The sequence below is a fragment of the Phoxinus phoxinus genome (assembly GCF_949152265.1).
Source record: "Phoxinus phoxinus genome assembly, chromosome: 22".
NCBI lineage: Eukaryota > Metazoa > Chordata > Actinopteri > Cypriniformes > Leuciscidae > Phoxinus > Phoxinus phoxinus.
This window is the reverse complement of record NC_136897.1, coordinates 6,100,745-6,389,102: the sequence shown is the minus strand read 5'-3', so window position 1 is coordinate 6,389,102 and position 288,358 is coordinate 6,100,745. Positions and strand designations below refer to the sequence as shown.

The window sequence follows — 288,358 nt, the reverse complement described above, 5'->3', positions numbered from 1 at the left end:
AGGGCAAAAGCTCATTCCCTGACCGGGAATCGAACCCGGGCCGCGGCGGTGAGAGCGCCGAATCCTAACCACTAGACCACCAGGGAAGGTCTGTTGACCCCTTCCCCTCAAGCCCATCTGTGGGCCTCTACCAGATTTTGCAGCAAGACCACTAAGGCTTGTATTTTCCTCCGGGAGAGGAGACGTCTCTGACCCTGGATCCCAGTTCTTCCGCTGAGAAACTGTCACAGGCTCTGTTGGAATATCCGAACGACACCGCCACTTGCCATGAAAACAAAGCAACCGAGATCCCCAATATGTGAGGCCTCCATCTCGAAGGTTTTTTATAGCAGGCCCCACATCGGACCCCTTCCTGACGTTGGCTCCAGGCCTGTTAATGGCATGAGAAAAAGTAGATGTCATGACAGGCCTCTGCCCAGTCGAACACCAACAGGTCCCGTGTAAGCTCAAGGACGCTCTGATCGGTGGGCCAGTGGCGCAATGGATAACGCGTCTGACTACGGATCAGAAGATTCTAGGTTCGACTCCTGGCTGGCTCGCTCTGCCTCTTTTGCTTCGCTGTCAGCCCATAGCCGGTATTTATTATTCCGTTTTATTAGGCCATCGTTTTTGTTTGTATAAAAAAATTGACAGTCCAACAATAGGCTGCTTTGTCAGTGGGATAACGGCTACCATACAATACCATGCGTCTTTTCAATTGTATTGCATGAGTACAGTCAAAAGGACCTTGCTTTACGACCAGTTTATAGTGTCTTATTATGCCATCGCAGGAATGGGAGGAAACTGAACCCCCTGGGCGTGGCAAATGAGAGCTCCCTCCGGTGAGCCTGATGAAATTGAATTCAGTAGACAATCCCTTCGGATCATTCCCATGATCTTAAAGGGGGCTGTCACACACTAAAAGCCAAAGGGCCTGTTCCAGGCGGGAGGAAGATCCCATATGGTCTAGCGGTCAGGATTCCTGGTTTTCACCCAGGCGGCCCGGGTTCGACTCCCGGTATGGGAAGTTGGCGTTTTCTTTGCTTCACTTGTCGAAACAGCCAGCACGTCTGTCCGTGCCAGTAGCCCTTTTAGCCAGCGGCGGAGCTTCAGCAACCTGATAGGTTGAGGTTCTGTCACCAACCAGTGTGCCTTCGATAGCTCAGCTGGTAGAGCGGAGGACTGTAGGTGACAAGTTGGCAATCCTTAGGTCGCTGGTTCGACTCCGGCTCGAAGGAGGTCTTTTTCACACGCAAACATTTCCTAGGGTCGCTCGAGTTCGATGTCCGCCATTTTGCAATCACGACCGCCTTTGGAGGGCAAAAGCTCATTCCCTGACTGGGAATCGAACCCGGGCCGCGGCGGTGAGAGCGCCGAATCCTAACCACTAGACCACCAGGGAAGGTCTGTTGACACCTTCCCCTCAAGCCCGTCTGTGGGCCTCTACCAGATTTTGCAGCAAGACCACCAAGGCTTGTATTTTCCTCCGGGAGAGGAGACGTCTCTGACCCTGGATCCCAGTTCTTCCGCTGAGAAACTGTCACAGGCTCTGTTGGAATATCCGAACGACACCGCCACTTGCCATGAAAACAAAGCAACCGAGATCCCCAATATGTGAGGCCTCCATCTCGAAGGTTTTTTATAGCAGGCCCCACATCGGACCCCTTCCTGACGTTGGCTCCAGGCCTGTTAATGGCATGAGAAAAAGTAGATGTCATGACAGGCCTCTGCCCAGTCGAACACCAACAGGTCCCGTGTAAGCTCAAGGACGCTCTGATCGGTGGGCCAGTGGCGCAATGGATAACGCGTCTGACTACGGATCAGAAGATTCTAGGTTCGACTCCTGGCTGGCTCGCTCTGCCTCTTTTGCTTCGCTGTCAGCCCATAGCCGGTATTTATTATTCCGTTTTATTAGGCCATCGTTTTTGTTTGTATAAAAAAATTGACAGTCCAACAATAGGCTGCTTTGTCAGTGGGATAACGGCTACCATACAATACCATGCGTCTTTTCAATTGTATTGCATGAGTACAGTCAAAAGGACCTTGCTTTACGACCAGTTTATAGTGTCTATTATGCCTGAACTGTCTATTATGCCTAACTGAACCCACTGGGCGTGGCAAATGAGAGCTCCCTCCGGTGAGCCTGATGAAATTGAATTCAGTAGACAATCCCTTCGGATCATTCCCATGATCTTAAAGGGGGCTGTCACACACTAAAAGCCAAAGGGCCTGTTCCAGGGGGGAGGAAGATCCCATATGGTCTAGCGGTCAGGATTCCTGGTTTTCACCCAGGCGGCCCGGGTTCGACTCCCGGTATGGGAAGTTGGCGTTTTCTTTGCTTCACTTATCGAAACAGCCAGCACGTCTGTCCGTGCCAGTAGCCCTTTTAGCCAGCGTCGGAGCTTCAGCAACCTGATAGGTTGAGGTTCTGTCACCAACCAGTTGCCTTCGATAGCTCAGCTGGTAGAGCGGAGGACTGTAGGTGACAAGTTGGCAATCCTTAGGTCGCTGGTTCGACTCCGGCTCGAAGGAGGTCTTTTTCACACTTTTTCTGTGGGCCTCTACCAGATTTTGCAGCAAGACCACTAAGGCTTGTATTTTCCTCCGGGAGAGGAGACGTCTCTGACCCTGGATCCCAGTTCTTCCGCTGAGAAACTGTCACAGGCTCTGTTGGAATATCCGAACGACACCGCCACTTGCCATGAAAACAAAGCAACCGAGATCCCCAATATGTGAGGCCTCCATCTCGAAGGTTTTTTATAGCAGGCCCCACATCGGACCCCTTCCTGACGTTGGCTCCAGGCCTGTTAATGGCATGAGAAAAAGTAGATGTCATGACAGGCCTCTGCCCAGTCGAACACCAACAGGTCCCGTGTAAGCTCAAGGACGCTCTGATCGGTGGGCCAGTGGCGCAATGGATAACGCGTCTGACTACGGATCAGAAGATTCTAGGTTCGACTCCTGGCTGGCTCGGCCTCTTTTGCTTCGCTGTCAGCCCATAGCCGGTATTTATTATTCCGTTTTATTAGGCCATCGTTTTTGTTTGTATAAAAAAAGGGATAGGCTGCTTTGTCAGTGGGATAACGGCTACCATACAATACCATGCGTCTTTTCAATTGTATTGCATGAGTACAGTCAAAAGGACCTTGCTTTACGACCAGTTTATAGTGTCTATTATGCCATCGCAGGAATGGGAGGAAACTGAACCCCCTGGGCGTGGCAAATGAGAGCTCCCTCCGGTGAGCCTGATGAAATTGAATTCAGTAGACAATCCCTTCGGATCATTCCCATGATCTTAAAGGGGGCTGTCACACACTAAAAGCCAAAGGGCCTGTTCCAGGCGGGAGGAAGATCCCATATGGTCTAGCGGTCAGGATTCCTGGTTTTCACCCAGGCGGCCCGGGTTCGACTCCCGTTATGGGAAGTTGGCGTTTTCTTTGCTTCACTTGTCGAAACAGCCAGCACGTCTGTCCGTGCCAGTAGCCCTTTTAGCCAGCGGCGGAGCTTCAGCAACCTGATAGGTTGAGGTTCTGTCACCAACCAGTGTGCCTTCGATAGCTCAGCTGGTAGAGCGGAGGACTGTAGGTGGCAAGTTGGCAATCCTTAGGTCGCTGGTTCGACTCCGGCTCGAAGGAGCTCTTTTTCACTTGCAAACATTTCCTAGGGTCGCTCGAGTTCGAAGTCCACCATTTTGCAATCACGACCGCCTTTGGAGGGCAAAAGCTCATTCCCTGACCGGGAATCGAACCCGGGCCGCGGCGGTGAGAGCGCCGAATCCTAACCACTAGACCACCAGGGAAGGTCTGTTGACACCTTCCCCTCAAGCCCATCTGTGGCCCTCTACCAGATTTTGCAGCAAGACCACCAAGGCTTGTATTTTCCTCCGGGAGAGGAGACGTCTCTGACCCTGGATCCCAGTTCTTCCGCTGAGAAACTGTCACAGGCTCTGTTGGAATATCCGAACGACACCGCCACTTGCCATGAAAACAAAGCAACCGAGATCCCCAATATGTGAGGCCTCCATCTCGAAGGTTTTTTATAGCAGGCCCCACATCGGACCCCTTCCTGACGTTGGCTCCAGGCCTGTTAATGGCATGAGAAAAAGTAGATGTCATGACAGGCCTCTGCCCAGTCGAACACCAACAGGTCCCGTGTAAGCTCAAGGACGCTCTGATCGGTGGGCCAGTGGCGCAATGGATAACGCGTCTGACTACGGATCAGAAGATTCTAGGTTCGACTCCTGGCTGGCTCGCTCTGACTCTTTTGCTTCGCTGTCAGCCCATAGCCGGTATTTATTATTCCGTTTTATTAGGCCATCGTTTTTGTTTGTATAAAAAAATTGACAGTCCAACAATAGGCTGCTTTGTCAGTGGGATAACGGCTACCATACAATACCATGCGTCTTTTCAATTGTATTGCATGAGTACAGTCAAAAGGACCTTGCTTTACGACCAGTTTATAGTGTCTATTATGCCTGAACTGTCTATTATGCCTAACTGAACCCCCTGGGCGTGGCAAATGAGAGCTCCCTCCGGTGAGCCTGATGAAATTGAATTCAGTAGACAATCCCTTCGGATCATTCCCATGATCTTAAAGGGGGCTGTCACACACTAAAAGCCAAAGGGCCTGTTCCAGGCGGGAGGAAGATCCCATATGGTCTAGCGGTCAGGATTCCTGGTTTTCACCCAGGCGGCCCGGGTTCGACTCCCGGTATGGGAAGTTGGCGTTTTCTTTGCTTCACTTGTCGAAACAGCCAGCACGTCTGTCCGTGCCAGTAGCCCTTTTAGCCAGCGGCGGAGCTTCAGCAACCTGATAGGTTGAGGTTCTGTCACCAACCAGTGTGCCTTCGATAGCTCAGCTGGTAGAGCGGAGGACTGTAGGTGGCAAGTTGGCAATCCTTAGGTCGCTGGTTCGACTCCGGCTCGAAGGAGGTCTTTTTCACACTCAAACATTTCCTAGGGTCGCTCGAGTTCGTAGTCGGCCATTTTGCAATCACGACCGCCTTTGGAGGGCAAAAGCTCATTCCCTGACCGGGAATCGAACCCGGGCCGCGGCGGTGAGAGCGCCGAATCCTAACCACTAGACCACCAGGGAAGGTCTGTTGACCCCTTCCCCTCAAGCCCGTCTGTGGGCCTCTACCAGATTTTGCAGCAAGACCACTAAGGCTTGTATTTTCCTCCGGGAGAGGAGACGTCTCTGACCCTGGATCCCAGTTCTTCCGCTGAGAAACTGTCACAGGCTCTGTTGGAATATCCGAACGACACCGCCACTTGCCATGAAAACAAAGCAACCGAGATCCCCAATATGTGAGGCCTCCATCTCGAAGGTTTTTTATAGCAGGCCCCACATCGGACCCCTTCCTGACGTTGGCTCCAGGCCTGTTAATGGCATGAGAAAAAGTAGATGTCATGACAGGCCTCTGCCCAGTCGAACACCAACAGGTCCCGTGTAAGCTCAAGGACGCTCTGATCGGTGGGCCAGTGGCTCAATGGATAACGCGTCTGACTACGGATCAGAAGATTCTAGGTTCGACTCCTGGCTGGCTCGGCCTCTTTTGCTTCGCTGTCAGCCCATAGCCGGTATTTATTATTCCGTTTTATTAGGCCATCGTTTTTGTTTGTATAAAAAAATTGACAGTCCAACAATAGGCTGCTTTGTCAGTGGGATAACGGCTACCATACAATACCATGCGTCTTTTCAATTGTATTGCATGAGTACAGTCAAAAGGACCTTGCTTTACGACCAGTTTATAGTGTCTATTATGCCATCGCAGGAATGGGAGGAAACTGAACCCCCTGGGCGTGGCAAATGAGAGCTCCCTCCGGTGAGCCTGATGAAATTGAATTCAGTAGACAATCCCTTCGGATCATTCCCATGATCTTAAAGGGGGCTGTCACACACTAAAAGCCAAAGGGCCTGTTCCAGGCGGGAGGAAGATCCCATATGGTCTAGCGGTCAGGATTCCTGGTTTTCACCCAGGCGGCCCGGGTTCGACTCCCGGTATGGGAAGTTGGCGTTTTCTTTGCTTCACTTGTCGAAACAGCCAGCACGTCTGTCCGTGCCAGTAGCCCTTTTAGCCAGCGGCGGAGCTTCAGCAACCTGATAGGTTGAGGTTCTGTCACCAACCAGTGTGCCTTCGATAGCTCAGCTGGTAGAGCGGAGGACTGTAGGTGGCAAGTTGGCAATCCTTAGGTCGCTGGTTCGACTCCGGCTCGAAGGAGCTCTTTTTCACTTGCAAACATTTCCTAGGGTCGCTCGAGTTCGAAGTCCGCCATTTTGCAATCACGACCGCCTTTGGAGGGCAAAAGCTCATTCCCTGACCGGGAATCGAACCCGGGCCGCGGCGGTGAGAGCGCCGAATCCTAACCACTAGACCACCAGGGAAGGTCTGTTGACACCTTCCCCTCAAGCCCGTCTGTGGGCCTCTACCAGATTTTGCAGCAAGACCACTAAGGCTTGTATTTTCCTCCGGGAGAGGAGACGTCTCTGACCCTGGATCCCAGTTCTTCCGCTGAGAAACTGTCACAGGCTCTGTTGGAATATCCGAACGACACCGCCACTTGCCATGAAAACAAAGCAACCGAGATCCCCAATATGTGAGGCCTCCATCTCGAAGGTTTTTTATAGCAGGCCCCACATCGGACCCCTTCCTGACGTTGGCTCCAGGCCTGTTAATGGCATGAGAAAAAGTAGATGTCATGACAGGCCTCTGCCCAGTCGAACACCAACAGGTCCCGTGTAAGCTCAAGGACGCTCTGATCGGTGGGCCAGTGGCGCAATGGATAACGCGTCTGACTACGGATCAGAAGATTCTAGGTTCGACTCCTGGCTGGCTCGCCCTGCCTCTTTTGCTTCGCTGTCAGCCCATAGCCGGTATTTATTATTCCGTTTGATTAGGCCATCGTTTTTGTTTGTATAAAAAAATTGACAGTCCAACAATAGGCTGCTTTGTCAGTGGGATAACGGCTACCATACAATACCATGCGTCTTTTCAATTGTATTGCATGAGTACAGTCAAAAGGACCTTGCTTTACGACCAGTTTATAGTGTCTATTATGCCATCGCAGGAATGGGAGGAAACTGAACCCCCTGGGCGTGGCAAATGAGAGCTCCCTCTGGTGAGCCTGATGAAATTGAATTCAGTAGACAATCCCTTCGGATCATTCCCATGATCTTAAAGGGGGCTGTCACACACTGAAAGCCAAAGGGCCTGTTCCAGGCGGGAGGAAGATCCCATATGGTCTAGCGGTCAGGATTCCTGGTTTTCACCCAGGCGGCCCGGGTTCGACTCCCGGTATGGGAAGTTGGCGTTTTCTTTGCTTCACTTATCGAAACAGCCAGCACGTCTGTCCGTGCCAGTAGCCCTTTTAGCCAGCGGCGGAGCTTCAGCAACCTGATAGGTTGAGGTTCTGTCACCAACCAGTGTGCCTTCGATAGCTCAGCTGGTAGAGCGGAGGACTGTAGGTGGCAAGTTGGCAATCCTTAGGTCGCTGGTTCGACTCCGGCTCGAAGGAGGTCTTTTTCACACTCAAACATTTCCTAGGGTCGCTCGAGTTCGTATTCGGCCATTTTGCAATCACGACCGCCTTTGGAGGGCAAAAGCTCATTCCCTGACCGGGAATCGAACCCGGGCCGCGGCGGTGAGAGCGCCGAATCCTAACCACTAGACCACCAGGGAAGGTCTGTTGACCCCTTCCCCTCAAGCCCGTCTGTGGGCCTCTACCAGATTTTGCAGCAAGACCACTAAGGCTTGTATTTTCCTCCGGGAGAGGAGACGTCTCTGACCCTGGATCCCAGTTCTTCCGCTGAGAAACTGTCACAGGCTCTGTTGGAATATCCGAACGACACCGCCACTTGCCATGAAAACAAAGCAACCGAGATCCCCAATATGTGAGGCCTCCATCTCGAAGGTTTTTTATAGCAGGCCCCACATCGGACCCCTTCCTGACGTTGGCTCCAGGCCTGTTAATGGCATGAGAAAAAGTAGATGTCATGACAGGCCTCTGCCCAGTCGAACACCAACAGGTCCCGTGTAAGCTCAAGGACGCTCTGATTGGTGGGCCAGTGGCGCAATGGATAACGCGTCTGACTACGGATCAGAAGATTCTAGGTTCGACTCCTGGCTGGCTCGCTCTGCCTCTTTTGCTTCGCTGTCAGCCCATAGCCGGTATTTATTATTCCGTTTGATTAGGCCATCGTTTTTGTTTGTATAAAAAAATTGACAGTCCAACAATAGGCTGCTTTGTCAGTGGGATAACGGCTACCATACAATACCATGCGTCTTTTCAATTGTATTGCATGAGTACAGTCAAAAGGACCTTGCTTTACGACCAGTTTATAGTGTCTATTATGCCATCGCAGGAATGGGAGGAAACTGAACCCCCTGGGCGTGGCAAATGAGAGCTCCCTCCGGTGAGCCTGATGAAATTGAATTCAGTAGACAATCCCTTCGGATCATTCCCATGATCTTAAAGGGGGCTGTCACACACTAAAAGCCAAAGGGCCTGTTCCAGGCGGGAGGAAGATCCCATATGGTCTAGCGGTCAGGATTCCTGGTTTTCACCCAGGCGGCCCGGGTTCGACTCCCGGTATGGGAAGTTGGCGTTTTCTTTGCTTCACTTGTCGAAACAGCCAGCACGTCTGTCCGTGCCAGTAGCCCTTTTAGCCAGCGGCGGAGCTTCAGCAACCTGATAGGTTGAGGTTCTGTCACCAACCAGTGTGCCTTCGATAGCTCAGCTGGTAGAGCGGAGGACTGTAGGTGGCAAGTTGGCAATCCTTAGGTCGCTGGTTCGACTCCGGCTCGAAGGAGGTCTTTTTCACACTCAAACATTTCCTAGGGTCGCTCGAGTTCGTAGTCGGCCATTTTGCAATCACGACCGCCTTTGGAGGGCAAAAGCTCATTCCCTGACCGGGAATCGAACCCGGGCCGCGGCGGTGAGAGCGCCGAATCCTAACCACTAGACCACCAGGGAAGGTCTGTTGACCCCTTCCCCTCAAGCCCATCTGTGGGCCTCTACCAGATTTTGCAGCAAGACCACTAAGGCTTGTATTTTCCTCCGGGAGAGGAGACGTCTCTGACCCTGGATCCCAGTTCTTCCGCTGAGAAACTGTCACAGGCTCTGTTGGAATATCCGAACGACACCGCCACTTGCCATGAAAACAAAGCAACCGAGATCCCCAATATGTGAGGCCTCCATCTCGAAGGTTTTTTATAGCAGGCCCCACATCGGACCCCTTCCTGACGTTGGCTCCAGGCCTGTTAATGGCATGAGAAAAAGTAGATGTCATGACAGGCCTCTGCCCAGTCGAACACCAACAGGTCCCGTGTAAGCTCAAGGACGCTCTGATCGGTGGGCCAGTGGCGCAATGGATAACGCGTCTGACTACGGATCAGAAGATTCTAGGTTCGACTCCTGGCTGGCTCGCTCTGCCTCTTTTGCTTCGCTGTCAGCCCATAGCCGGTATTTATTATTCCGTTTTATTAGGCCATCGTTTTTGTTTGTATAAAAAAATTGACAGTCCAACAATAGGCTGCTTTGTCAGTGGGATAACGGCTACCATACAATACCATGCGTCTTTTCAATTGTATTGCATGAGTACAGTCAAAAGGACCTTGCTTTACGACCAGTTTATAGTGTCTTATTATGCCATCGCAGGAATGGGAGGAAACTGAACCCCCTGGGCGTGGCAAATGAGAGCTCCCTCCGGTGAGCCTGATGAAATTGAATTCAGTAGACAATCCCTTCGGATCATTCCCATGATCTTAAAGGGGGCTGTCACACACTAAAAGCCAAAGGGCCTGTTCCAGGCGGGAGGAAGATCCCATATGGTCTAGCGGTCAGGATTCCTGGTTTTCACCCAGGCGGCCCGGGTTCGACTCCCGGTATGGGAAGTTGGCGTTTTCTTTGCTTCACTTGTCGAAACAGCCAGCACGTCTGTCCGTGCCAGTAGCCCTTTTAGCCAGCGGCGGAGCTTCAGCAACCTGATAGGTTGAGGTTCTGTCACCAACCAGTGTGCCTTCGATAGCTCAGCTGGTAGAGCGGAGGACTGTAGGTGACAAGTTGGCAATCCTTAGGTCGCTGGTTCGACTCCGGCTCGAAGGAGGTCTTTTTCACACGCAAACATTTCCTAGGGTCGCTCGAGTTCGATGTCCGCCATTTTGCAATCACGACCGCCTTTGGAGGGCAAAAGCTCATTCTCTGACTGGGAATCGAACCCGGGCCGCGGCGGTGAGAGCGCCGAATCCTAACCACTAGACCACCAGGGAAGGTCTGTTGACACCTTCCCCTCAAGCCCGTCTGTGGGCCTCTACCAGATTTTGCAGCAAGACCACCAAGGCTTGTATTTTCCTCCGGGAGAGGAGACGTCTCTGACCCTGGATCCCAGTTCTTCCGCTGAGAAACTGTCACAGGCTCTGTTGGAATATCCGAACGACACCGCCACTTGCCATGAAAACAAAGCAACCGAGATCCCCAATATGTGAGGCCTCCATCTCGAAGGTTTTTTATAGCAGGCCCCACATCGGACCCCTTCCTGACGTTGGCTCCAGGCCTGTTAATGGCATGAGAAAAAGTAGATGTCATGACAGGCCTCTGCCCAGTCGAACACCAACAGGTCCCGTGTAAGCTCAAGGACGCTCTGATCGGTGGGCCAGTGGCGCAATGGATAACGCGTCTGACTACGGATCAGAAGATTCTAGGTTCGACTCCTGGCTGGCTCGCTCTGCCTCTTTTGCTTCGCTGTCAGCCCATAGCCGGTATTTATTATTCCGTTTTATTAGGCCATCGTTTTTGTTTGTATAAAAAAATTGACAGTCCAACAATAGGCTGCTTTGTCAGTGGGATAACGGCTACCATACAATACCATGCGTCTTTTCAATTGTATTGCATGAGTACAGTCAAAAGGACCTTGCTTTACGACCAGTTTATAGTGTCTATTATGCCTGAACTGTCTATTATGCCTAACTGAACCCACTGGGCGTGGCAAATGAGAGCTCCCTCCGGTGAGCCTGATGAAATTGAATTCAGTAGACAATCCCTTCGGATCATTCCCATGATCTTAAAGGGGGCTGTCACACACTAAAAGCCAAAGGGCCTGTTCCAGGGGGGAGGAAGATCCCATATGGTCTAGCGGTCAGGATTCCTGGTTTTCACCCAGGCGGCCCGGGTTCGACTCCCGGTATGGGAAGTTGGCGTTTTCTTTGCTTCACTTATCGAAACAGCCAGCACGTCTGTCCGTGCCAGTAGCCCTTTTAGCCAGCGTCGGAGCTTCAGCAACCTGATAGGTTGAGGTTCTGTCACCAACCAGTTGCCTTCGATAGCTCAGCTGGTAGAGCGGAGGACTGTAGGTGACAAGTTGGCAATCCTTAGGTCGCTGGTTCGACTCCGGCTCGAAGGAGGTCTTTTTCACACTTTTTCTGTGGGCCTCTACCAGATTTTGCAGCAAGACCACTAAGGCTTGTATTTTCCTCCGGGAGAGGAGACGTCTCTGACCCTGGATCCCAGTTCTTCCGCTGAGAAACTGTCACAGGCTCTGTTGGAATATCCGAACGACACCGCCACTTGCCATGAAAACAAAGCAACCGAGATCCCCAATATGTGAGGCCTCCATCTCGAAGGTTTTTTATAGCAGGCCCCACATCGGACCCCTTCCTGACGTTGGCTCCAGGCCTGTTAATGGCATGAGAAAAAGTAGATGTCATGACAGGCCTCTGCCCAGTCGAACACCAACAGGTCCCGTGTAAGCTCAAGGACGCTCTGATCGGTGGGCCAGTGGCGCAATGGATAACGCGTCTGACTACGGATCAGAAGATTCTAGGTTCGACTCCTGGCTGGCTCGGCCTCTTTTGCTTCGCTGTCAGCCCATAGCCGGTATTTATTATTCCGTTTTATTAGGCCATCGTTTTTGTTTGTATAAAAAAAGGGATAGGCTGCTTTGTCAGTGGGATAACGGCTACCATACAATACCATGCGTCTTTTCAATTGTATTGCATGAGTACAGTCAAAAGGACCTTGCTTTACGACCAGTTTATAGTGTCTATTATGCCATCGCAGGAATGGGAGGAAACTGAACCCCCTGGGCGTGGCAAATGAGAGCTCCCTCCGGTGAGCCTGATGAAATTGAATTCAGTAGACAATCCCTTCGGATCATTCCCATGATCTTAAAGGGGGCTGTCACACACTAAAAGCCAAAGGGCCTGTTCCAGGGGGGAGGAAGATCCCATATGGTCTAGCGGTCAGGATTCCTGGTTTTCACCCAGGCGGCCCGGGTTCGACTCCCGTTATGGGAAGTTGGCGTTTTCTTTGCTTCACTTGTCGAAACAGCCAGCACGTCTGTCCGTGCCAGTAGCCCTTTTAGCCAGCGGCGGAGCTTCAGCAACCTGATAGGTTGAGGTTCTGTCACCAACCAGTGTGCCTTCGATAGCTCAGCTGGTAGAGCGGAGGACTGTAGGTGGCAAGTTGGCAATCCTTAGGTCGCTGGTTCGACTCCGGCTCGAAGGAGCTCTTTTTCACTTGCAAACATTTCCTAGGGTCGCTCGAGTTCGAAGTCCACCATTTTGCAATCACGACCGCCTTTGGAGGGCAAAAGCTCATTCCCTGACCGGGAATCGAACCCGGGCCGCGGCGGTGAGAGCGCCGAATCCTAACCACTAGACCACCAGGGAAGGTCTGTTGACACCTTCCCCTCAAGCCCATCTGTGGCCCTCTACCAGATTTTGCAGCAAGACCACCAAGGCTTGTATTTTCCTCCGGGAGAGGAGACGTCTCTGACCCTGGATCCCAGTTCTTCCGCTGAGAAACTGTCACAGGCTCTGTTGGAATATCCGAACGACACCGCCACTTGCCATGAAAACAAAGCAACCGAGATCCCCAATATGTGAGGCCTCCATCTCGAAGGTTTTTTATAGCAGGCCCCACATCGGACCCCTTCCTGACGTTGGCTCCAGGCCTGTTAATGGCATGAGAAAAAGTAGATGTCATGACAGGCCTCTGCCCAGTCGAACACCAACAGGTCCCGTGTAAGCTCAAGGACGCTCTGATCGGTGGGCCAGTGGCGCAATGGATAACGCGTCTGACTACGGATCAGAAGATTCTAGGTTCGACTCCTGGCTGGCTCGCTCTGCCTCTTTTGCTTCGCTGTCAGCCCATAGCCGGTATTTATTATTCCGTTTTATTAGGCCATCGTTTTTGTTTGTATAAAAAAATTGACAGTCCAACAATAGGCTGCTTTGTCAGTGGGATAACGGCTACCATACAATACCATGCGTCTTTTCAATTGTATTGCATGAGTACAGTCAAAAGGACCTTGCTTTACGACCAGTTTATAGTGTCTATTATGCCTGAACTGTCTATTATGCCTAACTGAACCCCCTGGGCGTGGCAAATGAGAGCTCCCTCCGGTGAGCCTGATGAAATTGAATTCAGTAGACAATCCCTTCGGATCATTCCCATGATCTTAAAGGGGGCTGTCACACACTAAAAGCCAAAGGGCCTGTTCCAGGCGGGAGGAAGATCCCATATGGTCTAGCGGTCAGGATTCCTGGTTTTCACCCAGGCGGCCCGGGTTCGACTCCCGGTATGGGAAGTTGGCGTTTTCTTTGCTTCACTTGTCGAAACAGCCAGCACGTCTGTCCGTGCCAGTAGCCCTTTTAGCCAGCGGCGGAGCTTCAGCAACCTGATAGGTTGAGGTTCTGTCACCAACCAGTGTGCCTTCGATAGCTCAGCTGGTAGAGCGGAGGACTGTAGGTGGCAAGTTGGCAATCCTTAGGTCGCTGGTTCGACTCCGGCTCGAAGGAGGTCTTTTTCACACTCAAACATTTCCTAGGGTCGCTCGAGTTCGTAGTCGGCCATTTTGCAATCACGACCGCCTTTGGAGGGCAAAAGCTCATTCCCTGACCGGGAATCGAACCCGGGCCGCGGCGGTGAGAGCGCCGAATCCTAACCACTAGACCACCAGGGAAGGTCTGTTGACCCCTTCCCCTCAAGCCCGTCTGTGGGCCTCTACCAGATTTTGCAGCAAGACCACTAAGGCTTGTATTTTCCTCCGGGAGAGGAGACGTCTCTGACCCTGGATCCCAGTTCTTCCGCTGAGAAACTGTCACAGGCTCTGTTGGAATATCCGAACGACACCGCCACTTGCCATGAAAACAAAGCAACCGAGATCCCCAATATGTGAGGCCTCCATCTCGAAGGTTTTTTATAGCAGGCCCCACATCGGACCCCTTCCTGACGTTGGCTCCAGGCCTGTTAATGGCATGAGAAAAAGTAGATGTCATGACAGGCCTCTGCCCAGTCGAACACCAACAGGTCCCGTGTAAGCTCAAGGACGCTCTGATCGGTGGGCCAGTGGCTCAATGGATAACGCGTCTGACTACGGATCAGAAGATTCTAGGTTCGACTCCTGGCTGGCTCGGCCTCTTTTGCTTCGCTGTCAGCCCATAGCCGGTATTTATTATTCCGTTTTATTAGGCCATCGTTTTTGTTTGTATAAAAAAATTGACAGTCCAACAATAGGCTGCTTTGTCAGTGGGATAACGGCTACCATACAATACCATGCGTCTTTTCAATTGTATTGCATGAGTACAGTCAAAAGGACCTTGCTTTACGACCAGTTTATAGTGTCTATTATGCCATCGCAGGAATGGGAGGAAACTGAACCCCCTGGGCGTGGCAAATGAGAGCTCCCTCCGGTGAGCCTGATGAAATTGAATTCAGTAGACAATCCCTTCGGATCATTCCCATGATCTTAAAGGGGGCTGTCACACACTAAAAGCCAAAGGGCCTGTTCCAGGCGGGAGGAAGATCCCATATGGTCTAGCGGTCAGGATTCCTGGTTTTCACCCAGGCGGCCCGGGTTCGACTCCCGGTATGGGAAGTTGGCGTTTTCTTTGCTTCACTTGTCGAAACAGCCAGCACGTCTGTCCGTGCCAGTAGCCCTTTTAGCCAGCGGCGGAGCTTCAGCAACCTGATAGGTTGAGGTTCTGTCACCAACCAGTGTGCCTTCGATAGCTCAGCTGGTAGAGCGGAGGACTGTAGGTGGCAAGTTGGCAATCCTTAGGTCGCTGGTTCGACTCCGGCTCGAAGGAGCTCTTTTTCACTTGCAAACATTTCCTAGGGTCGCTCGAGTTCGAAGTCCGCCATTTTGCAATCACGACCGCCTTTGGAGGGCAAAAGCTCATTCCCTGACCGGGAATCGAACCCGGGCCGCGGCGGTGAGAGCGCCGAATCCTAACCACTAGACCACCAGGGAAGGTCTGTTGACACCTTCCCCTCAAGCCCGTCTGTGGGCCTCTACCAGATTTTGCAGCAAGACCACTAAGGCTTGTATTTTCCTCCGGGAGAGGAGACGTCTCTGACCCTGGATCCCAGTTCTTCCGCTGAGAAACTGTCACAGGCTCTGTTGGAATATCCGAACGACACCGCCACTTGCCATGAAAACAAAGCAACCGAGATCCCCAATATGTGAGGCCTCCATCTCGAAGGTTTTTTATAGCAGGCCCCACATCGGACCCCTTCCTGACGTTGGCTCCAGGCCTGTTAATGGCATGAGAAAAAGTAGATGTCATGACAGGCCTCTGCCCAGTCGAACACCAACAGGTCCCGTGTAAGCTCAAGGACGCTCTGATCGGTGGGCCAGTGGCGCAATGGATAACGCGTCTGACTACGGATCAGAAGATTCTAGGTTCGACTCCTGGCTGGCTCGCCCTGCCTCTTTTGCTTCGCTGTCAGCCCATAGCCGGTATTTATTATTCCGTTTGATTAGGCCATCGTTTTTGTTTGTATAAAAAAATTGACAGTCCAACAATAGGCTGCTTTGTCAGTGGGATAACGGCTACCATACAATACCATGCGTCTTTTCAATTGTATTGCATGAGTACAGTCAAAAGGACCTTGCTTTACGACCAGTTTATAGTGTCTATTATGCCATCGCAGGAATGGGAGGAAACTGAACCCCCTGGGCGTGGCAAATGAGAGCTCCCTCTGGTGAGCCTGATGAAATTGAATTCAGTAGACAATCCCTTCGGATCATTCCCATGATCTTAAAGGGGGCTGTCACACACTGAAAGCCAAAGGGCCTGTTCCAGGCGGGAGGAAGATCCCATATGGTCTAGCGGTCAGGATTCCTGGTTTTCACCCAGGCGGCCCGGGTTCGACTCCCGGTATGGGAAGTTGGCGTTTTCTTTGCTTCACTTATCGAAACAGCCAGCACGTCTGTCCGTGCCAGTAGCCCTTTTAGCCAGCGGCGGAGCTTCAGCAACCTGATAGGTTGAGGTTCTGTCACCAACCAGTGTGCCTTCGATAGCTCAGCTGGTAGAGCGGAGGACTGTAGGTGGCAAGTTGGCAATCCTTAGGTCGCTGGTTCGACTCCGGCTCGAAGGAGGTCTTTTTCACACTCAAACATTTCCTAGGGTCGCTCGAGTTCGTAGTCGGCCATTTTGCAATCACGACCGCCTTTGGAGGGCAAAAGCTCATTCCCTGACCGGGAATCGAACCCGGGCCGCGGCGGTGAGAGCGCCGAATCCTAACCACTAGACCACCAGGGAAGGTCTGTTGACCCCTTCCCCTCAAGCCCGTCTGTGGGCCTCTACCAGATTTTGCAGCAAGACCACTAAGGCTTGTATTTTCCTCCGGGAGAGGAGACGTCTCTGACCCTGGATCCCAGTTCTTCCGCTGAGAAACTGTCACAGGCTCTGTTGGAATATCCGAACGACACCGCCACTTGCCATGAAAACAAAGCAACCGAGATCCCCAATATGTGAGGCCTCCATCTCGAAGGTTTTTTATAGCAGGCCCCACATCGGACCCCTTCCTGACGTTGGCTCCAGGCCTGTTAATGGCATGAGAAAAAGTAGATGTCATGACAGGCCTCTGCCCAGTCGAACACCAACAGGTCCCGTGTAAGCTCAAGGACGCTCTGATCGGTGGGCCAGTGGCGCAATGGATAACGCGTCTGACTACGGATCAGAAGATTCTAGGTTCGACTCCTGGCTGGCTCGGCCTCTTTTGCTTCGCTGTCAGCCCATAGCCGGTATTTATTATTCCGTTTTATTAGGCCATCGTTTTTGTTTGTATAAAAAAAGGGATAGGCTGCTTTGTCAGTGGGATAACGGCTACCATACAATACCATGCGTCTTTTCAATTGTATTGCATGAGTACAGTCAAAAGGACCTTGCTTTACGACCAGTTTATAGTGTCTATTATGCCATCGCAGGAATGGGAGGAAACTGAACCCCCTGGGCGTGGCAAATGAGAGCTCCCTCCGGTGAGCCTGATGAAATTGAATTCAGTAGACAATCCCTTCGGATCATTCCCATGATCTTAAAGGGGGCTGTCACACACTAAAAGCCAAAGGGCCTGTTCCAGGCGGGAGGAAGATCCCATATGGTCTAGCGGTCAGGATTCCTGGTTTTCACCCAGGCGGCCCGGGTTCGACTCCCGGTATGGGAAGTTGGCGTTTTCTTTGCTTCACTTATCGAAACAGCCAGCACGTCTGTCCGTGCCAGAAGCCCTTTTAGCCAGCGGCGGAGCTTCAGCAACCTGATAGGTTGAGGTTCTGTCACCAACCAGTGTGCCTTCGATAGCTCAGCTGGTAGAGCGGAGGACTGTAGGTGGCAAGTTGGCAATCCTTAGGTCGCTGGTTCGACTCCGGCTCGAAGGAGGTCTTTTTCACACTCAAACATTTCCTAGGGTCGCTCGAGTTCGTATTCGGCCATTTTGCAATCACGACCGCCTTTGGAGGGCAAAAGCTCATTCCCTGACCGGGAATCGAACCCGGGCCGCGGCGGTGAGAGCGCCGAATACTAACCACTAGACCACCAGGGAAGGTCTGTTGACCCCTTCCCCTCAAGCCCGTCTGTGGGCCTCTACCAGATTTTGCAGCAAGACCACTAAGGCTTGTATTTTCCTCCGGGAGAGGAGACGTCTCTGACCCTGGATCCCAGTTCTTCCGCTGAGAAACTGTCACAGGCTCTGTTGGAATATCCGAACGACACCGCCACTTGCCATGAAAACAAAGCAACCGAGATCCCCAATATGTGAGGCCTCCATCTCGAAGGTTTTTTATAGCAGGCCCCACATCGGACCCCTTCCTGACGTTGGCTCCAGGCCTGTTAATGGCATGAGAAAAAGTAGATGTCATGACAGGCCTCTGCCCAGTCGAACACCAACAGGTCCCGTGTAAGCTCAAGGACGCTCTGATTGGTGGGCCAGTGGCGCAATGGATAACGCGTCTGACTACGGATCAGAAGATTCTAGGTTCGACTCCTGGCTGGCTCGCTCTGCCTCTTTTGCTTCGCTGTCAGCCCATAGCCGGTATTTATTATTCCGTTTGATTAGGCCATCGTTTTTGTTTGTATAAAAAAATTGACAGTCCAACAATAGGCTGCTTTGTCAGTGGGATAACGGCTACCATACAATACCATGCGTCTTTTCAATTGTATTGCATGAGTACAGTCAAAAGGACCTTGCTTTACGACCAGTTTATAGTGTCTATTATGCCATCGCAGGAATGGGAGGAAACTGAACCCCCTGGGCGTGGCAAATGAGAGCTCCCTCCGGTGAGCCTGATGAAATTGAATTCAGTAGACAATCCCTTCGGATCATTCCCATGATCTTAAAGGGGGCTGTCACACACTAAAAGCCAAAGGGCCTGTTCCAGGCGGGAGGAAGATCCCATATGGTCTAGCGGTCAGGATTCCTGGTTTTCACCCAGGCGGCCCGGGTTCGACTCCCGGTATGGGAAGTTGGCGTTTTCTTTGCTTCACTTGTCGAAACAGCCAGCACGTCTGTCCGTGCCAGTAGCCCTTTTAGCCAGCGGCGGAGCTTCAGCAACCTGATAGGTTGAGGTTCTGTCACCAACCAGTGTGCCTTCGATAGCTCAGCTGGTAGAGCGGAGGACTGTAGGTGGCAAGTTGGCAATCCTTAGGTCGCTGGTTCGACTCCGGCTCGAAGGAGGTCTTTTTCACACTCAAACATTTCCTAGGGTCGCTCGAGTTCGTAGTCGGCCATTTTGCAATCACGACCGCCTTTGGAGGGCAAAAGCTCATTCCCTGACCGGGAATCGAACCCGGGCCGCGGCGGTGAGAGCGCCGAATCCTAACCACTAGACCACCAGGGAAGGTCTGTTGACCCCTTCCCCTCAAGCCCATCTGTGGGCCTCTACCAGATTTTGCAGCAAGACCACTAAGGCTTGTATTTTCCTCCGGGAGAGGAGACGTCTCTGACCCTGGATCCCAGTTCTTCCGCTGAGAAACTGTCACAGGCTCTGTTGGAATATCCGAACGACACCGCCACTTGCCATGAAAACAAAGCAACCGAGATCCCCAATATGTGAGGCCTCCATCTCGAAGGTTTTTTATAGCAGGCCCCACATCGGACCCCTTCCTGACGTTGGCTCCAGGCCTGTTAATGGCATGAGAAAAAGTAGATGTCATGACAGGCCTCTGCCCAGTCGAACACCAACAGGTCCCGTGTAAGCTCAAGGACACTCTGATCGGTGGGCCAGTGGCGCAATGGATAACGCGTCTGACTACGGATCAGAAGATTCTAGGTTCGACTCCTGGCTGGCTCGCTCTGCCTCTTTTGCTTCGCTGTCAGCCCATAGCCGGTATTTATTATTCCGTTTTATTAGGCCATCGTTTTTGTTTGTATAAAAAAATTGACAGTCCAACAATAGGCTGCTTTGTCAGTGGGATAACGGCTACCATACAATACCATGCGTCTTTTCAATTGTATTGCATGAGTACAGTCAAAAGGACCTTGCTTTACGACCAGTTTATAGTGTCTATTATGCCATCGCAGGAATGGGAGGAAACTGAACCCCCTGGGCGTGGCAAATGAGAGCTCCCTCCGGTGAGCCTGATGAAATTGAATTCAGTAGACAATCCCTTCGGATCATTCCCATGATCTTAAAGGGGGCTGTCACACACTAAAAGCCAAAGGGCCTGTTCCAGGCGGGAGGAAGATCCCATATGGTCTAGCGGTCAGGATTCCTGGTTTTCACCCAGGCGGCCCGGGTTCGACTCCCGGTATGGGAAGTTGGCGTTTTCTTTGCTTCACTTGTCGAAACAGCCAGCACGTCTGTCCGTGCCAGTAGCCCTTTTAGCCAGCGGCGGAGCTTCAGCAACCTGATAGGTTGAGGTTCTGTCACCAACCAGTGTGCCTTCGATAGCTCAGCTGGTAGAGCGGAGGACTGTAGGTGGCAAGTTGGCAATCCTTAGGTCGCTGGTTCGACTCCGGCTCGAAGGAGCTCTTTTTCACTTGCAAACATTTCCTAGGGTCGCTCGAGTTCGAAGTCCGCCATTTTGCAATCACGACCGCCTTTGGAGGGCAAAAGCTCATTCCCTGACCGGGAATCGAACCCGGGCCGCGGCGGTGAGAGCGCCGAATCCTAACCACTAGACCACCAGGGAAGGTCTGTTGACACCTTCCCCTCAAGCCCGTCTGTGGGCCTCTACCAGATTTTGCAGCAAGACCACTAAGGCTTGTATTTTCCTCCGGGAGAGGAGACGTCTCTGACCCTGGATCCCAGTTCTTCCGCTGAGAAACTGTCACAGGCTCTGTTGGAATATCCGAACGACACCGCCACTTGCCATGAAAACAAAGCAACCGAGATCCCCAATATGTGAGGCCTCCATCTCGAAGGTTTTTTATAGCAGGCCCCACATCGGACCCCTTCCTGACGTTGGCTCCAGGCCTGTTAATGGCATGAGAAAAAGTAGATGTCATGACAGGCCTCTGCCCAGTCGAACACCAACAGGTCCCGTGTAAGCTCAAGGACGCTCTGATCGGTGGGCCAGTGGCGCAATGGATAACGCGTCTGACTACGGATCAGAAGATTCTAGGTTCGACTCCTGGCTGGCTCGCCCTGCCTCTTTTGCTTCGCTGTCAGCCCATAGCCGGTATTTATTATTCCGTTTGATTAGGCCATCGTTTTTGTTTGTATAAAAAAATTGACAGTCCAACAATAGGCTGCTTTGTCAGTGGGATAACGGCTACCATACAATACCATGCGTCTTTTCAATTGTATTGCATGAGTACAGTCAAAAGGACCTTGCTTTACGACCAGTTTATAGTGTCTATTATGCCATCGCAGGAATGGGAGGAAACTGAACCCCCTGGGCGTGGCAAATGAGAGCTCCCTCTGGTGAGCCTGATGAAATTGAATTCAGTAGACAATCCCTTCGGATCATTCCCATGATCTTAAAGGGGGCTGTCACACACTGAAAGCCAAAGGGCCTGTTCCAGGCGGGAGGAAGATCCCATATGGTCTAGCGGTCAGGATTCCTGGTTTTCACCCAGGCGGCCCGGGTTCGACTCCCGGTATGGGAAGTTGGCGTTTTCTTTGCTTCACTTATCGAAACAGCCAGCACGTCTGTCCGTGCCAGTAGCCCTTTTAGCCAGCGGCGGAGCTTCAGCAACCTGATAGGTTGAGGTTCTGTCACCAACCAGTGTGCCTTCGATAGCTCAGCTGGTAGAGCGGAGGACTGTAGGTGGCAAGTTGGCAATCCTTAGGTCGCTGGTTCGACTCCGGCTCGAAGGAGGTCTTTTTCACACTCAAACATTTCCTAGGGTCGCTCGAGTTCGTAGTCGGCCATTTTGCAATCACGACCGCCTTTGGAGGGCAAAAGCTCATTCCCTGACCGGGAATCGAACCCGGGCCGCGGCGGTGAGAGCGCCGAATCCTAACCACTAGACCACCAGGGAAGGTCTGTTGACCCCTTCCCCTCAAGCCCGTCTGTGGGCCTCTACCAGATTTTGCAGCAAGACCACTAAGGCTTGTATTTTCCTCCGGGAGAGGAGACGTCTCTGACCCTGGATCCCAGTTCTTCCGCTGAGAAACTGTCACAGGCTCTGTTGGAATATCCGAACGACACCGCCACTTGCCATGAAAACAAAGCAACCGAGATCCCCAATATGTGAGGCCTCCATCTCGAAGGTTTTTTATAGCAGGCCCCACATCGGACCCCTTCCTGACGTTGGCTCCAGGCCTGTTAATGGCATGAGAAAAAGTAGATGTCATGACAGGCCTCTGCCCAGTCGAACACCAACAGGTCCCGTGTAAGCTCAAGGACGCTCTGATCGGTGGGCCAGTGGCGCAATGGATAACGCGTCTGACTACGGATCAGAAGATTCTAGGTTCGACTCCTGGCTGGCTCGGCCTCTTTTGCTTCGCTGTCAGCCCATAGCCGGTATTTATTATTCCGTTTTATTAGGCCATCGTTTTTGTTTGTATAAAAAAAGGGATAGGCTGCTTTGTCAGTGGGATAACGGCTACCATACAATACCATGCGTCTTTTCAATTGTATTGCATGAGTACAGTCAAAAGGACCTTGCTTTACGACCAGTTTATAGTGTCTATTATGCCATCGCAGGAATGGGAGGAAACTGAACCCCCTGGGCGTGGCAAATGAGAGCTCCCTCCGGTGAGCCTGATGAAATTGAATTCAGTAGACAATCCCTTCGGATCATTCCCATGATCTTAAAGGGGGCTGTCACACACTAAAAGCCAAAGGGCCTGTTCCAGGCGGGAGGAAGATCCCATATGGTCTAGCGGTCAGGATTCCTGGTTTTCACCCAGGCGGCCCGGGTTCGACTCCCGGTATGGGAAGTTGGCGTTTTCTTTGCTTCACTTATCGAAACAGCCAGCACGTCTGTCCGTGCCAGAAGCCCTTTTAGCCAGCGGCGGAGCTTCAGCAACCTGATAGGTTGAGGTTCTGTCACCAACCAGTGTGCCTTCGATAGCTCAGCTGGTAGAGCGGAGGACTGTAGGTGGCAAGTTGGCAATCCTTAGGTCGCTGGTTCGACTCCGGCTCGAAGGAGGTCTTTTTCACACTCAAACATTTCCTAGGGTCGCTCGAGTTCGTATTCGGCCATTTTGCAATCACGACCGCCTTTGGAGGGCAAAAGCTCATTCCCTGACCGGGAATCGAACCCGGGCCGCGGCGGTGAGAGCGCCGAATCCTAACCACTAGACCACCAGGGAAGGTCTGTTGACCCCTTCCCCTCAAGCCCGTCTGTGGGCCTCTACCAGATTTTGCAGCAAGACCACTAAGGCTTGTATTTTCCTCCGGGAGAGGAGACGTCTCTGACCCTGGATCCCAGTTCTTCCGCTGAGAAACTGTCACAGGCTCTGTTGGAATATCCGAACGACACCGCCACTTGCCATGAAAACAAAGCAACCGAGATCCCCAATATGTGAGGCCTCCATCTCGAAGGTTTTTTATAGCAGGCCCCACATCGGACCCCTTCCTGACGTTGGCTCCAGGCCTGTTAATGGCATGAGAAAAAGTAGATGTCATGACAGGCCTCTGCCCAGTCGAACACCAACAGGTCCCGTGTAAGCTCAAGGACGCTCTGATTGGTGGGCCAGTGGCGCAATGGATAACGCGTCTGACTACGGATCAGAAGATTCTAGGTTCGACTCCTGGCTGGCTCGCTCTGCCTCTTTTGCTTCGCTGTCAGCCCATAGCCGGTATTTATTATTCCGTTTGATTAGGCCATCGTTTTTGTTTGTATAAAAAAATTGACAGTCCAACAATAGGCTGCTTTGTCAGTGGGATAACGGCTACCATACAATACCATGCGTCTTTTCAATTGTATTGCATGAGTACAGTCAAAAGGACCTTGCTTTACGACCAGTTTATAGTGTCTATTATGCCATCGCAGGAATGGGAGGAAACTGAACCCCCTGGGCGTGGCAAATGAGAGCTCCCTCCGGTGAGCCTGATGAAATTGAATTCAGTAGACAATCCCTTCGGATCATTCCCATGATCTTAAAGGGGGCTGTCACACACTAAAAGCCAAAGGGCCTGTTCCAGGCGGGAGGAAGATCCCATATGGTCTAGCGGTCAGGATTCCTGGTTTTCACCCAGGCGGCCCGGGTTCGACTCCCGGTATGGGAAGTTGGCGTTTTCTTTGCTTCACTTGTCGAAACAGCCAGCACGTCTGTCCGTGCCAGTAGCCCTTTTAGCCAGCGGCGGAGCTTCAGCAACCTGATAGGTTGAGGTTCTGTCACCAACCAGTGTGCCTTCGATAGCTCAGCTGGTAGAGCGGAGGACTGTAGGTGGCAAGTTGGCAATCCTTAGGTCGCTGGTTCGACTCCGGCTCGAAGGAGGTCTTTTTCACACTCAAACATTTCCTAGGGTCGCTCGAGTTCGTAGTCGGCCATTTTGCAATCACGACCGCCTTTGGAGGGCAAAAGCTCATTCCCTGACCGGGAATCGAACCCGGGCCGCGGCGGTGAGAGCGCCGAATCCTAACCACTAGACCACCAGGGAAGGTCTGTTGACCCCTTCCCCTCAAGCCCATCTGTGGGCCTCTACCAGATTTTGCAGCAAGACCACTAAGGCTTGTATTTTCCTCCGGGAGAGGAGACGTCTCTGACCCTGGATCCCAGTTCTTCCGCTGAGAAACTGTCACAGGCTCTGTTGGAATATCCGAACGACACCGCCACTTGCCATGAAAACAAAGCAACCGAGATCCCCAATATGTGAGGCCTCCATCTCGAAGGTTTTTTATAGCAGGCCCCACATCGGACCCCTTCCTGACGTTGGCTCCAGGCCTGTTAATGGCATGAGAAAAAGTAGATGTCATGACAGGCCTCTGCCCAGTCGAACACCAACAGGTCCCGTGTAAGCTCAAGGACACTCTGATCGGTGGGCCAGTGGCGCAATGGATAACGCGTCTGACTACGGATCAGAAGATTCTAGGTTCGACTCCTGGCTGGCTCGCTCTGCCTCTTTTGCTTCGCTGTCAGCCCATAGCCGGTATTTATTATTCCGTTTTATTAGGCCATCGTTTTTGTTTGTATAAAAAAATTGACAGTCCAACAATAGGCTGCTTTGTCAGTGGGATAACGGCTACCATACAATACCATGCGTCTTTTCAATTGTATTGCATGAGTACAGTCAAAAGGACCTTGCTTTACGACCAGTTTATAGTGTCTTATTATGCCATCGCAGGAATGGGAGGAAACTGAACCCCCTGGGCGTGGCAAATGAGAGCTCCCTCCGGTGAGCCTGATGAAATTGAATTCAGTAGACAATCCCTTCGGATCATTCCCATGATCTTAAAGGGGGCTGTCACACACTAAAAGCCAAAGGGCCTGTTCCAGGCGGGAGGAAGATCCCATATGGTCTAGCGGTCAGGATTCCTGGTTTTCACCCAGGCGGCCCGGGTTCGACTCCCGGTATGGGAAGTTGGCGTTTTCTTTGCTTCACTTGTCGAAACAGCCAGCACGTCTGTCCGTGCCAGTAGCCCTTTTAGCCAGCGGCGGAGCTTCAGCAACCTGATAGGTTGAGGTTCTGTCACCAACCAGTGTGCCTTCGATAGCTCAGCTGGTAGAGCGGAGGACTGTAGGTGGCAAGTTGGCAATCCTTAGGTCGCTGGTTCGACTCCGGCTCGAAGGAGGTCTTTTTCACACGCAAACATTTCCTAGGGTCGCTCGAGTTCGATGTCCGCCATTTTGCAATCACGACCGCCTTTGGAGGGCAAAAGCTCATTCCCTGACTGGGAATCGAACCCGGGCCGCGGCGGTGAGAGCGCCGAATCCTAACCACTAGACCACCAGGGAAGGTCTGTTGACACCTTCCCCTCAAGCCCGTCTGTGGGCCTCTACCAGATTTTGCAGCAAGACCACCAAGGCTTGTATTTTCCTCCGGGAGAGGAGACGTCTCTGACCCTGGATCCCAGTTCTTCCGCTGAGAAACTGTCACAGGCTCTGTTGGAATATCCGAACGACACCGCCACTTGCCATGAAAACAAAGCAACCGAGATCCCCAATATGTGAGGCCTCCATCTCGAAGGTTTTTTATAGCAGGCCCCAAATCGGACCCCTTCCTGACGTTGGCTCCAGGCCTGTTAATGGCATGAGAAAAAGTAGATGTCATGACAGGCCTCTGCCCAGTCGAACACCAACAGGTCCCGTGTAAGCTCAAGGACGCTCTGATCGGTGGGCCAGTGGCGCAATGGATAACGCGTCTGACTACGGATCAGAAGATTCTAGGTTCGACTCCTGGCTGGCTCGCTCTGCCTCTTTTGCTTCGCTGTCAGCCCATAGCCGGTATTTATTATTCCGTTTTATTAGGCCATCGTTTTTGTTTGTATAAAAAAATTGACAGTCCAACAATAGGCTGCTTTGTCAGTGGGATAACGGCTACCATACAATACCATGCGTCTTTTCAATTGTATTGCATGAGTACAGTCAAAAGGACCTTGCTTTACGACCAGTTTATAGTGTCTATTATGCCATCGCAGGAATGGGAGGAAACTGAACCCCCTGGGCGTGGCAAATGAGAGCTCCCTCCGGTGAGCCTGATGAAATTGAATTCAGTAGACAATCCCTTCGGATCATTCCCATGATCTTAAAGGGGGCTGTCACACACTAAAAGCCAAAGGGCCTGTTCCAGGCGGGAGGAAGATCCCATATGGTCTAGCGGTCAGGATTCCTGGTTTTCACCCAGGCGGCCCGGGTTCGACTCCCGGTATGGGAAGTTGGCGTTTTCTTTGCTTCACTTGTCGAAACAGCCAGCACGTCTGTCCGTGCCAGTAGCCCTTTTAGCCAGCGGCGGAGCTTCAGCAACCTGATAGGTTGAGGTTCTGTCACCAACCAGTGTGCCTTCGATAGCTCAGCTGGTAGAGCGAAGGACTGTAGGTGGCAAGTTGGCAATCCTTAGGTCGCTGGTTCGACTCCGGCTCGAAGGAGCTCTTTTTCACTTGCAAACATTTCCTAGGGTCGCTCGAGTTCGTAGTCCGCCATTTTGCAATCACGACCGCCTGTGGAGGGCAAAAGCTCATTCCCTGACCGGGAATCGAACCCGGGCCGCGGCGGTGAGAGCGCCGAATCCTAACCACTAGACCACCAGGGAAGGTCTGTTGACACCTTCCCCTCAAGCCCGTCTGTGGGCCTCTACCAGATTTTGCAGCAAGACCACCAAGGCTTGTATTTTCCTCCGGGAGAGGAGACGTCTCTGACCCTGGATCCCAGTTCTTCCGCTGAGAAACTGTCACAGGCTCTGTTGGAATATCCGAACGACACCGCCACTTGCCATGAAAACAAAGCAACCGAGATCCCCAATATGTGAGGCCTCCATCTCGAAGGTTTTTTATAGCAGGCCCCACATCGGACCCCTTCCTGACGTTGGCTCCAGGCCTGTTAATGGCATGAGAAAAAGTAGATGTCATGACAGGCCTCTGCCCAGTCGAACACCAACAGGTCCCGTGTAAGCTCAAGGACGCTCTGATTGGTGGGCCAGTGGCGCAATGGATAACGCGTCTGACTACGGATCAGAAGATTCTAGGTTCGACTCCTGGCTGGCTCGCTCTGCCTCTTTTGCTTCGCTGTCAGCCCATAGCCGGTATTTATTATTCCGTTTGATTAGGCCATCGTTTTTGTTTGTATAAAAAAATTGACAGTCCAACAATAGGCTGCTTTGTCAGTGGGATAACGGCTACCATACAATACCATGCGTCTTTTCAATTGTATTGCATGAGTACAGTCAAAAGGACCTTGCTTTACGACCAGTTTATAGTGTCTATTATGCCATCGCAGGAATGGGAGGAAACTGAACCCCCTGGGCGTGGCAAATGAGAGCTCCCTCCGGTGAGCCTGATGAAATTGAATTCAGTAGACAATCCCTTCGGATCATTCCCATGATCTTAAAGGGGGCTGTCACACACTAAAAGCCAAAGGGCCTGTTCCAGGCGGGAGGAAGATCCCATATGGTCTAGCGGTCAGGATTCCTGGTTTTCACCCAGGCGGCCCGGGTTCGACTCCCGGTATGGGAAGTTGGCGTTTTCTTTGCTTCACTTGTCGAAACAGCCAGCACGTCTGTCCGTGCCAGTAGCCCTTTTAGCCAGCGGCGGAGCTTCAGCAACCTGATAGGTTGAGGTTCTGTCACCAACCAGTGTGCCTTCGATAGCTCAGCTGGTAGAGCGGAGGACTGTAGGTGGCAAGTTGGCAATCCTTAGGTCGCTGGTTCGACTCCGGCTCGAAGGAGGTCTTTTTCACACTCAAACATTTCCTAGGGTCGCTCGAGTTCTTAGTCGGCCATTTTGCAATCACGACCGCCTTTGGAGGGCAAAAGCTCATTCCCTGACCGGGAATCGAACCCGGGCCGCGGCGGTGAGAGCGCCGAATCCTAACCACTAGACCACCAGGGAAGGTCTGTTGACCCCTTCCCCTCAAGCCCGTCTGTGGGCCTCTACCAGATTTTGCAGCAAGACCACTAAGGCTTGTATTTTCCTCCGGGAGAGGAGACGTCTCTGACCCTGGATCCCAGTTCTTCCGCTGAGAAACTGTCACAGGCTCTGTTGGAATATCCGAACGACACCGCCACTTGCCATGAAAACAAAGCAACCGAGATCCCCAATATGTGAGGCCTCCATCTCGAAGGTTTTTTATAGCAGGCCCCACATCGGACCCCTTCCTGACGTTGGCTCCAGGCCTGTTAATGGCATGAGAAAAAGTAGATGTCATGACAGGCCTCTGCCCAGTCGAACACCAACAGGTCCCGTGTAAGCTCAAGGACGCTCTGATCGGTGGGCCAGTGGCGCAATGGATAACGCGTCTGACTACGGATCAGAAGATTCTAGGTTCGACTCCTGGCTGGCTCGGCCTCTTTTGCTTCGCTGTCAGCCCATAGCCGGTATTTATTATTCCGTTTTATTAGGCCATCGTTTTTGTTTGTATAAAAAAATTGACAGTCCAACAATAGGCTGCTTTGTCAGTGGGATAACGGCTACCATACAATACCATGCGTCTTTTCAATTGTATTGCATGAGTACAGTCAAAAGGACCTTGCTTTACGACCAGTTTATAGTGTCTATTATGCCATCGCAGGAATGGGAGGAAACTGAACCCCCTGGGCGTGGCAAATGAGAGCTCCCTCCGGTGAGCCTGATGAAATTGAATTCAGTAGACAATCCCTTCGGATCATTCCCATGATCTTAAAGGGGGCTGTCACACACTAAAAGCCAAAGGGCCTGTTCCAGGCGGGAGGAAGATCCCATATGGTCTAGCGGTCAGGATTCCTGGTTTTCGCCCGGGTTCGACTCCCGGTATGGGAAGTTGGCGTTTTCTTTGCTTCACTTGTCGAAACAGCCAGCACGTCTGTCCGTGCCAGTAGCCCTTTTAGCCAGCGGCGGAGCTTCAGCAACCTGATAGGTTGAGGTTCTGTCACCAACCAGTGTGCCTTCGATAGCTCAGCTGGTAGAGCGGAGGACTGTAGGTGGCAAGTTGGCAATCCTTAGGTCGCTGGTTCGACTCCGGCTCGAAGGAGCTCTTTTTCACTTGCAAACATTTCCTAGGGTCGCTCGAGTTCGAAGTCCGCCATTTTGCAATCACGACCGCCTTTGGAGGGCAAAAGCTCATTCCCTGACCGGGAATCGAACCCGGGCCGCGGCGGTGAGAGCGCCGAATCCTAACCACTAGACCACCAGGGAAGGTCTGTTGACACCTTCCCCTCAAGCCCGTCTGTGGGCCTCTACCAGATTTTGCAGCAAGACCACCAAGGCTTGTATTTTCCTCCGGGAGAGGAGACGTCTCTGACCCTGGATCCCAGTTCTTCCGCTGAGAAACTGTCACAGGCTCTGTTGGAATATCCGAACGACACCGCCACTTGCCATGAAAACAAAGCAACCGAGATCCCCAATATGTGAGGCCTCCATCTCGAAGGTTTTTTATAGCAGGCCCCACATCGGACCCCTTCCTGACGTTGGCTCCAGGCCTGTTAATGGCATGAGAAAAAGTAGATGTCATGACAGGCCTCTGCCCAGTCGAACACCAACAGGTCCCGTGTAAGCTCAAGGACGCTCTGATCGGTGGGCCAGTGGCGCAATGGATAACGCGTCTGACTACGGATCAGAAAATTCTAGGTTCGACTCCTGGCTGGCTCGGCCTCTTTTGCTTCGCTGTCAGCCCATAGCCGGTATTTATTATTCCGTTTTATTAGGCCATCGTTTTTGTTTGTATAAAAAAATTGACAGTCCAACAATAGGCTGCTTTGTCAGTGGGATAACGGCTACCATACAATACCATGCGTCTTTTCAATTGTATTGCATGAGTACAGTCAAAAGGACCTTGCTTTACGACCAGTTTATAGTGTCTATTATGCCATCGCAGGAATGGGAGGAAACTGAACCCCCTGGGCGTGGCAAATGAGAGCTCCCTCCGGTGAGCCTGATGAAATTGAATTCAGTAGACAATCCCTTCGGATCATTCCCATGATCTTAAAGGGGGCTGTCACACACTAAAAGCCAAAGGGCCTGTTCCAGGCGGGAGGAAGATCCCATATGGTCTAGCGGTCAGGATTCCTGGTTTTCACCCAGGCGGCCCGGGTTCGACTCCCGGTATGGGAAGTTGGCGTTTTCTTTGCTTCACTTGTCGAAACAGCCAGCACGTCTGTCCGTGCCAGTAGCCCTTTTAGCCAGCGGCGGAGTTTCAGCAACCTGATAGGTTGAGGTTCTGTCACCAACCAGTGTGCCTTCGATAGCTCAGCTGGTAGAGCGGAGGACTGTAGGTGGCAAGTTGGCAATCCTTAGGTCGCTGGTTCGACTCCGGCTCGAAGGAGCTCTTTTTCACTTGCAAACATTTCCTAGGGTCGCTCGAGTTCGAAGTCCGCCATTTTGCAATCACGACCGCCTTTGGAGGGCAAAAGCTCATTCCCTGACCGGGAATCGAACCCGGGCCGCGGCGGTGAGAGCGCCGAATCCTAACCACTAGACCACCAGGGAAGGTCTGTTGACACCTTCCCCTCAAGCCCGTCTGTGGGCCTCTACCAGATTTTGCAGCAAGACCACCAAGGCTTGTATTTTCCTCCGGGAGAGGAGACGTCTCTGACCCTGGATCCCAGTTCCTCCGCTGAGAAACTGTCACAGGCTCTGTTGGAATATCCGAACGACACCGCCACTTGCCATGAAAACAAAGCAACCGAGATCCCCAATATGTGAGGCCTCCATCTCGAAGGTTTTTTATAGCAGGCCCCACATCGGACCCCTTCCTGACGTTGGCTCCAGGCCTGTTAATGGCATGAGAAAAAGTAGATGTCATGACAGGCCTCTGCCCAGTCGAACACCAACAGGTCCCGTGTAAGCTCAAGGACGCTCTGATTGGTGGGCCAGTGGCGCAATGGATAACGCGTCTGACTACGGATCAGAAGATTCTAGGTTCGACTCCTGGCTGGCTCGCTCTGCCTCTTTTGCTTCGCTGTCAGCCCATAGCCGGTATTTATTATTCCGTTTGATTAGGCCATCGTTTTTGTTTGTATAAAAAAATTGACAGTCCAACAATAGGCTGCTTTGTCAGTGGGATAACGGCTACCATACAATACCATGCGTCTTTTCAATTGTATTGCATGAGTACAGTCAAAAGGACCTTGCTTTACGACCAGTTTATAGTGTCTATTATGCCATCGCAGGAATGGGAGGAAACTGAACCCCCTGGGCGTGGCAAATGAGAGCTCCCTCCGGTGAGCCTGATGAAATTGAATTCAGTAGACAATCCCTTCGGATCATTCCCATGATCTTAAAGGGGGCTGTCACACACTAAAAGCCAAAGGGCCTGTTCCAGGGGGGAGGAAGATCCCATATGGTCTAGCGGTCAGGATTCCTGGTTTTCACCCAGGCGGCCCAGGTTCGACTCCCGGTATGGGAAGTTGGCGTTTTCTTTGCTTCACTTGTCGAAACAGCCAGCACGTCTGTCCGTGCCAGTAGCCCTTTTAGCCAGCGGCGGAGCTTCAGCAACCTGATAGGTTGAGGTTCTGTCACCAACCAGTGTGCCTTCGATAGCTCAGCTGGTAGAGCGGAGGACTGTAGGTGACAAGTTGGCAATCCTTAGGTCGCTGGTTCGACTCCGGCTCGAAGGAGGTCTTTTTCACACGCAAACATTTCCTAGGGTCGCTCGAGTTCGATGTCCGCCATTTTGCAATCACGACCGCCTTTGGAGGGCAAAAGCTCATTCCCTGACCGGGAATCGAACCCGGGCCGCGGCGGTGAGAGCGCCGAATCCTAACCACTAGACCACCAGGGAAGGTCTGTTGACACCTTCCCCTCAAGCCCGTCTGTGGGCCTCTACCAGATTTTGCAGCAAGACCACCAAGGCTTGTATTTTCCTCCGGGAGAGGAGACGTCTCTGACCCTGGATCCCAGTTCTTCCGCTGAGAAACTGTCACAGGCTCTGTTGGAATATCCGAACGACACCGCCACTTGCCATGAAAACAAAGCAACCGAGATCCCCAATATGTGAGGCCTCCATCTCGAAGGTTTTTTATAGCAGGCCCCACATCGGACCCCTTCCTGACGTTGGCTCCAGGCCTGTTAATGGCATGAGAAAAAGTAGATGTCATGACAGGCCTCTGCCCAGTCGAACACCAACAGGTCCCGTGTAAGCTCAAGGACGCTCTGATCGGTGGGCCAGTGGCGCAATGGATAACGCGTCTGACTACGGATCAGAAGATTCTAGGTTCGACTCCTGGCTGGCTCGGCCTCTTTTGCTTCGCTGTCAGCCCATAGCCGGTATTTATTATTCCGTTTTATTAGGCCATCGTTTTTGTTTGTATAAAAAAATTGACAGTCCAACAATAGGCTGCTTTGTCAGTGGGATAACGGCTACCATACAATACCATGCGTCTTTTCAATTGTATTGCATGAGTACAGTCAAAAGGACCTTGCTTTACGACCAGTTTATAGTGTCTATTATGCCATCGCAGGAATGGGAGGAAACTGAACCCCCTGGGCGTGGCAAATGAGAGCTCCCTCCGGTGAGCCTGATGAAATTGAATTCAGTAGACAATCCCTTCGGATCATTCCCATGATCTTAAAGGGGGCTGTCACACACTAAAAGCCAAAGGGCCTGTTCCAGGCGGGAGGAAGATCCCATATGGTCTAGCGGTCAGGATTCCTGGTTTTCACCCAGGCGGCCCGGGTTCGACTCCCGGTATGGGAAGTTGGCGTTTTCTTTGCTTCACTTATCGAAACAGCCAGCACGTCTGTCCGTGCCAGAAGCCCTTTTAGCCAGCAGCGGAGCTTCAGCAACCTGATAGGTTGAGGTTCTGTCACCAACCAGTGTGCCTTCGATAGCTCAGCTGGTAGAGCGGAGGACTGTAGGTGGCAAGTTGGCAATCCTTAGGTCGCTGGTTCGACTCCGGCTCGAAGGAGGTCTTTTTCACACTCAAACATTTCCTAGGGTCGCTCGAGTTCGTAGTCGGCCATTTTGCAATCACGACCGCCTTTGGAGGGCAAAAGCTCATTCCCTGACCGGGAATCGAACCCGGGCCGCGGCGGTGAGAGCGCCGAATCCTAACCACTAGACCACCAGGGAAGGTCTGTTGACCCCTTCCCCTCAAGCCCGTCTGTGGGCCTCTACCAGATTTTGCAGCAAGACCACTAAGGCTTGTATTTTCCTCCGGGAGAGGAGACGTCTCTGACCCTGGATCCCAGTTCTTCCGCTGAGAAACTGTCACAGGCTCTGTTGGAATATCCGAACGACACCGCCACTTGCCATGAAAACAAAGCAACCGAGATCCCCAATATGTGAGGCCTCCATCTCGAAGGTTTTTTATAGCAGGCCCCACATCGGACCCCTTCCTGACGTTGGCTCCAGGCCTGTTAATGGCATGAGAAAAAGTAGATGTCATGACAGGCCTCTGCCCAGTCGAACACCAACAGGTCCCGTGTAAGCTCAAGGACGCTCTGATTGGTGGGCCAGTGGCGCAATGGATAACGCGTCTGACTACGGATCAGAAGATTCTAGGTTCGACTCCTGGCTGGCTCGATCTGCCTCTTTTGCTTCGCTGTCAGCCCATAGCCGGTATTTATTATTCCGTTTGATTAGGCCATCGTTTTTGTTTGTATAAAAAAATTGACAGTCCAACAATAGGCTGCTTTGTCAGTGGGATAACGGCTACCATACAATACCATGCGTCTTTTCAATTGTATTGCATGAGTACAGTCAAAAGGACCTTGCTTTACGACCAGTTTATAGTGTCTATTATGCCATCGCAGGAATGGGAGGAAACTGAACCCCCTGGGCGTGGCAAATGAGAGCTCCCTCCGGTGAGCCTGATGAAATTGAATTCAGTAGACAATCCCTTCGGATCATTCCCATGATCTTAAAGGGGGCTGTCACACACTAAAAGCCAAAGGGCCTGTTCCAGGCGGGAGGAAGATCCCATATGGTCTAGCGGTCAGGATTCCTGGTTTTCACCCAGGCGGCACGGGTTCGACTCCCGGTATGGGAAGTTGGCGTTTTCTTTGCTTCACTTGTCGAAACAGCCAGCACGTCTGTCCGTGCCAGTAGCCCTTTTAGCCAGCGGCGGAGCTTCAGCAACCTGATAGGTTGAGGTTCTGTCACCAACCAGTGTGCCTTCGATAGCTCAGCTGGTAGAGCGGAGGACTGTAGGTGGCAAGTTGGCAATCCTTAGGTCGCTGGTTCGACTCCGGCTCGAAGGAGGTCTTTTTCACACTCAAACATTTCCTAGGGTCGCTCGAGTTCGTAGTCGGCCATTTTGCAATCACGACCGCCTTTGGAGGGCAAAAGCTCATTCCCTGACCGGGAATCGAACCCGGGCCGCGGCGGTGAGAGCGCCGAATCCTAACCACTAGACCACCAGGGTCTAGTTTGTAGGTTCTAGTTTGTCTGTTGACCCCTTCCCCTCAAGCCCGTCTGTGGGCCTCTACCAGATTTTGCAGCAAGACCACTAAGGCTTGTATTTTCCTCCGGGAGAGGAGACGTCTCTGACCCTGGATCCCAGTTCTTCCGCTGAGAAACTGTCACAGGCTCTGTTGGAATATCCGAACGACACCGCCACTTGCCATGAAAACAAAGCAACCGAGATCCCCAATATGTGAGGCCTCCATCTCGAAGGTTTTTTATAGCAGGCCCCACATCGGACCCCTTCCTGACGTTGGCTCCAGGCCTGTTAATGGCATGAGAAAAAGTAGATGTCATGACAGGCCTCTGCCCAGTCGAACACCAACAGGTCCCGTGTAAGCTCAAGGACGCTCTGATCGGTGGGCCAGTGGCGCAATGGATAACGCGTCTGACTACGGATCAGAAGATTCTAGGTTCGACTCCTGCCTGGCTCGCTCTGCCTCTTTTGCTTCGCTGTCAGCCCATAGCCGGTATTTATTATTCCGTTTTATTAGGCCATCGTTTTTGTTTGTATAAAAAAATTGACAGTCCAACAATAGGCTGCTTTGTCAGTGGGATAACGGCTACCATACAATACCATGCGTCTATTCAATTGTATTGCATGAGTACAGTCAAAAGGACCTTGCTTTACGACCAGTTTATAGTGTCTTATTATGCCATCGCAGGAATGGGAGGAAACTGAACCCCCTGGGCGTGGCAAATGAGAGCTCCCTCCGGTGAGCCTGATGAAATTGAATTCAGTAGACAATCCCTTCGGATCATTCCCATGATCTTAAAGGGGGCTGTCACACACTAAAAGCCAAAGGGCCTGTTCCAGGGGGGAGGAAGATCCCATATGGTCTAGCGGTCAGGATTCCTGGTTTTCACCCAGGCGGCCCAGGTTCGACTCCCGGTATGGGAAGTTGGCGTTTTCTTTGCTTCACTTGTCGAAACAGCCAGCACGTCTGTCCGTGCCAGTAGCCCTTTTAGCCAGCGGCGGAGCTTCAGCAACCTGATAGGTTGAGGTTCTGTCACCAACCAGTGTGCCTTCGATAGCTCAGCTGGTAGAGCGGAGGACTGTAGGTGACAAGTTGGCAATCCTTAGGTCGCTGGTTCGACTCCGGCTCGAAGGAGGTCTTTTTCACACGCAAACATTTCCTAGGGTCGCTCGAGTTCGATGTCCGCCATTTTGCAATCACGACCGCCTTTGGAGGGCAAAAGCTCATTCCCTGACCGGGAATCGAACCCGGGCCGCGGCGGTGAGAGCGCCGAATCCTAACCACTAGACCACCAGGGAAGGTCTGTTGACACCTTCCCCTCAAGCCCGTCTGTGGGCCTCTACCAGATTTTGCAGCAAGACCACCAAGGCTTGTATTTTCCTCCGGGAGAGGAGACGTCTCTGACCCTGGATCCCAGTTCTTCCGCTGAGAAACTGTCACAGGCTCTGTTGGAATATCCGAACGACACCGCCACTTGCCATGAAAACAAAGCAACCGAGATCCCCAATATGTGAGGCCTCAATCTCGAAGGTTTTTTATAGCAGGCCCCACATCGGACCCCTTCCTGACGTTGGCTCCAGGCCTGTTAATGGCATGAGAAAAAGTAGATGTCATGAGAGGCCTCTGCCCAGTCGAACACCAACAGGTCCCGTGTAAGCTCAAGGACGCTCTGATCGGTGGGCCAGTGGCGCAATGGTTAACGCGTCTGACTACGGATCAGAAGATTCTAGGTTCGACTCCTGGCTGGCTCGCTCTGCCTCTTTTGCTTCGCTGTCAGCCCATAGCCGGTATTTATTATTCCGTTTTATTAGGCCATCGTTTTTGTTTGTATAAAAAAATTGACAGTCCAACAATAGGCTGCTTTGTCAGTGGGATAACGGCTACCATACAATACCATGCGTCTTTTCAATTGTATTGCATGAGTACAGTCAAAAGGACCTTGCTTTACGACCAGTTTATAGTGTCTATTATGCCTGAACTGTCTATTATGCCTAACTGAACCCCCTGGGCGTGGCAAATGAGAGCTCCCTCCGGTGAGCCTGATGAAATTGAATTCAGTAGACAATCCCTTCGGATCATTCCCATGATCTTAAAGGGGGCTGTCACACACTAAAAGCCAAAGGGCCTGTTCCAGGCGGGAGGAAGATCCCATATGGTCTAGCGGTCAGGATTCCTGGTTTTCACCCAGGCGGCCCGGGTTCGACTCCCGGTATGGGAAGTTGGCGTTTTCTTTGCTTCACTTGTCGAAACAGCCAGCACGTCTGTCCGTGCCAGTAGCCCTTTTAGCCAGCGGCGGAGCTTCAGCAACCTGATAGGTTGAGGTTCTGTCACCAACCAGTGTGCCTTCGATAGCTCAGCTGGTAGAGCGGAGGACTGTAGGTGGCAAGTTGGCAATCCTTAGGTCGCTGGTTCGACTCCGGCTCGAAGGAGCTCTTTTTCACTTGCAAACATTTCCTAGGGTCGCTCGAGTTCGAAGTCCGCCATTTTGCAATCACGACCGCCTTTGGAGGGCAAAAGCTCATTCCCTGACCGGGAATCGAACCCGGGCCGCGGCGGTGAGAGCGCCGAATCCTAACCACTAGACCACCAGGGAAGGTCTGTTGACACCTTCCCCTCAAGCCCGTCTGTGGGCCTCTACCAGATTTTGCAGCAAGACCACCAAGGCTTGTATTTTCCTCCGGGAGAGGAGACGTCTCTGACCCTGGATCCCAGTTCTTCCGCTGAGAAACTGTCACAGGCTCTGTTGGAATATCCGAACGACACCGCCACTTGCCATGAAAACAAAGCAACCGAGATCCCCAATATGTGAGGCCTCCATCTCGAAGGTTTTTTATAGCAGGCCCCACATCGGACCCCTTCCTGACGTTGGCTCCAGGCCTGTTAATGGCATGAGAAAAAGTAGATGTCATGACAGGCCTCTGCCCAGTCGAACACCAACAGGTCCCGTGTAAGCTCAAGGACGCTCTGATCGGTGGGCCAGTGGCGCAATGGATAACGCGTCTGACTACGGATCAGAAGATTCTAGGTTCGACTCCTGGCTGGCTCGCTCTGCCTCTTTTGCTTCGCTGTCAGCCCATAGCCGGTATTTATTATTCCGTTTTATTAGGCCATCGTTTTTGTTTGTATAAAAAAATTGACAGTCCAACAATAGGCTGCTTTGTCAGTGGGATAACGGCTACCATACAATACCATGCGTCTTTTCAATTGTATTGCATGAGTACAGTCAAAAGGACCTTGCTTTACGACCAGTTTATAGTGTCTATTATGCCTGAACTGTCTATTATGCCTAACTGAACCCCCTGGGCGTGGCAAATGAGAGCTCCCTCCGGTGAGCCTGATGAAATTGAATTCAGTAGACAATCCCTTCGGATCATTCCCATGATCTTAAAGGGGGCTGTCACACACTAAAAGCCAAAGGGCCTGTTCCAGGGGGGAGGAAGATCCCATATGGTCTAGCGGTCAGGATTCCTGGTTTTCACCCAGGCGGCCCGGGTTCGACTCCCGGTATGGGAAGTTGCCGTTTTCTTTGCTTCACTTGTCGAAACAGCCAGCACGTCTGTCCGTGCCAGTAGCCCTTTTAGCCAGCGGCGGAGCTTCAGCAACCTGATAGGTTGAGGTTCTGTCACCAACCAGTGTGCCTTCGATAGCTCAGCTGGTAGAGCGGAGGACTGTAGGTGACAAGTTGGCAATCCTTAGGTCGCTGGTTCGACTCCGGCTCGAAGGAGGTCTTTTTCACACGCAAACATTTCCTAGGGTCGCTCGAGTTCGATGTCCGCCATTTTGCAATCACGACCGCCTTTGGAGGGCAAAAGCTCATTCCCTGACCGGGAATCGAACCCGGGCCGCGGCGGTGAGAGCGCCGAATCCTAACCACTAGACCACCAGGGAAGGTCTGTTGACACCTTCCCCTCAAGCCCGTCTGTGGGCCTCTACCAGATTTTGCAGCAAGACCACTAAGGCTTGTATTTTCCTCCGGGAGAGGAGACGTCTCTGACCCTGGATCCCAGTTCTTCCGCTGAGAAACTGTCACAGGCTCTGTTGGAATATCCGAACGACACCGCCACTTGCCATGAAAACAAAGCAACCGAGATCCCCAATATGTGAGGCCTCCATCTCGAAGGTTTTTTATAGCAGGCCCCACATCGGACCCCTTCCTGACGTTGGCTCCAGGCCTGTTAATGGCATGAGAAAAAGTAGATGTCATGACAGGCCTCTGCCCAGTCGAACACCAACAGGTCCCGTGTAAGCTCAAGGACGCTCTGATTGGTGGGCCAGTGGCGCAATGGATAACGCGTCTGACTACGGATCAGAAGATTCTAGGTTCGACTCCTGGCTGGCTCGATCTGCCTCTTTTGCTTCGCTGTCAGCCCATAGCCGGTATTTATTATTCCGTTTGATTAGGCCATCGTTTTTGTTTGTATAAAAAAATTGACAGTCCAACAATAGGCTGCTTTGTCAGTGGGATAACGGCTACCATACAATACCATGCGTCTTTTCAATTGTATTGCATGAGTACAGTCAAAAGGACCTTGCTTTACGACCAGTTTATAGTGTCTATTATGCCATCGCAGGAATGGGAGGAAACTGAACCCCCTGGGCGTGGCAAATGAGAGCTCCCTCCGGTGAGCCTGATGAAATTGAATTCAGTAGACAATCCCTTCGGATCATTCCCATGATCTTAAAGGGGGCTGTCACACACTAAAAGCCAAAGGGCCTGTTCCAGGGGGGAGGAAGATCCCATATGGTCTAGCGGTCAGGATTCCTGGTTTTCACCCAGGCGGCCCAGGTTCGACTCCCGGTATGGGAAGTTGGCGTTTTCTTTGCTTCACTTGTCGAAACAGCCAGCACGTCTGTCCGTGCCAGTAGCCCTTTTAGCCAGCGGCGGAGCTTCAGCAACCTGATAGGTTGAGGTTCTGTCACCAACCAGTGTGCCTTCGATAGCTCAGCTGGTAGAGCGGAGGACTGTAGGTGACAAGTTGGCAATCCTTAGGTCGCTGGTTCGACTCCGGCTCGAAGGAGGTCTTTTTCACACGCAAACATTTCCTAGGGTCGCTCGAGTTCGATGTCCGCCATTTTGCAATCACGACCGCCTTTGGAGGGCAAAAGCTCATTCCCTGACCGGGAATCGAACCCGGGCCGCGGCGGTGAGAGCGCCGAATCCTAACCACTAGACCACCAGGGAAGGTCTGTTGACACCTTCCCCTCAAGCCCGTCTGTGGGCCTCTACCAGATTTTGCAGCAAGACCACCAAGGCTTGTATTTTCCTCCGGGAGAGGAGACGTCTCTGACCCTGGATCCCAGTTCTTCCGCTGAGAAACTGTCACAGGCTCTGTTGGAATATCCGAACGACACCGCCACTTGCCATGAAAACAAAGCAACCGAGATCCCCAATATGTGAGGCCTCAATCTCGAAGGTTTTTTATAGCAGGCCCCACATCGGACCCCTTCCTGACGTTGGCTCCAGGCCTGTTAATGGCATGAGAAAAAGTAGATGTCATGAGAGGCCTCTGCCCAGTCGAACACCAACAGGTCCCGTGTAAGCTCAAGGACGCTCTGATCGGTGGGCCAGTGGCGCAATGGATAACGCGTCTGACTACGGATCAGAAGATTCTAGGTTCGACTCCTGGCTGGCTCGCTCTGCCTCTTTTGCTTCGCTGTCAGCCCATAGCCGGTATTTATTATTCCGTTTTATTAGGCCATCGTTTTTGTTTGTATAAAAAAATTGACAGTCCAACAATAGGCTGCTTTGTCAGTGGGATAACGGCTACCATACAATACCATGCGTCTTTTCAATTGTATTGCATGAGTACAGTCAAAAGGACCTTGCTTTACGACCAGTTTATAGTGTCTATTATGCCTGAACTGTCTATTATGCCTAACTGAACCCCCTGGGCGTGGCAAATGAGAGCTCCCTCCGGTGAGCCTGATGAAATTGAATTCAGTAGACAATCCCTTCGGATCATTCCCATGATCTTAAAGGGGGCTGTCACACACTAAAAGCCAAAGGGCCTGTTCCAGGCGGGAGGAAGATCCCATATGGTCTAGCGGTCAGGATTCCTGGTTTTCACCCAGGCGGCCCGGGTTCGACTCCCGGTATGGGAAGTTGGCGTTTTCTTTGCTTCACTTATCGAAACAGCCAGCACGTCTGTCCGTGCCAGTAGCCCTTTTAGCCAGCGGCGGAGCTTCAGCAACCTGATAGGTTGAGGTTCTGTCACCAACCAGTGTGCCTTCGATAGCTCAGCTGGTAGAGCGGAGGACTGTAGGTGGCAAGTTGGCAATCCTTAGGTCGCTGGTTCGACTCCGGCTCGAAGGAGGTCTTTTTCACACTCAAACATTTCCTAGGGTCGCTCGAGTTCGTAGTCGGCCATTTTGCAATCACGACCGCCTTTGGAGGGCAAAAGCTCATTCCCTGACCGGGAATCGAACCCGGGCCGCGGCGGTGAGAGCGCCGAATCCTAACCACTAGACCACCAGGGAAGGTCTGTTGACCCCTTCCCCTCAAGCCCGTCTGTGGGCCTCTACCAGATTTTGCAGCAAGACCACTAAGGCTTGTATTTTCCTCCGGGAGAGGAGACGTCTCTGACCCTGGATCCCAGTTCTTCCGCTGAGAAACTGTCACAGGCTCTGTTGGAATATCCGAACGACACCGCCACTTGCCATGAAAACAAAGCAACCGAGATCCCCAATATGTGAGGCCTCCATCTCGAAGGTTTTTTATAGCAGGCCCCACATCGGACCCCTTCCTGACGTTGGCTCCAGGCCTGTTAATGGCATGAGTAAAAGTAGATGTCATGACAGGCCTCTGCCCAGTCGAACACCAACAGGTCCCGTGTAAGCTCAAGGACGCTCTGATCGGTGGGCCAGTGGCGCAATGGATAACGCGTCTGACTACGGATCAGAAGATTCTAGGTTCGACTCCTGGCTGGCTCGGCCTCTTTTGCTTCGCTGTCAGCCCATAGCCGGTATTTATTATTCCGTTTTATTAGGCCATCGTTTTTGTTTGTATAAAAAAATTGACAGTCCAACAATAGGCTGCTTTGTCAGTGGGATAACGGCTACCATACAATACCATGCGTCTTTTCAATTGTATTGCATGAGTACAGTCAAAAGGACCTTGCTTTACGACCAGTTTATAGTGTCTATTATGCCATCGCAGGAATGGGAGGAAACTGAACCCCCTGGGCGTGGCAAATGAGAGCTCCCTCCGGTGAGCCTGATGAAATTGAATTCAGTAGACAATCCCTTCGGATCATTCCCATGATCTTAAAGGGGGCTGTCACACACTAAAAGCCAAAGGGCCTGTTCCAGGCGGGAGGAAGATCCCATATGGTCTAGCGGTCAGGATTCCTGGTTTTCACCCAGGCGGCCCGGGTTCGACTCCCGGTATGGGAAGTTGGCGTTTTCTTTGCTTCACTTGTCGAAACAGCCAGCACGTCTGTCCGTGCCAGTAGCCCTTTTAGCCAGCGGCGGAGCTTCAGCAACCTGATAGGTTGAGGTTCTGTCACCAACCAGTGTGCCTTCGATAGCTCAGCTGGTAGAGCGGAGGACTGTAGGTGGCAAGTTGGCAATCCTTAGGTCGCTGGTTCGACTCCGGCTCGAAGGAGGTCTTTTTCACACTCAAACATTTCCTAGGGTCGCTCGAGTTCGTAGTCGGCCATTTTGCAATCACGACCGCCTTTGGAGGGCAAAAGCTCATTCCCTGACCGGGAATCGAACCCGGGCCGCGGCGGTGAGAGCGCCGAATCCTAACCACCAGACCACCAGGGAAGGTCTGTTGACACCTTCCCCTCAAGCCCGTCTGTGGGCCTCTACCAGATTTTGCAGCAAGACCACTAAGGCTTGTATTTTCCTCCGGGAGAGGAGACGTCTCTGACCCTGGATCCCAGTTCTTCCGCTGAGAAACTGTCACAGGCTCTGTTGGAATATCCGAACGACACCGCCACTTGCCATGAAAACAAAGCAACCGAGATCCCCAATATGTGAGGCCTCCATCTCGAAGGTTTTTTATAGCAGGCCCCACATCGGACCCCTTCCTGACGTTGGCTCCAGGCCTGTTAATGGCATGAGAAAAAGTAGATGTCATGACAGGCCTCTGCCCAGTCGAACACCAACAGGTCCCGTGTAAGCTCAAGGACGCTCTGATCGGTGGGCCAGTGGCGCAATGGATAACGCGTCTGACTACGGATCAGAAGATTCTAGGTTCGACTCCTGGCTGGCTCGCTCTGCCTCTTTTGCTTCGCTGTCAGCCCATAGCCGGTATTTATTATTCCGTTTTATTAGGCCATCGTTTTTGTTTGTATAAAAAAATTGACAGTCCAACCATAGGCTGCTTTGTCAGTGGGATAACGGCTACCATACAATACCATGCGTCTTTTCAATTGTATTGCATGAGTACAGTCAAAAGGACCTTGCTTTACGACCAGTTTATAGTGTCTATTATGCCATCGCAGGAATGGGAGGAAACTGAACCCCCTGGGCGTGGCAAATGAGAGCTCCCTCTGGTGAGCCTGATGAAATTGAATTCAGTAGACAATCCCTTCGGATCATTCCCATGATCTTAAAGGGGGCTGTCACAAACTGAAAGCCAAAGGGCCTGTTCCAGGCGGGAGGAAGATCCCATATGGTCTAGCGGTCAGTATTCTTGGTTTTCACCCAGGCGGCCCGGGTTCGACTCCCGGTATGGAAAGTTGGCGTTTTCTTTGCTTCACTTATCGAAACAGCCAGCACGTCTGTCCGTGCCAGTAGCCCTTTTAGCCAGCGGCGGAGCTTCAGCAACCTGATAGGTTGAGGTTCTGTCACCAACCAGTGTGCCTTCGATAGCTCAGCTGGTAGAGCGGCGGACTGTAGGTGGCAAGTTGGCAATCCTTAGGTCGCTGGTTCGACTCCGGCTCGAAGGAGGTCTTTTTCACACGCAAACATTTCCTAGGGTCGCTCGAGTTCGTAGTCCGCCATTTTGCAATCACGACCGCCTTTGGAGGGCAAAAGCTCATTCCCTGACCGGGAATCGAACCCGGGCCGCGGCGGTGAGAGCGCCGAATCCTAACCACTAGACCACCAGGGAAGGTCTGTTGACCCCTTCCCCTCAAGCCCATCTGTGGGCCTCTACCAGATTTTGCAGCAAGACCACTAAGGCTTGTATTTTCCTCCGGGAGAGGAGACGTCTCTGACCCTGGATCCCAGTTCTTCCGCTGAGAAACTGTCACAGGCTCTGTTGGAATATCCGAACGACACCGCCACTTGCCATGAAAACAAAGCAACCGAGATCCCCAATATGTGAGGCCTCCATCTCGAAGGTTTTTTATAGCAGGCCCCACATCGGACCCCTTCCTGACGTTGGCTCCAGGCCTGTTAATGGCATGAGAAAAAGTAGATGTCATGACAGGCCTCTGCCCAGTCGAACACCAACAGGTCCCTTGTAAGCTCAAGGACGCTCTGATCGGTGGGCCAGTGGCGCAATGGATAACGCGTCTGACTACGAATCAGAAGATTCTAGGTTCGACTCCTGGCTGGCTCGCTCTGCCTCTTTTGCTTCGCTGTCAGCCCATACCCGGTATTTATTATTCCGTTTTATTAGGCCATCGTTTTTGTTTGTATAAAAAAATTGACAGTCCAACAAAAGGCTGCTTTGTCAGTGGGATAACGGCTACCATACAATACCATGCGTCTTTTCAATTGTATTGCATGAGTACAGTCAAAAGGACCTTGCTTTACGACCAGTTTATAGTGTCTATTATGCCATCGCAGGAATGGGAGGAAACTGAACCCCCTGGGCGTGGAAAATGAGAGCTCCCTCCGGTGAGCCTGATGAAATTGAATTCAGTAGACAATCCCTTCAGATCATTCCCATGATCTTAAAGGGGGCTGTCACACACTAAAAGCCAAAGGGCCTGTTCCAGGGGGGAGGAAGATCCCATATGGTCTAGCGGTCAGGATTCCTGGTTTTCACCCAGGCGGCCCGGGTTCGACTCCCGGTATGGGAAGTTGGCGTTTTCTTTGCTTCACTTGTCGAAACAGCCAGCACGTCTGTCCGTGCCAGTAGCCCTTTTAGCCAGCGGCGGAGCTTCAGCAACCTGATAGGTTGAGGTTCGGTCACCAACCAGTGTGCCTTCGATAGCTCAGCTGGTAGAGCGGAGGACTGTAGGTGGCAAGTTGGCAATCCTTAGGTCGCTGGTTCGACTCCGGCTCGAAGGAGCTCTTTTTCACTTGCAAACATTTCCTAGGGTCGCTCGAGTTCGAAATCCGCCATTTTGCAATCACGACCGCCTTTGGAGGGCAAAAGAGCTTACACGGGCTTAGTGCAAAAGAGCTTAGTGTGCCTTCGATAGCTCAGCTGGTAGAGCGGAGGACTGTAGGTGGCAAGTTGGCAATCCTTAGGTCGCTGGTTCGACTCCGGCTCGAAGGAGCTCTTTTTCACTTGCAAACATTTCCTAGGGTCGCTCGAGTTCGAAATCCGCCATTTTGCAATCACGACCGCCTTTGGAGGGCAAAAGAGCGCCGAATCCTAACCACTAGACCACCAGGGAAGGTCTTTTGACACCTTCCCCTCAAGCCCGTCTGTGGGCCTCTACCAGATTTTGCAGCAAGACCACTAAGGCTTGTATTTTCCTCCGGGAGAGGAGACGTCTCTGACCCTGGATCCCAGTTCTTCCGCTGAGAAACTGTCACAGGCTCTGTTGGAATATCCGAACGACACCGCCACTTGCCATGAAAACAAAGCAACCGAGATCCCCAATATGTGAGGCCTCCATCTCGAAGGTTTTTTATAGCAGGCCCCACATCGGACCCCTTCCTGACGTTGGCTCCAGGCCTGTTAATGGCATGAGAAAAAGTAGATGTCATGACAGGCCTCTGCCCAGTCGAACACCAACAGGTCCCGTGTAAGCTCAAGGACGCTCTGATCGGTGGGCCAGTGGCGCAATGGATAACGCGTCTGACTACGGATCAGAAGATTCTAGGTTCGACTCCTGGCTGGCTGGCTCGCTCTGCCTCTTTTGCTTCGCTGTCAGCCCATAGCCGATATTTATTATTCCGTTTTATTAGGCCATCGTTTTTGTTTGTATAAAAAAATTGACAGTCCAACAAGAGGCTGCTTTGTCAGTGGGATAACGGCTACCATACAATACCATGCGTCTTTTCAATTGTATTGCATGAGTACAGTCAAAAGGACCTTGCTTTACGACCAGTTTATAGTGTCTATTATGCCATCGCAGGAATGGGAGGAAACTGAACCCCCTGGGCGTGGCAAATGAGAGCTCCCTCCGGTGAGCCTGATGAGATTGAATTCAGTAGACAATCCCTTCGGATCATTCCCATGATCTTAAAGGGGGCTGTCAAACACTAAAAGCCAAAGGGCCTGTTCCAGGCGGGAGGAAGATCGCATTTGGTCTAGTGGTCAGGATTCCTGGTTTTCACCCAGGCGGCCCGGGTTCGACTCCCGGTATGGGAAGTTGGCGTTTTCTTTGCTTCACTTGTTGAAACAGCAGGCACGTCTGTCCGTGCCAGTAGCCCTTTTAGCCAGCGGCGGAGCTTCAGCAACCTGATAGGTTGAGGTTCTGTCACCAACCAGTGTGCCTTCGATAGCTCAGCTGGTAGAGCGGAGGACTGTAGGTGGCAAGTTGGCAATCCTTAGGTCGCTGGTTCGACTCTGGCTCGAAGGAGGTCTTTTTCACTTGCAAACATTTCCTAGGGTCGCTCGAGTTCGAAGTCCGCCATTTTGCAATCACGACCACCTTTGGAGGGCAAATGCTCATTCCCTGACCGGGAATCGAACCCGGGCCGCGGCGGTGAGAGCGCCGAATCCTAACCACTAGACCACCAGGGAAGGTCTGTTGACACCTTCCCCTCAAGCCCGTCTGTGGGCCTCTACCAGATTTTGCAGCAAGACAGCTAAAGCTTGTATTTTCCTCCGGGAGAGGAGACGTCTCTGACCCTGGATCCCAGTTCTTCCGCTGAGAAACTGTCACAGGCTCTGTTGGAATATCCGAACGACACCGCCACTTGCCATGAAAACAAAGCAACCGAGATCCCCAATATGTGAGGCCTCCATCTCGAAGGTTTTTTATAGCAAGCCCCACATCGGACCCCTTCCTGACGTTGGCTCCAGGCCTGTTAATGGCATGAGAAAAAGTAGATGTCATGACAGGCCTCTGCCCAGTCGAACACCAACAGGTCCCGTGTAAGCTCAAGGACGCTCTGATCGGTGGGCCAGTGGCGCAATGGATAACGCGTCTGACTACGGATCAGAAGATTCTAGGTTCGACTCCTGGCTGGCTCGCTCTGCCTCTTTTGCTTCGCTGTCAGCCCATAGCCGGTATTTATTATTCCGTTTTATTAGGCCATCGTTTTTGTTTGTATAAAAAAATTGACAGTCCAACAATAGGCTGCTTTGTCAGTGGGATAACGGCTACCATACAATACCATGCGTCTTTTCAATTGTATTGCATGAGTACAGTCAAAAGGATCTTGCTTTACGACCAGTTTATAGTGTCTATTATGCCATCGCAGGAATGGGAGGAAACTGAACCCCCTGGGCGTGGCAAATGAGAGCTCCCTCCAGTGAGCCTGATGAAATTGAATTCAGTAGACAATCCCTTCGGATCATTCCCATGATCTTAAAGGGGGCTGTCACACACTGAAAGCCAAAGGGCCTGTTCCAGGGGGGAGGAAGATCCCATATGGTCTAGCGGTCAGGATTCCTGGTTTTCACCCAGGCGGCCCGGGTTCGACTCCCGGTATGGGAAGTTGGCGTTTTCTTTGCTTCACTTGTTGAAACAGCCAGCACGTCTGTCCGTGCCAGTAGCCCTTTTAGCCAGCGGCGGAGCTTCAGCAACCTGATAGGTTGAGGTTCTGTCACCAACCAGTGTGCCTTCGATAGCTCAGCTTGTAGAGCGGAGGACTGTAGGTTGCAAGTTGGCAATCCTTAGGTCGCTGGTTCGACTCCGGCTCGAAGGAGGTCTTTTTCACACGCAAACATTTCCTAGGGTCGCTCGAGTTTGAAGTCCGCCATTTTGCAATCACAACCGCCTTTGGAGGGCAAAAGCTCATTCCCTGACCGGGAATCGAACCCCGGCCGCGGCGGTGAGAGCGCCGAATCCTAACCACTAGACCACCAGGGAAGGTCTGTTGACACCTTCCCCTCAAGCCCGTCTGTGGGCCTCTACCAGATTTTGCAGCAAGACCACTAAGGCTTGTATTTTCCTCCGGGAGAGGAGACGTCTCTGACCCTGGATCCCAGTTCTTCCGCTGAGAAACTGTCACAGGCTCTGTTGGAATATCCGAACGACACCGCCACTTGTATGGGAAGTTGGCGTTTTCTTTGCTTCACTTGTCGAAACAGCCAGCACGTCTGTCCGTGCCAGTAGCCCTTTTAGCCAGCGGCGGAGCTTCAGCAACCTGATAGGTTGAGGTTCTGTCACCAACCAGTGTGCCTTCGATAGCTCAGCTTGTAGAGCGGAGGACTGTAGGTTGCAAGTTGGCAATCCTTAGGTCGCTGGTTCGACTCCGGCTCGAAGGAGGTCTTTTTCACACGCAAACATTTCCTAGGGTCGCTCGAGTTTGAAGTCCGCCATTTTGCAATCACAACCGCCTTTGGAGGGCAAAAGCTCATTCCCTGACCGGGAATCGAACCCCGGCCGCGGCGGTGAGAGCGCCGAATCCTAACCACTAGACCACCAGGGAAGGTCTGTTGACACCTTCCCCTCAAGCCCGTCTGTGGGCCTCTACCAGATTTTGCAGCAAGACCACTAAGGCTTGTATTTTCCTCCGGGAGAGGAGACGTCTCTGACCCTGGATCCCAGTTCTTCCGCTGAGAAACTGTCACAGGCTCTGTTGGAATATCCGAACGACACCGCCACTTGTATGGGAAGTTGGCGTTTTCTTTGCTTCACTTGTCGAAACAGCCAGCACGTCTGTCCGTGCCAGTAGCCCTTTTAGCCAGCGGCGGAGCTTCAGCAACCTGATAGGTTGAGGTTCTGTCACCAACCAGTGTGCCTTCGATAGCTCAGCTGGTAGAGCGGAGGACTGTAGGTGGCAAGTTGGCAATCCTTAGGTCGCTGGTTCGACTCCGGCTCGAAGGAGGTCTTTTTCACACGCAAACATTTCCTAGGGTCGCTCGAGTTTGAAGTCCGCCATTTTGCAATCACGACCGCCTTTGGAGGGCAAAAGCTCATTCCCTGACCGGGAATCGAACCCGGGCCGCGGCGGTGAGAGCGCCGAATCCTAACCACTAGACCACCAGGGAAGGTCTGTTGACACCTTCCCCTCAAGCCTGTCTGTGGGCCTCTACCAGATTTTGCAGCAAGACCACTAAGGCTTGTATTTTCCTCCGGGAGAGGAGACGTCTCTGACCCTGGATCCCAGTTCTTCCGCTGAGAAACTGTCACAGGCTCTGTTGGAATATCCGAATGACACCGCCACTTGCCATGAAAACAAAGCAACCGAGATCCCCAATATGTGAGGCCTCCATCTCGAAGGTTTTTTATAGCAGGCCCCACATCGGACCCCTTCCTGACGTTGGCTCCAGGCCTGTTAATGGCATGAGAAAAAGTAGATGTCATGACAGGCCTCTGCCCAGTCGAACACCAACAGGTCCCGTGTAAGCTCAAGGACGCTCTGATCGGTGGGCCGGTGGCGCAATGGATAACGCGTCTGACTACGGATCAGAAGATTCTAGTTTCGACTCCTGGCTGGCTCGCTCTGCCTCTTTTGCTTCGCTGTCAGCCCATAGCCGGTATTTATTATTCCGTTTTATTAGGCCATCGTTTTTGTTTGTATAAAAAAATTGACAGTCCAACAATAGGCTGCTTTGTCAGTGGGATAACGGCTACCATACAATACCATGCGTCTTTTCAATTGTATTGCATTAGTACAGTCAAAAGGACCTTGCTTTACGACCAGTTTATAGTGTCTATTATGCCATCGCAGGAATGGGAGGAAACTGAACCCCCTGGGCGTGGCAAATGAGAGCTCCCTCCGGTGAGCCTGATGAAATTGAATTCAGTAGACAATCCCTTCGGATCATTCCCATGATTTTAAAGGGGGGCGTCACACACTAAAAGCCAAAGGGCCTGTTCCAGGTGGGAGGAAGATCCCATATGGTCTAGCGGTCAGGATTCCTGGTTTTCACCAAGGCGGCCCGGGTTCTACTCCCGGTATGGGAAGTTGGCGTTTTCTTTGCTTCACGTATCGAAACAGCCAGCACGTCTGTCCGTGCCAGTAGCCCTTTTAGCCAGCGGCGGAGCTGCAGCAACCTGATAGGTTGAGTTTCTGTCACCAACCAGTGTGCCTTCGATAGCTCAGCTGGTAGAGCGGAGGACTGTAGGTGGCAAGTTGGCAATCCTTAAGTCGCTGGTTCGACTCCGGCTCGAAGGAGGTCTTTTTCACACTCAAACATTTCCTAGGGTCGCTCGAGTTCGTAGTCGGCCATTTTGCAATCACGACCGCCTTTGGAGGGCAAAAGCTCATTCCCTGACCGGGAATCGAACCCGGGCCGCGGCGGTGAGAGCGCCGAATCCTAACCACTAGACCACCAGGGAAGGTCTGTTGACCCCTTCCCCTCAAGCCCGTCTGTGGGCCTCTACCAGATTTTGCAGCAAGACCACTAAGGCTTGTATTTTCCTCCGGGAGAGGAGACGTCTCTGACCCTGGATCCCAGTTCTTCCGCTGAGAAACTGTCACAGGCTCTGTTGGAATATCCGAACGACACCGCCACTTGCCATGAAAACAAAGCAACCGAGATCCCCAATATGTGAGGCCTCCATCTCGAAGGTTTTTTATAGCAGGCCCCACATCGGACCCCTTCCTGACGTTGGCTCCAGGCCTGTTAATGGCATGAGTAAAAGTAGATGTCATGACAGGCCTCTGCCCAGTCGAACACCAACAGGTCCCGTGTAAGCTCAAGGACGCTCTGATCGGTGGGCCAGTGGCGCAATGGATAACGCGTCTGACTACGGATCAGAAGATTCTAGGTTCGACTCCTGGCTGGCTCGGCCTCTTTTGCTTCGCTGTCAGCCCATAGCCGGTATTTATTATTCCGTTTTATTAGGCCATCGTTTTTGTTTGTATAAAAAAATTGACAGTCCAACAATAGGCTGCTTTGTCAGTGGGATAACGGCTACCATACAATACCATGCGTCTTTTCAATTGTATTGCATGAGTACAGTCAAAAGGACCTTGCTTTACGACCAGTTTATAGTGTCTATTATGCCATCGCAGGAATGGGAGGAAACTGAACCCCCTGGGCGTGGCAAATGAGAGCTCCCTCCGGTGAGCCTGATGAAATTGAATTCAGTAGACAATCCCTTCGGATCATTCCCATGATCTTAAAGGGGGCTGTCACACACTAAAAGCCAAAGGGCCTGTTCCAGGCGGGAGGAAGATCCCATATGGTCTAGCGGTCAGGATTCCTGGTTTTCACCCAGGCGGCCCGGGTTCGACTCCCGGTATGGGAAGTTGGCGTTTTCTTTGCTTCACTTGTCGAAACAGCCAGCACGTCTGTCCGTGCCAGTAGCCCTTTTAGCCAGCGGCGGAGCTTCAGCAACCTGATAGGTTGAGGTTCTGTCACCAACCAGTGTGCCTTCGATAGCTCAGCTGGTAGAGCGGAGGACTGTAGGTGGCAAGTTGGCAATCCTTAGGTCGCTGGTTCGACTCCGGCTCGAAGGAGGTCTTTTTCACACTCAAACATTTCCTAGGGTCGCTCGAGTTCGTAGTCGGCCATTTTGCAATCACGACCGCCTTTGGAGGGCAAAAGCTCATTCCCTGACCGGGAATCGAACCCGGGCCGCGGCGGTGAGAGCGCCGAATCCTAACCACTAGACCACCAGGGAAGGTCTGTTGACCCCTTCCCCTCAAGCCCGTCTGTGGGCCTCTACCAGATTTTGCAGCAAGACCACTAAGGCTTGTATTTTCCTCCGGGAGAGGAGACGTCTCTGACCCTGGATCCCAGTTCTTCCGCTGAGAAACTGTCACAGGCTCTGTTGGAATATCCGAACGACACCGCCACTTGCCATGAAAACAAAGCAACCGAGATCCCCAATATGTGAGGCCTCCATCTCGAAGGTTTTTTATAGCAGGCCCCACATCGGACCCCTTCCTGACGTTGGCTCCAGGCCTGTTAATGGCATGAGAAAAAGTAGATGTCATGACAGGCCTCTGCCCAGTCGAACACCAACAGGTCCCGTGTAAGCTCAAGGACGCTCTGATTGGTGGGCCAGTGGCGCAATGGATAACGCGTCTGACTACGGATCAGAAGATTCTAGGTTCGACTCCTGGCTGGCTCGCTCTGCCTCTTTTGCTTCGCTGTCAGCCCATAGCCGGTATTTATTATTCCGTTTGATTAGGCCATCGTTTTTGTTTGTATAAAAAAATTGACAGTCCAACAATAGGCTGCTTTGTCAGTGGGATAACGGCTACCATACAATACCATGCGTCTTTTCAATTGTATTGCATGAGTACAGTCAAAAGGACCTTGCTTTACGACCAGTTTATAGTGTCTATTATGCCATCGCAGGAATGGGAGGAAACTGAACCCCCTGGGCGTGGCAAATGAGAGCTCCCTCCGGTGAGCCTGATGAAATTGAATTCAGTAGACAATCCCTTCGGATCATTCCCATGATCTTAAAGGGGGCTGTCACACACTAAAAGCCAAAGGGCCTGTTCCAGGCGGGAGGAAGATCCCATATGGTCTAGCGGTCAGGATTCCTGGTTTTCACCCAGGCGGCCCGGGTTCGACTCCCGGTATGGGAAGTTGGCGTTTTCTTTGCTTCACTTGTCGAAACAGCCAGCACGTCTGTCCGTGCCAGTAGCCCTTTTAGCCAGCGGCGGAGCTTCAGCAACCTGATAGGTTGAGGTTCTGTCACCAACCAGTGTGCCTTCGATAGCTCAGCTGGTAGAGCGGAGGACTGTAGGTGGCAAGTTGGCAATCCTTAGGTCGCTGGTTCGACTCCGGCTCGAAGGAGGTCTTTTTCACTTGCAAACATTTCCTAGGGTCGCTCGAGTTCGTAGTCGGCCATTTTGCAATCACGACCGCCTTTGGAGGGCAAAAGCTCATTCCCTGACCGGGAATCGAACCCGGGCCGCGGCGGTGAGAGCGCCGAATCCTAACCACCAGACCACCAGGGAAGGTCTGTTGACACCTTCCCCTCAAGCCCGTCTGTGGGCCTCTACCAGATTTTGCAGCAAGACCACTAAGGCTTGTATTTTCCTCCGGGAGAGGAGACGTCTCTGACCCTGGATCCCAGTTCTTCCGCTGAGAAACTGTCACAGGCTCTGTTGGAATATCCGAACGACACCGCCACTTGCCATGAAAACAAAGCAACCGAGATCCCCAATATGTGAGGCCTCCATCTCGAAGGTTTTTTATAGCAGGCCCCACATCGGACCCCTTCCTGACGTTGGCTCCAGGCCTGTTAATGGCATGAGAAAAAGTAGATGTCATGACAGGCCTCTGCCCAGTCGAACACCAACAGGTCCCGTGTAAGCTCAAGGACGCTCTGATCGGTGGGCCAGTGGCGCAATGGATAACGCGTCTGACTACGGATCAGAAGATTCTAGGTTCGACTCCTGGCTGGCTCGCTCTGCCTCTTTTGCTTCGCTGTCAGCCCATAGCCGGTATTTATTATTCCGTTTTATTAGGCCATCGTTTTTGTTTGTATAAAAAAATTGACAGTCCAACAATAGGCTGCTTTGTCAGTGGGATAACGGCTACCATACAATACCATGCGTCTTTTCAATTGTATTGCATGAGTACAGTCAAAAGGATCTTGCTTTACGACCAGTTTATAGTGTCTATTATGCCATCGCAGGAATGGGAGGAAACTGAACCCCCTGGGCGTGGCAAATGAGAGCTCCCTCCAGTGAGCCTGATGAAATTGAATTCAGTAGACAATCCCTTCGGATCATTCCCATGATCTTAAAGGGGGCTGTCACACACTGAAAGCCAAAGGGCCTGTTCCAGGGGGGAGGAAGATCCCATATGGTCTAGCGGTCAGGATTCCTGGTTTTCACCCAGGCGGCCCGGGTTCGACTCCCGGTATGGGAAGTTGGCGTTTTCTTTGCTTCACTTGTTGAAACAGCCAGCACGTCTGTCCGTGCCAGTAGCCCTTTTAGCCAGCGGCGGAGCTTCAGCAACCTGATAGGTTGAGGTTCTGTCACCAACCAGTGTGCCTTCGATAGCTCAGCTTGTAGAGCGGAGGACTGTAGGTGGCAAGTTGGCAATCCTTAGGTCGCTGGTTCGACTCCGGCTCGAAGGAGGTCTTTTTCACACTCAAACATTTCCTAGGGTCGCTCGAGTTCGTAGTCGGCCATTTTGCAATCACGACCGCCTTTGGAGGGCAAAAGCTCATTCCCTGACCGGGAATCGAACCCGGGCCGCGGCGGTGAGAGCGCCGAATCCTAACCACTAGACCACCAGGGAAGGTCTGTTGACACCTTCCCCTCAAGCCCGTCTGTGGGCCTCTACCAGATTTTGCAGCAAGACCACTAAGGCTTGTATTTTCCTCCGGGAGAGGAGACGTCTCTGACCCTGGATCCCAGTTCTTCCGCTGAGAAACTGTCACAGGCTCTGTTGGAATATCCGAACGACACCGCCACTTGTATGGGAAGTTGGCGTTTTCTTTGCTTCACTTGTCGAAACAGCCAGCACGTCTGTCCGTGCCAGTAGCCCTTTTAGCCAGCGGCGGAGCTTCAGCAACCTGATAGGTTGAGGTTCTGTCACCAACCAGTTTGCCTTCGATAGCTCAGCTGGTAGAGCGGAGGACTGTAGGTGGCAAGTTGGCAATCCTTAGGTCGCTGGTTCGACTCCGGCTCGAAGGAGGTCTTTTTCACACGCAAACATTTCCTAGGGTCGCTCGAGTTTGAAGTCCGCCATTTTGCAATCACGACCGCCTTTGGAGGGCAAAAGCTCATTCCCTGACCGGGAATCGAACCCGGGCCGCGGCGGTGAGAGCGCCGAATCCTAACCACTAGACCACCAGGGAAGGTCTGTTGACACCTTCCCCTCAAGCCCGTCTGTGGGCCTCTACCAGATTTTGCAGCAAGACCACTAAGGCTTGTATTTTCCTCCGGGAGAGGAGACGTCTCTGACCCTGGATCCCAGTTCTTCCGCTGAGAAACTGTCACAGGCTCTGTTGGAATATCCGAACGACACCGCCACTTGTATGGGAAGTTGGCGTTTTCTTTGCTTCACTTGTCGAAACAGCCAGCACGTCTGTCCGTGCCAGTAGCCCTTTTAGCCAGCGGCGGAGCTTCAGCAACCTGATAGGTTGAGGTTCTGTCACCAACCAGTGTGCCTTCGATAGCTCAGCTGGTAGAGCGGAGGACTGTAGGTGGCAAGTTGGCAATCCTTAAGTCGCTGGTTCGACTCCGGCTCGAAGGAGGTCTTTTTCACACTCAAACATTTCCTAGGGTCGCTCGAGTTCGTAGTCGGCCATTTTGCAATCACGACCGCCTTTGGAGGGCAAAAGCTCATTCCCTGACCGGGAATCGAACCCGGGCCGCGGCGGTGAGAGCGCCGAATCCTAACCACTAGACCACCAGGGAAGGTCTGTTGACCCCTTCCCCTCAAGCCCGTCTGTGGGCCTCTACCAGATTTTGCAGCAAGACCACTAAGGCTTGTATTTTCCTCCGGGAGAGGAGACGTCTCTGACCCTGGATCCCAGTTCTTCCGCTGAGAAACTGTCACAGGCTCTGTTGGAATATCCGAACGACACCGCCACTTGCCATGAAAACAAAGCAACCGAGATCCCCAATATGTGAGGCCTCCATCTCGAAGGTTTTTTATAGCAGGCCCCACATCGGACCCCTTCCTGACGTTGGCTCCAGGCCTGTTAATGGCATGAGTAAAAGTAGATGTCATGACAGGCCTCTGCCCAGTCGAACACCAACAGGTCCCGTGTAAGCTCAAGGACGCTCTGATCGGTGGGCCAGTGGCGCAATGGATAACGCGTCTGACTACGGATCAGAAGATTCTAGGTTCGACTCCTGGCTGGCTCGGCCTCTTTTGCTTCGCTGTCAGCCCATAGCCGGTATTTATTATTCCGTTTTATTAGGCCATCGTTTTTGTTTGTATAAAAAAATTGACAGTCCAACAATAGGCTGCTTTGTCAGTGGGATAACGGCTACCATACAATACCATGCGTCTTTTCAATTGTATTGCATGAGTACAGTCAAAAGGACCTTGCTTTACGACCAGTTTATAGTGTCTATTATGCCATCGCAGGAATGGGAGGAAACTGAACCCCCTGGGCGTGGCAAATGAGAGCTCCCTCCGGTGAGCCTGATGAAATTGAATTCAGTAGACAATCCCTTCGGATCATTCCCATGATCTTAAAGGGGGCTGTCACACACTAAAAGCCAAAGGGCCTGTTCCAGGCGGGAGGAAGATCCCATATGGTCTAGCGGTCAGGATTCCTGGTTTTCACCCAGGCGGCCCGGGTTCGACTCCCGGTATGGGAAGTTGGCGTTTTCTTTGCTTCACTTGTCGAAACAGCCAGCACGTCTGTCCGTGCCAGTAGCCCTTTTAGCCAGCGGCGGAGCTTCAGCAACCTGATAGGTTGAGGTTCTGTCACCAACCAGTGTGCCTTCGATAGCTCAGCTGGTAGAGCGGAGGACTGTAGGTGGCAAGTTGGCAATCCTTAGGTCGCTGGTTCGACTCCGGCTCGAAGGAGGTCTTTTTCACACTCAAACATTTCCTAGGGTCGCTCGAGTTCGTAGTCGGCCATTTTGCAATCACGACCGCCTTTGGAGGGCAAAAGCTCATTCCCTGACCGGGAATCGAACCCGGGCCGCGGCGGTGAGAGCGCCTAATCCTAACCACTAGACCACCAGGGAAGGTCTGTTGACCCCTTCCCCTCAAGCCCGTCTGTGGGCCTCTACCAGATTTTGCAGCAAGACCACTAAGGCTTGTATTTTCCTCCGGGAGAGGAGACGTCTCTGACCCTGGATCCCAGTTCTTCCGCTGAGAAACTGTCACAGGCTCTGTTGGAATATCGGAACGACACCGCCACTTGCCATGAAAACAAAGCAACCGAGATCCCCAATATGTGAGGCCTCCATCTCGAAGGTTTTTTATAGCAGGCCCCACATCGGACCCCTTCCTGACGTTGGCTCCAGGCCTGTTAATGGCATGAGAAAAAGTAGATGTCATGACAGGCCTCTGCCCAGTCGAACACCAACAGGTCCCGTGTAAGCTCAAGGACGCTCTGATCGGTGGGCCAGTGGCGCTCACAGCAACCTGTCAGACGACCTTATTTCTGGTAGTGACATCCAGAAATGAGCCAATCACTGTTTGCAGCGCTTCGAGAATTCTTCGAAGAATTGACCAATGAGAAAAAAGCTGGTGAGACCTCACTGGCCAATCAAGTGTATGACTGTCGCTAAGGCCCACAGTGACGCGTTGGCCAATCAGTGAATGACTCATGCCTAGATATTGACCAATCAGGTTCTCGGCGGGTGTTATAACAAGATTTAATCCTCATCATCGCTACTGTAACAGTAAATATTTTACCCTTGTAAATACATAATTCTTTTCGACCGGAACCTTTGCATTAACGGTAATCTTCAGCGGCTGCTATAATAAGTTTGTCGCCTGTTTGCTGATTCTGTTATTACAGTAAATACAGTTATTTATGACCGACACATTTGTCGACGCCGGAAGAAACTGAGGTAAGTGTAACTTTACATTTATATTTCATTAACGTTATACGCATGGCTTGCATTGTTTTTTCGCCATAAATTTGTTTGTTGTATATTTTTTGTTCTCTGGGGTGTTTGTTTGCTTTAAATACAGTACTTCGCTATTATTCGTATTTTACAGTGTAAGGTGTTGGTGATTTTGGTCTTTCAATCATTATTTTTTTAACCACTAAAAGTGGTACTTGAGGCCCACTTAGTGAAACCATTCACTACCTAATCTTCAGACTAACCGTGCTTTACACCCAGTATGCAATTGTAAACTAATTTTTTTTTTCAACCTAAAAAAACCCCAGTTATTTACTGTAGATACATCATTCAAAACTGGTACTTAATCTGGTAATTACTGCAATTTAAATGTCTCACTCATTTACTGATTACCTACACCCCATTATGTGCTAAAACACTTCACGTATTCAGTTAGAAATCAAAACTCAAAGTCACCTTTATTTATGTATTCCTTTATACAATATAAATGTTGTTTTAAAGCTTAACAATAGGAACACATTCATATTCTGTTGTAACAGCTCTAACAAGACAATAGTGTCAATAAACAGCTCATGTCATTTCTATAACAGTGTAAAGTTCATCAATTGTGCATACATACTATATATATATATATATACAGTGCTATGCATAAGTTTAGACACCCATGCTAAAGTTGCCTAAAAAGAGGAATAAAAAATCATCTTTTGGAAATTTATCTTAATGCCTTAATTTAAAAAATGAGGAAAACTCCAACCTTTAAGGACACCAATTTTATTTGTGAATGAATAATGTATCGTAAAAAAATAAATGTTCTTCCTTAAAATACAGGGTGCATAAGTTTGGACACCCCTATGTTAAATTCCCATAGAGGCAGGCAGATTTTTATTTTTAAAGGCCAGTTATTTCCTGGATCCAGGATACTCTGCATCCTGATAAAGTTCCCTTGGCCTCTGGAATTAAAATAGCCCCACATCATCACACACCCTTCACCATACCTAGAGATTGACATGGTTTAATTTCAGTTAGCCTAAAAGCTGGTTTAATTTGCATTGAGATATGATCTTACGGAAAGTACTCCATGCCAATCTCCAGGTATGGTGAAGGGTGTGTGATGATGTGGGGATATTTTAATTCCAAAGGCCAAGGGAACTTTATCAGGATGCAGAGTATCCTGGATCCAGGAAATAACTGGCCTTTAAAAATAAAAATCTGCCGGCCTCTATGGGAATTTAACATAGGGGTGTCCAAACTTATGCACCCTGTATTTTAAGGAAGAACATTTATTTTTTTACAATACATTATTCATTCACAAAGAAAATTGGTGTCCTTAAAGGTTGGAGTTTTCCTCATTTTTTAAATTAAGGCATTAAGATAAATTTCCAAAAGATGATTTTTTATTCCTCTTTTTAGGCAACTTTAGCATGGGTGTCTAAACTTATGCATAGCACTGTATATGTATACTATATACAGTGTATTTTTTGTGCTCAAACAACATGCAGTCACACCATTTTTAAAATAGTTTTGAATGAAGTGTTTGTTTTTGCAAGAGATGTGTGAAGTTTTGTGTGTAATGTGTGTTTTTTATGTGTTTATTTTATAGAATGGACCCTAAATTCAGGAGGAAACCTGAAGGGAGTCTTAATATGTGTGACTCTTTGGTCGCTCTAAGGGTGAAGGAAGAGAACAAAAAGAAACCCTGGTCTCGGGCTCTCTCCCCAGAAAAGGTTTTGGAAACTGCAAGGCGAGCTGTAGTGCACCAAGGTGAAGACCCAAGTAGAAAATCGCACGTTCTTGGCCAACATGTGATGCAGTTTGGGATCTTCAAAGGTCAGACCTTTAAGTGGGTTGCCGAAAATGCTCTAGGATATGCTGGGTATCTTGTTGCAAGCATGAGGAGGGAATCAACTGAAGTGAAAGACTCCAAAAACAACCATGCTAATAAAGCAGCCTTTGCGGACTACATTGGGCTTTTCCCAGAGGGTAGTGAGGCCATCCGTATTAAGGCAGCAAACATGGATTCCACAGGCTCCCGGCAGAAGTCTTCCAGTGCCCCACAGTCCTTATCCACAGGCTCCCGGCAGAAGTCTTCCAGTGCCCCACAGTCCTTATCCACAGGCTCCCGGCAGAAGTCTTCCAGTGCCCCACAGTCCATACCTTCAGTCTCATCTGTCCGCTCCCTTCTGATTGGCAAATCACGCAATCCACAAAGCCTTGACAAAGCCGTCAAAAAAATGTTAACATCACCTGTAGCCCAACCAGGTAAGCAGTCTTTAGAAATATGATTTTTCTTCCCCTTAATCTGTCAGTGCATACAGTGTTTATTACTAGTATAGTGCATTCAAATTTGCATAGTTTTATGAATGATTTTAATGTTATACCAAAGAAGTCACTTATATTCTGCAAGCTAGCATTTACTTGGTTTAAAATGCAAAATAACTGTTCCTATTACTATAAATGTATTAATATTTCAAATGACAGTGATTACTAGTACAGAGTAAAGTGCAGCAAAGTTGTGTAGTATGTGTAATTTGTTGTATTTGTATTCTTCAGCTTTAATTGGAAGATCTACAAAGAGATCTCAACCAACTGTGCCAGTGCCTGTAGAATCTACAAGTGTTGCCTCATTTGCATTATCTGAGCAGGATGACCATGAGCTGGTTGAACATGCAGACTTGTTGGAATCGCAAGTGTCCAGTAAGTCCCTGAACATCTGAAAGGTATTTTTTATTTTATTTTTTAAGGTCACGTATTAAAAGTTTATCGGGGTTTTTTTTCTGTTCATTTTGCAAAGGTAAACAAATGTGCCTCCCAGTGGGCTGGACTCACACATTGCCACCTGCTGATCAGCTGTGGATATCAAAAGGCTTTGTTTAAGTTTTCATCCCACAACCAACCTGAAATGGACTTCGCCAGAGTGGACAGGATGTGGTGGTACCCTCCACAACAGCACTTTGCAGTTACTGGAGTACCAGGGACAGAGCGCTACTTTGGCCACCCCTTCTTTCTTTGGATGCCAAGAAAGCTTTGGAGAGTTCGACTAACATGTCCACATTCAGACTGTGTTAAGGAGGAGCTCACTTCAGCAGGACTGCACCAGAAAATCCGACAGGTAGTCGATGTTAAAACGTCCTACTTTATGGCATCCGAGTACCTGGCTTGTAGGAAATGCAAGAGGAAAGTGATCAGCTGGAGCTTTGACATCATATCACAGCTTGATATCAGTCATAGGCTTCACTTTCCCTGCATTCTTACCTCAAAGTTGGCATGCGACATGGCAGTGGTCCGCCTTCTGCGTCAGAGCTCAACTGACGTAGTTTCAGCTCAACGCAGTTATCATTTTCTCGTCCTGTGCCACGTTGTTTAAATAGCAGATCCGTTTGCTCTCTGGAGAAGCGTTCAGTCTTTCCGCTTGCAAACTGCGCCATGTAAATAGAGATAAGACTCTGATTGGTTTATTGCACGTCACACCCAAAACACACCCATTACTCATTAAGAGAATAGGGACGATCCTTTTAGACCATGCGCTGGGACCATTTTTACCTTCGTCGAGTTGCTGACTAGCAAAAGTGGATTCGGACACACCCTAAGTGCACTTGCGCCGTGTGTTTCAGACCATGTGCTTAGATCGTTACAATAGGGCCCTTAATCAAAAAAATTATTGTCAACTGTACAGGGTTCCTACACAGTTTGGGAAATTATGGAATTTTGGAATGGAAAATGTGTAGGAACTTTTTGCTCTTCTTGTTGTGTTTTAGGTGAACTGCTTGGAGTAGAGTATCTATACCAGCAGACTGGCGAGGTTCCCAAGGTCTACAAGTCTGCAATTCAGGAATTGGAGACTGCTGATGTGTCTATTGTAGAAGATGAGGGCTATGTGGAACCTGTGGACTTTGATGATTTGACCCTCTCTGCCTTGGATGAAGAGCAGCCTCCTTGTGTGTTACCCTCTACAGCACGTGCAGTCCCATCAGAGCATCCACACACGTTGCCCTCTACACCATCCAGACCAACCTCAGAGCATCCATACACGTTGCCCTTTACACCATCCACAACAACCTCAGAGGATCCACACACATTGCCCTCTACACCATCAACAACAACCTCAGAGGATCCACACATGTTGCCCGCTACACCGTATGCATGCAGTCACATCACCTTCTTTTGGTCCCTTGCCAACTCCACCTGTCACACAGTCTGCACCGGCTCTACAATGGACACACAGAAACCTGTCCAGTGAGGTGTCTTCCTGTGCAATGCCATCTGCTTTTCCTGATGTAAGAATCCAGACTTTTCATACATTTTATGTACTTGTTGTTTAAACAAAGGTATAATTGAAGACTTCAGATGCAAAAGCCTCCCAAGTCCGTCTGACGTGTTTTGTCTAAAATTAGCATTTTATCAGACTGTTTATGTTCAGTTATTTCACTTTAATGGTAATGAAAAGGCCTTATTCTAATTATTATATTATATTCTTATTACCTATTGTCTTTTACCTATAATGTTTATTTATGCATTCAATCGATTCATTTGCCTTGCCTTGCCTTGCCTATATATATATGCGCTAGTGGTCAAAAGATTTATGTTTTTGAAAGAAGCCTGCATTTAATTTCTCAAAAATACAGTAAAAATAAAAAAGTTATTTTAAAATTGTAACTATTTATTATTCCTGTGATGACAAAACTGGATTTTCAACTGCCACTTTTTACTTTTTTTTTTGTAGGATTCGGTTGGACCTGACAACATCAAAGGTTTTGGTGCAGTCCAGAACTTAGCAGAGATATTGGTTGAACTCAGAGAACACAGTCTTGCCTTGACAAGTGAAGAATCTGCACAAATTATTAGTTTGTGGCAAGGACTAGCAGATTATGACAAAGAAAAGACTGTGTACTCTCCACGCCATCAATCTTCCCTGAAGACAGGCCGGTTTAGGGCAACCAAAAAAATTGTGGCACCAGGGGTAGAGAGTACCAGGAGGTAAGATCTTTTTCATCATGTCTGGCTGTTCTTTGAATAGAATGACTACATACAGTATCAACCAGTTTGAATTCTCTCTCCACATTTTCAAATGTTTTGTTGGAGCAAACAGTCCTGCACAGTGGCCTGACTGCAACAGAATTGTCGAGGCAGTTTTTGTGAAACTGTGCGCTCTCTATCCCAACCCTGTGCGTAAAGAAGGAGTTAAAATCTCACGATTTAACTTGATTGCACGTGCCTACAAGCACATCAGAGAGTGCATCTTGAGCAATGCGGAAGTGATGCAGCAGACCACCCTCCAGTTACCTGAGGTCAATGCAGCTACACTTACACAGTGGTGAGTATAGACACTTATGTTTTGTAATCAATGCATTGAGAAAACGAGTGAATAGTTACACCTTTATTTAACACTAATTTATTTCATTAATCATACCCAACACATGCATGCCTCCATACTTGATACAAGACCAGTACAGTATTTTCATATGGGTTTGTGTACAGTTTCTTATCAAAATGACATATGGTACCATTTGTCATTTCTAGGTACAGCAGACGTACTAGAAATAATGAGAGGGGCATTTTGACTCAGGGACTCCATGCACCAGATGCCCCAATGACAGCACCAGATAGGCTTCCACCAGCACTACAGAAAGAACAGAATCTGCAGCGTGGGAATAATGACAAGCCTCATATTTTCAACTTGCCTCCAAACACAGCTGGGACGGCCAAAATCAGATCTGGGCCACCAATACCTCAAATGATACTGCCACCACCACTTGCATCAACCTCACTTGGGCAGCCAGCTAGACCACTCCCAGGTATCCTTCCTACTCCTGTTTCCTTCCAACCTATAATGCTCATTGTAGCACCACCTGGGCAAACTATGCCAGCAGCAGTAGCAGCAGCACAGCCCTTTGTACCATACACCACTGAGTACTACAGGAAGAAAAAGCAGGAAAGGGAGCAGATGGGCATGAAGTCAAGAAAATATGTCCGGAAAACAGAAGTAATCATTTGCAAGAAGTGTAGCAAGGAGAGAAAACCACCATCTCATCTCCAGTATTTTGGCAATTGGTACTGTGAGGAGACAGCCACTAATTCATTCACCGACTGGAGGGCAGCACTGCAGACACGAGGATATGGCAAAAAGAGACCAAGAAGTGAGGAGAAGTGAAAGGTGGAACTTTCGACAATATGGAATTTGGAACATTCTACTGTGGAAGACAGGGCTAAACTGCACTACACTATTTGCACTAATTGATTGATATTGTATGTATGTATGTATGTATGTATATTATTATAATTTATTTGACTATTGATATTAATAGTATATACTCCTCTATTCTGTGTTTTATATATATATTATGTATATTAGATATTTTGTATCTGTTATTTATGATTATTTTCAAAAAGTTAACTCAATATTTTAGTTGCCCTGTCAAAATTGCACTGCAGTAAATGTTTGTTTTGGTTTGCTATTTACTATTTTAGATTGATGTGTCAAAATTGCACTGCTGTTTTAAATGTTTTTTATTGACTTCTATGCTACAAAAATCTATGCAAATAAAAAGGGTTGTTCATCTTTGCCCTCACATTACTGTCATTCTGCCTATTTGTATTCTCACAATATTTGTACCTGTAAACACTTTTCTATCTAATCTAAATACTTAAAATGACAACATTTCAAAGAGGGTGGGGGTAATTGCTAACTGTAAAAAAAAAAAAAGTATTCCAGTATTACATGACTAAATCACACAATACAAAAACCCTAATATTATATTTCTAAAGAAAATAATGGGAATATTAATATTATTAATACTTAATATTAATATATATATATATATATATATATATATATATATATATATATATATATATATATATATATATATATGGCAATTTGTCATCATAGAATAAGGCAGAAAATATATTTTAAAGTTTCTATACTGTAACAATTTGCACTGCATTACTCAAATACTTTGTAATGCCTTTGTCCATATAAGGGATTTCCTGGAGCGTCATAAGTAGGTACTTCTACGAGACAAGTCAGTTTTGGACTTTCTGCTAGAGGGCGTCCAGTATGAATGAAACATACATAACGTGAGAGTGTAAGTGCACGAATTAAAGTGCGGGGGACAAATTTACATTTTAGTAAAGTGCGGGAGACCATGATAATTACACACGTTTACATCAGCGACACACTCGTAGCGTTATACGGACACATTCCACGAATTCCATCGCTCGTCGGACCGGGCCGCGAACCTACGGTTCTATGCATGTTCTGGTAACTCAACCACGTCTAATAGGCGCCGGCTTACTCCACTGACATCCAAAGAGGAGTTGAGACGGTTCACAATCCAGGATTGACTCGCAGTTTACTCGAATACCATAGGATGGATCGCACTCAGACGAACGTTCCAGCATTCACATTGAAATAAAACACATGAAAGAAAAAAAAAACCTGGCCTTGAAACACAAGACCAAAATATCAATTAGCATCTTGTTTCATTAAATCACTTTTAGTTTTACACCACTTCTTATAAACACATCAACAATGTTCGTTTATGAAACTACAATAATACATTTTCTTGCACACTTGCTTGTGATATGTTATTTAACACAAAATCACTCTTCATTCATTTAATTTCACCTAAATGACCTACTTTCAGTGTTCAATTTACACTTAATTGTATCTTTTACTAATACTGCATTAAATAACCAATGCTTTAATGTAACACACTTAATATGACCTTGAATATAAAACCACACGGAATAGAAAAAAATAAAATAAATGCACTATATTGACTCACCAAGGAACTCGCACACAATGTGCATCTGGAGAACAGGAAAATTCAGATGACAATGTTCCAAAATGTCAATCTCACATACACGGCTTCTCTCTGAATCCTTCGTTAGAAATATATATAGGCAGGGTGCGATTTGTGAAAAAAACAGAGGGGGGGATGTTTTGAAACATTTTTATTCATAAAAATAAATCATGAGAACATGAACTTCATCACTGCATTTGCAGGAATTGTAAAAAATCTTTCTTCTTATCAACTCATGAAATAGCCTAACGCAATATTTTTATTCTAATAGCTTATCTTTCCCCACATATGAACTGTGATCATGCACAACGAAAAAACATGCAAGAATTAAATCTTATTTAACACAAAACACTTATTTTTGAATGGCAAAATTAAATGGCACAACGTAGTGTCAACTTGAACATAAATAGGCTATAGTGTAGTCAATTACAGGCCGATCTCTAATCTGCCATTTCTGTAAAAGATATTAGAAAAAGCAGTATCCTCACAACTGTGTTCTTTTCTTGAAAGAAATTATATCTGCGAGGATTTTCAGTCCGGATTTAGACCGTACCATAGTACCGAGACAGCTCTCGTTAGTCACAAATGATTTGCTCTTATCATCCGATCGTGGTTGTATCTCTCTATTAGTATTACTTGATCTTAGTGCTGCATTTGACACCATTGACCACAACATCCTTTTAAATAGACTCGAACATTATGTTGGCATTAGTGGAATTGCACTAGCATGGTTTAAATCATACTTCTCTGACCATTATCAGTTTGTAGCAGTAAATGAAGAGATGTCTTATCAATCACAAGTTCAGTATGGTGTACCACAAGGCTCAGTACTAGGACCGCTGCTGTTCACTCTGTATATGCTACCATTAGGAGATATCATTAGGAAACATGGAATTAGCTTTCACTGTTATGCCGACGATACTCAGCTGTATATTTCTTCAAAACCTAACGAAACCTACCAATTCACAAAATTAACGGAATGCATAGCTGATATAAAAAATTGGATGACTAGTAATTTCCTACTACTAAATTCAGAAAAAACAGAGATTCTAATTATTGGACAAAAAACTTCCACACGTAATAACCTAGAGTACTGTCTAACACTTGATGGCTGCTCTGTTAAGTCTTCGTCGTCAGTTAGGAACCTGGGTGTGCTCTTTGATACCAATCTTTCATTTGAAAGTCATGTGTCTAGTATCTGTAAAACCGCTTTCTTCCATCTTAAAAATATATCTAAATTACGTCATATGCTCTCAATGAATAATGCAGAACAATTAGTTCATGCGTTTATGACCTCAAGGCTAGATTATTGTAATGCTCTACTGGGTGGTTGCCCTGCACGCATAAACAAACTACAGCTGGTCCAAAACGCAGCAGCTCGAGTTCTTACCAGAACCAGGAAGTATGACCATATTAGCCCGTTCTGTCAACACTGCATTGGCTGCCTATTAAACATCGTATAAATTTTAAAATATTGCTGATCACTTACAAAGCACTAAATGGTTTAGCTCCACAGTACTTGAGCGAGCTCTTAACACATTATAGTCCTTCACGTCTACTGTGATCTTAAAATTCTGGCCAGTTAATAATACCTAGAATATCAAAATCGACTGCTGGCGGTAGATCCTTTTCCTATTTAGCACCAAAACTTTGGAACAGTCTTCCTAACATTGTCCGGGAATCAGACACACTCTGTCAGTTCAAATCTAGACTAAAAACACATCTCTTCGGCCTAGCATACACATAACACATTATAGACTTCTATAATTCAATGTTAGGTTGCATAGTTTAGAACAGCCGGGACCGGGAACACTTCCTGTAAATCCTGATGTACTTGGTACATCATAAGAAGGATGGCGTCTACGCTAATATTAGTCTCTCTGTCTATCCCGAGGTTTACCGCTGTACACCGGAACCAGGCCGGATCCAGATCTGATGAAGGACCAGCGCCAGGACACGACGACGGCGCTGACCTGAAGTGTCAACCAGTCCCTCCTCCTCTCCACTCCGACTTCAACCAACCGGAACTGGACAAATACTCTGATTCATTCTGAACTTCTGACCTGTAATGCTCCTGAATCATAATCATACACTGTTCACTCATTGGCCAGAGGAGAACTGGCCCCCGACTGAGCCTGGGTTCTCCCAAGGTTTTTTTCTCCATTCTGTTAACTGATGGAGTTTTGGTTCCTTGCCGCTGTTGCCTTACCTTCTGGCTTGCTTAGTTGGGGACATTTAATATTCAACAATATTATAGATCTGCCTTAAAGGTGGATGATGATGAAATTGTTTTTTGTATTATTTTCATGTTATCACTGTGAAGCTGCTTTGATACAATCTGTATTGTAAAAAGCACTACATAAATAAAGGTGACTTGACTTGACTATGCATCATACTAGGAAAACAGTCTGCCTTGATGACGGACTTCCGTCGTCTTTTTCTGCTTTCCTGTGGGAGCGTCATCTGCGGCATGTCGTCCCTCTTTTACCCACATTTCTGCGAATCTCCGGGCAGGGAAGTAGGCAACCCCTGGCTCATTTAAGGAGATGAACAGTAGGTTGTTCAGTGTGGAGACGTTTATCCGGTTTCTTTCGTCTGTGAGAATACGGTTCATGGCGCTGAATCCCCTTTCACACTCAGCTGTTGACACTGGGAGTGTGGAGACAGTGATGAGCACTTTGCGCAGATTGTCTCCTGTGATGCCATGCCACTTGAATTGGTGGAATTCCTTGAGGAGTATGGTACTGGTTGCAGCCTCAACAGCGAGAGTCTTCTGAATGGTGAGAAGTTTGTTGTCTCCATATAGGATGCGCTCGTCTTCATCAGATGGCCAATTTGACGGATTTAGAGCGGTTGCATCAGAAATAATTCCGTTGTCATCCAGTCTGCGCTCAATGTTGTCGGCCAGGGAAACGAACAGTCTTTCACGAAAGACCTCTGCCTTCCGATGATTACTGTCACTTGGCTGAGAAACATTTACTCCCTTGAAAGAGTGAAAACTTTCTAATTCCTCCTTCAGGCCTCTTGCATTCACACCATCTGCTTGCCGCATAGACCTCAGTGTTCTCAGTGCAACATCCACCTCAGCACTGGCACTGACAGCTGTGGCATCTCTCCTCTGCAGAAACAGGGACAAGGCTTGCAGGGTTTCCAGCGCATCTTTTATCAACGCCATCTCCACCAAAAAAAGCCACTGTGTCGTTTTACCATGAATGCCCCGACATTTGGCTCTTTCCACGGAAGATCTGGATTTGTCTTCCATCAACACTCCAAAGAGTTTGACCAAGGCTGGATAGCTTTGCCAGAGAGCCGTCACAGATGTGCAGGACGAGGACAGCCAGCGCACATCAAATACTCTTCCTATCCTGCGAGCGTGCATGCCCAGCCGGAAGCTGCAGACTCTAACTCTCTCATATGTTTTGGGCTTTGAGAGAAAAAAGAATAAAGAGAGTCAATGAACATCTGAAAATGGCTCGCCTCTGTAATGTGTTTCACAGCATCATGGACCGCAAGTTCTAACTTGTGGCTCATACAGTGAATGACGGTCAGGTTAGGGTTGATCTTCTCACGTAGGAGTGTGGCTGCTCCCTTGTATCGGCCCATCATAGCAGCGGCCCCATCTGTTGCAAAGCCAATAAGGCGGGTGCGCAACATAACTTCAGAGATGCCCTGTGTATAAAGGCTTTGGAGCAGGATGTCACAGATGGCCGATCCAGTGCACGACTGCAGCTCAACAAGTTGAAGGAAGAAGTTGCAGACCTCACCTTCATAGGGAATCCTAATGTAGATAATTAGGCATGGTTTGTTTGACACCGTTGTGCTCTCATCAATGAGAATACTGAACTTATCAGATGAGTTTTTGATAAAGTCCACAAGCTGAGTTCTCATTTTTTCTCCGATAAACATGAGCATATTACGATAAGCCTTGTCAGAATGCAGCATACATCCCAGGTTTACGCCATTCAGTTGTTGCAGTTCCACCAGCTGTGGCTGGATTTTGAATGAGAGGTTGTTTTGGCAGATAATATAGGCTGTACGTATGCAATTCTCAGTTACTTTTAAAGTCTTCTCATTGTGTTTTCTCCACAGAGCTGCACTGTTATCTACTGCCTTTTCAATTGCTGTCTCGCGTCTTCTCTGCAAAATTTCTATGCATTTGATGTGGGACTGACACTTTCCATGTCTGCTTATTTTGTCATTTAATTTTTTTGCAGACTTTGCTTTTATGCCATTAATAAATGCAGAGTCGATGTGAAGCCTCTCTTGTGTATATGGGCCTAAATCTCTAATGTCAGAGCAAGCTGTACACTGAACTGATCCGTCTGTGGTGACAGCAAGCCACTCTCGACCCTCTCTCCATTTAGCAAAGCGTCCCGGCTCAATGCAACCTCCAACAATAGCCTCAGAAACCGAATCATTAGCTTGTAAGTCTGGGTTGTATGGTCCTTGTTCATTTGAGTCATCCTGGGACAGTGAGTTCTGCTGACGCTGAAAGTTGCCGTCCATCCTACCTGTAGTAACATTCTCATTTGCAGTTTTAGGATTTTTTTGCGACGGTCCTGTAAAATATGATGATATGCTGCTCTGGACCCTTTTCATTGTTCCCAGCTAGCTAGCTAACGTTAGAGTTTTCGCACTGAAATATTACTTAAATATTTGTACTTGGTGACAATCCTGAAAAGCCGTACATGGATCAAAGCTAATGGACAGGATGAGATAAATTAGCCGCAATGTCATCTATTGTCTCAGAAGGCTAGTGCTGACAGTGGGTGGTCCATTTCGGATTTTATTGTTCTATCGCACTGACAGTTCACATTACACTACTTCTATCAGCCTCTGCTGAACCACGGATTGATTGTAAAGTTAAACCATCACAGTAGAAACAGTTTTACTGCTGCTGTTAAAGTAATAACGTTAACTTTACATCGCGATGCTGAGCTACAGTGAAATGATAGAAAAGACAGATGCATTCTCTGTGTTAGCAATTCGCCTCATTCGCACGAACTGGACGCGCGAATGAGGCTAATTCTCAGTGGTGTGACTGGGACAATAACTCTGCTTGTCATCATAGAAACAGATAATCAGATTGATATGTTTATTCCCACTTCAGTAATACTGAATATGCTGCCTTCCTTTTGACACACAGCTCCACTGCCCAGTGGACCTGCAACCGTCTCGCAAGTGTTGATAGGCTATTACTCGTGAGGTGTAATCAGATAGCACCATGGGTGGGACATTGAGCAAGTCTGCAGAGTGGCGATCACAGAGAGGCTGCGGCAGCTATATCAGAGCCAGACAAAGTAGCGCATTTTAAAATAAAATTGACTTTAATCAAACCACAGATCCGTGATAAGTTTTGTGATCCGTCTCGCCACTAGTGTAGTAGCACTATCACTTTGAGGGGGGGATAAATTTATCCCCACCGGGGATAAAAATAATTAAGCAGAGGCAGGGATACATTGACCAAAAAGGGGGAAATCCCACGCATCCCCCCGGCAAATCGCACCCTGTATATAGGCACATGGAATATTAGCATTTAGCTAACCCTTATTGCATCATTAACACGCGGTCGAACACACTATGAGCATAATCACATCTCTTACTACATTTAACCGTCACTTAACTCAATATTATCATCATATGACTGATTTATAGACAAATTAAACAACTCACATCAATTTTCGCTGGATTTAGAGCTTAAAGTCTCCCAGAGCAGCAACAACCATCTGCTCTCGTCAGATTCACGGAGGAAAAGGAAAATCTAGTACGCACTACTTTCCAAAGTCCCGCGATAGCGGAAGCTCACATGACGTCACTCAAAGCGCGATCTAATTGGAGGCCTTCCAAAGGAAGGTAATACTCATTGAACAATTTTATAATATTCATATTTATGTTTTTTTCACTTCTATATCATTAATAAATCCTTTTACAACGTATATGTGCTGTGTCAAAATCTTTCATTTAACTTGAAGTTTATTCTGTCCCTGCTAACACTTATTGGTAACCTGGGTTACACTTTCCCCCTCTAAATTCAGGCACGTCCTCGGGCCTGCTGGAGGTTGACATGTCACCACAGTGGGGAAAACTTCAGACATATTCAGGGACTGATCACTAATGGACGTGGATTCCTCCAAGGAAATGGTAAATGCAGAACTCAACCCTTGCAATAATGACTGAATAACTAGGGTCAAGGGATTTCCTAACTTGGGATACTGCAGCTTGTTAGGAGGCCGACAATGCCTTTTCGAACGTCTAGGGTCAGTAGCTCCTAAGTTCTCATCTGGCTCAGGGTACTCACTTGCAACATCTTGAGCAGATGAACTCATGTCGTTGAGCTGTTTTCCTTCAGTTACAGTGTCAAATAGATCTGATGACTCCAACACATCCTCACTAATGGGTGGTAACACCTCTGGGACTTCAATTTCCTTAGCACATTCCTTTCTGCAAGTCTCCACTTCAACTGTGTCTTCTTCTTGAACAGCGTCAGCCTCCACAGGATTGATTTCAGGTAAGTGATCTCCCACGTCATCATCTGGCTGAGTATCTGTGGTGTTTCCTTTTAATTTGATGTCAGGTAAGGTCTCTTTTCCCAGGTAAGTTTCATTCACAGGCTCCACCACGGAAGAATGTGACTCATGAGAATCCATTCCAGGTAAGTTCCTACAAGCTTAGGATGTTCTGGAGGAGGGGTAATGATCTTTGTACTGAACTCCAATCGACACATTGAATTTCCAACATAATTAGAGTCATCTTCTGATCCTGACTGACTGCTCTGATGCTCTTGATGAACCGCTTAATTTACAGAGTCGGATCTGGTTCTAGGCCTGCGATGAGGTTTCAAATTTGTTTCCTCAAGTTCATTCTCAGGTAAGAATCCACAAGGCAATAACAGATCGCGGTGTAACGTGCGGGTTGGTCCATCTTTCCCTTCTGGGCAAACTGTATAAACTGGCATGTCTCCTGCTTTCCTGACTACCACATAGATTTCAGATGCCCATCTGTCTGACAGCTTATGTTTCCCTCTCAATTTGACATTTCGCACAAGGACTCGATCACCTGGTTCAAGTGTAGAGGCAACTACATTTCTGTCAAAGCGCCTTTTGTTCTTTTCGGCCACTTTTGATGCATTGTGAGAAGCAATTCTGTAGCTTTCCTCTAATCGACTCCTTAGAGCTTTCACATAATGCGAATGAGAGTGTAAATGGGAGTTGGTATGAAGTCCAAAAGCAAGGTCGATTGGCAATCGAGGCTGCCTCCCAAACATTAACTCATATGGCGAGTATCCAGTTACATCGCTCCTGGTATAGTGGAATGCATGCACCAATGGTCTGACGTGATCTTTCCAATGAGCTTTGCTTTTGTTTTCTAGAGTGCCTAACATCTGCAAGAGAGTTCGATTAAAACGCTCCACCGGGTTCCCTCTAGGAGGGTACGGGGTGGTTCGTACTGTTCTTGGATAGTACGGGATTCAAAGTCTGGCCCCTGATCACTGAGCAGTTTCTCAGGAAACCCATAATGAACAAATAAATTATCCCACAGGCATCTAGCAACTGTCTGTGCTTTCTGGTTACGGGTAGGAATAGCAACAGCGTACTTGGTGAAGGAACTGTAAAGTAATGGAAATGGTTCAGGTAGAGTGAGAGTGTGGTGAGCAAACAGTGTCTCGGTCAGAAGACGTCAGGTAGTATGGAGTGATAGATGAAGCAGGGAGAAGGCAAGGTTTGTTGCAACACCAGTAGCATTTATTTATATTTCTGGTCGATGTTAATTCAATGCATTGTTTGTGTGCTGCAGAAGGGGGTAACAAAGATATAATACAATTAGTGACTGGGGTTAATCAACACAAATTTAACAATTATACAAATGAACAACAGAGATGTGAGTTTACTAAGTACAACTGAACAGACTTTAAAACAATTCAAACAAACTTCCCACATGGCTCATGGCACATAGCTGGCAAACAAAGAAATCAATCAACAGTGCACCTGTTAACAGAGTGACAGTAAATCATAAAGAAAAAGCATAAAAAAGAGACAAATCCAAATTGATTGACTCACGTTAATTCAGAAAGACGCACACAGCATACATCAGAGTGTTGGTAGGGAGTGCAAAGGAATGATCCAAAGGGTTCACAATCAATTTATAGGCAACAGGTGAGGCGGGCGTGGTCAGGTGGCAAAAATATCCTCAAAAGAGCGAAATGGAGTAGAAAAGGAATGGAATGGCAGGAGTCTTTTCACTTGGTAAAATGGTCCGTGATAACCAAAATATCCTTAGTGTTACTGCTGTCTGGTTCCAGCGACAGGAAATCCATGAAATCCACACCGGAGGTGTTTTCCGACAAACACAGCGCTCGCACCCTTTGATCTTTTTGTCAACGTCGGCTGCCATCTTTGGCCAATAAAACCTGGAGCATAGAAGATCGAGAGTTCGCTCCAAACCCAGGTGGCCCATGTCATCATGAAGACTGGTAAGTACAAGGTCTCGAAGATCTTCAGGTAAAGCCAGTTGGTTCAGCACTTTGTCTCCATCCATCCTCTTCCGATATAACAACCGCTTCTTCAGCTCAAGCTTATTCCACTGTCTCATCCACAAGGTTACTTCAGGAGAGTGCAATTTCATGTTTGAAGGCTTGTTGTTAGACTCCAAGTAATCAATTACCTCTTTAATTTCAGGGTCAGCTTGCTGCTTCCTGATCAGATCCTCCTCAGACAGGTAGGGTATCTCTGGAAGACCATGACCATCTTCTTTCTGGATTTATGGAGGTAAGGCCTTTGCATTCATGCTCAAGGATTCTACCAATGTCAGCGGGAAAGACAGAAAATCACGAGACTGATTGTTTTGGTGTTTCCCACAGATAGCCTCCACTAATTCAGGTAAGATTGTCTTAGTGTTGCCTTCAAGATCTTCAAGATGATGTAGAGTAAACTGTCTGATTCGTTCTTGCTCTTTTTTAGATTCGTTTGATGGTTCACCATGGGGACGACGGGACAATCCATCCGCATCTTGATTTTGTGCTCCAGCTCTGTATTGGATCTTAAAGTTGTACGTTGAGAGGCTGGATAACCATCTGTAACTAGTAGCATCCAGTTTAGTTGATGTTAACACATACGTGAGGGGATTACTATCAGTTACCACGGTGAAGTCTGCTCCATACAGATAGTCGTGGAATTTTGTGGTTACTGCCCATTTGAGGGCCAGAAATTCCAATTTGTGGGCAGGATATTTGGCCTCACATCTTGTTAATCCACGGCTGGCAAAAGCTATCACCCTCATGTGTCCTTGCTGTTCTTGGTACAGAGCTGCCCCTAGACCCGTAGCACAAGCATCTGTATGCAACAGGTAGGGCAGACACGGATTTGCATATCCCAACACAGGAGCCGATGTTAGCCTGTCCACGAGACCTTCAAATGCCTGTTGACATTCAGTTGTCCATCTGTCACCCAGAGAGTCTTTTGGATTGAAGTAAGTTTGATCTTTATCCTTCTTTTTCCCCTTTCGCACCGGAGGATAGCCAACTGTAAGGTTAAGCGGATTTGCAATCTTGGAGAAATCTTTAACAAACCTTCGGTAATATCCTGTAAATCCTAAGAAGGATTTTAGTTCTCGAAGGTTCTGGGGCCTTGGCCAGGTTTTAATAGCCTCAATCTTTGATGGATCCGTTTCGACACCGTTCTGAGAAACAATGTGGCCCAAATAGCGCACGGATGTCTGGAAGAATTTGCATTTCTCGGGTGAGAGCTTCAATCCGTACTCTTTCAGGTGATTCAAGACTTGTGTCAGTCGACGTTCATGCTCCTCAAGGGTTTCAGAGAAAATGATAAGATCGTCAATGAAAACTAAGACTTCTCGTCTGTTCAAGTCACCCATGCAATGCTCCATGAGCCGCTGAAATGTGCTGGGCGCGTTTGTGATCCCTTGCGGCATACGGTTGAACTCCCAGAACCCAAGAGGACATACAAACGTGGTCTTCTGCTTGTCTGCTTTATCCATTTCAATCTGGTAGTACCTAGACTTAGGGTCGAGAACAGAAAACCACTTGGAACCGGTTAGCATGGTGAACACTTCCTCAAGGTTTGGGAGGGCGTATGCATCTCGTATGGTTTGAGAGTTTAGCTTCCTAAAGTCAATACATAGCCGCACTGAGTTGTCTTTTTTCCGGACGACTACGATGAGGGATGCAAATGGGGACTCAGACTCTCGTATAATACCCGCTACTAGCAACTCCTGTAGGTGTTTCCTGACAGCTTCAATGTCTTGTGGGTGAATGGGATGAGCTCTATGTTTGAAAGGAGTTTCGGCACTCATTTTAATTCGGTGCTTCACTTTATCAGTGTGCCCATAATCCATGTCTGACAAAGCAAACACTTCAGGCATAGAGTTCAGCAAGCCGGATATCCGTTCTTTCCATTCGGGGGGCAATGGAGGGTTTCCAAAATCGACAGTTATCTGAGAACTTCCAGTCCTTCCTTTCGTTTAACCATTGTCACTGGTTAATGGTTTGTTCACCACTTTCTGGACAGCATGCATTTCCGCAATTACTGACCTGGGAGGGATTACTATGTCAGTCTGGGCTTCATTCTTGACTACCACAGGCAAAGAGAAGAACCGTTTACCAGGTAAGGTGTGCAACACACTAGCGACTAATAAACCACCAGGCAGCGACGATATTATGACTTAGAACCGTCAGTTTCTCTGATGGAAGATAACTCAGGTAAACCGCTCCATCAAGAACGGCAGTGCTTCCTGCTGACACGGTTTCGGGGACCGTCCCTTTCAACGTCACACATCCCAGGGTTCCGGCACATGACTGTTGATGTCTCACATCAAGTGTCTTCAATACAGCTGCATACCCGTTGGAAGTTGCATTGGGGCTGACAGTCTCTTCCTGCACATAACTGGAGTAAAGTGCATCCAAGGTGTTTTTACTGACAAGAAATTGTGGCACGTTTACCAAATCCGGAACCACCAGAGCTAGAGTGGTAACCTCGGCGTCTGTTCCTAGGAACTCTTTGGGAAACATTAAAGTTAACTCCACATACCCAAGGTACGGCACTGATTGCCCATTGGCTTCCTCCAGCAAAGATTCCAGAGGTTTCAAGGGGTGATGCGACAAGTTATTCTTGTAAAACGACAATGGAATTTTAGTCACCTGGGAACTAAAAGGCAGTTCACTTCGATTGTGTCGACATAGATTTGTGCAGTACATTTCATTCCAATTAGTCCTCTCTGCAGTTTGGTTTTAGGGCAATGATGTTTCGTCTCAGCCTCCATATGCCCTGCTACAGAGACTGTCTGGTGTTTAACTGAGCAGTGGTGGCTTGGTTCTTTAACCCTCTGGGGTCTAAGGTGTTTTGGGGTCCTTGAGATGTTTTGACATGCCCTGATATTTGTATTTTTTTCAGTTGCTTATAAACATATTAATGGCAAAGGTGTAATTACACTCTATTTAGCACGAACATGGCTATCATATGTGAGCAACCTGTATGTACATGTTTGCATTTTTAAGAGAATATTATTTATGCGTGGTTATTCAAAAAACTCAAACAAAAATTTTCTGATATAAGACCACAAACGACCAACTTCACATATTCCCACAATACTTTTGACTAATGGATGTTGTCGGCTAGAGTTTTTACTTCAAAATGATCTGAAAATCATCCGGGCTAATTGTTCACATTAAACAATAGATTGATTTAAATTTTGTAAGACACTTTTTGTTTGGAAAGGCAATATGCAGGTGGGTGTGAATGATCCAACAAGGTCATGAATAATGTCCTAATTCACACCTGAGAGAAGACAAAGACCTGCTAATGCTGCATATTAATGAGCCTTTCATTCGGGTGTCACTGAGCCACAAGAAAGAATGCAAAGACAACACACACACACATATATACATACACACACACACATATATATATATATATATATTACTACAGAATTGGTTCAGAGTTGGAAACATTTTGAAAAAAAAGTGTATTTTTCCACAAACTTTGTATGCTTGCAAATTGTATAATATCCAAGGTAAACATTTCTAGTAATTGTGCAGTTAATTCTCATTCGTATTTTCAGAAAGTTTTGGAATATGTAGGCTATCCTCTCCCCAAATTTGTCACTAATAAAACACAAAAATGATTTAAAGAGAAGGCTAATATTGACCTTTTAAGATTTTGTTTGCATCTTGTAAATTAGGTTTTGATGTGGCAGTAAAAACGTTATAATCTATCCAAAACGAAATGTTGTCTTTCATATTTCGTCTGTAACATATCGTCTTTTATAATATATATTAGGGCGTAAATGTTAATTTGGAGTTTAATATGTTGCTTATACAAAGACATTTTATTTCAACGTATTCAGTCGATTTTTACTCATCTCAGTAGGCAATATAGATAGTTTGCTAAAAGCTAATTTCATTTACACACAGACACGCGTGATCTGTAGTAAACAACAGCATGCATCTGTGCTGTTCATTCATTCAAACACAGAATTGCGATTCAAATTTATACAGTCTTTTGCGGTCTGCAGACACCATCGCGATTAGAACAAAGCCCTTACTGATCTGCAGCTGGATCCGTTGTTAGGCTACTCCAGCACGTTTGAGGTAAAATTTCCAGGATTATCACGATATTATTATTCCTCGCTACAGTGTCTTATCCAGCTGTTGTGGGCGTTGACTGGTTTGCATGTGTTGCTTCAGATCATCTGTGTTTGAATAGCGCGCGCTCTCCATGGGCGTGTCACATTAGCAGAGTAATGAGCTGCCAGAACGATAATGAGAACGGCTGATCTCTCGCTCTTTTTATATAGATTACATAAACAGAGAATATTTATTTTAGTTTTGAATTAGATCATTTAAAACTACACACTTAAATGATTATAGAGATATATATCTCATGTCTGAGTGAATAGTATTCGCTGAGTTTTGTTTGAGTTTACAGACGTGCACTAGAAAAAAAGTTCACGAAGACGGAGAGGCATAAAGCACTCCCTGTTTACTTTCTTTATTTTACAAAAGCACAATGTTTTATTTCGATTGTAAGTGGACACATAAAAAAGTAGACATTTAACAGCTTATTTTTTCATATTTCTTAAGGCTGTATGACCAAAACTGACTTTTGAGTTATTAGTATTTTAGGTCTATTTTGCTGCTATGTAAAAAAAAAACGAGCAAAACGCGCCCGCGCGTTTGCCGACTCCAGAGGGTTAAGTCCCACTGAACTTGCTTGTCTCTCAACTGGCGCTTCTTCTCACATTCCGAATTCAGAAAGATAGTGAAACGATGCGCCTATGGCAGTGAGGTCTGCACGGGCTGAAAACTTGCTGTATTTTATGATTGCTTGCAACTATAATTAAAAAATAGGCTACATGTACAAACACCGTTTCACTACGGCACTGCGGCCCCCTCATCAGTCAGCAAACAAGAGAAAAAAGAGAAAAAGCACGGACTTACTAATTACGAAACTTTGATGTGGTTGAACAGGAACACAGTCACAAATTCCTCTGGAACTCAAACATTAAACTTCAAAACAAAGTTTGCGCAGTTGCACAACTATTTACACACATATATCCTTCTCAGTATAGGCTACGAGTTATGAATGAAGAGAACAGCATCGAGAGTGGATTGTTTCAGCGCGTCCTCTGATTGCAGTGTTGTGACTGAAATAGCACGCGCGGGAGCACATGCGCAAAACAGTTTTGTAAAATGATATATGATCAAATAAAAATGATTGATATATAATTTTACAAAACTGTTTTGTGCATGTGCTTCCTAGTGCGCTATTCTGTGTATACTTTCTGTCGTGCCCTGGAGGATATGTCTGCTGCATTACTCCAAAACCAATCACTTAATGTATGGATCTCAACCCAGCCATGTGTCTGGTTCTCAATTGTTTGACGGGCGTAGTAACAATAACTAAGGGGCGTGGCTTTTGCGAACGGTCAATTGATGGCGAGGTGTCCATCCTCCCCACATCTGAAGCAGTATCCAGGACGAGGGCGAGTGACTGTCACTGAACCGCTTCTGAATTGGTTGTTCTCATCTCTCCCGGTTTGCCTATACTGAAACCTTGCTGTCATCCCCGACCGATGTTGTGCTGTTTCAGGAGTTGACAACTGAGCCTTTAACTCTGCCACTTGCTTCCTCAGTCCTGCTATTTCCTTAGCTGCTGGGGTTTCTTTCATCACTTTACCAGAGATGGCTGTTCTCATAGCCTCTAACTTCTGCTTGCAGTTCTATTAGTTCTTTCTTCAGCTGGATCAACTCAGGATTTTTGGAATGGTCCGGCTGGCACTTCTGGTAATTGGAGGTTTGCATAGCAGCAGCCTGAGCATTGGCTTCAGACATCTGAGACTGCATAGTGTCCATTCCTTGAACTGTTTCACCAACTGCATGAGGAGTGCGGGAGTATGTTGACATTTGATGAGTGGCAGTTCTCATTTTGGGGGCATTACCGGGTTTGTTGAATCCGAAATAGTTCCTCATTCGGTCTTCCTTTGAGGCTTGCCGGTCTTCTTCCGTGCAAATTTGTACCTCCATTTCTGCAAAAGAAGGTGGGTTGATCTTTTTCTTCTCTAGCTGTAAACTGGAGATTAACTCATTATCCCAGCATCCACAGCAGAATTGTTTTATCAGACAGCGGTTTTGCTCACTCTCCGCAATGCCGCCTCTCCTTACAGTGGTGCTCAACATAACCTGCAACCGGTGCAAATAACTGGAAGGGTTTTCCCCTTGATTCTGTAGCATGGTCATGAATTTTGCTAACAGCTTATCGCCATCCTCCACAGATCCATAAACAGACTCTAGCAACTCCAAGTAAACTGAAGGTAAAGACTGGGGACTCACATGTTTAATGACATCAGCTGCAGGAGGAAGCAGACTATCAAGTATCCTCCTCGTGCGGGACAAATCCGAAATGGGAGGATCGTCTAAAAGGAATTGAACACTTGCCCGCCACGTGTCGAAATCTGGTTCGTTTGCTGGCCTTGGAACTGTTGTGGCAAAAATTCATCAAACAAACATCACTGCGTAAGAGACACTCAAAGTCAAATGATAAAAATAGAAGTATCTATTCTTGCAAGAATAGGAGCAGTCTAATACACAGATGTTACCCTGTGCAGAAGAGTGACACCCCCCCCCAGACAGACTGAACCACCTTTTTATCCTAGCTCTTCCAAGGTCTTCTTCCCCCAGAGCTTCCCCCCAGTAGATTTCCATCCAGTAGTTTTCCATAGACAAGGAAGCCATAACATTAGTTTAGATTCGTCACTAGTTGGCCCACTAAGCCCCCCTGCACCAAATGGCCTTCTGACATCTAGGTCAGAGGTCCTTGTTCGTCTGTTCTCTGGAGTGTCTTTCCCTTCTGCCTCCCCAGGTACATAAACAGAATCTTCTCTCACTACAAGTGAGAGACACACATGTGACATTCTTTGAATCCTCTATATTTGACTAAAGATCAATGAATATCATAAAACTTCCACCACAGAACTTTCCCAGAGAACGACCTGAGACGGAAAAAGGTAGGTTGCAATGTAGCAGTGTCGTTAGTTCTGACAATGTGTTCAACTACTACCTTTTGCACGCTGGGCGGATCAATCATGTCCATGGTAAGTACTGCAGGGGGTAAAACTGTAGGGGCAGGATAGCTAGTTTGATGGCTGGATCTTTCCTTGGACAGGTTTTGTGATGTTTCAGATTAAATTGAGGGAGGGGCTACTTGTTCGGTTGTCACTTTCTGTAATTTGGCTGGGGACGACTGTCCATCCAGTGAACTGGTGGTGCTACGGTCATGAGTTTGGGAGTCTGCAACATGTGGATACTCCACTCTCTCATCTGGAGCAGATATGGGCTCAGCAACTGAACAGCCAGCTTTCATCTTCTGTAACTCCTTCTGGAGCACCTCTTCAATTGACTTCCCACTAGCGCTAGCAATAGTTTGTAGCTCTTCCAAATACAGCTTAGTGGCACTGTCACTGGCTACATGGGGGTACACAGAGCCTACGGTACGCACTAAGTAAGTGGTATCAGGGTTGGATGTGCTGACAATTGATACAGGCAGTAGGGGCATTAGCGTTTTCATAGCAGAGCTATAAGTGAATTCCATAATGGCATGCTGATGGAATTCGGAGTTTGGGTCGTCGATAAGAAGGTTGCGGTAAATGTTAAACCTCTGACTATCATGGCGTTTGAAACATCTACGTTCTCTCTCTTTACAATATCCATGTCGTCAAAGTTCTATTAGAATGCAAGTGTAAAATATATATATGTATAGTTATATTGTCTCTTTCCGTTTTTTTTTTTTTTTAGTTTGGACTCAAAATTGAATCACTATTGCTGCAATCAATCTTCTCCTGGCTGGCTCGCCAAATTATGTGACCCGTACCCGCACCCAATGACAAGTTCACTAGATCAAACTCACTAATGGACCAGTGGCTCAGAAGATTTAGATTCGCTCTAGGAGAGAGATGATGCAGCAGCAGTGAACACTCAGACCAACAGGTAAGTTAACAAATTGTAATTTCGTGTGAACCAACATAACAACGAGATTTAATACATGAAAATTTAAATGAATTCAAAATTGTTGATCTTATCCCTTCTTCTTCTTTAGAATTAACTCTGTTCCAATTCCTAGAACTACGAATCACTAATAAAAATAATTAGTGAAATCAATTTCCATTAAACCCTCTAATTCACTTTTCTTCCTTCACTATAAATCTTTACCATAGGATTTTTACCCAGATTCAAATGAAATAAAATAACATAACAAAACACACAATTATTCTCACTTCACATAAGACACTTCAAATTGTCCCAAATCAAATTTCTCTGCAATGAACCTAATCAGTTCATTAATTCAGTTCAACCAGTCCGTGAACTGTTCAGTTCAGTTCTGAAATCATCTTCCTGATGAAACGATTAGAAAAAAAAGCACAGTTCTGTCCTACCATTCAAAGGTGAACAATTCAGTTTCGGTTTCTCTTTTCATAGGAAAACAAGATTTCGTTCTTGGGTGACTCGCCAGTCCAACTCCACTGTAAGACATCCAAAGAGGAGTTGAGACGGTTCACAATCCAGGATTGACTCGCAGTTCACTCGAATACCATAGGATGGATCGCACTCAGACGAACGTTCCAGCATTCACATGGAAATAAAACACATCAAAGAAAAAAAAACCTGGCCTTGAAACACAAGACCAAAATATCAATTAGCATCTTGTTTCATTAAATCACTTTTAGTTTTACACCACTTCTTATAAACACATCAACAATGTTCATTTATGAAACTACAATAATACATTGTCTTGCACACTTGCTTGTGATATTTTATTTAACACAAAATCACTCTTCATTCATTTAATTTCACCTAAATGACCTACTTTCAGTGTTCAATTTACACTCAATTGTATCTTTTACTAATACTGCATTAAATAACCAATGCAGTATTACGATCTCAATTTAGAGAGAAAAACCTAAAATATATAAAATGACCAAATAAAGGCCTAATTTACAAGTGCAAACAGAAGTGTAAAGAGAAACGAGGCAATAATAAATAAATGTAAAAGAGAAACGAGGCAATAATACACTATGTTCTGCATGTGACAGTAACAATGAAATCACACTCACTCTCTACATAACATATAAGCAAATGAAATGGTCATCACTGATTTGCATATATGCTAACGACCCCCTAACAGCTTCAAAGGAGATCAGTACAATAAACACAGTCTCTCAAAGTTAAGCAGACAACAAAATAAAACCGATACCTTGTGCCCTTCATCAGCCAGGAGCTAAGGGATAGAAATAAACCCTTTTTAAAGCTATATTTTCATAGTTGGAGCCAAAAAACTCATCTCACTTCACTGGTAGCGTCAATCAGAATGACGCTTCTCATCATAGAAAGTGCGCCAACATACACACAACGCGGCGCTGCACTTCCTTTCACGAACTTCAAAATAAAAGCATGTGAGGTAAGTAACAGACACTCTTGTAAAACAAAAATAAGAATACAATGTCCACATTAATTAATCAGCGAGAAACATTAATCAACCAAAACATAAACAAATTATTAACAAACAGTTTTATTAGGAACATTTGGCTCAGGTTTAGTAAGAGTCCCTTTTTCTGGAGATCTCTTTTTCAGGTAGTCCATAACAACACCGCCCTCTATGGCTGGAGGTAAAGGTGTCGGCCCACTTCAGAGATTGGGAGATTAAATGGTCTTTTACACACTCCCACCAAATCATGAGTGATTTGTATGACATTAAGAAGTATAAATTACAAATGATTTTCAAATAAAAAATTTACCTTTAACTCAGAAACGGACGTAGTGTCCATACAATGGTGAATGAATATTAGAATTTAAGCAATATGATGAAAAGGATACACTTGGTTGTTCCCGGAAGCAGCTAGATGGTCTCTAGCAACAGGATCAGCTTCTGAACTGGGCGTTCAATGACAGACAGCTTGTGGAGTCGACGACCATCCTTTTCCAGATTCCGGTCACCAAGGCATACCTTGACTCTTCTCTTCTCACAAGCCCATCTTTATCTGTAGTAGTCTCTGAAACTCTGGCCAGCCGCCACTCATTTCTGGGCAGATCATCAGCCCTTTCCATGACAATATCTCCTACTCTGAGGTTTATCTTTGCTGTGTGCCAGCGCTGCCTGGTGGCAATGTTGGATAGATACTCCTTACATCAACGACTCCAAAACTGCTCCGCTAGGTACTGAACATGACGCCACCTTTTTCTTGCATAGATGTCTTCTCTGACGAATCTGCCTGGTGGTGGTAATGCTGGAACGGATTTCATAGTAAGCAGGTTATTGGGGGTGAGAGGTGCAAGGCTGTTGGGGTCGTTTAGGTTGTCAACTGAGAGTGGTCTACTGTTAACGATCGCCATAGCTTCATAAAAGAATGTCCGCAGCGATGCATCGTCAAGTCTATCAGAAGAGTGTGAGAGAGTTGAGCGAAGGACATTTCTCACTGTTCTGATTTGTCTCTCCCATACCCCACCTGCATGACTTGAATCAGGAGCATTTAGAACAAAGTCGCACTGCTTCTCAGCTAAGAACACTTTCAGACGATCGGTGTCAATTTCCTTTAGAGCATTTTTCAGTTCATTCTTGGCTCCTACAAAGTTGGTGCCTTGGTCACATTTGATTTGGCGCACTGCTCCCCGTAATGCAATGAAATAGCGCAGGCCATTGATGAAGGCATCTGTAGACATGTCATTTAGCATTTCTATATGAATAGCTCTGGAGCTGAAACATGTGAAGAGGAGGCCGTACCTTTTATGTTCCTTCCGACCCTGCTTAGTAATAAAGGGACCAAAGCAGTCCCTGCCGCAGTATGTGAATGGTGGGGATGGATTTGTACGCTCTGACGGGAGGTCTGCCATTCTTTGTTCTTCTGTGGGTCTCCTGAGCTTACTCTTCCCATTGAATACTCCGACCTCGTCAAGGCTTTTAGCAAGACCAAGGCTATGGAACTTCCTCCTCACCACTCAAGCAACTGTTCCATCGAACTATTACCAGGTACAACACCACCTAAGGGTCGAATTTTCCCCCTATCACAACCCGAATCAGAAACCATGAAGAACTACATTGAGGAGGAACTTTCGAAGGGGTTCATCAGAGCATCTACGTCACCTGCAGCCTCTGGCTTCTTCTTTGTTAAAAAGAAAGACAGTGGTCTACGGTTCGTTAAGTTTCGATACCCCTTACCTCTGGTACCAGCTGCCCTAGAACAACTCCGCAATGCCAAGTATTTTTCCAAACTAGACCTCCGCAGCACCTACAATCTCATTTGCATCCGGGACGGTGATGAATGGAAGACAGCTTTTTCTACTAGCACTGGGCACTATGAATATTTGGTTATGCCTTTCGGGCTGTCCAACAATCCTTCTGTATTTCAATCGTTCATCAATGATGTATTTCGGGACATGCTTGATCGTTGCGTGATTGTTTACAACGATGACATTCTCATCTACTCCAACAGCTATGAGGAACACGTGCAACACGTAAGAACAGTATTACAACGACTCATTGATCACCAGTTATACGCCAAAGCAGAGAAGTGCGAATTTCACCAGTCTACCACGTCATTTTTGGGCTACATCATCAGTCAGGAGGGAGTCGCCATGGACGAGAAGAAGGTCAAAGCCGTTCTAGACTGGCCACTACCAGTAACCTTAAAGGAATTACAACGCTTCTTGGGATTTGCTAATTTCTACCGACGCTTCATCAGAAATTTCAGCTCGGTAGCCTCTCCCTTAACCTCTATGACTAAGAGAAAGTCATCACACCTGACCTGGTCAACTACAGCACAGGAGGCTTTCGCAGAACTCAAGTCACGTTTCACTTCTGCCCCCATCCTCCATCACCCTGATCCAGAACTCCCGTTTATAGTTGAGGTGGACGCTTCAAATGCGGGCATTGGAGCCATCCTATCACAGCGGCACGGAACCCCACTCAAGCTCTGTCCTTGCGCCTATTATTCCCGCAAACTTAATCCAGCCGAAAAGAACTATGACGTCGGAAACCGGGAATTGTTGGCCATGAAAGCAGCTATGGAGGAGTGGCGTCATTGGCTAAAGGGGTCTAAACATCCGTTTGTGATTCCAACTGACCACAAGAATTTGGAATACATGCGATCTGCCAAAAGACTGAATCCCAGACAAGCGAGGTGGGCTCTGTCAGGTTTGGTGCAGGATGCCGAAGACGAGGACACGGGTACTTGAATGCAGTTAGTTTATTAATTAAATAAACTTTCAGGAACAAAGGAAAACACTCCAGGACTTCAAAGCACACTACCATACGACGACGACGACCAACAAACACTGAGGGAAAACACAGGGCTTAAAAGAACTGGGGTAAATGGGAAAATGAACAAGACACAGGTGTCGGGAATTTCTAATTAAACAGACAGGGAAAAACTAACAGGACTAAACCAAAATCACAAAGACAGGGGGAAACAAGATCACAACACAGAACAGAACACATTAACAATGTGACAGAAACCCCCCCAACCCCTCTGTTTTCAAGAGAAACAGAGCCAATCAGCATAACACTCTATTGTATTGCTAATCCAATCATCCTGACTTGATTGCTCAAACCTTAACATTATCATAGAGACAAAGGCACCGCTGTATATTGAGCGTAATGGTCAGGAAGTGCATAAAGACAAAAGCTAATGTCAGACAGCTGAATTGCTTGACTTAATCTTCATCTATGCCTCAAATGCTAAAATCAGTATTCTTCACCGTGATGTTTATGTAAGGAAGCATATCTGAAATAGATTCTTAAAATTTGTTATTCTTCAGTAAACAGTGAGAGATCGTGTGGCTGGTAGTGGCTGGCACGACGCTTAATATAGACACGAGCGCGTTCCCATACGGGTAAAAAGAGCGAATAAAAAATCAGATGAGAAAAAGGTAAATAAGATCTGTATTGCACTGTCTGTGTGCTCTTGTGTATCAATAGGAGTGTCTGAAAGATGTAAATAGTGAGAGATTGTGTGGCGTATATCACATATACGTGACTGGTCGAGTGGCCGGTGCATATAGGCTATCCATGACTGGTCGAGTGGCCGGCGCATATATATCCGTGACTGGTCGAGTGGCAGGCACATATAACGCAGTGGCCGGCGCATATATCCGTGACTGGTCGAGTGGCAGCTCCCCCTGCCACGCAAAGATTTTACCTCTACACAACTATCTTCAAGTCTTTGATTAGCATATTCTGTCAGGATAATCTATAAAATCGCTTGTGTGGGAACTGTTGTAAGATGCCTATCGAGTGACATGCTATTGCATTTGTGTTGATGACTGTATTGCAATAAATGTGAAGACGGATGCAACAGCTTGAGCAGACTCCCAAATGTGCTCTACTACAACAACTTTTCCTCTTCTCAACATGGACTACGTGTTCTCAGGGGTGGGGTTTATGTACATTTGAGGAGAAAGCTTGTGTAGTCCCTACCAGCCGTTTATTGTAGTCCTTAAAAAACTTGTACTTGTACTTAAAAAACTTGCCTATTTTTTCTTTAAAAGCAAATTATCTCCCTTTGCTTTCAACTTTGAGCGTTGTAACTTTGCAGATGTTGATTATGCTCAAACAGCAACATTACACACTAACTAAAATTAAAAAGTGAAATCATAATCAACCACCCCTTTAACAAATGATTAGGATATATAGAAAAAATTAAGAGACAGGAAGTAGGATATAAGGAAAGAAATGTGGTCCCAATCTCTTTCAAAGATGGTAATTCGCAACAAATGAAACAAAATGTTTAAAAGAACCACTTCACAACTATTCTCAAAAGCAAGGAAGTGACCACTGAGTGGAACCAAGATTAGTTTTAATATTGAATATTGACTCGCTTGTGGTCTTAAATGACCTTGAGTTTTTTATTATTAAATAAAAATTAACATAAATCTTAAAAAAGAAAAGAAAAATAAGTTTTATATAAATGATTTCAAATCATTCTCCCAAACATTTTAATTAATTAAGTTCACTTCAGCAAGTAAGTCATACAGGTTTGGATCAAAAGTGAGTAAATGATTACAATTATTTGTTTTTGTGGTGAAACTAGAGACAGAATGGGAACTTGAACAGGGCATTGGTGTTCTTTCACTAAGCATCTAAACCTCATTTGTTAATTAATGTTTTACATCAACGTGAATACAGGAAGCCAAGCTTAAACAGAACTCTTTTTTATTTTCATGGTTAAGTCCACATGATTTGCATTTGATTCATGAAATAATCACACAATATGATCTCAGTTAAAAGCTTGATATCATTTTAACAGGTACTTGCCACAGACAAAAACTAAATACAGTGAAGTGCTCTATGGTGTGTATTCGTGTTCTGCCACCATGATATAATTAGCATTTTAATCAAATATTGGCACAAAATTGTAAATATTATTCTAAAAGACAAACTCTTGGTAAAAGGTTTCAACACACCTGGTTTTTAGGTGACTGAAAGTAATGTACAAGTCCACATTCATGAAGGTTGATGCCTGAGAATCAGCACTACACACACACACACACACACTTTGGTTATAAACACCAATGCACCAATGAAGAACTGCTCAAGTGTCTCAGGACCCTTGATGGTTTAAAACATCAAAATATTTCCCCTGTATGTAAACCATAACAACCTTGATGTAAAGCTTAATATATACGAAAATGCAAAACAAATATGGCGCACAGGTAAGGCATAGTTGTTAAGTGCATGTTGGCAGAAAAAGAAAAAGTGTGTGACACCTGATAACAGCAGATGAACAAGACAAGTACGGTTTCACTCAAAATTCAAGTTATAGAATGCTGGATATAAAAATACTACTGATCCCTCTTGTCAGGCAGGACTGGCTGAAGTAAATTAGCAGAATTACAAGTCTGCACAAATCAAATGCATGTCAATTGTAAAATGTTGTGCAGTATGTGTGCAGTAAAAATAAACATGTTGAACGGGTATACACATACAATAACTGCATAACCATCATGAGATTTGTGCTGATTTTGTAGGAGCCTGAGTTTTAGTTTTTTTTTAACTATATGTGGCTATTCATGTAAAGATCATGAACACTTCAATAACAAAAATGATTAATTATCAATCAGATTCTGCTTCTTCTAGAGTTCATACACAATTATGTTTCTACTTCTATACAAAGATGTCATGACAGTATAATTCTGTCAAGAACATGAAAAAAGAATCAGATCATGTAACAACATCTACTAATACATGCTCCAAAACATCAGAAAAAGTAAATGAAAGAGATAGTGACACTTGAGGACAGTGATCATCACTTTAGTTAGCGCAGTCTCTCCTAAAGGGCAAGGCTTGCAGGTCAGGTCCTATGACATAATGCCACACGCACAGTTCATGTTGGCCAGGTCAGAGGCAGTGTTGCCGGTTCTGGCTGGATGAACAGCAATGGTACTGGTTGTGGCCAGGATTCATAGCAGCTTAGCTAAACTGCTCCAGGTAGGCAGAGAGCAGAGACTGCGGAGGCAGGAACTCTTCCAGTTTGTTGACTACCTCAGTCTGTCGAGCACCATTACAGTCAGAGCCTGCAGAAAATCACACACTTTAGTTTTTCCTTAGGTCATGTGCAAGAGATAATGATAAAACTGATTTTCTACATTTAGTTGTAAAAATACATTAAAATATAAACAATTTTGAGGGTCAATTTCATATTGCCAGTGGTGTTAACCTGCCATCCCTGCTATGGTTGTTAAAAACCAAACTACAGTTTACAGTACACACTACGGGTTGAACAGATTAGTCGACTTTAATGGACTGGAAAAGTTCTAGCATATTTCTTAGTAACTCAAACCCACAGCTTCACTATTAGTAGAAAGACGCTGCCAGGTACAATTCACACGCAGTCGCTCACACTAATGCATTCATATAAATGTAATCTTTACTGTGCTACTTTTTCTTCCTAATAATCTTCCTAATCAGTTTCATCACCTCAGCATCCCGGATAGCTTAGAAGAACTTGATATTGCAACAGAAACTTTGAACTCTCTCTTTTCCAGCACTTTAGACACAGTTGCTCCGTTGCGCTTAAAGAAGATTAAAGGAAATAGTCCAACGCTGTGGTACAACGAGCACACTCCCTTAAGAGAGCAGCCAGAAAAATGGAGCACAACTGGAAGAAAACAAAACTAGAGGTATTTCACGTTTCATGGAAGGAGCTGCTAGACTTGCTTATTTTTCAACCCTATTAGAAGAAAATAAACATAATCCTAGGCAGTGATGGAGTACTCGAGTCCTGGACTCGGACTCGAGTCCGACTCGAGTCCTTATTCTCTGGACTCGAGTCCGACTCGAGACTCCATTCTCTGGACTCGTGACTCGACTTGGACTCGCGGACTGATGACTCGTACTTGGACTCGGACTCGAGCCGATATATAAAATCGGGCTTGAGCATTCATCAAATGAATGACGTTGTTTCTGAATAAATAGGTTATAAAAATTTTATATAAGATGTTACACTTTATCTGTTTCGGGCTCCAAGACCGGCCGTGATCTATTTTTTCCTCACAGACACTGCTACCGCTCGCTCTCCTTGCTTGACAACACACTCACTGACGTCACTCACTTTACGCTGCATTCTCGTGCATTATTCATTTAACAGTAGATAAGTTCCTCTACATCTCATCAGCAATTTCGATTTTGGCACGCTTTGCAGCAGCTGAGCTGACCACTAAGGAGCGAATGTACAGTGACGTGACATAACTGGCAAATTCAAACTGTGCTTTTGTGCTATGGCTGGCGCTGAGCCAAAGACGGACGCGCTCAGCACTTAAAGGAGAACTCCGGTCAATTTTAACATTGAGCTCATTTTTTTGTAAATTCTCTTTTAATCCCGCTTATCATACCTGTAAGGAAGAGGCAGCGGCGTGGAGATCCATGTGCAGTATTTATTGAATAGCAATAAACCGTAGAACAAACAGGCAGGGGTCAAACACCAGCAAGAGAGTTATCCAAGGCTAAACAAAAACGTAGTCAAAAGGCAGGCAGAGTTTCAGGGCAGGCAGCAGACAGAGTAAAGAATATCCAGGCAAACAAAGCAGGGTCACAAAGGCAAGAAGCAAAGGGTCGATACGATGAAAACTGTCCAGGGTCAACAACGAGGAAACAAGGAATCCAGGGAAAACGCTCAGAAATGTTAGCCAGGGCAGAACAAGACTTCGCACTGAAGCAGTGGAGAAAGGCTGTATAAATAGCCCGGATGATGAGTGGCAGGTGTGCAGATAATCAGTCTGGATGATAAGTGGCAGGTGTGCAGATAATCAGTAACAGGCACGGGGTCATGGGAAATGGAGTTTAAATGGATAATGTCAATATTCTGGAGAGGGCGCCCTCTGGTGGTGAGTAGGAGGAACCACAGAGGCTTGATTCGTGACAGAGCCCCCCCCCCTGCGAGCGGCTCCTGACGCGAGGAGGCAACTGACGCCGGGGTCTTCCTCGAGCTCGAGGGGCTGGTTTTTCCGGATGGGTCCTATGAAACTCAGAAGAAAGAGAAGGGTCGAGAATGTCCTCAGAATTGACCCAGGACCTCTCCTCCGGGCCATACCCCTCCCAATCCACGAGGTACTGTAGAGCTCCTCCCCGGCGTCGGGAATCCAGGAGTTCTTGCACCTGATAGGCCTCCTCGCCGTCTATGATGATGGGTGGGGGCCTCTGGTCACGGACTTCCTCTTCCACCTCCCCTCTCGGACCACCAGCGGGCTTGAGCAAGGAGACATGAAAAGTGGGTGAGATACGGTAACTGGATGGTAAAGCCAATCGATAAGAAACAGGAGTAATTTGTCTGACTATTCTGAAAGGACCCACGTACCTGGGACTAAGTTTTCTGCATGGCAGCCGAAGGCGAAGATCACGTGAAGAGAGCCAGACCCATTGACCAGGAAGGTATGTCGGATTGGGACGACGGCGACGATCCGCCTGTTCCTTCTGTCTCCTAATAGCTCGTTGCAGATGAACATGGGCCTCATTCCAGGTAGTCTCGCTTCTCTGTAACCAGTCGTTGATTGCTGGGAGTTCAGTGGGTTCTCCTGACCATGGGAATAATGGGGGTTGAAAGCCGAGGACACACTGAAAGGGAGTCATACCAGTAGAGGACTTACGGAGGGAGTTTTGAGCATACTCAGCCCATAATAAGTAGCGACTCCAGTCTGATTGATTCTGGTGGCAGTACGACCTTAGAAATCGAGTGAGTTCTTGATTAAGACGTTCAGTTTGGCCATTGGATTGTGGATGGTAACCAGATGTGAGACTGACATTGATATTGAGCTGTCGAAAGAATGCCGACCATAAGCGGGAGGTGAATTGGGGTCCTCGGTCCGAGATTATGTCTTCAGGTAAACCATAGAATCGAAACACATAATTACACAGGTGCTCGGCAGTTTCAAAGGCCGTGGGTAGCTTAGGTAATGGGATGAGTCGACAGGCTTTGGAAAATCGATCTATCACTGTGAGTATGGTGGTGTGGCCCTGTGAGTTGGGGAGGTCGGTGACAAAGTCTATGGCAATGTGAGACCAAGGACGTTGAGGGATGGGTAATGGTTGTAGTAGACCGGCTGGTAGTTGTTTGGAGGATTTGGAGACACTGCATGTTGGACAGTTTTGAATGAAGGAGATGGTATCTTTCTGTATGGAAGGCCACCAAAAGCGATTTGTGAGTAGTTGAAGAGTGGCGGTGATGCCAGGGTGGCCGGAACTGGGTGATGAATGGACGTATTGGGTGATTCTTTTGCGGAAGGATGGTGGTACGTATGTTCTGTCGGATGGGCAGTCTGGTGGAGGTGGATCTGATTTTTGAGCCTCTGTTAACTCTGTCATAATATCCCATTGCACTGGAGCAAGAATGAGTGTGGGTGAGATGATGGATTCGCCGGATGGTGGTTGATGAGAGGATTCATGTTGCCGGGAGAGAGCGTCTGCCTTAATGTTCTTTGACCCAGGTCGGTAAGTGACTGTGAAATTGAACCGTGTAAAGAATAGTGCCCATCTTGCTTGCCTTGGGTTGAGTCTTTTAGCGGATCGTAGATATTCCAGATTTCTGTGGTCAGTTAGTACCAGGAAAGGATGTTTGGCCCCCTCCAACCAATGTCGCCATTCCTCAAAGGCTGCCTTCATGGCTAAAAGTTCACGGTTCCCGACATCATAGTTCTGCTCTGTTGTGGTGAGCTTACGTGAGAAATAAGCACACGGGAACATTTTGGGGGGAGTGCCCTGACGTTGAGAGAGAATAGCACCGATGCCAGTGTTGGATGCATCCACCTCTATGATGAATTCGTGCTCTGGATCAGGATGGTGTAATATAGGAGCACTGGTAAAACGGTTCTTCAGGTCGTGAAAAGATTGTAAGGCTGCTGGTGACCAGAGTAGTCTTTGTCCTCCTCTCTTGGTCAAGGATGTCAAAGGAGCTGCAATTGTACTGAAGCCTCTAATAAAGCGTCTGTAAAAGTTAGCAAACCCCAGAAATCGTTGCAGCTCCTTGATTGTGTTGGGTTGTGGCCATTTCAACACTGCCTGCACCTTCTTGTCATTCATGGCAACTCCTTCTGGGCTGATTTCGTAACCAAGAAACGACACGGAAGTTTGGTGAAACTCACATTTCTCTGCCTTGGCATATAATTGCTGAGTGATTAAGCGTTGTAGGACCATACGAACGTGTTTGACGTGATCTTTGAGGGAGTCTGAGTAGATGAGAATGTCATCAATGTATACGATAACCCATCTGTTTAGCATGTCTCGGAAGGTATCGTTAATGAATGCCTGGAATACAGAGGGACTATTGGCCAGCCCGAAAGGCATAACCAGGTATTCATAGTGCCCTGTAGCAGTAGAGAAAGCAGTCTTCCATTCGTCCCCCTCTCGAATTCGAATGAGATTGTAGGCATTTCGGAGATCAAGTTTGGTGAAATATTTAGCTGTACGAAGTTGTTCGAGGGCTGCTGGGACTAGAGGTAAAGGGTAGCGATATTTGACAGTGATGTCATTAAGCCCTCTGTAGTCGATGCATGGGCGAAGCCCTCCATCCTTCTTACTGACAAAGAAGAAGCCGGCAGAGGTTGGGGAGGTGGACGGTCGAATAAATCCCTTAGCCAATTCCTCCTCGATGTATGTCTTCATGGCTTCTGATTCAGGTTGTGATAGGGGGAAGATGCGACCTTTAGGGAGCGTAGAATCTGGGATTAGTTCGATACTACAATCACTGGAACGATGAGGTGGAAGTTGAGATGCCTTGATCTTGCTGAAGGCCTCCTTAAGATCGATATATTCTGGTGGAAGATGTGGAGCAGAATGGGGTTCTAGAAGCACAGTAGCAGCTTGAACGGGCATGGGAGCAGCAGATTGTAGACAATTTTGTTGACAGTTGTCGGACCACTGGGTGATTTCTTTATCGATCCAGGAAATTTGCGGATTGTGTTCTTGTAGCCAGGGAAGTCCAAGAATTATGGGATGGTTGGGTGACTGGATAAGGAATAACTGAATGGTTTCTGTGTGTAAGGAACCGGTTTGCAGTGTTACATATCCGGTGGTGTAATGGACGTGGCCTGCACCCAGGGGACGTCCGTCTAGCGCCGCCACTGCCAACAAAGATTCACAGGGTATTAATGGAATAAGATTAGACTGGGCAAAATCACTGTCAATAAAATTACCCGCTGCTCCTGAATCAATCATGGCCGTGGTTATCACGGATTTGCCAGAGAACATTAACGTAGCTGAGAATTCTACACATGATAAAGAGCGAGAGATAGGTCTTGAAGGACTTACAGTGGTAGTGTTGCGAAGAGGGGGTCGCCTGGGGCAGGATGCCCTTAGGTGTCCTGGTTGACCACAATACAAACAAAGATTCTGTTGAATGCGTCGTTCTCTCTCCTCTGAAGTGATACGGGTTACTCCGATCTGCATGGGTTCAGGATTGTTCGTGTCAGGAGATGTGGTAGTGTGGTAAGCTAGATTTCTAGTGGGTCTGCGTGCTCGTATCAAATTATCAACGCGGATAGCCAGATTAATGAATTGGTCCAAAGTTGCTCCTTCATCGCGACATGCAAGTTCAGATTGAAGTTCCAGATTGAGACCTTTGCGAAACAGCAACTTCAAAGTGGTTTCAACCCAGTCAGTTTGTGCTGCCAACGTACGAAAGGTGAGTGCAAACTCAGCAGCTGTGTTTCTTCCTTGCTGGAGAGCTAAGAGCTGAACACCGGGATCCTTACCCTCCTCCGGGTGATCAAACACTTCACGAAATCGTTGTAGGAAGCCAGAAAACGAAGAAAATGGGGACTGACCATCGGTCCATACTGCAGTTGCCCATTCCAGAGCTCGACCAGTTAATAAAGTACCCACAAAGGCTATACGACTGGTGTCAGTGGGGTATAACGTGGGTTGTTGGTCAACGAACAGGGAACATTGAAGAAGAAATCCCTTACACTTGGCGGGTGACCCATCAAATTTCTCCGGGAAAGCAAGACGAGGATTTGCGGTGGAGGAATTAGATACGGGCATACTGGGTGCTGGGCTCGCAGGTGGGTTGGGGTTTTGTGGGGGTAAACTGAGTTGTTGTAGCGTGGTGACTAATTGCTCAGTCAAGGCTGTTAGACGCTCTAGTTGTTGTTGGTGTGTAACAAGGACGTTAGCTTGGGCAGAGACCTCGGTGGATAACTGGATGATCGTTGCTGGATCTGTGTCTGGCGAAGTCTTCTGTAAGGAAGAGGCAGCGGCGTGGAGATCCATGTGCAGTATTTATTGAATAGCAATAAACCGTAGAACAAACAGGCAGGGGTCAAACACCAGCAAGAGAGTTATCCAAGGCTAAACAAAAACGTAGTCAAAAGGCAGGCAGAGTTTCAGGGCAGGCAGCAGACAGAGTAAAGAATATCCAGGCAAACAAAGCAGGGTCACAAAGGCAAGAAGCAAAGGGTCGATACGATGAAAACTGTCCAGGGTCAACAACGAGGAAACAAGGAATCCAGGGAAAACGCTCAGAAATGTTAGCCAGGGCAGAACAAGACTTCGCACTGAAGCAGTGGAGAAAGGCTGTATAAATAGCCCGGATGATGAGTGGCAGGTGTGCAGATAATCAGTCTGGATGATAAGTGGCAGGTGTGCAGATAATCAGTAACAGGCACGGGGTCATGGGAAATGGAGTTTAAATGGATAATGTCAATATTCTGGAGAGGGCGCCCTCTGGTGGTGAGTAGGAGGAACCACAGAGGCTTGATTCGTGACAATACCATAACACAATTATGTTTATTTTAGATTTCAGATATTTAAATACATACAATTTATAGCAAAACAATACATTTATAGTTTGTAAAATACAATGGTGTCTATGGAAGTAGCAATAAACAATCCTTTCAAATATATTTTCTGAGATATTTAATTCATATCAGATATACACAGTGTAAGTAAGTCAACCATAAAGTTTATTCTTCTCCCAGTTCACCGACCTCTTACTTTCATTAATTTCGGGAGAAACGGATTAATTCAGGAAGAAACCAAGCCTAGAAGAAGCTTGTCGTTTTATTGTTAACTGTTAAATTACTTTACATCGTCAATCTTTTTTCTCTTGATTTTTCCTCACAGCCACACATACTCAGTTGGACACCGCAACATTGTTTAATCCATTTACAATGAAAATCTCTAAACTTATTAAAATTTTTACAAAAGTATCTTTAAAATATAGTCTCGAACTCAGGACTCGAGACTCGACTCGGACTCGAACTCAGGTAATGGTGACTCGACTTGGACTCGACTCGGACTCTTCTTTGGTGACTCGGACTTGGACTCGGACTCGAACACTGGGACTCGAGACTCGACTCGGACTCGACAGTTGGTGACTCGACTACAACACTGATCCTAGGTATTTATTTGAAACAGTGGCTAAACTAACGAAAAAGAAAGCTTCAAACCCAGAAGTTTCCAAGCAACACAGCAGTAATGACTTTATGAACTTCACTTATGAGATTGATAATATTAGGGACAAAATTATAACTATGCAACCGTCTACTACACTACAGTATCGCATCAGGGAGTGCATTGTAGTCTCCCTGAGGAATTTTTTTATACATTTATTGCTATAGGAGAGAAAGAATTTTCTAAACTCGTTAATTCATCTAAATCGACAACATGTACGTTAGACCATATACCGACTAAACTACTGAAAGAGATGCTTCCAGATGTCATAGATCCTCTTCTTAATATAATTAATTTGTCTTTGTCTCTAGGATACGTACCAAAAACCTTTAAGCTGGCTATGGAATCTGCCTTTTCTGTCAAAGATGCTAGAAAAAGCAGTATCCTCACAACTGTGTTTCTTTTCTAGAAAGAAAGATATCTGCGAGGATTTTCAGTCCGGATTTAGACCGTACCATAGTACCGAGACAGCTCTCGTTAGAGTCAAAAATGATTTGCTCTTCCGATCGTGGTTGTATCTCTTTATTAGTGTTACTCGATCTTAGTGCTGCATTTGACACCATTGACCACAACATCTTTTAAATAGACTCGAACATTATGTTGGCATTAGTGGAATTTCACTAGCATGGTTTAAAGGGGTGGTTTACTGCTTTTTTTCTTTGCATGATTGTATTTATGGGGTGCAATATAACATGTCTTCGTTTTTTTTTTTTTTTTTTAAGCCTTATTTTTCATAAATTTGACCTTTATTGTAAGCCGCTTTCTCCTCTGTCATTTGAACGACCGGTTGACTTCCTGATTCTATGAAACCACTCCCCCAGAAACAGGCATGGGCTCAGATTGGTTAGTTGGGCCGGTGTGTTGTAATTGGCTAAACTGCGCAGTGCACGTTGTCCGGAAACTTCATGCCCATCACCTTTACGGGCGAAAGTTGCATGTGCTCTGGTCAAATGTAAATAATGGTTTCAATACTGCCGTACAGTTTGAGCTAGAATCAGACCCAGAAAGCGGCAATGAAGAGAGTCAAGCAGAACCTCCCCAAACACGGCTCTTACAAAACGTTTCTGAATGGTACATTTTTTTTATTATTATTATTATATTCTACTATTATTATATAATAATTTCGATACGCTGTTACTTGAAAATGCCACTGCTGACACTTGTTAGCTTTTGAGATACGGTTTTCTCCTGATTAAACATTTAATATAACTGAATGAATGACTGAGTAATACCGCAGCTGAAGTTTGCTGTTGCGATTACATATATATATTTTTTTACTTTACACGTTTGTCTTATACACAAAATAGCATCGAACTGACTGGCTACTATAAACAAACAGCTTTGGCATTCGTTTACGTTCTTGATCAAATTGAAAAATTACTTCATAAAGTATACATGGAAAAAACATTTACAAAATTAGTACATAATTACAAATTGCAGGTTCAAAATGTTTGTACGCGTTTGTCATAGACACACGAAATAGCATAATTAAGTGGCTATAACGCGAGCGCTGGCATTTGTTTACGTCCCTGATAAAACTAAAACATCACGTTTGAAATTATACATGCAAACATTTAAAATTATTAAGTCTTACTTACAGGTTGTGGCCCAACAACGGCTGCCTCTGCGTTTAAAGTTGGAACTGCTTCATGTTTTAGTCACAGTTTCTCGTTTAATCCGGCATTGAATTCGTGGAGATTCTGGAAGCTGTCTTCCGTAAAATGCGCAGCACAGAGAGCTACGATTGTAATTTTCAGGAACATAATGAAACAGAAATTGTAGCCATTGTTGACGAACTACAGCGTCCATAGGAAGCCCGAACACCGAAGACATGACAGCTGGGTGAAAATAACACACTTTCGACGGCATGGCTACAGCTCTCCACTATAATTCTTCCTCTTCCACAACGCCGCAGAAATATGGCCACGCCCCATTTTTTGCATATTCCGGAGGGAGGGTTGATGTAAATGTATGGGTTAGCTACGTATAAAACCCGGGAAGTATCTCGTTGTAGTCCCATTCGAGTCGTTTTTGTAGGCATTAAACTTCCTGATTTTTAAAAGACAATATATCTGCTTACGTTGAACTTTCAGCACAGCAACTTTGCAGATACTGTTCATGCACCAACAGCAACATTGCACACTATTTAAAATGAAAAAAGTGAAATCGCAATCAACCACCCCTTTAAATCATACTTATCTGACAGTTATCAGTTTGTAGCAGTAAATGAAGAGATGTCTTATCAATCAAAAGTTCAGTATGGCGTACCACAAAGCTCAGTACTAGGACCGCTGCTGTTCACTCTGTACATGCTACCATTAGGAGATATCATTAGGAAACATGGAATTAGCTTTCACTGTTATGCCGATAATACTCAGCTGTATATTTCTTCGAAACCTAACGAAACCTACCAATTCACAAAATTAACAGAATGCATAGCTGATATAAAAAATTGGATGACTAGTAATTTCCTACTACTAAATTCTGAAAAACAGAGATCTAATTATTGGAAAAACTTCCTCACATAATAACCTAGAATACTGTCTAACACTTGATGGCTGCTCTGTTAAGTCTTCGTCGTCAGTTAGGAACCTGGGTGTGCTCTTTGATACCAATCTTTCATTTGAAAGTCACGTGTCTAGTATCTGTAAAACCGCATTTTTCCATCTTAAAAATATATCTAAATTACGCCATATGCTCTCATTGACAAATGCGGAACAATTAGTTCATGCGTTCATGACCTCAGGGCTAGATTATTGTAATGCTCTACTGGGTGGTTGCCCTGCACGCTTAATAAACAAACTACAGCTGGTTCAAAACGCAGCGGCTCGAGTTCTTACCAGAAACAGGAAGTATGACCATATTAGCCCGGTTCTGTCAACACTGCATTGGCTCCCTATTAAACATCGTATACATTTTAAAATATTGCTGATTACTTACAAAGCACTAAATGGTTTAGCTCCACAGTACTTGAGCGAGCTCTTAACGCATTATAGTCCTTCACGTCTATTGCGATCTCAAAATTCCGGCCAGTTGATAATACCTAGAATATCAAAATCGACTGCTGGCGGTAGATCCTTTTCCTATTTAGCACCAAAACTTTGGAACAGTCTTCCGACCATTGTCCGGGAAGCAGACACACAATTACACACCTGCGCACATATATTCAAATGCGCATTACTACAGAATTAATTCTTAATGCGCATGTGAGCGCCATCAGCGTTTCTCACAAGTTCGCATTTAAAGTCTGTGTAGAGAGAACGGTGTCATCTTAGCGGTCTCTAATTTAATAACTAATGATCGTTGCGACGGAAGTGAATCAATCAAAACTAACTTTAGCTGGAAAATATATTTATTCAAGAACCGCTATAAAGCCAAAACAATCGCTGTTACCTTAAATTATCCGTTTATCACTGTAAAGCTGCTTTGAAACAATTTACATTGTTAAAAGCGCTATATAAATGAAGATGACTTGACTTGACTTTTCTGTATCTGATTAAAAACGACCCAAAGACAAAAGAACTGATAAAAAATGATCTGTTATGTAGGAGCGCAGTGTCATATACCATAGCTGTGCACAAGGCAACCCATGTTCGAGTGTCAGCTCAAGGCTCAGGCTTATTTGTTCATCAATGACGTCATCAGCGACTAGTCGACTCGACTTTCATCACATAGGCCTAAATGTCGACTTTAAATAATCTGAAGAAGTTCAACCACTAGTGTACACACCACACACACAGACACACACACATATATATATATATGTGTGTGTGTAAGCAATAAGGTACGAGAGGCTGTGCTGTATTGTGAATAAGTCACGGCTGAAGGGCGTTGTTAGCATGACGTGAAGCGGAGTGCCTGCAACCCCTTCAGCCATGACTTATCGGATCATTTTTGAGTTCCTTCTTCTATGTGAAATAATTATGAATACCAGTTTATGCGGTTTGATTATGGCCTCTAAGATAGCCCCGGCTGGCCTGTTTATAGCCCTTGTGCGTACTGGCCCGACAGTGGAAATGTGGCTAATAATTTCTGAATGGCATATAACCGTACAAATCAAAAAACCAAACGGGTAAAGTGAAATTAGGTGAATACAACATCAGATGAACAACAACACAATGACATATTACACCTGGTCTTTATTTATTTAACAAAAACTAGACCAAAATGGAGAAGCCATGGTTGACAACTAAGTACACCCTTACTGCTTTCATAGGAATTAAGAGGGTAAGTAGTAGTCAGGTGCTGCCAATCAAATGTCTTTGATTAATTGATCATCAGCCAGTGTGATCAACTCTATAAAAGCAGAAGTTTGGGCAGTTTGCTGGTCTGGAGCATTCAGGTGTGTCTTAACACAATGCCAAGGAGCACAATTCCAAATTATTCACAAGTAAAACATTCAAAACAGTTGTCAATCTTCCCACGAGTGGATGTCCAGCAAATTCACCCATGGGCAGACCATGCAATGCTGAGAAAAATAGCAAAAAAAAACAAGAACTACACCTCTTTACAGGCCTCAGTTAACTTTAATGTTAAAGTTCATGACAGTACAATTATAAAAAGACTGGAAAAGTATGGCATGTTTGGAAGGGTTGCCAGGTGAAAGCCTCTTCTTTCTAAAAAAAAGAACATGGCAGCACGGCTTAGGTTTGCAAAGTTGCATCTGAACAAACTACAAGACTTCTGGAACAATGTCCTCTGGACAGATGAGATGTTTGGCCATAATGCACAGTGCCACGTTTGGTGAAAACCAAACACAAGCACCTCATAACAATGGTCAAGCACGGAGGTGGAAGGGTGATGATTTGGGCTTGTTTTGCAGCCACCGGACCTAGGCATATTGCAGTCTATGAGTCGACCATGAACTTGCTATACCAAAGTATTCAAGAGTCAGATGTGGCCATCTATCCGACAGCTAAAGCTTGGCCGAAATTGGCTCATGCTACAGGACAATTGTCACAGGTCGGGGTGGACTTCCCTCCCCTTCAGCAACGTACCACCTCGAGGAGTTACCCAGAGACACCAAGCGACAGACAAAGTAATGATCAAAACGTTTATTTTTATTTACTTAAAACAAGTCAAATCTCCTTTTTCTATCCAGCAGGTGGCGTGGGTAGTTCACTCTTCAGTCCCTCTCGACCAGAAGTACGTGATGAATCTATCGCTGTTGGAGCTTCGCACAGTGGTTCCTCTTCGGCTGGAGGTAAGCAATGGAGAGTAAGTAATGGCTCAGGCACGGGCGGTGGTCTGCACAGCAGCTCCTCCTCGGCTGGAGGTAAGTAATGGAAGGTAAGCAATGGAAGGTAAGAAATGGCTCAGGCACTGGCGGGGGTTTACACAGCAACTCCTCTTCGACTGGAGGTGAGTAGCGGAAGGTAAGTAATGGCTCAGGCACTGGCAGGGGTTTGCACAGCAACTCCTCTTCGACTGGAGGCAGGTAATGGAAGGTAAGTAATGACTCAGGCACGGACGGGGGTCTGCACAGCAGCTCCTCTTCGGCTGTAGGTAAGTAATGGAAGGTAAGCAATGAAAGGTAAGTAATGGCTCAGGCACTGGCGGGGGTTTGCACAGCAACTCCTCTTCGACTGGAGGCAGGTAATGGAAGGTAAGTAATGACTCAGGCACGGACGGGGGTCTGCACAGCAGCTCCTCTTCGGCTGGAGGTAAGTAATGGAAGGTAAGCAGTGAAAGGTAAGTAATGGCTCAGGCACTGGCGGGGGTTTGCACAGCAACTCCTCTTCGGCTGGAGGTGAGTAGTGGAAGGTAAGTAGTGGCTCAGGCACGGACGGGGGTTTGCACAGCAACTCCTCTTCGGCTGGAGGTGAGTAGTGGAAGGTAAGTAGTGGCTCAGGCACGGACGGGGGTCTGCACAGCAGCTCCTCTTCGGCTGGAGGTAAGTAATGGAAGGTAAGCAATGAAAGGTAAGTAATGGCTCAGGCACCGGCGGGGGTTTGCGCAGCAGCTCCTCTTCGGCTGGAGGTAAGTAATGGACGGTGAGCAATAACTCAGACACTAGCTGGGGTTTGCACGGCAACTCCTCTTCGACGGGAGGCAGGTAATGGAAGGTAAGTAATGACTCAGGCACGGACGGGGGTCTGCACAGCAGCTCCTCTTCGGCTGGGGGTGATAGGTTCTCTATGTGCACAGAATGATGATAGTGAATCAAAGACTTAACATTCAGCCACTGTATCTTCTTACCACAGGACAGTGAGGGCGGGAACTCGAGGGCAGCGAGCAGACTCTCTGTGTTCACACAGCCCCAAAGTGTGTATCAGCTTCAGTCGTCCACCATTGGACTCCCTCTCCACAGGATGGCAACAACAGCATTTAATAGCAACGGGCAGTTTTCTCTGGGTTCACAAATCAACTGTGACGAACAACAGACTGAACATCCAGCATCCGAATCCTCTTACCACAGAACAGCGCCAACAACATTCGATGGCAGAGAACAATTCCTCCCAAAGCAACGAGGGCAGTATTCAAGGGCAGAGGACAGTCTCTCGGTATTCACAGAGCCCCAGCAGTGTATACAGGTTCCGATCGTCAACAGCTGGGCTATCTCTCCACAGGACAGCAATAACAGCATTTAATAGCCACGGGCAGTTTCCCTATGTTCACAGAGCAAACATGATGCATAACAAACTGAACATCCAGCAACTGAATCTTCTTACCACAGAGCAGCGATGACAGCATTCGATGGCCAAGGACAAGTGCTCGCAGAGCAACAATGGCAGTGTTCGCGGGCAGAGGACAATTTCTCTGTATTCACAGAACAAACGTGATGAATAGCAGACTGAACATCCAGCATCTGAATCTTCTTACCGCAGAGCAGCGATGACAGCATTCGATGGCAGAGAACAATTTCTCACAGAGCAACGATGGCAGTGTTCGCGGGCAGAAGACAATGTCTCTATGTTCACAGGACCCAAGAAGCGTATACGGGTTTCGGTCGTCAACAGCGGGGCTTTCACTCCACAGGGCAGCAACAACAGCATTCCATAGCAACAGGCAGTTTTCTACATTCACAGAGCAGACGTGATGAATAACAGACTAAACATCCAACAGCTGAATCTTCTTACCGCAGTACAGCGCTGTCAGCATTCCACGGCAGCGAGCAGTTTCTCACAAATCCTCTTCCACTTGGACAGGACGAAGTTGCATTCCTACACAGCGTATACTCAATACACAACAGTTAGCACATTCCAGTTCGGCCTTCAGAGCCTACGACGAGACGACTGAGAACAGGCAGACGTAAAACTTCAATTTCCACACTAGTGCATGATTCAGTCACTTCAAATGATCACACGTGTTCACTTTCACAATAAGCACTGCAACTCACATCAACTCACAGTGAATAAGGTCTCTTATCGTAGCCCCCAGTCGACTCGCTCCGCTCCACTGGCAAACTGTGCATCCAACCGGTGTATATGGCTGGCGTTAGAGTCTCCACTGGCATTAAACAGTTCAGAACAGGACTCACCGGACGGTTTTACCACATCATAGCGTTTTCTTCCTAGTAGGGAGTTCTTTCCCGATCTGTCCTCTGATCGTCCGATACAACCAGTAGCTCAACCGCAACGTATTGCCTCCAACCTGAGTTCGTCCAAAAGTCCTCTTGCCCCAACCTCCAGCACAAAGCGCAGACTTCGCGGTCACGTTTCACAAAAAGAGCACACCCATCTGCCCATCAACCGGATCCTTTTATAATCCCCCTCATGGCTCAATCTCTGCTTCTCGCCCAGCTGTCACTCGTTTCCCTAATCAGCAAGCTCCGTCGGGTTGTTTACACCGGAAGAAACCGGAACTGTTCCGGTGTTCCATCGAACTCGCTCCCTCTAGGAACAAAACTAGAGCGGGGCAGTTCCACTTGGTCGTCACCCCGTGACACAATGATCAAAATAAACCAGCAAATCTAAAACAGAATGGCTGAAAAAGAAAAGAATCGAGGTGTTGCAGTGGCCCAGTCAAAGTTCAGACTCAACCCGATTGAAATGCTGTGGCGGGACCTTCAGAGCATAAACAAATGCCTACAAACCTCAATGAACTGAAGCAACCTTATAAGAAGAGCAAGCCAAAATTCCTCCAGAACGATGTGAGAGACTGATAAAGACATACAGAAAATTATTACTTTAAGTAATTGCTGCTAAAAGTGTCTACAACAAGCAACTAAATCAAAGGGTGTACTTAGTTTTTCCAATAAATTATTTGTCCAATATTGTCCAATTATTTTTGTTCAATAAATAATGACACAGTGTAATATGGTATTGTGTTGTTGTTCATGTGAGGTCGTAATTACCTAATTTTAAAGCCAGATGATATTTTATATATATATATATTATTTTTTATAATGTTCTCCTGATACGTAAAACCATAGAATTCAAAAATATTTTCTTGACTATATACAATGAGTTTGTGAAAGTGTTCGACCTTAAGAAACTAGAATTCACACCAGCCTCACAAGAAAATAGCCATAAATTGCCAACGTCTAAAGAAGTAATAAAGTTCACTCACTAGCAGAGGTCAGATCCATGTACTGGCAGATGGCATGAAGGAGCAGTCGCTCATAACTGAAGAAACACAGACACATCTGAATCAAAACATGGTATTCAACTGATATACTAACATTACTGCTTTTGATGTCTCAAGCAACATGCATGTTTAATAGTTAGTGGTGGTCTGAATTAGTCTGTGGAGGTGAGAGATGCATTAACTGTTGTAATTTGTGCACCTGCTGCTGAGTTTGGTAATGTAAATTGAGTGTGGATGTGCCATGAAGAATCCCAGCAGGTCGGACTCCAGACTCTCCAACACTCCCTTAAACAAAAGAAAATGGATGAACAGATATCAGACAGAAAAAAGGGAATGATAGGACAAGAGAAATGGATATAGGGGGAATACTTGTTAAAAGTCAAAAGACATTGATCAAGTAAATAACAAAGAGTGTAACCATGGGAATCTGTTTGCGTCTCAGCGTCACACGCAGCCTTCGATCAATCCTCTGGAAACATTCCTGAGCCCTGACAGCAGGATTTACTGCTCAAAGGATAGGAGAATGATCTTCACAAATATGTCAATCACTGAATTAATAAAGATTAAGAGTGTAATTTTTCATGTTAGAATACTTCAAATCTCTAGATTAACGGCAGAGACACCCATAAGTAAATCATGCATTAGTTCACCTATACAGAGTGCAAATACTGTGGCACTATCGTAACATTGCTCTGTTTGTTTGAATGTTCCGACACATCCCGACTTCTGGCTCAACCAGTGCCTGCGTTTAGGGCAGAGTGGGGTGGGGGGGGGGGGGGGGGATTAGGAGTATTACGCAAACAAAAGTGATGTTTTCCCGAATATCAGCACGAATGCAAATGTAAGATTCATTTTAAAACTATTTTAATTAATTTTAAACACAGTATTGTCCATTTTGACAGTTTGATCTCTATTTCATGAACAGAAATAGTTCAGAACAAAGGGGAACAGTTGCATCTCTCTGCAACATACAGAGAGATGTTTTGTTCATGAATGAATCAGCCAGTTTGAATGAATCAGTGAATAAAATTATTCTTTGACTCACTTATTAAGACTTGCTGCCACCTACTGGGGGTTTCAGTTTCATATAAAAGTATCATATACAGAAAAGTATCATTTGATTTTTTCACTTCATATTTTTCAGTAAGTAATTAACTTTTTAATGTAATTGTTATAGTAGGCTAATTATGAGGCTAATTATGAGAGTGATTTTTTTTATTAGCTTGAGCACCTGCTCCCCAAAATGTCTGTGCACGGCCCTGATCTTAAGTCTCTAAATTGCGAACTGTACAAAACGTAATGCTCGAGTGCAGTTTAGAGCCATAGGTTAAGGGGGCTAAGGGCAACAGAGAGCATGTGAAGTACAAATGCCTCTCTGGCGTGCGAAGTAGTGGTCTACACTAAAGTGAATACGTCACGCATAAACAAATCTTAAGATGTGTGTGGTATAATAAACTGATGTGCAACCCTCTCTCGTGAGAGAGAGAAAGTGAGTTTGTGTGATTAAATTATGTCAGACCCTCTCTTTGGTCTTTATGGCTCTTAGAGTGGGTCCTCTGAGCCTCCTCCTCCAGCAGAGCCAAGAGTCGCTCTTGCTCCTCCCCAGAACGATTCATAAAATCACTCCAGTACTGAGAGACATGAGAGAAAGATTTAAAGAATTCAAAATATCCCTTAACTGAGAGCAGTTAAAGAAACATGCTTTACCTCCACATAGTTTCCATTAGAGCAGGCTTCAGTGAAGATGGTGGGCGAGGCTGTTTCATGCCCTTCACCATCCTCTTTAGAGCATTCGTCCCGTTCCAAAAGATTGTCCAGAAAACGAGCTACACAGAAGCAGAGTTTGCAAAATATTACAAAATCATGACTAAACCTTTTTCTCTCCATTTTTTCTATCCATTAACTGTAAAAATCCAGAGAGATTTTTTTATGTACATGAAGTCTTAAAACAGCCTGTATGCTCCACATGGAGAACTGATCTCACCATCATCGAGTCTGTCTGTGATTACATGAAGAAACAGAAAAAACTAACATAGACTAAACGTCTCCAAGACACTTGAAGAAACCTACCTGCAAATCTACCTAAAAAACTATGAGCAAATGTAACTAGGACAAAAACGGTTTTAAACGCAAAGGGTTAAAAGCGCATTATTTATTACCATATATTTACTTTAAGTGCCTAAAACTTTTCACAATATTGTAGCTTTGCAGGTTGGTTGCTTCAAGTGTCTTGGAGACATTGCCACAGTTCTTCTGTATTTAGTCTGTCTCAGTTTTTTGTTTCTTGTATTCCCAGATGGACTCGATGATGGTGAGATCGATGCTGCGTTCCAGTCCAAAATTGTCATGCCCTTCACTCGCTAACTTCCCTCCGTCTCGTTCACTCGGATGTACGTCATTGCTTACGTTGCACGAGTGCCCACTACTGGCGGAAACTGTGATGGGCTGAATTGGAACGTCCTCCTAAGCCCTTGATCACTTGGAATCAGCTATGGAGTTGATGTATTATTATTTGTTCAAATCCCTTTAAGAATTTGTTTAATGCAGCATCCAAATCTATATTGGTGTGTTTGGGTTGTTTTAAATAAAAAATATATAATTAATATATCATAGAGTTGTTTGTTGTGGGGGTGATTAGACGAGATCTGTGGTGACGTCACAATCGTACTGCATGGTGGGACATATAGGTGCCTGAAGTGTAGGCCTACATATGAAGTAGACTTGCTCCCTTGGTCAAAATCGAGGGTACAAGGGTCTATCCATATACACTTCACGAAGTGGAACGCACTTCAAAATGGCGGCAGGGATTCCCCCGAGGGGAAGTGCTTAGGGAAGTTCGCAACTGCGTGTCTAAAAGTGGACTGGAACGCAGCACAGATCTCCAGATCTCTGTCAATTGGCATTGCATTATAAATATACATTATTATTATGAAAATACCTGGGATGGCTTTAAGAAAACAGATAAACCATAACACTGTCGCAATGGTGTGTTAATTCTCCATGTTTAATCAGTCAAAATCTGCGTTTTATTCAGCTACAGTGATCGCTGGATGTCTTTGTCCATAGGGATTTCCTGGAACTCATTACTCTTGAGTCTCACTTGTGGACTTTCTGCACGAGGGTGCCCTCCGGCATCGAGTATGAATGAAACATAAATTACATGTGAGTTTAGCACTCAATAATGCTCACATCGTCCTATTTTGTGTAAAAATAGAAAATATTTGACTGCTCTCTAAAGATATTTGAAGTATAGTTTTTATCCAAATGAGCACACTTTTGGACTACAGTGATGTAAAAAATAATAAAACACTGAAAGGCATCAGCAGTTAAAAGGTTAATGTAATATTTCCCTTTCAGGATTAGCAAAATAATGGCAACTTAATCTCTGTACAGCGGCCAAATCTGCAAGATTACCCAGGCGGTGATGAGTGAAGAGGTTGGTGGGTTTGCCCCATTTCCACAACTTCCACACTGGTGAGCGAACTGGGAGTGCGGAGTGCACCTACTGAAATATTGAAATATTACGGTTATCGCCATTATATCCTCAGTATATTGCGACACCCCTAATTAACACGATAACGATATTTCATTTTTTGAATATCACGGTTATCGTCAATTACGATATATCCCGACACCCCTAGTATCATGATTCCAATCAAAATAATCGTTGTTTTAACGCCCCACACATTGGTGTATATCACCTCCTTATAGCATGTATCGTATACTTGTTATATTAATCAGAGCATAAAGGGACACAAACTGCGTTCACTCTGATCATGCAAATGAGTCAGCTTACAAACAAGCCAAACTCAAGAGGTGTGACCTCCACAGAAGTTAAAGGGCACTGTCATAGTGACCCTCCCTCTCTTCTTTCTTCTTCTGGTTGCTGTTCGTGTGAACTGTCTGACCACGGGACCTTTCCCCCGGTGCCCAGCCAGAGGTGCCTCAAGGTACAATCAGCCCAACTGTAACTTTCTCGACCATAACCGAGTCAGACTAACACGGCAAGTTCATCTCTTTATTCAACCTGGAAGAATTTGATTGCAACTTCACCACCATCAAACTACTGAACCGTCAATACTTTTCCCTGAGACTGCTTCTGGACGCTCGTTCAATGGCTAAGGCATTGCAAGAATATTGTACATTTAACTAAATAAACAGGTTTAGTATAAGCTGCAGACTGATGGTTCTGTTCAGGTGGAACTGACTGTTTGTGTGGTTACGTTCCCATAGATTAATTTCATAGTTTAATTCACTTTCATTTTCTATAATACCCATGTATGCATGATTGGGTGTACGTGTATGTTTAGACTTGTGTATTCGTGATTTAGTTAAATAAAACTTTTGTGCACATTAACATGAGTATTGATTCTGTGATCCCTGCTTGCAAATCAAAGTGTCTTTAAAGATTCGATTACAGCTACATGTTTTTGAATAGCACTGTACCCAGTAAGAAAGAGTTATTTTTCTGTGGCTATGAAAAATATCCTTTCTGAGAGTTGATAGACGATTAATACTGTTGGCTGGATGAACAGGTTAATTGATTGTAATATGAATTATAATTAAATATTTATATTTCCCTTTCGAGCTAATTTGCTACAATATATATATATATACATACACACACACACGCACTCACCGGCCACTTTATTAGGTACACCCCTATCAAGTGCATGTTAATGCAAACATCTATGCAGGATGAAAGAAGAGCAGAAGAGCATCTGACAGTTCATCGAACTGAAGATGGGACGATGGGCACAGCAGCAGAAGACACACCAGGTGCCACTGCTGTCAGCTAAGAACAGGAAACTGAGCCTGCAATTCGCATGGGCTCATCAAAATTGGTCTTTTGAGTCTCAACTTCTGCTGCGACATTCAGATGGTAAAATCAGAATTTGACGTTTAACAACATGAAAGCATGGACCCATCCTGCCTTGTATCAACGGTTCAGGCTGGTGCTGGTGTAATGGTGTGGGGGATATTTTCTTAGCAAAATGTGGGCCCCTTAGTACCAATTGAGCACTGTTTAAACACCACAGTCTACATAAGTAATACCTTACTGACCATGTGGATCCCTTTATTATGACCACAGTGTACCCATCTTTTGATGGCTGCTTCTAGCAGAATCACGTGCCATGTCATAAAGCTCAAATAATTTCAAACTGTTTTCTTGATCCTGACAATGATGTCACACTATACTCAAATGGCGGCCAGTCACCAGGGGCCTCATTTATAACCGTTGCGTACGCACAAAACAGGCCCAGAAAGAAGCGTACGCCACTTCTGACGCATAAGTTCTTAGATCTCAATCCAATAGAGCACATTTGGGATGTGGTGGAATATGGTCAATATGGACCAAAATCCCTGAGGAATGTTTCTAGCACCTAGCTGAATCTATGCCATGAAGAACTGAGGCAGTTCTGAAGGCAAAAGGGGGTCCAATCCGGTACTAGCAAGGTGTACCTAATACAGTGGCTGGTGAGTGTTTATATCAGTTCATGCATTCCCTGGGAATCGAACCCATGCCTTTGGAGCTGCTCAACTGATTGAGCTACAATAAAAGTGTAGTTACATTGTTTAGCAAAATTTCACAAGGCAAATTTCAGTCTGTTCAATAGGAATCCATGCATTGTGGAGTTTCGTGTGAGGGCGAATTTTCAGTTCAAAGCAAATTCGCAGCACTGACCAACAGACAGCTACTTGGTTTGAAAAGTGCTTCATACACTAATGTGACCACACCTTTATTCTAAAAATGTTTGAATTATGAGTGCCATGTTACAGTCATAAACCATCATATAGACTTTTGTACTATATTTTTCACTATAATGGAAAAGAGCAGCGTGAACATTGTGCAAAACTTCTAATGTGTTCCACAGAAAAAAAAGTGGGTTTGAAATGGCATTAGGGTGAGTAAATGATGAAAGAAATGTTTTTTACATTTCCGGTGCAGTATGTAATAAATAGAAAAGTAAATAAAATAAACATAAATAATGAAGAATCCAAACATCACAGCAAGACTCACTGTTTTCCTGTCGTTGAAGACTCTTCCTGCCCTTGGCTCTGGGAGTGAGGTCAGAGTTCCGGATGGCCTGGTTAATAAAGAACTGCTTCTTTTTAGCTGGAGAAACTCGTTTTGCAGGAGAGTTGGGTAGAGATGAGCAGCGCCGCTCATTTAGGCTGAAAGACAAACAGGAATCAGATTTGACTTGATTCACTAAACTATTCTCACAAAGGGTTTACTCCATATTTCACTAACATGACAGTCACACATTTTACTTTAAGTTGGTCACAATGTTTTAGTGGATTTTAAGATAGTTTTCCACATTGCACTGCTGTAGTGAATCTACAGACCCTTCTATGGAGACCCACTGTTGTGCTTTTATTTATAGCTCTAGCCACAGGCCAGATGATTTATGGAAGTAGGTCACAGCTTATCTCTGGAAAAACATATGCAAACTTTAGTTGTCTATTTTACTATTATTATTTTATGTTTATTTGTTGTGAAGAAGCTGCCCAGGATAACTTACAGAGAACCCAGTAAATAGGACATTATACATTTAACTGTTACTAAATAACCTACAGACACGAAATTAGATCAGATGCGATATACGGTTTTTATTCTAGCAGCTTATTTAAAATTTCGGTTATTTCCCACTTAGTTTACTTTCCTTAGTTGAATTGTAACCTTACATTTTTGTGTGTATATAATGGCCTTTCATTTAGCGGAGGAGCTCAACAACATTCATTTATATGACATTAACAATCATTACATTGCTACCAGTTTTAAACAAGTAACGTTACATCACTTATTATTAGTTAATTCATGTAAAACATTAGATGCAACGAAGACTTGAGAGACGTATCTGACGTTTGTTTTTAATGAGCTTGGCCGGCTAACAAAAACAATTGACGTGTAGCTGCTAACGTTATGTGCTGAGACAAATAGGAGCATTAGCTACAGACTACAAGCTAAAAAATACACTTACATTACATCCTGTTCCTCATTGTTATTGCTATTTAACACAACCATCTCAAAGTCTTCTCACAAAGAAACACGACAGAGACACAAACAAATAATTTTATAAGGAGAAAAGGTCCAGAACAGCTGGCTTGGCTTTAGCCGCGATGGCTAAAATAAAAGCTAGTGAAGTAGTGAGTGATAGAGAGATTGGGCGGGGCTTGGGAAATCCTGCAGCCATGCCAACATTTTCAGCCAATAAATATCTTCCTTCAATAAATAACGCTTCCTTCGACCTGACAGAAGTTTAAAATAATTTATAATTTAATATAATTTTAGGTTAACATTTATATGGCCGTTCAAGGAAAAGTGTATATCATAGATTATGTGATTGGTGTATGTTCAGTTAAAGTTTTTCACAATTTTTACTTTTTTAAAATAAATAGACATGAAGTGTGACGAGTTAAATACAAATTTTGAATATAATGTTTCAACGAGGTCAAAATGCTGCATGCATAATTATAAAAGAATAATCAATTTATACTAATATATGTAGCCTATTGTATGACATACTGTAGCCTACTGTCAAGGTATTAGGCCTATAACTTTATATCAATATCTGAATGGAAATTATTTTATTAATTCTAACAATGTTATATAAAACGAATATTTAGCAATAGTTTAAAGTTAAACAATCAATGAGAACTAAATATCTGTGCAAAAATTTAATATTATTCAGATTTAGATAAAAAAATTTTTTTCCAACAAATCAATCAATCAATCAATCAATCAATCAATCAATCAATCAATCAATCAATCAATCAATCCATCAATCCTTTATTTATAGAGCACATTTAAGACACAACCGAGGTTGACCATTACAAAGAATAAAAGACACACGTTTAAGCATGCATTTATAAATACAAACAAAAATAAGTAATCAAAGTAAAAATAAATATAAATAGCAGAGGGTAGCTATATAGTGTTAAAAGCCAAAGAGAATAAATAAGTCTTAAGCTAAGTTTTAAAAGTGCAGATAGATGGGGCATGCCTGATAGACAGAGGAAGGCTTCGGTCCAGCGGCGGCAAAAGCGCGATCACCACGTTTTTTAAGCTTTACTTTAGGGACTGTTAGAAGGCCATGGTCACTGGATCTCAGGTTTCTAGATGGGGTATATGGAACCAAGAGATCAGTTAAGATTGTGGTGCCAGATTGTTAACAGCTTTGTAGACAAATAATACAATTTTAAACTCAATCCTATACTTAACCCTTTAAGTGTCACCCCCCTTTTTTTGAATATACATGATAATGCACTTTCCGAACTTAAATGTTTGTAACTCAAGAATGCTTTGGAATATGGATGTAAGATTGGTCTTGTTTTAAAGAAGAAAATTTGCAGATTTTTGTAGAAGTGAAATAAAATAAGAAAGTGTAACAGAAAATAAGTTATAGAAGTTTGAGTTTATGAAAATAAAAATAATAAAAAATTAATTATTCATATTTTATATAAAATATATTTTTTCAAAACCCTGGTGACTCTAAAACTGCACAAAAATCAAAGACAAAAATCTGAACAAGTTGTGTTTTAAATTTTAGCTTGATATCTCAAAAAATGAGCTTTCAGTAAGATTTTGTTTGAGCGCAGTACCACACTTTTTCACTAGTTGACATAACTGCCCATATAAGGGCGCCTGTATTTCCATATATGGTTTTTCTTTATTTCTAAAACATTTTCAGACCTTTTTTTCTAAAATAATTGAACAAATGCTATCTTTTGAACTCTTGGTATGAAAACAAACTGAGGTTTCTACCATTTTTTTCATGATTTTTCATGTTCATCACTATTTCAAAATAAAGGACTGAACACCTTAGGAGTATGAAAATATTAATGTTGCAAATTGATAAATTACGGCTCCTCTGTAATATATTTTGAAAATCAGTCACCAAATATGAAAACTAGAGATTGTAAGCTTTCAAGTGATATATAGTTTGTCAATATTAGTTTAGGTTTAGTATAGGATATTACTATTTTAAATATGTAATGAATTTGGGCCCACCGGTGGGCCGGTGACACTTAAGGAGTTAACCGGAAGCCAGTGTAGGGACAAGATCGGTGTTATGTGATCGAACTTACGCTTCCCTTCAAGCAATCTAGCAGCTGCGTTTTGAACCAACTGCAGACGGGAGATAGATGCCTGAGAAATGCCATAATACAAAGAATTACAATAGTCAAGTAACAAACGCATGAATTGCTATTTCTAAATTACTTCTTGATAAAATGGATTTTACTTTACTGAGAAGGTATAGTTGATAAAAGCATGACTTAACAACAGCAGCAATCTGTTTATCAAATTTTAAACTGGAGTCAAATAGGAAGCCCAGATTCCTGGCACACTTAAGTGTTGTACGGGGTGAGAGGGCCAAGATCAAAGTCAAAAACACAGTTTTCCTTGGGACCGAACTAAATAAACTCAGATTTGATTTCATTTAAGTGTAGAAAATAAGACTTAAGATCATTCAGGCAGTCTAACAGCGGCTGAAGATCAGATTCGTTATTGCGTTGCAAGGAAAGGTAAAGTTGGGTATCATCAGCATAAAAATGAAAAGAAACACAATGTTTTTTAAAAATAGCAGCCAGAGGGAGCAAATATAAAGAAAATAACACAGGCCCAAGGATTGATCCCTGAGGGACACCACAACCAAGCGGTTTGTTAGAGGATGAATATTGTCCTAACTGAACAGTAAAACATCTATCTGACAGATAAGAGTGAAACCACTGTAAAACAGACCCACGAAGTCCTACACAAGACTCCAGACGTGACAGAAGAATGTTATGGTCTACTAAGTCAAAAGCAGCACTTAGATCTAAGAGGACCAGAGCCAATGGTTTGCCAGAATCAGTGATAAGATATATATATAATTTAGGACTCTTAAAAGAGCAGATTCGGTGCTATGTAAAACTTTAAAACCAGATTGAAAAACTTCATTGATTGAATTGTTTGACAGGAAAGTTTTTAATTGAGCCAATAGAGCTTTTTCCATGATCTTTGAGATGAAAGGAAGATTTGAAATGGGTCGAAAACTGGAGAGAGATGAGGGATCTAGATTGGGTTTTTTTAATATATGGTGTTATCACAGCCTGTTTAAGGCAAACAGGAACAGTGCCAGTATATACACACTATTAATGACTGACAACAGACCTGAACCAATTGCACCCATATTTTGTTTGAAAAAATGTGAGGAAACAGTATCGTGTTGGGATGATGTAGGCTTAAGACGATCCACAATTTCCTTACAGGCGTGGAAGCAGAGTGGCTCAAACACAGACCATGTGGCGGAGTATACAGGAATCTCTGACAAAGTATATTCAGTCTGAGACATTTTAGATCTAGTAGCCAATACCTTATTTGTGAAAAAGTTTCCAAAACTTTCACAGAGTAAGACAGAAGGCTTAGAGAAAATATTAACAGGTGGATTTAGCAATAGTGGAGAAAAGGACACAAGGGTTGTTTCTATTTTGCGTGAATCAAATCAAAGAAAGATTAAAAATAATAAATTTAGCTTTAACAGTAAGTTGTAAAGTCTCTGTCAGAGACCATGATGATGGTGGAGGAAACTGTTGAGTGACTGCAGTAAAAGACAGCCGTCATTTACCAGAGCCACTTTTATCCCCATTTCCGGTGCCAGACAGTAATCATCCATTAAGAATATCCTTCACAAACATAATTTCCCCTGACGTGTAGCTTTTAAGAAACAAGACAAGGTCACTCATGTGTAATAAAAAGCATTCTTCAATCTTCTACTGCCAGATTGGTTTATGGTTTATGACAAAAAGATACACTATATGCAACCTTGAAAAGAGTTACTATGTTGAGTGAATATAAAAAGGACACAAATCCATTTTTCACCCTATATAGTCTTTTTTTTATAAAACAGTGGAAAGTTAGGGCACACCAAACTTCAGTAACCAGATTTATATATTTGCATATAAATATCCCAGCATTTTAACAATTTAGCTTTTTATCCAGCATCATACACAGAAGTAAGATTGCAAACATAACAATTTCATACATAATATCTCTGGTATGAACATACAATAAATACTACATAAAAAAGCTACATATCAAGCATTATGACAATCTTTGCAGTGAAGAGATACAGTGATAATCCAGACTACAATATTAGAATTGTTTTAGGCTAAAGTGCATCACAGAAAAAAGATAAATAAATCTAAAACAGTACAAAAAAAAATCTGCAAATAAATAAATATATTGAGCACATGAAGGCAGTATGAGTTTGATACCATACACTGAACATTTGACCTTTACATACATGTAGAAAAAAAGAGGTCTGTTGTAATGTAACATATTCAGCAAAAATCATATCAATACCGGGTTGCACAAAGAAAATACTATACAGAGATGCAACTCACATCATGACAATAATATGCATAATTTATGCGTTAAAGAGGTCTGGGAAAGAATTCCTGCCAATGATGCCATGCGTCATTTTCAAGTTTAAGAATAAGAACTAGATTTTCAATCAATGAGGAATTGCAGAGTTATCAGGACAGTCAAATAGATTGAATAATTGATTGGTTTTAAAGTAACTAAATAAAAATGTTTGAAAATGATATGTGAAGAAGGCACCAAAGATCACCAGAGATCCGCATCATGACTGTTTGGTTCTGAATGTCTTCGTTTTTTTCACACTTTGCTTTCCTGTGTTTTGGTACTGACGATAAATAACGTGGATGGGTCTTTTCTCGCAGGAGTCTGGTCTTCAGGAGGTTTTGATCCATTAGCTGCCTCGCCAACAGGTTCCATCCGGATCTGCTGTTGCTGTCCTGAGACTGACGGACTGGTTGATTTATTCTTTTTGGTCTTTAAACCAGTAGATGGAGGCTCAGGGGTTTGTTCTGAGCGAGCACCTTGATCTGTAGAGGGTGTTGAAGGAGAGTGTGGTGTGGAAGACCTGTTGCATTTCTCGAGTTTGAGGTCTGTGGGCCGCTGAAGTCTGTTGGTTTGAATCGCCACGGATCCACCGTTTACTGTGACTTCCCTGAGCTGATCATCATCTGTCTGGTCTTTAGCAAAGTTAACAAACACCTGTAGGAGGAAAACACTAGTTGTGAGAAACAATCCCTGTTCCAAAACCTAGTGAGATGCCTCCTGACACAAGGCTGTTCTAATATATCTTCAACTGGTCAGATTCCAAAAGCGTGGTCACATTAGCAAAATTTCACAGGGTCCACTGTCAATAGTGTAACGATGTATGAAGCACAGCTCACACATGGAAGTCACTTTCAAAACCAAGCAAGCTGTCTTTTGCTCAATGTTTATATCTATGTGACCAAATTTGTGTGATATTCATCACGCGAAATTCCAGAGTGCGTGAATTCCTATTGAATTTACTGGATTTCGTCATTGAAAATTCTCCAAACAAAAGTAAATGTGATCGCACCTGCATATATCCTTTGTGGAGAGGGCAATCCCATAATTCACTCCATCAAACTCAGTGAAAAATGCTAAATTATTATAAATATTAATGTTTCTGAAAAGAATCAATAAAAAGTAGTTAATAAATTTAAAATTGACTACTTTACATGTGCTATTAGGGCTTCACGATTAATCATATTTTAATCATGATTTCTGCTTCTCTCGATTCATTAAAAATAATTGTTGTGATATTTGCCCCGCTGATTTGTCCTGAAAGCATATTATTTTTATTTAGACATTTCTGTTATCTCACTTAGGTTCGTCAGGGTTCAGTTCTTGGACCCCTACTCTTCTCCATATACACTATCACTGGGACCCATCATACAGGCACATGGTTTCTCCTACAATAGCTATTCTGATGACACGCAGCTCTACCTTTAATTTCAACCAGATAATCCCACAGTAGCTGCACGAATCTCAAGATGCCTGGCGGACATCTGAGCATGGATGAAAAAACATCACCTGCAGCTCAACTTGGCAAAGACTGAGTTTCTCGTCTTCCCTGCCAATCCGACTCTACAGCATGATTTCACCATCCAGCTAGGTTCATCATTTATTACCCCATCAAGGTCAGTCAGAAATCTTGGAATAACCTTGGATTACCAGCTGACCTTCAAAGACTACATTGTCAAGACAGCTCGGTCATGCAGGTTTGCACTACACAACATCAGGAAGATCAGGCCTTTTCTAACTGAGCATGCAACACAGATTCTCATCCAGGCCCTGGTCATTTCTAGTGTCTCTTCTGGCTGGACTTCCATCGTGTGCAACCTCAAACCTCTACAAATGATTCAGAACGCTGCAGCATGCCTTGTTTTCACCGAGCCCAAAAGGGCCCACGTCACACCTCTCTTCATCTCTCTGCACTGGCTACCACTCGCTGCTCGCATCAAGTTCAAGGCATTGATATGGTAGATCTTGCTTACAGATCTACCATAGGCTCCGCGCCCTCCTACTTCCACTCGCTCTTACGAGTCTACATCCCAACCAGAAGCCTACGATCAGCAAATGAGTGACGGCGCGTGGTCCCATCACAGAGAGGCACAAAATCACTCTCCAGAACATTTTCGTTCACTGTTCCTTGCTGATGGAACGATCTCCCCCTATCTTCATCTGGAATGCAGAATCCCTGACAACATTCAAAAGACAGCTGAAAACTCATCTCTTCCATGAGCACTTAACCTCATCATTAAAAATAATAAAAAAATCTATGCTTTCACTTTCATTTAATCTATGATAGCTTTTGCTACTTTAAAGCCACTTTCACACATCGCGTTGATCCCGTGAAATTGCCAGAGTGCCTTCTGTGTGAACACAAACACGTTCCGGGATTGATGCCGGGATCGATCCCGGGTTGGGGACCTAGTTAACATTGCCGGTATCAGTCCCGGAATGTGCTCTGTGTGAACAAAAGCCATAATCAATGCCGTAAGGTGTGTGTCGTAGTGATGACGCTGAAGCTGGGATCGTTCGCCAGCTAGTGAAACAGTACGTAATGCGCTAGTTTATGATTGAATCAGAAAAAAAAAAATGCCCTAGCGAGAGAGAAATCGCAGCTCATAAGCAAACTTAAGACGCTGGAGACATTACATTTTACATCGATGAACGCACAGATTCCGGAAAATTACTGGCAGTGTGAATGAACCAAAATCAAACAATCCCGGGACAAATCCCGGGTCACATTATCCGCGTATTCTCCGGAATCTCTCTGTGAAAGGAGCTTAAGCAATGTCTGAAACTTTGTATTTTCACTATGAATTGTTTGCTGCTGTATTCCTAATTTGTAAGTTGCGTTGGATAAAAGCGTCTTCAAACGGAATAAATGTAATGCATTGATAAAAAGCCTCCACTATCTTTCCTGCTTGGGGTTGTCAAGAGAATAAATCTTATCTGAGGATATATTTTCTGATCATTTAACTTAATTTTCTCAATTTGGCAACCATGTGCACATGCTCTCTCTGCGCTGCAAAAAAGCGCTGATGATCTGACAACACCGACAAAGTTTAGCAATGTTCGTTGTGAAATTCTGCTTGAATGAAAGTGTCATACAGCCATCTGTGTCCCATCATGAGGCTGCGTGTGTGATTTGCTGCCACTAAATCTGCGTGTGAAACTTGAACTGTAAGAAATTCAAACATGATCAACCTCTGTTCTACAATACAAAGTAAAAATGTAACAATTTGGAATTATTGGAATTAATATTAGGAACTTCACTGTTTCACGTTTTAGCTTTTGAGAGAAGCTTCTTAAGGTTTTACCAGTTTACCAGTAAAGCAGTTTAAAACTACATAGCTGCCATCTGTTTGTTAGTGTTTAGCCAGTTCAAAGCTGAAAATGGTTAAAAGAACAAAACAACGATGAGTATTATTCTTTGCAGTCTGTCTATACAAATTAGGATTTGTGGAGCGGCCTGAATCTGTGGTTTGTCTCATTTGCAACTGAATTGCTTCTTGCAAAAACATGCATTACCAGAAGTCGTATTAATGGTAAGTATGGTTTAATTTAGTCTTATCAATACAATTGTAAATCAATCCAAAAATGTATTGACTTCCCATGTGATGAAGCTATCATAATCACAATTATAATTTTTGAGCAAAATAATCACGATTATCAGTTTAACCATTATTTTGCAGCCCTATGTGCGGATTTCATTAAAGTATTATTAGTTTAGCAACACGCTAATGCACATTTCTATTGAAATCAAGTCTCAATACAATAGTCAAGTCTATTGAGTAGAGCTATTTGTCTGATGAGTTGCCTATTCCATGACATTTAGTATGCTGTCTTAGAAGGTAGCAGCCTATGCAGGCAATAGACAGCAAGGGAGCTCACCAGGATTTGGAGTGGAGTCTCAGTACTGTACTCTTACCTGATCCAGTGTAGTCTGTGACACTGAGTAGTCAGCTATCCCCAGCTCCTCATTATTATTTGACAGGACCTCAAAGACGCGAGCGAGTGAACAGGTTTGTGATGGTAGCTGGTAATGGAGAACATTCTGATGTCTCTCCTTCAGCTGGATCCCAAGGAAGGAGTTCTTGATATAGGTGTCCACTGGGCATGGTTCTGTAGACGGGGTGGACAAACGAAGGATTATTGTGTAGCCATCTCCAAACCTAGTAGGAAAGACAAAGAGGGCAGACATGAAAACATGTTAATTGTCACATTGCTAAAAGACACTTACTATTCATTAATATTATTGATTTGACTGCACTGACATTATCCGATGAGAACAAAACTTGAACTGAATTGAGCCGAATGATAACACTATTGCTTTCTGTAGAGATGTATGAAATTTGTTTAATTATTGACGAATTTCGCAATATCGACTTCACTGAATCATTGAACTGACTCAAGCTATATAACGACACTATTGCCTTGTGTAGAACTGCTTATAGCTCAATTGAACTTGTTTCATAATTGATGAACTTTTACAGTTAATTGAACTGAACTGAATAAACACTGAACTGAACTGAACTGACTGGCTTTGAATTAGTCTTATATTTGAAATTTACATCACTGATTCTGTTATTTCCCTGTTTATTACTGTGAAGACAAAAATTAGGCACATTTTTGAAACTGCATGCAGTGCATAGTGAGCTGCATGTATTAAGCTAATGTTTTATTCAGAACTGTTACCTGTTCTTCAGGTGCTGAACTGAGCCCAGACACTGGAACCTGCCGTTTACCATGATGGCCATTCGGGTGCACAGAGCCTCACACTCTTCCATGCTGCAAAACAGCAGAACCATAAATGTGAAGTTAATCTGAAATCAGAATATCTTTCAGAGAGTTGATTTCTCTAAGATGGCAGACCTAAAGTCAAAATATAAAGTACAGACATAGAGGCATCTTTATACTTTATATTTGGACTTTAAGTTTCACATAAAAACAAAAACTGTCGTTGGATGTATTACATATCAATCAGATGATCTTCTGGTCTAAGTGGGCACTTCTGCATTTGTGTACATAAATATGGCAATGTTCTTTACAGTTTCTCATGGCTTGGTTTTGTTTATAGGTTATTGACTGGATTTTGAGATGTAGCCATTGCACTCAAAAATTGAGGCAGATAAACATGAGTTTGCAGTTGGCATACAACACCAGAGAGAACTTTAATTTCACCGGATTCACTCAAAAAAAAAAAATAAACAAACGTATACATAGATTAATCATTCACAATAATATCTATAACATGTGTTTCGAAATTATATCTTAATTTCCATTCATTGAGGCAACCTATATGAAACTTTAATAGTGTCTTCTACCTGTGAGAGGTGAGAACAACAGATCTTCCCTCTTTGATCACACTGAGAATGCAGTTCCAGAGGAAGCGCTTGGCCTTCGGGTCCATCCCAGTCGTGGGCTCATCCTGAGAATCACAGATGAGGGTGAAAAATGCCATTTACAGCTACATCATACAAAAGTGTGATGGTAACAAACATACCAAGAAGATGACAGGTGCAGCTCCAATAAGGGAAATGGCGGTGGAGAGTTTGCGCTTATTTCCTCCACTGTATTTCCCAGCCTCTCGCTCAGCATACTGACTCAGACCAAGCTTTTGCACTCCCCACTGCGCCACCTACAGAACAGGCATGAAAAAGGACTGTAAGCTAGCTACAGTGCTTATGGAACAATCACATCAAACCAGCATCAGAGAACTATGAAAAAAGTTGGCACACCGCAAAGTCTACGTTCAACTAGCATACGTTCTGCATCTACATGAGAGCAGGTGGCAGTAGTCAGCCTTCTGTAGTCTTTATTCGGCATTCAAAAAAGGAAAATCAGATGAGCAAGAACTGAGGAAATACAAACTATAACAAAGCAGTCCTTGCTGGCCATTTTTATACCAATCTCAAATCACCACAGATGGATTAGATGAAAACCATCACAAATGAGATGAAGATGAAAATGAAAAGCTCCTTCTGTTTGCGCCCGCTTGACTTGGTCATTTGCTTGCTTTTGTTTTCATCTCGTTAAAAAAACGACTTTTCAGAATGTTTTACAAACAATAGGCACCACCAAGATACTTCCGGGTGGCAGAACGCGAGCGGCTTCTACTGACTAACTTAAGAGATCCAGCCGGCTACTGGAACAGTTACATAGTTAAAAAGATTGTTGTTGATCAAAGTTGAAACTATGATTAAAACGTGTTGTGTTTGGGGTTGCGCTGCCAGATATACAGCAAAAGGTGTAGGGTTTTATGGATTTCCTGTGGAGGTTATAGCCATACTGTCTATGGTTATAGCGAGTGGACGTCGTGTCGTGTCGTGTCGTGTCATGTCGTCAAAAGTAGTGCTGCTAAAAGTAGGAAATCTTAATGATCCCCTAAATTATATGATTCATCCAACGTTTACCTTTCTGCTGCCAACCCTGCTTGCCCTTCAACTCTGCTTCGTGTAACGTTATTCTCAAAACGGTCCATCTACAAAATCCTAGCAGAGCATTTATCTTCAGCCGGGGAAATTCGAGACTAATATTAGTAAACTTTTCTCTTTTGAAGATCAGACTAATTGCGTGAAGTAAAAGAGGGCTGCCAACTCTCACGCATTGACCGGAGACTCAAGCAATTGTCACTTTTCACACGCTCTCACGCCACACATTTACATTTACATTTATGCATTTGGCAGACGCTTTTATCCAAAGCGACTTACATTGCATTCAAGGTAGGCATTTTAAATTTTGTCAGTTCTTGCTTTCCCTGGGAATCGAACCCATGACCTTGGCGTTGCTAGCGCCAACGCTCTACTGTTTGAGCTACAGGAAAGCCCATTTTCCATACGTCCATTTTCTCACGCAACTTACCGAAATGTATATTCCTCATACATAATATCATAAGAGGTCAATATAGCAGCTGGATAACAATTGTCACATAACATTTACCTCAGGAAAGCCATTTAATGACCATGATATATAGCACGTTATATTGGCTAGAAAAAAAGAGTTATAGAAAGTATTTAGCTAATTATGTGTAGGCCTACTATATTACATATTTATTATATTTTTTTACTTATATCATTCAATACAGTTGTTGTTATGATAAAAACGCATTATATTTACTTACATTTTTTATTTCTATTACATTTTTACTGCCGACGGTGGGTCTCCCTTCCAAGCAATTTACTAGTGTTGCCATAGGAACCCTTCGGCTTTTGCCACCCAGAAGAACGTCTATTACTGTTGTGACGTCATGGTGAATTGTCGTATTGGCCAATAACTAACCATCAGCTTGGCGTGTCACAGCCTTTAGAAAAGGGGTCTCCAAACCCCTACTTGCCAGAAGATGTGAAGCCAACCATATACAAATATATTATGACTATAGGGACCATTTGAAACAAGCTTGGAATCACTGAGGCCCTTAGCTCTATTAACCCTGATAACTAGATTTATGTTCTGAGATTGCACTTTTAGAATAATAATGATTTTGGGGCATGCTGCACCTTTGCAACATGAGCTTCTGGCACTCCTCTGAGGCGAGCGTAGAACTCCAGGTGCTCACGTCCTGTCAGCAGGTCACTGATGGCATCAAACTGAGGACAGTAGCCCATCAGCTGATGAACTTTCTCCATTTCTGTAAGAACGCTAAATAAAACAAATGCATGTATGTTAGGGGATTGTGTGGGTAGTTGCCAGGGTAAAGTAAAGTGCGAAACTCTAATAGCAGTTATACTGTGGGAATAATGACCATGTAATTATTGTGAAAATATTGCTATAATGTTCATCACATGTCAATGGTCTAACCTGTGGTTGCTAAGAAATGCTTCTCCATAAGTAATGCGGGTGTCTCCTGTTAGCATGCGGAAGGTTGAGGTTTTCCCAGCCCCATTAACACCAAGAAGCCCAAAACACTGCCATGGGAAAAGAAGACACTTGCAGCAGTTTAAACCATAACAACAGAAAAAACAAGGTTCTAGTATACGTGTTTTCCAGGAGAGTTCTGGTATACGAAACTCTAACGTTACTTACCTCTCCCCGAGGAATGCCCAAGCAAAGCCGATTCACTGCTGGCTTCCTGCCTGCCTTATAAACCTGCAGAGACACAAAAAGTCCGTATTCTACCATTGAATAGAGTAGACCAAACTACATCTATTACAGCTGTTTGTGTGGTTTTGTACCTTGCTAAGGTCTGTGAGGGTGAGAATGTCTCCCAGAGCTCTACCGTTCTTCACACGGTCTCTCTCTCTCGCCACATCCTCATCCTCCGTGCCCAGGGGGGGCAGCACAAAGCCCGACCATCGGCTGAAGGGAAAATATTTATTTATCAGGAACAACTACACAGCTGTATGTATGTGTTGATTTATTCAATATCATGATATTTCAACATACAAATGTACCTAAAATTAACAAAGAATTTATACTGCAGGAGAACAGTGAAGATGAAGAACACAATTCCTTCCATCGCCATTGCAAACAGATTTTTTCCGACAAAATCCCAGGATAAAGGGTCCAGATCCTGTTTGGTGCCTGTTGAAATCAACAAAATGAATTCATCTTCAAAACTTACGTTCATACTTAGGTTCAAACTTACTCAAAACTTAGGTTCATGCCTATTGCAGAAATATTTGTTTATGAGTGAGAGAGCTCTTTGTAAAAATACCCAGCCGCTGAAATGCGTCTGCCATAGCCTGGTTCTTGGCCATGTCAATGAGACCTCGACCCAGACAGAAGTGAGGGAAGATCAGGAAGACCTTCTTCAGGATCCTGTTGACCTCATTCAAATGCTGAGTACAACATGCAAATAAAATAAAGAAGAAAAATGACATTTTTCATTTTTTGCTTCCATTTCATTTTTTTTTTATTCATGATTTTTAATGAATGTTTGTTGTGATTTTATTATATTAAACATATTTCATTACTATTATTACTATAATAACAATAAAGAGATGAAGAAATAAATAACAAGTTGCATTAGTAGAAGTATATATATAACCATAATGCTTTTTTTTAAAGACATTAAAGTCGACATGAAATCAGAATTGACCCTATTTACTTTGTTAGCCATTGATGATGAAACTACGGATGTTGACCCAAGAACATGTTGTACATGGGTTAATCAGGTTAACCAGTCAGTATCTGTTTGGTCTATGTCCCTCACCTCATCAATAAATAGCTCCAAGACGAAGGTGGCGACACTGCCATTGATGCCAATGAAGAGGTTGATGGAGGTGAGGACCACGTAGGCAGTGCTGGGGACGGAGAAGATGAAGGACGCTGGGTACATGAGTGGAGTGATAGACCAACTGCAGCAGAAACAAACAAACAAACAACACACTACTTAGTTATGCTGGTTAGAGCTGGACAAGGTGGTGGACCAGTATGGTTGACCAAGGAAGTTTAACTGATTAAACTGCTAAAACAGGCTGTGGGGAAACCAGCACCCCAGATCCCATGCTGGAGACCACCAAAACAAAACATGATATATTTGTCAGCAGTTTAGTAAGTGTACTAATGTGCTAATTGAACCAGTAAATGCCCAGTGATTTAATAATTTCTCACCCATAGAGCAAAAGAAGGAGCACCAGTGCAGGCAGATTCTTCTCAGATACATATGATTCCTGCTGGAAGCTGATGAAGATGAAGACCACCATAGCGGCTGGTACTGTATAGTTCAGCTGAAACACAAGAACAAAACAAATGTGAAATCAATTTGGATAACCATTTTAAGACATTTCACAGCCACATCAAACTTGCAGAACTGACCATGTCCCAAACGTAATTGGTAGTCCAGTACAGGATTGGCTTCACTCCACTGACAAACTGCAGATGTTTTGCTTTACTGACTCGTTCCTCAATAAGGAACAGCACAAAACTGGCAGGAACAAATGACATGGCGAAAATAACACATATGGACACCAGAACGTCCACTGAGGTAGTCATTCTGCAAAGATCAGAAAGAAAAAAGCATTGACAAATTTCTAGCTTTACTAGAATTACACCTTTTCCTAGGACAGTGTCATGAAAACTTACGTACGATTTTGCTAAACAGTTGCGCTGGTTCAATTAATTCACACTACTTCTATTTTTTTAGCTGTTTGTATCATTACCTCATTTGAATAGTTTATTTAGTCAATTGAATGCTAAATTGATGCAGACAGTGCATGCAAGCAAGGCTATAAAAGGGTGGAATAATTTGTAATCCAAATTTGTGCATTTGCATACGACTGTCGCATTTTATCCGCTAGTGGCATTAAAATAAATAGTGTTTAAAGAATTTTTGTGTAAAAATATTGGTAATTCTCACTAATCTAATAGTTTTGATTAGATTACATCACATCCGGTATACAGTCTAGTACAAAACTTCAAATATTGAATGACTTCCTGTCTGTCGTTTGTCTTAGATAATGAAAAGGCCGCTTTAGTAAATTCCCCCTCAGCCCTCTCAACAAACTAAGATAACATACAGGGCCATCTCTGTCAGCTGCTCCTTGGTGAGGTTGAGTGGGTGATTGTAGGCTGTTATTCCATATTTGCGTCTTTCCATGTCAGGTGGCAAGTTGGCACGAAGGAGACCATTGTTCATAATATTCACAAATGATGCCATGGCATGCCATCCTTTATTATTAAACCAGACCTGAGAGAGAACACATCACAGCTGAATGAAGAGATCAGGAGACATTTGAGCTTGAGAGGTCTCTCACAGGTGTCTTACTCACCTTCACATTGTTTTGGCTGGTGAGTCCTATAAGGACATCTGGTAGTCTGTGAAGGAGCTGATCTAAAGAGCCATTCTGTAAAAGAACAAAAAGTGCAAAACTGACAGTAATGATGCTAGGGTACTTTGGGTGTTTGACAGAGTGTTGCTAAGATGTTCTGAATGTTTTTAGCTCTACTACTACGTAGTTGCCAGGGTGTTTTGGGTGATTCTTTTCTGTCCCAAGTAAAAAGAGCCCAGCCCTCTAGTCTCTATGACATTCTGTTTGCAAAACATGGCTCATTCAGTAGAAGCATTCGGATTTTTTGCCCCTTTTAACAACCAATAGGTGTGTGCAATATACAGGACATCATCTTCTACAATAATACTGTCACTCACTTTACAAAAAGATGTAGCCAGTTAGAATGCTTTTAAAATTCAGGATATGGGGGCAGAAAATTATAACATAGAACATATATAGTTAAGCAATATTACATGTCATATTCATTTTATAGAACAAAGTAACAGCAGAACTGTTGTGTGTCTTCGAGCTTCTTGTGTTCACAGTGGTGGTGTTTGATTTCTGAATGAATGAAGTGAATGATTCAATGACCTATTCAAAAAGACAGTCACTTGCTTTGTTCCTGAATGACTGTTTCAATGAACTAGTTGAATGCCTCGACTCACTCATTGAGACAGCAACTTGCGGCCATCTACTGGCAATTTTTGTTTAATATTTTTAAATATCATTTAAAATAAAATTTAAATAATTAATATTCAAATATAAAAAAAAAACAAAAACATCTCATACTATTACCATATGTATACATTTGTAACTGCAGCGTAAATGCATTCATGCCACCTCTTAGCTGCAATAAACATTGTGTAAACACACTTAAAGGGTAACTAAACCCTAAAACAACTTTTTTTAGTTAATGATCTGTAAGACTGGGGCTTTATTAATGCTGTTCATTGATTCAAGTAATTTTTTTGACATTTGGGTATAAAGTGTTTTAATTCTACAATATATGGTGTAAAAACGTCTGAGTGGTTCAGGTTCAACGGTGGCTACTGCAGTTGAATTTTCCTATTGGCAGTTGTGGTACCCTGTGATGTAAGAGGGTACCAGCTAACCACACCCTAGCCTACAGAGAGACACGTCCCAGGTGCACGCCCCCTCTCCACTGGGCTCTGCCCACTTTTCCAGCATTTTTCAAATATTGCCAGTGGGTGGAGTCAGGCTCTGACCAGGGGTTTAGTTACCCTTTAAATGCCACTTCAGATGCAGCTTCTCGCTTCTCCTCTGCAGAGCAAATACTGCTTTCATTTGATTGGTAACAGTCCTGTAGGGTCTTATTTTAACTGAATCTATTGATTAAATGTACAAATTTGGCAAATATTGCCCTTATAAAGGTAGAAATGCCCCTGAAAATAAATGTAATGGGGCAAATATTGTCATTTAGTAAAAAACTTAATTTATCTCACTGCTGTGAACTAATCACCACTCAGAAAAACTTTAGGAGTCAGCTCTCCATGACGGGTTTAAACCAGCCAAGGTACCAGGCTCAGCACATAAACACACTCAACAAAATATTGTTTAATCACCCAAAAACTTAGATGGCACACCTCTGCAATGTTGTAGCGTCTTCTAATAGCCAAAACAGACTCCTCTAGGTGATGTGGCTCATCCACAGCTTGAGAGCTTTTAGCCCCCAGAGAGAAACCTCCGTATCTGCGACGGGTGAGCAGAGAGTAAACCAACATTAAATCAAACTGAAATTAAATGGTGAATGTTTGGATCTTGGATGGTAGTCAACTCACCTAAATTCATTTACCCATTTTTTCGTCTTCAAACTGTATGTGAGAGACAACAATTACACATATGTGCTGTCAAAACAATATTATAGAGTATTTTAAAAAACAATAAATGAAAATCAAACCTTTTCTTCAAAATTTGGGGATATGTTTTGATGAGGTAGTCAGAAATGTTGCGACCTGTCAAATTTTGCAGGATATCACCAGTCATTTGTTTAATCTACATGAGGAAACGGTGGAGGTGTTAGTACAACAACAACAACAAAACAAGTAAAAAAGTAAAATAATATAAAAAAAAGCTGTTTTTGACAAGTGTTCTAATTACTTGTTTATGTTCAAATATTCTACTTATTGCTTTTTGCTTATTTATATTAAACACCTTTATTAGCAATGACAGATTATTTCTGGGAACATGCTAACTGTAAAAAAATAGAAAACAATTGTAAATTGTAGTAATATTTCACAATATTACTGTTTTACTGTATTGTTCATCAAACAAATGCATCCTTGGTAAGCATAAGAGATTTTAAAAAACATTTTAAAAAATCTTCCCGACCCCGAACTTTGGAACAGTAGTGTATTTTACTGACCTGAGGGGGGGGGATTCCTCCTGCTCCCTGCGGGCATTCTGGCAGCATTCTGCGGGTATTTTCAGTGCTGCACTCACAGTCAGGGGACGGCTTTTCTACAGTCCAGTTGCCTTTGTGAAAGAGCTGCCACATGCTGTAAGGAATCTGGGGCCGGACAAACTTTGTTTCAGCTTCCTCTAAACACTCTATGTCACTGAGAAAGCATAAAACAAAGCATCACGTTACATTAATTAAGCAGTATAGCCTATTTAATGTTGTTGTATTCCTAATGACAGGGATCGTACCTGCTCGGATCCATACATTTAGTACCAAACCCGGGTGGATCTAGCAGGGCATCCAGGAGGTTCTGTATGGCTGGGTCCTGTGGGGCATCATTGCTTTATGGGAAAAAGACAATAGGTAAGAGATCTGCAGGTGACAATAGACTTTTCCTTGAAACTCTCCATCTCTGAATGAGTACCTGAAGAAGGTGAACTGTTCCCCGTAAATCCACGGCTGGAGCTCCAGGGATGGATATTTCCCAAAGGGTGGGACAATGAGACTGAAGAGTAGAGCGATAAGGACAAAAACAGCAGGAAGAACAATCTGCAAAACATAAATCAACTGTTGTTACACAATATGCATATACATATGTGAAACAAAGAGGTCTCATTTAACTACTGTACATTTATAAAGATTTTTTGGAAAGAAAATAAAGAAATACAGTAACACTAAAATTGTGAAATATTAAGATAACTGTTTTCTATTTTATTAAAATGTAATTTATTCCTGTGATGGCAAAGCTGAATTTTCAGCATCATTACTCCAGTCTTCAGTGTCACATGATACTTCAGAAATAATTATAATATGCTGATTTGATTCTCAAGAAACATTTCTGATTATTATCAATGTTGAAAACAGTTGCTCAATAATTTTGTGGAAACCATAATTTAAAAAATCAGGATTCTTTGATGAAAAGAAAGTTAAAAAGAGCCGTGTAAAAATAGCATCATATTATAAAATATAAAGAACAGATTTTTATTTAATTCTAAAATATTCTATTTTATTCTAAAATACATAGATTGACAATAGTCCATTTTGTTGAATAAATAAAATACATAAAAAATAAAATAAATAATTTGTCTTGCTAAATAAAAGTTTTTTTTTATTTTTTTTATCTTACTCACCACAAAAGTTTGAACGGTAGTGCCATAAATTAATTTAGACTTATTCATGTTTTTAAAGATAAACTTTAAGTGAGTGTTGGATGGCAGAAAAGGTATAATAATATCCAACATCAGTCTGATATGACAACTGATATGACATTGACAAGGCTGTTGGTAGACTTTGGATCAGTCAAATGTGAATAATTATTAGTCGATAATTTAAAAAAGGATTGTATTCACAACTGTGTACCTGTGCAAAAATGCCTCTGCGACTCCGAAGAGTGTACTTCAGTCTTTTGGTGAAAAGCGCTCGAAGCTGCTGACATGTCAGGAAGAAGCCTGTGAGAGGAGCACCGCCACCCTGACCATCCCCACTCAGCGGCTCTGTCTCCTGGGCCTCTGTGTGCCAGAGAAAGACCTTCTGGTTAATGACGTCTCATTACAGCTGTTCTGACCTGCGCTACTGCCGTCAACACTAATCACAGCCTGTTTTCTTTTCTTTTGTACCTTTCCTGATTGGCTGTTTCCGTACTGCCAGCGAAGCAGAGGGAAGAACAAAACAAAACAAACAAAAATATCTGTAAAACACATGACACAACCAGATCTAATCCTCAAATGTATACTTATGTTATATGCTTATAGTATGCCCAATTAGATGCAAGCTATCATCTTAGTATGTTTTGTATCTACTGGCCCAGATTTGTAGCCCCAGCAAAATTGTCACTGGTCCCACAGAAAAAAATAGTATATATACTGTAAAATATACAGTAAAATATACTAATATTTCTCATTTAAAAAATAAAACAAACACTTTTATTTATATAAATCTTTTATTTATTATTTAATGCCATACCAGCATCAAAGGCTATATTCATTCAAACTCAAGAGTAATAATTTACAATATTCATTATACAAATAATATTTTTAGTTAATTGTATACAATCATTTAACAATATTATCTCAAGAAACAAATAAAACAAAAATTAAAAATAACAACCACAATAAAGTATTATTTATATACTATTATAACATGTATTCATATTTTGAATTACTTTTTATATCAGTTTTAGTATTTTTGTTCTTACATTTGTTCAGTTTTAGTTTCAGTAACATTAACTCTTGACCTTCAACTTTTTTTCTGTTGGTTGCGAAGTTAATATTTTAAATTTTTGTTTACATTTTTAAATGTAATTTTTTTTTTCATCAACCATTTTGATTTTATTTCAATTAACGATAACGTTAAGTGTGTTATTTAACAATAACATCACTGATACAAACAATTACAACAGAAAATAATTAAAACAGACTATAATTAAACTCCATGACAGCTATAAAACCATCAATTAAATTTTGCTGGAAATATACTTTAGCATATTATGGAATATGGTGATTTGCTTATGATTTTAACCCATTTTAATTATTAACAAATCACCTATCACAGAACCCTTGCAAATGTGTCATGTTTTCCAGCTAGATAACTGTATTTTGATGACATATTTAAGTCAGTAAAATTTGCAACAATGTTCATACAATACATCTAACATTTACATCAACGAAAATCAACAGTATAAATTTGCAAGACATAAAATACTGTACATGTACATGAACTATGACATAAGATAGACAAGTGACAGTTCTGTTAAAAAGTCCTGCTTGTCAATAAACTCAGTTTAGCAAATATTTGCAGAGAGAGATAGATACCGATATGTAAAACAATGTAAATTATCTTTTTTTGATGAACATACACATGCACAACAGATGCTAGCATTGCATAGCATTGTCTAATGTATAGAAATTATGCAACGGAACACCTGCAAAGCTGTTAGTTGCAATTTAGTTTATTTATTCATCAACCCACATTCGACTTTGAATGGAATACAGCATTAGTATGCAAAATGGGGCCAGTTGCATAAGCATAGTCACTATGTTAAGACTATTGCTGAATTACGAACCGCATACTAGCATACTGGTATGTGGTTCTGAATTCAGCATATGTCTTAAGAACTAGTCTGACCAACTAGCAGTTAGTTAAGGGGTAATCAGACTTACTTTTAGGATTCAAATCTACTTTTTTTTCTGTAACCGACAAAAAATTAGATGACTAACTTGTAAGATTAGTCTAAACCGTTTATGCAACCGACCACAGATTTTATCTGTTTGGCTCAGCATGTATGGAATGTATTCTCATTTACCTGTGTCTCGGTCCTCAGATGGCTCCCCCTGGTGGCCTGGAGATGCTGGAGGCTCCTCAGGGTCCGCATCCACACCTGTCTCCTCTGCCACACGCAGAAAGATCTAAAATATACAGGCAGAGCTAAATATTAAAGTCTGGCAAAGCCCCTTCTGCCTCCAAATGGCAGGAAGACGTATTCGATTACAAAAGCAGCCATGAGGATAAACACTCTCTACTTAATCGCTGTTTATTTTTAACTAATGTTAGAACCCACCAAGGTTTAAGAGGGATTTGCCTCTATCGCAGTCTGAATGGGATAATGACTGGCCTTTGACGGACACGTATACCACAACCTTGAACTTTAGTGAGGGCTAAATCCTTTTACAGAGAGAATGTATCAGTGGGGAAAAACAAACTGGTGCTTCAGAACTGTCTCACCTCTTCTAACGTGGTGTCTGACAACCCGTAACTGACCACACCGAACTCGCCCTGCCGTTTGTCCAGTTCGTTCAGGAAGAGGGCAAGACTGCCGTCCTCTGAGGCAGCATGTGGCAAGTTGATAACCGCCTCTCTGCCAATGTCCTCCACCAGCTGAGCATCAGAGACGTACTGCTGTGCAAGAGCCATTAGGGCAGCAACATCTAAGACAGGAAGGTATCAGAGACCTTAGATAATGCTGAGGCCTGGATTTAAAAAGCATGGCAACACTGAAAATAGACACAGCAGGGCAGATTAGACAATATGTTAAGACATGATGTAAACAACTCCTGTAAGGCAAAGCTGTACCCACCGAATCCATTCTCTTCACTGCCCAGTCCTGTGTCATCACTTAATGAGGATTCGCTGTCCTGAAACACAGAGAACTGGTGAATATATGCAGGAGATCATTGTATAACTCAGATTTTTCAGATGTTTTCTATGTGAAAATATAGTAAAGTGTAATTTATTGTGTTTAATGTAATTTCATGTAAATTCCTGTGATCAAAGCTGAATTTTTCAGCATCATTACTCCAGTCTTCAGTGTCACATGATCCTTCAGAAATCATTCTAATATGATGATTTGATGCTCAAGAAACATTTATGATTATTATCAATGTTGAAAACAGTTTTTTAAATTTTATTTCAGGATTCTTTGATGAATAGAAAGTTAAAAAGAACAGCATTTATCTGAAATAGAAAGCGTTTGTAACATTAAACACTACCCTTCAAAAGTTTGGGGTCAGTAAGAATTTTTATTTATTTGTTTTGGGGAAAGAAATAAAAGAAGTCAATACTTTTATTCATCAAGGATGACATCAAGTTATAATGTTACAAAAGATTATATTTCACATAAATGCTGTTCTTTTGAACTTTCCATTAATCAAAGAATCGTGAAAATGTTTTATACATAACTGTTTTCAACATTGATAATAATAATGAATGTTTTTTGAGCATCAAATCATGATTTCTGAAGGATCATGTGAAACTGAAGACTGGAGTAATGATGCTGAAAACGCATGTGGGACATCTCACCTTGCTTGCTGCATTTGAAGGGAGTTTGCCAGTGCTGATGCTGCTCGGTGTCCTATGCATCTCTCTCTTGACCAGCGTAAGGTAGTATCCTGTACCAAGACGTGCCTTGAGGAAGAGTGGCGTTCCACAGCAGCACAGCTTTCCCTGGGAAATGATTGCAATGCGGTCACCGAGGAGATCAGCCTCGTCCATGTAATGTGTGGACAGAATGATGGTGCGGCCTGAAATTCAAAGGGTGTTAAGTCTGGTAGCTGACAGACCAGTACATTATTTGCAGTCTTCAAAAGGCAAAGCTTTAAAAGACCTTCACGGTATTTGAGCAGAAGGTCCCAAATCCCGCGGCGGGAGTAGGGGTCCACACCAGCTGTGGGTTCATCCAAGACCACAACCTTTGACCCACCTATGAAAGCGATTGCAACAGACAGTTTCCTTTGCATGCCACCTGTCAAGAAAGACAAAATAGGCCCAAATAAAGGGTAGAGGTCACAGTTTAGAGAACAACATAACAGATATTGAACAAGTGAATTTGAAATGAATATATTTGTTAACCTACCCGAAAGGTTTTTAGTCTGCTCATGTCGTTTGTGTTGTAAGCCCACATCCTCCAGAAGTGAATTTATCTCTTTCTCCACCTCCTCCATGCTAATGCCCTTCATTCGACCATAGAACCACACATGCTCCTCCACTGTCAGGCTTCAATGACATACAAGAGAACACCAATAATGTTAAAAAAAATACAGTATAGAAAGTTTGAGCTCGTCTCATGTGGCAACACAAATGTTTTGCATTATGATAACAAAGAGAGTACTATGGTGGTACCATGTTAATAAAGTTGATATTATACTATATTATATATAAAATAGTCAGTTAAAAACAAATAAATTAACAAAAATAACCAGTATAGGTATCAACTATAAAACAACAACAACAACAAAAAACTCTCAGAGTAGAATTAACAAAGCACAAGTAAAATTATCACAGTATCACTTTTTTATTGTTTTTTTTTGTTGACTGGTGCCCTACATGTCAAAGAGGACGTTGTGCTGGGGACAAACTCCCAGAGTACTGCGGATTATGTCCATATCTGTGCGAATGTCCATTCCCTTCACGTATATCGTACCAGCAGTGGGAGGAAACAGTCCTGTTAGAATGGACCTGTGGGTCAAAACATCATGAAGTAATGAGTTGCAGTAATAAGTACATCATAAGTTGCAGTAATAAGCTAATCAATTAGTTTGAGCTTGATAAAGTAAATTTAGTAAGATTTCAATTTAGTTTAAAGAACATGTTAAATGTTACATATTTGTAAAGACTAATTTTTTAAGCTCTCACATGGTGGTTGTCTTGCCAGCTCCATTGTGACCCAGAAAAGAGGTTATTTGGCCCTCATAGAACTTCATGTTAAGGTGATTGACAGCAAGCTTGGACCCTTTTTTATAAATCTTTACTAAGTTCCTTATGGAAACTCCTAGAATCAGACTTGGCGGCTCAGCTTCAATCCGATCTGTAATAAACATTGTAATTAAGAAATATTGGTCACATTTTATTTTACAGTGTCATCATTGTTACATATGTTACATACAGTTACTATAAATAACTATAAATTGTAAATAATTTCATGCAACTAACCCTGAACCAAATCAAGAGAATTAATCCAAATATGTTGTCCTAAAACAAATACTTAAAACTTCTGTATTACAAACACCCACTTGTAGTTTGATGCTCTTACCATCTGTTTCCTCTCTAGGTGCTGTAGGAATGGGCAACCCCACCTCTAATGGAACCCCACCCCAGTAATTCAGCTGAAAGATAAAATACCACGGTCTGGGGATCCCATACTGCCCTGTGAAACATACAATTATTGACATTTTTTCACACAGACTAATTCAACACAATGAGTGTGTTTTCACATATAGTCATACGTCATATGCTTATACTATATCATATACTTGTCATATATTATGTTTAATCAGCTGAGAAGTTATAAAACAACTTCTGTTTGACATGTCCTAACACAGTAGCTACCATGTTATTATGATTGACCTAGATATTTACCCTATTTTCCGAGATTTTTACCCCACTTTGCTTTTTTACTATTGTTCACATGGCTGTGAAACAGGAATGTCTGGGGATTAAATGCAATAGGTTAAATATATTTTTCTTGCATTGTCTATTAATTGAAATATAAGGTTTTTTTTAATAATGAGATTTTTTTTGATAAATATGAGACTTGTGATGTACACTAATGTTTAGATTTTATTCTGCAAGGATGCATTAAATTGCATTAAAAATACTTTTATAATGTTAAAAAAGATTTCAAATAATATAATAATTGAAAATTCAATAATTATTTTTTTATTATCAGTAATATAAATAATTTCAAATAAATGCTATTCTTTTGTACTTTGTATTCATTCAAGAATTCTTGGGGAATATAACAGTATCCACAAAAATGGATCATGTGACACTGAAAGAGGAGTAATGGCTGCTACAAATTCAGCTTTGCCATCACAGGAATAAATTACACTTATTTATATCAATTAATGTATTGTCACAATATTACTGTTTTACTGTATTTTTGATCAAATAAATGCAGCATTAGTGAGCATAAGTGACTTCTTTCAAAAACATAAAAAATCTCACCAACCCAAACCTTAAAGCGTACATCTAAACACACTCACTGATGAATCCACAAACTCATGTTAATATAAAGGAAGACATCGCTAGAACTGCGTGTATGTCATTATGCGTTTGCTCACAGAAAGATGCTTTACCTGGAAAAACAGCTTCAATGTACCAAGTGGCCAGTGCATAGATGACAGCATCTACATACAGCATCACAATGGAGGTGGTAAAGTTGTAGCTGTCTCCCTCCATGGGGCTGGATCTCAAGTTAAACCACTGGATCCCCACACCCTGCTCTTCATACTGAGAGAAATACTCACAGCCAAAACCAAAGGCCACTGGAGACAGGAAGCTCTGCAGGGAAACAAGTCATTGCTTCAGACGTCTGAATTGCAGGGTTTGTTAGAAACAGACAGTTTAACTTTAAGCTGTCATTTTCTAATAATCTTCTCATTTGCAGCTTTCAAATATCATTCTCGTATATATAATTATATGAATTATATGTGTTGTGTGAAGACGTGTAACGGCAGCAGCTCTCACCGCTAAGATCCTGTGTGTGCTGGTCAGATATTCCCTCCAGGCCACACACAGCACATATGGCAGGTAAAGGGTGAAGTAAATGAGTCCTCCACACGCTGCTGCCAGGTTGGCACGTGAGAAGAATGTGCTGATGAGGAAGCAAAGCATGATGGTGGCTGTAGCAAATGCAGTCAGGAAGAAGAAAACAACAGCCGGGTCACTGTAGGGTAAGATATCTCCCCACTGCAGGAGAGAGAAGAGAGACAGAGAGATCAAACAGGGCACTCTTTTGACAGATGAGAGAAAATAAGCTTTAAATAAAGGGCCGTCATCAAAGCGCACTTTGGGCTCAGGAGAGCGGTCACTTTGTTCACCTTAAGGGCGGCGATAAGGAGTCCAGCGCTGAACAGGAAGGGCAGGTAACTGCTGATGAACCAGCTGAGCCACAGCATCCCAGAGCTCAGGCCCATGATACGCATTGTCTCCTTCAGACGAGCTTCTTTCTCATAGACCACACCCTTTATGATCATAGCCACAGAATAGATCCACGCCAATGTCATAAACAGAGGCAAAGAACGATTCAGGACACGTATGAAACTAAAAGAAGAGAAAAAAGGTAATTGACAAGTTTCAAAAATTGAATGATTTTGGAACTGTATGACTCAATATCAAGTAAAAAGTAATAGCATTTTTTCTTTCACCTTGAATACAAATATTACCATACCGCTGGGGTCAGTAAGAGTTTTTAATGTTTTTGAAAGAAGGTCACCAAGGGTGTATTTTTTTATAGAAAACAGCAAAAACAGCAATACTGTGAAATATTATTACAATTTAATATAATTGTTTTCTATTTTTATATAGTTTAAAATTTCATTTATTCCCGTAATGCAAAGCTGATTTTTTTGCACCATTACTCCAGTCTTCAGTGTCACACGATCCTTTATAAATCATTATAATATGCTGATATGATGCTCGAAAATAATTATTATTATTATCAATATTAAAAACAGTTGTGCTGCTTAGTATTTTTGTGGAAACCATCATTTTTTCATGATTCTTTCATGAATAGAAAGTTGGAACAGCATTTGAAGTAGAAATTTTTAATAACATTATAAATGACTATACTGTCACTTTTTATCAATTTAATGCATCCTTGCTAAATAAACGTATTCATTTTCTTTTCTTTTTAAACTCTTACTAGCCCCAAACTTTTGAATGGTAATGTACAGTTGATTATCTTAATCATTATATTCTATATGTTTTAAAAATGGATTTTTAAACAAATATTAATTATTAATTCATGAAAAATATGACATTTTACAGCCTCAACCAAACTTGGTTCATATGTCATAAAAAGTTAATAATAATAATTATAAAATAATATTTATTAACATGAATAAAAAAAAGAATGTTTAATAATACACATACAAAAAAACGAGTGATGGATTTAGTGCAGAGTTATTGGTGTAAATTGTGGAATAACGTGTGGTGTGAAACAGAAGAGTGAAACTCACACATCATCAACAAAGCAGGGGTAAGGCATCTGTTGCACGTATATGCCCGTGTTTGGCTCTTTACCAGTGAGCAAATGTGTCACGGCTCTCTCAACTAAATCCTGTACGTAAATAAAACCGCCCCAGACATAGCGAAGGTCACTGAATGGTTCAGCAGCCGGGCCTGGATCCCAAAATCTGTCAAATGATAAAGATTATGATATCAGCTTTATTAAACAGTTGACCGTGGAAGCACTACATAACCACATTTCTCTGTAAACTTAAGTGTGTGTGGACATTTCAATATACTTGTCTTTGATCTTGTTTGTGCGGGTTACATCGTCTATATCCATGCGGATCTTGTACTTGACATGAGGAGGCAAAGAGGATGATGAAGGGTCTGGGAGGAGGAAGACTATTCCGGCCCAAAACTGACGATCTTCCAGCAGTTCCAGGGCTCGTTCGACTAGCTCACCCTCCGTGGCCAAACCCTCAATTTTATTCAAAGAGAAGCACTGGAACAATACAGGGTATAGATAGACAACGATCAATATTAATGCTGTGGACTGTCTCAAATGCAAGTTATTGGCAATATATGACAATAATATCTATGAGTATAAATTGGCTTTTATAAAGGGTAATAGGTAATGTAGTAGTCTTTATAGATAGCACTTTTATTTCAATGAACAGTTTTTCAACCTAAAGTCTATGTACCATTTGTGACATAATTTTGTTTATACACCTATATTAATTATTCATTAAAGTTGTTGTCTATATTTCAAAGTGGAGTAACGTCTGGTTATTTATTACTGGACAATTTATGAGGTTGAAGTCAGCATTCAGTCATAATTCGTTGCATGCCAAATATCCACAAGCCAATTAGTCTCCTGAACAACATATGAAACACTAACTCCCTAACATCCTCCTCACTGACTGTTACCTTGATTTAATGAATTTAATTTATGCATATTTTAGTATATTTAGTTTGTGTATATTGTATATTTTTGTGTAAGGGATACTTCCAAAGAAAGAATTTCATTGTGTGGTCTAACCTTGGTGTTTTTACTGTGCACATGACAATAAATATCTTGCATCTTGAATCTATAAGAATAGCAAATAGTATAGATGGTGTACTGTAGGCAACTATTTGTAGTGGATTTTTGATTATCTGTTCTAATGTTCAGCTTCTAAAAATGGGATGAATTAGTGTGCAAGGATACGTATATAAACCTAAAAAAATTATGAAATTATGCGTTTCACATGGACTCTTCCTCATTGACTTTCATTACTATCCTAATAGTAATTATTCACTTTAATCAAAATTACTTCCCCTCCCTCTTGCAGCAACATCTCTTGTCTTCTCTGATGCCGTGTTTACTGGTGCGAGGGCGGGAAAACACATCACTTAACCATTCCCACCAAAATCCCACCCTATATCTTTTCTTGTTCAGAAAGCCATTTCACTCAATGTACTGTACGTCACAATAGGGAAGAAAAGACTATTAAAACTTCCATTTCATGCCGACTTTAACCCTTGTATGGTGTTCAGGGTTTTTTTATCAAAAGAAAAATGATACGATTAATAATTTTTTCAAACTTAATTTAAAACATTTTCTGTGAAGAATATATATCAAAACACATTTTCAATGACCACACACTGTACACCCACCCTACATGTGTGTGTGTGTGTGTGTGTGTGTGTGTGTGTGTGTGTGTGTGTGTGTGTGTGTGTGTGCGTGTGTGTGTGTGCATGCGTGCGTGAGAGAGAGAGAGATTGTGTGTAAGTGTGAGAGAGTGTAAGTGCAAGAGTGAGTTTTGTGTTTCTACCCCTGCCATTCCCGCACAAGGTTGCAATTCTTAAATGTGATCTAACAAAAGTAAATAGAAAATACTAATCATATATGCTGTTTATATTGCTTGTAATAGGGATGAAGTAAAAATCTGTTGAGTATTTTAACATAAAATTCTTTGATTATGTTGAATTAAAAACCCCAAAATGCAGCGGGTCCACCTGACCCACGAACACTGGCTGAAAAACAAAAATATGAACACCACACAAGTACATACAGCACACCCTTTTCACATCCATTACTAGTGTCCTTGAACAGATACCAAGCAAAATCAGGTTTACTGGTTTAACTGGTCATAACATAAGCTGCAGATTTCCTGCTAGGCTTAGCAGGCAAGTACCTTAGTGAGTTCTGACAGAGTGCTGAAGGTGTTGTTTAAATCCTGGTATAGATCCAACCATGTGGTTGGCGCTCCATTCCTACGGGGTGTATCTGGGCCAGGCGTTGAGAGGAACCGGGAAATACGAGAGGCCGTCCAAGACGTGTTTTCCAGACGTAGGTTCACAACTACCGCCACCTCAGGCCTTCTCAGAAGATCCTGCAGAAGCCGAATTTCTACACTGCTCTCCATGAAGGTTTTGATTCTGGGACCCACTTCCAGCCACGCATCCTGCAGATCATTTAGAATCTGGAAGTCCTGAAACGTTTTGTTTACCTGGAGGAACAAGAATTTCAGGTTAGCATCATAGACATTGTATTTGTAAACAACAGACATATTGCACACAGGATGAGGGAGCGGTACCTGTGACATGATTGTACGGGTGACTGGTGTGTCTGGTGTGTATAGCAGCTTTCCAATGAACAGTGGTTTAATGCCTCGCCACACAATCCGTGAGAGAGGGTTCGACTCTAGACTTCGAATCAAGTTTTCACAGAACGGAGCTACAAGTGAAAAGAAAATCAGACAGGATGTGTCTCTCTACAAGGCTTGTCATTTTTTTTTTTTTTTGAGTTACCCCTGATGCCCAAACAGGAATGTGAATCTTTGGGTCGACAGCGAATACATTTGATTCATGATTCATAAGTTTCTAAATTCAATTAAAATTCCAGGGTTTCATTACTGTTTCCATTCCATTTACTGACCCTGAGTCAGTAAACCAATCCAAATATTTCAATATTATCTGATAAAGTCAGTTTCTTCAAGGTCTCATGCAAATAAATAAAATAAAAATCAGCTATATCCTCAGACCCCTTAAATGTTTTGTGCTTGCCCATAAACAATGTAAAACTGCACTATTTTTTCATATAAAAAAAATGGTGAGGTTTTCACACAATAACAGCACTTTATTTCAGTAGCAGTGGCCACACAAGGAGTTGGCAACTTTATGTGTGTTTGAGAATATAGCGCTATTGTGAGAGAGTTGTCAACTGCTCATATTGACACCCTGAGGAGAGATCAAACATGAGGAGCTCAGAAATCTGCTTATAAAAGTGTCAATAAGGCTTACTGATGGAACAGAGAGTAAGCGCAATCCAGTGAACGGTAGTAAAGAGCGCAGCATGTGTATGTGTGAGGACACAAATGATGCCACACTACATCTCAATTAATTAATACAAGTAACTAATTTAATGTTTATATACTTTAAAATCAATTAAATCAATTCTTGATTCACGATTCAAAAATCCATGTTTCAAGATCGATGCATATGCATCGTTACACCCCTATAAATGAGTCAAACATCTTACTGGTGCTGTTGTTATTTTCAAGGTCTGTCTCCTCTGACACATTTCTGCCCAGGAAAGATTTGATGTCCTGATCTTCATACCAGTTGAATGAAGGGATTCTCTCTCCCCCTGCCTCTGGGTGTCCACACATGATTCTGGAGAAGGCACGAAAGCTCTCGCGTGGCAGTGCTAAACGGTTTTCAGGTGTCAGAAGCCTCATCTCTGAATTCAGCTCTGAGAAACTGGACAGAGAAGAGATCTGAGGGAGAAGAGAGAAACAGATTCATTGCTGTGATGTAAAAATGGATATCTAGAATATTTGCATTAAAAATTTATTATTCAACTATCATGAACAAAACCGGTCAAATGTTTTATGATAATTAAATCATTACGTTTTTCAATAGTTTTGAAATTGGTTTCTTATACTTTAGTTGATCAATATTACAGTAAAAAATTATAACAATTTAACCACTTAAAATAAATGTTTTCTAATTTAATTTATTTAAAAATGTAATTTATTCCTGTGATGCCACATTGTATTTTCAGCATCTTACTCAAGTCTTCAATGTCACATGATCTTTGAGAAATCATTCAAATTTGGGGCTCAATTATTGGTGCTGAATTATTAATAATGGATATTATTATTATTATCAATACTGAAAATGTTGCTATTTTTGTGACAAAAACAAAAAAACTTTTGTTTGAGTATTCCAAAGACCAGCATGAATTTGAAATAGATCTTATCTATTGTAACATCATAAATGTCTTTACTGTCACTTTTGATCATTTTAATGCAACTTTGCAGAATAAAAGTAATTATTTCTTCTTAATTACCAAACTTTAGAATGGTAGTTTATCATGGTTTCCACAAAATATTAAGCACAAACATTTTCAATATTAATAAGAAGAAATGTTTATTGAGCAGCAAATCAGCATATTGGAATGATTTCTAAAGGATCATGTGACACTGAATCTGGAGTAATGCATCTGAAAATTCATCTTTGCATCAAAATAAATTACATTTGAGAATATATTACAATAGAAAATAGTAATCCTAACTATTCCAACTTTTGATCTGTAGTGATTGTCACGCAGTTTCACGGAGAAAGGAAAAGGCAAGATTATTGTTTCATTAGTACAGTAATTGTGAAACTTTGGCATTAATATATCCGAAAAGGACTCACATCATCCATAACTGATGCTAGTTCCTGAGTTACAGAGGAAACAGACCGACTGATGAGCCGGAGATCAGCCGCGTTTCCCTGCAGTCTGTCTCTCTGAAAGGAATTAATATAAAAATAAAAATAAACAGTTCAAATATGAAACAGAGATTTCAGATGGCATTGAAACAAATAGGAAACAGCTGTTCAGGAAAACAGCCCAAAATACTAATGACTAATAATAATAATAATTAATTTTGTCCAATCAAATCAAATTCTCTCTAGAATGAGAATGTCCCTCTTCCTGACACCACCTATCAGTGGTTCGGACTCGTAGTGCATATAAAGCCCCTCAAGTCACATGATTTCAGAAAATGAGGCTTCGTTACATCGTATTGTTTCGCACCTTGGTATTTAAACATTAATACATTTTGATGGTTTGCTGCTAGAGGGCATTGATCTGGTGATCCCATGAACCAATATCCAATATATTTCTAGTTCAATCATGAAACTATAGATGGCACTGAGAGGCCACTCGCAATCTGTAAGCATTCACATAATTTACTACACAGCACAAGCTGATTGGCCAGTATAAGAGGAACGACACAACGTCACTACGGTGTTCAAAAACCTCTTCTCGCTTCTCACCAGAAGCCTACAAAATTTGGATAAATCATCAACAAACTTCTGGAAGAACTACTGGCCACCACGCCACTATCCCCCTGGCTCCTTAAATGTGCATTCCAGCTGATTGCAAGGATTATTCAGTGAGCAATGTAGACTATCCCGGCTAATGTGGGAGATTCTGTGCAACTTTGTTCATGCGGGAACAAAATTTCATGCAAGGACACAAACCATATCACTTGAAGAGCCTTCGTCCGCAGGCTAGCACACCAAGCTAGCCTGTTGGGCCAGGATCCCCATTTCACCTAGCCCCACTCCACACTCTGCCCAGAGTGTTTAGCATGGACGAGGAAGAGGACTCGCTTGATTTCGGGGAAGAGGGATATTCACACTTTATTCTCTCTGAAGAAGAGGAAGATTTAGAGGACTTCCCTTTCCTCCCCCCTGCGCACCTGGCACAACTCCTTGCTGCGGCGGGGTCCACAGAGGAGTCGGGAGGGGGCACCATCCTCTCCGCTTCTCAGTATTGATCTGCAAGATGTGTGCAAACGTGCTGCAGAAAAACTAAACATTTTGTGGCCGGCCGTGGTAGCAGAGACCGCAGGACAAACCATTTACTAGCAAGATGCCCATGCAGTGAGGGTCCGCTCTCGATGTAGAGGGGATGGATAAGGAAGGACTTTACAAAATTCCCCCGCATGGAGCCATTAGTTGCCCCACACCCAAAATGCACGGCGGCTGCAAATACAACGTTGTCATCTAATGCGAACAATCTCAGTCAAGCATGACAGAATACACTTATAAAGCAGTCGCTCTCTCTGTCAGGGCACTGAACGCAATCTCTATGCTGACCGCATATCAAGCATCTTCAGATATGCGCAGTTCAAGCCGCAGAGCAAAACCATGACCACGATGGTAATTCACGAGAAAGGACGATGGCTTAACTTGTCTAATCTGTCTGACAGGGAAAAAGAAGCCATCCTAGATGCACCGGTTGTCACAGAGGGCATTTTTGGCTCAGATCTGACACCGATGCAAAACAGATTTCAGGCTTTGCAACTCTCTGTATGCCTAGAAAGACACAGACTGAACCCCCTCCACCACCGATTATGGCGTGCCAACCCCCCAGCTTTCGCATTCCTAGATGGCAGAGACAGAACGTGAATGCAGCGGAGTACTGGAACAGAGAACTGCCTGGCCTAGGAAGAACTATCCATCTGCAACAGCTCAGCTCCAGCCAGCTCCTTATCCTCATCTTCAGGGAGCGAGGAAGAATGAGGCAGTTTGATGGGGTCTTCTCCAGGGAAAGGAGCCAACAGCTATCTCCTGACCCTCAGTCATTCTGTGTTCAACAAGGGACGAGTTTTGTTTCCAGATGTTCTGTGTGGAAAACAGAGCCCGGTTGGGCCAGGGGAAGCAGAGCAGTGAAAAGCACAAGAGGCTGTGCAGTGCTCCACACCCACCCACTAGTCACAAGCACTTTCCATTTTCAAGACTTAATCAAGTTTTCACTGTATACACCCAAAAATAAACATATTAACATAACACAGTATAACATCACCTCGGGGTGTTATCGCTCCCTTAGAGGTGGTGAGCCACTTAGACTCTGTCCAATCACTAACTGCATGCGCAGTACAGACCACAAACTCGCTCACGATTCAGCCATACGATGGCACCAGAACACTGCAAATAAACAGTTGGCGAGTACACAGTCCCGTTGGGTAATGAGGACAATACAATTCGGGTACAGAATGCACCCTCCCCAGAATGTTATAAAAAATAACATTTTGATTATTGCGGGTGGATCATTACTACATTCTCTAAAATGTGAACATTTCTAAGCAACATTTTTCGTCAGGCACTAATTTGCAGACTCTCATTAAGCTACGCAGTTGGTGGCCCCACTTGTTTCAGCATTTTGTAATATGTAAAGGCTGTGAAGTGCCATGATTATGACACAAGACTCATACATTAGCCTATGTCCAGCCTTTGCTTGGGACCCAATTTTTTTTTACAGTTTTGGTGTGCATGTTCGGGAAGTTGCAGTGACGGAAATAGTGACCATTTTAGTTTGAAGGGAGTAAAGCCTGGGTTTAGGCTATTAAGGAAATTAAAATTTTCCAAAGAAGAACTTTTGTTATAAATAAATGTTAATTTAAAAGCAGCCTCCTTCGGTGTAATATGTTACCATATCATTACTCAACACTGAGAATTAGAATAATTGTAATGTGATGATCGGGTGGGAGTCGGATGCGGATATTTAAATCTGAGAAAATTATATGTTTGGGTGGCTGGCATCTCTCAGTGCATCTCTAGTTTTTAAAAGTTCTAAAAAAAAAGAAGCTTTGTTTCTCCCATCCTTTAACAGAATAAATGCAGAAAGCATAAGCCCACAAACCGTGAGGATCTTGCTGAAGTCCAGCTGTGAGAGGAAGATCTGCTCTGCCTTCTGCATTACATCTGAGGGCACAGAACACAACGCCCCCTGGAGTTCAGGGAAAGAATCTCCTTCCTCAGTGGTGAGGTAAAGACCCAAGAGTGAAGCATTGCAGACGATATCAGACAGACGCATTCCTCCACCTGCTAATGCAACCTTGTGGACAAAAGAGGTAAAACAAGATGTCCATGTATCAATTTACTATAAAAATACTATGCTATGAAAGTGTTAAAGTTGTATTGTGACATAGATCCAAGAGCAATTGGATGTATTGATCATGGGAAAAAAATTAGGGCAGGGACCTGATTCTGTTCATTGGTTGTTGATTGGACTTAAGTGGACTAAATGATTGGAGAAGTCCTGCATACATCACCAGAGAAAAGTCTGTCGTTTCTCCAGAAGACATTATGATATTTTTATTAAAAATTAAGAGATAAAAAAAAACGATAAAATTCACAGCACTCGTTTAGAAAAAGATGGGACAAATTTTTATTTCATGCCGACTTTAAAGTCATGATGAAAGGAAAGTAGCGACAGACCCTTTTTTTCATGTGACATGCATCCGAGTGAAACGGATTATAAAAATAAAAAAAATGTGTGTGTGGGGGTGGGGGTGGGGCTGCTTGGTTCTATCTACTTGTTGATTGGATGTAGGTAGATGGAATGCGAGCTTGCAGTCAATTGTAAGAAAGGGGCAGCGTTTAAGCAGACTAAGTGATTGACATCATCAGGGAGTATGTCGTTTCACCAGATTGAGCTATGAAATTTGATTAAGAATTATGTGATCAACATTTTTTGAAAAAACAAATGAATTGTGATCAATAACATGCATTTAGAAAATAGATGGGTGTATTTTAATTTCATGCTGACCTTTAAACATGAAAAATCTGTTCCTCTGAAGAAATTGTAGAAATCTAGCTTAGGTAATTCAATTATTGGTTAGCTCTAACTAATGATGTAATTGGGCAGGGGGCAACATTGTGGTTGCAAATATAAGCTGCTAGTTTTATTTTTCAGATTTTCTCTTTGTATCAGGACAATAAATATCTGTATAAAATATAGAGATTATCCAATCACATATTTCGGGTAAATGCAAAAACAAATAAAAAACAATGCTTGCACTGTCAGGTCATTAGGCCAGCTCAGAATCTAGGTTTCCAGAGGAGGATTAGAAGCACTTTAGAAAGTAGAAAAAAGGTTCTTTCTTACCACTTGGAGGTTCAGTCGTGCCCTCAGTAACTGATCAACAGATGCTGAGGAGATGCTGGTGTTTGTCCGCAGGAAGGAGGAGAAGCTTTCATTGGCCTTGAGATACTCTCCAACTGGAAGATCTACAAAGATCAAAGTCCAGTGAGCTTATATTAAAAGTTTGATTTTATTAATAATACATTAAGGAAAATAGTTTAACCTACTGGCAACATTTTGTTCAGGATTTGCATTATATGTGCAAGGCACAGAATGTGTACTTGCTGTTCTCATTAAAAAAAGAAGATTATGGTAGTTTTTTTTTAAACATAAACAAAAGCCTTATTTCCTCTCAGCGGGATCTGCCAGAAAAGCTTTCTCAGTTTGGTATCTGAGCACAATCTGAGACATTGTTGAGATCTCTAGCTGAGAGTCATTACTGGGGTCTTTAAACAAGTCTCCATTCTCTCTCCGTTTCAGGTCTTTGAGAATATTGAATGGGATATTGAACATCTTCTACAATGAGACATTTGATCAACATGTCGTACTTGGCCAGGCATCTGGTCTTTCCCCGAGTCTCTGGATTGCCTGCGACAGGTCCTGTAGGCCGGAGAGGGCCGTACGGTTACCACTGATTGTCAGGACAGTCCTGATATCGACCAAAAGTCGAGAGAGTCTGAAAACGAGAGAATAAACCTCCATTAAAGGCCAAACCCAAAGAAAAATCATGATACAGTGTCTGAGATACTGTACAGAAAAGCATCTCACATGGAGTTGTCGAAGTTGCTCACTCGACCGGGTGTCTCTCCTGAAGTGGGGTGATGAAAACAGGGATTGTTGACATTGCAGATGATGCCCTGAACCCATGGCAGTGTGCCTGCTGAAGGAAGGGCCTTGTTGGGAAAGTGACCTGATATGGAAAAAAAGATCAGAAACATTTAATGTGAATGTGAAACATTCAAAACATAAAGACATTTAAATGAACTAAAATAAACAAAACATTTTTTTTACATAAAATAAAAAGTACATTTTCTAATGATGTACACTTTTAGGCGCTACTTGCATTTAAAATCATGAGACGCATGATGTAAAAATGTAAGACAAAAAAAATAGACACGTTTTTTTTAAAGAGTGCTACATGTTTAGAATGCTGTGTCACGCACAAGATACAGAAAATCTGGTGCACATTTACATAGAAAAACAATGTAAAAGCAGCACAACAGAATACAAAAATATGTTCTTTGTAAAGGGCCTCCTACCACATGTGTACTGTACACTCAGATGATATGATTTTATTGGACACCTTTATTTGCATAACGAATAAATAATGGATGACAAAAATAGCTGTAAATAGGGTGTGGTTGGTACAATGGTATAAATATTCTCAAACTTTTGTTTTTGTGTGATGCTGCACCCACACCACTAGGTTTCAGTATATAGTTTAATAAAGTCTTTATAAAGTTTAAAGTTGGTAATTGTGATCCTATTTTTTTGCGACTTCTCGATTGAGAAAATTTTTAGAGAAGGACTTGGTTTTGGTTGATTGGATCATCGTATAATTGCTAATTGCTACGATCGAAAATTTAGCACATAGCTTCAGCAGGCATGTATCATACTAAGCGGGGCAGCCGGTCTCGGAGCCCTTCCCAGCTCTACAGCGCCACACAAAATTCCAATGTAAATAAGTGGTGAAAAATGGAACTGCAGCTCGCTCTAATTGAGAGCCATTGAAGCAGATTTCTGGGTGCCCCGCTTGCATTACGTAAACCTCACTCCAGAACAAGATGATATCAGTCTGCTTCAGCTATATGCATTAGTCTGTATCAGGTCAGTAACTAGTTGGCATGTCTGTTCTTCCTATGTGGAGTAGCGTATCAAATGAAAGTATCCTTTAGTTTAAACATGCTCATCTGAATAGCCTTTATATACAGACGTGCTGTTATAGACATGACGGGTTTCTTCACTGGAATTCCTCCACAACTTGCAATATTCATAAACAACATTCCGAGGCAATAAATACTACATTAAGGCATTTTTAAGATGGCATTCTATGCGTTTGTCGTGGATACTAAAGGCTGCCGAGCGCCATCCTCAGGCTGAATGACGCAAGGACATTTGAATTCTGCCAAAAGTGTGTCTGGCGTGTTCAGTGATAAGAATATAAAACGTACAAAATGTTTTTTCATAAACTAGCGCTAAGACCCAGAATCTGCCCTAACTAAATTTACGGCCAGGAGCAGCTGCTGATGCTAACTATAAGAGATACACAGTTGCATATACCTTCTTCTTTTTTTACTCTGAAGTGGAAACAGGCTTCGATAGGATGGACAGGACATTTAAAGGCGAAGAATATAACATAAACCTGGTTGGGATGCTTAAGAAGAGCAATGTTAAATAAATAAACCCATGACTTCCATCACCTATAATATCTACCCTTATTAGAGAAATGTGCAACATTCATTTCATTTATTTAAAATAATTCATCACGTCATTGGGACTAAATTTTCTTCAGATGAGCCGTTAGAAAGGTCATGCTTATTATATATAAACAATGTCACAAGGGCTCAACAATGTCCTGATTTTCAGTGTAGCTAATCAGCTTTGCTTCCCTGCCACCTGCCAAAAGAGGAGGGCAACACTCTCGCTCACAGGGCGTCACTTACACTGGCTCTGTTTATATGGCGGGTGTGATTGCCGGACAGCAATGAGGATGAGGAAGAGGAAGAGCGGCCACAGAAGTTCAATAATCAGTTGGACCTGTAAGGAAAGATAAAGAGACATCATGTAGAAAATCATGTTTAATGACATTCCTCACTCTATTCCAACTGTGGAGTGTTTGACAGAGAGTGTAAGTGTTTTGCGGAGGAGGAGTAAAGACACGTCACCTTGTTTCTCCTGCGGTACGTGAAGTTTTTCCACAGCAGCAGATAGAGCTGCGTTCCAATGGCCATGATGGACGGCACAGAACTACGCAACCATGGTGACCGAGGAAACCTACAACAAAAAAATGGTTCTATTCTTCCACCATGCAAATACAATGATGACGCATACTTGGCGTAACTTTACACTCAAAGCAAAGAAGCCTTTCAATTCAGTAAAGAGACTTCTTCTATGGAAGACAAAAGGAGATGATATGCAAGTTTTCACTCCATACAATTAAAGTTAATGGTTACCAGGGGCTGTCAATCTAAAAAAAACAGCATCGTAAAAGCATCATATTCCACGTCTTCTGAATCAAAACAATCATTTTACTATGAAAAATTGTAATTGTAGCTCTCAAATATCATTGTTTGATTTGAATATGCACATATTCAAATTGGAGCTTCTTGGTTACAACAAAATGTTAATTTGGAGGTGAACAAACCCCTTTAAATGAATGGATGAGTTGTTGAAAGTTAAAAGACATGATCTCTTCGGCTTTGACTGTAAATTCCTTTTCTTGAAATCCTCATTATACTAATTGGCTTAACAGAGCCAAGACAAACAAATCTCCTCTAAAATGGGAACAGAAAAATACAGCTTGTGTAAGACAAAGATAATGTTAATGTAATGACTGAAATTATTATGGGCTGCTTTGTTTGAACAAAACATTAAACAATTATTTACACTGCTGATTTCAAATCCTTAAACATCTACAGAACTATAGATTGTTTATTGTAACTGACATAATTATCATCACACTGTTTATGGATAGAGTAAACAAAATATTTGTTTAAATATATAGGCCTATTTAAAAAATAAGGCCTCATTTGAGAAGTATATTCAACATATTTTCATTAGAAATCGTTTATTTAGTTTTCCCTTGTATTCTATAATGCAAGATATACTTTAGGATACAATAATTTGTCATTAATATTTAATGAACTGTTCATTGCAGGTCATATCATTTCGAATCATTCACAGTACCGTAGCTTTAACTTTCGCTATTGATGTCTATAAACAACACAATAATCACGGGTAGAATGCTGTTACCTTTCGTTTTATCCAAAACTTCATTTGCCTCATGAATTAGCTGGTCTGCTGCAGTCTTTCTGCAGTCCGTGGCCGTGCGCGCTGCCGGTGTTACGAGATCACTTTGAGGAAGCACCAACATGGGCGTGGCTTCCATTCAAAACATTGAAACCACATTGAGCTTGTAACCAATAGAGAGCGCTACATTCAGGATATGTAGCCAATCATTTGCTTTGTGTTCATTTAGCACCCGCCCATTTAGACTTTACATAAGCCCTGCGCCATTTCCGGCACCTGTACAGTGAGCCTGTCTGGAAATGTAATTATCGTTATATTTTTTTTATATCTTATAATTCCGCATATATCCTGTGAGGATTGTCGATATCTTGAAAAATAATCATTGTCGATATCTTGAAAAACAAAGATATTATATAATAAAGTAGTAAAACCAAACAATATAGAAAATAAGATAGGACTCAGAATGAGAAATTCTTCTACAGCATTTATTAATCTTAGTTAATGTTAATTTCAACATTTACTAAAACATTAAAATAAAAAAGATGTAATTGTTAACATTATTATTATTATATGTTAATACACTGTGAGCTAACATGAACACACAATGGACAGTTGGATTTTTATTAACTAATGTTAACAAAGATGAATTAATACTGAAACAAATGTATTGCTCGTTGTTAGTTAATACATGAACTAATGTTAACAAATGAGAACTTATTGTTAAGTCAAGTGTTACCAAAATATAAGATATACCTTAGAATTGTACTATCCTTTTTTCTCTCTTTAAACAATTAAACACACAAATCAAGAAAGATTGTCTTGATGTATCTTTAATAAACATCCAATACAGCAGTTATTAAAATATACCTCTCTCTATATAGCTAAAAACAACCCTGGCATAATCAAGGTCCGTTCATTTTTACAGGCACTAAGTCTTGAGCTCTGTGAAAAGCATGTAAACCACTGAATATCAAATCCATAATGAGGTATTGCAGAAGTGCTGGAAGCTTGAGATGGAAGGCTCAAGATTATTTAAGATTAATTTTAAATGTGTGGATTCTAATGCATAGTCATTAAAAAACAAGGCTTGTCTTCAGGCACATTGGCTTAGCAGCAAGAGCAAAAACAAATGTACACATAATAACCAGCAGTTAAATAATCAGCTCTAAAACAGCTTTAAAATATAGGTCCATGATCTTTGTAACATTTTACACTGCTCAGTTTTAATGTATCTGCTAAAAGACAGAGTTTAAATTAAATAACTTCTCTACACCTCAGTAAAGTGTTCAGTGGTAAATTTGCATGTGACAGAAAACCTGAGGGGATCCGCCTCCTAAAGGAACACGGGCTGATCTAGGCCAGTCAGGAGACGGTAGGTTGATGTTGGCATAGTCTTCAGATGAATCTGTTACAAATTAGATAAAAGTTTATTACAAATGAAAATTCATCCAGTCTATTTTTAAAATGCAAGTTATAGCTCTTATTGTGAAGGATTCATCAACGTAATCAAAGTCAAAACTGGATGTTCTGGGTGAAACTGTCTGGTGTCATATGCAGAACTTCTCCAATCATTTAGTCAGCTAAAACCCTGCTCATGTTCATCTGTCTCCATTTTTGTGTGTCCACATCTCAAAATCGAATAAATAACAGATCCATTTAACCAAGTTCATGCCCTACATTTATTTTTCGATAATCTGTTAGACTTGGATGTACGTCACAACCATTTAATTGTGAAATAGTAAATTGCAAAAAAAAATAGAAATTAATAACCAGAAAAAGAAAGCTATACTGGTGAACGTTTTTGACTAAATTGTTGTTTTATGTACCGGTAGTCTGAACAGCAATAAAACACACTTAACCAGATCCAAACCACATCCATATTTAAAATTCGATTTAAGACTATTCGATTTAAATCTGAACAATCATATCCTGATTTCTAGAAGTTTTTGAATCATTCTTGCTGTAGTAAAAAGGGCGCAATATTATTTAAAGTGAAATACGCTCATCCTACCTCTCCTACAGCACTGGACAGGATGTGGATGATCTTCTCGTGAGGTGTAGCAACGACACTCTGTCCATTGATCTCAATGATTCGATGACCGACTCGAATGCCACCCCGCTCAGCGATTCCTCCTCGCATTAAACTGCAAATCTATTGCAGAAGTCATGTTAACAGAAACAGAATGTCATATACTCAACACAGCTTCACCAACATAGTGGTTGTAAACAGTTGCTTACAATCCCGTCCTCCACGCTGAAGCCCAGCTGATACTTGGGGTCTGGACGCTTAATGATCGCCATTGTGACAGGTGGACAGTGAACGATGCTGAGCTTTATCATCGACAGGTTCTTTAAATCCTGGCGTAAACGAAAAAACAATATTTTGGCACGAGATGCAGAGTGTTTTAATTGTTGTGGAATGCTTAATTTCTGGTTGGTCTTACTCGTATGATACTTTGGCAGGTGGCGATGGGGAGGCCCACCAGACTGGTGCCATTAACGGACATGATGCGATCCCCGATGCTCAGCTCGCCGGACCGTTCTGCAGGGCCGCCGTGAAGCAGGTTGGCTACCACCACTGTCGGCAAGATAGAGCCCCAGCCAGACTCCACAATTGCAACACCTAATATCTCTCCTGCCTTTTTTGATATGCACACCTAAAAATAAAAAGAGGGGAATGGGTTGTATTCATGCTATCTAGCTTTGTGTGTGCAATATGACCAAAATCTTTCATTATGATACGAGTAATTTTATTTCATGGTAACGATATATATCCCGTTTTTTTTATTTTATGAAATTTCATAATTTTTGTCACCAATTTCAATTCCCCCCCCCAAAAAAACTAATACCAACCTAACTAACATAAGTAAAAAATAACTTAAAAAAACATACTCCCCATCTTTCATGAAGATACTCACAAAGATAAGCATTTTGAAAAATAAGTGTGTGAATTTGCCCATTCAAGCACAATAAGATGGAAAAAGATAAGATAAATTTTCAGGCTTAAAAACGCATTCAAATAAAACGATACAAAGTGAAAAATAAAATAAAAAAAGTGTTCAAAGCAACAGCTTTCGGCACAGATCCACATAGAGGGCAAGACATCCTCACCTCTCTGATGTTTTCAGAGCGAGAAAAGTGAACCAGGTCTCCGTTATAAAGTTCCTGAGTGCCGAGGTAATCGCTGTACTCGCCTGGCCTCAGATCACTAGCTTTAATTCCATTAGTGTACAGAAACTGCTGGTATGCAACGCCAAAAGCCTGACCAATGGCCTGTGCAATTGTCTGAGCCTAAAGAAGACACACATAAGGAGTAAGGAATTATGAAAGTTAGATCAAATTAAAATCTCAAAAGACAACTTTACACGTAAATGCATAATGAAAACCCTATAATAAAGACAATACAACATTTTTACCAACTCTTTGTCCAGGTGGACATCACACAAAAATATGTCAACATTTAAGAGTGACTTCCAACATGTGCAATCAAACCTCTTCAAATGATTCGAAACGCAGCAGCAGGTCTTGTCTTCAATGAGCCCAAGAGAGCCCATGTGTCTCCTCTGTTTATCTCTCAGCACTGGCTTCCGGTTGCGGCTCGCATTAAGTTCAAGACATTGGTGTTTGCCTACAGAACAGCCACGGGCTCTGGACTAAATATTTGACTCACATCATCTGAAGAAAAGACGTGGCAAATCATCCAGCACTTCTTCGGTGGTGCTGCAGAGGTTGCCGCGGAGTCCGCTGATTTGCGATTGGCTGGCTTCCTGCGGGCCATCAAAACTACAATGTTCCCAATATCTGCGATGTATGAAATCATCTGCAGGGCATGGTCCATCATGGCCTCCTGGAAGCAAGAGAGAAACCAGCCTCACATCAGAGAACACATCACTCACAGAACATAAGATGGACTGTCAAGTATGTCTTTTGTCTAACCTGTGTGTCAGCACTCAGTACTTTGATTCTCTGTGTGGAAATGAACAGATCCACCTCCGTCATAGGCTGAGACTCTCCTTCAGGTGCCTAGATATTATAAATGCACATGTATGTTGTATTAGCCATGTTAATAGCCAAACTAAGAAAGCAAAGAAAGCGTGAGTAGTGATTGCCTGTGTAAAACCCCAATGAAAGGTGTTGTGGGCGGTTCCTTATTGGTCCAACTTAAACTGCCAATAATACAGATGAAACTCGAAAAATTTAAGTATCGTGCAAAAGTTCATTTTATTTCAGTAATTCAACTTTAAAGGTGAAACTAATATATTATATAGACTCATTACATGCAAAGTGTGATATTTCAAGCCTCTATTTGTTATCATTTTGATGATTATGGTGTACAGCTTATGAAAACCCCAAATTCAAAATTAGTATATTGTGAAAAGGTTTTCATAAGCCATAATCATCAAAATTATAACAAATAAAGGCTTGAAATATCTCACTTGGCATGTAATGAAAAAGTAATGTTATGTAGTAAAGTGTAAGTAATGTTATGTAAGTAAAGTAATGTTATGTTATGTAAGTAAAGTAATGTTATGTTATGTAAGTAAAGTAATGTTATGTTATGTAAGTAAAGTAATGTTATGTAAGTAAAGTAATGTTATGTTATGTAAGTAAAGTAATGTTATGTAAGTAAAGTAATGTTATGTTATGTAAGTAAAGTAATGGTATGTAAGTAAAGTAATGGTATGTAAGTAAAGTAATGGTATGTAAGTAAAGTAATGGTATGTAAGTAAAGTAATGGTATGTAAGTAATGGTATGTAAGTAAAGTAATGTTATGCAAGTAAAGTAATGTTATGTAAGTAATGGTATGTAAGTAAAGTAATGTTATGCAAGTAAAGTAATGGTATGTAAGTAAAGTAATGGTATGTAAGTAAAGTAATGGTATGTAAGTAAAGTAATGGTATGTAAGTAAAGTAATGTTATGCAAGTAAAGTAATGTTATGTAAGTAATGGTATGTAAGTAAAGTAATGTTATGCAAGTAAAGTAATGTTATGTAAGTAATGGTATGTAAGTAAAGTAATGTTATGTAAGTAATGGTATGTAAGTAAAGTAATGTTATGCAAGTAAAGTAATGTTATGTAAGTAATGGTATGTAAGTAAAGTAATGTTATGTAAGTAAAGTAATGTTATGTAAGTAATGGTATGTAAGTAAAGTAATGTTATGCAAGTAAAGTAATGTTATGTAAGTAATGGTATGTAAGTAAAGTAATGTTATGCAAGTAAAGTAATGGTATGTAAGTAAAGTAATGGTATGTAAGTAAAGTAATGGTATGTAAGTAAAGTAATGTTATGCAAGTAAAGTAATGGTATGTAAGTAAAGTAATGTTATGCAAGTAAAGTAATGTTATGTAAGTAATGGTATGTAAGTAAAGTAATGTTATGCAAGTAAAGTAATGTTATGTAAGTAAAGTAATGTTATGTAAGTAATGTTATGTAAGTAAAGTAATGGTATGTAAGTAAAGTAATGGTATGTAAGTAAAGTAATGGTATGTAAGTAAAGTAATGGTATGTAAGTAAAGTAATGTTATGTAAGTAATGGTATGTAAGTAAAGTAATGTTATGCAAGTAATGTTATGTAAGTAATGGTATGTAAGTAAAGTAATGTTATGCAAGTAAAGTAATGTTATGTAAGTAAAGTAATGTTATGTAAGTAATGGTGTGTAAGTAAAGTAATGTTATGTAAGTAAAGTAATGTTATGTAAGTAAAGTACAGTAATGTTGTGCAATGTCTTGTATGCCATCCTTTCCAAGCATAAGTGTTTAAGTTTTTACTGCCGTCTTGAAGTTCCCATTTAATTATAATAACTAATATAATAACTGTATAAATTTCAGCTATTATTGCAGAATTTCCTTTTATAGAAAAGTTAGCATTTGATGAAAAAATGTGTGTAAAATTGATAAATAATAAAATTTAAACATTATTTTAAAATAAATAATAAATAGTAGATGCAAAATTATTTTAGTAAATGAATAAATTCATAATTTTAAATTCATATCAGTGGCCTGCAGATCTTTATCGTTGAGTCCTCTTGTGATACTTGCCTTAGCAAACAGAACTTGAACATTAAAGTTAAAATTGCTTTTTTTAAATAAATTATATTCTTTAACCTTGATACGATCCATAGCTTCCTGTGCTTGGACCATCCGGGCGTTAGTGGAGGGATTTTTCTCAGACTGTAGTTGCGTAGATCCAAGATATTTAGATCCAAAGATCACACCATCCAGGAGGTCTTCAGGGTCACATGGTCCAGGCACTTAGAACAACAGCAAAAGGACATTATTTACCATCTACATCACAAGAGCTCTGAAAATAAATACAATAGGTAAATACTTTATATTGAATTTCATACCATTCTTATAAGCTGGCTGTGTCTCAGCTTCCTGTTAAAAGACAAAAGAAAATCAAATAAGCATCTAAACTCTGATGATTCCAATGCTGTGTTCCATTCAACTAAGAAAGTCAGAAAATTTTACTTTGCATTAAAAATACCACCAAAAGCTCAATTTCCAACTTATGTGGAAATCCAAAACTCAAACCAAAGATATGGGTATATGATGTCATACCTGACATTGAAGTTCTTAGATTACATGCCTAAGCATATGAAGGTAAATGCACAAAGGTAACTGGCCTTTGTAAAAGGTAATTATTATTTTTTTATATTAAACAATTTTGACTTGCTTGCAATGGCGAGTTTAATGTTATAGAATTGCGAGTTCATTCACAAATGACACTGACATATCTTAAAACAGCTCAAACATGCATTTTAGTCTGGGACTAAAATTAAGTGGTATAAACTTAAAACTGCAAGAAAAGTGCTATAAATAAAGTTTGAATTATGAGATCTTAATTTAAAATAGCCAGATAAACACGGAATTGCTATAAACAAAGTCAAAAATATATAGTCGCAATTACCTTAATTTTTTATTCTATGGCAGAAACTGACTTCTATAGAAACAGCCGTGTAAAATACTTTAAATGAGCTTTTCTGTCAAGAAATGGAACACCTTTATGGTCAAAAGTCTGAGATTTTAAAGGGATAGTTCACTCACAAGTGAAAATGACTTAAGTCCCCCTCAAGGTGTTCCAAACTTGTATGAGTTTTTTTCCCTCTATTGAACACAAAAGACGATATTTTAAAGAATGTTGGTAACCAGACAGTTGACGGTGGCCATTGACTTCCATAGTAGGAAAAAGATACTATGGAAGTCAATAGGTCTCAATACCAACAGTTTTTTATTTTTTTTTATCTTCTTTTGTGTTCAACAGAAGACAGAATCTCATACAGGGTTGAAACAACATGAGGGTGAGTAAATGATGACAAAATTGTACGTTTTGGGTGAACTATCCCTTCAAGTAAGACTATCCCACATCTAATGGAACACAGCCTAACTAAATGCAATTAAAGAGAACTAAAAAGTCACCATATCATTGTTTGGGGAGACGGACTGATCCACGGTCCGGTCTTCAGACGCCGCCCACTGATCCTCCTCTGTGATTCTTGAGACCAACAGCTCATCCTGCAGGTGTCTATGCCAAGCATCCTCGCTGTGAGATATGGAGATCATCTCATCTGCATCACTGCTCTGCCTTCTGAGACCTGACTGATGTTCAGGGGTCACCAGGGGTGTGTGAACGAACAGCGGGCCACTTCTGGGTTCCTCAGGCTCTGGGTCCTCTAGCAGCTGCAGCAGATCTTTCTGATACTCATGGGAAAAGAGCAAAGCTTCAGGGATGTTCCTGTCAGCATCGGCACATGCTGATCGGACAGTAAACTCAAGCACTTGGGAGGAAGCAGCTGCCTCCGCTGAAGTAAGCGAGTTATGCAGAGCGCCGTGATTGGCCGAGTCATCAGCGGTGCAGTGGGTGGGACTATCGGAAGGAGTTGATGGATGAAAAAGATGCAGTTGAGTGAGAAGACTTTGAATGTGTGAGTGTTCAATATCGTGTTTCATACTTTTTTCTTCGTTTGTCCCTTTCCTCATATCTTGATTACACAATCTATCTCTATCCTCTGCATAATTCTCTTTTCTTTCCCGTTGCTCATCCTGTTTTTGAAAAACACTTATTTCAGGCTTGTTCTCACACATTTCTTGAAACAAAAGCTCTTCGGTTCTTTCAGGAGCTTCGCTGAAGTCTTGAGCTCCGCAATAACTTGCTGCAGACATTGTGTCTTCATTCAACTCTGTGTCGAAAAATCCAGGAGCCTCAAAATCTCCTATTGAACAGCTTTCTACAACCAAACCGGCCTCACTGGAGGAGTCAGACCTCCAGTCCAATGGTGGGGGCTCGATTGGGTTATAGGAATCCAGATCCTCCAACTCAGGGCTCTGTAGATTTCCACTAAGCAAATTTGTGGATTCAGGAGGGTTAGTTGAGCAATCAGAAGCATCATGAGCCCAATATGTATCCGGTGCTGAAGCTTCAGTTTGAGACTTGGAGGAATCAGAAGAAGCAAGTTGGGAACTCTGTTCCAACTCCAAATCTCCATTGTAAAGAAAACCATCTGCCATTGCTACTACTAGTAACTCTTAGCCTTAGTAAGGTAATAACCCTTAAAAATCATAAAAAAAAATCCAGAAGAGCCTTGATCCATGTAAAACAACCTAGAAAACAGATAAAGCGCCAGATTAAAACTGGTGAGTTTAAAACATACCCAAACTGTACCAGTCAAGGTATCATACATACTTCCACATTGTATAATAATAAAGGTTCGTCATCAAAAGCATGAAAAAAAACAAATGGAAGAGGTATTCTATAGTGCCCAAGTATCAAGGTCACTGCATCATTGTACAATCACAGTACTTTTTGGTAAGGTAAATCACAGCGTTGTCTAAAGATAAAGTGCATTGTGTAATAACCATAGACTGAAATAACATAACACACACACACACACACACACACACACATCAGCTGGGTTGACTTTGTGTACGTGGATAGATCAAAGTGCATGACACTATTTATACAAAGCATGCAAATCTGATTTCTGATAATATAAACACACATATGAGAATTATCTGTAAATTAACTTTAGTGTTATTCAATAACGACTTACCTTTCATCTAGATCCCCAACAATAATCACTAAACATCACGCAAATCCTGTCCAGTCGCTTAAATGGCTGGTGCTTGGAGCCGGTCAAAAGGATGTCGTGTTTCAGTAACACATCCTTACAAACTGACGGGACTCATTTTGTTTACGAAAAACTTTTATTCGGTTAACACTGTTATTGTGCAGCTTCTCAAAAACTTAACGTAGTTGAGAACATTTCCACTGTGCATGCGCATGCGCATCCGAACAAGACACGACTAATCAATCCATCGTGTCATCAAATGAGGTACAGAATTTTCCATTCAAAACTTTTAAGACTTTTAAAAATGTAACTGTTAAATTAAAGGAATCTTCACATTTTACAGAGTCATTGAAAAAATAGTCATTTAGCATTTTCACATTTTTTTGTATATTTTTTTTTTTACAAATACATTCATCCATCTACAATTGAATATAACATTTTTTAACTAGTATTCACTAGAGTAGAAGTTAACGGAATTTCAAAATACAGACTCATCAGTGAGTCTGTATAAATTGCACATTGTTAAACATAATTATGAATTATTAAATAATACATTACAAATAATACCAGACATATGTGTGTGTGTGTGTGTGTGTGTGTGTGTGTGTGTGTGTGTGTGTGTGTAATGCTTTAGGTACATGCTCCTTGATCACTGGAGCTCATCTGTAGACCTATCAGAGACGAGGCCGTTCCCATCAGTCCCACCAACCATGGAGGAAACCGTCCAGCCCACAGAAATCCAGGCGACATCCAATGAACGGCATTGCTGAGATCTGCCAAACTGCTCAGGATACTGAACACTTCCCTTCTGATCTGCCTCCGGAGCGCAGCTTTCTGAGAAAGTGCTTCCTCCCTGGTGGTAATCAGACACAATGAGCCATTCTGTGTTTAATGGGGACATTAACATGCAGAGCTCAACTTTAACACCAACCTGCTGTCAGCTGAACCTGACCATTGACACTTCTGCACTTTTCTCTTCAGAATCTGGATGGATCTAATGGATCTAAAAACAAAGATTTTTGCTATTTACCAAAGACAAAAGCATATTAATGTAAAGTCTGTAACCACTAGTGAAAATGTGTGGTTTGCATTTAAAGAAAAACAATACAACACTTCCTCACTAAATCAATTTCTGTAATGTTTTTGAAAGAAGTCTCTGTTACACCTTATTTTAAGGTGTCCTTGATACAGAGTAATATTCAAATTTAAGTACAGAGTAATATTAATTAACAACATGTACTTACTATAGAGTTATGGTTAGTAGGTTTTGGTTAAGGGTTAGTTGCTTGTAATTATCCATAATTTACTCGTATTACTCTTATTACATTTTCATATCAGTTTATTCTTATTACTGATATGAACATGTAACAAGGACACTGTAAAATAAAGTGTTACCTAAGTCTTTTCTCTTCTGCTCTCTAAGAATGCATGAATTGATCAAAACTATAGTAAAAATCATATTTTTGATTCAATCATATAGGCCTACTGTAAAATATTATTACTATATTTTTTTTCATATATTTTTTATATATATATAATTGTTTAAATTGTAAATCATTTTATTTCAAAAACGAAAAATAAATAAATAACCATCAGTTAACTTATTTACAAACTGCTGTTCTGAGGGCAGAAATATACTAATATGTGGGCGGAGCATGAGCATTATGACATCATAGTGCTCAGAAAATCCAAACGTCCTGATTATTGAGAGTTTAGACTTTTTTTAAAAGGAATGAATGGATTTTTTTCATTGTATGGTGGTTGTGTTCACACACTGCAAAGACACATTATATGCAAACACATATAAAAATTAATTTTGCATCCGATGAGCCCTTTAAGTGTCGCCTGTAGACTGGAGACGCCCCAGGTAAACTGAAGTCAGGTGAGTAGGGGAAAATCTGATACAGGATCTTTCTGTTTTCTTGAAAAAAAATAAAAAAAACACTTGTTTTCACGGATCCCTGCACCCTGAGTCCATAGAGCGCAGTGATTTCATCCTTTCAGATCTTCTCAGGTTTAAATGAAAAAAAAATGTTCAATATGTTCTCAGACTTCTGTACCCTACACACTTTACCTGAGTATGTTGAGGATGAGTGAAATGCCCCAGAGGCCCGTGCTCAGCACCCACCACTTGTCAGATTTGGTTTTGATGAGCTCTGCATCTGCGGCCCAGGCGATGTGCTCACATGGGTAATACAACTGATCAGCTATATTATTCAGAATTGACATCCAGCGCACCAAAGCGTCCTCCTCCTGAGAAAAAAAAGGCCATTAAGTCAGACTTTCCTTCAAAACTCCAATGATTCAATTAAACAGAGCCACCCTGTGTCCTCCTCACCGAGGCTCCTAACCCATAGCTTGTGGAGTACGCCAGCATGGACAGGTCATCAAAGAGCCTCAGTGTGGTTCTGCAGTGACTCAACTGAGCGGAGAACAGCAGGAAACTCTTTCCCAGGGAAGACTGGGAGTTCTTTCCAGCTAGAACCCCACCTACCAGCTGAGAGCCATAGCAGAGGGTCCTTATCTAGACCCAGAGGAAATAAATGATATTACAATTGCAATGCAAATCCTGCACTGATACCATCACATATGATGTCACCAATCAGCATGTATGGATAACTGGGAATGAGTAATGTGCCTGGTTACTTAATTCCTTGTATATAGTGCATTTCTAACAAGATTTACTAAGAGTAAGAATGCACTGTAAATTCATCCAACACAAACCGACAAGATTCTTTAACCAGCTTTGCCCCTATAAAATATCTTGAACAATAATGATAAGAATAAAAAATAAAAATATATGTAAAAAATTATGATAACGTTACAGCTTTCAGTTTATAATTTTATATTTCTTATTCGTTTGTTTTTTTAATCTGTCGTTATTTATAGAAAAATAAATGGGATTAATATCGTATTTTACAGTTTAATTTAGCATTTTATTTTTGTATTATTTATGTTAAGTTTGTTTGTTTTTAATATAGTGGCAACTTTTATTTTGACTACATAATAAAAGGGGTGAAGTTTATAGGCAATTAACATTATAATACTTTTTGTCTATTATAAAGTGGGGTTCTTGTGAAGCGTGTAAATATAAACTTACCACTTTATCTCTTCCTCTGTATGACTCTAACACATTTATGAAGGACTCGACTGAACTCTGCATGATTCGTCTGTTTAATTCTCATCTGCAGACAACCAATCATTCGGAGACACTTTGTAAATTTCTCAGACGAAAGATGTGATGTGGATCATGTGGTACATCCATTAATAACTTTTCAGAATGTAAGAAATATAAAGCACATTAAGGAGGGGTTGCTTTTTAAACTAATTTAAAATTCAACCTTTTAGCAGCAGTCTTGCACTAGGTTAGTGGACTTCGTACAGTCAGGAAATTATTTATGTTCAGTGTTGTTCACGTCACGTCAGGCCAAAGCAATCAAGAGCCGATTAGACTTGTGTCGGGGAATTACGTCATGACCCTTTTTTTATACAGTGGAAAACGTTCAAAATATTTGTATATTTAAGAATATGTGAAATATTTTTTTTTAAACAATAACAAAAAGTCAACATTTAGTACAGTTATTGTCTATATGTATATACATAAATGATGTGCCTTTACATACATTTGAAAAATCCTTAGAATTATAACTGTTTTTATGAGTTTCTTGTTTTGTGTTTTCATATTTGAAAGGGTTTCAAAGTACACTGTGTGATCAGAATTTTGTTCTTCAGAAAAATAAAAAATAAAGAATGTGCTGATGTGTTGGCGAAGAAAACATTGCATTGGAAAAAGAAGAAGAAAGACTAGCATCATTATTGTAATAGTTACACAGTGACACAGTACAGTTACACGTTTACAAGTGAATAATGAACCATCAATAAATAAGTAAATAAATATCAAAAAGTAATATAAAACTTTATTTCTTTTATTTTTTTAACAGTGCTGGAATGTCAATACCACAAAAGAGAAAGATCTAACAGTAGTAGGTATCAAATCTAACAAATATTAAATCTTCCCTATGATAATTACAAGTAAAAATCTTTACAAAATATATTTTTTCAATAATAATAATTCTTATTATTATTATAATGTTTGATAATTATTTCTACAATATACAAAACTTTGAGCTTTAGTTTCCTGAAGCAAATAGGTTCAAACAATTTCATTTGTTTGTTACAGGGAACCGATGAGGTTCAGTCTCTTTTTACTTTCTCAGGTAAAAACACTTTTATATGGAGGATCCCCATCATCTTCAAACAGGTCAGCTGTCATCATTGTCATATATATCTGCAATTAAACAAACAAATACACAATTAATAAATCAAATCATGTTAATGTTTTTATAATCATTTGCTAATATAATTACAAATATAATAAATGTAAAAAAAAAAAAAAAAAAATCTACAACAGCTAGCATTAAAAAGTAAAACATTTAATTTAGGAGAGAAAAAAAAGATGTACCTGAAGCAGTGTCAATGTCATCATAAACATCATTCTCCCTGAAAATTGTATCAGAGAATAACATAAAAAAAACGTGTCTGTGGTTTCACAGACAAGGCTTAGATTAAGCCAGGATTCGTTTAATTAGGACATTAAAGTAGCTTTTATAAATGTGCCTTAGAGAAGAAACATTACTGCTGTGCATCTTGAAAAAACAACGGCACTGACGTATTTTAAGATATGCCAGAGCAAGTTGCTTTCAGTTAAAACATCTCAAACTGCTTATGCCTTGTGTATGAATGAAACCGGGGGATTGTGTATTATATAAATAAATGAATACATACTCATGCAGGAGGTAATCCAAGGGCACATATCCATCTGTGCAAAGAGAAAGAGTATAAAATAATTGAATCACGGTAAATGATTGTATTCAAAATAAAAGCTGATCTTTATATCACTGTGTTCTTGGTTTGAATAGAACTGAAGAAAAAAGGCAAAGCTTCAATAGCATATATTTCCCAGCAGGAGGTGTCTGACTCACATTTCCCTTCGTTATTACGGCACAGAACTCGCTTCTTGCTGGTCTCCTGTATAACCTCGAGAACCTCTCCACGGATCACCGGAAGCTCTTTGTTCCCAACCTTCTTCAAACTGGCATTAGGGTCCACCATCATGCTGTACAGAACTCGGATGGGCCCTTCAAACTGTTAAATAGTTTGATATCTTTTATATTTTACGATTTAAGACACCTTCTCATGGCAATGATCAACAAGAATTGAAGCTATAAAACCGTGAAAAAAAATGGACAAAAGTAAGACAGATTTACCTTGAATTTCTTTCTAAACTCTTTCTCTTGCTGCTTGGCCTTTTTCGGATCATGGCTAAACAAAAACATATGGTATTAATATTAACTCTCATATGCATGATGTTCACTAGTGCACAGAACATAACAAATAAAAAAATAATTTAAAAAACAACTACCCATTCAGGGTGTGATGTTATTATTTTGAAAGAAAAAGAGATTTGATTTGTTCTGAAGTCAAAAGAAACATTAAGCTTTTTAAAAATAATAATTAATGAATATAAATTGTGATCATTATATGATTCAAATATTGATCATTATATGATTCAAATATTGATCATTATATGATTCAAATATTGATCATTATATGATTAATAATCAATACAAATCTGATGTACTCCTTTGGCCATTTGCATAAACTGCTTAGACTAATCGTCATCTATAATCTTTTTTCGTCAAGTCTATTTTTTACTGTATGTAGGAAACAAATATGAGATGGGAGGAAAAATAACTTTCTAATAACTTTTTTAATAACTAAAGTTTCTTGTGGGAATGCAAAAACATTTGCGAGAGAACGCAAAAGTATTCCCGAATAAGTCTTCCTCCCATCTCATATTTTTCTTCTTCACCATGTCCCTTTAGGGCCTCCGTAGGTTATAACTTTTTTAAGGCAGTAAAATAAAAGGGAATCCGAAAAGTAAGACTGATTAACCCTAACTAATTGCTAGTTGGTCAGTCTTAACTCAGCGGCTATGTTTAAGCCACTGGCCTCAGGTTAGGGAAGCTAAAACAAAAGCTCTCTTTATCCTCTGTGGTAGTTTACACTTTAGTTAACCATTAACATACAATTCAAATGGGATTTGGAAAGTTTTGTTTAAAGCGCATCAAGCTGAAGAGAGACACTTCAGCAGCTTTCATACATACAATATGACACAAAAAGAGCAAATAAAACAATAGGTGCTATTGCTTGTTTTGTAATGGAACACAACAGACATATATGCCTCAAGGTGCGGTCACATCACTGACATTTTGGCAAATTTTGCAGGCAAAAGCTGGTCCATTGTCTGTTGTCAAAAGTGTAGCCATGTACAGGCCTAAAGCACACATAACACAGAACTCACAAATCTATGTGACCAACTTGAACTCAATGTGAAATCTGCATGGGGAAATCTTTCACCCTCATGCCAAATTCCAAATTGCATGGATTTTCTATTGAAATTACTGGATTTCGTCTGCGACAATTCCCCCAAACAACTTGTGGCCGCACCTTTAGTAAATGAAAATGAGTCTGTGATGTTCTACTAAGTCACAACAAAAATATTGGCAACCTAGGTTTTTTAAATGATTATTATTTTCAGTCGTATTTTGTAGTTCTATCAGCCGAGTGATCGACACTAAGGCACACATCAGTAGAACGCACTAAACAGACGAAAAAAAGGGAGTTCTATATAGAACCCGGGGGTTCTTGACTCGATTTTAAAAATCCCTTTATGCTGAAAAAATTATATACAAGAAGAAATGTCTTAAATTTTTGCATAATGTTTAATGGGTTATTGTTTAGTTTTTTGTGGTTAATAAGTATGTTTACGAGCTGTTTGATTCACAAACTTTATTAAAAATAAACTATGTTTATATAATTTAAATTAAATCCATAAAATGATCCCATGATAGAAACCGATAAATGAAGCACCCTTAAAGCCCCACTGAAGTGCCTTGTTTAGTGTTGACCTATTTCCACTGAAACAGGAATACAGTTAATGACATATCGAACAGCTCCTCCCCTTTTTTTAAATAGCCAATAGCGTTTGGTTTATATCAAAGCTCGGCCAGAACCATTTAGCCTGGTAAAGCCCCAGTTTCCTCCAAATCTCTAACCGTTTCTCCTCATAATCTACTCCATATCGCTTTAAAATACAGCATTATATGCAGAATTCAAATGGATGCGGTATGTTTTATGGTCTACACCGACTTGCACATCTTTCACGCTCTGTGTATCGTGTCAATGTAATGTTCAATTCACCATGTAGAAAATAGTATATGAGTAGGTTTTAGCCACAGCTTCAGCATCTATTTTTAATGTAGGGGGCGGGACACAAATTTTGTCATAGTTTTAGAGCACACTAGCTTATAGATAACATTCTAACATATTCAAACTAAAAGACAAAAAACTTCAATTTTGATTTCATGGGGACTTTAAAGGTTCCATATAGAAACGTTTCTTCTAATCTGTTCTCTCAAAGCCTCATTTTCATTTGTGTCAAATTAAATATTGGGGACTATGGTCCATTTGTTAAAACGAAAGAAAGAAAGACAATAGACACCTGATCTCTGGGGGAGGAGGAGGAAACTCATGGTCCACATCATCATAAACATCTGAGAATAGCAGAACCCAAACATATCAATCCAATGCAGAAAAATCTCTGAAAAAAGACTTTTCAAACCAATGCATAAAAGATGAGTCTGTGTACGTTAACTCACCATCACTGTGAAAACTGCTGCAAAGAGAAGAAAAAACACACACAATATGAGCTCAAACTTTTGAGTCATATAAGAAACATCCTCTGTCTTCCCTCAACATGAGGCTTGGGGTCTCACCTGTCCAGTTGGTCGCTGGAGCCGATATCATCATAAAATTCTGGGTCGATGGCCCGGCCTACAGAAGGGTGGAAGGACGGGGTGGCTTGACCACGGATTTTACGCTTCACTTCCTCATAATCCACATCCACACAGGAGTTACTGATGTAGCCAACTGCAATGGTAAACACATATTCATAACTTTCTGAATATTTTACTGTCTTTTTCTTTGGTTATTAAGAAAATGTCAAGCCAAGTTGATAGCTAGATAGACTTTAAAATAAGATTTTGGGTTAAAATGTAGTTAAGTATATAAGTATAAAAGGTGTGACGAAATGAAAGTAGAAACAGATTTTTTTCATATTGTGACATGTCCGAGTGAATGGGATAATCGAAAAAGAAAAAATGTAGGGTGGGGATTTGGTTCAATACAACGATTTTACTTCCATTGAATGGAGGAAGATCTGAATGTGAGATTGATTTTTTTAATTTTTTTATTTAACCTTTATTTATCCAGGTAAACTGTTTGAGAACATCTTTTCATTTACAAACATGACCTGGCGATTGTAAAAAATTGATTGTAAAAAAAAAGGCTGTATTAAGGCATACTAAATGATTGAAGAAATTAATGATTACATGATCAGTCATTGTGATTTTACCAAGTAAGACATATTTACAACTGTAAACTTGTCCCTCATATCTGATTGGTTGATTGGAATGTTTATCCAGGAACATGTTGTACTTGGTGAAATCACGTTCACATTCACGAATACATCACCAGAGAGAAGTCTGTTGTTTTACTGCAACATTGAGTTATGTCATGTCAAGTCATTTGTTTGTTTTTTAAATCTTCTTTACACTCATTTGTAAAAAAAAATATATATATATGTTTAAAGTAATGCACTTAAAATGGAAGTCTATGGGGAAAAGACATTGAAATAAACACCTTTTTATAACTGCAGTCCCACAGCCAAAAGGATAATTATACAATGTTTACAGTTCAAATATACCATGGTCTGTCTGAATACTCGATTCTGGTTGGCTGGAAGGTGTGCATTAAAACTGTTATCGTTGGAATCACTTTCAGAACGATTTTATCCAGCCGATGAACAATAAAAACAATGACACCAATCATAATCCATCCTGCTGAAATGAGCTTGAGCATTTAAAGTAACAGACAACACGCTTACAATAAATAGGATGATATAATCCGCTGGACAAAATGTTATAATTCATAAATAATAAATGTGACCCTACTGCACTACTTTATCTCTGTGTCTGATTTAAAGCGGAGTGGGATTCCACTGTAAGTGCTTTGCTGTAAACATGATTTTCACATGATCATGTCACAGTTAGAACTTAAGCTTATTTGACTTACAGCTGCCCCTCATGTTTCGTGCCAGCCATTTCCCTTCAGGGTTGTTGTTCACACGGATGATCTCCACGTTCTCCCCCTGTCGCACCTTTAGGTCATTCTTTCCTCCCTGCCAGTCCTCTCGCACACGAGCCATGTGGATCACCTCAATAGGCCCATTCAGCTGTGTGATCAAACACGAGTATGAACATGCTAATGTCTGCAGAAAGCATGCGAAAACACACATAAACGCTTCAACACTGACAAAATTGTTACCTTAAATCTTTTTCTATACTCGTTTTCCCGCTTCTGCGTTTCCTTCAGTTCTTTCTTGTCCAGCTCTACCTTTTTATTCTCTTTTGAGACTCTCCTCTCAGCAGGAAGAGGTCTGCAACATATAGAAATATGCTTCAAATTAAAGGAACAGTTCAAACCAAATTCACTTTCTGTCTTCAGTGGAACACAAAAGGAGAAATTCTGAAGAATGTTCATGCTAGTCTTTTAAGAGCTTGACAGTCAACGGTCTCTGTTTGTTTTCATTTTGTTGGAAAGAGTAATTTCACGAGGGTGAGTGAATTAAGTTACCGGTAGAGTAAAGAATAATGTTAATTTTATGGTGAACATTTATTTTAAAGGTTATAATTTAAGTGATTGTTCTGCAGTCTGAGGCTGTAAGAACATATAGATGTAATATAACAACATTTTTATTTATAGATTATAGATTTCTGGTACTAAAAGTTTTGCGAGTAAAGTGTCACATGATCCTTCAGAAATTATTCAAATATGCTGATTTCTTGTTATTATAAAACATTTCTTGTTATTATCAATTTTGAAAAAAAGAAATTCTGCTTATTTTTTTATTGGTGGAAACCCGAAACTGATAAAAAAAATTCAGGATTCTTTGAAGAATAGAAAGTTCAAAAGAACAGCATTCATTTGGAACAGTTTATTGTCACTTTGGATTATTTAATGCACCATTGCTGAATAAAAGTATTCATTTATTTACTGACACCCAAAACTTAAACTCAAATTAAAAATAAAACACTAGCAAATTCATTACAAATAATACAACACTACAGTTAGCACCATATTATAATGTACAGTACAAAAATGGGTATTCATTTAGACTTTAACATTTTTAATAAATTATAAAGAGTTTGAAACACTTAGGTGACAGCAAATGTTGTTTAAATGGGGGAAACTAACATGCAATTAAATATTAAAGGGGTGGGAAAATGCCATTTTCACAAGATGTAAAATAAATCTCTGATGTCCCCAGAGTGTGTGTGTGTGTGTGTGTGTGAAGTTTTAGCACAAAATACCCCACAGATATTTGGGGCATGAAATTATATAGCATGTTAAAGTTGTCACTTTTTGAGGGTTAATAACCCTCTTATAAAGCAACTTTTCCTCTTCTCAACATGGACTGCGTGTTCCCGGAGCGGGGTTTATGTACATTTTAGGGTTGCTGATGTCACTAACCCCGGAGGAATGTCGTGTAGTCTCTACCAGCCGTTTGTTGTAGTCCTTTTCTTTAAAAGCAAATATCTTCCTTTGCTTTGAACTTTGAGAGTTGTAACTTTGCAGATGTTGTTTTTGCTCAAACAGCAACATTACACACTAACTAAAGTTAGAAAAGTGAAATCATACTTTACCACCCCTTTAAATATCCAATATCGACCGGTATCAATAAAACTTTTCTAATTTTGACCAATATCAGATAAGGTATCAATATATCATGAATTCAAGCGGTGAAATTTACATTTAATAATTTCGCAGATGCTTTTATCCAAAGTGACTTACAAATGATGAGAGCGATAGAAGCAATCAAACCACAAATAGGTCAACAATATGCAAGTGCTGTGACCAGTCCCAGTTAGTCCAGCACAGTACATGTAGGATTTTCTTAAATGGCTCAGCAGCTCGGGTTGAGTTAGGCAGGTCATTCCACCAGCAGGGAACAGTTAAGGTAAAGAGATTTTGTGCCTCTTCGGGATGGCACCACAAGGCGCTGTTCACTTGCAGAACGCGAGCTTCTAGAGGGCACTTACGTCTGAAGTAGTGAGTTTAGGGGGTGCATGTGTTCATGTTTGTGGCATCATCATTATGAACGTTTGTGAACAAGCTGTTTTTGTAGTTCAGTTTCAGTAATGGTCTGGGTGGGATCTTTGTATCGTAAATGTTTTGTAAATGCATGACTTGTAAATGTATGACTTACAAGTCTGGGTCTTCATAGATATCTTGATCGCTGTCCTACAATACACAAAAATAGCATATTAGAGCACATACTAGACTGCACTACAGCACTGAAACCACAGCACATGGAGACCCTTAAACATACATCCTCACTTTCACTCGTTCTGACACACACACGCGCAAAAATAACCCACCTCGTGCTGAGAAGGGTAACTGTCAGTCCATGAGTCTGCAACATGAGGAGACATATATGCTGGATTGGTGAATGTATTTTTTTATAGAAATAATTCTGTAATTATCTGCTTCACATAGTAAAGAATAAAAAACACACACACACACAACACATTTGAGACACATGCAAGATTATATTTTGCCCACCACAGTTCTGAATGTCACCAGGGCACTGCGTTGTGGTTTTTTAGCCCATTGCTTTGTGGTGTCTAGGTGGTTTCTTACTGGCATGAGTTTAAAGAGCCCACCCTCGAGTCTCTATGATAATCTGATCTCCAGATATAGCTTGGGTCGCTCAATGTAAACCTATGAAATTCTTTCTTCTGCTTTATCGCCCACCAAGCAAAATTCATAAGAATTTCATAAGAACAAAATTCATGTTTACCTCTTGGCTTGGGAGGTGGGGGAGGAGGTGGTGGGAGTGCGCTGATGTCATCATACGTTTCCTGCTCCAGGGGCACATCTCTGATCCAGAGTGAAAACACATGCAAATGAAAGTTAGATCAGATACTTACCCAATCAGACTCATTGACAACGAACATACTTAACTCACTAATGACAATACAGTGGGATAAAAACAACCGATAAACATAATGCAACACAAACACAATACATGCTTTTCTGAGCTGGTTTCATAAGAATCTACATAAAGAGTCAGGAAATGCCAGAGCGTGCTTTACACCCACATACTTCCAGGATGAAAGATTGCACTGTAAGTTGCATGCATAAAGCGACACAATAGAATTGAAGGTGTTGTGTTGTGCAATTCAGAATTATTGTCTCTTTATACTTCAGAGATACAATACTGATATGGAAAACTTTACACCTCAGAGATATAATCTACATTTTCCCTTGTCTTCCAAACTGTCAATCTACACAACTACGTATTGAACAACCAGATATTACTCACAATTCTGGAAACGATGGTGTCCACTGGCTGGGTTTATTTGGGGGTCTTGCTGGTCCTTTTCAAACACAAATATATCAAGTAAAACAGCTTTTCTGTTCAAACATATTCAACACAAAGTCTTGCTTAACATGTCTATGAACAATAAAATTCCTGTACTAGATCATAGGTAAAATGACCAATAAATGCAAATATTTATTGATGAGTGATGCGTTTTTATTACTGATTTGTATGTGTATGCAATACAAGTTTGAAAAGGCATTTGTTTTCCATTCAAAATGGCTCTTACCTTTCAAACATTGTGATTCCATTGGTCTTTTGGGAAGAACAACAGGGTTTTTTTTCCGAAAATGATCCAGATTTACAGACGGAGGCCGTTTTGGTTTCGACGGTCGTGGCCCGACATTGGGAAGCGGCTTCCTTAGCGGTACAACCTCCGATATGCTCCTTTGGCATGGCAGTGGCGGTTTGAAAGTAGAAGGCAGTTTCATGTCGCTTTGCTGTTTTAGTATCTTGCTCTGAAGAAGTTCTCCTGTCAGTTTGACTCTGCTCGGCACATTGACCTCCGCAGGGGCCATTTTAGGACTCTCCTGGGCTCCTAAACGACGAGCGGGAGGAGGTCTTGGAAACACTCCTTGAGGGCCCGAGTGAAACATCTTTGGTTCACTTAAAGAGTTCAGAGGAACGATTGCTCTTGGAGGCACAACTGAAGTCTTGTTTCGGAGCACTCCATTGGTTAAAGACTCTGGCAGCACACCAACCGTGTGAGGTTTGATGGCGGATACACCTCCGGAACCTGCCATTTCTAACTGAGCGTGAAATTTGGCCCGGAGGGCCTTGACATCCACATTTTCCTCCTATAAAATAAACATTTTAAATAAAATTAATTCTCATTTGAGCTCTAAAACAATTCAAGTTCCCTTTTGACGTGTGCATTTCACAGGTAAAAACCTGTTAACTTGTTACTAGTATGTTCCCTTACTTTATATGGTGATAAATGTAATAGATCTAATGAGACATTTCATGCAATTTTACAATAAAATACTGCTAAATGTAGTTAATCATAATTTACATGGAAAAAAAACATAAATTGACATTTTCCTGAATATTCTGTGCTCACATTTGATGATTTTTCATTAAAATAGATTTTTAAATGTACATTAGAGTTTCTTATTACATATTGCTAAATTAATGTTTATTGCATTATTTTAGTGTCATATAGCCTATGTGACCATGATGGTGTTTTGCATTCTTCGATCTATCCATCTATGACTGTGCAACTTCAATACATTAACGTCTTCTGTACCGTAACTTGTAGAGAAGTTTCATGTGATGAACTCTTGTATTTTTGTCACTGTCAGTGTATTATAAAGGTAAAAGTGTTACTTTATGAAACAAGTAAAAAGTGTGCACTTATGAAAATCAAAAGAAATATATCCTGTTCAATCTGTTATTAAATAAGTAGCAGATCAAGTTAATCATTTGACTGAAATGTTGTGTTTCAGCCGAGAGGAACTAGGACAACCAGTACATGACACGGTTATAGCACTGATGGCTTCTGTCATATAAACATCCATATAAACAGCATCTGACCTTGTGGCTGCTTTACCACACAATATCAACAAGTGTGAGATGGAAAAAACTGTTTGCATGTAGGCAAAAGAACAGGTGTGAATTTTCACACAAAAAAATCGATGATGAATGGTGATGAATTGTGACGAATGGATGGAGAATGTTCTCCGTCTCACTTCAAAAAGTTAAAGGAATGTTTTAGGTTTAAAATACATTAGGCTTTTTGGACTAGAGAAAATGATTTTAACTCGAAATAATTCACTGTAATAAGTCATCAACTGACGTTTATTACGTTTATTACCAAAATCTAGTTTTAAGAATCAGTCATTGAAAATCTCAATCAAACTGACTATTAGAAGTCTATGGGGCAAGGCATTGTACTTCTTGGTTTTGTTTATCTTCAAAATTTCAGAATATCAAAAATGACATTCATTCACATATTCCTTTTACTTCTCAGTCTCCCCCATCCAACCATCTGGCTCCGTTCTAGTACTGTATGTAATGCCCACTTTACAAGAACCAATACATTCTCAACTGATAAACTCAAACCTCATACTGTACTTGATCACATTTAACGTTGCTCAGCGAAATCCAGTAAAGGTAAAACATTTCATAATAAAGATTTTACATCAGGTTTTTTATGCAAATTTTCCGAATGCTTCTTGGTTTGAACTGGAAATTTTGCTGCAATTTCGCTAATGTGACCAAGCCTTGATTCGAATATTTGAAAGTTTCACTCAGATTACTGAAGAAAAATAATGTTCCAAACAGCATTTACCTTTGTTAACACCATGTTTAACCAAAAATAAGAAGACTTCCATTGTAAGCGCATTAATACAATCACGTTCTTTGATTTGCATCTTTGTTTGTCCTAATAAACTGAGGGACAAGTTGAAATTATTTTCTGTGGTAATCGACAGTAGGCCACAGATGCTATCAATAGTTTAACTTGTAATGAACCCGAAACCTTAAGCTCAGAGGACTTTATTTCAATAGAATGCATTGTTGTTTGTTAGTTGAAAAATAGGCATTGATCAAAATCAGTAGGGGAAGGCAGAAGTTTTAGCAGAAGTATGCCATCTCTGTGGTGTTAGCAGAATGGACTACAATAGACCTCAGTCAGACCACACAGTGTCATCTTATGCACTCATTAGGACTGGGCAGTGAATGTTTCTGATTTGTCCTTATAACATTCTTTAAATAGTGAGTACATAGTTGATGCATCTGCTAACCTGCTGAATCCTGTGTTATGCAACTTCACGACATCAAGCATTGTGGGGAAGATAATGAACTGTCATGAAGTGAACAGCAGATTCAGAACAATAGTGAGGCACAGGAAGTGTCTTCAACCACACACCTTTGCACAGCACATCACTCAACAGTGGTTGCTATAGAAACGGCCGCCAATAGTGAGCCTTCAGCTGCATGCTTTGCTAAAAATGCAACGCGTGTCAATGGCAAAGAAAAAACGAAAGCTTAGTCTAGGCCTAATCTGTTCTAGCCACATTCCATTATCATTCACTCACCCTTTCAAATCACATTATAATATTCTTAATATTCACACTATTATATTATAGGGGAAAGGAAGCACAAGTAATTTTTTTTTTGTCATAAGTTATCACCTGAGGCATGAGTTTATTACCAAAATCTAGTTTCACGAATCAGTCTAATTGAAAACCCCATACGAACTGACCACTAATCCGAATATCTCTAGTCTATGGTGGTTGCCCAGCGTTCGATTAACTACATCGATTCACATTTGAGTACTTATGTATTACAGTCCAAAGTTCAATAATTCAATATATGTGCGTGTGTGTGTGTGTGTGAGAGAGGTGTGAGGGGTGGGGGGTGGGGTGGATTTGTGTCACTGTGGGAACCTAAATTGAGGACCCCATGAGGAAACAAGCTTATAAATCATACAGAATTAGTTTTTTTTAATGTAAAAATGTTTTCTGTTTTCTGTGATGAGTAGGTTAAGGGGTAGAGTTAGTGTAAGAGGAGAGTATATAGTTTGTACAGCATAAAAACACAAAGTCCCCACAAAGATAGTGATCCAGACGTGTGTGTGTTTATCTATTATATTATCTATTATAATAGGCCTAAATTATAATCATATGAAAGTGATAAAGTGCAGAGTGTGAAATTTAAGGATATGGAAAAGTTTTCCAGGTACATTTAACAGCGTCTCATCATTTTGAAAGGACATTGAAAAGTTGCTAAAGGTATAGGCTACAGTGTGAAAAAAGAATGAACAACATGTAATACAACGCTGAATTACATAACCCCAGGGTTAAAAATGATCTTATGGTATAAAAAAAAAACATGATTAGAGTATCCTCACTCTCTCTTCTCAGAGCAAACAGAACTCTGAATAACTCAACCACACGCATATAGTATTTAGAGGTCTCGGCTGCTGATGATGACCAAAAATACTGGAGTACAGATCACTATGTGACACAGCCTTTGTACAATGGTCTGCTTTTTATTTTTTATTTAAATAATAAAAATAAAAATAACTTATAACATGAGCAGTGACTGTTTAGATTTTAGGTTTGTCAACTTCATGATAGGCTATCAGTATCCTAATCAACTAAACATTTCATCAATAATGATTATATGGAGCATAGAAAATGCTTATTTATGATAGTTTCACTAGAAAGAAGATCAAGGTGTCCTTACCATGTGTTTTATCTCCAAAGTTTCATGTCATGTGAGTACGGCTGAACTGAGAAGCAGACTGCAGCAGTTTCCTGAAGCGCAGATGACAGATCAAACACACTTGGTACAGCAGGAAGTCAAATAGAAATGAATGAAGACAAATCCATTGGGCATTTACATACGCCTATCTACAGGTTATACGAGGCTGAGGTGCATTTAAATAAAAACCATGTCTTTCCATTTACAAATAAAAACATGAGAAATATTGTCACCATTCCAAAAAAAATAAGTATACTTTAAGTATGCTTAAGTAAAGTTGAAATATGTTTTAATGTATACTTTATGTAGTAATTACACTAATATCAATGTAATAGAAGTCAACTTGTAAGTCTACTGTCTCAATACTACTTGGGACTAAATTGGCTCACTTTGTATAAAAGTATACTTTAAGTGTGTGACAGTAGTAAACTCTGAGTACACAACTAGTTTACAACTATGTTTTTTCATTTGTACTGCAACTACACTACAAGTGAGCTTATAGGCTGATAGTTTAATAGTCAAATAGCCTACTTGTTTTATAGTTTATTAAAGTACAGCTTGAAGCATACTCAGTAAACTACTAGTTTGGTAGTTTTATACTGCAAATGTACTTTTGTTTTTTCTTTAAGTGAATATAACATCATACTTATAGTTTACTATATTCCTATTGATTTTTATACTTGAAATATACCTTTTTCCATTTTAAAACCATTGTATTCGTTAATCCTTCTATACCAACACGCGTATGTGGGTAAGTTTCATTTTTTTTAAAGCAACATTTTAAACAAAAAGCTAAGAAAATCGCATTTTCGTTAGACTTCGTCCGGATCGGATTCAGAACAATCAAAGCACAGATGTTGATCGAGTCCATCAACACCATAAACGATTTACAGTCGTTTTCTCTTCTTGGGTCCAACAACATTTCATTCGGTAACGTTAGGCAGTTTTGAACTTAGACTATTTATGTTTGATGAGCGATCGCGTTATTTTACATTTGCGTAAGCAGTCACTTGTTTCTGCTACTTCACCTGTGTTTTGATCAGGAGATTCTGTACTCTTTCAGAAGATTTGTCATAGCGCCCCCTACCGTATAACAGCGAAATCACGGATAGCCGGAACAATTCCTACTCTACCAGTGGACTATAATAGCCTACCCTACACATAAATTCAGATACTCAGAGGAATACATATTTTTATATATAAATCAATATTTTCAAACAAAATAAGTTTATAAGACAGTATGTAAAACTATGTGAAACGTATTTAATAGGCTACTCAATCATAAGAGTAAACTACAAGCATAGGCTACTTGATTCTAGATCAAAAGTAGGCTATTTCTAAGTAGGCTATACGTGCAATTTTAAATATATTTTGGAGAAGTAGCTACATAAAGTAGCTTATATTTCTGAGAAGTACAGAAAAAGTAGAGTTATTTTTAGTTTTAAAGAAGTGTACAAATAGCACACTTGAATGGCACTTGGCTATGGTTTATTTTAATCTAAATATTTTAATATACATTTTTAAATATAAATAAAGGAAAACAAATATTGCCTTCTACTCGCATCGATTTTATTGAATTAAAGAAATCCTAACGTATTACAGACAGTGAAGTTCTCCATCGAAACTGATGTTGAGCCAGACAGAGCTTTATCTCCCTCTGTCGGTCAGATAGGTGAAATAACCCAATAGTGGATTTGATCAACACTATCTTTTTATTCTTTCAAATCTAACAAAAATCAAGAATCGTTTGGAATCAGATCGTGAGGTGCCTACAGATTCCCACCCCTAATATATATATATATATATACATCCATACACACATTTTACGGAAGGATTTGGCTTATATCCTGAGACATAAACATAAATGTGGCCAATAACAAACAAACAGACAAACAAACACACACACGTCAAATTAAGGATTTTTTACATGAGATGATGAAATTCTATGAAATTTACATGAGAAATGAGAATTCTAACTTAAACCCCAGAATATGTAATGCTTTGTATGATATTTTTAACATAGTGTAGCTAATATGCCATTCAATACAAACAAAAAGGGGCAATGCTATTTTTGTGTTTGTACAATTCTCTGCCTACAGTGGCGTTCACACGTCCAAATCCACATTGAAAATGTAAAAGTTCAAAATGTAATCGACTTTTAGGATTCTGCTGTACAAAGCACTAAACAAATATGACAGCGAGACTTTATCAATTAATCTTCTTTATTTTCACATTTAAAAATAAGTCATCTTATAACCTTTAAGTTTTCAAGAAAAAAATGCAACATTAACCGTACCAAGGCATCTTAAAATCAAATCATATAAACACTGGCTGAAGGCAAAACTATCTCAACACAGAAAGTGTGACAATGCATTTCCACACCATAGAGAAACAAATGGAAAAAAACACACAAACAATTATATGTGACTCAACATAACTGTCAGATTATAGTGACACATATGAATCTCCCAGGGAAAAGGTCTAAGAGCTTAAATATTCTGAAGCTGACTGGAAACGTATCAAATACTACAGTAGTGCATTATATTCTGAATGGGAAGGTAAAGTCACTGTGATATTGGTTCTGTTGAGCTGAATATTTCCACGGTTTAGGCTCAGTTTACAATTATTTACTGTATAATACAACACAAAAATCAAAAAAGTTATGTAGACTTATTTAAAATCTCAGTTTGAGACATTGAGATTCCAGTGCTAACTCACAACTGTGTTGTGTTAGCCCAGTATTTCTTGTACATTTACAACCAATCACCTACAAGCGATAAGTAGGAAAATCGGCAGAGAAGAAATTTGCACACCTCTAGTGATGTCACAATGAAAGAGCAAAATGAGTGGACCAATAAAAAAATAGACAGAATGAAGAGCCTTTGATCTTGGGCTGCTGAAGTTACAGAATCAATGAATGAAGCACTTCATCTGCCTGAACGATCCTCGAAATCCACAATATATGAAGAGACAAAGACAGAATGTCACGTGAACCTTGTCCTTGTGAAAAATATCATGATGCCAATTAAAATATACAACACTTAAAATATATATTTTAAAAATAACTCCCCAAGTTCTTTTCTCTTTGCAGTTATGCAATAATGTGCATGCTTTTAGCCAAAAATGTGTCAAACTTCCCAGCAGCAAGACACAGCATAGAAATTGAGAAATAGAGAGAAATAAAACAGCTAGCTTACAAATATTCAACAAAAAAAACCACACATTTTGCTAAAATTGGTATAACTTTGGGAACAAAGACGATAACGGGTCAGTTATACCCAAAAAGCAGGCCAACAAGAAATCTCAAAATCAGTTTTTAATGAAATAACCCACCTTTTTTTTTTTTTTTGAAGAAATATTCTAGCTAGTTATTAATGCTTTCAGCTACTGATAAAGGTGTAGTACTCTCAGCTCTAACACATTTGACCATATTTAACCCAAAAGTTGGTCCAGTTTCCGTCAACTTCAGGTTTTACACCCTTAAAGGGCCTGAAAGACCTGCAATATTGCAGCTTTTAACAAGAGCATTCTCGTGAATTTCACTGTCGCGGGATCAGCAGTTTTTAGAAACCGTCCTCAGACTGCAGTTTGAGGAACTAAGATTTTAAACTAATTGAAATTTAAAGAACATCAACTTCCACAAAATATTAAGTTGTTTTATGAACCTTCCTATTCAAAATGTATTATACTGACCCATAAGTTATGGCCATTGTATTGAAGAAGTCCCGTCAGCACTTCAGTACAAAAAAAAATAGATACAAAAAAATAATAATCATGCATATGAATGTACACCATGATTCAAGTGATCGTGTACAGTGACCTCTGTATGATTTAAACACCCCAGGAGAAAAAAGAAAAAGAAAAAAAGACTCCTTCACAGATATTAGACATTCAAAAATCCAAAGGGGTGTTTTCAGCCCATGATATGGTCAACCAATGCACCTATAAAAATAAATAAAATATTTACAAATAAAACGCAAAATCCGAACATTAACTAATACCCTGACGCAGTTGTATTTGCAGTGACCCAGTGTACGTTATGTGACTGTTTGACTGTCTGTCGGTCCTTCACTCGCAGTAACATGATGGCGATGAACACGCTACATTCTGAAATGCATTGAAATGCATCCTGTGCAAAAATAATAAAATTAAAAAAATCCCAGCACCTTTCTATAATCTACACATGCCACGTGAACTTCCTCATAAAATAAAGGTGAAAACACAACCAAAGGTTTGTAATGAAATAAATAAAAGAAAGAAAAGCAGTAGGATTTAGTGAGTAAACATTCCATTTCCAGTCATTTCGACACTTCCTTGTCCGTTTGAAAGATGCATCCTGTGAAGCACGGGGGTCTGACACGAGTCTTTAGAGTCCTTCGAAGTGCTCGACTCACACCACATACTGACTGGAGTTGTAATTCGTCGTGTAGGCCTGTCGGCTGTACTGAAAGTGGTCGGTGAGTACTGTGCTCCGACCGTGCTGAAAGTCTGAGCTGTGTGTGAAGGGCCCGGTCCCGTTGGACTGGGGCTTGTCGAATGACACCAAATCCTGTGTTGAAACTGGCAGCGGTGTCTTTTTGGCCTCCCGGCTGGTGTCATATTTCGCCTGGTGTGGAAAACAAGTTGAGTTCATTTGACATCAGTTTTTGCATTGCAATTGTACATCATTTGTGTAACGATGTGCCTTATGCTGCATTCACACAAAACGCGAATAGAGCGTCTGGCGCAAGTGTTCAATGTTAAGTCAATGTAAAGGCGCGTTTACACACGTCTAGTGGTCCTGTGGCGCGAATGAGGCGTTTAGCGCGGCAGACGCGAATTCGCGCGAATTGAGCGTCTGGCGCGGTATGCTATTAAAAAAACGATTATTTTATTTGGTGCTTTTGTGCGTTCACGTGTTTGACACTCGAGTTGAAAAATCTGAACTTTGGCGCCAATTCGCGCCGCGTTAAACAATCAGGAACCTGCTTGCTGCTGTCACGTGGTAAACAAGTGACGTGATAAACGGGGGCAGGCCCGCTTTTCAGTGTTATTTTATATTTTTGGCCTCAATAACTTATTTTATACGTTTGGCCTCATTAAATTACTTTGTAATTTGACTAAATGCCTGGTGTGGTTCTAATGTACAACAAAGCAAATCTTTTATCACATAAAAACTTGATTTCAATTAGGGGTGCACCGATACTGAGCTCATGTACCCGTACTTGTAAAAATGCCCCGATACCAACAACCGATACCAGGCAGCGTGTGTACAGTGTTTGTGTCCAGACAAAGAAACACTGACAAAAGGAATTATAATGGGGATAAAAAAGAAGGCTGTTTATGAAGTAAATATATCTTATTATTGAAATATTAAACAGAATATAGTAACGCCTATATAGCTGTGGTGCGCGAGCTGATAAGAGAAAAACGCACAGTGGGTTGTGCGCGCCCCGGCACAGACACGCAAGCGCATCAGACGTCAGTGGAAACTAAAGTTTGTAGTTCAGTCGCATGTCAATGGCAAAGAAAGTAAAACGGGGCATGTAGCTTAACTATTATTCTTTCTAACTGACAAGAAAGAAAGAAAGAAAGAAAGAAAGGAGACTTCTGTTAAATGCTCTTGATTGCCAATTGTTCACTCAGCACGTGTTATTTGGATTAAAACTAAATTGTATATGTAAGTAAAACATGAACTGTTACCTTATTTATGATTAACGAGGGGTTGCCTGCATTATTACAGGACATTTGCAGGTCAAGAAGTTCCATGAACTTCAAACATCCAAAGCGCACGCCCCGAAAACCAGCGTCTCAGCGCGCGAATACTGAATTGAAGTCTTTCACGTCTTGCGCTTGTACGGATGAATTCACACAAAACTATGTAAAAACGCCCGTCTTGGCGAGTATCCTAATAAACAAAGTCTGTTATATCTCAAGTGAACGTAGACGGTATATTCAAATGGGTTCAGTTTAGTTAATCTGCTGCTGTGTTTAAATGTTTATCAAATAAAGGACAAATAAATTACTTACTGCTCTTGACTAAATAGGCTACCTTTTTTAACTTTACAAAAAGATCCATCTATATTTCATTTATACAGTGATGAATATGAAGTGCATTAAATATATATTTGATGAACAAATAAAGTTATTCATTCTAATTATTCTCAACTAATATGATTGATATTCTTTTGGTTTCTCTACCAATACATTTAAAAATTACAAATGCATGAATTAAAAATTAATTGAAAATTAAAAATACAGGTATCGGTTACGGTATCGGTATCGGCGAGTACCAAAAATGAAAGTATCGGTATCGGACTCGGTCTGGAAAAAGTGGTATCGGGACATCCCTAATTTCAATTTATGAGACATTAATTTGGTATTGAATGCTACGTATTCCATATCTAAATCTAGATTATATGAAACATTAATATTCTAATGTAAAGACAACCAACACTTTAGTGTATAACAGTTTGTGTCTGGACAGTGTTGTTACACTAATTACTTTGAGGCTGGCTCCATTTATCATCCAAACAAAAATAAATCACAGATTAGGTGGGTGAGGGTGATCCTCGCTCCGATGCGAGACAACAGGTCATCAAACTGAAAGCGGCCATCATCCAGGCGCAGCTCCTAGCACAGACAGACAACCGCCTAGCACTTGCCCCTCCCACAAGAAGCGGATTTCGCATAGGACGCGCGAATGGATTCAAAATGTTCAAGCGCCAAACTAGATGAACTGGATGATAGGCGCGAATTTGACGCTCTATTCACGTTTGGTGTGAACGCAGCATTAAAAAAAAAAGAAGGAAATTACCTTATTATAAAGGAAGACACCTAGTATTGCTGTCATCATGCCGATAATGTTGGTGGTGCTGACGGGGTTCCTGAGCATCAGTAGGGATATACTGATGACCATAATCCTCTTTGTTGCATTGGCTACGGCGTAACTGAGTGGGCTGACCAGGTTCAGAACGCTAAAAGCAATCATGTTTTGTGCAAAGTTGCAGATACCACTGATGAAGAGCAGCACAATTGTTCCTGTCCAGTTGGAAATCTCCGACTGTAGAAGAGAACAGAGAAAAAATGAGCGTGGGCGTGAGTTAAGAGAATCACAGCGATTCACCTGCACTCCTGCAGGACGTGTGGTTTGATGGTTGAGTGCAGGTGGTAAAACACTTGTGTGTGTGTGTGTGTGTGCGGATTGTAGAAGAGTAAAATGATTTGCGGGACTTTAATGTAAATAAAAATAAAAAAATCAATTGTTCTTCATCTTAATGCAGGCTAAGCCTTCCCCTGCCTGCTGCTGCTTCTGATTGCTCTTAGAAGGAAAGCGGTCCATAACTGCTGGTCTAGGATCAGTGTTCTCTGTAATAGTATCATATTTGGTGCGTATTTGTGCTCTGGAGAGTATCAAAGGTTTCGGTTTACAGAGTTTAGCTTCAGCCCTGATAACAACTCACCTGCCTGTATCTATCTATACATTGATCTATGAATGTTGAAACATCTATGAAAACATTGATTGCCTTGTTCAGGTGTGTTTAATTAGGGTTGGAGCTAAACTCTGCAGGACAGTGGCCCTCCAGGACCGGAGTTGCCTATGCCTATCCCTGATATAAACCGATCAAGTCTCTTCAGAAAATTTGGACAAAAACCGCTCAATTGTTAAAGATGAACAAAAGTCTTATGGGTTTAGAATGACATCAGGGTGAGTAATTAATGACAAAATTTCAAGTAAATAATGAACTTTTGGGTGAACTATCGCTTTAACAGTGGTTTTTGAATGTAGATGCTTTAATAACTATAATATAATAAATCATGGAGCGTTTATGCTAGCATGTGAAGGTTGTAGCTTGGCGACATGTAACTAACTATTTCATGGAAATTTCACGGACGTACTGAAAAAAGCCATGTATACTTCTACCAGCGGGCTTTTGTGGGCGGTACAAAACGTGAATGTTGTGTATGGGAGCAGGAGGAGGCAACATTTTTGAGGGAGCAGGACAGAATCCTGCGGGAGAGGGACTAAAAAAATCCATCCAGCTCAGGTCTCGAATCCAGGGTTGAATCTCATGAAACTGGTTTAAAACATTCTAAAGGCAATTTTATTAACCTAATGTCAAACCTTATTAATGTCAAAAAATGTCATCACAATTAAATATGTCACCACCTTCACTAATTGTTTAAATGTAATGATAAAAATATTACCATATTTAATTTAAAAAATAAAGTACAATTTGTTTTACTGAATTTAAAATTAAGATAATTTTAATACAAATTAAATGATTGCATTAAAATCATGATGATCGAACAGAACCCATTGTAATTTAATTTCTACATTACAATGGGTTAGGAGGACAATGACAAAAGCAATGACACACTATGACAAAATTCTTTATGTTAAAACATTTTGGGACAGATATGAACTGAACATTTCTGGACAGATTTACTCAAACACCCTATTTCATATTCATAAAAAAATATTCAAAACATATTTACCAGGTCTCCTTCCATCAGGAAAGAGGAGAGATCCACTAAAATCCATGTGGGCAGCATATACAAAAGTGCATTGAATCCCAGGATGTTCAGTAAATGAAGGTGGTGAATCCTTGTGTCACGCAAGACCTAAAACCACCACAAAAATCATTTCACACAGGAACTCATCCCAGAATTTTTCTAAATGAAACATCATAGAAATAGGAACCTTTTTGGAGAATATGTTCTGTAGCGAGAAGCAGAGCGTGGCTGCCAGAGCGCTGATCAATCCAGAGACGTCAAAGGACAATTCAGTGGCAGTGGCCAACAGGACACCTCCGATGATGGGTATAAGAGACACGTAAACCTGGTCGGAAAAAAACATGCAGATAAACAATCCAAACTTCAGTATTGGATGACTAAAACACAATCAGTGAAACCATTATAAATCCAGTAAATACATTACTTATTTCTAACAGTGTTTAGAGGAAGACGTACCCTTGTGGTTTGCTTCTCTTTCATGATAATCCGTGACAGCAGAACCACCCAGATGGGCATGGTGGCCTTCACTAGGAAGAAGAGAATGGAAAGAAGACATGCATTCACTCATCTAAAAACATCAGCCATTAGTCTCGTCACATGTAAAATCTTGTGATTGCACCTGGTGTTTGAAACATCTCAGCTGCAGTCGAGTCCTCAGAAACAACACTCACACTCTCCCTGCTGATTCCTGCACTAATGCGGCTTCATATTCAAAACACACAGCTGTTTAAAGCTATATACACCCGGACAAACTCAAATCCAACAGTTGTCTCTACAGACTGAATTCACTAGTAGCATGCGTATAACTAGGAGGAAATAGGCTGTTTATTAATAATTATAAAGCACATATTAATGCCTTACTCTGCATGACCATATTCTACATCCCTTAATCCTACTCCACACCTAAACTTAACAACTACCTTACAAACTACTAAAGGTGCAGTAAGCGATTTCTGAGAAATGCTGTTGATATTTGAAATCACCAAAAGAAAACACGCCCCTACACAAAAGGATTGTACCCATACTATGGGATAAATATAGTATCAAAATTATTAACACGTGCAAGCACAGTTATCCATGAACTTGATATATGTTGCAGGTATGTTTTACTATCCACAACCTTTCAACTTGCATGTGCAATATTCAAAATTTAATGAATGTGTAGCAATTTGTACAAATAGAGACATTTTTTCAAATGTTTTCTTTTGTATTAGTGTATCATAATTTATGAATGCAACAAAGATGCAGCATGTGTGGATCAGGTGACATGCATTCATTGACGTCTTTTCTAAGTCGATCTCATTTGATTCATTTGGATTTTAAGACTTTCTTTTCGCCGTTTTTAAGCATTTCACAACCCACACACGAACACCTACAAATGAACAGGCCTGGTGCTGATTATTGATGTGGGCACAACTAGCCTACCCATCTATTTGACAAATTCTCAAATGTGCGTTGCTACATTTAAACTAATACAATACAACATGTGTGTGTGTACAAAATCAGAATCACAATGTGCAGCATTTTGTACAAATAGAAACATAGTTGTTAATACAAAACCTCAGTTTTGTATTAATATAGGTCAGAATTTGTGCATGCAACAAGTAAGATGAGCATTTGTGGATCAGGTGACAAGCGTGCATTCATTGACTCGTTTCTGAGTCGATCCTAATTGATATTAGATCCAGAGATTTAACATCACCATCTTACTGCATAAACGTTAAGCTTTTTTTTCTTTATAATAGGCTCAATGGAAGGAAAACTACATACAGACATGAGCCTATATGAACGGGACAGCACGTGTTAATTTTGATACTATATTTATCCCATACCCTAACTTTAAAGCTTCGCCCCCAAATTCATAAACACGCTATGCAACACATGCACCTCCCCCAAATTAGTACACCCTTACTGCTGATTGGCTTGTTGTGGTTCTCCGTCCGATCAACTTTCAACAGTGTTTCTCAAAAATCACCTACTGCACCTTTAATAATGAGCAGGCAAAAGTCATAGTTAATAGTTAGTTAACAGTGAGAATTGGACCCTAAACTAAAGTGTGACCAAATGTTTTTCCAACAGAAAAGCTGACTAGACTAAACAATCTACGTAAATGTAAACCAAGTATAAAATCACTTAAATCAGGAAGGAGTTATTAATAACCCAGAAACAATATGACAAGAATATCCTAATCCCTGCTTTCTGATTTTTTGAAAAGTTGCAGCCTTGTGAACAAAACATATATATAGGCTATATATATTAGCATGTCAGTATACATAGACAAAACCAGATTTTTGATGACTTGAAAAATGTACTCTCTCTAGATATTTGAATAAATGTCTTAGGACTGAAAAAAAACATTCTTGTCAAGACAATTAATCAGATAAAACTGACAATATTGAAGAGCTCATAAAATATGCTATATGATATATGCATAACAGACAGATGATGCTTAAAACAGAATGGACGTCTCTTATCTCATTCATAAACAAAAGAAATTGAAGCTTCCCAAACTAGTCTGTACAGCCACGCAGGTGGATGATGTGGCAGTATGTATTAAGAGTGCGGAAGTGACGTAGTCTAAGAATACTTCAATAAAGTGTAATGTTATCAAAGCTCGATCGTAAAGCAATTACAGAGGAGTCATTAAATCATCATTTCAATTTGTTTATTTGTGTTTAGATGAAAGTGGGCGTTCAAATGTCGGTGGAACGCAGATTGTTAGATTACCAGCTGTGGGTTAAGTTAACGTTAAGGGTTAAACGGCAATAACGCACGTTGATTTAAACTCGATTAAACGAACCGAGCAGAATCGCCACATCCGATCAGGTTGGCTAGTTACGTTCACTTTCATTGATTTTGAATAAGGCCTGTTACACAAAGCCGATATGAATAGCAGCTAACCGAAAGCCCCCCGTTACTTACCAGTATGCGCATACGACACCGGAACCTTCCATATGCTGAAATGGGCCGAGACGGAGGCGAAGTATTTCCCGAAGGCGAGCGGCAGAATGTACCAGCGGTAGTAGAGGGCCGGTACCTCCGCTCGCGGGACGCTCCAGGCTCGCAACAGCGGCGGGAGAAACACGATGATGGAGAGGATATGGAATAGAGAGACCGTGACCGGATAAGGGAAGCCGTTGAGGATGATTTTATTGATCACGTTGCCGCCCGAGCTGACGGTGTACCAGCACAGACACAGCACCGCGATCCGCATTCCCTCCCGCACGGGCGGGCGCTGCTCCACCGCGGCCATCTTTCAGCGCAAGCCACGACGCGACGTCTACTCTGGAGGAATCGCTGGTGGATTAGTCACGTGAGAACGCTAAAGTCACGCCCCTACGAAAATTCACCATGGTAACCAGGAGAGAGTTTTTGTAGAGGTGTGCACTGTTTACAGAGGGTTCATTGCTTCCCGCAAGTCAATTATTCACATAATGTGCTCTCTTAAAATACAAACAAGCGTAAATGTCATGCCACAGACAGCATCAGCTTGGATCGCGGATTTAATTAAACCATTCTGATTATTCCCAACGTTTACTTCTGGTCGGAGGCTTTCGTAAATAATTTGTTTACGAAGAGTTACCGTTCATTTTAATATTGTAACAAAAACAGTAAATAGTTGTACAGAAGCCCTGAACCACAACGTAAAAAAAAAATGTAAAAAAAATACATGTAAAATACATGTTTTTACGTTGCGGTTCAGGGCTTCCGTAAGTTGCCTTGTATTTAACTATACAAATAAAGTTATTTCTAAAAGGAGATCCCATATTCATTTATTTTGGTTTTATAGTAGCCTAACTTTAACGTTAGTCATTCTATTTTTGTGTTAACTGTAGATTTTGTTTTTATTAAATAAATAATATAATGTGGTGATTTAAAATGTATGAGACGGGAAAAAAATTGCGAGAGAAAGCAAAAGCATTGACATAGTTGTTGTCTCTCATCACATATTATTTCCATCACACAATTTTGCCGGACAGCGGAGTTTTCTCAGGAGAACGCAAAAGGTTTGCAAGAGTTATATGTTTTCCCATCACCACCACAGATCCGTTTAGGGGCGAACGTTACCTATATTAGGATATAGCCTAGGCTATTAATGTAAATAATGATTTAAGACGTCATAAAAAGATTTAGGTCTATACAAGTTAGTCATCCGTTGCAGAAAAGTGCAATAAAAAAAACGTACTACAGGTTGTTATATTTAAACTTATAAGAGGAAAACAAAATAGTTTTGCTTGCATGAAAGCCAAGGCGCTTCTATCTAGGCTATTATTCTGTACGGATGATAAATTGTAGGTAGATTCTGTCATCTACAGGATAAATTGAGGAACTGCAATTTTATTCAATTCCTTTGAAGAAATTCATTTCCTCCAAAACTGAAGAAAACAATGCTCTACTAAATAACTTTTTTGTTTGAATACATTTTTTGACTGTTGTTATGCCAGGCTGTACAACTGAATAGTTGTGTGTGTATATACTGCAGTTGTACCACCTGACATGGAAAGTGTACCAACCTACCCATACTTGAAATGAGCTGTTTTTACCCGTATTTGAGAGAGATCTACAAACCTTTTCACTCTGTTTCAAGGATCAGTCGAGCTCCTCTGGATGCTGCATTATCATGTTTACTGTTTTTACCTTAACAAATGAATAATAAAAGAGTCATGTTTGCAGTTGTGCCAGCCTGGCATTCAAATTGCTGGACAAAAGTGTTTTTTATTATCTCAACAGCTTTAAAACTACTGATATTTATAACATTTGTTTATATGAAAGGTTGCAACCCTAGAATTATGCAATATTCTTTATTTTTATTTATTTTATTATTAAGACACCATTTTAAATATTTTTCTTAGTCTGTTCATTTGTTCGGACAGTTGCGCCACCAGACATTTTGGTCAGCAAAACATAAAATAATATGTATTATTTAAATGTACTAAAAATTAATTCATTATAGAATAAAATGATATAGCCTGTCATGAATTTATCAAATTATTTTAAAAGGAAATAATGCACTACAAAAATATGCACGTTATGTCATAGAGCCATATGCTAATACTTTATTTTTCCACCATTGCAATGGACCATAGAGGATAGAGAAAATTACAGGTAGTTGAGAATCCTCATTTGGAGATTTAAGAAATGTGCCTTTGAGGACTCAACGTCTGTAATCTATGGCAACATAAGGCAAGATCTTAAGTTTACTTCCATTTCCATACAGATCCAGGGTTATGGACTGAGTCCAGTCATACCAGTTATTTCTATTATCATAACAGCCATTCACACCATGCCATCGATGCCTGCGTATCCTGACAAGGTCTCTCTCGGTGATCTCTCGGCTGACCCCAGGAAGCTCTGTAACAGGGACATCTGGTATAAACGCGTGTCTTTTTCTGCACTCTTTTGAGAAAAAATGATCTTGCTTGAATTTCTCAGCCACAGAAAAGCCCATCCCTGATCTTTCTGAAGTAGGCAAGCTCCTCTGGACCAAACTAAGGGTTTGCTTCAGATGCTCACAGCCTTGGATTTGACTTCCTGTTGATCTCTGACAATCAGATGTTTTGCTTGATACAGGAATGATTTGTGGAGTCTGAGGGTCATATGTTAGTTGTGTAGTTTTGTTTCTGTCCTCCTCTGCAGGACGTCCATGATTGTTATGCTGATTGCTGGTGTCCTCAGATGTTATGTTTGTGTCTGTCACTGTGCTGGAGACCTCATAGAGGTTAACGTTCAGCGTAGGCTTGAGTATGTTGAGCAGGTCTGAAGGCTGTTGCATCTCTATGGAGGAATTTAAAGGTAGACTCGAAGTAATGCAGGTGAATTGAGCTGGTTCCTCTGCCACTGGAAGATGCGCTGTGTCACTGAGACTGGCAGAGGTGGCATGGCTTTGGGACATGTGCCGGTCATGGGAATGCTGATTGGACAGCGATGGTCTCAAGCTCATGAATTGTTGTAAATGCTTGATGGACGAGGGATATGGTTTGATGGCACGGACGGGTATTTTACTCTTTCTAAAATTGGTGGGATATTTACCTGGAACAGAACCCTGAGACATTTGATCCCTTTGGCTCATGTTATTGTGGAAAACAGTTCTGCTGTGATTTCCCGTGAGCGCTTGTGCTGATCCAGGAATATGTTCAGTGGGAATTAAATCCACAAAGCTCGAGAGCCCTTTTTCCGTGACTTCATTAACTCCAACCAACCTCTGCCAACTGCGTACAAGATTTTTTAAACGTTTAACAAGATCTTCATCTGTGCTTCTTTTTCTCACATCGTTGATCAACTTTCCAAGCCTGGTTTCCTGGAATAAAACAATTTCACACACAATCATCATTCCAGTGTTTGGTTGAGGGTTTAGTTGCAAGTAATTATGTATAATTTACTGTTGATACTGTAGTACATTTAATATGTGTAACAAAGACACTGTAAAATAAAGTGTTAACAGTGTATTAAATTGATCAAAACTGACAGTAAAGACATTTACATCGTTAAATTTTTTGAAAAATAAATGCTGTTCTTTTGAAGTTTCTAGGAAATTCATCAAAGAAAGAATGAATCATGGTCTCCACAAAAATATTAAGTAGCACAAATGTTTTCAACATTAATAATAATAGTTTATTGAGCAGCAAATCAGCATATTATAATGATTTCTGAAGGATCATGTGACACTGAAGACTAGAGTAATGATGCTGAAAATGCAACTTTGCCATCACAGGAATAAATTACATTTTAAAATATATATCAATACATATTTTAATAATATTTCACAATATTACTGTTTTGCTGTATTTTGAATCCAAATAAATGCAGCTTTGGTGAGCATAAGAGACTTCTTTCAAAAAAATTTTAAAATTCTTACCATCCCCAAACTTTGAACAATAGTCTGTATATTTAAAAAATAATACAATAAAATAAAATAGAATACGTTATTGTATAAAATTCCAAAAGACATATAACCATGGGTGAAGTTCATGACATTAACTATGAATATGTTCCACTACTGTATGACAACCACAAATTGTAACAATATTTTTTTGTATTCATTTGTATTGCATTGTATAGTATAGTTTTTTTTTAAATGTTTCGTTTGAAAAGTGCTTGTGCTATTTTTCTTTCAAATATAAATGCCACCTTTTTTGTGGCGTTTGATATTTTGTTATACATAATGCATTCCTGAAGGCCCTGTGCATCTGCTTCCAGTAAGAATGATTTCAGCCTTTAACTCTAATTTTCAGTGTGACACACCACCACAATACACACCTGTTGTGATAAACTCTGTTAACATAGTATCTTACCACTAGAGCCTCTTTAGTCATGGGGTAACTTTCCAGACAGCATATCACGTCCAATACAGCCATCATGTTCTGTATCTGCTGACAGAAGTTGCTAATGTCAGTTTAGGCTTTCATAATATTCTTTATTGATTAAAAAAGACTTGCTAGAAAGTCAGTTCCTGTGTCTTTTTTGGTAAAATTCATGAAAGTTAACAGGCCTCATGTATTTGAATCCACTCTCACATGCGCACCTGCAGAAGTGACACTTTCAGATCTCAGTTATGGTTCAAAATGCAAATGTGACATTCTTGCATACTCATTGCTGTAAAAATCTGTGAAATAAGCCCCCAGGGAGCTTGTTAAAAAAAAAACTTCACCACTTCAGCGAGATTTAAAATAAAACAAAACCAACCTTTATTGTAACAAATGTGAAATGTCAGTTATAAAAGGATGCACCCTTATAATATTTATTCAGGTAAAAGGCAACACTGTTTGTCATTCGTCTCAATGAAAAAAAAAAACGGAAAAAAAAACGTATTAATTAAAGAAATTAAAAAAGTCTTGATTATGAGATAAATATACAAAGACGGGCATTAAAAAACTACATACAGCTCATTAATCATTGGGTGAATGCTAGAAAATGCCATTAAAATGCATGACTAAATAAAGTGACAGTTGCTAGAATGATGCATTTCCGATATGGATTACTCACGTTATTTTGAGCATCGAGGGCCTGCAGGAGCTGCTCTTTGAGCTGTTGAGGTCTCGATGAAGCTCTTTTCATTGTCAGACATGCGCTTTGAAAAAATCTTACTGATAGATTTGCAGCAATAAGAACAAACACAACGTGCAAAGCTCTTCAAACATGCACTCGTCACTCATATGAAACCACTTTACAGCCAACCCCATTTGAGCTCAACTGTCCGTGTCCACTGCAGGCAAATAACTAAACTGTACCAAAAAGGGTCCAACAGGTGCAATAGTGTTTTCATATAGGCCTACAGAGCTAGTGTGTGTGTCAATGTGATTAATGTAACAGTTTTCTAATTGTATAATTACACATGCATTTTGTATGAGCCCATATTCACTGATACTATACATAAAATACTTTTTAAAATCTTTTTAATGTCATACCATATGGCTACAACTTAAGTGAACTATAAAAACTTAAAAGGCAATTCAAATAATAAAATATTAATTGTGACCTAACAGGACCTAAAATCTGATTTTTTTTGCCTTAATATACATCAGATTGCACAGATTTAAAATGTAATAGAGATTTCAGTGCCTGACAATAATGAAAGATTACTTTTGCCCATATTTAGGTGCTACAGCAAACTCCTGGGTATTATTCAGTGCACAATGTAATAACTAAAGAGAATATTTTACTATGAGAGTCAGATGGACGCTGTTCCTGAATCGATTCCTTCAGGTTTTCAGAACATCCTGTCCTACCTCCTGAATGATCTCAAAAGTTCTAGACGATTGTCTTTTTATTGAATTTTTTCCTCATTGAGGATCTGCAGAGTGACAGCTAAACTACAGGGACTCTTCGGCTCCCTGCAGCCATTAACATAATGTTCTGTAGCTATTATCAAAGTGCTAAAAAAGTGAAGCCTGTGGATCGACTGCCATCAAGACTAAATCAAGATTTAAAAAAAAATCAGAGAGGGTGATGATCTGGTTCACCTACTAGTAGATGTGTCTTGCTTATGAGTCTTTTTAAACATGTCGGGAATGCAGCAACAGTGTTTATTCATTCAGTCTGTCTTCCAGAGAGTAAACATACACTTGTTTTGTAATTAATTCATCTGACCATGCAATCAAATGAATAAAGAGTTCTAGAGTTTAAATTGTGGCCACGGAGGTCAGTAGCGCACCACATGTATCCACTAACATAAATGTATAATTGGCATTTGTAACTCTTTAGGTTTTACAATAATAATAGGGATGGTTAATAAGAGAACAAATGCATGCTTGTTAAAACGGTTAAATACTTTTATAATAAGTAATCAGCAATTCTATAACTAATCAGCAATATTTTAAAATGTGTACAATGTCTAATAGCAGCCAAAGCAGTGTTGACAGAACCAGGCTCATTGCCTCTTTTTTTTTTTTTTTTTAAAGGTGAAGGAGGTGAAGTAAAGATAATATTCACACCTCTGAAGTAAAAAGTCATGGAATTTGGCAAAATATGGATGAATAAATCAAAAGTAGGGCTGTACACTTAATCAAATTGTGATATGGACTATCTGTGAATTTTAAAAAACATTTAAATGGGAAGTCATGTCCTGCTTTTCTTGATTGAACAAGGTTTTGAAAACGATGCCTTTACTGTCTCCATGTAAACAACAAAAACGTGAATTTGTGAAAACGGTAACATCATGCGCATGTGTATTACATGTTCACGCATGCGCATTACGTGTTCGCGGGGTGTTTCTTGACAGAGTGACATCGACAACTATGTTGATGTAAAGTATCTTATTAAAAAGGGGTGACAGTTTATCTTGAAAACTTTGTTCACTAAGGGTTTAAGATACTTGCATTTCCTTATAGCCATTGAACATGCATAAAGATGCAGTTTAATGAAGTCTTTATGATTTCTTCTAGAGCGATGCTTGACTGAGGGTTGTGTTTTTTTTTCTGGAGGTCAGCAAAGAATGACGATGTCAGGGTTCTGCCCTGGCAGCTTTGTCTGTGTCTTTGTTTCATGTATCTATGTTTGTGTTGTGCTTCAACATATGGCTCTGTCTTTGTTTGTGTTGGCCATGTGCTCCTCTATTCCTGCCTCCTTGTTTCCCAGTACCACACCCTCTTGTCTAGTTAAGTCCTCATTTGTCTGAGTGTGTTCATCTGTTCCTCATGTTCTCTGCTCCCTTGTTTGAGTGTTTACCTGAGTGTGTTCACCTGTTCCTTGTCTGAGTGTGCTTACCTGGTCCTCATGTTCTTAGCTCCCTTTAAATGTGTGCTCTTTCCCTCATGTGTTGCCAGTTCACTAGATGTTGTGCTACATAGTTTGTTTCTTGTTACTAAAGTTTATAGTGTTTTATTTGTAGAAGTTTTTTAGTGCTATAGGTCTGCCATCGGTTCTGTCTGTCTTGTCTCCTGTGTCTCTAGTTCCAGTTAGTGGTGGGCAGATCGAGGCTTCGTGAAACAATGAAACAGTTGAAGCAAATGTGCCATATTGTGTTGAGGCTTCGAAACAATCCGACACCCGTCTCAACAGTGACAGCTAGTGGTCACTTGCAGGTGTTGATCTGAAACAACCTTGCCAACGAGCCATTAAAATTTTTTATTATTTTTTTTATTATTGTATTTTTCTAATATGTGAAGCTTGTAACCTGTGCATAATGTTTATTATGTGCATTAACTGTGCATAATGTTATTTTTCATCTATCTATCTATCTATCTATCTATCTATCTATCTATCTATCTATCTATCTATCTATCTATCTATCTATCTATCTATCTATCTATCTATCTATCTATCTATCTATCTATGCATCTATTAATGTGTCACTATATGTATACTCTGTCGGTCTGTCTCTAGCCTATCAGTCAATGTGTAAATTTAAATGTAAGCCTAAATATAAGTAAACTAATCGCACTATAAATGTCACTATGTCACCAAAAATCCGCTATCTCAAAATCAAACTCCTCTCACAAAAAATATCAGAAACATAAAATAACCATTACATGGCTGAAAACACTGAACCGTTAGATCTATGGTTGTCATTCATGACAGGTGAGTGTGTGTCTCTGGTTCAGCGCCAGCCAAAGCGCAAACGCAGTTTTGAATTTAGTTGATGACGTGCCGCACTGAACGTTCTAAAATCACACCTGTGTGATTGTTTCAAATGTAATTTGTTTTAAAATTAATTTTGGCCTTTTGGAAGCTGCATTAAAAAATCAATTTAGTTAAAAAATCTGAGGAGGCACGTGTCCTTTCGGTTGAATGGGCATGATGCCTCTGGCCACAGCCATTGAACGTGCACAGACCAATCTGGAGGTCTAAATATGAGAGGGAAAATATTTCTGTCACTAAATCTGATTATTGTAACAAATAAAAAAAAATGCAAGTTAGGAGGACACGGTACACAGCAACATACAGAAAATTAGGAGATAATTATTTTGATATGAGACACGATACATTATTATATTGGGTTGCATTAATGAGTGGTTCAATCATAAGACTTGCATAAAAAACACATGAAGTTGTAACCCAGGTTGGTCACTAGTATTTTTATTAATATCTCTTTAGTATTAATAGTAAAAGAATGCAGATTAAAGTTAATTTCTATGATATTATACATTTAAATCTAGAAAAATAAATATTCCAAAGAAAGTTTTGATTGGGTGAGGTTGGAGGTTAAGAACAGAAAGAGAGGAGCAGAGAGAGACTGTGATGGAGAAGAAAACAATGCAGAGCGCAGAGAGTATTTGTGTTTATAGCTCTTAAAAGAGAAAGAATCCTTCCTTAAAACAGCAGACTCCTAGCTCCTAGGGGAACATAGTTCTCTTTACAAAACTTGAAGCCTACTGGCAGGTTGAAGTGGTAGAAGGCTCTGAGCAGAAGAGGTCTTCATTATCTCATCTGGCCCTTTTTAATTAAGTCTTATGCCTTTTAGACTTCAGCCACATTCTTCATGTTTCATTCAAGTATCACACCAATAAGTCACTTCACTGGGACTTTAACTATAAAGATATCAAAGATGGAAATTGACTTCTGAGAAGCCTAATGTTTTTTTTTCTTCTTCAAATTTCTGGAACGTTGGGTCAGTTGAGTTACCTCTCAGAATGAGAAACTCATGAAAGAGCACAACATTTCTTAAAGCGAAGCTGTGGTGCTCGTTCGGGCATGTCAAATGCTCCAGCAGATTGTATAACACCAGCCTATCATCAGTAGTCAGGAGATCATTATTCTGCCCTGAAAGCTGTAGTTTGGACTAGGTGGACAAGGTCATTCAGGTGGATGCTGCACACTGCTGGTGGGTGAGGAGAGACTCCTGATATGATTTTAGAGTGCTTTGGGTGTACAACAGTACATAATAAAGCATTATATAAATGCTTCCTTACTTCTTACCCAGGGTGAATGTCACCACTTCATGGTGGGTGCTTCGCTGAGGGCTTGAGGATTGATATTTTCATGGGATTGCACACGTTTCGTAGGTGTGCCAGCCTTTCCTCGCAGAAGGTCTTGTGTCCTCCTTTTCTCAATGGACAAGACCTGGGGTTGGGGAAAGGTGGTTCTGCAATGCTGTCCTTCGGCTCATGAGTCCTGTGATGGTTATTGCGGCGACCCTCCTCGATCCATTTATGCTGCATGGCTTCCTGTGGTGTCATGCGCATCTTGGGGTCCCAACTGGAAAGGTTAGTAATACATGGTCAGTACATTTACATTCAACAGAAAAATACACAAATCTCTCGTTTAGTAATCAAACTGAACATACGTCAGGCAGCGGCGCACGAAATCCAAAAAAGCCTGATCGGTGGCCCCCAGAATACTGGCCAGAGGTCTAGATTTGGGGTGTCTGATGGCTGAGGGTTTGGCTACTGTCTTGTGTTTCCACTTACCAGCTTTAATAGAACAAAACACACAATACCAGTTCAGCACAAATGACACAGATTAAAAACAACTGGAAAAATCCCATTATGTGTGTGTTTTGAGCTCACCAAAGAACGCAGTCCAAAATTCAGATTTTTCTGTTTCATCAATAGGAGGCATTCCAAGCACCTAAACAATAAAACACAATCAATATAAACGTAGACATTAAATTAATATTCATGTTTCTGAAAGCAGACTTTCACACACTGCCTGTACCTCCATTATACAGGACAGCTGGTCAGGCTCATTTCTGCCGGTGAAGATGGGCCGCCCAGTGTCGAGCTCTGCTAGGACACAGCCAAGGCTCCACATATCTATGGCCGCGCTGTAGGGCTGACATAGCAGCAACTCAGGTGCACGGTACCACCGAGTTCCTATGTAGCTGAAAACTACAGTGAAAGAAGAGAGAGAGGCGAGAATCATGAAAATGCAAGAATAATAAACCTCAAATTTGACAAGTATTTAAACACTTATTATTTCACATTTAAAGCACATAAAACTGAACTCACCTTGCTCATCCTCATAGCAGCCACATCCAAAATCAGCCACCTTGACGTCAGAGTGCTCTTCGTCGATCGCCAGGATGTTTTCCTATACAGAGCAATAGCATTATAGAGCAAATTATTTCACTGCAGATCTTCCGACAGTGCATCAGACAAAAGACAAAAAAAAAAAAAACTGAATACTTATGACAATGTAAAATTAAAAGGGTAACTTACAGGCTTGAGATCAGCATGTATGATCTTCTCATCGTGAAGCACCAGCAGGCACTTCAGCATTGAGCTGGCATAATGACAGATCAGCTTCTTGGAAAAGCCCTGGAAGTGTCGCTGTTTAAGAATCTCATTCAGGTTTGATCTATGCAGAGATAAAAACACACAATTTCCTTTAGAAACTGATTAAGATCTGAGTTTCTGCTACATGTAACAATGTTTTAGTATTTAAAAAAATGTAGAAACTGCTAAAATCTATACTCTCATTCACACTCACCCCAGAAGCTCAAAAGTGATGCAGAGATGTTTGCGAAAGATGAAGTGCTCTTTCATTTGGACGGTTCTGGTGCTGGTGTCTCTTTCTTTCTCGAGCAGAGTCTCCAAAATCTTGATCTCTGTCATGCAAGTTTGATCATCTTTCCTGTTACACAACAGAGACACACTGGGTTAAATACCTGAAGAGTTCCAGCCAAACAGCAGCAACAGTTTTGAGTTTTAAGTCTATTTTAAATTAAACCATATTTAGTTAAAATGTACATAAAACCAGATACAAATAATTAAGAATCATCCATGTTTGCACAATTAAATTATGGAATGTAACACTCAGTACTTTAGAGTACTTACAGTACTTTAATTGCAACCATTTCATTGGTCTTGTGATCCCGACATTTGAGCACCTGACTAAATGCTCCATGACCCATCACTTCAAGCATCTCATGTCGATAGGCAATGTGGTCATGAGGAACCTGTGAACAACAACACAAAAGAAACACTTAGTGCCCTATTATACACACGGTGCAAACCAATGCCAAAAATTGTAAGTGTTGCTAGTTTCAGCCTGAACCATTATCATTTTTACGTCCTGCGCCACGTTGTTTAAATAGCAAATGCATTTGCACCCATGGGCTGCTGGTCTTATTTTTCTTTGTGAAAGCTTTGAGTTTATTACAAGTGTGCTAAAATATTTACATATTTTATATTTGCGTCCAAATGTGCCTAGGAGCTGTGTAATAACTGGGATAATGAACATCCACGCAGTTAACTTATTAATAATCAGTAACATCTAACTGGCTGCACATTATCCTGTACCTAAAATGTTGAACATTTCACAATAATAAAAACAAATACCATAATATAATGGCCTTTCTCATCATCATATTTTCGGATCTTCGTAGCTTTCAGGCCGAGGTACCAGATCTCTGAGTATCCCAGAATCTCTTTCTGCTCAAACTCAGTCAGCATTTTGCCATATTTTTGCATTACCTCTGACAAAGTAAGGTGACAAAAAACAATCAAGTACACATTAGTTGTACACTCTTTAAATAAATCTTTTTGCAATACATATGAACTAAAGATAAAACATTAACAATCTGATACCTGTGACACCAAGAGGTTCCTTCTTTTTTTTGCCCATCTTCATCTTTCCAGAGACACCCTTTAAACCATTTTGTTTCAAAGTGCCTGGCTTCTGCTGGAAAAATAAAACTGTCATTGAAGTGCTATACTTTTTCAAATTTTGTAAGTACATTAACTAAGGCTGAGTTAATTTATCTCTCACTATCATGTCGACTTATCTAATAAATGCAATGATCTGTGACTGTATTACTGATGGCAGGCAGCGATTCTAATCTATTGTGTGCTTTAAATAATAGCAAAAGAACCCACAGAGACACTCCTATGAGAGATGTATGGGAGTTTGAGCTGAGGCTCGGAGGGACGGTTTAACAATCGTCCATTCTGCTGGGGGGGCTTGACTGCCTGCACAACCAGTGGAGGAAAAATGGCTGGGCACACCTAAAGAAGAGATAACCAAGGTTAGCCACAATAACACTTCATGTTTATCCACTTGTTAAGGTATGACCAGTGCTGTAATCATCAAATATATATATAAATTGTGTTTTATACATTTATGTACATATCAGTTTTTTTGCGGAATCGCACATACAGACCAGCTAGTCAGGTTACACAGAAAATGGAGGCCATACAACGTTTGACCACTGGATTTACAGAAGTAATTTCACTTTTAAGGAGACATATGGCAACAAAATAAATAAAGGAAAATATTGTGCAGTATAAACACTGCACTTTCTATTGACTGCAAATAAGTATGTCAATCTGAAAGACCATGAATGAGACAAATAATACACTACCTGTATAGTTGTGAAATAACATGTCTTTATGAAAAAAAATGTCAAACCTGGAAAACTTTGGAATGTCATTGATGTTTTCCTGTTTGTTAATGTTTGTTCATGTAATGCATACGAAAACTGTTTTGTGTTTAATTGTTTTGTTTTTATTGTTTTTATTTTAAAATGATTTATTTATTTTAATTTTACATTTTTATAGATTCATTATTAGCTTTTTATCGAGTCATGAACCCGTCTGGGAAATCCTGACATATCTGAATGTTTGTTTAATGCACGTCATTGTTTTTCACTCGTTCTTCAAAATTCATGTATAACTTTGATGATGTAGGCCTATATGTTTTTTTTTTTTTCTTTCTATCTTTTTTTTTGATAGTCTGTGGTAATTACAAATCCTTTAAACTTCAAGCTTTTAAAACTGCTTTAAACTTTCAAACTAACGTTAACGTTAGGCTTCCTCAAGCCAAAATCAAAGTTGATTGTTCACAAACAAGACTTCACTCAAACTTGCAGTAGCTTAACGTTACTCAAACTATTAAGAGTAAATAACATTACAAACCTGATTCGGTATCGGCCGGACCCGCTGCCTAACGTCTGACATGTGTTTCTCTTTTTGTACGTTGGCCGGTGGCCGAGGAGCATGCACTTTCTTCATTTGTACGTTCATTGCTTATTTTACCGATTGGAAGTCGTTGAAGACGGGCAGGTAACGTTAACGTTAACGTCTGTTTCATAGAATCGTCGCGAACAGCTGTTACACAGAGTAAGTTAACGTTACGTTAACGTTAAGTTAGTCGTTAACGGGTTTGAAGGGTTGTCAGAAATGTCTGTGAAGAAGACCGAACTAGCTGTAAAGAAATCTGAAATGTCTGTAGGCCAACGACTTATGTATATCGTCAGACTGATGTGAATCGTCGGTTAAGACTGAACTGAACCGCCAGTAGACTTATCTTAATCGCCCGTGGAGACCTGTGAAATGTGTAAATACTGTTATAAGAATGACGTCACTGCGAGCACTGTTATTATATTCCAAGTGACCCCACTTCGTTGGAATCTGATTGGAAGGCAATATACTGGACAGATGCAAGTGTCAAGGAGCTAGGTCTAGATAAAAAATAATCATAATTATATATTTTTATATTATATATAAATTATATATAAGCTTTCGAAGTGAAGCGATGTGATTGTGTAAGAAAAATATCCATATTTAAAACTTTATAGACTATTGGTTACCCTAGGCCTATGTAATACCAAAAGTCCACACTTTTAAAAGTGTGAAATTGCAAAATATTCCAGGTTAATAATTGCATGACTTTCACAGACAGTAATTCCACAGTAGGACTTCTCTTGTATCTAACCGTCCACACTCTTGGAATATCATACTGTATTTACAGTCCAGTATGAAGGTATACCCAGCATGCAGTGCTGCATGAATAGATTTATGAATAGATGAATAGATTTAAGTTTCTTAAAGCGGTGGTAAAATGCCATTTTCACAAGATGTAAAATAAATCTCTGATGTGTGTGTGCGAAGTTTTAGCACAAAAAATACCCCACAGATATTTTTATAAAGCATGTTAAAGTTTTCACTTTTTGAGGGTTTGCAAAAACGCACCATTTTGTTCCTGGCCCTTTAAATGCAAATGAGCTGTTGCAGAGGGCGGGGTTTCAAGAGCTCGTGTGTGTGCGTGCGTGCGTGCGTGCGTGTGCGTGCGTGCGTGCGTGCGTGCGTGCGTGCGTGCGTGCGTGCGTGCGTGTGTGTGTGTGTGTGTGTGTGTGTGTGTGTGTGTGTGTTAGCAGCTGCGATTACCTCACGCAGACACACTAAAATGACAGAAACTGGTCTTTAAGGTCTTGACCAGGTAAAGGTCTATTTTTATTCATAATATAATATAATCATATAGGTAGCTATATATATATATATATATATATATATATATATATATATATATATATATATATATATATATATATAGCTACTGCACAACAAATGTGGACTGCAGGGAATTGACACATAAATAATATATGTGTCAATTCCCTGCAGTCCACATTTGATATATAAAATAGACAAGACCTTAAAGAAAGAAAGAAAGAAAGAAAGAAAGAAAGAAAGAAAGAAAGAAAGAAAGAAAGAAAGAAAGAAAGAAAAAGAAAGAAATAATTAAATCTGGAAAGCTTTAGAATGTCAGATAAGGTGAGGTTGAGTAAATGATGGGGTGATTTCATTATCAAACAAATAAGCGATGTATCTTTATATGAAGAACAAAGAGCAGAGCAGGATCTCAATTGGTGGTGCTGTTTAAACCCATAGTTAATCCAGCAGAGATTATATATAAACCACAGGCACAAGTCACATCGCCTGATCTGCTCAACAGGACCAAAGGAGCTTGGACCAAAGAAGTTGTGTTCAATTGAATGTCATTGTTTTAATAAAAGGAATAATTGTTTTAATAAAAGGAAACATGATAGTGATAATAGATCTAGTGTTGATGCTCTTGGGCCTGACATACACCATCCTCCACGCGATGGTTCGCACTGTTCTCCGGCCGCGTCTAAAGTCAGTGTCCGGGGAGGTGTGTCTGATCACGGGCGCTGGCGGAGGCCTCGGGCGGCTCTTCGCGCTGGAGTTCGCCAGAGAAGAGGCCGAGCTGGTGCTGTGGGACTGCAACACTGAAGCCAACGAGCACACGGCCAGGCTAGTGAGGGAACTTGGCCGCAAAGCGCACGCGTACACAGTGGATCTGTCCAAGCGCGAGAGCATCTATCAGACCGCTGACCGCGTGCGGGAGGAGGTGGGTGATGTCAACATATTGGTCAACAACGCGGGGGTCGTTGCGGGGCGGCGGCTGCTGGAGTGCCCGGACGAACTGCTGGAGAGGACCCTTCTGGTCAACTGCCACGCGCTGTTCTGGGTAAGACCTTCTAAATCAGGGGCGCTCAAATAGTATCATGGTAGTGCCGTGTATTTTGGACATATGATAACACTACCATATTCTGTCAAGTGCCTTAAAATAATATAATTATTTATATTATTTTAATAATATAATTATTTGATCAAATATGATCAAATAATATTTAATCATATTTGATAGCATATGACTGAAAATAATTTACCATAGTATTTGTATTGTAAATAGGCTACTGTTCAAAACCATTGGATTAGAAATGATTTGCTGTAGCTACACTGGAATAATAGATAGGCTATTATGGTAGCCTAATTATTAGGCTAAATAAAGTGCAATGTTCTATAAAGTAATCATTTCTATAGGCTAGTTATAGACATTTTACATTCTAAAACCAATGTTACGCTATTATGCAATTATGTTAACAACTACAAACTACATTGAGTTATTAGTTAGTTAGAGAAACTATTTGGAAGCTCTTTACATGAATCTCCTCAACCACCACCAATGTGCAGCATCCGCCTGTATGATGCAGCAAGAACGCCCAACACATACCAGCTTACTGGTGGAAAGTGATGAAGCCAATCAGTATATGGGGATGATTAGGAGGCCATGATGATGGACAGAGGCCATGGGGCAAATTTGGCCAGGATGCCGGGATTACACCCCTACTCTTTTTTCGAAGAACATCATGGAATTTTGTATCACTTTATATCAGAGACCTTGATTAGCTTCAGGTGTGTTTGGAGCTAAACTCTGCAGGACAGTGGTCCTCCAGGATCAACGTTCCCCACGAATGTTGATCCTGGAGGTCCACTGTCCTGCAGAGTTTAGCTCCAAACACACCTGAAGCTAATCAAGGTCTTCAGGTTTACTAAAGTTACAGACTGCTGAATGTTTTTTTCAGGGTTGGAGCTGAACTCTGCAGGACAGTGGCCCTCCAGGATCCCCACCGCTGCTTTATATGATGAACATATTGAATTTAGGCTTTTATTCACATATAACATTGATCAGCAAACATAAACAGAAGCTCAACCGATCCTGCTTGATGCGTGAGAACAAACTTCACTGGTTCTTGCTGAAGCTCAAATGCGCTGCGTACACGAACCTCACTGGTTCTCATGCTTGAGCTCCTGTTTACCACAACTCATGTGTAATTCGAATTTTTATTTATAAAAGCCTAAATGAAATCTGTTCATATAAAGCGACCGTGTCTCTGTCTACAGAAAATTTGGATTAAACCGCTCAATTCATATTTTGCAATCTCTTAATGAACTTTTTGAAGAGTCAAACAAAGTAAAACAAATTTGGGTGAACAACCCTTCATGTGTTTGGGACTATAGCACACTCTAAATGTTATTAATATAGCACGGACATTTAATGAACAATCATATTGGCATTAGCACAATTATTTTTCATTTTATCAATGTAATGTATGTGAAGCCCCCCACAACCTAACCATGAGCACTCTTCAGCACAATGGTAACGAAATTTCAACAGAAGCTCCTTTAAATGTCAAACATAACAGCACTGTTCTGAAAAACACTTAAAATAACACTTAATTTCAACATTTATTAAGCATGCTGGCAACTCGAAATCCACTGCCAAAGTAACTACAACATAAACCTCAAGAAGATTTAAAATACAATATAAAGGTTATGTAGTGACCAACATTATTATGTCAACATCAAAATAATGTTTGGAACTTAAAAGGCTTAATTAAATCAACTAAATTTTCAACTAAAGTGTCTTTGTAAGCTAAAACATATTCTAACTTTTAAGGACTTGGAGATAGTAATACATGCTCTTATATCCTCACGACTCGATTACTGTAATGCTTTGTACGCTGGAATTAGTCAATCATCAATTTCACGTTTGCAGTTTGTTCAAAATGCTCGTTTCCTTACTGGGACAAAAAAGAGGGAACACATCACACCTATACGGGCCTCTCTCCACTGGCTACCCGTGAAACAGAGGATTGATTTCAAGGTTTTAACTTATGTGTTCAAAGCTTTAAACGGTTTGGCCCCGATTTATATATCCAAACTTTTAAGCTTATATTCTCCTCAGAGATCACTTAGATCAGCATCTAAGTTACTATTAATTGTCCCAAAAACCCGCCTAAAAACAAAGGGAGATAGGTCTTTCTCAGTTTATGCGCCAAAATTATGGAATACTCTTCCATTATCTATAGCCGCGTTTCCATTACAGATTTGCGCAAATGTTTTGCGCTATTGTCTAAATATCGATAAAAAACTATTGCGAAATGACGGCGTTTCCATTACCCGATGTTATGCAACTAAAACGTCCTTTTTTCTCTCGCGATAAGTCATTCCAAAAATCACGGCAACGGACGTTGGTTTATATAATCTCACAGCCACCGCATTAAGGCCTTTTTATGCTTCTCCGTCAACTCCACGCCGTAGCTACGCCGTCACTCCTACGGCGTCGTGGCCGTTTTATGGTTCTGCGTCGGGTTGTGTTGCATCGCGGTGCATTTCACCGCCAGAACGCTAGGGGGGTGGGGGTGTGACCAATCACAGCCCTTGTGGTCTGCGTCGCCTCGACGCGTAGTTACAATTTTTTGGAGGTGCACGTCTATGGCGGCAAATCAATGACAATAATAAACGAGCGCACAGCTGATGCTGGCGCGCGCGGTAAATGACTTTCGCGAGCGAATAACAGATCTACACGCGAGGAAACGGGAACTCGCGAGCTCATTCAAGCCCTGCACGCGCGCAGACATCTCCTCTGCACGCAATTCAAGCCCTCGCGCGCACGCAGACATCTCCTCTGCACGCAATACAAGCGATCGCGCGCGCGCATGATCATTCCCCACGCTCTCGCGCTCGATCTGCTCTCGCCTGCTGCTTTTGCTCGCTCGAACACTTTTATTTTTGGCAGTCGAGGGGCGGGGCTTACTGTTTTAATAACCTCAAATGTCATTGGTTACATCCCTTTTCCCGGAAGTCACTTGTGATTGGACGCCTGTGATTGTCAATCAAGAGCGGCAAAGGCACGACCCAAAAGCTGGTTGTCAACCACTGTTAAAAACAAAGAAGAAGAAGACAATCACTTGACTTAAGACATGGCTTCATTAACGGAGCAGATGCATGCTTAATTTGTTTTTATTTTATTTATTTATTGTTGTTTATTAATGTGTAATGTGATTTAATGCATTGTTAATATAGAATAGATTCTTACCAGAAACTACACTAGTCTTAGGGGTAGTGATTGCATTCTTGTGTTGTTAAAAGATATTTACAGACTGTAATGACACATTTCCATGGTTATTCGCATTGCAAATCTACCAAAATGTTTATAATTTTCTACATTTTATATTTATAACACTATTATTTGTGTTAAAATATTTTTTAAAAATTGGAGGAAAATGGGAATGCAAAGATATATATGCTGTTGAAAATGAGTAAAAATTACAAAATTACAAAAAACTGCTTGTTAACATCAGGTGTCTTCAATGTTGGCAATAACATATATTTTGTAATTTTTACTCATTTTAAATGGTTAACATTTAAGGAATTAATTTGATTAATTATTACTCAATTCTAATTTGTTAAATGTTATTAATAATATTGCTTGTAATCTGTTGCCTCATTTTTATTAATTAGATATAAATAAAATCTATGTTTTCATTTTTACAGTGCACTAGTCTTAGGGGTAGTGATTGCATTCTTGTGTTGTTAAGAGATATTTACAGACTGTAATGACACATTTCCATGGTTATTCGCATTGTAAATCTACCAAAATGTTTACAATTTTCTACATTTTATATTTATAACACTATTAATTGTGTTATTTGTATTAAAATATTTTTAAAAAATTGGAGCAAAATGAGAATGCAAAGATATATATGCTGTAGTTCACCACTACATAACCACTATGCTCCCTCCCATTCACCATGCGTTTACCCAACCAAAATTATATTGGTTCTGAGAACCTCAGAAATTTAAAAAGTGTCTATTAAATAGTTGTAAATTTAACAAGGGCTTTGGATGAAAGATAAATTATGTGTTTATATCAATAAGCAAGAGTTTCTGGTAAGAATCTATTCTATATTAACAATGCATTAAATCACATTACACATTAATAAACAACAATAAATAAATAAAATAAAAACAAATTAAGCATGCATCTGCTCCGTTAATGAAGCCATGTCTTAAGTCAAGTGATTGTCTTCTTCTTCTTTGTTTTTAACAGTGGTTGACAACCAGCTTTTGGGTCGTGCCTTTGCCGCTCTTGATTGACAATCACAGGCGTCCAATCACAAGTGACTTCCGGGAAAAGGGATGTAACCAATGACATTTGAGGTTATTAAAACAGTAAGCCCCGCCCCTCGACTGCCAAAAATAAAAGTGTTCGAGCGAGCAAAAGCAGCAGGCGAGAGCAGATCGAGCGCGAGAGCGTGGGGAATGATCATGCGCGCGCGCGATCGCTTGTATTGCGTGCAGAGGAGATGTCTGCGTGCGCGCGAGGGCTTGAATTGCGTGCAGAGGAGATGTCTGCGCGCGTGCAGGGCTTGAATGAGCTCGCGAGTTCCCGTTTCCTCGCGTGTAGATCTGTTATTCGCTCGCGAAAGTCATTTACCGCGCGCGCCAGCATCAGCTGTGCGCTCGTTTATTATTGTCATTGATTTGCCGCCATACACGTCGAGCTACGGCGGAGGGGTTCGCGTCGACGCAGAAGGGTCTGCGGGGGTACGCCGTCGATATGACGCAGAAGCATAAAAAGGCCTTTAGACATCATTATTATTAATGGAAGGAGACGTACGTGTTATCCAAGCATGGCAGGGAAAGACCCTTATAATGCGAACGATAGCCTAAGGAGTTTCTGGGTGTTTCGCCCTCATTTCTGCTCTGAGGTTTTGATTGTGGCATTTCTTTGAAGTTTAGAATCCAGTATTCCTATAGACTAATTATTGTTTCTTTTATGAATTTAATAAAGAACTCTGTCTCATATTCCAAACGATCCATGTAGGCTGCTTTTGTGTCCATTCGTTTTTCCTTTTTAAACCCGTAATTGAAAAACGAAAAATGAACGGTTGTCTTTTTAAAACGCAAAGTTGAACACCAAAATTTTAATTTAAACTGGCTACACCAACTGCTGCGCAAAAAAGTAAATATCGACGAATTGTCAGATTTTTGTTTAATGACTTTCCCCCCCTTTATTAAACATGTAAAATATTCACTAATTAATATGGAAAACATGTTGATTTTACTGGTTTTCTGAAGCCAAATTAGAATCTGGAATTGACATTTCCCCGCAGTGCTGAATGAGAAGAGCTAAAAACATCACCATCTCCGCTGTTAAGCAGATGCGCTTTTAGAAAGAAATGCACCTTTCATACGTAGCCTATTACTTGATCAGAACAAAATTTATTAGCTTTCGATTCGAATTTGTTCGTTTTAAAGTGGACATTTCAAGCTTTAGCCTATAGGCTATATTTTGTTTCTGTTCTCGCGCTCCAGTTCACGGAGATCATGAAAACGCGCATGATTGTTTTATGTTATTTTACAAAAGCACAACGTTTTCTTGTTATCGTTTACACAAATAAAAGTAGTTACAAATAATGTATTATTATTTTCTGTATGACCAGAAATTATAGAGTTTATTAAGTTGTTTCACTCTAAAATGCAAGTGTTCGCGCGCGCGCCTCCGTGCCATGTAGTGCGCGCTCCACACAAACCCTGGATATGCGTCAAAATCTTGTGTTTATTTGTGATAATCTCAGCCCTGTATTATTATTGTCTAACCCGTATTATGAATGACATTTGACGAATTGCTTTGTTCCTTTTTTGGATAAAAGCGTCTTCTAAATATGTAGCCTATAGCCTAAATGTTATAATAATGATGATAATTATTATTATTTGCTTACACGGACCCCAAACACACCACGTCTTCTACGTCAGGTGACCGTAAATGCGCAAAAACTGTTTCCATTGCAGTTTTGCGAAATATTCCTTTTTCGAATTGCCTGAAAAACCTCCTCATGCGAGCGTAAAAACTTTTTTGCGATAAACGAGAGTTTTTGCGAAATTGACGTGTTTCCATTGAGCGTATTTTCAATTCGCAATTTCAATTTGCGCAATTTGAAGGGTAATGGAAACGCGGCTTATCAGAGTTTCCCCTACATTCAAAATATTTAAAACATCGATTAAAACGTACCTTTTTGCACAAGCATACTAAAATGCATTTTAATGCTATAGCCTATGTATTTCTGTAAAGATCATGTGAGTTGTCTATTTTATTGTTGTTACTTGGTTTTATATATATAATCTTTTGTATATGTTTCTTGGTTTTAATTTTTTGAAATGTTATGCTATCTGTATGTGCAGCTGTATTTAGATTGTGAAGCACTTTGGTCAACACTCGTGTTGTTTTTAAGGTGCTATAGAAATAAACTTGACCTTGACCTAAATCAATATATTAGATTTTTTTGTGGTAACAGGTGTCTTTTTAGAGTGAACTATGGATCCACCAAAGTACTTTTTTTTGTAAGGGCTGTCAGTCATTTTCAAGTAAACTTATATAGCGTAGCGGGTTCAGGTGTGTTTGAGAACTTTCCAGGAAGGGTGATGTCCAGGAAGGGTGATGTCCAGGAGGATTGAGCTCCTCGTCTGAATGCCAGACAGCATTTCTTGCCTCCTGTGTTGACGAAGTACATTTGATGGTGACTGCGCGATGTTTCCATGCTGTTGAAAGTTTAAGGAGATATTGAATTGCAGTCTAAAGCTGTGGTGAAAAAGTGCCGTGACTGTAATCTGCTTGATTTAAAAGGTTTAAAAAAAATGGCTTATTGTGCATATGACCATAAATCACATGTACAATGAGGTACAGGACATTATGAACCAGATTATCAAGTCACTAATCGTGACAGCAGCTCAGAACTCTGCATAAGTGTTATTATATAAACGGTCAATAATACGAAACGATGCTTCCTGAGGCATTTGAACACACCTAACCCTATTTTTAGATGCATAACTCACCCCATGTAAAGAGCATGTATTATACCTCAAATTGCGTAGAAGTTTGTTACTACGTTTTGAAGAAATGCGACTTACGAATTGTTCAATGTAAGTATGTTCTATATATACTTATACTGAAGGAGGGACCCAAGTCATCTAAAGACCAGAATATCATAAAGACTTAGTGTGCGACCGATCGCATAAAGAGCCGTTAAAATGTAACGTAATTTGTGACCCATTGGGAAATGCGCTGCAGGACACGTTTTGACCTAATGTGAAATTAGCCTACTGAATGTGTCGCTTCCAATTGAAATGAAATTCCGGCAAACAACAGTAAATATGTGCGCAGATTTAGAGGGGTAGTTTGGCACAATCTTTTATGTTACAACAAAAATGAACTGCTTCACTTCACTTCACTTTGTTGTTGTTTTTTACTTTGTTTTGTTACTTGATGGTTACATCACATGGCACTTTTACATATAATATATATATATAGGCCTATATATATAAACTTTTTTTAACTTGATAGTTACATCACATGACAATTTTACATTTATTAACTTGTAAGCTGAAAACGGTATAACTATTTTTCAAAATTAAAAAAAAAATGTAAAAAATGTAAAAAAATAAATAAAAAAATATTGTGGACCTCTTATGTGTACTCATTGACCAGTAAAACTCAGGGTCTGGTGGCTCTCAATTTTTGGAAGATCTTAAATGTTGAAGTGCAGTAAGTCCCGCGGCTTTTCTGTACATCGCTGTTTTAACACCAGCCAGCATGCAGACCATATTACCTCTACAACACCTTGAGTAACATTCAGCTCACTTCATCACATCATTTACAGTGCAGCAAGAAACAGCTCCAGTTACTTATTAGGAATACCGTTAACAAGCATTATCCTGTAACTGTAACCACTCCCAAAGCCTGGATTACTCCAGCAGCAGTGACTGAGCAGATGACTTGTCCAAAAGTTATGTGATTAAGTTATAAAATAATTACCAAGGTCTCCGCAGGTCCTTATAAAGTCAATTCAGTTTTAACAAATTTAAAGTCACCATAAAATCAAAACAACTTCCCCTCCCTGTTGCAGCAACATCTCTTCTCTTCACTGGTGATGTGTTTACTGGCTTGAGGGCGGGGCAACCTGTCACTCACATGAGATCCACCTAGCCTATCGCAAAACACAACCATCAAATGAATGAATGATGGACATTTAAATATGTGTAATACACATTTGTAATGATGAAGTTGCAATTTAGTACATTTCACATATTTTAACCTACTCACTAACAAACACACTGAAGTTACAATTATAATCAAGCAATTTAGTATGTTAGTCCACACATGGAATTGAGCTTGTGCTTAAAAGAATTGTACTTCTTTTAAGCACAGCATATTATTAAAACATAATGATTTAAAATGTACTTTAAAGTAAAACTTTTCAATCAACATTATCACATAGTGAACTTTAAATAGTTAGACTATCTGCAAGTGCAGTGTTTAAAAGAATAGGCCACTTTTAAGAATAACTCTACAAGTGCACATTCAATACAATTAAGTGCACTTCTTTTTCTCAAGGCTAAACTTACTGTTTTCCTGCTTTGACAGATGACAAAAGCCTTTCTGCCACAGATGAAAGCCAAGAACCACGGACATATTGTTACTGTTGCAAGCACTCTTGGTCTGTTCAGCACTGCTTGTGTAGAGGTGAGTTAAACAAAGACACCGTTTGTAAAGGTTGTAAAACTGTTGTGTCTGCAACCCTTCAATGGCATTAAAAGCTTGTTGACTGACTGCTCGTGCTCTCTTTCCTGTTTTAGGACTATTGTGCTAGTAAATTCGGAGCTGTAGGTTTCCATGAATCTCTGACTCATAGTTTGTTAACAGAGGAAGGTGTAGATGGGGTGAAAACCTCCCTGATCTGCCCGTACATCGTCAACACGGGCATGTTTGCTGGATGCCAAATCAGGTGAGAACCCGGGAAAGAAATCACTAAAACTCAAATACAAATAAATAAATAAATAATGCAAACTAAATAGTCATATTTAAGAACAGTAGATGAAAATAAAAACTCAAAATATTAATTACAATTATAAACGTACAATAGCACAACAATAACGCTACACCAAACCTAATGCAACGTGCCTTCACATCTGAATATGGTGTTCTCTTTCATCATCTCGTGTTCGAGATCCACCTATGGGAAGGGCATCCGTACCTGACCTCTGCAGAAGCATCCAATTGCACCAAGTCTGGCTAGATAGACAGAAGCGCGCAGCCAATGCCAGGTAAGGCCCCGCCCCCTTACCTAGTGGCATATAACGCCTGCAAGCGCTGCTATTCTCCAGTTGACATTCGCTTCTCGCGATCTCTGCACTGACACAGTTCGGTTGGATTACGCTGCTCACTTTCGTGTCTTCAGGAGGACATATCGCCTGATCAGCCTCCGTCAGACGTGACAGTCGTTTTTTCAGCCTTTCTGCTGTGTTCTGCATTCGGAGCCGCCCGCGCTCTCGCCGTTTTTCACCTGCTCCTCCTTCCACGGCTGCCCGCCACGGATTTTTCCGAGTTCTTCTCCGGAATGTCGCTGTCTAAACCTTCCGCTTCTCCGGGGAACAGCCTATCACGGGCCTGCCCGGCCGCGTGTGGTGCGCTCATCGCCGCTAAGGACCTTCACCCGTTCTGCGTGGTCTGCTTGGGCCTTAAACACGCTCAAGAAGCCTTGGAGAACCCGGAAAATTGCAGTCACTGCCTTATGCTGCCCAAGAAGCTTTTATGACGTCGTCTGAAAGTTGCAGCGACCCAGTGCTTCGAGCTCGGCCTCTCTGACTCGGTTGGGGGACACGGTGGCGACGACGCGCTACCGGGGGACTCCCGGGGCGCCGCCTCTCTCATTTGGGCTGACCAGCCCAATCCCGCATTCCCCGAAGAGGACATCTTCGCGGGCAACCTCACGCTCGTCGACGAACCGGCCGGTTCCGGCGATGAGGATGACGCGGCCCTTCTTGGGGTCTCAGAGGACGAGGAGGCCATCCCGCCCTCTGGTTTTCCCCAGGCTAGCGCCCACACGGCCTTGCCTCAGTCCATCCTCCTGGAAGTTTGTGAGCGAGCGGCCGCTCGCCTCAACATGGAATGGCCGGCTCCACAGAGCGCCACCGACCAGGAGAGGGATATTTACGACCGGAAAGTGCTGGGACCCCCTCCCGGTCCGAGAAAACAACTCTTCCCCGTCCTTCCAGCGTGCGCGAAGCACATGAGGCACAATTGGAGCGACCCCCTCGACTTCAAACACGGTCTCACGGGTCTTGAGGTGAAGGACATGGCAGCTCATGGTATGGGTGACCCCCCCGCTATCGAGCCTTCCATCGCCAGGCACCTTAACCCCGCTCAGGGAGGGCTGCTCGCTCCCCCGAAGCCGGTCTTGCCCAACAAGATGGACCGTTTTTCTGCCTCAGTTCACCAGGCCGCATACAAATCCTCGGCCTTGGCTGTCAGGGCCCTGAACGTCTCTTCGCTCCTCTCCGCTTACCAGGCGGAGATTTTGGACGAATTAGGGCAACAGCTGGAAAAGGGAACTCCTTCTCTAACCTTGTGGAAGGAGATCCTCACGGTGAACGACCTCGTCCTCCGTAACGCTCGGCAGGCCGTCCAAGCCTGCGGGCGCTCTATGGCGCTTTCTGTGGTGGGAGAGCGCGCGCTCTGGCTTAACCTGTCGGGCCTTCCTGACAGTGAGAAGCGGCGCATCGCGGGCGCATCGGTGGAGCCCGGCCGGGCTCTCTTCGGCCCCGCCGTCGCATTCATGCAACAACGGTGTGACGACAAAAAGAAGGAGGATGAGGCCTTCAAGTTATGCCTTCCTAGGAAGGCGGCCCCACGCCAGGCGCCCCTTGCGCGTTTGCCTAACCCACCTGCCATTGGATGACATTTCCACCAGGGCAAGGAAAGGCCCCGCGACAGACCCCCCGCCCCACGGCAGAATAACCCACCACCTGCTAAGCACTGGGGAAAATCTACTCCCGCCGCGGCTGGAAGACCATCTAACCCTACCCCCACCGACTCGAAACGCAAGCGGCCTGCCTGATGTTCGGCCGGTGGGGGCATCGAGTCCACTTTCACGGGCTACGAGCCCTTTGGACTCTCTTCATGTCCAAGAACCCCTGTCCAAAAGGCGCAGGGTCTCTCGCGAGGCTGCCCAGCCCATGTGTTTGTTGAACGTGTGTTCCCCCCTCACGTTCGAGGGGTCTGTTGTGAGGAAAAGTCACAAAGCAGTGTCACCACACCGCACACACTCACTTCCCCTCACCAAATTATTAAAGGCTTCGGCCCCAGTGTTCCCCCAACACAAAACACACAAAAAAACAAAAAACACATTAAAACAAACGAATCAAATGAATTCGTTACGGAGAGAGGATCTCTCTCCGCAGAGAGAATTCATCTCCCTGCAGAGAGAGAACATCTTTCTAAACCCCGGCATGTCGTCCCTAGTTCATCCACTAGATGGCGCCATTGCATCACAAATGAGTCAGCTGGGCTTACACAGCTCCGCTGCGGCTCGGGTGGGAACACTCGCGAGTCACGAACGGGCTTGGCAAGCGGTTTCGGCTCCCGAGTGGGTGATGCGTACTATAATGCAGGGCTACAGATTGCAGTTTGCAATGAAACCCCCGCATTTCAACGGCGTTCTCTCTTCACACACGGAAGAGAACGCTTCACACATTCTGAAAGAGGAAATATCCTCCCTCCTAAACAAGGAAGCTATTCAGGTGGTGCCCCCCAGTCTGATGAATCAGGGATTTTATTCTCGTTATTTCCTGGTCCCAAAGAAGGACGGCTCTCTCCGCCCTATCTTGGACCTTCGTGTGTTGAACAAACATTTGAGGAAATACAATTTCAGAATGCTAACTCATGGCTCGCTCGCCCGCGCCATAAAACAGAACGACTGGTTCACATCGGTAGACCTGAAAGATGCTTTCTTCCATATAAGCATTTATCCGCCACACAGGAAGTTTCTTCGTTTCGCCTACCAAGGCACATGTTACGAATTCACAGTTCTGCCGTTTGGGCTCAGTCTAAGCCCTCGCAGTTTCTGTCTGTGTGCGGAGGCGGGTTTAGCACCCATGAGAATGTCTGGTCTGAGGATTCTGACATACATAGACGATTGGCTCATAATAGCCGAATCGAAGGAGAAAGTGTTGCAGGACACCTGCCGTGTGCTCGCGCACATCACATCTCTCGGGTTCAGAGTGAATGTGAGCAAGAGCAATTTTACACCCAGTCAGAATGTCATTTTCCTGGGCTTGGAGTTGAACTCAGTCTCCATGCGAGCGCGTCTCTCTCAAGAGCGCGTTCTCTCTCTAATGAACTGTCTATCGCAGTTCAGAGAGGGGGCGAGAGTGCAATATCGCACATGCCTCAGGCTGCAGGGTCTTATGGTTTCATCCATCCAAGTTGTGCCACTGGGACTCCTGAGAATGAGAGCGTTCATGAAATGGGTTTTGTCACTACATTTCAGCCCGATTCGCGATCTTTGCCGCTCTGTAATAGTGACGCGCGCCTGCTCGGCAGCCGTGCGACACTGGAAGAGCGCAGACTTTTACGCACAGGGAACTCCTCTGGGGACGGTTATGATGCGGAAAGTTGTGACGACAGATGCGTCCTTAACAGGCTGGGGTGCCACCCAGGAGGGCAGAACGGTGAACGGTCTGTGGCCGAGCAGACTACGTTCAGCGCACATAAATTATTTAGAGCTGTTGACCATTTGGAAAGCTCTGAATCATTTTCTGCCTCGCCTGCAGGGACATCATGTTCTCGTACGCTGCGACAATACCACGGCTGTGGCTTATATCAACCGTCAGGGCGGCATGCGCTCGTCGAAACTTCACGCTCTAGCTTACAAGCTTTTGGTGTGGAGCAGACGGGTTTTCCTGTCGTTACGCGCGACTCATGTTCCGGGCATTCTGAACAGAGGCGCGGATCTTCTATTAAGGGGAAATCCAATCTACGGAGATTGGCGCCTTCACCCCCAGATAGTGGATATGTTATGGATGAGATTCGGACAGGCAACCGTAGATCTATTCGCCTCGCGCGAAAACTACCATTGTCCTATGTTCTTCTCGCTAAAGGACGTGGACGCACCCCTCGGGGTAGATGCACTGGCCCACCCATGGCCCAGAGTACTGCTGTATGCTTTTCCTCCCCTGTGCTTGATAATTCCAACACTGGCCAGGGTGAGAGAGCAGAGCCTGTCTCTCATTCTGATAGCACCCAGGTGGCCCAAGGCACCGTGGCTGGCGGAGATAATCCCTCTGTTATATGCCGAGCCGTGGCGCCTCCCCCCACGCACGGACCTATTGTCCCAAGCGAACGGGGAGATTTACCACCCACACCCGGACAGGGTGGCTCTCTGGGCCTGGCCCGTGAGAGGACGAACCTAAGCGCACTGGGGCTTTCGCCGCGTGTGATTGCCACTATACAGAATGCCAGAGCCGTTTCTACACGGTCCTTATATGGCTGTAAGTGGCAAGTGTTCGAAGGGTGGTGCGATGGGCGTGGTCTCACATCTTATCAGTGCTCAGTTCCGGATATTTTGTGTTTCCTTCAAGACCTCATGGAAAAAGGGAGGTCTTTTTCCACCATTAAGGTCTACCTGGCGTCTACCTGGCTGCGATTTCGGCCTGTCATGTGGGCTTTGAGGGCTCAACAGTCGGGCAGCATCCTCTAATCCGCAGATTTATGAAGGGTGCCCGTCGCTCTTTGCCAGTCGTCAGGAGAACTGTTCCTGAGTGGGACCTCTCCATGGTGCTGGAGGCTCTGTCTCAACATCCTTTTGAGCCTCTGGGAAGTATTTCCCTTAAGCTGCTGTCCTTCAAGACAGCTTTGCTCTTGGCCTTGGCATCAGCTAAACGTGTCAGTGAGCTACATGCACTCTCGGTTCATCCCTCGTGCAATAAATTCTCTCTTAGTGGAGATAAGGTTTCCCTTAAGCCTAATCCGGCCTTCATGCCGAAGTGCTTCCCTGCGTTCACTTCGGAGGTGTTGGAGCTGTCCGCTTTTCACCCTCCACCGTTTTCCTCCCCGGAGGATCAGAGGCTAAATGCTCTGTGTCCTGTCCGTGCTTTACAGACATATATGACCAGGACCAGTGCGTTCCGGAAGAGCGACCAGCTCTTTATTTCATGGGCGCCCCCTCACAAAGGGAGTCCCATATCTAAGCAACGCCTCTCACATTGGCTTGTGAATGCTATAGCTGTGGCTTATGAATCAAAAGGAGTGCAGCCCCCAGGGGGCATCAGAGCTCATTCCACAAGGGGCTTAGCCGCCTCTTGGGCTTTGTTTAGGGGAGTGTCACTGCAGGACATCTGCTCCGCTGCCAGTTGGGCTTCTCCTCATACCTTTGTGCGTTACTACCGGCTGGATGTCACCAGAATTTCGGTAGCACATTCGGTTTTAGGGCTGGGGTCTTCTTAGCCCTTCCCTGTAACCCCGTTGGAAGTAACAAATAAGAAGTGAATGGGCCGGCTGGCCATGCACATTCCTGTCACCAAGCACGTATTTCCAATCCTTCCTGGGTGTATATATGCACATTGGTGTTGCTGGGGTTATTACCACATACATGTTTCATGTCCTGCATGTGCACAGCAGTTATGTGTGTGCGTCAGGATTGCAGGTTCATGATTATGGGACGTGTCTGGCACCGCCCCCCTGGGGCGACCGTCCTTCTCTGGCTTTCAGAACCTCACTGTGAGTGTATTGGGCAATCGGGGAGCTGTCCATGTCTCTCCCATAGGTGGATCTCGAACACGAGATGATGAAAGAGAACAATAGGTTACTGCCGTAACCCCGGTTCTCTGAAACATCGAGTGGAGAGATCCACCAGATTTGCCCCGCTTGCCGCACGAGAAGCGAATATACTTACTGGAGAATAGCAGCGCTTGCAGGCGTTATATGCCACTAGGTAAGGGGGCGGGGCCTTACCTGGCATTGGCTGCGCGCTTCTGTCTGTCTAGCCAGACTTGGTGCAATTGGATGCTTCTGCAGAGGTCAGGTACTGATGCCCTTCCCATAGGTGGATCTCTCCACTCGATGTTTCAGAGAACCGGGGTTACGACAGTAACCTATTGTTTTTGTTCTTTTGCGAGCCAGTGATCACCATATACTTGCTATGGGAATGAGCTTTATGAACAGGCTTCAAAATATGTTCTACAGAAGAAAAAATATGGCTTTGGATGAGAAGTTCACAATGAGTTTTTATTTTTGATTGCTATTCCTCAACAGCACAATGGATGTCCGTCTGTCCGTCTTGTTCCGCAACAGAAACGATCTCCTAATGTTCACGCTAGTGTCTCCATTCACAGGAAGGAACTTCAAGGCCTGATTCCACCCCTGGATCCTCTATACTGTGTTCAGGAGTCAATGAAGGCCATTCTGGCTGACCAGAAGATGGTCTGCATCCCCCGCATAATGTACTTCGCATTCCTCTCACGGGCGTAAGCATCTCCACTGTCCTAAACACAGCCTGGCAAAGTCCAGTTTGCTTAGACTTGGATTAAGAGAGATAGCGTACACAAAACTGAAGCATGTGCATTAATCGTTCTGTCGTGTCTTTTCTGTAGGTTGCTCCCCTGGGACGCTAATCTTGCAACATATCGCTTTATGGGAGGCGACAAGTGCATGTATTCCTTCATTAAGATCAAACAACACCAACAAGCTGTTAACGGTCACACCAAATCCTCTTAGCTATCCTGTAATACAGTTCCACACATCCACATTCCAAGGAGAAAAACCAAGAGTACATTCACAGAATGTAAAGTATTTTGCCTGCTATATTTAAAAAAACATTTCAAATGTACTTCATGGGGACCGACAGAAATAGATATATTTGTTTTATTTTTCTGTACAAAAATTTTCACGAACAATTCTCACTATTAATTTGCTTATTAACATGCATATTACTAGGATAATGTCTTGTCTGTTAGAACTTATAAAGCACATATTAATGCCTTATTCTGCATGACCAGATTCTACATCACTTAATCCTACCCAACACCTAACCTTAAATACCTTATTAATAAAGTTTGAGGCAAAATGATAGTATTATTAATGCCAACCGCTCTAACAGGGCAGGATATTACATCAGTGAGCTGCAGGACTGGTGTTATTCACTTTATTTTAAGGTGATGTTGTTGTAGTGTAACTACACAAATAACGGAGTGAAATTAATTAACTACATGTACTTCCTATAGGATTAAAGGTAGCACTTGGTTTAGGGTAGTTGCTTGTAAGTATGCATAATCTACTGTTATTACTATAATCTAGTTATTACTACAGTGCATGTTGTATAAGGCCTGTGAAAGGATTGCATGTGACGTAGTTAGAAAGTATTTAATCCATGCCTCAAGTCATCAATGGGCTTACAAAAATCTGATTAGATTGCTTTAATGAAGCAGAAATTTACACAAACCAGTAATTGAGTGGTAAATTTAACATGTTACACAAACTCATTTTGTTAACTGAAATCTGGACTTTGCATTATGGAAAATCAATACATGTCTTTCCTGGAATGCAGTGATCTGTGAAGTACGGTAGATCAGCTTTAGCGTGTGATGAATGAACAATACAGTGATTGTGGTCTTCAGCCCCGGCATGTGCAAGATCCTCTGGCACATGAAGCTTTTTGAAGCAAAAACAAACGTGACCAACATGTTACACAAGTGCTTCATTTTATTTATTAACAACTTAGAGCAGCAAAACTAAGACATGAAGACAAAACATGGTAAATGACATGCAACAAGAGACATTTATAGTTTTTTTTTTCTGCGTTGCAAAAACTCATTTATACAGTAAAAACATCTTCAAAACTACAGGGGGAAAAAAACAATTGGAAAATACTTTTCCTGTTGATTTTAAAGATGCCACCAAATATCTGCCAACTCCCAAGTGATGTTAAATGTTTGTAAAAAGCGACATTTCAAAATACTGACAAATGAATAGTTGGGTGAGACGGCAAACTAAACGATAAGAGAAAATGTTGAATGGACTTAAATGAACACATGAGGGGAAAAGCCAACATGAGCAGAGGCCACCCAGCGAGTTGATCAGCCCCTCCACACAAACATGTCCAACTCATTGCACAGAATCCATTAAAACAAACCCTTAAAAACCCCTTCTGTCTGGCCATGCATCACTGGGCGGTGCGTCTCCACTCATGTTGAGTCCATTGGTCGTCTCAGTTTGGGTGTCTTGAGTGTCAGAGATCCCCTTTCTTGGTGATAAGGAGTCTGTGTGTGTGGTGCGTGTGTGTGTCTACACCAGCTGTACAGTGGCAGCCTGAAGGTAACCCTGCAGGTACTGAAGCGCTTCTGCTGGCAGACTGGTGCTCAACATGGAGGGCACCTGTCACAAACAACATTTAGTTAGCAGGTATTCTGGGTAGGGGAGACAAGCATGCTCCTGCTATGTTCTGAAGTCATTTTAGTGATTACATCAGCATCGCTAAACCATCTTATGAGTGATACTCACCCTTCCAGGACAGGCAGTGGAGAGTTTGTGTAAAGACTGAGCTAGGAGGATTTTGGGATTGTTGACGGCATCTCCGATGGGGTCATGTTCTTTCTTGCCTGCAAAAGCAAGCTGGGAGAAAGCGGTCTGGTATCCTGGAGTGTCCTCTATGTCTATGAAATGTTCATCATCTGGGATGCTGTCATCTTCTGGTAACTCGAACAGACCAATCAGAGCCTGCAGCAAAGGAGCCCTAAAGAACATAACCCAGGTTTGGGTCAATGGCAAATAAGTTTGTCCTCAGTAAAGAAATGAGTTTTAAATACAAATGTCCTCAACACCATGTGTACACTGGACGTGACCGTTACTGAGGCGGTCTACACTGGATGTGACAAAGCAACCCTCGCAAATCTATTGGAGAACATCAGAAATATAACGGGGCATCGGGTTACCGTCGGGAATTTGTAGCATCCAGTGTTAGCAAAATGTTCTTAAATAGAAGTTATTTATTAGCAGAGGCCGTTAAGTGAACTCAGACAGGAACTTCTTACTCACACTCATGCAGACTTAAAGGGGTGGTTCAGGATTTTGGACATCGGACCTCATTTTCAAGTTAGCCTGGTTGTTATTCATCAGTGGAGACAGTTTTCAAAAAATTTCATCCAGTCCTTCCAGTTGCATAGTTCGCCGATGCTAGGCTAGCGCGAGTCAACAGTATCTGCTAGCCTGCCATTAAAAACTGTTTTACCCACTCCACAGTACACCAAAAGCAAATAAATTATAACGCCAGACTGTCGATGTAAATGTCTGTTGAGAGAATAATGTTAGAAATCAAACTACCCTTTCATTGCATTGCAATAGTTACACTTTGTTCCCTGTATTTATTAGCACAGTCTACAGCAGCGGCGGACTGATATTAAGTTACCTAGGCAACCGAGAGAGTCTCCACATGACGCAAGTGTATTTACCTGCCGCTGACACATCACTACAGAAGCAGAGTATATTTCACTAAGAAATCAACATAGGACTATGGCCACGTTTGAAAGCCATGCCAATGTTTCAGACTTTGGAGACGAGGAATGTGTTTTATTCAACGAACCGTACATGTATGAGCCGGAATACACAGACGAAGAACTAATCGAGATGGATGCTAAAAGGGCAGAAATTGAACTGTAACATTATCTCCACTAACACTGTCATTGTCATTCTATCAGTTATGAAAGGGACTAGCTTCATAGATAGCTATAGTAGCCTAACAAAAGTTATTACCTGTTCATCTGCTGTTGGTGCAAATGGAAAGACGGCTGGAACTGCATTCCTTGTCAGTGACTTATGAACGTTTCGATTATGGGGTTTTTCAAAGTCGTCTGGTCTAAAATAATCACTACAAATTCGCAACTTTAATAGTCTCTGCCGGTGTCTCGTTGTCCAAGCCAGCAGAAAGAAGCCACAGTTGGTTCCTTTCTGGATCTCTCAATGGAAATTTGTGGAAACTTTTTGCATGACCATCTATTTGGTTTATTTTTACAATTTCGAAATGCACAACGAATCACCATGTTGCCAATTCCTTAGTTTACAATCGAATGTTTTTCAATATCGTTGTTCAAGGCTACTACTAGCTAGCTAGACGTCCCGTCTGTAGTGCGCGCGCTTCTGTTCTGTGTTTACTTTTCGGCGCAGTACTACTAACTGGAGCAAAGTAAAATTCCGCCGCTGCTGAGAAACTAGTTCCTGTAAATGTAATGCGATCATTGAGATTCGTTGAGATCATTAAGAGTACCGGTACTTTGGTTTCTAACATTATTCTCTCAATAGACATTTACATCGACAGTCTGGCGTTATAATTTATTTGCTTTTGGTGTACTTTGGAGTGGGTAAAACAGTTTTTAATGGCAGGCTAGCACAGATACCGTTGACTCGCGCTAGCCTAGCTTCGGCGAACTATGCAACTGGAAGGACTGGATTATTTTTTTTTGAAAACGGTCTCCACTGATGAATAACAACCAGGCTAACATGAAAATGAGGTCCGATGTCCAAAATCCTGAACCACCCCTTTAAGGCGGGCACACTGCGATTTCAGCAAGGTTACCAACTCACACTGTACGAGTAAAGTGCATGCGATATACCGTAAACAAAGCTCACGATTTATGTGCTCACACACAATCCGTGTGAAATATGCGTGTATCCAGAGACATTGTCAAAAGCATCAACTATCGGTATCAAGAGGATTTCTCATTTCCAATTCATGTATTCAATTATTATTATTAGGGTAGACCTATTAAATTGATATTACAATTAATTTGCCCCGCAATAATGTCATAGCGCATCACCGCTAATAAAAGATTAGACAGATTGGCTTACTCCTCATTGAAAATTATTTAAACACATATAGGTCAATTATTATTAATTATAAGCCTATAATTCAAATTATTAACAGCCTATAATATGTCCAAACACAGTGCAATCAATGATTGATGAAATCAATCAATGAAAATAAGATCAGCCTTATTTCAAAAACAACTTGGTAAACAAAATACTTTTTTCCCCCTCAATACTGTAGCCTATATGGGCCACAAGTCAATTAAGAAAATGAATTAAGGCAGTTAACTGACTGTTATCAGCATTGAAGATTTAACTCGTCGTCTCAGAGAATATGTGCCAAAAGCTCGGCAGTTTTTACTTTCACTTTCTGTTTAGTGAATAACTAACTGGGGTTTGAGACTTCTTCACCGGCATAACTCTCGCGCAAAGTTTGCACATTGAAAACGGAAAAATTAGGAATCAGCCATGAAAAATCATGAAAGGTGCATAACTAGAGTTTTCATTTCTCAAATTTATCATTGTTGTAATTCTTTTAAATAAAATCAATCTTTTAAATATATATAAATTGTAGTGCTCCTAAAATGTTGCTGGTGTTTTGAAGTTGAGAGTTACCAGAGTTTGGTGTACTCCGTGTCCATCATAGCAGGACACTCAGTGAGGATCTTCGTGATGCCCACAGCACAGATCTTCTTCTCCACCTGCCCTGAGACCTTCTGCACCTCAGGAATCACAATCTTCTCCACAACCATGCCAAACATCCTGAGGAGATGGAAAAATAGAAAGGTGCTTAGATGGGAAAATATCAGTGATAAAACAAAGCACACAACACAATACTCCCACCATATCTGCACTGCAAAATTATGAATAAACAAATTTACAATAACAAAGCAACTTACTTTGGCTGGATGCTATCAAATATCTCCTGCAATGCAATGGCACCATATTTCACAGAGTAAAGGTTGATAAAGACGAGGAAACCTGTGAAGAGGAAAAGAGTGATGGTTCAGTATAGTGATTTATAGTGTTCACAGTGTTCACAGGGACCACCTAAATATGCAGCAAGTAAACTACTAGAGATGCACCGATTGATCGGCTGGTGATTTTCTCGTGATCGGCCATGACCGGGGACCGGCCGGTCAGTCTGACATATGTCGATTTTATGCCGGTCAAATGCACTCGGTTGCCGCATGATTAACATGGAACATCAGCATCACACGTGCAGGAGCAGCGCGTGAGCAGCAGTGAAGCGCGGGTTTCGGCACGAGTCTATTTTTGCTGCGCTGCTCACGCTCAATTAAGAGACAGCACACTTTTGATAATTTTTTTTAAATATGATTTCACACAAAAAGTGACCAAAATGCACAGAATTTGGATGTATAGTGTTTTAACAATAACTGGAGTAGGCTACGTCAGAAAAGAAAATGAAGACAAATATTTATAGAAAATTTACCCATTTAAACTTGTTTTTATTATTCAGTTTGGGTAAAAGTATATGGTGTTTTATAATAATAATAAAAATCTAGAAAATAAATATTTGTGCTGTAAAGTAGTTAGAAAAAAATAAATCGGAATCGGCCAAAATCTGTATCGGCAGGTCACACTCAATGAATAATCAGAATCAACCTAGAAAATTGTAATCGGTGCATCTCTATAAACTACGATCAGAAATGACAGAAATCACTCACTCTTCACATATTTTGTTGTCTTGGAGCTCTGGAGCCTCTGAAAGAGCAGAATAAAGATCTGTTTCCTGTACTGGGTGATGGAATCTCTGCATACAAACAGAACAAAAAAAATAAATAGAGCACAGAAACATGTCAACGTTTTTTTATTCATGTGTCCTCAATGCATTGCTTACGGAGGCATGTGCTCCACTATACTGTTGAGCAGATAGAAGCCTTGATGGTCATTAGCCTTGGATGCGATGAGTTTCTGAAACACTCCAAGAAGACCAGGCTGGAGGGGTACAATTATTTGAATGAGAGGGTATTCCAGTGAGATAAACATTATGGGTATTAGTCAAGCAAAAACATCTCACAAGACACTCACAATCTTGTCAGCGGCTGTGCTGGCGATGGTGGCGGCTCCTTTCTCCAGGTAGGCCTGCAGCAGCCGGACGAGTGGAGGGATGTTTCCGGTGCGTTCCCACAGGATGGGCTGCAGGAGGTGAGGAAACAGAGCCATGTAGGAGGAGGGAATGGAGTTGGAGTGGATCTCTAGCAACAGAGACATCACCTGGAAGACGTACGGCACAAACTCTGCAGGACCAGGGGACACAAGAAGGAGGGCTCATAAACACATGGCTTCAGGACTGTCCTCAAACTACATTCATCATCAAGAGGTTAAGAGCAGGAAACACATTATATAGACCACTGCTCTTACTAGGGATGTTTATTACTACCGTATTAATCGGTCAAAATTCTTACTGTTGGTAACCAGGTAATGTTGAGCATCCCTAGTTCTAGGGTTAGGGATTTTTTAATTGAAGTTAATTTTGAAGTTAATACTTCAAGCCAATACTGTAGTAAAGACATTTATGTTACAAAAATTATATTTCAATTAAATGTTTTTGAAATTTTATATGAAGAATTTTGAAAGAAATGTATTATGTTTTCTACAAAAATATTAAGTAGATTTCAAAACTGATAATTGTTTCTTGAGCATCAAATCAGCATATTAAAATGATTTCTGAAGGATCATGTGACACTAAAGACTAGAGTCAGGGTTCCTACACATTTTCCATTTCAAAATTCCATACTTTTCCACACTCAAATTTCAAATCTTCTCTGTAGATTTTCAGACCATATTAAAAGTGCCCCTATTATGCATTTTCAAATATTCCCTTTCATGCAATGTGTAATGCAGCTCTCAGCAAAGGTATGGAAATGAATGCCACACAATAAATTAAGTTATTGTTTCTCAAAAGAAAGAATCGACTTTGAACCACCTAAAACGAGTCATCAGGAATTTGAATCCCACTTAGGTTTGCCACCTTCAGTGTGGCAAAATAAGGGACACCCATTCACCCCCCCCCCCCCCCCCCCCCCCCCCGCAATGCTGAACTTTGATTTCATAATATGTAGATATGAATCCAACTAAAAGCTATTGAAAATATGTATTTTAGTCAAATAGCAAATGGTGTAGCTCTGCAGCCATCTACTAAAGTGATAATTTCTTTACTTTTAAAACAGCATTTTCCAAAAGATGGGCAAAAATCTTACACTAAACCATGTCAAATTATTTATATCCATGAACGTTAGAAATGTGGGTCTTTTATAAAGTGAATTAAACTTTTTTTTTTTTTACTGTTTTTGTTTAAAAAATATTTATTTATATAGCCTAAGTAAAAAAAATATAATAAATCCTTCTAAAACTATAAATCCTAAAAAAAAAAACTTATGTTTCAAAATGACATTTTGTTGAAACAACACAAGTGTGACTTTTTCCCCCCACACTAACATAAAAAACAGATATTATTCAAATTTATTTAATTTTTTTTGTAGATGTAGAAAGTGTTGTCAACCGTGCAAAGTCTCACATCATTTGGACAAATATAATGTTTTATTTATTTCAGCAAACGTCATTTGGGGTCGAAAAGACCCGAACAGCGCACAAGGGGTTAAAAAACGTGCAGGTTTACAGCGCATGTTCACGAGACTCAGTCGCTATAGAAACAAAGACGCTAAAATGCAATCACGCAATGAGCTTCTCTACTAAGAAATTGATTTCTTTATATTTGCTATTAGTATTATCCATACTGCAAAATCCTTATGTTTTTATTCAACTATATGTGGGCCTAATGTAAAATACGGGACAAATCGCGTCCCTTATTGATTTGATACGGGACGCATCATCTTACTTGTAAATACGGGACGATTCCGTATTTTAAGGGACGGGTGGCAACCCTAATCCCACTTCCGTGACGGCTACACGTCACTGGGTAACCAACCCGGTCACACTAAATGCGTCCCTAGCACCTATTGTGTTTATCGTGCAATTTATACGCGAGAATTAGTTTTTACGTGCACAGGATACGCATGGGTTGGTTAGTGTAGGTTTAGTAGTGGTGTGGGACAAGCACTGTAAGTGGTAGACCAATCACAGCAGAGTAGGCTCGTGACAATGAGGGATTTAAAGAGACCGAATCATCGAACCTGTGTGAGAATCATGAAAAATGTGGTGATGTGCAATATATATTATGAGAAAATGAAAGCGTTTTTTGTAGGAGACCTCCCAAGCAAAATAAGTATTTTCACCCCCCAAAAATGATTTTAAGCCAGTTATTGATATATTCTGCTGTAGTGTCAGTAGACATGGGTTATATATAAAACTAGAAATTGTAATGCGCAAGCATGCAAAACAATTCACATGCACATGTGAATAGTTTCTCGAGGGCACAAAAAAGTTTATAACATACACTACTGTGCAAAAGTCTTAGGCATGTCAGTATTTTCACCCCAAAAAGTGGATTTAAGCCGGTATCACATGTGTCCCATCATGACAGTTTCACAGCATCCCTCCACCACCCCATCACCTCACTCTTGGCTGGTTTTCTATCCCAGTCAAAGGGGGGATAAATTACTATATCTGATTTCATGTATGCGTGACCTCGTGAATCCACAGCATTTTTTTATTATTATATTTTAAATTCATTAGATTTTCTATTGTAGAAAACTAAACCGGGGCAATAGTCTGGAAATGCAAATATTTTTCCATACTCTGCTTTCGTTTTTCCATACTTTTCCAGACCTGGAAATTACTCAAATTCCATACTTTTCCAAACCCTGTAGGAACCCTGTTGAGTATTGATGCTGAAAACTCTTTTTGCTTTGCAAAATTATAAATAACATAATAAAATATATTTGAATTGAAAGCTTTTAAATTGTAATATTTTACAATATTGCGGTTTTAACAAATAACTGCTAACGCTTTTGCAAGTCACACAATTGTGTGAAAACAGGTTTAAGAGTTTAACAACTTTATAACTGTGTAACGCACCCTGTACATCATTCTGCAGGATCTCGGTAAACACCGGAAACAGGGCCTCCTCAAAGCTGCTCACGGTGTCTGGATTTGCCTTGCAGGTGACCCTGATGGACAGGCACAGTGACTCAAACAGGTAATGGTTGAAATGTGGCTTACTGGGATTCTGTAGAGAGAATAAATAATAAAAGAGTAATCTTTCAACAGGGTGCCCTAAATATCCAGAAAGCATTTAATGTTGGGAGGGGTACATACAAAAAATCTATATTGCTTACTATATTAGCAGTGTATTTAAATGATTAAATGAAGTCTTAAATTTGGCAAATGAGCTCACTAGATTATGTTTTATTTAGTGAGTGGCTATTCTCTGATAATTTACATGCTTCAGAAATACTACTAGTAAAATAGTATGCTGAAAAGTATGGTAGTGTGCCATGCTGAACACACAGTGTACGAAACATTTGCATGGAGATGTTCAGTCCTGCCTTTAGGATCAAGTCCGGCTTGGGAAATGTCCCCTTTAATGGACAGATTTTTCTCTGTGTCCTGCCAGTGAATCCAATGCCATGGATTGAGACAAGGACCACATTGACTGGACACCAACCTGAATTAAAGCCCCCTTTCGTGGACTGCAGATTTACTGACTGGCTCACCTTGCTGACAAGGAGGAGCTTATGGGTGAGCTGGCCAATGAGAGTGGGGATGTAGGGCACAATGGCGTCCTGCAATAGGGAGAAACTCCTCATGATGGCTGGAGAGGTGGAAAACAGAAAAGGTCAAAGAGTAAATAGGAGAATATTAAAGTAAACAAAATAACGTTGACCAAAATGGTCTGTGAAAATTAAACAGCCAATTACCTTTCATGATGTACTCGTTCTCAGATGAGCCAGGGATTGCTAAAGCTTTGAACAGATGATTGAGTAACTGCTCTGTGAACGGTGCCATTTCAGTAGGTGTGATGCTGAAAAAGGGGATTAGTTTAGAACAAAAAACAATGAAACAAAATTCAGAGCATGACACTCTTCTCATGTAGTGTATAAACTCACAGGGTGGAGTTGTTGGCTCCTCTCATGGTGAACAGTCTCTCGAGTGCATGTGCAGCATAGGTGTGCTGAACGATGCTTTCTGCCTGCAGGTGGGACACCAGGAGAGGAACCGCCTCCAACAGCTGCTCTTTAGGGAGCTGGAGGACCAGACAGAAGACACACCATCACACACAGCGAAGGACACTTGTGTAACGGAAAGCACACAAGGTAATGGAAAAGAAAGTGCTTACCTGACTTCTGAAGGTCATGACATACTTGATGGCATCTGCTTTCAAAACTGGGAACTCGTTCACTGAGGGGATGAAGAAGAAAACAACTCATTCCAAGCAATACCATCCAACTGCAGTTCCAGTATATATAACTAATAATTTGTCTGAAATGTTAAATGAGACGTCAATTACCGTTGGGAGACTTCAGGTCTATTAGAATGTGGTTGACAAAGAATTCAGACAGGTTCACCAACTCATTGGCTTGTGTTATTCCATGCTGTAAAACAGAAGTGAAAGTTTGTAAGACTGGACCTCAGACAAACAGTTCACAAACAAAAAGAAATCCGATGCAAAATATTCTTGAAACTGATTGATTCCTCCCGATTCGTAACGGATGCTTTGCAGCTCTTTGTGACTAGTGGTCAACAGATCAATCACCATGATCGATATATCAGTTGATATTTGGCAACTTTTAATTATCAGCATTGTCACATTTTTCTGTGTGGCCTATAACTGTCAATAGAACTGCACAATTCCGGATAAATCGAGAATCACGATTCTACCACGATTCTAAAAAAAAAAAAAAAAAGACAACTAAACAAAATAACATGTAATTTACTAGAGGTTCTGACAAAATGTTCATTGCTTCAGTCGATAAAAAAAAAAAAAAAAAACATTAATTTGAACAAAATGAAAACAAAAATTTGAATGGAGTCAAGTTCTCATTCATAAAGACTTGTTTAATTATTGGATGAATCAGTGTTTAAATTAATATCTTGAATGAATAATTCAAATGACAAACTTTTTAAAAACAGTCTCCTGTCGCAACAAGATAAGCGATACATACAAATGTCAAAACACTTTCAAAAAGGTGATTTGCTCTATTTTACCATATAGATATTTAATTTAATTAAATTCAATTCAAATTTATTTGTATAGCGCTTTTGTCAATATATATTATTATATGTTTCAAAGCAGCTTTACAGAAAATGCATTTCAGAAATGTACATAGAAAAAATACAGTTAGTTAATCATGTATTAATTTAGGGCATAACATAATATTCATACCCAATAGGGCTGGGCGATATGTAAAAAATATTTTTATCGATAATTGCCTTAAATATCGCGATATCCAATAATATCGCCTACCCAAGCCCCGCCCCCAACACCTATCGCCTGATTTAATGATGATCAGTTTAATTTCCTAATATGTAGCGCTGTTTTTAAACTTGTATTTAAACTATACTATATTTATTATTTGTCTAAAATTAGGAATTAAAAGCGATTTTTTTCGTTCTGCATGAGAAAAAAGGTTTTCCCCTCCTCCTTTTTGGTCTAATAGAGTTCCAATGTCACCGCCGTTTACGAAATAAAAATTATAGCTTTATTTATTTAGAGACAGAAGTCATTAAAAGTTATGGATATTTTCTTGGCCTATTTATTTTTATTTAAAGCAAAGTATAACGCTTCCAATAGCCTGTAACGGAGCTGCCAACATAAACTCCGAATGCGTGCATGAGAGATTCAAATCAACGAAATTTCTTCATCCGTTTGCAATATAACGTAATTTTAATTTTAATTACAATGGTCATGTTTTGTAGGCTATATCTCTGCTTTTCTAAATTAACAGGATAGTTTATTTTTTTCGTCTGCAAAACAAAATTGTATAAAAACGAATAGCATATGAATGAAATAAAAATAATTTAAAGATCAAGAAATCCAGAAAAAATGTTTAACAAAATTACAAAAGTAAGGATAATGTATGACCGGGAACGCATAAGGTCTCGACTACACACACTCATGTTGCCGTTAGAGCAGTCAGCACCGAAAAACGGGCATAGCCTATAAAATGTTAGTTAAAGTTACAAAAGTTCAGTGAGTTATTTTCTTTTTCCTTTGTTTTTTGATCATCATTAATGGTGGCAGCGAGTATTTTTCTTTCTCCACCGAAGACAAAATCGACTGTGTTTATGGGGATATTTGAACTTAAAAAAAGGTGTGTAGGCTACTGACGTCTTTCTGTGGTTGAAACAACTATTCTTCTGATGTTTATTCATGTTTATTTGATTCTATAAATTAACTAAGGATAATTGTGAGATATAATTCTGTGTGTATGTGTCCGTGCATTATGTGAGAGGCGGCTCGTTGTTTGAGTGCGCAGCTCAGAACACATCGCGCGTGCAGAAGTGTTCTTTCGTCTTGCGCTTTCTATCAAGAAGAATCGATTTTCTATTCCTAATGCTAATCCTAACTATAAGAAATATTTCATTCATATTATTGCATGTGAATAAATATGTCTATAGGGCTATGGGAAATATAGGCTATGTCATTTTTTTTATATCGACGATTATCGTCTAGAAACGAATGTTATAATCGTCATTGCGATACTTGGGAGACATCGTCGATATACGATAATATCGTCATATCGCCCAGCCCTAATACCCAAACTATAAACTTATCTCAGTACACATTTGTCCCGTTATTTAAATGTTTGTAACGCAAAAATAATGATAATGTGTGGTTGAAAAGAAGCTTTTTGTGAAGCTGCTTCATACTCTCTGGATTAGCGGCAGCATGAACGCAGATTTGAATGTTGCAGTGCGATGATCGTACTTTAAAAGGCCCCTAAAGTCTTTGGTTTAAAGCCTGTTTCACATCACAAGTGTCAGCGGAGAGTCAGCAGAACGTGTTTTCACTGCCCATATCAATGAATGAGAGAGTTCACACTGGAAGAGTGACAGTTCACACCGACCCTCTCAATCATTAACATGGGTGGCAACAGAATACGTTTTGAAAACGCGCTCCGCTGACAATTGTGATGTGAACAGGTAAAAGAAAGTGGAATCGTTGTCATTTAGAATTAAGATCATGTGGGTTAGTGGTCGACTGATAGTTTTTTTTTTTTATGGCCGATGCCGATATCCTAGAGAGCAGGGTGGCCGATGGCAGATATTTATATATGTGTGTGTATGTATGCATGCATTGATTGAAATAAATGTAAAAGTGTATAATATAAAATACACTTTTACATTTATTTCAATCAATAGCCAATGTAATGTAAAAAAATCTTTCTTGCAACTTCTTGAATCTGCAATCCTATTACAGTATTTTTCACAAATAAAGTAATTGTTTAAAAATATATCAATATGTGAATAGAAAGAAAGTAAACACCGTAACAGGGCACTCAGTAATCTGGTAATTTCATGCACACTGATAATCATATTTTTTCAAATAAAGACAAGGTAACGCTGATTTTACATACAGCACAGTGAAAACGATATGAATATGACGCAGTGTAACTGGATATAGCACAGCATATATTAAAATGAAGGATTTAAAGTTTTTCGATCGTGTCTCCTGTGAAGCTGATCTTCTGTTCGCATTCACTCACGTCACACGGACTGACCGTCACATTTGCAGAAACACGTTTATGCAGGCTACAAATGCACACTTCACAAGATATCACAGCTGCATTTGATTAAATCTGCAAGGTTTGTGAAATTAAATGTTTATTAGATATTAAGAGATTTGTTTAAATTATGTAGATGCGCATTTGCTGAATGTTGACGGTAAATAAGAAAGTATTTTAGCCTGATTGTTTACCTTTTCTATTACAAATAATATAAAAGCAAACACTTTACTTTTTCACATAACATTTACTTTTTGTTTACCAGTTGAGTCCAACAAAGTATTAGATATGACCGACAGAGATCGTAAACTAATGAAGACGGAGAATGTGAGTGAGCGCTGTGTGATCAGGCACTGCGTTCTTCTGTTCTCAGGCCTAGCGCCGGTCAAAATAAAAGTCCCGCTTCCAACACATCGGCCAATCAGAAAAACTTATCGGCCGATGCTGATATTTTAAAAATGCCAAATATCTGTCGACCACTAGTGTGGGTGTTTGAATCGAGATCGCAATCTTTTATTGATTAATTATGCAGCTCTAACTGTAATATTTACTTTATGAAAAATAAAATTCTGAGAGCATTTTCCTTTTTACTACTAGCAATAAGACGAACTCTATCATACCATCTTATTTCTGCTCTCACTGGATACACGAGTGACACTTTAAATCCTTAATTTCAAACTACACTGTGCTATATCCAGCTGGCTGCCATGTCATTCTCGGTGTACTGTATGCAAAAATGTGATTACCTGGTCTTTATTTTACCGCTTTATTTCACACTAAGTAAGCCATCAGCAAAACAATGCAAAACCGCCATTAAAGAACTGCGTGCCTGAGGGGAGATGAGTCAACAATGGTGTTCAAAGGTCAAATTATTTGCATCCCTTAATCATTCAACTGTATTTAACATAACAGCCATTAATGCACAAATGAGATGTTATATAACTGCTTATGTAGTTTAAACTTGCCGCTAAAAAAAATAGAGATGAAGTCAAGGAGTCACTTAATCCATCAAGTCATGTTCCAATAAAGACGTAATTTCACATGAATTAAATAAAACAGCCATGAATGAGTGCATGTTGGAAATAAAAGTGCTGAATTTAATTATCTCCCTGTTGTCTGTTCATCATTAGTCTAATGAAGTCTTGTTCATAGTGCCGTTCACTCACTGGGTTGATGCTCAGATGCTCCTGCAGCACCACCAAATGCAACTTTTAACATATCCACTCGTTTAAAACTCCTTAAATTATACTAAAGTCTATTATTTAAAATGTATTTAGCTAATAAACATCTAAATAACATATAGCTCTTAAAAACCTTATTAATAATTCTGATAACATGCCAGATGAGATGGCACGTTGTTCACACTACAAGCGACTTTGTCACTGCAGGTCGCCAGTGGCTGGCGGTTAGGTCGCTAGTGGGCGTTCCCGCTACTGGTTGCCTAGTAATGTTTGTGAGTGACATTCACGCATGTTTCTCCATGTTGTAGACAACAAATCCGTTTTCTTGTCACTACAAACAAACATTTTGGAAGGAAAATTCTAAATATAAATGGAATCAGTGCATAATATGGATAATATTAAAGATGAACGAGAAATTGTGAGTGCTTTTTGCCATCGCGGCTAATTAATTGCAACAAACGGGCAAATACCGGTCCATATGGGTTCACGAAACCAATCAGGCTCTGAGTCAGGACTGTGAATACCACTGTATGTACACGGAAATATATCACAACTAGGGCTGGGCGATATAGCCAAAAAAAAATATCACGATATTTTTTTTTATATCAGTCGATATCGATAATTATCGATAAACGTCAAATCTTTATTTATTTATTTCAAGTTTAAAGACAGATTTTTACTCCAAAGTGAAAGCTGTAGAAACCAGAGCGTTGTTTTTAAACTACTCTTTATTGTCAGAATATATCATGACAAACACTTGCTAAGTTGCCAAACAGGTGAACATTTCACAAATCCGAGGTAGAACATTCAAACATTTGTCATTTTTCCTTAAAATAAATATTTTTATTTCAGTAGTATTAGCTTGAGTTAGGATGCAGATTTAACTATATACAATTTATGTTCATTAACAAAAACAGTAACATCTGTTAAAAAAAAGTTTAAACAATAAACAACATTATTTTATTCTTTAGTTTTATTTAAATTAACGTTAACCATTGGCCATCCAGCATCATGCATTTAGATCATGATAACCACAGATAAAATGTAACTTTATGGTTTCTATGGTATTTATGAAAACCAGTAGCCTAAATTCATTATTAAAAACTGTAATTATATTCAATTAGTCATTTAATACATTGTCTACATTAATAATATTATACAATTCAATATATATATATATATATATATATATATATATATATATTAGGGCTGCACGATATGAGGAAAAGCTGCGATGTGCGATAACATTGTTTAATATTGCGATGACGATATGACTTGCGATAAATGTGATTGTTAACTATACTGTTCCCATATCTTAGTGCTTTAATAGGTTCTTTGCGTGATAGGTCAAACGTTTATTACCTGCCTGGTTCAGAATACACGATTTTAGCGCGATTTTGGCACGATCCGTTTGACGTATGGGTGTCGTAGAGATTCGTAACAACAACGTTTCATCTCGTATAGTGTGTCATAATGGGCGACAACCTATGTCGCGTCTGCGATAGGGCTGTCAATCTTCCTCTATAATACTATTCGAATTCCATTCCTTGTTTTATTTAATATTCGAATAATATTCGAATATTAAATGCTCAAATTCATCCTATTATTAATATTTGCGACATTACACAGGCTTATGGATCGTCAATGCCACTATAGCATTTGGTTGTTGTTGTTACACGTTCTGTCCACTAGAGGGACAGCTAACATTACAGTAAACATTTAGAAACGGGTGATCGCGTTTTTTTATTAACAATAAAACAGCGGAACAAAATGAATGACTTTAATTTGGCAACTTGAATGGACATTTTTCCACTGATCAGTTGTCTGATGTTGTGTCAGATTTTCACAACTCTGTCAGTGATTGTTGCGCGGCTAGGACAGCAGACAGCTGGTAAGCCCCGTGATGAAGAGAAGAAAATAAGTCATTCTTGCCTGTTTTAGCAGCGGTTCCTTGGACAGATCGCCTATAGCTTGTCATGGTGTAGCGTTGTCAGATGTGCCCTAATGGTGCGTTCACACCGGACGCGAATAGCGCGTCAGGCGCGAAAGGACACAAAAGTGGTCAAGTGTATAACTAGACACGGCAGGCGCGAATTTGACGCGCTATTCGCGTCCGGTGTGAACGCACAGTAAGGTTGCAAGTTGAGGAGTGATATTTCATTCAGACTTTATTTGTGATTTAATTTTCCCATTTATGATTTGAAATCCAAACACCTTCCACACATCGCTTCTCAAATTGTCAGGAGTGGTGATCTCCGTTTCCATGGAGACATTGCTCGCCGCCATTATTGACAGTATTGTTATGACGATGCAGCGTGGATAACGCGCACAATTGTGTTACGATTAAATTTTTTAATTGTTTATCAGACGAAACAAAAGCATTTAATTTTCACATGCCTGTGTAAGCCAAGTTGGCGAGAAAGGCAAGATATCATATAATAAAATAAGAAAAAAAAAGCAATATTCGAATAGTAACTTCAGCATTCGAATAGTATTGATTTTTTTAATATTCGAATTATATTCGAATTTCGAAATTCGTTCCAACAGCCCTAGTCTGCGATGCTTCACGACAGAAAGACTATAGCATGTTTAATTCTTTAACGGTCCTCCACGACGGGTTGAATATGAGAGCGAGGCGAGACGTGAGTGAATGCAACAGTGAGTGTGTGTGTGCGCCAGTGAGCGTGTGCGTGAGTGAGCGAGGGACAGTGAGTGTGTGTGTTTGTGTGTCTGTGCGTGCGAGTGAATGTTTGCGAGTGAATGTGTGTGTGTGACAGCACGCGATGACTGGTCGGAAAGCAACGTGTAGTCTGACATGTTTCTTGTCCACGACAAGATTTTAGGAGTCAAAAACGTGTAAGTTAGTGCTAATCTGAACCAGGCATTATTCATCGTGTCAGGCTGTCTGTTGCGATGTGTTCATCGCGGGAGTTCATATCGCGATGACGATGAAAATTCGATGTATCGTTCAGCTCTAATATATATATATATATATAACGTTATATATCCCACGCACATTTCATGGTGCAGTTATTACTAGGCTAACGTTACAGTAACGTTAAATCCGTGGTAAATGATGGGAATGTGTCGACGGAAAAGCCTTCTCTGTATCATTGCGCAGTGTTTCTCCTGTTCGTCAGCGCTGTTTCATCTGCCTTTAAACTGGGTTAAATCACTGAGACGTGTGTTCTTCGCTGAATTCAAGCGCTTCTCACTGGATCTAGTGACCGAGACCGATCAGAGTAAACGCGTCTGCTCTAGTGAACTCGCGCTGCGCTGCCGTTTGGACTTTGAAGCCCCGTTCACACCGCCAGCGATTTTGTCGCTGTGTGTCGCTAGTCTCTGTACTGTGAAGTCGCTTGTGGGCGTTGGTAGTGCTGTCGCTCTAATGTTATTGGTTGACTGGACGTCTGGCCATATTTATACTAAATACCATCACAAGTGATAACTAACTTTATATTATTTTAATTTGACTAGAAATTATAGGCTCAAAAGAAACGGTATGCTGTTGGGAGAGTGTTTTTATATTCCCATAGCAGTATTCAGTGGATTAAATCATTTACTAGATTAACGATCGATCAAGCAACAAATTGAACTCACTCATACGGTCATTAATGACTAAAACGTCATTCGTATTTGACAAATAATACAGTTTCTTGTCTCTAGTAGTCAACACAATGCAGGGGAAACTGTAAAGTGAACTGCAGCAGTGCTAAACTTGCATCAAAAACTTACAACACTCGAACTATAAATGAATTAAACTCATTGAGACTGTCGACAGTTTCTTTTCCATGCATCATTTTATTATATCCATGAATGTGGTTAGTCAAATCATATAGAACAGTGAAATCGCCCTCGAACTCTGTCTTGCCTGCACTCCGAGACGGTGACGTAACGTGAGCTCCACTGAAAGTCTTCTTTCCTATTGGTTGTCGCTCGCGAAAATCGCTTCTCATTTGCATAAAGTTGAAATTTCTGAACTTTTGTCGCTTGTCTTCTGTCGCTTGACACGCCCACATTATGTCGCCAACGGTCACTGTCGCTCGTGTCGCCGGAAGTCGCCAGCGCTCCATTGAAATGAATGGGATCTTGTCGCTTTGTCGCTGCGTGTCGCTGGCGGTGTGAACGGGGCTTAAGCCGAGCGGATAAACGGTCCGTGTGGCGCGCGGTTCAAATGAGATTCGTTCCGCTTTTGGCGCAAAAACATTATCGAACATTTATCGAACTCTTGATATCGTTTTTTCGAGAAAAATGATATCGCGATAATTATCGTTATCGTTTTATCGCCCAGCCCTAATCACAACTTATAGGACAGTTTCTGACTGCTAAAATTAGCTTCTCGTTCAACTTGCCTCTGTCAGAGTGACAGATGATCACGCGCTCTCCACTGACTTCACTTCTATTGGTCGCTCCCGAAAGTCGCTCTTCGTTTGCATAAAGTTAAACAGATCTCAACTTTATCGCGTCGCCAGACACGCCCCATCAGGTTGTCAACGGCCGTAATCGCGCGTCACCGGAAAACGCCCGCTACCCATTGAAATGAATGGAAACGTGTTGCTTTGTCGCTTGTAGTGTATACGCACCTTAATAGTGATGATGTATTTGCTGTTTTTGGTTATTTTTTTCTGACAATGTTGTTTGCGTATTTCAGCATGTTCCATTCTCTTCACTCTTTAAGCTATCAAACAACACATAAACCTTTTAAAACTGTAGTTTAAAACTAATTATTATATTTATGGGGAGTTTATAGACTCCCCTGTCATGCATTTATGTTCTCTGTTAAAAAACAATAGACTAAATATATTTTGCCTGTTAATATGCTGTTGTTATAAGTAAAAAAGACGCAACAGCTTTTTTAAATTTGTTAGAAATATTTTACATGCTATATTCATTACCTGTTTGTTTACCTTACTGAAGATTTTATATATATATATATATAAAAAAAAGGACACTAGTTAGAGTGCAGTATATATATATATATATATATTAGGGGTGTAACGGTACGCAAAAATCACGGTTCGGTACGTACCTCGGTTTTAAAGTCACGGTTCGGTTCATTTTCGGTACAGTAAGGGAAAGAAATGCAAACATTAAACTGCTGGTTGTTTGAATGTTTACTATAAACTTTTTTTTGTTACAATTTGTTTACACTTTTTTTTATAAAATATAATATATATATTTATTATTAACGTTTTAATATTATTTATATATATATATATATATATATATATATATATATATAATAAAATAAAAAAATTATAAGGAATAAAATACAGCTGCAAAGTTCTCCACTAAATAAAATACTCCTAAACCAATATCACATAGAATATAATGAATAATATAAATAACTATGGATTACAGACAGTGAGTGCAGCATTACCAATCCCAGTTTGTTTGTAGTTCTCAAAGAGCTTTGTAGATATGCGCGTTGCACTTGAGCGCGTGAATTTTATTTATTTATTTTTTAAACCACTTCAGCGGAAATCCCGCCCTGCAGCCGATTTCATTGGTTTAGGTTACAGTGACGGGTAGGTTTAGGGATCAGGTGATTGTTTGACATGAGCATGACCAATGAAAACTTTAGAGTCAGCTGCAGGGCGGGATTTCCGCTGAAGTGTTTTGGAGGAAAAAAAAAATTCACGCGCTCAAGCTCAAGCGCAAGACGCATTATCTACAAAGCTCTTCGATATCTATGTTCGATATCTATGGCAACACAACGCGGAGACTTCCGACACTTAATATGTTCGTGTGGAAACTCGGAATTGACGTATGTTCCGCAGAATCCGCACACTAAACTAGCCTAATTTACGTGAAAGATTACATTCGGTACACATGTGCACCGTACCGAAGGTCCTGTACCGAAACGGTTCGGTACGAATACATGTACCGTTACACCCCTAATATATATATATTTATATGTATATTAGGGGTGTGCAAAGCAGCTGATATTTGTATCTGTATTTGTTGGTTGGGGGGGGGGGATCTTTGTCTTCGAGTAAAATTCAAAATAGGCGTAAAAACCCATTTTTTTGCCTTACACTTCAAATTTACGTTGTAGTGCAAGTATTCTTTAATTATATCCATTATAATAATTATGGATATGCAATATTGGTTGATGTTTTTCCATAAATCCAGCAATGAAACAAGGAACGTCATTGAAAAGAAAATAACATAACAGCCATTACCTCATTTATGGTTAAACCAACAACTAATAAAATACCATTGTGAACATTATGAAGCCTACAGCCTACATCTTGCTGTCTGCAAAAGACAGAGTACCTTAAACCTATAACTCCCACACGTGCATACAATTCGACAACTACACACGCATTTATAACCGAACGTTAACGTTACTCTGTCTACAGCCTATTGTCTAAATTACCGCGCTAAACAGCTACGTAAACTAAGCAACCATGAGCATCCGACTGCAGACGTCAATAATGCAGCGTAATGGAATAATCTCCCGATCAAACTCCGCTTCTCCAAAGTTATAAACTGCCTCAGGAACCCAGTTAAGATACAAAAATCTATTCAACAAAAATAGTGATGCAGTTAAGTGTTTTTTTCGCTGAGCCGAGCCCTCTCTGTTGCTGTGGAGCAGCCTGTGTCCGTCACTCACTCACTCATCCGGGCATGCACTGCAGTCTCATGAGGAAACGCAGCTTTTTTATATAAAGTTTTTCCTATTCCCGAATACAAATATTTTTTTTAAGTATTTGTTCGAAATAAGTATTTGTAAAAAACACGTTATTTGTGCCTTTCCGAATACCGTATTCGGCTCCACCCCTAATATATATATTTATTTATTTTTGCACTCTTTCAGACTATTTATTGATGTTGAAGTACGTTTAGTTTTGCATGTAAGGAGGGAGTGAAATTGCAATTTTTTTAAAAAGTGTTAAATAAAACAGTCTGTTCAGTGCTACTGTTATTGTCAAAAACAGAAATAAAATAAATAAATATTGGTTCTATATATCAGTTATCAGGCACATAAACATGCTAATAATTGGTAATAAAAGAAAAATTCTTTATTGGTCGATCGATAAAAACAACTTGATCAAAACACCATCTATAGCCTTCTCACCTTTTGTGTCTGAGCTTTGGAGGCCAGAGATGTCACCAGGTAGATAGCAGCATCTTTGTGCTTCCAGTTCACACCAGGGTTCTTGGCATACTCTGCCAGCATGGAGTTCACATAGCCAGAGAAGATGCCAGTCACCGGGCCCTCGAAAAATTTACAGAGGCCTCGCACCAAATCACAGGCTGCTCTACGCCTTGTGTCGATGTCTGAGGACAGAAGGCATCATTTACTACACAAATCAAGAAAGCCAAGTGCCTGAACAATATAGTGTAGCATCAACAGACCTGAGCCTTCAAGGTCTCTGATGATGTACTCCTCCGAGTTATCTTCAAAAGCCTCTTCATCTGCACCTATTCACATACAAATATCAATTTACAACATGTAAAAATCCTTCTGAATTACTTGTACATCTCATTAGCCAGTTTCTTTGTTAACTACTGACATAGAAGACCATGACAAAATAAATTGGCACATACTTCTGAACTCCATGTTGGGAACGATGACTTTCTCACAGATACTGGTGAGAACATTCTGATCTTCAAAGAGATTTTTATAGTGCGGCCGCTCACACACTGACGCCAAAAACTGGATAGCATTGCTCACAAGCTACAACAGACAATATTATCAGGTACTATTAAGAGAAAACTAACAGCACTATGAACACTAAAAAGAATCCAGTGGCAGACATTATTTTAAAGTCTTGAAACTTTAAATACAATCCACTTACCAAGTCATATTTGACCTCCTGACCTGTTGTGACCAGCAGGTTCCAGATAGCAGTGACGAAGCGAGGCAAGTAGGGCTGAAACTCTTCGTCGTATTTTTGAGCGTAAAGTGCAGCGTTATCACAGATTTGAGATTTCAACAACTCCAACAGACCAGCCTCCTCCTCATCCTACAGCAAAAGTTACATTTATTTTCTTAATTTTGCTTATTTGAAGTCTGTGTTTAAGATTAATGAGCACTCCTCTGCAAATGTTGTCATATTGTAACATGAACAAACTCACATCTGTTTGCAACAACTTGTTATCCAAGGTCAATAAGTTATGAAAATTTGTCATCCAAGTCTCCATGTTATCCTCGAAGAACTCTGGAAGATCCTGAAGAAATTTAAAAAAGAAAGAAAAAGAATCAAGAGGTTAATTGCAAAAACAGACAAAGAATATATAAAGTGAAAAAGGTGTCATGAGAGGAATGAGTGCAGACTTACTTGAAAGTTAAGGCTGTAGAAAAGTTTTGAAATAAGCGTTAGAGAAGAGAAGAGCACTTTCAGGGCGTTGATATCGGTTGCATGAGTTTGACACAAATCAATTGTAGCCTAAAAAAAAAAAAAAAGACATTTGAATTTCCATATCACACATGTTGTAACGCTTATGGCATATATAGAAATTAGTAATCACAAGATTACAACCGCTCATTGACTTCACCTTGAAAAGTTCAGTGAGAGGCTGTGCAAAAGTGTCCAGTACTAGCTTGATCTCGGACCACAGCTCATTGGACTTAAACTCATGGCGGTATCTGCACAAGAGATAATGCACAAATTATTGGATACACAAGTAAAGGTCAAGTTCAAAAAAGGTTTAAAAACGTATAATTCACTGGAGATTAAAACACCACATTATGTAAAAGGACTACAACGTTGCTTTCATCTTATTTCTGTATGTCTCAAATACCTTTTAAAGAGGGAATGTGCCGTGCGAAGAATTCCATTGATGATGTGGAAGTCTCCGCTCTGAAAACGGTTCACCATCTCAGTCAAGAGATCTGGCCATTTCTGGGGAAAGTCCTCTCGCCCGATGATGCTGATCGCATCACTCAGCTGCAGAAGGGAAAACAAGTCATGTCTACTTCTTGCTACATGTCCATTTACATCAGCAGATTAAAAGGGCAGTGTTTCCCAACCGAGTTCCAAGAGGCAGTGGTACTCAACTTTTGACTCCCGCGGTCCACAACAATCAGGGCTAGGCTTTACATTGAGTATTAATGATATTATCGTGTTATCTGTGCTGAAAAAAATATTGTGTATCTAATGTTATGATGTTAAAGGTACACCATGTAACTTCCTTTGTTCAAAATGTATAGAATGAGCGAGTCCCTCATGAATCCATCTTCTAAAGCTTGTTTTTGTCTTATCCTAAATCACTACAGAACGCCTATACGTGTCCTAACCCTCATGTCGTTAAACTTAAGCAAAAATGAAGATATTTTTATGAAATCAGAGAGATTGCTGTCCCTCCATTCAAAGTAATTTCTATAAAACTTAAAAGATGCAAAAAATGCCATAAGGCATCGTAAAAATAATCAATCGATTGCGGCCTAATCAAGTCTTCTGAAGAGACACGATAGCTTTATATGATGAACAGATTTATAACTACACGCATACAGTAGTAAACACGGACGTTCAAATGCTTGCAAGACGTGCAAAAACAATATGATAGTGAGTAAATGCAAAATTAAATTTTTTGAACGAACTAACCATTTAGTTTGGGAATAGTCATTTTGAAATGCTCTCTTGCGATTAGAACTGTGATTGACTGCATTGATCATCTGAAGCGCATGCACGCTGCTAGAACAGTAGTCCACAGTGAAAGTGGTGATTATCATTTGAATCACCATGCCACATTTAGTTAGCGTTTTAGATGGTTTATTCTTATTTGTACAGTGCATTAAGGCGGGACATAGCGAACACAGTGTCTACATGGGCGGCTTTGTCTGTGTAAGAGATCCAACGAAAGCCTGCATTGAAAGCATTGACTATTATTGACATAAAATTCAGTGACATTACTACATTAAACTAGCCTGGCTAACGCCAGACCCAATTCTCGTTGAGACTTGGGTCTGGGAACCACATGTGCATTTTCTCATATTTGAGGCGTGGTTTACGAATGCCCGGCGCCGTTTATTGGGTGCGAAGAATGTCTATCAAAAGCACCTGTACGTAGCTCATAGCCAATCGTTTCCATTATACCAGATGACGTATGTAGAGTGACAGAAATTAGACAAGGAAGAAGACGATGGGTAAGATATTTTTGTGTAAACAATGACGTTCAGCGACTATTGCCGTTTGTGCAAGATAAACATGAGGGTCGAAGGTATATATGGATATAAACAAACTGCTTAGTTGTGTCGCATATATGTCGTCATCGTCTTGCTGCTCCCTCCCCGTTCTGTGATTGGTTCCCTAGATGAGGCGAAAATCTGGTCCATGGTATCCAGACTGCCTTTCAGCGTGAATAAAATCGCGCTGCGCAAAGGCAGTATGGGGAAACCCAGGCTAACATTAAACTGCAATATATGTTGAATATAATGCATAAATGTCACAAAATGTTTGTCACGAAAATGAAATATTTAAATGCTTTTTTCCCTGTGAAATTGTTTTATTCATGTTTTAAAATAGCTTGAATGTAACACTACACCCTTGCTTCATTTAGTATACGCGGATCCATGAATATGCAAATGAACCCCACCTCCACTGAATCACACCAGCTCAGAATAGCTGATCCACTTGGTCAACTTTACTGTCAGTGCATGATGGCAAGTGGAAATACTGGTTTAATTCAGCCATATATTTGAACCAGAAACTTGTTTTTTTTAACCTTAGTTAATAGGTTTTCCATTTTTATTGTTCTTTACTTTGCTTTACTGTTTTATGTGTTTTCGATCTTATTGTTTCCTTGGCTTTTGTAAAGCACTTTGGTCAACACCAGTTGTTTTTTAATTGTGCTTTACTATTTTTTTTATTGAACCAGAAACGGATTCAGAATGTGTTTTATGCATCACTCTCTACAACGTTGGACACATAACAGTAATTTATATGATTAGCCTTTGCTTGAATGTTATTAAACGGCTAATAATGTGTTGCTTATGACCCATTAAATATAACTATAAATAAAATGTAGTAATACTATTATTTTTTTATTTTTTATTTTTTTAAATAAAAAACAAAATAATAAGTTAAGTGTGATAATTATATATATATATATATATATATATATATATATATATATATATATATATATATATATATATATATAGAAAGGGAGTACTTTAGCCAGGAAGTACTGTAACAGTGTTACTCCTAGGGGGCGCTTGTGCGCTATAACTCCTTTGATTTAAACTGGTAGTAGGGTAGAGGAAGTCAGTTGTGTTTGGAAGCGGGAAGCATGGTGTTGTCCTGGCACCTCCAGCAAACACTTATTGGGAGTCCAGATTGAGAAACTTTGTTTCCAGGTCAATTTTATGGACCCTTTATAGGTGACCTTATATTATGGTGTGAGGAATCGGTACGATTCATTAAAGCCCCACCTTTTGGATATTGAGGTTTACCAGAAAGAGAAGGTTTTCATCCATTTAATCCTAATGGATTAATAAATGTCCTGAGGGTAATGATTAACCATGGTGGATCGTAACTTTGTGGACTATTTGAGTTTTTGAAGGTCAATGTTGCTAGCCATTGTGGTACTGGGACATCATCACAAACATCATTGAAAATTGACTTTCATTGCATTGAATCTATTCTTTCCCAAGGAATCTCCAACCCTGAACTGATTATATATAAGTTTCTTTATTGTTATTGTCATTTCCTTATTTATTTTTCTTTAATTTACTTTGCAGATTTTCTATATTCTTTTTGACTTAGTGTACTGGTTTACCAAAAGTATTTTTCTTTTCCTTTTTTTTATATGTATTCATGCTTGTTCTGTTTATGATTTCTGATCTATCAAATCATTACCGAAACAACTTATAGTACTTTAGTGCCGGTTTTAGCCATGGTTTCAGTCTTTTTTCACTGCAGTTTTAAGGAGAAAATACTCAATGATGTTGACATACGAATTTGCACATAGTTTGTCTTAATGCACATTAAAATGCTACACTTTAATAGGCTCATGGATTTATGCCGGTATTTCAGTAAGAACAGATAGAAATTCATAGATATTTCAGTTCAGTTAGAACCAACTGCATATTTGTATTGACAATTGTAATTTGATTATTTTATGATTGTTAATATTTGTGTTTTGAAAAGGGTTTTGATTGATGTTTTGGCACCTATTTTCTACATAAAAAAATAATAATTATTCAGGGTAGTTAAATTTCTGTCGGGCTACCAAAATCCGAAGAGTGCCTGCCCGAAGGGCTACCAGGGATTTAAACATTGTGTGAGCCCTGCAGACTGAGGGAATCCTGGTTATTCAGAAACAGTTGTTGAGAGTGTAAACTAAAATAAGTATCTTGACATTTTTATTTTAGTTGTTGCAGCTTATTTTAATGCTTGTTTTATTTTGAGTCATAATCTTGAGAACCCCTTAGAGTTTGCCCTGGTCCCCTGTTTGAGAACCACTGCTCTAGAGACTACAACAATATGGTTTATTAAAAACCCAGTAATGTGGATTATACAGCAGCAGCACTTATTCCAGATAACAGAAGAATAACTGCAGATGTATGTAGGTGAAGCAACTTTATTCTAACCACTGCTTCTCATAGGTTATCTGAAATGGGTACCTGTTTTTGTATTTGCTCTGGGCTGGTCAGCATCAAATTTACAATGTTGGCTTTGATAGCAGTCCGATCAGGATCAGATATTTTGTTTGGTTCATCCTCAACCTGAAGAGAACATTCACACATTCACATTAAACATCCAGCTATCACACATCAGACTGCTTTAGTAATATTTACCAGGATACTCACTATGCGCCAGTTCCTCTTGATGTAGTTCTTGAAGGTGACGGCCGAACACACACGGATGACATCTTCTTGGGACTTCTCTAGTACTGTGAGCAGTAAAATGGGGTAGTTCTGGGTTCCCTCCACTGATTCAAGAAATTTCTCAGCTAAAGATGGAGAACCCAACGAAAACAAACAAGAAATATGAATTCCTTCACCTGGTAAACCATCTCTTCATCTACATGCATTACGAATCAGGGCTATGCCCGGGACAGCTGGTAGAATTGTCACTGGCTGCGTCGTCACGAAAGCTTATCTGCAAAATTGTGTCAAAATGGCACCCTGGCAAGTATTCACGTACACCCACAACTGTATGTATGCCAGGATTTTAGATCTGTGCATTAAGACGTCAATCAGCTTTAATAAGGATCCATTTATATTATTCACAGTGAAAACTATGCAGTGTTATTTTATATTTCATCATTTACCTGAACACTATACCTAAGACCTACCTAAAAAACTCAAGGCACTGTTTAATATATTTTTGTTCCATTGCTTCTAATTAGTTTCTTTTTTCTTCATTATTACTGACTTGTCTATGGTAAAGTTTAAACTTTATATTAGGCTAATATTAACCTATCTAGTATTGACACTGGAACTGAGAAATTTCCCAGGGACCTACAAATATGATGTCGTAAAACCTGATGCATTGGCCAAGTAAAAAAAAAAAAATCCTTCACGTTGAGCCCTGCAAACTATACGTTCTCATGGTCAAATCCAAAGTAAATTTTTTAATATTCTGAAATGTTAATGTTACCTGGCCGTCTCACAGCTGGGTCAGGGCTTAGTGTTTTCCGCAGATACTCAGTCAGGGTTTGGAGATTTGCATCATTGAGCTCCATGATTGCTACAGAAATAAAAACACCATCCATGAGAACTGATAGAGTACTAACGTTAGATATAATAGAATAGAATGAATAGTCTTTAATAACTCACAATAAACCCTACAAAATTATAGAACATATTCAACCACAGCAAGGATTTCCCGCATAGGCTAACGAAATAACTATTAAAATCACTTTTTACAGTTAATACTTATTATTAACACTTATTACAATTATGTCTCATTCTGTAAACAAAACACTCTGCTGATGATTAAGTAAACGGGTGTATTTGAACGCATCTGACAAATTAAAGACCTGCATTAAAAGTATATTTTGACGTAAGTCTTACTATTTAATGTTTCTTTTGCATATTCCGTATCTTAATAGTGAAAACTGTTTATATGTATAATCTTGACAGATGGTAACACATCTTTGGCCTGCTCTGACCGAAGCTCACTATCACGGCCTTGACAGGTATCTCACTATAACGTTAATTTATGAATAAACACTAAATTATGATCGGTGTGTGAGCGACTGCTGGTTTTTGGTGACCACCGTGTCAGTTTGGATGTTTCTGAAAGAGTTTAAAGACAGAAACTCGGGCCATGATTCACGTGCTAAAGCTGTTAGCATTACTAAAAATGCTAACTGTTAGTCATCCTAGTAATAGTCAAAGTAAAAAGCGTTTCAGCATTTTCCATTTAACATGCAGCACGCTGAAAAAGCCGTTAAACGGGGTTAATTTAGTAAAAGATAAGCGGAAAACTCCGCTCTGTAAAGTAATCCGTGATGTGGTCAGTTCATGAGCTAACGTTAACTCTCGAGCTCACTTTAACAGCGTGCGCTGCGTGCGTTAACATTCAAACAAGGTAATTCAGTATCTCACTCTTTAATAACGCCTAGAGGTTAAAAGAGAGTGGATTTATTAATAATGAGAAGATATAAAGGCTCTTACCGTTAGCTCTAGATTGCAGTGCTGTGCTAATCACCGGCGAGAAGTTTCAAACGTCTCACACAAGTGCGCGGTCACGACTAGGCGCATGCGCACTAATGAGACACATAAAGGAGCGCACGTGGGGGCGCATGTATGTATATTATGTACCGCCCCCTCGTGTATGTTGCGTGAATTTGATGCAGAGATAGGAAAGGTTTGTACCGAGAAAAAAATATATAAAATTATATTTTGCATAAAAACAAGTCTATTTTAAAGCATGTACGTAGTAAAGCATATTTCCCCCAGTTTTAATAGACTGGGAGACTAAACTTGTCTGAGGATTTGAGCAAAAATGTAGGCCTAGCCCAAATGCTTATTTTCTCTAGGAGTTACTTAGTTGGTTGTTTAAGTTATCCGTTTCAAAGGTGTAGTAATAAAATTAGTATATTTTAGTAAACTCTGTCCAAACGGCACCAGTTTTTAAGCCACAACAGTAACAAAATTAGCATCATGATGTTTTGTTTATTTTAGCTGTTGTGGCTTAAACTGGTGCCGGGTGTTCCCTTTCTAAACGATCACTTCGTATTGTAGCTATACACAGTGGGGAAACTAATTTCCTCAGATTTATTGAAGCTTAAAAATGTAAAGCGCATTGCAGCTGGACAACTAGACTGGCTCACTCATTGGCTGTGCTGCAGCAACTGCACATCCGATGGCGAAGGTGCCTCCAACGTATGCGCCATTCAGCTAACAGCGCGCTGACATACGTCAGAGCCAGCCAACAGGGCATGGCAGAGTCTATAAAATGAGCCCGAATTCGCCATTATAGCAGATTTTCTCAACTTCAGCGACAAACTCCGTCTCTGTGTCCTCCGGAAATGTTTTTACCTATCGCCGTCGATTAAGCCTTCTCTGCTAGAACGAGCCTTTCACAGCGGACTGCACCCTTCTCTTCGAAGTCGCTTTCTTCTGTCGCCGTTCTCCTGTGGCCATCCGGTGATCAACATATATCCTTTTCTCTAAAACTGTTACGTTATACAGTTTGAAAGAGCTGATCGAGCGTTGTTCCACATGCACCACGTGCAGATCCCTCGTGGGATCCGGGCACTCGAAGTGCGTTTCGTGCCTGGGGCCTACCCATGCTGAAGCCGCGCTCTCTGCTGGCGGCTGCTCTCTCTGCGGGGGCATGCCTGTTTTGGTGCTGTGGACGCGGCTAGCTCTCGCTAAGGATGGCGACGCCAGTTTCCCGCACCCCCGTTTCTCGCGCTGCTTCTGACGAGGAAGAACAGCCCGAGAGAATGGAGGTTAGCGAGCCCACGCCGGCCACGTCCCCGCGTGCCTCACTTTCTCCTGCCCTAACACCTTCACCCGTCCTGTTCTCACAGGACCTAGGCTTGCGTGCTACCAAGGCTACCGCGCAGGCTATCGGACGTAGCATGGCTAACCTGGTTGTGCTTGAGTGCCATCTCTGGCTCAACCTCACGGAGATCAAGGAGGCTAACAGAACAATGTTCCTCGACGCGCCCATCTCCAGATCTGGTCTCTTCGGCCCGGCAGTGAAGGGGTTTTCAGAGAGGTTCACCGAAGCCCAGAAGTCGTCTCAGAAGTAGGCCCAAACCCACGGCCTCGCCTCTGCCCGAGAAGCCAGCGAAGCGGGTCCCTCAGCCCTGCCTTGCGGCTGATACCCACCGCCACTCGCGGCCAGCTTAGCGCTACCCACAGCCCCGGTCCCCCTACACTAGGTGGCCCTCTCCCAGTTGTAAAACTATGACTTTGCCCGAGGCGCAAAACTTCTCAGTCAAACAAACACTCAGTATGTGCACAAATCACAACATAAAGGTATCCGGTCCCCCTGGGTTAGGTGGCCCGTCCCTAAACACGTGTCAAACCCTAGCCACAAAGGCCCTGGCCTGGCAAGCCATTCCCGTTGTGTCGAGTTGGGTTATAAACACTATAAAGCAAGGCTACTCGCTCCAGTTCGTTTGCAGACCCCCAAAGTTTCAGGCGGTTCTCGAGACTTCGGTGAGAAGCAGCGTGCGTCATGTGCTTCGCTCCAAACTACAGAATCTTTTAGCAAAAGAGGCAATAGAGTTGGTTCACCCGCGCTAAAATACTTGGGGTTTTACAGCCGTTATTTTCTAGTCCCAAAGAAAGACGGCGGCATCAGACCCATACTAGATTTGAGACATTTGAACAAAGCTCTCATGAGATGGCCGTTTAGAATGTTAACTATAAAACAAATCCTCGCGCAAGTTCGGCCAGGGGATTGTTTTTTCACTGTGGATCTGAAAGACGAAGCCCCTCATCACAAGCCATTCTTGAGATTCGCCTTCGAGGGCCGGGCTTATCAATACACAGTCCTACCGTTCGGCCTGTCCTTAGCACCCCGTCCATGCATACGAAGTGCATGGACACGGCGCTATCTCCCCTGAGACATCAGGGCGTGCGCATGCTGAATTATCTCGAGGACTGGCTGGTTTTGGCGCAGTCGCGGGCCAAACTGCTGATGCACAGGGACTTGATTCTCAGCCAATTGCAATGCCTGGGACTCAAAATCAATTTGGCCAAGAGTAAACTAACACCCAGCCAATGTGGTCTTTCTGGGCACAGTTATAGACTCTACAACTATGAGAGCGCTTCTCACAACAGAGCACTCTCTATACAACGGCTAACAGCCTCCTTCAAAAGGAGCGCGCACACTCCTCTCAGAGAGTTTCAGCCTCTGGTCGAGCACGGAGCGGAGCTTACACATCAACCGCCTGGAAATGGCAGCATACTATCGTAACCTCGGTTCCCTGAGATAGGGAACAAGTATTATATAGCCTGCCGCACTGTAGTAACATGGCAAGTTTGTTGCTTCAGTCGATTTAAACCTGCTATAATGGCGAATTCGGGCTCATTTTATAAACTTTGCCATGCCCTGTTGGCAGGCTCTGACGTATGTCGGCACGCTGTTAGCTGATTGGTGCATACGTTGGAGGCGCCTTCGCCATTGGATGTGCAATTGCTGCAGCACAGCCAATGAGTGAGCCAGTCTCACTGTGCTAGCTGTGCAGCTGCAATGTGCTTTACATTTTTAAGCTTCAATAAATCGGCGGGGAAATTAGTTTCCCCACTGCGTATAGCTACGCAATACTCGTTCCCTATCTAAGGGAACCGAGGTTACGATAGTAACCGAGTAGTTTTCTTTTTGGCGCCCTCAGCCTAAAAATGCAAACAGAGTAGTCTTTCTTTTGTGAATGTGATCATAAGGATGCAAATTTAAAAGGTTAAAAAATGGATAGACTTTATATGATATGTATGTTGCTGTCGCTCAATGGGTATATTATTGTCATATTGTCTTATAACAGCATGTTCAAAATCTGAATCTTTTGATCATTCAAGTAGACCAAACCACAGGTTGATTGGTGGTATCCGTCCTTTATCACTGCAAACGGCCTGCTAAACTCTGAGATTACACACTACCTTCACATGGAATCTTGTGTTGAACACTTATCTAGCTCTGGGTAGTTTAAATCTAACAAAAAAGATAGAAGAAGAACAGTAAATTGGAGATAATAGTTAATTTGGAGCACCATTTTCACTATATAAAATATTAAATGATATAAAAGTAAATTAATATTAGATTAAATAATCAGCATATGACATTGACAAGGCTTAACTTCAGTTTCGTTGTTTTAGGCTAAATGTTTTACAGAGACGCTCTATAAAAAATAACCTTTTCTCCTCTGACTAAAATTGTCATATACAAAGACATACATGATTCATAAATTTCTGTCCCTGCATAACTTTGGGATATTCTATGTGTTGTTTTCTATTAATAGTTATATAACACAGTGTGACTCTGACTTTTTAAAGACATTCAGTCTGACTGTCCTTTCTTCTGTGTATTGTTTCATGTTGTAATTAACTTTGCTTTGTCTCTTGTATTGTTTATGGGTTCCAGCAAAAACTCAACACATAATTGCTTCTGGTTCCTCGTGATTATTGTTTTTATGCCCCAGAGCTCAGCATTTGTTCTGATTTAAATCTATAGTTGTGAAAATCTAAATCAGGCATTGTAATAATTACAGCAATTAGGACCATTCAGACTACTGTCAGAGAGAAAAAAATAAGAATACAAACCTGCCAGAAAAAACAACAACAACAACAACTAATTTGAACGCTGGGTGGCAGTGTTATGCTTTTGGATATTTCATCCACTGAACCCTCACTTGGTTACAATCACAGAAAATGTGAATTTGCAGATATGAATAGATGCCAGTGGCGCAAGATTCACATTAATGTTGTAAATGTTGTAAACTAAAATGTTAGTTTAAATGTTGTAAACTTAGTGTTGTTGTACAGTACTCGAGTCTGGTCTTGGTCTCCATTTTATGAAGGTGGTCTTGTTTCGGTCTCAACCTCGTGTCCTCATGTCCTTGAGACCGAATCAGACTCAGAGAACTCAGCATTTTATTTCAAGACCAGTCAAGGCCACAACTGCGGGGATATTACTAAATTGCTGTTCTGTCAGGACCACTGTCGTCCAATATGATTGACTATTAGCATACAATGGATTGGCGGTATGGTTCTGTTCTGGGCGAGAACTCCCTGCGCATCCATGCAGCCTAGCACCCTTGGGGTAAACAAAACAGAACCAACATGAATGTATGCAAATATATTTCATTCAAGATTTTGAAGTACAACATAATTCAAGAATTTATTCTGATTCAAGGGGAATCAGAATGCCAAATCCTGACTGGGCGAGAGGAGGAGCTGGGGATGGAGGAGGGTAATTCGCTCCTGAGAAACTCGATGGCTGCTGATAATACTGAAGGAGCTTGTATATGTATACGGTGATAGGCGTCGTATTCCTATAGGTAGATCTGGATCAGCTGAGAGTCAGCTGATGCGAGCTTGACTAACGTGACCTGCCAGAACTAAAGCTACGCTTGTTGTTTATTATCTGATCATTATGTGGCCCAGTAGTGCACAACACAACGACATTTAAAAAGCAAACATAAGTTCACAACACAACGAAATTAATCCACAACACAACGGAAATGAGCCACAACACAACGGAAAATGTACAACACAATGAAATAAATCAAATCAAATCAATACCGTTCCCAATTATCCTACATCCTATCCAGGATATTTAGATAATCTCGCGGTAAAGAGCCCATCCTTCGTGTCCACAGTCGTGTCCTCAAGAGTTAGGTGATCAGTCTAATCAAATTCGTATTCTATAATAACAATAATAGATTTCCCTTTTGTATTATAAGTCTACCTTTAGTGGTACTCTTCAACCTTGTTTGCTATACAACAACTATGTCATATACTGCCTCTTTGGCTAGGCTTTATGATCAATCAAATCTTGTAATTATTCTTTTATCAAAAGAATGCTCACCCTCTGGTGTCATTTTCTCCAGGAAGGATCTCCCTGATCCAGGTAGAAGAATATGACTCGTACTCAATAATCCAAGGTCCAGTCAGATGATTATAATAAATGTTTTAACAAAATTTATTAAAAGAATCAAATGAAAGGAATACTTGTTACAGATTATACATGAGTACTAACTAACAGATGGATAGTAGGCTTGAAGCTTAATAATAGCTGGTGTATCAGACTGTTGGTTGCAAGGAAGAGCAATGAGTCCTTCTTAGTTCTTTTCTTATATAGTCTTGAATTCTGCTGAGTTCAGTCGCTGCTTTGGCATGTTGTATTTAGCAGCAGCAGCTGCTTAGCCGTATGCCTGCATAAACACATGGCTGAATAAGGTCCCTTATTCAGCAGAGGAATCTTTAATGTCCTTTATCAGCCCAGACAGTCCCATGACAGCAGCTGTAATACCCTGGGATGTGGGGGTATTACAAGGGGTACCCATGGGCATGGTTCAAGCCAGAAATGTCATAACAACGGACGTGTCGTTGTCCGGTTGGGGGGGGGGGGCATTCACGAGAGCAGAATAGTGAATGGAAGATGGGGTCATCATCTGACCAATCTTCACATAAACTATCTGGAAATGCTGTCCTTGTTTCTGACGATAAAGAATTTTCTCCCTTTTCTGAAAAGGCATCATTGTCTCGTGAGAACGGACAACATTACAGTTGTGGCATATATAAATCGACAGGAAGGTCTCAGGTCACTTTCCTTGCACATGCTGGCACGCAAACTGATTTTGTGGAGCAATGCCAATCTTTCATCCCTGAGAGCAACGCAGTACAGGGTGTCATGAACCAGGGTGCGGATCTGCTGTCCAGGGGCAATCCACTTTACGGGGAGTGGAAATTGAACAGGGAAGTGGTCGAACAGATCTGGGAAATATACGGCAGAGCGACAGTGGATCTGATCTTTCATCCCCACCCAGAATGCTTGGCGCTATAGGCTTGGCCAGTGAGTGGTTCAATTTGAATACAACCGGTCTTTCTGACAGTGTTCTCAGAATCATACAGAATGCTAGAGCTTCGTCGATTAGATCTCTCTGAAAAATGCAAATTGGGCATGTTTGAGCGCTGGTGCGCGGCTAAGCACGAGATTCCCTTTCAGTGCTCAGTGGCAGTACTATCATTTCTACAGGATTTGATAGACCAACGGAAAGCATTTTTAACCATAAAAGTGTATTTGGCCGCTATTTCTGCTTGTCACATTTTTATTTTGATAATATTTTGATAATAAAACCGTTGGGCAGCATCCTTTGGTATGCAGGTTCATGAAGGCGTTCGCACGTTGAGCTTTGCTAGTTTCAAAAACCGCTTTCCCCTTCATAGGATTTACCACTGGTACTTGATGCTCTCTCAATGTCGCCATTTGAGCCACTGAACAAGATTGATTTAAAAATATTGTCGTTTAAAACGACGCTACTGTTAGCATTGGCTTCGGCGAAGCGCGTAAGTGAGATAGCCTATAAGAAGCCTAATCCTGCATTTGAATTGTTGAATTGTATTGTTCTTTATTTGTCATTGTTATAAATAACAACGAAATAACATCAGAGAATCCTACAATATAAGTGCAATAAAAAGTCCATAATTAGCAATCCCAGTCGACAGGGACATAAAAATTATTGTCCATATAAACAATATACTATGGATTGTGAGATGTAGCCTAGTATAAATACTACAGCAATGCATACACCAGTTCCAAACTATTAAAGTTGTGTAGAGAGAGAATTGTGGTGTATGTGGTGGGCTGGATGTAAATTGGAGTATTGCTCGTTCAACAGTCTCACTGCACTGGGATAAAAGCTGAGGGCCAATATAGTGGTTCTCGCTCTGAAGGCCCGGTATCGTCTCCCTGATGATGTGATGTGCTGGGTGCGATTGATCTCGCGGGATGTTATGCACTTTCCGCAGACAGCAGGTGGTGTAGACAGTGTTGATCTCCGGGAGGTTAGTTCCGATGATTTTTCCCGCTGTCCTCACCATCCTCTGGAGTGCCTGCTGTTCGGCCTTAGTGCAGCTGGAAAACCACACCAATAGTCCTTCGGTCAGCACACTCTCAATAACACAGTGGTAGAAATTTATCAGGAGCTGCTTAGGGAGTTTAGCTCTCCTCAGTTTCCTCAGGTAAAAGAGGCGTTGCTGTGCCTTTCCCACAGCTGAGGTGGTGTTAATGCCCCAGGCCACTGTAGTGTCATCAGCAAATTTATTGATGAGATTAGATGACAAAGAGGCTAGGCAGGCATGCGTAAAGAGCGTGTAATGGAGTGAGCACACATCCTTGAGGGGATAAATAGTTAATTTATGCCTAAAATAGTTAATTCTATCACTCTCTTTGAGCTAAGAGCTTTCTATCCACCAACTTTTGCTTCATCAAAACAGCAAAAGCTAAATGAGTTGTGCCCAGTACGTGCTTTACGCATTTACTTGGAAGAACCAGAGGGTTCAGGGAAAGTGATCAGCTGTTCGTATCTTGGGTTAAACCACGTACGAGAAAGCCGATTACTAAGCAGCATTTGTCGCACTGTATGTATAAAACTTCTAAGAAATGCTGTTAAGAATAGTCTTAAGCTTTGACTTAAGTATCAAAAAATGCTTATTAAAAAGTAGGTCTTCTCTAAGAGTATGATACTTTTATAAAGCAGCTAAAAGCATCTTTCAGTAAAGTATAAGACTGATTCTTAAGTGCTGACTGAAGTGGGACTTAAGTGGTGTGAACTAAGGACTACAATGATGTTAACACAAAATGGCCGCCCTGAACCTCTGAATCAGCCAATAGTGAGCCTGCAAGGGTCCTTCACAGCAGCAGACACCAATCATTTAATGTAATTATAATAAAATAATTGTATTAAGACACTGAAACTTTATTTTTTTATTTTTTTTATTGCTTTGCATTGTGCAAAATTATCACAAATTAGTATTGAAGGAAAATTGTCAGATTCACCCTTTATTCATATAGTATTAAAAACGTGTTAAAGATTTTGTAGGCGTATTGTGTAGTTGTGCCTGGAGTCAATTGTTTCATTTGTGATAACACAATGAAACATTCCAAATTGGACATAAGTGTTAGCCAGGCTGTCATACAAAGAAATTATGAACACGTGAAAAAAACAAGAGAGGACAATTAAATATTAATAAATGACTATGTTGCAGAGATTGATTATGATTTTTTTTTCTCCTGTGAGCTTTTTCGTTTTTCTAAAAACCTGTAGCTGTAGTTTGCCCTTTTTTGTCACTTAATATTCAACAATAATATTGATCTGCATGCATTGACACCATTATATGAGAATTGAACTGAGCTGGAACGATGACATCACTGGTTTCACCAGAGTGGCTGTATAGATAAATTAACTAAATAGATAACTAATGATTTTTTACAATGGAAATGAAAGCTTAGCTTCAGTTCTGCCAGGAAGACTAAATTGTCACGTCACTTATTACCTTTTCATCTATCCAATCGTGTTCTACTTGTAGTATAAAAGTACTTACACACGTCTCAGATGCTGACGCCTACATTCCCCCCATCCTCCCCACCACCACCAGGATGGTCCCTCCCCATACCTCTCCTCATCTGTCCATACCTCATACCTCCCCGGGGGTCCTTCATCTGTCCATACCTCATACCTCCCCGGCAGTCCTTCATCTTTCCATACCTCATACCTCCCCGACAGTCCTTCATCTGTCCATACCTCATACCTCCAGGGGGTCCTAAATCTGTCCATACCTCATACCTCCCGGGGGTCCTCCATCTGTCCATACCTCATACCTCCCGGGGGTCCTTCATCTGTCCATACCTCATACCTCCCGGGGGTCCTTCATCTGCCCATACCTCATACCTCCCGGCAGTCCTTCATCTGTCCATACCTCATACCTCCCCGACAGTCCTTCATCTGCCCATACCTCATACCTCCCGGCAGTCCTTCATCTGCCCATACCTCATACCTCCCGGGGGTCCTTCATCTGCCCATACCCCATACCTCCCCGGCAGTCCTTCATCTGTCCATACCTCCCTGGGGGTCCTTCATCTGTCCATACCTCATACCTCCCGGCAGTCCTTCATCTGCCCATACCTCATACCTCCCGGGGGTCCTTCATCTGTCCATACCTCATACCTCCCCGGGGGTCCTTCATCTGTCCATACCTCATACCTCCCCGACAGTCCTTCATCTGTCCATACCTCATACCTCCCCGACAGTCCTTCATCTGTCCATACCTCATACCTCCCCGACAGTCCTTCATCTGTCCATACCTCATACCTCCCCGGCAGTCCTTCATCTGTCCATACCTCATACCTCCCCGACAGTCCTTCATCTGTCCATACCTCATACCTCCCCGGCAGTCCTTCATCTGTCCATACCTCATACCTCCCCGGGGGTCCTTCATCTGTCCATACCTCATACCTCCCCGGGGGTCCTTCATCTGTCCGTACCTCATACCTCCCCGGGGGTCCTTCATCTGTCCGTACCTCATACCTCCCCGGGGGTCCTTCATCTGTCCGTACCTCATACCTCCCGGGGGTCGGCTGCGCCCCTGCCTTCGTCTTCAGGCAGGGAATGCATATTCCGTTACCCTCGGATTGCGAGCTACGGACGGGGCCTACGCCGAAGAACTTTATAACACAATACTTGCTTGCTGGGCTGTTAATACATTTATACTTTGTCACGTCATTTTTCCTCCCGAGTCTTTCTGGTAGAAATGAATCAACACTGAACTTACTCAAGCTGGACAATGACACTATTTTCTTCTAGAGCTGCTGTACAGCCAAGACTAACTTTGTTGCATTATTTTCCTGTAATCTCTGTAAAGCTGCTTTGAAACAATCTGTATTGTAAAAAGCACTGTAGAAATAAAGGTGACTTGAAATAATTTTGTCAGATAAATACCTTCACTAAGTTTAGTGTTTTGTTCTTCCCTCATATTTTAAAATATCAACAAAATATAAATATACAAATATTTTCCTCATAATTTGATGGTTTAAGCAAACTTGTAGGGTAAAAAAAACACCTTTGCACATCATTTTTGGCCACCACTGTGTATTTGGTGTGGTCAGTGTCACAATAGTGCTATTCAAGAGCCTGTGGACTGAAGGGCTCGAGTCATCACCGGTGAACTGCTGCATTTTTCCAGTCGCCAAAAATATAATTATTACTTTCATTTCATTGCTATAAAATTTCTTAAAGGTAAGTTACAAAAATAATACCTTGATGATTCAACTTTTTTTATCGTTTGATCAAGCTCTCTTAAATAATTTAGAAGCTGAGACCAAGTCTTAACACTTAGCAACCTTTATGAATCACACTTATTCTTCAGTTTAGGAATAAGAGTAAAATTATGTAATTCTTAGAATTTTGACAGACGTATACATACGGCCCCTGGTCTTGGTCTTGACTCGGTCTCACCTTGCCTTGGTCTTGGTCTCAACCCCTCCAACACTCATTGGTCTTGGTCTCAACCCCTCAAAGTCTTGGTCTTGGTCTCGTCTCGGGTTTTAACCCCTCAAAGTCTTGGTCTCAACACACACTGGTCTTGGTCTCAACCTCTCAAGTCTTGGTCTCAACACACACTGGTCTTGGTCTCAACCCCTCAAATTCTTGGTCTTGGTCTAGTCTCGGTCTCAACCTCTCAAGTCTTGGTCTCAACACACACTGGTCTTGGTCTCAACCCCTCAAATTCTTGGTCTTGGTCTAGTCTCGGTCTCAACCTCTTAGGGTCTTGGTCTCAACCTCTTAGGGTCTTGGTCTCAACCTCTTAGGGTCTTGGTCTCAACCCCTCAAAGTCTTGGTCTCAACACACACTGGTCTTGGTCTCAACCCCTCAAAGTCTTGGTCTCAACACACACTGGTCTTGGTCTCAACCCCTTTAAGTCTTGGTCTTGGTCTAGTCTCGATCTCAATTCCTCAAAGTCTTGGTCTCAACACACACTGATCTTGATCTCAACCCCTCAAGTCTTGGTCTAGTCTCTGTCTCAACCTCTCAGAGTCTTGGTCTCAACCCCTCAAAGTCTTGGTCACAACACACACTGGTCTTGGTCTCAACCCCTCAAAGTCTTGGTCACAACACACACTGGTCTTGGTCTCAACCCCTCAAAGTCTTGGTCACAACACACACTGGTCTTGGTCTCAACCCCTCAAAGTCTTGGTCACAACACACACTGGTCTTGGTCTCAACCCCTCAAATTCTTGGTCTTGGTCTAGTCTCAGTCTCAACCTCTCAGAGTCTTGGTCTCAACACACACTGGTCTTGGTCTCAACCCCTCAAAGTCTTGGTCACAACACACACTGGTCTTGGTCTCAACCCCTCAAAGTCTTGGTCACAACACACACTGGTCTTGGTCTCAACCCCTCAAAGTCTTGGTCTCAACCCCTCAAAGTCTTGGTCTTGGTCTCGTCTCGGCCTCAACCCCTCAAAGTCTTGGTCATAACACACACTGGTCTTGGTCTCAACCCCTCAAATTCTTGGTCTTGGTCTGGTCTCAACCCCTCAAAGTCTTGGTCACAACACACACTGGTCTTGGTCTCAACCCCTCAAATTCTTGGTCTAGTCTCAACCTCTCAGAGTCTTGGTCTCAACACACACTGGTCTTGGTCTCAACCCCTCAAAGTATTGGTCTCAACACACACTGATCTTGATCTCAACCCCTCAAGTCTTGGTCTTGTCTTGGTCTCAACACACACTGGTCTTAGTCTTGACTTGATATCGGTCTCTTGACTACAAGACTATTGTAAAGAAGCAATCAAATACAAATAACAAATATCAAGCAGCATAGACTCACTCCACACAATGTACAACATGGAGATTTACTTAAAGTACATCAAAACTCATATTTTATTTTATGTATAGCAATACAATTTACATATTAAATAACACTATAATAGAATGCTTTGATATAGCTTTCAACAAAAGAAAAAAAGAGAGAAAAAACAACAACCAAAAAAAAAAAAAAAAAAAAAAAAACAAGAGCAAAAATTCCTTTGTGTGTTATTCCAGATTACAAAAAGAGGATATGATGGTGACACCCACCTGCTTTGCATGGGTGAATTATTCTTACAAGAGCTATTCTATTGCACTTCTGGACAATGAAACAGATTTTATTTAGATTCGAAGGGGGGAAAACAAAGAAACACCACAATCACTGCCTTAGTTTATGATTGTTGTGAGTGTGTTTGGAAAATGATGTCAGCCACCTTCTGAAGGATTTGGGGACATTTTGTGTTAACCATCAATATGAGAACTAAACACAAAACTAAAAACAAATAAAGTTGATTTATATGAAAATATAAAGTTTGCGACTATATGCCAGGATACAAAGCTTTCAGAGAGCGATGGGTTAATGAAGCAACAAAAGATATGTACATGATAATGTAAATATATTTGCAAATGCAACCCACAAATAATGCTAGGGGAAGAAAAGGGAAAAAAGGGACACCACAGGACATAAAGGTAAGAAAAGATTTAGAAATGCAGCTTGTCACCTCCAATGACCTTACGTGATGTACGGGCAGAGTCAGAATATTACCCCAAATGTTGGAGAGATATGACTTCATTTTTCACCCTCCTTCTTAGGAGAAACAAGACAATGTTGGTCTTCTCCATCTTAACAGCATAACGATTTCAATCTTTCTAAAGCATTTCAAAAGACAAACAAAAATTCAACAGCTTTCTTCTTCAAAAGAAATCAGTAATGGTATACATTCTCATTCACTTGCAACATAAAAAAACAAACAAACATAAAGGTGACCAGTGAAACAAACATTTTTAGTGGAACAATTTTGACAAACAAAACAAAAATCAAAACAAAAAACATAAAACATAATTTTGCCTGTGGAATCATCCTTTTCATCCTTTTTCCAGACGCTTCCAAAAACATTCTTTTTAAAACTGCTTTACCCACCAATAAAAATAAAAACTTTCCCATGTGTTTCGTGAATGACAGTTTAGTCTTTGGTAAAAATTAATGAATCACGGGTCCCCTGTTTTTTTAAGACTGATTCTAATGTTACGTTAGCAAGGCCTTTGTGCTGTATGGCATGAGAGAACAGTTTATGAAATTACAGTAACCGTCTTTCCTAGCGTATCTGAGGATCTTCGATACTGTAAGAAGTCTGTTTAGTGAAGAAATGTTTAGACAGAGTCTACAGGTTTCTAGTAAAACCAGTCAATACCAAACACAACACACACCTATATCACACACATACACACACCTGCCGAGGTGAAATGAGACTGTACAGAAGGCATCGAGAGACTTGTATACATTATTCTCAAAGTGATGGGACGGCTTGTGACAGAGAACTACAAAAAAAAGGGGACAAAAAGTAGAGCAGTATAAAATTACAAAATGAAGTGGGCAAATAACAGGATTAACCCCTACATTATGAGTCCATAGGTAATGCGTCACATGATATCATTACCTGTCCGGTTGCACTCAAGTGACACAAGTAGCAGCTTGCAGCATAAAGCAATGGTGAAATCAAACCAGCAGGGGGCGCTAGAGAAGTCATGAGCTCTGGGGTCCTTCAACCGAGCGCAGTGACTGTGACAGTTAACATTTACAAAAGCACAAGTTATCATGATATACCATATATTCATATATATTAAAAGCAGAATATGAATCATACAAAAGTTCACAGTAGCTGTTTTAATACCACCTTTTCGAAAGTAAATATGGGTTTAACTAGAAGCATAATGAATAGATCTACTATTTGGGGTGCGAAAAATGATCAAAGCAAATAAACGAACCAAAACTAACAGTCCATATTGCTCATATGGTCTTTCCTCTGTGAATCGGACGTTTTGTGGCGAGTCTTCACAAGTTGGACGTGGGATTAATCTCTTTTTCCAGCTTCTGAGGTGTGCATGGAAAGACGTTTTTCGTCAGTGGCGGCCATCTCGCAAGCTTCGGAGAGCAGCTTTATTATGGAATGTCAAAACAAGGGCGTGACAGTGAGAGCTCAAGTGAGCGAGAGAGACTGAGTGTGGGCGAGATGGTGGAGTAGGCAGTAACACTGATAGTTTCATAGTGCAAACTAGACAGAACTGTGTTTGTTTTGTTTTGTTTGTCGTGAACTGAAAAAACGTCGGTGCAAATGTTCAGTAGGATAACATTAAGACATAAAATGGCGAAAAAATAAATATCAAAAACTTTTTATCAGTGTAAAAAAGTAATCAGGTTATTCTTTTAACCAAGAGTTCTGGCAAAAAAGGCCTCAGAAAAAGTCTGTCTTAGTCCTTGAAGTTTTACAAAGTTAGATTAAGTGCCTCTTCGGGGGCTTCAGACGAGGGACTCCATGCTTTCAGCCGGGTCCGATTCGTCAGACATGGCCATACTGCCGTTTCTGTCCAGGGACATGGGGCTGGATCCGTTCTCTTTCGTGCTTATCAGGCTGAGCATAGCTTTGTAAAGGTACTGGTACTGTTCCTGAAAAACAGAGGGAGACAAACAACATGACTATAGAATGGGGCATAGAGGGAAGTTTTGGACAAAATTAATGTTTTCTTTAGAAAACAAGATTTTGACATTTTCTGAAAGTTCTGAATTCTGAATTTTGCCTGATTTGACTAGGATGTTCTCTATGGCATTCTGGTCTCCAGTCCAGTAGGTGGCAGAAAACTCAACTTTTATGTTTGTGCGTAGAAATGTCAGAAGAAGCAGGAGAACATTTCCGTCACTTACTGAACTGGACTGTGAAGTGCTGGTGGTATACGAGGGATCACAGTTTTACTGTTAAAATGGATTAAATAATATGATCCCGCGCATAACATCCAGAAGAAAAAATAGATATCGTGGTCACAAATTAAGAATTCGTGGCCATGTTCCCTTTTTTTAGACAACGCTGTACCAATTCATTCTAATTCAAGAACGAATGAATACGTCGTGGGAATTAATTTTTTGGACACATCTTATTAATTTGTTCCTTTGTTTTAGGCCACATTGTACAACTTTGTTGTAATTCGACAATTAATAAGTCGTGTGAACGGATTTGTGGCCACATTTTATTTATTTGTTCCCTCGGTTTAGCCGAATGGTGACCACGTTGTACTAATTTGTTGCAATTTGGGAACAAATTAATAAGTTGTGCGAACATTTTTACCAACTGCAACATTAGTACAACGTTGTATGAATTCGTTCAGATTTGGGAATTAAGTCGTGGGAATGAATTTGAGGCTACATTTTATTAATCCGTTTCCTCGTTTTAGTTCAATCGTGGCCACGTTGTAATACTTTGTTCTAATTTTGGGAACAAATTAATTAGTCATATATCATGTTCTCTCGGCATGTTATGTATGGGGCTCTGTGAAAATAATAATTGCTGATCAATTTCATTTTGGTAAAAATTTGAATGCCCTTATTATTAAGCATTAAAGTGAGTGACAATTTACTGGCAAATTAAATTTACCCAGCCAGAGGTTCCTTTTGTATTCTGTAGAAGAAATAAAGTCATTAAGGATTGAAGGTGAGTGTGTGTGTGTGTGTGTGTGTGTGTGTGTGTGTGTGTGTGTGTGTGTGTGAACTAAACCTTTAAATATGACCAGTATAAATATATAAAGCTCAATACAAACACTTACAATGTCGGTAAAGACCCCTGGTCTCATGAGGTTGATCATCTTGGCCACCTGATAGACCCCCACGGCTCCTTCACTCTCCAGCTGCTGTGACAGTGTGGTGAGAGCGCATAGCATCCCAGCAGACACTGCACCAAACCTGTCCACACACAAACATTTACATCAGAATATATAAACATAAATGTTCTGCAACCCATTTCAGCTCTTAGGGTGTACTCGCACTCGGCACTTTTGTTTTGAAGAACACATGAGGAAAAGCGCTTTGGCTAATAGACTGTCTAATAGATTTATCACTTATGCAGCACAGCGATTTTCACGTGAAGATTATTACGGAGGCAACTGACGTTGATGGAGGAATTTGCAGCTTTACTCTCTAACTACGATTCATGTTCATCAATAAGGTGAAAACAGACCAGTTATAAACCTACATTTACTTCAACTTATTTATTTCAGTTAGTTACCGAAGCAACATTTCTCAAAGTTTTTCAAATTTTGAATCTATATATATATATATATATATATATAATCATGCAAAATATGACCAAAAATGTGCATGAGGACATTTTTGTTATAACTTTAAGACATGAAACTAAAGTTCTCATGAAACTAAAGTGTAGTGTAGTATAGTATTTATTTATTTAAATAAAAAAAGAAAGAAAAAAACATCTAAATAAATACATTACATAATAATAATAATAATAATGATAAAATAAATAATTAATTAAAACAAATAAATATAACCATAACCATATTTACATAAAACTGTGTAATTTATTACAATTCACCAAATTCCAAAGTTCTACTTTCCTTTCATATTATGAATTCCTTTTTATAGATCACAGTAAAAGTCTTATTTCATCTGATGTTCTGGCTTCTCTCTCTGACAGCAGTGCGACGTCTCCCACCATAAACACTATATTTAAGTCTATGGGAATCGCATCCATTACGGTTTCTATTGTTTGACACACTAAGGTGCTGTGATCCAATTAGCTCTAACGAGTATTCCTTAATTTCAACAGACATCACTTTGCAACAAAACGACTAACAATGGCCCCTTCATGTTTATTCATTATGTTAATGTGGTTAGCTTGCCTCATCTGATAAACATGGCGGACTAATTGAGCTTTTCAAAATGTGTAATGTTACTATGGTATCACCCCTAAGAGCTTTCCAAAAGATGGCAGTCTTAATTAGCATTGCGTTCATTAGCTGAAGATATGCTAGTCTGTCAAATGCTCCTCCTGCAGAAGCGGTTGACAGAAGCAGAGATCTGGCTCTCCTGTGGAGTTATTTCTGCGCTCACCGTCTCCCTGGTGTTTGACAGAGAGCTACTTCTGGCTTGAAGGAATGTGAACTCTTTGTAGTCTCGAAACGGAAGGGAAAATTGAGACTGCCTCCATCAAATTTCTAGAAGGAGCTGAACATGAAGGATGGCCAAAAAAAACTGACGTATCAAAAGCGAATGTTTGAGGATTTATATGGCTGAATTTGCTTATGTCTGCTAGCTACAAAAAGTGTGTATTATGTTGGCGATGTTAAGTGCGTACATTTGAATCAAGTCAAAACATGAAACTTTTTTGTAGTATGTTCAATTTCTGACATGCTACATATAATATCAGAGTTGATTGAATCAAATGTTTCTCTCAGTCCAACCCCTAAGGCCAGAGGCAGTTATCAGGCTTATACAGGTTTTCTAAGCCAAAGTGTAAATTAAAAGAGGCCAATTTAGATTAAAAGAGCTTTTCTTACTCATCATGCACTATAGTGGGTCCATCTCTGGTCATGGCCTCTTCTTTGATGACATTGATGAGCTCAAAGGTGCTGCTAATGGGAGCGTCGGGGTTCGGCCATTTTGGGCACTGAAAATGACGAACTTCTAAAACATAATCATCCTAAAGAGAGAAAGGAAGAGAGAGATTGTTTAAAAAAAATAAAAAAAAAGGACCACCATTCTCACAAAAATATTAAGTAGCACAACTGTTTTCAACATGGATAATAATAATAATACATATTTCTTGAACACCAAATTATTTTCAGACACTGAAGCTTTACCATCACAGAAATAAATGTCATTCTTAAATATATTAAAAAGGAAACAATATTTCACAATTACTGTATGCACTGTATTTTTGATTACTACATAATAGTAAGATGAGTTTTGGTCGATCGGATCACAAGTGGACGACGCTAAATACAGGTGTAAACGGGGTCTAAAACGTTTTAAGCTCGTCCACTTTCGACCACTTCCAGAGGTAGTCAAAAAACGCATTCATAGTGTAAACATGTGGTCGAATGTGTTCAAACAGCCACAGAAGACCGTCTGCTGTCCGCCTACTGACCTAATGCCTAAACATTACAGGAAGCGCGCTAGCTAGACGGGATTTAAACTTGTCTGCTGGAGACCCAAGTTTGGTTTGAAGATGAAAATGTACCAAGCACAATGTTTTCTCAGCATTCCTGATTTCTAACACACACTCACAGCGTTCGGCTGATCCTGCGGCTGTCAGAGCAGAAACAAAAGCTGATGCTCTCCGTATGTTTTTCTGTCGTCTCAACTGTGAATTACGCATGGTTTTTTTGTCCATTACATCGACCAAAATTCATCTTAATACCAGCTGTAAACAGGGCCTAAGACAACATTAAACAATCTTACCGACACAAAACTCTGAAAGGTAGTGCATATTAAAAATGATTTAATATAAATTATAGTTAAATGTAATTAATTAATGATATTATAACAATATTTATAATAAATATTGTAAATTCTATTATAATATTATATACAGTAACATAATATTAGATGAAATACATTGATATATTCTATATAGTTTCAATCCACATCTTTTCCTCCAAAGACAGACCTGTGTGGCCTCCAGGATGAAGTCGTGAATGATGATTTGCTCTTCATTGGAGAGACAGAGTCTGTCTTTACTGATAAGGGTGACTGTAAACGCCTCGCAGTTCATGGCTTCCTCTCGACTCGGCCAATACACAAACTCATCCTCCGCCTGCGGGAACAGACGTGCGTGAGCATCAACACAGACTTTCAGAAAGACTGATGCTCTTACAACCAATTCCCATAATTCACCGCTCACAATAAGACATCAGGTGACCTTGAGGAGCACAGTCTATAACATTAACTTCTTCCATCACTCAAAGCAACAGGGAACTCTACAGATGGTCCTGAATACCCACCAGGCCCTGGTTGTCTGGTAACATGACGATGATTTGAGCGTTGTGGTCCCAGATCATCCTCCAGAAATCTTTAGTGGTGTGAGGCAAGGGATGCTGGGTAATGATGAACTCATTGCTCCGGTAGTAGCCCTAGTAGTAGTAAGAAAACATTCAAAAAGCAAAAGGACCAATCAATTATTTTGGCTTTCAGAATACAACATTTAGTTAGATAATTTCAGTCACTTAAATAATACCCTTAGGGCTTAGGATATCATGTAGTAGTAGTTAAAAATGCTTAATTACAATGTGAAGTTTGCTGGTAATGCCTGTTTTCCCATTGTATGTATAAACCCTTTTTTTTATGTACCATTTGAAAAATAAGTGTGCACAAAACCAGTGCACAGGTGCTGTAAAACCAACATTACATCAAATGTTCATTCTTACAACCGTGAAACAGATCAGTCTTTCCCAGAACACTGAATGCTAATTTGAAATCCAGTACAGGTTAATGTTTAACTGTAGTGGGGGTGTTGAGTACTCACCATTATATAAGACGCATTGATGTAATCAGTGCCTTTCATTCCAGGCAACGGTGCGAGACCAACACGTGCTCTTTCCGCTGAGAGGGACAAAAACAGCCAATCAGGATGCAGCATAAGAGAGCAGGTCAGGGATGTGATCTCATTAGCTCAAACTGTGCTGCAAGCACAGGTTGGAAATATGTGTTGCAATTTGGATACTAGAATATTAGTGAAGATAATTATCATAAAGGGCCAAGGTATGAGAAAAAGAATAAAAAAGAAAAGCAAATGGCCACAGACACCACAGCACACAATAAGCACATTTAGGTGGCAACAGATGCTTTAATGCTAAAACTTGTCTTACATATTTTAGTTTATGTTACTCACATGGGACAACAGAAGAGTTGCGGTTCTTCTCTTTGTTGCAATCTTTCTGAGCACTGAAGCACTCCACAAATCTTGCATTGCACTGAGTCACCAACTGTACATAAAGGAAACATAATATTTTGTTCTTTATTTCAAAGTAGGACGAATACATCACATAAGACAAAGCCGACCTTTAGAATTCAACAGGATGGAAATATGTCCAGTTGCAGTCTATGTACCGGTACTAAACGGAGAGAATTTCAGGGCTCAATAAACAAAAAAAGGAAAGAAAAAAACCTGAACCCTTTTATTTTTAATAAAACAAAAGATTTAGATTCATGACATTAAAGTACTGCAATTCCAATCTTTGGAATGAACAGGAAGGAAATATGTCCCGCAGTTGTAGCCTACCAAAGAAAACATGATGAGGATTTATATTCAGGTTTTAAAGCCGAACCAAACAGAACCATAAAAAGTGAGAATTTCAAGGCTCAATAAAACATTTTATAAACTCATGAAATTCAAGCAGACCACATATCACACATTTTACCTACACAGAACCTGTCAGACTTGGCCTGTAAGTCACAGTGTGCAAACCAGGTATGAAATGATAAAGTATTAAGCGATAAAAGTGAACCAATTTAATTCAAAATTCTTCTCCGCATAAATGTGCAGTAAAAATATCTTGTGATATGCTAAAAATGTATCTCGCATAGCAGTCCTGCAATCAGCTTGGACGGAAATTGCTTGTCAAAATGACTTTGCATAAGGAAAGAGTCCCCACCTTGAACTGCTTCTCTAGTCGTGTTTTGGCCCCGGGGCCCGGCGTCAGGATGTTGTTAACGTAACTGTGCAGCTGACTGGAGGGCACCTCTGTTTCCTTACCAAGAATGGCTTCCATCAAGGCATCGTGGATGAAGATATACTGCTCCTAAACACACAGAGACGCTTAAGACACATGCTAGATGACACAAACAGGACAGGTTTGGACTGGTGACTCACCTCCGTTTGGACCAGGTAGTTTCTCTGAGTTCGTATATGTTTGAGGAAACCCAGCACATTGACTGAGCCTTTATCCTTCAGCTGTTGTAGCATGCTGTCAATCACAATGTAAGTTCCTGTCCTGCCCACACCAGCGCTGAGGAAAACCCATTAATAACATGTAAAACTGCCCTTTTTAGCCATTAAATGAGCCAGTGGAAGTGTGTGTGTGTGTGTGTATTACCTGCAGTGTACAAGCATGGGGCCCATCTCTGGAGTCTGTGCGGCAGAGGACTTCCTGACGAAGGTGAGCACAGGTAACGTGTACTCAGGGACACCCATATCCGGCCACTGAGTGTAGTGATACTGCAGAACGGTTCTCTCACTCTGACGGCCCTTAGTGTTACCCTTCTGACCCTGCAAACATCAACAGACCAAAGCCTCACAACTACACATGACTCGGCAACATACAAGAACAAAGAAGAACACAGACGTCTGGATATATTTTTGAGGATATTTTAGAAACTTGGCCCTAGCAAGTAGCGAAAAAAGGATGCTTTTACACAATTGTATCTGACAGTTATTTATACCCAAACACCCGATTAATAACTACCTTCAAACAAGCCTTACTTGACATTCAAACTTGCAGCACTGATGTGTGATACTATCGTACAGAAGCCTGTCAGCTCTTTTAAAACCAGACATTACCATACATGCATTTTTCCTTGTCGCATAAAAAAGTTGGCACCTAAACTCAAATCTAACAGGCTGCTATAAAAAGAGCCTTATTTCTTTGCCACCGGTGGCCTTGGTGTGGCTCTGCGTATTATGAAAGAGATTTGCAGAGAAAGCAGATCACTTCTCACTGACGCTGTGAAGGCCGGGACCTCGCATAAGCTCCTTAAGACTTTTCTCTCCGGCTTTTAATGCTCAACCGTGCCACAATCCTTCACACAGGTAAAGGAAAGCAGGTCAAACCCTACATAATTACTTTATGGATCATTCTATTAATTGAGTGCCTTTTCCAGTTTGATGAGGTGATTTTATATTAATATGGATGTTTATAAAACTATATCTATCTGAATAATAAACAGATTGTTTTTAAGTGTTAATAATTGCCTTGTGTAACAGGCGAGCAAGAAAGGCACGAGGAGAAGAGGAACTAATGCAGGATATTTAACAAGCAAAGCAAACAAGAACACAACAAACAACTGACAACCCAACACACCAAACTGTCACAGTGTCTGGTTTGTGTATTCCTGGTGTCCACTAGAGGTCCTCTTCCCCACGGTGTCATCCACATTATGAACTGCATTCCCCACAATCCTTGTCTGTACCAATCACTGTTCATTGCACTCAGCTGTTCCCCGTCATCATTGTTCCCAGCTGTTCCCTGTTTCATTGTTAGTTCTGTGTGTATATATACCCTGGTTGTTTCAGTCCTTGTCTATTATCACACCACTTCCGAGTACTGCTTTGTTGCCTGTTTTGTATTATTTTGGATTGCTTCTTTGGTTTTGACCCCTGCCTGGACTGTTTATGATTACGGATTTCCCTATTAAAGCTGCGATTGGATGTAACCCCTGTTTCCCGTGTGTGGATCGTTACACAAACACTGGGGCTTATCTACACAGGGACCTAGATTAACAAAACACAGGTGAGAACAATGAGGGACCAATATGGGGAACCCCCCCCCCCAAAAAAAAACAGTTTATGAAATGTATATCAAACACTAAATACAAAAGTCCAAAGAAGACACAAATGATATGACACAATGTACCATCTCAAGCTAAATGGGTTTTAAATGAGAACTTAGGACCCTCATGAAGGAAAAACAAATCGTAACAGGTTTGACAGTTTAATTTAACAAACAAGTCTTGTGGTCAAACTTGTGAAACTATAATGTACTTCATAGATACTTAATCATGGTAACAAGGTTTTAAATGTAAGGGTAGGCAATGTTTTCATGAACATTTTTTGATATACTAGCTGAAACTCTCACAACCTGATACCAACCAATAATGGAAGTGGTCTAAATATAAAAAATAAATAAATATATCTTCTGTGGAAGTCTCAGGACCAAAATTTTTTATTCTAATCATAGCATTCGGTTAAAAAATAAAAATGAATAAAAATAATTTACGTATGCTGCGTTAGACTAAACTGGGACTGGTCACAGCACTTGCATATTGTTGTCCTATTGTTAGTTTAATTGCTTCTATTGCTCCCATCATTTGTAAGTCACTTTGCATAGTGTCTGCTAAATGATAAAATGTACCTGCCTGTCAACCTATGTATTTACATGTTATGTTCATCAAATATAGTATTTGCTAATAGAACAAGGAGAGGTTAGAAATACATGGGTGGGGAAAGCTTAAATAAACAAATACTGGCTTTTTGTTCATGCGTTTCAAAAATTGTCTACCGGTATATTAACCAAAAGTTGACATCAGCTATTCATTGCTAAAGTGACTTATCACATACTTAGTAAATAATGACCAATTTTCATTGTGCTTTTGGTTTAAGTAGCGTGAGAGAGGCAGGCGAATTAAAAAATGCTTACCTTCTTTACTTTGGTGTTTCTGATAGTGAAGATGCGGAGTGTGTAGCACGCCATAACTTTGGTTCTCTTCAGCGTCACCACAATATTACCATATTCCTCACTGTTCTCTGTCGGCCAATACTGGTCGCATTTTCTCTGTGAGATGCACACGGAGAGGGGATAAGTTTAAAGAGGCCATATGAAACGAATGATTGTTCGATGATTCAGAAATTGTAATGGTTGTCATAACTCACTCTGCCTTTCTCCACCAGGTTAGTGATCATGACTATAATGCCAGTGTTCTGTTCCCACACCATCCGCCAGAAGTCTTCAAACGTGGATTTGAGAGGACCCTGAGCTGCGACGTAGGCCTTGGGTTTATTGTAGCCCTGTAGAGGAGAGAGATACAGAAATAAACATCACACACGGTCAAGTTATTATTCATACTGAAGCCCTCACATCTGCAGACATCACTCACATCCACATAGTTGGCATTGATGTAGTCACTGTGTTTGGAGTCTTTGCCTGCAAGAGGCCTAAGCTTCACTCGACTGTGGTCGTCTGGAGGAAGAAAGAGAGATGGACAGTGAGACACACGTCTGATGTCTGACCTACAGTCTGAGTCCACAATCAAAATATGGAATTCAAACATGCAAAAAAAAAAAAAACTGTGGAAACATTATGACACACAAAATGCTCACTTGAAACATTCTCAAAATATATAAGATAACAAGATCATCATCATGCAGTTGATGTCAGTAAAGCAAAGGGACAAGCCCAATGCTGGAAATATACAGTGCTGTTCAAACGTTTGGGAAGATGTGTTTTTATGTTTGTGAAAGAAATCTCTTGAGTTTACCAAGGCTGCATTTATTTGATCAAAATATAATTTTATTTTCAGGATTCTTTGATGAATTGAAAGTTCCAAAGAACAACATTGATTTGATACAGAAATCTTTTGTAACACTATACATGTCTTTACTGTCATTTTAGATCAATTTAATGCATCCCTGCTATAATATAGTTAGTAATGAAAAAAAGCGTATTTTCACAGGTGTTCTCAGACTTTTGGACCCCTACTGTATGTGTGTATTTCATAGAAAGAGACTCACAGGCTATGATGTTGATGTATCTGTTTTTGTGCTTGTTGTCAGGATGATTGGAGTGTTCTGATGTGATCTTCATATCTGCTGTGCAGCGCTGCACTTCCTACAACACACACACACACAAGACATCATGAATTTCATTTTCTTTTTTTTCAGCATACAAAAAAAACTCTTTTTTTTTATATACATAACATTTACAGAGCAGGGAAGAAAGAAATGAAATTTTCCCCAATACTCAAACCAAGTGGCATCTGCAAACAAACGATCCTTTAAGCTTCTTATTTTTTGTTCCTCAAGTTCACATAGATGTACAAGCAGAGTTACCACCGGTGAAGTTTACATTTATTCATTCATCAAATACTTAAGTGCTTCATCTAATATAATTTAAATCAATTCTATTAGATGAATCACTTGTTAGGCATCTGATGAATGAATAAATGTAAATGTAAACTTCACTGGTGGTAAGTGATCAAATACTTTTTGGATTCATTTTGAACAGTAATTTTTGAACAGTCAGCTTTTACAGTTTGTTTTCTAATACAATGATATTCATACATTGTTCCATGTGACATACAAGAACTGTGCATTTACACAAATGCTGTCTAGTTTGCAGGTATCATGTACAGCAGGCTCAGCACTGCTAACATCCTGAGGCTGATCTCTCAATAAACACACCAACACATGACGCAGTCTGTTAACAACAAAAACGTTGAGACATTTAAGTGATGTACTAGAAAACAAGAATTGGCTGCGTGTGCATTAGTTGGATGTGTGTTTGTATTGCGTTTGGAGGGTGTGTGGATACGGTCGTTTAAAACCACAAGATGTTTGAAAATCTGCCAGGGGCTGTTTTCAATGACTCTCTCATCTACACACACACACCTGTGTGGTTTCTGGTTACCTGTACCTGAACTAACCCCACTCACATTCTGAGAAGAGCTGCTGCTTCACACAAGGTCACAGGATAAAGTCAGCATTTATGTGAGCATGGTCCACCACTGTCAATTCTAGTCATGTGACCTGTGATGTCATATGTGATGCTGCTGGTATTACGTGAGATTTTTTTTTTGAAGTCATCAAGAACAACCCATTAACTAACCCATTTTACTTCCTTAAGTGAAAAGTATTCAACAAGAAAACAGTTACATTGGGAATTGATTGGATGATGAAAAGTGTGCTTTCCATTATCTGAATGCAAAACAAGTAAACATCAAGCCTGCTGGGAAATGAGACGATGAACTAGACGAGGAGGCTGAAAGTCAAGGTCACCCTGGAGAACATCTCCATGTACAGTATCTAACATGAAGAGAACATCAAGACAACAGAGACGGTTTTTTTTATTGACCAAATGTCCATGCTAAACTACAATAAAAAAAATATTTTTTAAGTCTGTGAATAAATGAGTTCAAAAACTCTAGAATGGGTTAAAGTCATTTTTCTTTGGAATAATTGAATCCGTGTCCGGTGCGGAGGGGTTACTGTGGTACAGTGATAGGTATGTTCTAGGAAATCTTAAAGGTTGTGTAAGAATTGTCTAAAGAACCTTTTTTCAAATTGGCTTAAACTGTCTTTATATACCAATATATAATTCAAATGTAAGTACTTTGAAAAAGAGAGTATAAAAATTGAGTGACTATAGTGTATTTAATCTTCAAAAAACACAGCTCATTAATTCCTACCGGGACGAAACAAGTGATTGGCTTGCGCGACTGTCACTCTCCGTCGCCATGACTACCGCCGATATTACTGGCTCTGACCACGTGCGCGCACTCGCGCACCCGTTTTTAGGTGGGACTGAATGGAATTAATGAGCTGTGTTTATTGAAGATTAAATACACTAGAGTCACTCAGTTTTTTATACTCTCTATTTCAGAGTACTTGCATTTTAATTATGTATTGGTATATAAAGACAGTTTAAACAAATGTGAATAAAAGTTTTTTTAGACAATTCTGACCTACCCTACCTTTAATGAACAAATTCAATCTTACATATTAATTCAATCCTCCATATGATGATGATGATGATGTGCTTGGATTATTTGTATTAATTAACCAAAAGATCAAAACAAGACATAATTTGTATAGTATTGATTATTGACGTCCATCCATCCATCTTCCGTCTATTAACATTATAAGTGCACCTCAATGAATATATAAAAATAATAAAAGCCATGTCATGACCCCTTTAGAAATGTACATTTGGGAAGTTTCGGAGAATGTTTTGGGAACTAAACACTTTAGCTTATTCCTTATTTGCTATTTACTATTCCATTAACACTGACCAGAATAAAAGTAAGTTGTTTTTTGTTGCTAAGACATGTGAAAGGCTGTATTACAGCAGTCTAAGTAATGAAAACAGCAGCAGTCTAAAATCATTTCTAAATAGCTATTTGGCTGTGCAGTTATTATGTTGTTGGGTAATTTTATCTTAGTAAAAATATCAATTAAATAATACCATTTTAAAAGTGTTGATATTATCATAAAAGAGGTGGAGGAACCAATTACATTTTTTATAAAAGATACAATTATTGTTTTAATGTTGTCTTTTAAGAGTCTTACAGCATTAAAACTAATTAAATGACAAAATAAATAACACAAAACTACAATAAAACCCCAAAAGCAAATAAGCACGTCCTCCACTGTTTTTCTCAGACTCTATCTTCCTCTCTGGTGTTCTCCATTCACTCTTCTCTCGTTTTCAGCTGAATGCCAAACTTCTCCAAGTGTCCTCTTCTTTTTTCCCTTTGAGTCAGTTTTCTCCCCCCTCCCCCCTCTAAAACCCCTCATGCCCAGGCCGCATATAATCCCTGTGCCTGTCCAGGCCAAGCCGAAAGCCCCCCTGTCCTCCTTGGCTCCCATGATCACGGCCACCCCAGCCACTGCTTCTTTTTTTTCGGCCCCAGTTGCACAAAGCCACTTGTCAGGGGCCTGGGGGCTCCATCCAAAGGGGGTTTGGCTCAGCTGTCCTCCCTCTTCTTCTCTGCTCGAGTAGTGGAGGCGAGAGAGAGGGGTCAGGAACCACAGAGGAATCCATTGAGGGGAAACAGCACCAGAAACCCCCCTGGAACCACTTCCCAATGTCCATCAAGCCCACATGAGCGCAGGCACACACTTTCTGAGGAACAAAGGGGCCAAGTGAGGCCCTCAGAGGAACCTTAGTGACCCACACACCTCCCCTTCTCTCCTCCCCTCACTCTCTTCTCTGAACGAGGGAAAGTAGAAGACCTTCTTATGCAAAGATTTTCCTTTCCATTTTGACAAACACAACAGACATAAGCTACATTCACACAGTGTTCTGGACTGACAACTGTATTTACTAACAGGTGCGTGGCAAAAAAAATAGGCCTGTCATTCAATTCAAAGTTTTCTTTGATATTTTGATTCATTAAACAAATATATTTTGAAAAATTAAGGTGGAAAATCGAGTTGTCACTTAAATACAAAAACGAATGTTTTTGTCAGAAATGAATGTTTATGAAATTACATTTTTGCTTTTATTGGAATTTTTTTCTAACCTAACAAAACATGCTTTTAATTTCATTAAATTTAAACTTCCAAAATTAATTTTTAAATATATATTCGTTTTAATTTTTAATGTTTTAAAATTTTAAGCAAAGATTTAAGCAAAATCTGTATAACTCATACATAAAAAAGTGATTTAGTAAATAATTTTTGTAAATAATTTGGACATATAAGAACATGTAATCTTAATATTTATTATATGAAATGAAAGAATAAATAAATCATTAAGCAAGCTCGTAAAATAAATAAAAGCAGGTACTGTTTGTGGTGCATACTTTCAACTGAAGACCGGCTCAGATTGTGTCGCTGAACTGCTTATACTTAAATCATCCATGATTGGTGAAACAATCAATTTTGGCTACGACCTCAAACATTCAGGATCCTGATTCACAGAGGACACAATAAACCCAGCATGTGTGTGTGTGTGTGTGTGTGCACAGCTCTGACCTGCAGGCGATCATCGGTTGCCAAACATTTAAGATCATTCATTGATATTCACCTGTGCAACTGAAAGCACAAGCAGACGCTGTGGCCCAAGAATCAATGGTTAACTAATTACCAGTCATCCTTGTACAAACTGCCATCACTTTAGTCGGACAGAATGTTGTTGTGGTTTTCTGGCTTCTGTGCCGCATTAACACACACACAGCAGAGAGAGTCCAAACTCGGTGTGAAAAAAGATGCCAACGTTCAGATGGCCTAATTCATTCTCACACAGGCTGAGTTCAACTGGCTTGTCCTGTACAGCCACCTGCCAGAAACCAACATCTGCGGAGGGATCCCGGCCCAGCTGTTCTCAGACACACACCAGAACCTGTCAACAGAACCACTGCAGCGAGGCCGAGGAACCACATGAGACAGGACCTCTGTTTACAACAGTCTGAGGGAGTTTGCTGAGAGCGAAGAGTTAAAGAGACGGGACACACTTGTAAAGTGTGTGTGTGTGTGTGCAGATCTTACCTCAAAATCTTCTGAGAAGCCGTGTTGGTTGTTGGAGTAGAGTTCTGATACATGCTTGATAAACTGTTTAACAGGGATGGCCTCCATATCATCTGAAACAGAAACAAAGAAGACATGCATTTTCGCTTTTGTTGTCTTATCACAAGAAAACAGGAATTAGCCTAGCATCAAAGTGAAGTTAGTATGCCTGTTAAAGTATACAAAATGTTGACCTTTAATCATTTTCAGTGTTAATTATTTTGGATAAAACAACAAAAAATATATAAATAAATATTATTTACCAATAAATACAATTATTAATATAATTGTTATTCCATATTTTATACAATTACAATTACACAATGCCTTTCCATTTAATTAAATTTGACATTTTCAATTTTCAAATTGTGATTGGCACTGAGGGAATACTTTTGGCTTAGAAAATATTAGCAAAAATATTATATTTTTTTTTATGTTGTGTCACATTTTTGAAAACTGGACTACAACAATAGATTTGACTATAAATTCTGGCAGCAAAAGTAGCATACAAGGGTCTCCAGGTCCATTGATCCTTCTTAACGGCAGCATCTGTGCTTTAATTGGTTTACTTGCTGATAAGATGATCAACAACTCAATGTGTTGAACTAAAAAACTGACCGGATTCACACGCCCCACAGACACGTACTATCAGCCAACAAACTGTCACTCAAATCTGTCTTGAGTCTAAATACACACGAATAAGCCTGTAAATAGAAAAATAAACAAACATACCAAAAATACACACACACCCACACGTACACACCCATATCACGGTAAAACACGATTTAATTTAAATCAAGACAGAAAAAAAGCCTGTAATCATTTCATTTTAATTTGGTTATAACAAAGTAACAACTAAAATGTATAATTATAGTTAAAATATAATAAAAATGTAATGACTATTATTACTAAAAGTATGATTACTAATCATGTTGTCAATAATTTATATAATAATTCTGTGATTTTAATTATTGAATCCTTTTAGAATAACAATGAAAATAATAAAAAAAGAATCACATACACTACCGTTCAAAAGCTTGGGGTTGGTACGATTTTTAAGAAAAGAACAATTTAAAATAACTTGTCTATTTTAATATATTTTTTACATTTAATTTATTTCTGTAATAGCAAAGCTGAATTGAAGCTTCAGTGTCACATGATCCTTCAGAAATCATAATAATATGCTGATTTGCTGCTCAAGAAGAAACATTTCTTATTATCTTCTTATGCTTTCACATCATGTTGTAATTACCGTAATTACAAGATGACCACATGTGACGTTCTCCTCAGAGCTGTTTATGTCCTCTGACTCAAATTATGCGTTTCAGTGGCAAAACCAGAATGAAACTGCAGCGGTCAGGTGGCTCAGCGGTCATGTGGTAGAGGTTGGAGCTCTCTGAAAATTCAGAGTTTATAATTTGTATGGACGTGAACGCTTTATCGACTAAAATAACTAGCTTCTGGCAGACGGCCGTACGCATCGATTTACGGCGAGAGAGCAACACTTGACGCACAACGTAACGACGAACGTAATGATGCCCATCCCTGTTTGTTTGAACCGCGCGAGGTGTCAAAGCTTACGCAACTCCTACACCCTACGTCATACATCGTCAAGTGTTACTCTTTTGGCGCAAGTCGAGTTGCGTATGCCCGTCTGCCGGAAGCTACATGAATGCATCGCTTCACTTCAGAAGGCCTTTATTAACCCCCGGAGAAGCGTGGAGCACTTTTATCATGGATGGATGCGCTTTGGTGGACTTCCAAACAAATATACCCATTCACTCCCATTTTAAAGCTTGGAAGAGCCAGGCCATTTTTTAATATAACTCAGATTGTATTCGTCTGAAAGAATAATGTCATATACACCTAGGATGGCTTCTGGGTGAGTAAATCATGGGCTAATTTTCATTCTTGGGTGAACTATCCCTTTAACACTAATAAAGGTGATTCATGCACCTTCTGTCTTTTTTCCTAAAGTGTCTACAGCTAAATAATGCTAACAAACAAATTTTGGCATCCATTGACGCCAGAAACAAACTGGGGAATTCAGCCAGAAACTGAAGGCTCTATTTAGCAGGAAAGCGTCCATGTTTGAAAGGACAGTGAACTCAAAGCGCCATATGAGCCGGAGCCAGCGGAGAGAGAGAGAGGCTGCTGTCCACACTAAATGGATCTTTGTAAATACCGAGGCCAGTCCTCGCCAAGCTGGAACACAGATGCCTAAATTGGATTGAGGGCACAGTGCCACCGTTATTGTGAGTCGTGCCACCACACAACAATGAAAATTGGTTCCAATGAAGTGCTTATGGGAAAGCCCGAGCAAATCAATGGCTCTCGTTGCATTAAGATCTGGGTTCCACTACACTGACTAACCCGGACCTGAAACCTTCAGACCCTGAAAAATCACACACACACACACACACACACACCACACACACACACACACACACACACACACACACACACACACACACACACACACACACACACACACACACACACACACACACACACACACACACACACACACACACACACACACACACACACACACACACACACACACACACACACACACACACACACACACACACACACACACACACACACAGGCAATGAGCCAAAGTGAGATAGAGGCCAGTGAGATGAAGCCATTTTCTTGGCTCCTAACCTTAATGGCTAATGGGTATGCATGTAAAAGTGTGTGTGTGCATGCAGAGGGACCAGATAAACAACACTTTTCTTCTCTGGTAACCGCACAGACCCTGCACAAACCTAACAAGACCACATATCCTCAAACAGCTCTCTCAAAACATCTACTTTGTCTATATTCAACAAACTCTTCAATGTAGCTCACACTCCTCCAATCCAGCTTACAGTAAACATGACACGGCCAGCCATTCCAGAAAAGCTTTTCTTAAAAACAGGAACTCCATTTCAAAATGCCCAACCATCGAGTGTCATGGGGACAGCAGCTAGACTTATGTAGCTACAGAAAAGAGTCATGCTTACTAGGGATGCACAATATATCAGCCATCATATAGATATTGGCTGATATATGTTAATTATTGAAGTTATCTTTATTAGCCCGATAAGAAAATTTGGCCGATATATTAAAAGATTAATAAATAATGGATTATTTCCATCTGCTGAGACACTTCAGCACACTGTTTGCCATGATGGTTTTGAATTGCTTGCAATATGATTGGAATCACTTCAAAAAAGGACAAGAACTGCAGCACAAGTCTGTCATATAGGCTACATAACATATGAGAACATATAATTGTGTGCTTGGCACATGGCTTTTTAAGGTGAGACTTTTGTTTTTGTAATCAGGCTCTCAAAAACAATATAACAATTTGGATTTAGATTTAACGGCCAGTATATCAGTTATCGACTTCCAAATATAAAGAATTATCGGTTATTGGTATTGGCCAACATATTAATTTCAGTGCATACCTGTGTAAAACACACTGCCATGATACAAGGGTGGGGAGGATGGTTGCCAGGGTCTGTTACGAGTGGTTGCTAGGACATTAATAGGGAGTCGTGGATGGTGAGTCTTGCTTGGTGCTTGCTTGAGTGTTATGGGTGGTTGATATGGTGCCATGGGTAGATGCAGGTAGTTGTCAGGACATTTCTAGTTGGTTGCCAGGGCGTTGCTAGCAAGGCATTTGCTCGTGTGTTGTTGGTGGTTGTAAGGTAATTGCTAGGCAATTGCTAGGACATTAACAGGGTGTTGTGGTTGATTGCCAGAGTATTGATGGGATGTTGAGGATGGTTGTTAGGTCCTAGCTTGGTAGTTGCTGGAGTGTCATGAGTGGGTGTTAGGGTATTGCTAGGGAGCTGTGAGTAGTTATGAGTGGTTGTCAGGACAATGCACAGGGGTTGTCAGGGCTTTGTTACCCTGGCAGTTGCTTGTGTAGTTGCCAGGTAGACTTTTCGGTGGTCGTCAGGACATTTCTAGGCAGTTACTGGGGTGCTGTGGGTATTTGTCAGGGCATTAATATGATGTTGTGGTTGGTTGTCAGGGCGTTGATGGAAAGTTGCTGAAAAGTTATGAGTGGTTGGTAGGGTGTTGCAAAATGGTTGCTATGGCATTGATAGGGTATCATGGGTAGCTGCAGATGGTTGTCAGGGCATTACTAGGAGGTTGCTAGGGCTTTGCTAGCCATGTTGTTGCTCAGGTGTAATTGGCGACTACAAGGGTGTTACCAGGTGGTTTCTGGGGTGTTGTCGGTGGTTATGGCCAATTCACACAGACAAACGCCAACAAACAAGTTTGCCGTTGGATTTAGGATTTTATGAAAAATGTCTGTCTGTAGTGAGCAGGACGAAGTCGAGGGACGTAAGAGAACGGGCCTCGTATCTCTCACGAAGGAGCGGAAGTATAAAAGGAGCAGCGACTACAGTGGAGAGTGAGAGAGGAACAGGCCTGAGGTCCGCGAGGACAAACCATTTTTGTATTTGTTTATTTATTTATTAAAATATTTGAATGTTCGCCGGTTCCCGTCTCCTTCTTCCCATAACAATGAACCTTGTTACACTGTCATGTTCACACTGTCACAACAGACACCAACAAACCGGACATGTTCAGTCGGGTGAAAACCAACCCCGACCAATGCCAACAGACGCCGACAGGGGTAGTAACACACTGATCTGACAAAACCCAACAAACTAGTTTGTTGGTGTTTGTCTGTGTGGAGTGAATTGGCCTTTAGGCAGTGCTAGGGTGTTCTGGGTGGTTGTTTACTTGAAGTCAAACGAGCCGCCCCCAAGTCTATAATATAATTATAATAATTAATGGTGCTTGCCTATAGGCAAAGCAACATTAGTGTTATTGCTCATACTTATTACGATTATTCTTATTCTTTTTATTCTGGACAAAGTTCGGCGCGAAACTCGCCCCGCACCGTTTGTCACAGACCCCTGAGTGAGGTGTCAAATCGACCGGCCCATCGGGGAGAGGTGTGCTATATCTTTTCTAAGCGATCGGGTGTACGATGTTCGCGCAGCGGACGAAAAAGCGGCCAAAAAAGTCCCATTGACTTAACATTGCGGAATTTTCAGAAATTCAAATCCCAACTGTCATTTTTCACACACACAGACACAAAGGGCCTGACACCCCTGCATGTCTCCCCCTCTCTCTCCCTCAGAGGATTTATATTATCAAGCAGCCAATAAGTAATGGCCTAAAATCTTCATAGCCACACCATAGCAACCAGTTACAGCACCCTAGCAACCATAGCGGCCTCGTGCACTCATTATAATGCACTCGTTTAATAGAGATTTTAAATACTCTATAAAAACTCACTCATAGGCACGAGGCCGCAGGCCTCGTGCACTCATTATAATGCACTCGTTTAATAGAGATTTTAAATACTCTATAAAAACTCACTCGTAGGCACGAGGCCGCAGGCCTCGTGCCTAACCTTAGCCCTGACCACATAGTAACCGTCTGTGAAAACTACCAACCACCTAGTGACACCATAGCAACCAGTTACAGCACCCTAGCAACCATAGGCTATAGGCACGAGGCCGCAGGCCTCGTGCACTCATTATAATGCACTCGTTTAATAGAGATTTTAAATACTCTATAAAAACTCACTCATAGGCACGAGGCCGCAGGCCGAGTGCCTAACCTTAGCCCTAAGCCCATAGTAACCATCTGTGGTGCCCTAGCAACCACCCAGAACACCCTAGCAACTGCCTAGCAATCTCTGGATAGAAGTGTCATAGAAACACGAGGGTGGGCTCGTTTGACTCGGGGCAGAAAACAGCCAATCCTGAATAGCCTCAACACTTCCTAGCCCCTCCCTAGCAACCATTGTTGAGCCCCTTAGCAACCAAAATTCACAGACTCATAGCTCAGAGCAAGGATGTCGCAGAAACGTGTAATTTGGCACATTTAAAGAGACTGGCAGGCTCTGTAAGAACATACCACACAATGGGGTAAAAGTTGCACCCCTGGGGGGCAGGAGGGGCCCAAAGTTGCCCCAATGAAGTACTATGGTGTAGGACAGCCCATGAAATGGGCTGTCCTACACCATAGAAACCGCATTTGTATTGAATATAACTCTGGATCACATTTGAAGAGGCTGGTAGGCTCTGTAACAAAATACCACACAATGGGGTAAAAGTTGCACCCCTGGTTGGCAGGCCTGGCCCAAAGTTGCCCCATTCACATACTATGGTGTAGGACAGCCCATGAAATGGGCTGTCCTACACCATAGAAACCGCATTTGTATTGAATATAACTCTGGATCACAGTGTCATAGAGACAAGGGGGCGGGCTCATTTTACTCAGACGACCAATCCGTCTCTCAGGATCATTGTGAAGCTTTCAAGCCACGCCCTAGCAACCATTTAGAGCAACTTAGCAACAAGCTCCATAGACTTCTATTGAAAGACATCAAAGGGATATCTCAGGAGATAAGTGTCATAGAAACATGAGGGTGGGCTCGTTTGACTCGGGGCAGCAAACAGCCAATCCTCAATCACCTCAACACATCCTAGCCCCTCCCTAGCAACCATTGTCGAGCACCTTAGCAACCAAAATCCAAAGAGGGATATCTTCCATTCTGAATGTCACAGAGACGTGGCAGTTGGTTTATATCATTCATACTGACAAGCAGCCTTTGGAGTTTCATTATTGACAGCTGCCAAGCCACTCCCTAGCAACAAAATAGAGTACCCTAGCAACCATTTTGCAAGACCTATATCTCTGCATCAAAACATCGTATAGAGATGGGGGTTGGTTTATACATTCACACTGACTTTGGAGCTTCATGATTGGCAGCTGCCAAGCCACTCCCTAGCAACCAAACAGATTACCCTAGCAACCGTTTTGCAAGGCGTATATCTCTGCATCAGAACATCGTATAGAGATGGGGGTTGGCTCTTTTGACTCATGCTAGCAAACAGGACTTGCTACATGCTACACATGCTAGCAGTGAATAGCTACATGCTAATATTGATTAGCTAAGTGCTAAATCATGCCAATAAAATGCTACAAACTCCATAGTAACCGTCTGTGACAACTACCAAACACCTAGTAACACCATAGCAACGACCCAGAATACCCTAGCAACTGCCTAGCAACGCCCTAGCAACCACCCAGAATACCCTAGCAACCGCCTAGGAACGCCCATAACACCCTAGCAACCGCCTAGCAACCACCCAGAACACCCTAGCAACTGCCTAGTAACCGCCTAGCAACCACCCAGAACACCCTAGCAACCACCTAGTAACCACACAGAACACCCTAGCAACCGCCTAGCAACCACCCAGAACACCCTAGCAACCAACCGAACAACACGAATAAGCCATATCTCAGCAGCAGAACATCGTACAGACATGGTTGTTGGCTCGTATGCAATCATGTACCACACTCTAGCAACCGAGTGTCGAGTTTTGCCACTGCAAGCACCATTCACATTTTCTTCTGGAAATGTACGTTCTAGTTAGATATAGCGTTCCTTGAATGCAAGCCTATGGGATTTTTTTTTTACCCATTTTATTGACCACCAGGTAAAAATGAACACTTAGAATAGAAAGTCAAAGGATTTGACGTATCATTCTACAGCACATGATGTGAGAGGAAGTCTACTATTTAGTAGGCTAGGAGTTTGTTCAAATGGAAAAAGTGCAACTGCAAGTACCATACAATTAGAAAGAGAAAATATTGATGAAATCAACCACAAGGTGGCGCTATGCCCAACGCCTCATGCTTGTGAACACAGCTGGTTTCCTCCGTTTCCCAGAAGCTGAAACCGTCATTATAGCCACTTCATGTCAAAATCAATGCAGAAATTGATTTTTAGATTCCACACTAATCGCACAGAATAACAGTCTGTAGAGAACACAGAGGGTCTATTCCACACAAACACACATATGCTAAGACGACAGCCACAGTTTGTTCAATCTTGGCACTGTTAAAAATCTTATGTAATCCAAACTTTTACCTATAATGGAATAGGTAAGAAAGAAAGACATACACTTACAATGTTTTGTTTCATCATATTGACATTAGATCATATCAAACCACCTGTTATCTATGAATTCTTCCTTATGGAACTGGATCACAGTGGATTGTATCTTTAGGTCATATCAAAGCATTTGACTGATCTGAGATCTGTTAGATGACACCTACCTGGGATGGGGATGACTGGGATGCTCTCATTGGGCACAACTCTGGGTGAGTTACTGTCTTCAACGTAGAAATGAGCCGTTTGGAAACACCTCCTGTGGAAGAGAGACAAGGAGACGGTCAAGTGACGTTATGGCCGTTCAACGCTGCTTTAATGTTTCCAGGAGGTGTGGTTTAAGTGACAATCCCCACCAAAGTAAACACACAGTCTGTTGGGTACGTATGACAGGATCAAGATGAACTTTGAACCATCTTTTCAAAGAACAAATCAAACACTCACAACATAGATTAGAGCCCCACAGCCTCAATACACATGCTTGCTTAAAGAAATAGCTCACAAAAATGCAAATATTATCATTTTCTCACTCTCATGTGTTTACAGTACAAACCTCTACACTACTGTGAAATGCAAAATAAGTTATTTTTTATGTATTTCTTTTATTTATTTCTATTGTAGTGAATAGCAAGCTTGAACATTCTGATAAAATTCCCCTTTTTTGTGTTCCACGTAAGAAAGAAAGTCATAGAGATTTTGAAAGATCTGAATGAGAGAATGATAAATGTTTTTTTTTTAAACTATTCCTCATATATAGACACATATTTAAAGTCATAGTTATTGTGTTTTATATTAAAAAGGTACAGGCTAACCCAAACTCTCCACATAAAACAAACCATTTAACTTATTTTATTTTATTATAATGATCAAACACAATCTTTTAATAAAATTTTCATATTTAACAATTGTATCATAATCATAAAATATCAAATTATTATTTTATATCATTATAATGAATTAAATTAATAAATTAATGAATGTAAATAAATAAATAAAATAATACTATCTACTAATTTTGACAATTTTGTCTGCAAAACCCACTATTTTTTACTCCCAAAATCCATGTGAAACATTTTCTATACACACGTTTTCAAACTAAATGTCTATAACCCGTCTGTATGAAGTCCATTTAGAACAAAACAC

The 288,358-nt window shown here is 41.7% G+C and overlaps 12 protein-coding genes across 22 annotated transcripts in view; 1 reads left to right on the top strand and 11 right to left on the bottom strand.

Annotated features, from left to right (window-relative positions):
- Positions 1–67,475: 67,475 nt before the first annotated feature.
- On the bottom strand, positions 67,476–69,586 carry LOC306990467 (E3 SUMO-protein ligase KIAA1586-like; the record flags this gene model as incomplete). The annotated part of the gene is made up of 2 exons (XM_079597343.1): positions 67,476–68,504; positions 68,558–69,586. The coding sequence occupies 2 exons, from the start codon at positions 69,584–69,586 to the stop codon at positions 67,476–67,478; spliced, it is 2,058 nt and encodes a 685-aa protein (XP_079453469.1).
- A 17,966-nt stretch (positions 69,587–87,552) lies between these two features.
- r3hdm4 (R3H domain containing 4) lies at positions 87,553–112,196 on the bottom strand. Of its 3 annotated transcripts, XM_079597982.1 has the most exons (8): positions 112,032–112,196; positions 111,068–111,222; positions 106,753–106,871; positions 106,565–106,676; positions 105,464–105,549; positions 105,245–105,330; positions 105,028–105,083; positions 87,553–89,150 (listed from the first exon to the last, which is right to left on the bottom strand). In XM_079597982.1, exons 1-8 carry the CDS (start codon positions 112,073–112,075, stop codon positions 89,047–89,049), a joined length of 762 nt encoding a protein of 253 aa, XP_079454108.1. In that variant the 5' UTR covers positions 112,076–112,196; the 3' UTR covers positions 87,553–89,046. The 3 variants fall into 3 exon arrangements, 2 of the variants coding, with proteins under 2 accessions (XP_079454108.1, XP_079454107.1); XR_013795926.1 differs by lacking the exons at positions 105,028–105,083; positions 105,245–105,330; positions 105,464–105,549; ... (2 more) ...; positions 111,068–111,222; positions 112,032–112,196 and adding an exon at positions 90,468–94,303 and having other exon boundaries at positions 87,559–89,150; XM_079597981.1 differs by lacking the exons at positions 87,553–89,150; positions 105,028–105,083; positions 105,245–105,330; ... (3 more) ...; positions 111,068–111,222; positions 112,032–112,196 and adding exons at positions 91,111–91,320; positions 91,430–94,303.
- Positions 112,197–115,780: 3,584 nt separating this feature from the next.
- Positions 115,781–152,008, bottom strand: abca7 (ATP-binding cassette, sub-family A (ABC1), member 7). 2 transcript variants are annotated; one of them, XM_079597962.1, is made up of 49 exons: positions 151,896–152,008; positions 150,809–150,917; positions 150,587–150,680; positions 148,692–148,833; positions 148,472–148,599; positions 147,948–148,069; positions 146,700–146,894; positions 143,702–143,794; positions 142,539–142,776; positions 141,595–141,734; positions 141,193–141,507; positions 139,312–139,517; positions 139,024–139,200; positions 137,884–138,106; positions 137,531–137,752; positions 137,140–137,344; positions 136,095–136,208; positions 135,698–135,869; positions 135,389–135,520; positions 134,919–135,058; positions 134,670–134,807; positions 134,366–134,586; positions 133,644–133,701; positions 133,292–133,494; positions 132,873–132,975; positions 131,188–131,211; positions 130,931–131,079; positions 129,996–130,120; positions 129,820–129,912; positions 129,536–129,728; positions 129,071–129,165; positions 128,952–128,984; positions 128,757–128,862; positions 127,153–127,227; positions 126,901–127,070; positions 126,200–126,377; positions 125,996–126,111; positions 125,595–125,739; positions 125,097–125,220; positions 124,834–124,963; positions 124,615–124,738; positions 124,466–124,528; positions 124,241–124,347; positions 123,940–124,081; positions 121,947–122,081; positions 121,768–121,871; positions 121,139–121,231; positions 120,372–120,615; positions 115,781–117,112 (listed from the first exon to the last, which is right to left on the bottom strand). In XM_079597962.1, exons 2-49 carry the CDS (start codon positions 150,872–150,874, stop codon positions 116,711–116,713), a joined length of 7,017 nt encoding a protein of 2,338 aa, XP_079454088.1. In that variant the 5' UTR covers positions 150,875–150,917; positions 151,896–152,008; the 3' UTR covers positions 115,781–116,710. The 2 variants fall into 2 exon arrangements, with proteins under 2 accessions (XP_079454088.1, XP_079454089.1); XM_079597963.1 differs by lacking the exon at positions 131,188–131,211.
- A 349-nt stretch (positions 152,009–152,357) lies between these two features.
- On the bottom strand, positions 152,358–161,199 carry LOC306990743 (amyloid-beta A4 precursor protein-binding family A member 1). Its single transcript, XM_079597967.1, has 11 exons — positions 160,945–161,199; positions 159,314–160,495; positions 158,242–158,272; positions 158,000–158,145; positions 155,829–155,915; positions 155,563–155,739; positions 155,004–155,183; positions 154,337–154,549; positions 154,131–154,250; positions 153,904–154,044; positions 152,358–153,297 (listed from the first exon to the last, which is right to left on the bottom strand). The coding sequence occupies exons 2-11, from the start codon at positions 160,400–160,402 to the stop codon at positions 153,226–153,228; spliced, it is 2,256 nt and encodes a 751-aa protein (XP_079454093.1). The 5' UTR covers positions 160,403–160,495; positions 160,945–161,199; the 3' UTR covers positions 152,358–153,225.
- pex11g (peroxisomal biogenesis factor 11 gamma) lies at positions 161,088–164,422 on the bottom strand. Of its 2 annotated transcripts, XM_079597980.1 has the most exons (6): positions 164,304–164,422; positions 164,063–164,147; positions 163,301–163,486; positions 163,037–163,215; positions 161,894–161,965; positions 161,088–161,815 (listed from the first exon to the last, which is right to left on the bottom strand). In XM_079597980.1, the coding sequence occupies exons 2-6, from the start codon at positions 164,123–164,125 to the stop codon at positions 161,593–161,595; spliced, it is 723 nt and encodes a 240-aa protein (XP_079454106.1). In that variant the 5' UTR covers positions 164,126–164,147; positions 164,304–164,422; the 3' UTR covers positions 161,088–161,592. The 2 variants fall into 2 exon arrangements, with proteins under 2 accessions (XP_079454106.1, XP_079454105.1); XM_079597979.1 differs by having other exon boundaries at positions 164,063–164,422.
- Positions 164,423–164,866: 444 nt separating this feature from the next.
- Positions 164,867–178,770, bottom strand: LOC306990744 (FYN-binding protein 1). 3 transcript variants are annotated; one of them, XM_079597968.1, is made up of 17 exons: positions 178,555–178,770; positions 177,719–177,789; positions 173,757–174,324; positions 173,471–173,525; positions 172,946–173,025; positions 172,524–172,558; positions 172,352–172,386; positions 170,410–170,521; positions 170,158–170,317; positions 168,801–168,954; positions 168,684–168,700; positions 168,527–168,578; positions 166,230–166,284; positions 165,945–166,107; positions 165,748–165,781; positions 165,425–165,462; positions 164,867–165,250 (listed from the first exon to the last, which is right to left on the bottom strand). In XM_079597968.1, exons 2-17 carry the CDS (start codon positions 177,719–177,721, stop codon positions 165,225–165,227), a joined length of 1,587 nt encoding a protein of 528 aa, XP_079454094.1. In that variant the 5' UTR covers positions 177,722–177,789; positions 178,555–178,770; the 3' UTR covers positions 164,867–165,224. The 3 variants fall into 3 exon arrangements, with proteins under 3 accessions (XP_079454094.1, XP_079454095.1, XP_079454096.1); XM_079597969.1 differs by lacking the exon at positions 178,555–178,770 and adding an exon at positions 178,428–178,463; XM_079597970.1 differs by lacking the exon at positions 178,555–178,770 and adding an exon at positions 178,428–178,463 and having other exon boundaries at positions 168,684–168,697.
- Positions 178,771–179,285: 515 nt separating this feature from the next.
- slc35e1 (solute carrier family 35 member E1) lies at positions 179,286–189,581 on the bottom strand. Its single transcript, XM_079597977.1, has 6 exons — positions 189,155–189,581; positions 186,689–186,759; positions 186,420–186,557; positions 186,215–186,340; positions 184,533–184,778; positions 179,286–182,342 (listed from the first exon to the last, which is right to left on the bottom strand). Exons 1-6 carry the CDS (start codon positions 189,483–189,485, stop codon positions 182,127–182,129), a joined length of 1,128 nt encoding a protein of 375 aa, XP_079454103.1. The 5' UTR covers positions 189,486–189,581; the 3' UTR covers positions 179,286–182,126.
- A 1,682-nt stretch (positions 189,582–191,263) lies between these two features.
- LOC306990747 (mediator of RNA polymerase II transcription subunit 26) lies at positions 191,264–198,708 on the bottom strand. 3 transcript variants are annotated; one of them, XM_079597974.1, is made up of 3 exons: positions 194,216–194,467; positions 193,525–193,599; positions 191,264–192,530 (listed from the first exon to the last, which is right to left on the bottom strand). In XM_079597974.1, the coding sequence occupies exons 1-3, from the start codon at positions 194,285–194,287 to the stop codon at positions 191,388–191,390; spliced, it is 1,290 nt and encodes a 429-aa protein (XP_079454100.1). In that variant the 5' UTR covers positions 194,288–194,467; the 3' UTR covers positions 191,264–191,387. The 3 variants fall into 3 exon arrangements, with proteins under 3 accessions (XP_079454100.1, XP_079454101.1, XP_079454102.1); XM_079597975.1 differs by lacking the exon at positions 194,216–194,467 and adding an exon at positions 198,587–198,708 and having other exon boundaries at positions 191,270–192,530; XM_079597976.1 differs by lacking the exon at positions 194,216–194,467 and adding an exon at positions 198,587–198,670 and having other exon boundaries at positions 191,270–192,530; positions 193,525–193,602.
- LOC306990745 (dual specificity tyrosine-phosphorylation-regulated kinase 4-like) lies at positions 198,607–203,006 on the bottom strand (the record flags this gene model as incomplete). Of its 2 annotated transcripts, none has more annotated exons than XM_079597972.1 (12): positions 202,525–203,006; positions 201,487–201,615; positions 201,199–201,289; positions 200,950–201,086; positions 200,446–200,567; positions 200,099–200,242; positions 199,828–199,966; positions 199,618–199,699; positions 199,325–199,497; positions 199,177–199,237; positions 198,954–199,080; positions 198,607–198,865 (listed from the first exon to the last, which is right to left on the bottom strand). In XM_079597972.1, exons 1-12 carry the CDS (start codon positions 202,630–202,632, stop codon positions 198,607–198,609), a joined length of 1,572 nt encoding a protein of 523 aa, XP_079454098.1. In that variant the 5' UTR covers positions 202,633–203,006. The 2 variants fall into 2 exon arrangements, with proteins under 2 accessions (XP_079454098.1, XP_079454097.1); XM_079597971.1 differs by having other exon boundaries at positions 201,199–201,292; positions 202,525–202,784.
- Positions 203,007–204,328: 1,322 nt separating this feature from the next.
- LOC306990749 (retinol dehydrogenase 10-like) lies at positions 204,329–221,229 on the top strand. The gene is made up of 5 exons (XM_079597978.1): positions 204,329–204,877; positions 213,461–213,559; positions 213,673–213,821; positions 220,207–220,338; positions 220,465–221,229. Exons 1-5 carry the CDS (start codon positions 204,428–204,430, stop codon positions 220,586–220,588), a joined length of 954 nt encoding a protein of 317 aa, XP_079454104.1. The 5' UTR covers positions 204,329–204,427; the 3' UTR covers positions 220,589–221,229.
- On the bottom strand, positions 221,221–250,196 carry cse1l (CSE1 chromosome segregation 1-like (yeast)). The gene is made up of 25 exons (XM_079597966.1): positions 250,081–250,196; positions 249,059–249,148; positions 248,266–248,408; positions 248,080–248,181; positions 244,254–244,399; positions 244,008–244,098; positions 243,791–243,898; positions 243,588–243,680; positions 243,308–243,475; positions 243,057–243,186; positions 242,865–242,930; positions 242,584–242,786; positions 231,102–231,186; positions 230,931–230,992; positions 230,701–230,837; positions 230,512–230,615; positions 230,308–230,405; positions 229,670–229,820; positions 226,721–226,929; positions 226,530–226,627; positions 226,357–226,442; positions 225,568–225,649; positions 225,284–225,430; positions 222,371–222,602; positions 221,221–222,244 (listed from the first exon to the last, which is right to left on the bottom strand). Exons 2-25 carry the CDS (start codon positions 249,141–249,143, stop codon positions 222,155–222,157), a joined length of 2,916 nt encoding a protein of 971 aa, XP_079454092.1. The 5' UTR covers positions 249,144–249,148; positions 250,081–250,196; the 3' UTR covers positions 221,221–222,154.
- A 12,068-nt stretch (positions 250,197–262,264) lies between these two features.
- ptprga (protein tyrosine phosphatase receptor type Ga) overlaps positions 262,265–288,358 on the bottom strand; it is a 280,191-nt gene continuing 254,097 nt past the window's right edge. For both annotated transcript variants that reach the window (XM_079597964.1, XM_079597965.1), the window contains exons 14-29: positions 287,383–287,474; positions 279,213–279,304; positions 274,737–274,833; positions 274,103–274,185; positions 273,879–274,013; positions 273,646–273,780; positions 271,327–271,499; positions 271,104–271,239; positions 270,886–271,032; positions 270,123–270,216; positions 269,757–269,833; positions 269,236–269,364; positions 268,902–269,048; positions 267,790–267,932; positions 266,044–266,179; positions 262,265–264,895 (exon numbers count right to left, since the gene is read on the bottom strand). In XM_079597964.1, the coding sequence (XP_079454090.1) occupies positions 264,749–264,895; positions 266,044–266,179; positions 267,790–267,932; positions 268,902–269,048; positions 269,236–269,364; positions 269,757–269,833; positions 270,123–270,216; positions 270,886–271,032; positions 271,104–271,239; positions 271,327–271,499; positions 273,646–273,780; positions 273,879–274,013; positions 274,103–274,185; positions 274,737–274,833; positions 279,213–279,304; positions 287,383–287,474 (1,963 nt within the window). In that variant the 3' untranslated portion in view covers positions 262,265–264,748. The remainder of the gene's footprint in view (positions 264,896–266,043; positions 266,180–267,789; positions 267,933–268,901; positions 269,049–269,235; positions 269,365–269,756; positions 269,834–270,122; positions 270,217–270,885; positions 271,033–271,103; positions 271,240–271,326; positions 271,500–273,645; positions 273,781–273,878; positions 274,014–274,102; positions 274,186–274,736; positions 274,834–279,212; positions 279,305–287,382; positions 287,475–288,358) is intronic.

What these genes read in the sequence shown, in the direction of transcription:
- r3hdm4 (XM_079597981.1), bottom strand. Translation starts at nt 94,281, where the DNA reads ATGATTGATTCAGGAGCAGCGGGTAATTTTATTGACAGTGATTTTGCC. An exon ending in TGCAGAAAACTTAGTCCCAG is followed by an intron (nt 91,321 to 91,429) that starts GTACGTGGGTCC and finishes TCCTTGCTCAAG; the next exon opens with CCCGCTGGTGGTCCGAGAGG.
- cse1l (XM_079597966.1), bottom strand. Translation starts at nt 249,143, where the DNA reads ATGGAGCTCAATGATGCAAATCTCCAAACCCTGACTGAGTATCTGCGG. An exon ending in CTCTCACTGAACTTTTCAAG is followed by an intron (nt 243,899 to 244,007) that starts GTGAAGTCAATG and finishes TTTTTTTTTTAG; the next exon opens with GCTACAATTGATTTGTGTCA. An exon ending in TCATGACCTTCAGAAGTCAG is followed by an intron (nt 230,838 to 230,930) that starts GTAAGCACTTTC and finishes CTGGTCCTCCAG; the next exon opens with CTCCCTAAAGAGCAGCTGTT.
- LOC306990749 (XM_079597978.1), top strand. Translation starts at nt 204,428, where the DNA reads ATGATAGTGATAATAGATCTAGTGTTGATGCTCTTGGGCCTGACATAC. An exon ending in ACTGCCACGCGCTGTTCTGG is followed by an intron (nt 204,878 to 213,460) that starts GTAAGACCTTCT and finishes CTGCTTTGACAG; the next exon opens with ATGACAAAAGCCTTTCTGCC. An exon ending in TCAGCACTGCTTGTGTAGAG is followed by an intron (nt 213,560 to 213,672) that starts GTGAGTTAAACA and finishes TTCCTGTTTTAG; the next exon opens with GACTATTGTGCTAGTAAATT.
- LOC306990747 (XM_079597974.1), bottom strand. Translation starts at nt 194,287, where the DNA reads ATGAAAAGAGCTTCATCGAGACCTCAACAGCTCAAAGAGCAGCTCCTG. An exon ending in CCCTCGATGCTCAAAATAAC is followed by an intron (nt 193,600 to 194,215) that starts GTGAGTAATCCA and finishes TTCTGTCAGCAG; the next exon opens with ATACAGAACATGATGGCTGT. An exon ending in TGACTAAAGAGGCTCTAGTG is followed by an intron (nt 192,531 to 193,524) that starts GTAAGATACTAT and finishes GTTTTATTCCAG; the next exon opens with GAAACCAGGCTTGGAAAGTT.
- LOC306990744 (XM_079597968.1), bottom strand. An exon ending in ACGAAACATGAGGGGCAGCT is followed by an intron (nt 168,955 to 170,157) that starts GTAAGTCAAATA and finishes TTACCATTGCAG; the next exon opens with TTGGCTACATCAGTAACTCC. An exon ending in AGTTTAGAAAGAAATTCAAG is followed by an intron (nt 166,108 to 166,229) that starts GTAAATCTGTCT and finishes ACTATTTAACAG; the next exon opens with TTTGAAGGGCCCATCCGAGT.
- pex11g (XM_079597979.1), bottom strand. Translation starts at nt 164,125, where the DNA reads ATGCAGAGTTCAGTCGAGTCCTTCATAAATGTGTTAGAGTCATACAGA. An exon ending in GCTATGGGTTAGGAGCCTCG is followed by an intron (nt 163,216 to 163,300) that starts GTGAGGAGGACA and finishes TTTTTTTCTCAG; the next exon opens with GAGGAGGACGCTTTGGTGCG. An exon ending in TCAGGTTCAGCTGACAGCAG is followed by an intron (nt 161,816 to 161,893) that starts GTTGGTGTTAAA and finishes GATTACCACCAG; the next exon opens with GGAGGAAGCACTTTCTCAGA.
- LOC306990743 (XM_079597967.1), bottom strand. Translation starts at nt 160,402, where the DNA reads ATGGCAGATGGTTTTCTTTACAATGGAGATTTGGAGTTGGAACAGAGT. An exon ending in ACAGCCAGCTTATAAGAATG is followed by an intron (nt 158,146 to 158,241) that starts GTATGAAATTCA and finishes TGTTGTTCTAAG; the next exon opens with TGCCTGGACCATGTGACCCT. An exon ending in TCAGCGTGGAGGACGGGATT is followed by an intron (nt 154,045 to 154,130) that starts GTAAGCAACTGT and finishes CTTCTGCAATAG; the next exon opens with ATTTGCAGTTTAATGCGAGG.
- slc35e1 (XM_079597977.1), bottom strand. Translation starts at nt 189,485, where the DNA reads ATGGCCGCGGTGGAGCAGCGCCCGCCCGTGCGGGAGGGAATGCGGATC. An exon ending in AGAACATATTCTCCAAAAAG is followed by an intron (nt 186,341 to 186,419) that starts GTTCCTATTTCT and finishes TGGTGGTTTTAG; the next exon opens with GTCTTGCGTGACACAAGGAT. An exon ending in TCCTGATGGAAGGAGACCTG is followed by an intron (nt 184,779 to 186,214) that starts GTAAATATGTTT and finishes TCTCTTCTACAG; the next exon opens with TCGGAGATTTCCAACTGGAC.
- abca7 (XM_079597962.1), bottom strand. Translation starts at nt 150,874, where the DNA reads ATGGCCATTGGAACGCAGCTCTATCTGCTGCTGTGGAAAAACTTCACG. An exon ending in GCAGACTAAAAACCTTTCGG is followed by an intron (nt 134,808 to 134,918) that starts GTAGGTTAACAA and finishes CTTTCTTGACAG; the next exon opens with GTGGCATGCAAAGGAAACTG. An exon ending in TGGGCATTCCTCGGGGAGAG is followed by an intron (nt 124,348 to 124,465) that starts GTAAGTAACGTT and finishes TTCCCATGGCAG; the next exon opens with TGTTTTGGGCTTCTTGGTGT.